At 45.2% G+C, this 288358-nt stretch overlaps 3 protein-coding genes across 3 annotated transcripts; 2 read left to right on the top strand and 1 right to left on the bottom strand.

Moving 5' to 3' along the window:
* Positions 1-54982: 54982 nt before the first annotated feature.
* ABTB3 (ankyrin repeat and BTB domain containing 3) lies at positions 54983-230723 on the top strand (the record flags this gene model as incomplete). The annotated part of the gene is made up of 17 exons (XM_084279536.1): positions 54983-55943; positions 155860-156009; positions 170622-170826; positions 182638-182790; positions 196147-196312; positions 199638-199727; positions 202899-203000; positions 204112-204205; positions 204315-204450; positions 206065-206285; positions 207731-207909; positions 219867-219972; positions 220758-220860; positions 222563-222644; positions 223638-223706; positions 226702-226815; positions 230246-230723. The coding sequence occupies 17 exons, from the start codon at positions 54983-54985 to the stop codon at positions 230453-230455; spliced, it is 3141 nt and encodes a 1046-aa protein (XP_084135662.1). The 3' UTR covers positions 230456-230723.
* A 19829-nt stretch (positions 230724-250552) lies between these two features.
* Positions 250553-270510, top strand: PWP1 (PWP1 homolog, endonuclein). Its single transcript, XM_084266525.1, has 15 exons — positions 250553-250669; positions 250747-250805; positions 252522-252679; positions 253064-253149; positions 256663-256759; positions 258219-258329; positions 259099-259229; positions 260593-260666; positions 262842-262938; positions 263852-263913; positions 265565-265676; positions 266596-266686; positions 267469-267590; positions 268037-268142; positions 268875-270510. The coding sequence occupies exons 1-15, from the start codon at positions 250604-250606 to the stop codon at positions 268988-268990; spliced, it is 1488 nt and encodes a 495-aa protein (XP_084122651.1). The 5' UTR covers positions 250553-250603; the 3' UTR covers positions 268991-270510.
* A 562-nt stretch (positions 270511-271072) lies between these two features.
* PRDM4 (PR/SET domain 4) lies at positions 271073-287975 on the bottom strand (the record flags this gene model as incomplete). Its single annotated transcript, XM_084270577.1, is given in 11 exon segments — positions 271073-272221; positions 273574-273742; positions 275895-276209; positions 276757-276884; positions 278597-278682; positions 279698-279816; positions 281033-281182; positions 284206-285000; positions 286934-287119; positions 287784-287951; positions 287954-287975. Coding segments are annotated over 11 exon segments (2448 nt in total). The 3' UTR covers positions 271073-271911.
* Between the last annotated feature and the right edge of the window lie 383 nt (positions 287976-288358).

The following is a 288358-nucleotide window of genomic DNA, read 5'->3' as shown; positions in this document are numbered from 1 at the left end:
CTGACTCTCTGAAGGTCAGGGTGGATATAATTCCCTGCTGCAGAGCACATCCAGAAAACTATGCAGGGGTGGGTAGATCCCACTGGACAGCTCACAAGTAGGAGCTGCATGAGAAAGGGAGTGACAGGAAAGTTGGTTAATATTCTTTCTGAGAGACATCTACAAGAAGAGAGGGTGTTAGGAGCCCCCAGGAAAATTCAAGCAGCTGCAACAGAAGAGGAGAGATCATTCACAGCCCAATAAATCAATAAGGGAATCAACTGTCCTGTAATTACAAGAATGTAACAAACAACTTAAACGTAGCAAAGAACAAAAAGACAGACAAAAGGAAAGGAATCTGCTGTATATGGACACATAAATATTTGTGTGTGTGCGTGTATAGCTTGTATATAATAAAAGGAATAGAGGATCAATAAATGCACCAGTGCTCTTGAAGGGAAAAGATTGATGAGTTGGATATTGCTGTGGAACTGAATGTCTCATTAGAGACAGTGAATGAAAAATGGTCTGTGAAAATGGGGAAAAAATAGGAGCTGAAGTGAAATCCAAGCAGCAGGAAATTCAAAGCACCCATATATAAGTAGAGACACTACTCCAGCTGCATCTATGGGACTGTCTCAAGGCCCTACTTGCAAGAGCAGTTTCAGCCACACAGCTTAGGCTTGGACCCAGGAGGGAAGTTTGGATTGGGCTGCAATATAGGCAAACATGTGCCCTGGCATTCAACAGGCAGGGCCTAGAAAGCACATTGCTTCTGTCTCTGTTGCTGTCCAGGGGGTTCATTCTCAGACCTGTGTTGCCATCTTGAGGTCAGGCAGGATGAAGCTGGAGGCAGAGTATGATGGAGTCTTGTGGATGGCAGTCAGTCATGCCTGGCTGACCTGATGAGTTGGTCACCTTCCTTGGGCTTTACATTAGGGCAGGAGGGCTCAGTTTCCTCCCTTTACACCAGGGCTTTACCAGCCCTGACTGGCAAGCCTGGCAGCTCCCAGCCCTCAGCAAGGATGCTCAGCTGTGTCTGCGGCCTCATGATCAAGGAAAACCTAAGTAGTCTAAGGCAGGAGCTAGCAGTGTGGGAACTCTCAGTCAGTTCATGAGCAAAGGAGTGACTATAGGTCAGCTTCAAAGCCTCCCTGATGGCAAAAGATGTGCAATGATTTGGGCTTTTGGCTATGCACTCCTCATAGTTGCACAAACTTCAATTCATAGGTCTGTTTTAAATGTGACATATGTGATAAGTTTCTTTTTGTTTCTTCTGGGACTGCTGGTTTCCAGGTGCTTTTAGGAGAAACAGTAGGTTAAACTAAGAAACAGTAGCCTCTCAGAAGAGGGACTGTGTCTAAAGGAGGGTGGGGAAAACAGGCAGATCAACAGAAAAGCTGATGTTTTAATTGTACCACTGTTGTAGTTTTGCCTGGCTGGGTGCTGATGGAGGAGGGGGGCTGCAGGGGTGGCTTCTGCAAGAAGCACCTAGAAGCTTTCTGCAGGCCTGAGAGAGTAAACACCAGCCATCTCAAGGCCAGAGTCATTGCTGACCAAGGCCAAGCCCATCAGCTCGGCGAATCACATTTAAGAAAAAAAAAACACAAGCAGCTGCTTTTTGCCACCAGAGAAGGGAATGAGAAGATGTAAGAAACTCTGCAGACAACAATGTCAGTGAAGGGGGTGGGGGAGGAGGAGGTGCCCCAGGTGCCAGAGAGAAAGATGCCTCTCTACCCTGTGGAGAAGACCATGGTGGAGCAGGTGTCCCCCTGCAGCCCACAGAAATGTCCGAGACCCCATGCTGGAGCAGGTTTGCTGGGGCAGGGGGGCTTGTGACCCCATGGAGGACCAGTCTGGAGCAGTCTGAGACTGAGAGACATTCTGTGATTTGTGACTGACTGTGCCCCACAGAATTGACCCACACTGGGCAGCTGAAGCCCGTGGGAAAGGACTCATGTTGGAGAAGTTTGTGAAGAACTGTCTCCCCTGGGTGGGACTCCACAGTACAGCAGGGGAAGGGTGTGAGGAATGAATGTCCCCTGGCCAAGAAAGAAAACAACTCATGAGGAACTGGCGAAGAACCCCATTCCCTGGCCCTCCCCATGCCACAATGGGGGGGAAGAAGGGAGCAAAATCATGACTAAAGTGAAGTCTGCTGAGAAGGGAGGGGTGGGGGGAGGAGCTTTAAGATCTGGTCACACTTCTCATTACCTGACTCTGGTCTCACTGTGTGCAGTGTAGTGTAATAAATTAGAGAGTTTTCTTTCCTTTGTTCTGGGTTGAGTCTGTTTTGCCCATGATGCTGATTGTGGGATGATCTCTTCCCGTCCTTATCTCGACTCCTAAGCCTCTCAATATGTATCTTCTCCTCTGTTCAGCTGAAAAGGGGAGTAACAGACCGACTTTCCTGGGCATCTGGCCTCCAGCCAGGGTCAAACCACCACAACCACATAGAAAAGCAATGGAATAAAAATGCTTTAGATAGAAAAGGGGGTTATTTGGTTCATTCTTCTTAATATCCGCCCTATGGCTGTTTACATTTGGTGTGCTATATAGGGATAACTGTCCTCATTTAAAAAAAAAAAAAAAGTCATGCATATGAATTGTATCATCCACTATTTTTTTTTGTTTGTTTTTGAGACTTTTGTAGCTAGTAGTTGTATTATTTGGGGAAGATGGTGGGAGTTTGGAGAAGAGGCAAGTATTTACATCTGCTATGGATGAATATCACTGTATTGTCCATTCCATATTTCTTGCCATCTAACACTGTCTTTAATGGCAAATGCTAATGACTGCACAATTACAGCAAATACAAAGTACATCCAGTAAGACCCTCCAGTCAAATTGCAACTCCCCATAAGATCTCCATTAATTAAAATCTCTACAGATGGGTTCCTTTAATTGTAGGAAGTGGAATACAATCCCTATAATTAACTCTTCACTCAAAAGCTTTTTCCCCCCCAGCATCTGGAAAGAGTAGCAGTGTTCGTTTGCACCTCATTGCTGGAGGCTGCTGCAGCCTCTCCAATGTGTCCTGCTGCCTTCACACCAAAACCAGTCTCATCTCTTCACTCAGCCTCTTCCAGCAATCCTACTGTGTTGCACGGAGAGGTTTTTGTCTTTGCATGGATCACAAGGCTGGTATCCACTAGTGCAATGCCTGTTTCTCTTTGCCATGGAGGGAAATGTTGGCTCTCCTCTAAAGTCTTCCCTCCTTGGACTGGAGGGTGAGCACTTCTTTCCTGCTGCCGTGCAGGGAGAGGTGCCAGGCTGTGGAGTAAGTGGTATCAAGGGATAACCAAAGAGAGCCTGCTGGCCCCTTTGTGCAGCAGCAGGTGGTCTTTAGGCCAGAACTTGCCTTATGCTGAGTTTGTGGAGCATCTAACAATGCAGCACCACCAATTCATGGGGACTGCCAGCCAGTCCTGGGGAAATTTCTACCTGTCTCCAAGGCTTCTTCCAGCACAGCTCTGACATATTACCTTTTCTCTCTACTCTTGCAACTAAAAGGCTCGTCCAGTCCTGCAGCATTGCATGTCCTGGTAGCTGCCTCTTTCTCCTCTCCATCTCAATATCCCCTCTTGTTACCACCTTCCTTTGCACACTCCAAGTCCCATAACTGTCTCATCCTTACTCATTCAGAAAGTTGTTTTCCCTCCACTAACTGTATCCAGTACACAGCACTGAATCCCATCAGCTGTCCTGCCTTTCCTTCTTCCATCTTGTCGAGTCAGCACACCAGACTGGGATGCAGCTGAGGAGACTGAAGCAGCCTCATCTTTTTCCTTTCTGCCGCAGCGTGAGGCTCTGTGGCATGGTGAAAAAAACTTCCTGAGACAAGTGAGACGGTTCCAGGAAAACTGAAAATCGTGTGTTCTGGCCCTAAAACAGAGCAGCTGGGAAAAGGTGCTTGCTTCAGGCTACCCAGTATCTCTGGTCTTCTGGGACAGCTTGTGTGCACTGCTGCTGGTAATGCAAATGACTAAGGCATTGCTTATGGAAGGGCCTTGATCCCTAAGGGTATGGCAACTATTACCAGGAGCAGCTGCTACAGAAAGCGCTTACATGCTCTCCTTAGCTAAGGGTTAAGTTGTCACCACTGGTGTTAAATGTCCTTGGCTTGTACCACAGGAGAACCACAAGGATGGGAGAAGTGGTAGCACCCCGCACCCGGTGAATTTCAGTACTGAAGCCTGAAGCAATGTACTTCTGACCACATACCATGTCACACAAGGAGCTTTGCTGCCTTTTGGAAAAGCCAGAGGGCACCATCTGGAGAGAGGTTGCACAGTAGGAGGGTTTCAGGGGACCTGTGGACATGGAAGTATGGGATTATTGCAGCTTGCAGCCCTTAATATCAGCATGGATCTTGGAGGTTCCACAGCTTTTCATGTCTCCATGAAAACAGGGCAGCTCTCCAGAAGGCATGTTCCTTCTACAACTCCTTTCTGCCTGCTGTGACCAACAAGGGTCCTGGTATTGTGTCTTGGAGGAGCTTCTGTGGAGATTTCCTGTTCTTTGGGCTCACAGGCCTGTCTGCACCATTCTCCAGGGAGCTGTGGGAGCAGCCACAAGGCTGACGTGCACAGCAACTGCAAAGGGTCCTCCAGAGAGTTGCACGAGAAGACTGTGGGGTGCAGAGGGCAGCCTTCCTCCCTGCCAAAGCTACAACAGGGAAGGTCTGTGCTGGCAGTGTGGAGACCACATCCAGCTCGCAGCTGCATGCGTGGGAAGTAGACTGAAGAGAAGACACAGGCTGAGGTAGGGGCTGCAAAGCCATGTGGTGTCTTGCCCACGGACTCGACTGAGGAAACGAACTTCATGCGGCATGGGCTCTCTGAGTCAGCCTGACCAGGAACAGCACATTCAAAAGGGAAACACATGTGTGGGGTGAAGTGGGAAATCTGAAAAAGCTCCTCAGCTTTCCCTTTCTGCCACCCAGGATTTATTGCACTGCAGCACATGGGCACAGACTCGGTGTAAATCCCCGCGCGCTCCTGCTGAAGGCGCGTCCTCGTTGTGCAGCACTGCACAAGGCAGACGTCTCGCTGCCGCTTCCCACGCTTATCAGGCAGGAAAGCCAGTAACCCAAGGAATGATTGTTTAATCACTGTGTGCTCTAACTTTGTTCTGTAACTGCATTGTTGGAGTTTTCTATCTATGTCAGCTGTTCCCCCCCTCGATCTTTAGGGTGAGCTAGATTTTAGGAACACAAATCTTCTTTTAATCAGTGTCTTTAAAAATACTTTTTTTCCCTGGAAATAATTCAAGGATCGGTGTTGCTGGAATTGCTTGCTCCCTGAGACGAGCTCTCAGCCCCTGTGAAATGCGAGGGACTGACAGATACTCTGCAGAGTTTCACGCACTAAAGAAGCACACGTTTTGCTTGTGGTAGCCAAGCCAGACACCCTTCAAACTGCAAACGTTCTCCTTCGGGGTGGGCAGTGCCTTTTCTGGGTGCGAAGGGTGATCCCTGTGCTTGTGCCCATGTGAGGCCCTAACCTGCACCTCAAGGGAGCTGTGTTCAGTTTCCCCCGTTCACATACTCAAGAACAATTCAGTCAACACATAATTTTCAGAGATTATGAAGGAAGCCTCAGATTACATCCTCAAAAATTACGTAGCTACAGTAGAAGCCTTTCACTGTAAGTAATTTTGAAATGGGATATGCCTGAAAAAAGTAAGGTAAGTATATTTTTGCCTTGTAAGGCCCTTGGACATCATGCAGGGGATGCTGCATGGAGCCCAAAGAAGCCCCTTTGTCATGCTCCTTGAAGAAACTACACCAACCCTTTTGCCCTTGGATATAGCTTTGTTCTCAGTTCCTCTGAGGTGACTCCTGCTCTCTGAGACCCCACTGGGGCAGCAGTCCAGTTTAAACCATTACTTCTGAATCCAGCTGTCCTAACTAAAAGGAGTTTGTTCACCTGGCAGAGAGATTTGTAGAAAAATGCAAACCAGGGTGTAGGGTTCAGCAGCATACTCGAGGGTTGGATTTACTAAAGGGAAATCTAAGCATGTGCTTAAGTGCACTCCTGGATTCCTGATGTAACCTCTCAGTCAGCAACAGACATGCAGCTAGAGATGCACCAGCCTTAGCTGCACAGAATATTGGACAAACGAGTTGAAATCCCCCTTTGTTCTGGCTCACTAGCATTGGGCTGGCTGTAAGCTCAGAGTCCTGCACTGCTGCCTGCAGTTTGCAACAAGTGTGCCATAGCCTCCTATCCTCCACATCAAGCTAGAAAGGGTGTGGATGCCCATTTTACCTCCCTCCAGAGGGTAGACCTTGGTGTCACTGGAAGCTTTGTTCTCTGAAGGGCTTGAACTATCAGAGGGCAGGGTTTGGGTCAGACTTGCTTCTCAGCAGCCTAAACAGAGCTTCTGCACACGCTTGGATTTGGGGATGTGGCTGGGGAGGATTTTTCCTCCCTCATGACTTGCAGGAAGGCTGATTCAAATTTCAGAAATTCTTCTCCTTCTACTGCAGCTGCATCTGCAGGGATACATCCAGCAAAAGATTTTCCTTTATAAAGTTTTGCTAGGTGTTTCAAGAGACTGCTTCATTCAGTGAATGCACCTTGCTAACTTTCATGTTGACCTAATTAACTCTGCTAAAGTCATTTTAGTAGAAGCATTTCCTACCTAAAGGCAAGGTACTCACTGTCATCCAGTGAATTTTTAAATGCCTTTTTTTCTTTCGCCCCACTTTAGTTTCAGTGGTCTTTGCTGTTGAGCCATCAGACATTATGATCACAATACAAACTTTTTTTCTCACTGCATGTATAAGTGTATTGATTCAGTTGTACATTTGGTTTGTAAGAGGCTGCCTGGTAGCCGCAGCAGAGTCCTGCTTTTCTACTGAGTGAAAAGCAGTTCTGCTTAGCTCTTCCTAGTCAGAAAGCATCCCGCTGGCTTTTCACACCACAGGCTTGTTCCCATGTCTTCAGAGTCAATAGGCGTTTTGTCATTGATTTTTTTTTTATATGTTATTATTCTTTATCTTGATAGGCAGTAAAATGATGTAAACAGTTCCTCTCCAGCTTTTTTTTTTTTTTGCAAGTATGTGTAGTAATAGGACAAAGGGTAATGGCCTTAAACTGAAAGAGGGTAGATTTTTATTAGATATAAGGAAGAAATTCTTTACTTTGAGGGCGGTGAGACACTGGCACAGGCTGCCCAGAGAAGCTGTGGCTGCCCCCTCTCTGGCAACATTCAAGGCCAGACTGGATGGGGTTTTGGGCCACCTGGGCTAGTGGAGGGTGTTCCTGCTCATGGCAGGGGGCTGGAACCAGGTAATCTTTAAGGGCCCTCCCAAGCCAAAATATTCTGTGTAGTGTCTGATCCTGTCTGTGGTAAAGTCAATACACAATGCTCATGGATTTTGCTGGCACTGGATTGGTTCATTAGTTGTAACTACATTTGCAGGAGGTGAGGACTGTGAAACGTCTGGCATACCTGCCCTTGAAGAGGCACAGACACGGTATCTAGTTTGACATCCTTAGCCACAATCAATGTGGGAAGTTGCTAGATAAATACTAACTTACCAGCTCCATGAAACCAAAGTGCAGCCTGGCAGCTCTCATGATACTCGTCTTTCTAGGAGCGACCTGTGCACACCCAGGTGCCTCTGCCCAGAGTAAAAAGGCTAAAGCCATCCAATGTAATAGAAAATATTGTGTGTCAAAACATGACAGCCTTTGGATGTCTAATTTGGAAGTTACTAGAGTGGATACCTGCCTTTTCCAAATTTCTCAAGGGAAAGGAAAGTCTGAGAGGGCTGGGTCTCTTTAGCCTGGAGAAGAGAAGACATGAGAGGGATCTGATCAATGCTTATAAATATCTAAAGGGTGGATGTCAGGAGGATGGGGCCAGATTCTTTTCAGTGGTGCCCAGTGACAGGACAAGGGGCAATGGACACAAACTGGAACACAGGAAGTTCCATCTGAATGTGGGGAAAATCTTCTTTGCTGTGAGGGTGACAGAGCACTGGAAGAGGATGCCCAGAGAGGCTGGGAAGTCTCCTTCTCTACAGAGATTCAGAACCCACCTGGATGCAATCCTGTGCAACCTGCAATGGATGATCCTGCTTTAGCAGGGAAGTTGGACTAGATGACCTCCAGAGATCCCTTCCAACCCCTGCCCTTCTGGGATTCTGTGAAACTACTCCTTTGTTTCCCCCAGCTCTGGCCCAAGCGATGATGAAGTCAAAGGGAAATGTAAGTTATCTGGATGTATTCCCTTCTCATTTAAGCAATGTCTGCTATAACTATTTTTCATATACCAAACTCATTTTATATATTTAAACCTGGCTTCTCTTTTGCTTTCTACCACTGATGTGTTGCAGTAGCTATGAGCAGCTCACAGAAATACAAGAAACAAAAGCCTTGAAAGGACAGGTGCTTCTGGCTAGTTTGACTTGTTATCAGTGCTCTTAATCTTGATGGTATTGACTTTCCCTCCCCCTGGCAGTGCCCAAAGTCTCTCAGGTGAGACTTGTTCCTTTTTTGTGTTCCTGATAGAGAGAATTGTGTGTGGTATAACTTTTTTTAGGGAGGGCATGTTTCTAATTGTTCATGTACACTGAATCAGCTTTAGTGCATTTGGTTTGCAGTTTTGAAGTTGGAAGTTTGGTTTGAATTTGCTCTTGGGAAGAAGATCCAAGACCAGAAACACTGGAGAACAGTAGTACTTGCCACTAGCTAAATGTAGCTGGGAAGAGAAAATGATCTCGCAGGCATAATTCCACTCTTCTTACCTTTTCTCAAAACTTCTGGGGCCAAAATTTATCCAGTAATATTTTTAATTTTGCTAACTTCCAATAGAAATATTGATGCACCAGGAAGGCACAGACTGACAGTCAATGACTCATCAGTCTTATTTTATGGACTGGTTCTGCCTCAGCTCTACTAATTAAATATTTGTTGCTTGGAAATGCCCTCCCAGTCCATTCTTGCTGGTTAATTATAATTCCCCTCACCTTGGCTCTGAAACCTCTCCTGCAGATCTAACACAGCAAACTGCTGCTCCTTACCTGGGCAAATCTTCTACGAGCAAGCTGGGTTTGTGGAAGGCGACACTGTGCCTCGGAGTTACTGGTGGCCAGGTCCTGCTTGGGTCCACCATTATCCCAGGGAAACCATGGCAGCTTCTGCTTGGAGAAGACCGTCTGTCTTCATTGGTGCTCAGGCTCTCAACCTGCATACTCAGTGAAAGCTGTTGAAATTGGAAGATGTCTGATCTCCTGCTGGTGTGAATTGGAACATAGGTATTTAATTAAAAAACAAAAAAACAACCCACGTGGCTTCTCCAGATCCAATGATGTGTTCCCATGTGGGCCTATCTCAAATGTGAGCAAAGTCCATGTAGATTAGATGTACCATTTTCCCTGATCAAGACAAGGAGATACCCAAACAAGATTAGTCTGATCTTTCCTAAAATCACATTGCATTTTTACCTCCCTTCATTTCTGCATCTCAATTATTGTTTCCTCCCATATCAGTTTTTAAAAGTTGGACGTGAGGTCAGACTAATGAACTGTACCTTCTGAATTATTTTTTTCCCAGCTCAAGATCTACCCCCAGGTTTTTTAAACTTTTTCAGACATTTCAGTGCCTGGAAAATCTCCACTGCTTCTCGTATGGGAACAACACTGCAGCACTTGGGTAAGATATGTACAACCTTGAACTGCCAGTATGCACAGGTTCTCCATCTGTTCAACATCAGATTAAGTTTTACAGAAATTGAACATGATGCAGTTTAAGACTTTCTTTATTCCCAGCCTTAAATTTGCACTTACCATGAAATAGCCTCTGCTCACTATTGCCATCATATCAATAGTTAAACATGGGCAAAAACATTCCTTTGTTTCATTTAGTCAAGTCTCTCAGTTCAATCGAAAATGTGCGTCTTCTTTTTTACTATCCTATGCAAAAATGTCATCAATTATTAATCAAAGCAGACTAAATTTCATTGAAGATTTGACTTCCTGCAGCAAGATACAGTATCCTGAAATGTTAAAAGTGCATCTTTCTTAAAATGCTGCATTCTAGAGTAGCTTTTAATTGCATTATGAAATGGATCCAGTAGTAAAGTCTAAATGAGTGTGTGAAATATGGGCTGCAGTGCTCTCACATGCAAAGAGCTTTAATATGAGTAGCACAAGTGTGTAGAGAAGCATGATACACAAATGGTCCTGCAGGACTTCAACAGAAAACCATCTCCTTCCCCATCCCTAAGGATTGCTTGGCACCCCTGGAGGGTACAGTGGGGACCTTCACTCCTGTGCAAAGAGCAAATAGGTTCCAAATCCAGACTGTCTTTGGAAGAAGAAGTGGGGGATATCAAAAGCTGAATTTTAAGGCTGGGGGTTTCTTTCCTGCAGTGGTCTGTAGTGATCCTCACCCCAGCCAGCAAAGAGGTCCTGGGAATCCTCAGTCTGACAGGGCCACGCCAGGACCAGGGCTGCTGAGGGAAACAGGGATGTTTCCTGGAGTGGGACTTAGACCTTGCATCAACTTTCAGCAAAAAGCTTTTGGTATTTATTTTAAAGCTCTGTTGGCTCAGTTTAAGCCATGCCTGTCATGAACATAATGTTCAAATGCAAGCTAAAATGACTTAAAGATACATTTAGAAGGACCATGAACCCTGTCAGAATTGATAACCAAGGCCTCGCTCTCTTTATTACTTTCACATGCTCAATTTATTGAATATGTGCAAAGAATGAATTGCAAAGAAAGTGCTGTATTTGTGTGACATATTTAAATTATGTATCAGTAGCCCAAGACACTGTGGTTACCCATTAAATAAATCATTGCAAACAGACCAATTCAGAATGATCTATTTCTGTATTTACATCTGTGGCCTAAGAGAGGAAAAGGAAGCTTTTCACAGAGGGAAAAAAATCCATCCATCATGAGGTCCTCCAACTAAGGTATCTAATACTAGTAAAAATGGTATTTTAAAACATAATATCAAATGGGTTTCCAGCTTCTCCTAGGAGTGGAAGAGAGTCAAGTGTCTTTGCTTTGCCTTTTGGGGTTTTTGTATGTTGGATGTGTGTGTTTTGAGAGAAATGTAAGAACAGTTTGTTGGCTGGGCTTTTTTTTTTTTTAAAGAAAATTGTTTTCTGTTAATTAAATTGGAATTCATCCCTTTGAAACTCACCTGCCACAGAGCTCAGCAGGCAGGAAAAGGCAGTCCTGCTGGCCCTGGAAAGAGTAGCAATGCTCCAATTAATTGCAGTTAGACCAGAAAAAATGGCATTTCTCACAATGGCCTCACAGCTCCTGGAGTCATGAGATTCCTGTTGCATTTTGGTTGTCCTTTTCAGGAAAAAAAAGAGGAAAAAAAAAGAGGGGAAAAGTTTCTATCTCTAATTGTTATTGAGATGGAAAAAGGGGACCCCTAAGAGTCATGCATGACAAGGTAAGTAGAGATGTCTCAGGTTGGTATAGTAAACTCATCTCATGAGTGCTTTTTCTAGTCCTTGCCTCATAATTTTGGAAGACCAGAGGTTGGTTACACTGCAGTAGGATCAGGACCTGTTCTTCAGAGCCAGGTCCATTGTGCAGGCAATTTAATGCAGGTGATCAGGACTTAAGTGCACACCTGAAATATATCATCCTCAAGCACCTGGCTGAGGTGGGAGCTAACTTCTTTGGAGTATTCTACCTGGAGCCTCTTTGGGCTCTGTGTCTACCAGAATGTGTCAATCTAAGCAAGCCCCAAGTGAGCAAACCTGAGGTAACTTTGGGGATCCTGCTCTGATTTTTTGTAATTGCATAATTTATTTAGTTTGTACCTCAATTGGGATGAGAAAAGTCAAATGCAAGTTCTACTTTCTTCTGTAGGGCTGCTGGTTAATTTAAGATTCCTGCCTGCATCCTTTAGCACAGCAGTGTAACAGCAACAGCAAGTGCTCTGGAGGGAGTCCTTGGCTTTGGGGTTTGGTTTTTTAGGGGCATATATACATAGATTAAACATTTTTATTGCTTGAACAACAGGATCTTAACCTGATCACTTCCCTCTACTGTGTTTGATTTACAGCAGTGCCTGATCTCAAGCAATGAGCCTCTTCGCTTTCAGGAGTGGAGCAGTCTCTTTGGTGTTCCTGATAAACCCCTTGACAGCCATGGGTACTATGTAAAATGTGAGTACTCAGAAATACTATCTTTCTGTGACTGTTTCTCACTCTAGAACAGAAAAAAGCTTCCTGCATTTACATTTTGCTATCACAAAATGCCCAGCTACAAAGGCACAAAAATCAACACTGAAAAACCACCACAGGCTTGCTTTTCCCTCTGTATAAATATGCTGAGATCTGAACCCATGAGGGAAGCCTGAAAATCTGTATGTGAGTGTCAGGAACAGGTTCTCCCGTATTGATGCCTTGTAAGAAGAGGAACAAACTGTTCTGTAGAAGGAAGAAAAATTGCACAGCTCTGTATGTGAATGATGGATGTTTTACACTTGCACAATTTCACTAAAGATTCTCCTGGCAAGAAAAATGCTCTGGGAAAGTATCCCTAAAAATTTCAACACTGTCAATAGTGTCAGCCATGCAAACACCACCTCTGTGTATGTCACCCTATGTAAACCTAGTAAGCTAAATGTTTAACTGAATATTTCTGCTGTTCCCCTCTCACCCTGAGAGCTGTTTGCATTAGCAAACAAAGTCTGATGTTTACGTACACAGTCACCCACTCTGTCTCCCCCCATCGTTGAGCTTTTATTCTGGTGAGTTATTCTCTCTGGTGATGCACGGCTGTTGTAATCGTTCCACTGAAGGATGCTGCCTTTCAGAAGAAAGCTGTACCAGTTGGACCAGAAGATAAAAGCTGGGTCTGTACACTTTAATTGACACCAAAAGTTCTTTTCATCAAAAGCCATGGTCTCCCTGTGAGTGGAAGAGACGTGGATCAGGACAGAAAGGAGGTGTCTCGCTCTGTCTGAAAGTCAGCCAGGGTAGAACCAGAACTGCTTTCACAGGAGAAGCAAAAAATATTAAATACTGCAATTAAGCTCTTGGCATCCACACAGTGCTGGTGGCTGGAGATGTCCACAGTGGCTCATGCAAGTAGGTAACTGTTCCTGGGGGTGAAGCCATGGCACAGAAATGGGAGGTTTTGTCAAGGCTGGAGAGATTCTGGGGTAGAAATGGGGAGGGAAAGGACATTTTGTGATTCCACGCTCTGTCCCTTGAAGCCCCACACATGGTACTGAGGAAGCTCACTGGCTGTTGAGTAGTGTTGTTAGAATAGACTCACTCCAGTCGTCCTCCTTATTGCTCTTGCAAACCACAATAATAAAATTGGCAAGAATTTCCTTCCTTTGCTGTTGAGTTACCAGGAAACTTTATCTGTTCCCTTGAAATACTGCCCAGTCTTTCATTGCCTATAAATTACTTTTCTCAACATCAAATGGGGATGTTTCACTGAGGCAGTGGTGTACACCATGTATAGCTTCATGCTCAAATGTTATAGTGATGGGCTGTATTTTAAAACTCTCAGTGGACAGAAGGAGCAGGCTACATTCATTTTTATATATATATACACACACATATATATACATGTTCTGCAGAAAACCTGCAGAATATGTCTGTTGTTCCTAGCTGAGTGTCGTGGTTTCACCCGGCTGAGGGCCAAGATCCACGCAGCTGCCTGCTCCTTTAAGGAAAAGAGCAGGTTAAAGGGAAGGGGAAGGGGGGTGAGAAGTAAGGGAAGGGAAAAGGAAGAGAAAGGGGCAAATAACCCCAAAATCAAGAAATTAAGAGGCCCGTGGGTTGGGATAAGGATAGTTTACTAAGATAACAGAAAGATACAATGTAACAATACTAACAGGACTTCAAAGCAAAAATATATGAAGCTGTTGATACACAATGCAGTTTCTCACCAAACCACACAACTCAGGCTGTGCCAACCAGAGCCGTCCCAGAACCCGACCGTCCCCCAGAACCGCGCGTCCCGGAGCCGCCCCAGGCCTTCCTCCCGTCAGCCCCCCGATATCCTGGGCAGGACGTAACTGGCGTGGAATACTCTCTTTGGTCAGTTGGGTCACCTGTCCTGGCTTCGCCCCTCCTTTCTCATGAAGAGCTGAGAAAGTCCTTGACTGTCTGACAGCAACTAGAAACATCAGGGTGTTATCAGCAGTACTCCCATTTTACTCTCAAACACAGCATTCATCTGCTGTTACAAATGAAATTAACTCCATCCTGACCAAAACCAGGACACTGAGTTAGGGCTGTTTGCAGGAGAGTTCATTCCTGCTGTGGCATGATGCATTTCATGCTGAGGGACATGGGTGGGGAAGTCATTCATCAGCTTTTGCTATGAAACACTCACCTTGATGTAGCTGGCCACAAATGGATGACAAGCCTGGCACAGGAACATCCATCCAACCATCAGCAGGCAAGCTGTGGGAGGAAAAAGCAGTTATTTGAATACGGTGCCCAAAACAAGGGTCAGTGTCCACACAGCTTTTGGCCTTGTCTCCCTCCAGTCTGGTTTTGGGGATGCCACAGGTGATGAGGGCCACCCAACAGCAGCTCAGGCTGTGGTGAGAGCAGTCCTCTCCCTAGGTGAGAAACCCACCAAGGCAAAGTCCCTATGGGCACAAACATGACTGGTTTTACATGACAGGCACCCCAGGGGGTGTCAGGGTGCTGGGGGAGGCAGCAAGGTGACTGCCCGTGCCCAGTGGAGGGAAGCCAGCTCTGCTGGAGCCGGGGAGCTTTGCCACCAGTTCCAGCAGAGCTGGGCTTCAGCACCGGTGGTACCACACAAAGGAACACGCTCCTGCCCTACGCAAGCTCAGTTGCTCTCGGAGACGGGTGTCCTGCCCCTGTTTGGAGTAAAAATTTAGGAACTAGAGATAGTAGACAAAGCACAGAGCTGTGGTGAAACAGAGCTCTGTTCTTCCATCTTCACCCAAACAACAGTCCCATTGAAAGCTGCAAGACATTGAGTCCTCTGATTGAAATATATATATATAAATACATATAAAAATTTGATGTAGTACATCTTCAGCTCTGCGCTTTCCCTTGACTTTAATTTTCTCTGTGGAGTTCAAATACAGAGTGTTCCTTCACAGCTTATTTTCAAAGCCTTTTTTTTTTTTTTTACTTTCATATTTAAACTCATTTAAGACCCTTAGATTTTTCTCCCAGCTGTGGAAAGCAAAGACAGAGAGAGATAGAAGAGTCAAAGACTCCTTTACAATACTGGAAACTTTAAAGACCATCCTTGAAATACAGAAAAACTCACAATAAATAATGTTTCCATTTTTTATAGGAAGTTAGCTTTTTGAGCAAAGCCTTTTCCCATCTGAAGAGTATGAAATAATTAAAAGTGCATGCATAATTATACTTTGTCTCTACACCTGCAAGTATTGTGGGGTTTTTTCTCAGCTTTCCTCCTGTTTTATCTCCCTTATGTTACCCATCCGATATTGCTTCCCAAGCAGGTGCCCTTGGAAAGGAGAAACACCTGAGCTTATGCCAGAATCACTGTCCTGCTTCTTCGGCAAAACCAGGTTTCTGACATGTGCCATGAGCAGCAGATGCCCTGCCCAGGCAGGTGACTATCTTGGGGCCTCTGTCCTGCATAGGTGAGTGTTGGTCTCCAGAGTTTCATTTCCATCCTTCCATGTAGCTGATGTGGCTGCTTCTAATTTTCTTTGCTTGTCATGGGGAGCAAACAACCAGATTTGTGCATTCAAGCAGAATTGGGCAGAAACAAGCAATGTGGGTCCAAGTGCCTCTCAGACAGCAGAGCATCCCTGGATGACTGAAGCTCTCAGTAACAGCTGCAGTCCTGGTCTCAGCCCAGCCCTGTGCAGGTCTCAGAAGCCCGAAGTCCCTGGACCTGCTTATGGTGCACAGCTGGCAGCGGCAGCCTGCAGATATAGCAGCTCATGCAGCAGTTTGGGGGGCTCTAACTTGATATCTGAGATATGGGGGGAGCTTCTGGGAGGCCTTTGAGGACTGTGAGGTGCTGGCTGCAGTGAAGTGAGGACAGCGAGCGTGGGCCATCACCAGTAGCAAGTTCTGGCAGCCTGGAGTTCAGCTCTCCTCTATAACCTATATTGCTGTAAAAAGCTAATTCATTGGCACTTTTTGCAGACATTTGCCTGTTTCAGTAACCATTTGCTTCCCACTGAGCCCCTCCCAGCACTCAGCCCTGACCTCTGTCATGCAGACCATGATTTCACCCTCCAAACCACACTCCCAGGTAAGGCTTTGGCTTGCCCACCTGAATGCCTCAAGAAATTTGGATGGGCCTGACTTCACCCTAGGCAGGAATGGGGCAATGTCTGAACCTACAACTGCTTTCCCCCCCTCAGAAAGCAAAGCTGTATTTCTTTTTCTTTTTTGTTTTGTTTTTGAGAACCAAAATGAGAACTTCTGTATTGCAAGACGTGATTCAGTGTATCATGTTTCAACTGTAGTGTTTTCCTCCTCCAGAAACCTCTTTCTCTGTAGCTCTTCAGAGGACTGGGTCTATTAATATTGCTGTCTGTGTTGGATTTGGAAGTTCAGTGGCTAGAGAAGGCAGGGAAAGGGGCCATGCTTCCCCAGGGTGGATGCAACGCAGGCTGGTGCTGTGGCCACCCAGTTGTACGGGATGGACTCTCTCCTGAAACGCTGGAGCTTTGCTGGCTCTCATAGGAGCAGCTGGGTTAATTTTTTCAAGAGTAAAGCAAGCTGCAGGTGTCTCATACATTGAGGTATGGGCTATAAATCAGACAACCTGGGGAGGGTGGAGGGCATCCTGGAGGGCTGGCTCCAATGTTGTTTGTTTGCAGCCTCTCCTCACCCTGGATAACAGGGAGATTTTCTTCCCACGGAGGAAAGTCCTCTATCTTAAGGTGAGAAGGACAGCTTCCCACTTAGAAAGCTTGGAGCATCCCAAGAAGCTGCATGGGGCTTCCTGCCAGCAGCTGCAGAGCCTCCAGGCCATACATGGATGACTTTATTGGGTGTATCTCCCAAAGCTTGGGGGCATTGCCAGGGATACTCTGTTGGTAAAACACTCTGGTAATACAGCTGTGGAGGGTGATGAGTTAATTTCTTCGTCCTTTATTTTCTCTGGATGAAACATTTATTTGTGCAGTGTAATTAGTGGGGGTGTGTTCAGGTGTCTGCCATCACCCAATTAATTTGGGAGACTAAAAAATGGGCTGGGAGGCCTGTGGAGAGCATGAGAGGGAAGGGCATGCTGGCTGTAAATAGCACCCTAAAAAAGATCCCCCCTGCTAACTTGCTTGCAGGCAGTGTCCCTTCAAAGGGGCTGAGGCACAGGGACATAACTCTCAGCCCTTCCCAAAGTCTTCCTCGCATCACAGAAACATGCAGTTGCAGTGGTGGTCTAACCCACTGCCTGGGGAGAGCTAGCAGAAGGAGGTGAAGGGCGGTGGGCACCATGGAAGAGTGGAGGAGTTTTCCCCTGCTCATGGAATGGACACATTTTCTAGCCCCCTGTGTCAGGGCAGTGGGTCTTGGCTGCTTATCACCACTGTTAAATTTTAATCCCACAGGCCAAATCCAGGAGAGTTTGAGAGAAACTGAAGAGTCTCAAAATTAGTTATATATTCTCAGAAAATTTATGAAGATGCTCATTAAATCAAAGATGTGATTGTAGCTCAGTCCAGCTGATGCTCGTCCAGCATTTTGCCCAAGCATATGTCACCAGAAGCAGAGGGTAGGAGCTGAGGATTGCTGGGAAACAGAAGATATAAAGCTGTAGAGTCACAGGCTCCATTAATTTCACTGCTTTGTAAATGAGGATAGGGGAGAAGGGGGAAGAGCAGTCATTACTAGGATTCTTGTGGTTATTAGGACATATCCACTAGAGCTGTGAAAATAATGTGATTAAGTGTACTAAGTCTTGGGATGTTCTTACTCAGAAGTCATTTTTTTTTGTCTATCAGAGCTTTTTAAAGGGCCCTAGCTAGAGGTCAGGGCGGCCAACCGTGTGAATAGGACTCTATGTGAGCAGGAGCTCCTCAGGTAAAAGCTGAAGAAGTAAAAGGAAAATCTCAGGTCAAAAGAAAGCATTTCAGTACCTGGGAAGGGAGAGAAGCTGAATGTTCTGCCTGTGTAGGAAATACATCTCTCCAGCTAGATTTTTCAGAGGGATTACTCTGAAGGGGCTATTGTGACTTTGTTTCTTAAGCATGTCAGAGAGGCTCTTCTAAGACAGTACTTAGGTTCCTAGTCCCTTCTGTGAGAGTTGCAGATTCTCAGCAGTGCTTGTTATGAAGTCTTGTTCTCAAGTGCATTTGAAAAAAAAAATAAAAATAGAGCCACACTTAGCTGTCCTTTCTATGGGGACTTGGTATATTTTCTGCTTGTGTTATACAACTCTTAGCATCTCATAAGCAACTCAAGTATTTTCTATTTAAAAATGGTGCAAACCCATTTCCCAAATCAGAGTTTGAGACGTGCCATTGAAGGGGCTAATAAAATGTTTGTTCATTAAGCAAGTAAACACGTCCTGTTCCTGCTGATGCAGCCCAATGAGCCATGCCAAGGCTGCAGTGCAGGGCAGGGAACCCATTTGACTCTTTGAGACAGGTACTAAGGTGCCTGGTCACAAGAGAGTGATGGTCCCAGCAGGATGAATGAGCTGCTGCTGGGCTCTGTGCTTCAGCGGGAAGATTGTTACTGGTGCTCCAGCTAGCTCTGTTACAGCTGCAAGCTGCAGTGTGAACTATCAGGCACACAGTGGCTTTAAAACAGAGGAGGGATCTGAGATGTAATTTTCCACCAGGAATGCAGGTCTTTTCCCAAATCACTTTAAGTTGAGATCATTCATAATCATTAGTGTAGCAGCACATGGGGGCTCCATCTGAAATTGAGCTCCCCTGGGTGCCTATCACACAGTCTCATATTAAAGGCACTCTCTGCCTTGAGAAAACTTCTCCCAGAAATATCTAAGGCAAAGGATGAGTGGGGGGAAGGAAGGGCTCCTCATGTAACCAGTGAGCTTGGGTACCAGAGGCAGGGATACCAGCACAGATCTCCTGAATCCCAGCCTGACATCTCTGCTGGTGTTGCCCTCCCACAGAGCCCATTGTCGCGCTGTGGTTCAGCTGGTAGTGGCAGAGGCAGGAGCACTTGCTCAGTCCCTTGCTGATGGAAGGTTCTTGTTGCAGTGCTTCAGTGCTCTTGCAGAAGAGGATGATTTGCTAATTGAAGAGCTTCACTTTTGCTGATGAACGTGGCTGGGGAGCTGCTCAGCTGATAGCACTCGCTTCCCTAGGTCAACCTGAAGCAACACAAAATACCCTGCCACACTCTGCCAAACCCTTCTGCATCTGCCAGGCGTTATAATTAGAAGTAAAAAGGCCCTGGGGGGGTTTTGCTGCCTGCAGCACTGCATTCTGCAGAAGACACTAAAATCCAAACCAGGTCCACTTTCAGGGCACTGCTACACTGCCAGTACAGTCAAAATTAGCCCTTGACTGCTATGCTGTCCAGGCAATGACACTGCTGTAGGGCTGCACAGGCTTGACACGCAGGAAGATGATGGTGTAGGTGCTACCTCTGCTTCGCTGAATTTGGTATCTTGCTGTAATGCCTGATGTGAGACACTGTGGGCAAGTCTTGGTGGGTGAAAATATGTGTGTAGGAAGCATTGTGGTCAGTCCCAAAAGGTTGAAAGCAACAGGGCATGCAAGGTAGAGCAAACCTGTCGTGCTTGGAAAAGCTGTGCCCTTTGGCACTCCTGGTTCTATGTGCAGCAAGCCTGTGGCTTCCCTGGCCTCTCATTTGCTGGATGGGCACATGCAGGCCTCATTATGTGGCACCATTGCGACTGCTGGCAGAGGGCTTGTTGACTTTGATAAGTGACATACTGGAATCTGACTGCCATTCGTCCATGTGCTTTCATAGTAAAAAGGTGTAAGTTTCAATTCTTGGGCATCTGTCTGTACCCACACAGGAAGAAAAAAATCTGGGAGCTGATTATCCACAACTCCTGAGTCTTATTGCTGTACAAAGTGTAGGAAATTCCCACAGTTCAGGTGCTATAAGACAGAATACAGAGTCCCTTGGGCATTGCTTGGTAAATGATGAGCTGGAGAAACTCCTCAGAGCCATCTATTGCCTCTTGGAATATGAAGGGGGATTTAAACAGGGCTCATGAAAATGTCTCCTTTGCACTTTCAGTTCCAAGCTGGTGCTCTTTGTCATGCCATCTCAATCTCCTTGCCTATTTCTTTCTTCTTTCCTTCATACCCATATCCCTGAAATGGTTTGGGCAATTGGCAATGTCACCTTGGGTTTTTTTTTTCTTAAACTTGGGAATGTTATATACTTGCAAGTATCTGTGCATTGCTCCTTCTCATCCTTTCCTCACTCTGCTGGCATTTCTTAGGTCTGTCTCACACTTAGACCCATCTGTTTTGTAAAACTACCTTGCAGATGACAAGCAGTACGATTTTGATCCCAACTGTTCTCAGCCATTATTATTTATTTTTACCACTCTATTTTTGAGCAAATAGTCATGATGCTGTAGTTATAATTGAGTTCTAGATTGTAGATAAGGCTGGGATTCGTAATCTATTTTTATGAATAATGCAATTTGTCTTTTACAAACTTTGAAACACTTACTCATTGAGTAAGATTTTTTTTTTTTCTCCTGAGAATTTGCAAGTGTATCCTTTAATTAGCTTGGAGTTAAAGTTAGTTGTATCTTTGCCCCTTTAAGAAAGCTAGTACCTGTGTCAAATCTTTCTCTATGAGTACTCTTGATATCAGAGTAGGACAGATACCTCCCACTCTCCATATAATAAAAATTAAGTCTTGGGCCCAGGTGACACTGAGAAATAGTAGGTTGTAAATATCCTAGTTATTAGCAATTGCATTTAATTACTATAATTACAGCAGGTTAAAATGCGGTCAAGTCAGCAGCTTAGAGAAGTCTTGGGTGAGGCCACTTGTGACGTCAAAGTTAAAGTCGCCTTCCTCTGTAGAGTTAATTGGTGTGACATGATTCAAGCATCCGTAATGAGGAAACTGCCTGGGCGAGCAGGGATCTGTGTGCTCAGGGCTCCATGCCTGATTGCATGAGGCAGCCCTGCTCCTCTGGGAAAATGTGTGGCTGCATTTCAGTACGGACATGGAGCCTTGCCACCAGCCCTGCACGTGCATTGGTACCCCATGGCCAGGGATACCACAGCAGGAGCTGAGGAAAGCATCAGGTACCTGAGGAGGGGTGCCCCAAAGTCCTGAGTGGAGAGCTTGTGAGACAGCTATCACATCAGGCACAGACAGGGAGACAGGTATGTAGTTTGGTACCCAAACAGACTGCCATAGGCACTTATGCTTGTGTCTGGCATCATGTTGGGCTTTTCTTGATGGCCATCCCTGAAGGTGCTTTCCTAGAGCACACAAGACTTGGGGGCTGTTTTCTGAGAAGGTGAATCACCATTTACTGCTTCCAAGATGGGACTCTTCCTTGCCCTGCTGAAAACTAGTCCGCCATCCAAACTTGTCTCCCTTTGCACAAATAATTCTGTATTTCCTGTGATCTACAGGAAAAAAAACCAAGAAGCTCCTAGCCTGTGGGTTAAGGTGTTCTTCTATTAAGGAAAATAGAAGTGCTATTTTTGGTTTCAGTCCCTGTTCCTGCAGATGGTTACATATTTCATATCAAGTATTCACAGCAACAAGGGCTGGAGCCCCATTTCTGCCTTCTCACTGGCCTGGGGAATGTGGAGGTTTTCCATGTTGAGGGGTGCAGCTTCAAGAAGTGATGGGGGAGCTCAGGCTGCTGTGGAGGTGTGTGCTCAGCTCCCAGGAGCTGGGGATGCCATCAAGACCAGCCCTATCCAGCAAAGGTGTCCTCTGAAGGACAGTAGTCTCAGGTGAAAAGGGAAAAGTATCACATTGCAGTGGAGCCCACACAGCCTTCCCTAGATGCCTGAGGGCTGCCAGAGACAAATGTGCTGTTCCTCTGTGGTATTTTCTGCAAAAAGTAAAAAGATCAGAAAAATTATATTTTAAGACAAATTAATGTTGACCTTTAAAATGGTGAGTTGAAATCAGCAGCAAAAAGGCAAGGCTTGCCAGAGACTGATTTTGATTGGATAAGACCATCTCAAGATAAGTGAGAAGAGGTTTAGTAGAGATGCTGCTGGTGGCTCTGTATCACTGGGTCACTGACTGTGTTACTGAGCCACTCTGGCTGTGTTTTTGTGCCTATGTGTGTTACTGTTGTAGCCATCAAGTGAAGTACTGATTCTATAAAGTCATAACAATATTAGCTACATAATGCTGTTAGCTACTCTGGCTACAGTGGTTGGGGTATTGTTTTATGTAGTGAAGGGTGCATAACTCCATGATTCTTGTGTAGATCATCATCTGATCCAACCATAGATCTCGCTGTGTAAATTGATCTATAAGTCTCAGAGCTTTAGGTGCTGTGTGCTAAGATTTATTCTTGAGAAACAGTCCAATCCTGTGGCGTGAGGAGGTGCCCAGCATGGCTGCGTGCAGAGGTCGCCTTGACTTTGGGAGCAGGGACATTGACCTTGCTGTGTCTAGGGAGAGGACCTCTGCTGTAGGCAGCGCTAGAAACAGAGCCCAGCAGCCTTCTCTTCCCTGCCTTGCCTTCAGTGTCTGTGTGAACTCATTCAAATTGTTTTCCTACTTAAACTGAAAACTGAAAATTAACATCAAAACCAGTAATAATAATCTAGAAGCATCATTATTACTTCTGCTCTTTCTGGGAGGCAGCAGTCTTGCCAGTCATGTTTACCTCAAAGCATTCAGATCTCTTTTTTTGATCCCCAGTAAAAGTGCACAGACAACCATGTCTATGTCCTGGCGTGACGACGCAATGAGAAAATTGTATCTTTAAATACCAACTTAATCTAATCTGGGACAAAACCAATAAAAGCCTTTAATCATAATTGCATGGTGCCTGCAGGCTGTCACCAGAGGGCAAAGACAAGGTTGTTTGTTGCCACGTGTGGATAGTTTAGAAATTAAATCCCCTTTTCACAAAGGCAATAGATTCTGCTCTTGCTTGTGTCCTTTCCAAATATTTCAGCTCTGTAACCAGATAGCTCATTTCATCAGCATCTGTCAGAGACTTTCTCATGCTTCTGTCAAGCTATGTACAGCAGGGCAAGGAGAAATGTCTTTATAATACTACACAAGCCTGACTTTGTAACATCACAGCTTACATGAAATGCTAGCTCTAAATATAAACAGGAGACTAACTTTTCCTTGGCAGGGATTTTCCACTGGTTTGTACTTGCAGCACACAGGCTCTGCAGATGCATCCCTCCCTGGTACCCACGGCGAGAACAGGGGCAGTCTGGTGGGAAGGCATCTTTGATCGGGAACACTCACACGATACGTGTGGGAAACGGCTGTGGTTTCAACTTAGAAGAATAAAGCCTTTAAAGCCCAAACCAGTAAGGTACAGCTATGATGCCTGCCCTACACAGGGAAGGCAGATTCTGAGAACTCCTCTATTTTCCATTTCCTAAGCTGGAAAGGCAGCAGAGGGTTTTGAGAACATCGGTGGCAGCCTATGAATTCGTTTTTGTTCTGGTGAGTATCGTGAGGTTTCTGGCAGCAGGAAACCAGTTCAGTCTTAGACACTCAAGCAAGGCACGTCAACCTTGAGAAGCCCCACCCTGGCAGAGCCCTGGCAGCAACTGGTAGTCACTGAGTCAGAATAACTCTGCCAGCATTTCCTCTTGGGAACTAGCTCATGGAAAATCTTAATACAAGGGGAATGGGCAGAAGTGCCACAGGCTGACTGTTTTAAAGAGAAGTGTTCTCTGTCAAGGAACAGGCACTCTCTGGAGCAAGAGGCAGGAGACCTGGAGTCCCTGAGCTTCCTGTAAATACCAGGGACCTGTTGGCAGCATGGTTACCTTCAGGGAGAAAGATGCACTTAGCTCACTGATTTTTGGTGGCTGCATACCTTCTTGCTTTACTCTATAAGTAACCTGGTTTTGTTTAGGAAGAGGTTTTTAAAAGTCTTTGCAATCCTCCCAGGTTGTTTCCTGAATAGTTAAACTGCCTACACACATCTAGGGATGCTGCAGCTGGGGGAGGCTGAGTGTTGCATCAGGTGATGGCAGGCAATAAACATGTATGTGAAACCAGGATTACATAGAGGACCTGAATGATGCTTGTAGCCCAGGAAGGAATGAGTAGAGATTAAGTAAATATAATTTATGGTACTTTGTGTCTTAGCTTATAATGAAACATTCAGTGTGTTTCCTGGTCTGAAGAGGGAAAAACAACTGGAGAAATCGGTAAGTCATAACTCCAGGGAATACTGATGCAGAAAGATACCGAATACTGTTTGCAGTATTCCCAGATCTTAAATTCCACTGCTGTGCACAAATGCAAACAAAGTTAAGCTGAAATTGGACAGAGTCCTAAATGTGACATGGAGGTCTCACAGGAGGCTACGTGGGCACGCAGCAAGCAGATTCAGCATCACTGATGTCACTAATGTTGTTACAGCTGTGTGATCAGCATTTTCTGCCATTGAGTTTTTTCTTGTTCCCAGCTCTGGCAGCTCTGGTGACTAGTGAACACATCAGGGAGGACAGAAGCTCAGTGTGTGCAGCAGCAGTTCTGCAAGAAGATGCTGCAGCAAAAAGAGCAAGGGAGCTGTGGCTCTTTCAGTACATCTGGTTTTAAGGAGCTGCTGCTGCAGGATGTGCTGAGGACTTGAAAAGCAAGAGCACTACATGCACTCTTGCAATGCAGGTACTGATGTTTCCCCTCTCCTTCCTCTCCCACACTGCTGCAGACATAGTGGTAATGCCCTCGCTGGGCCATGTGTTTTCCTATGGACACTTCTTTGCTACCAGCTTCCTGACACCTCTGTGGAAGGGACTTGCTCCTGAAGTAAGATGCAGAGGCTGGGTCTTGTTCTCTGCCTTCCACCTATCACATTGCTTAGAAAACTCATGTGATGATGGATCGGGTACTTAGACAAGGATACTTAGACTTGCTCTTTCATCCGTTGTTTTTGTTTCCTAAGGACTTAATCAGAATCCAGTCTCTCCCCACCCCACTAGGATATTTTATTCTTTAATCAGAAAAATACACTAGCTCAGGCAATAGAACAGGGGAAGAGGGAAGAGGCTTGTCAAAGCATGTTGCGAATCTGTTGTGATGTTGTTTTGTCCTGCTGGCTAATGTTAGTATTCTACTTTTATAATTTTTAAGGTTTATTTTTAAGATAACCAGACTGTAACACTCTGATCACGCTTATATGTCTATAGTTTTAGTTTAGTTTCATCTTCATGATACTGAATCACCTTAAAGCAGAGGCAAGATGGTTTGACTGCAGTAAATATTTCTTCCCATGCTCAGACGGGCTTGCTTTATTTTTCAGTGCATCTTTCATTCTGAACATCTAACACTTTGGTTTTGGATTATTGCAGTGTCTGTAGTGCTTTGTTCCAAAATGCTGGTTTGGACTGTTTCCCTTCAACTATACCATGGCACAGTTTGGTTTGGGTAAAGCTACGTTACACACAACAGGGCTGCCAGGCTGTGTGATGAACTGCAAGAAGACTGAAATACATTGTTTGTTTTTCTCTGGGGTTGCCCCTTTGTTGCTTAATTTAGTAGAACACAGCCTGGTTTTGCACTTCATGATTATAAACGCTGAATTCTGACATGGCTTGCTGCTTCAACATTCCTGGAACACCCGGTGCTTCCAGAAAGTCTCTTTCTTCATCTGTCTTCAAAGGTGAATCCAGGAAGGTTGGTAGCAGCCCTCTGCTACCAGAAAAGTCAGTTTGTGCCGGGTACCACCAAAGGACCAGGTTCCGTATCGGTGAGTGATCCATTGAGTCTGCCATTCATTGCCTCAGTGCCATGGCTTAACTGGAGAAAGGGTTCAGCAAGTGAAGAAGGAAACACTTTTAATCAGAAGCAGGAATTGTTAGGCCAGCTTGCCAAATCAGATTAGGAGCAGTTTATACAACTATTGCAAGGATTTATCATGAAGTGCCTGGACATGGAAGACATCAGTACATAAACAAGATATCCCCTGTATTTTTAATTATTATGGCCTGGAACGGTGAAAAGCATTTGAAAGGTCAGATCCTTCGTAGTGCCGAATATCCCCGACTCCGGTTGCACCCCTTGAATCCAACATGCTCGGCGCCTTCCCAGGAGGTGCAACTGGTAACGGCCCCAGGAGGTGCATCTGGTAACGGCCCCATGCCGCCCTCCCTCCCAGCGAGCAGCCACTACCACCCCGAGGATGGAAATTAAAAGAGCAATCTGACTCCATCAGGAACCGCAAGACATTCCTTGTATGTGAAATTACTTCATATTCAAGGTTTCTACATAGCTGCGCTGCTGCTTACAGGAACGTGTTTTCACAGCTTAAGTGCATTAACCCCTAGTGGGCCTCAGGTCTCCGTGCAGGATTTGATGTGTCTTCAGGAGACCTGCAAGGCCTGCACAAGAATCTGTGTGAACTAAGCACCAGCAGGAAGAAAAAAAAGCCACTCCTGGAAATTAAAAAATAACTGAGTCTAGATCAAACACTTGGGAAGTCTGGCTTCTGCCCTAAAAGGTTAATCATTATTTGGAATTTTTTTGCTGTGGGAGATTCCTTGTGTAATATTGAAAGACAAGATCAAAACCCAACATTGTCTTTTGAGTGCCAGTGTCATGCCTGGATAAAAACAAACTAGATCAACCCTAATGATATTTGCTCTCAGACATAGCTGAATCTCTGGCTATGTTTGGGATAGGAAGGAATTTCCTCATGTGGTGAACTGGCAAAGCCTTGGGGTTTGTCTTGTTCTTGTGCATTGTTCAAGGACCATTTTTTGGAGTCTTACTTCACATTCTTTGACTTTCTGCAGCCTTGTGATCAGAACTGAACGTTCACCTTTTCCCATCATTGGGCCACGTTTTGCTTCCAAGGATTTCCTCTGCTTTACCCGACAGGTACGGAGAGATCTGATTTCTCAGCATTACAAAGGTAGCCTGGTAATTGCAGAAACAATACAGATTACTGCCCAACTGGAAACAAGGTGCAGGAAGAGAAGAGGGGAAGTGGAATAAGCTTCTCTGTCAGTTACAGCCTTCAACTCCACTCTTTAGAAAACAAATGGACTGCAGGATGTTACAGTGTGCAGAAGTATGGTCAAAGCATGCATTGTGTCGGGGCAGCACTACATGTAAGGAGTCACCTCTTTGTTTTCATCTGTGAACAGATCATTGTCACAAGTAATTGTGGAATTGTGGAAGTAATTGCTAAACCTCACAAGCTAATGACAAAATTCCTTTGTCATTCCCTTGCTGTTATGTTTATGAAAATGGTCTGTAGGCCTGGATGATACTTATAGGATACTTATAGGCACGTTACTTCCAGACCTTTATGAACTGCCCCAGTGTTTTCTTTTGGTGCTTTTGGTAACCTGTGTGTCCTTCAGCCTTGCCTGAAGCCAACAGGAGACTTCGCACTGGACTCACAGAGAAGGGGCTTTGACTTGGGTTGAGTAGAGTCAACAACTAGATCCAACAACAGTTGCTTCATCCGATGTTTCTCCAGCTGATTTCTCTGTTCTGCAAAAGGTAAGCTTATTTTAAATAGTAGTTTCTGGCTTGGTATACACCTCTCTTGCACCCAACCCCTATGATTAGAAACCCACCAACACCAGGCAGCTACGTGAAGGCTGTCTTGTCAGCACATGTGCACGCCAAAAATTGGAGCTCAAAGAGAAGGGTAAATTGAATCTTTCCTCCAAAAGGTATATTAACTTCAGAACATTGTAACTGTAGGCAATGTTTGCAGTTTAATACCTAATAACATTAGTTGAACTGGTCCACTCTGGAGGGTTCCAGGGGAGTTTTCCCAAGCAGAGTACAGCTGTCCTCCCTGCCCTCTATCACCTTGCTAAGACATGTCTGGTTTACTATTTTCTTTGTTCTTCATGAGCCACCCTATGGATCAGAGGCTGCCAAGGATGATCTTGTGAGGCTGTAGACCCCATTGTGTCTGGTGGGCGTGACCCCAACTACACAACCAACAAAGTGCTCATTGCTGCCATCAGCTCCACCACCATGGAGTGTGCAAAGCTTAAAGGGCTCTTTGACTGGCCCCAGCCACTCATACTGAAATCATTGTCACTGAGCTCTGCTTTACCCCTGTCCTGCAGCTGCTGAAACCAATAGCTAAAGTTCTTTGCCTTCAGCTGTGCTGAGGAGTATGTGTCCTGCCTGGACAAAAAAGGAGTAGTCAGCTGTGATGGTGAATAAAAGGCAGGTGGAGAGGCTGAAGATCCTGCTCCTTTCATTATTGTTTGACTGGTGTTCATCCCTTCTTGTAATTGTTGTTTCACTGTTAATTGCTGTTCATCTGAGGAACATGCATGGAGCACGCTTCCTATTTAGAACTGACAGAGAGGGAGCATGTAAAAAAATCCCTGAGGAGTTTTGAGATCACAAGCCTCAGAAAGATAACAAAATTAGCACGTATAATTCCCCTTGATTTTCTTTATGCCTGCTGACAAGGTTAGCAACAACTCTTCTTTCTGAGAGATTGTTATTTCTCCTCTACCAAAGCTTCCAGATTGGTAAGTCTTAGGTCTGATTTATTATTGTATATCTTGGTTTTCTTATGGAAAGGGTGGTGAAATTAGAAACAAATTACATTAAAACTTCATGAATTATAAAGGCTGGAAACTGAAGAAAAATAATAAAAATAAATCATTTTTTTCTTCGTCTTTAACTTAAAATATAACCTGAAGACTGTCCCTAACTAACTCCTGTTTAATATATCCACCCTTCTAATTTGATTTGGGGGGTAGTTTAAGCAGCCCTGTTGTGAGGTGAACAATGAAGCACAAGCTTGGTGAAACTGCACAGTGATTAGACTGAGTGTGGTCTGTAATATGGCTGTTGTTGGCTGAGCCAAGCTGTCTGTCCTCAGACAAATTCCTCTTGAGTTACAGTAACTCAAGCAATTCTGCCTTCTGGATGCTAGCTCTCAACTATTCCTGGATTTAAATTCTAATACTACACATTTTAATGGAAAAACATCTATTTGATCTCATTTTTTTCCACTGTCATGAGGAAATGTTAATTTCTCTAGTTTCTGTTGATTTTTCCCATGTACCCCCCCTATTCCTGCATGTTCTGGCTTGTGACAGAACATCTTTTGTGATGAAAGAAAGCAGGACCTATTCATGGGAAGAGGCAGGCATGGTCTGGATGCCTCAGAGGATCATTTTGTAAGTAGCTTGTCTTTGCTGTCTCATGAGATGAACGTCAGTCCCCGTCCCTGTTAATCTGCTGGATTCAAGAGTTAGGAGTGGTGTGCAGTGATATCAGTGGGTTATCCCCAGGTCTGAAGAATGAGAATGCCCATTACTTATATCTGAAAAAATCTCAGTTACTTATGTTCTCAGCAAAAGCTCCTAATTTTCCCAGCTCTTTCTATGTATTCAGCATAAAAGGATTGCATAATGGGCCCAGGAACTTCTGCAACTATTGTTTACAATCTGTCAGCTAATCCTTTCTGTGAGTCAGGCGGTGCCTACTGGGTTGGGCATTTGATTTGGATTAGAAGCTCCTTATTATGATGATGCGTTTGCAGCGCTGCCCGGAGGCCTCAGCAGGATTACAGCCACGTTGTGCTAAACAACATGCAAACCTATAGCTTGTAGCCTATTGTATGAGCACCTTTGCTCTGATTCTGGATTTGACCCCATTTCTCCTCATGGCCCTTGGGTAAGACATCTAATCCTGTTCTGTTTCCATATCTTTTCAGGGGAGATGATAATTCATTTCCTACCATCAGTCAATTCCTGGAACCACCTGCTTTTGGAGGAGAACGTTGGGATGATGTCACCCAAAGGCCACGGGGAAATACAGCAGTGCAAGTGGGAAATAGCATTTCCTCTGCTTGAGTGCCTCTGTTGTTCAGCGAAGTAGGTTTTGCAATGGGAATTTGTGCCATTTCCAGCAGTCCTGCTGCACCCAAAATACATGTAAGGTGAAAAATGCAAGTAGAGTCCTGAGTTGCGTCAATGCTGTTTGCAGCCATGGAGTTGCTCCCTGAGCCAGGGGCACAGTAAGTGGCTTCAGAGTCTTCCTTCTCCCCTCTCTGTGCTGCATGTGGCTCCTGTTCTAATGTGGGGCCCGTATGTGGTAGCAGCCAGACTCTCCTCCTCCCTGTCCTTTCAGGCTATTGACATTCATGCTGCTGTTACTCCTGTTTCATGACAAAAGAAAGCTTGCCAAGTCCAGCTACTATCACACCTTGTTTGTACTCCAACTCTGAGTTGCCATGGCCTTGCATTCATGTCTGCAGTTAACCCTGAGCCTTGTCTACACCTGTCACTCACTCACTGGCAGTTACTGCTCTAGAATATTGCTGAAATGTGAACCTTGACAAGGGACAAGTCATCTGTCTTTCTATACAGGGTGAGCTTGCCTGGATTTTATCTTCCCACTGAAACGGCACCTCTTCTTGTCTGTCCTGGGTGCTTTATTGAGGTGACCATACCAATAACTTGGAAAAATGAACAGACAGACCTACAGATGAGTCCTTTGAGGGTTGCCTGCTGCCCCATTTCCCTTGTTACTGAGGAATCACTGCTCAGTGGAGCCACTCTGCAAGATGCTCCTGAAGAAGAACAAATATGTCTGAGACATAAAGGTGACATGCATAGGAAAGACCACGCTTATCATGGCTGTACTTGTGAGCTTGTTTTTATGCTAAGGGCAAGTGGAGCAGAGCTTAAATTCAGTTTAAAAGTCTGGTTATCCTAATGCTGTAACATCCTGCAGCCCTCAAAGACAGGAGCAAGGTGGTACTTGCTGAGGAACTGATGAACAACCTTAGCTTTGTCTCCCTCTTTTCTAAGCCCAGATCACTTCTCTATGAGCTGCTAACAACACACTGGCATCATGACAGCTAGGGCTGGAGCTATCCTGTTTTGGGAACTTTTTTGTCTTATGAGAGATATGAGACTTAAACGCTTGATTGGTCTGTATCTCCTGACTTGAGACTGACCAGTCTGAATTGCTTCAGATAAACTGTCAGTAGGAGTCTCAAATATAGGTGAGTTGCTATCGCTTAAATTAAAGTAGATCACCATCTAGAAGATACCCTGTGAAATGCTCCCACTGAGGGGAAAGCTACACTGTAAGTATTCCCTTGAGTAATCAGAGGCTGTTATCACATTGAAGAGCTTAACTTGAAACTCAGACCTCACCACATGCTAAAGAACAGTTGAGTCAAGAGTGACTAAGGACTAATCATGTCCATTATATCGTGAGAGTAACTGAAAAATTAATAGAGGAGCCACCATAAGATGGTATGAGACACAGGTCTGTAGGAAACTGGACTTCATTAATTTTCTTGTACAAGAGACAGTCTGTTACAGCCAAGGTTTTAAATATTATTTGTATGCTATTATAGGCACAAGGTCTGACAGCTGGTAAAAACATTGTTAATGTATGCAAAGTAATTCTTACAGGCTTTCTTTACCTATTGTATTCTAGCTCTGTCCTACAGTAGCTTTCTAGGAGGCCAGTACCACATGAATGAAGCTGGGTATCTGAAGCTGGAAAGAGGCAATGGTGAGAAGAAACCATTAGGGTCATTACGGAGTTTACTTCACCCACCCTGATGAGTTACTGGTGCTGGTATGGACTATACCAGGTCACTTTTAGGGACTCAGATGCATTTGATGGACATATCTGCTACCTTCTATAGTTTTCATTGTGTCTTCACAAATTAGTGTTTGTAGAAGCTAACCACAGATTAGATTAGTGCATTGGTCCCACGGGATGCAGACCTTAGGGTTTAGGCAATGCTCTGTGGCTAACAAGAGACAACAAGTTATACCTGAGTCATTCCCCTGGGTGAAACGGGCTCTGCTCTGATGATGACAGGAGCAAGCTGAACATCTTCCAAGGAGACATCAAGTGTCATCACAAGGGCAGTCGTCTCCCATCGTGATTAACCAAGCAGAACTTGCAGTGGAAGAGCCACCAAGGTGATCAATCTTAGGTTTATCCTAGCAGTGATATCAGGCTGCCAGCGAGTTAGGAGGATGACAGTTAATGTAGTCTTTTGGTAGTGGGGCAAAATTTATATTCTTAGCATAAGCTGCTTAGGAAAAGCTTCTTTTACTTAGCATTTATCACTTGTTACTGGTGTTTTATTACATCAATAGCCATTCCAAGAAAATGTTTTAAAGCCCTTACCTGTTTCAAACACAGGCATATTCCCTTAGTTGCCAAGCATATTTTGAGACAAGAAGACTGGAGACAAACAGAGTTGGACCTACTTAGTCACACAGATATAAACTTAGCATAGCTTCCTTTTGATCAATTAAACTGGGCCTAGTATGCTTCCTGAATCGTGGTGTTTTCTCCTACTGGCAATGATGGAAGCTGGATCCAAGGTATGGTGAATGCAGACCTGTGGACCTTACTCAAGACAAGCTTGCAGTGAACTTGGTAGGATCTCTGGCTTAAGCAAGAAATACCAAAATTGATCCCATAGGGTAAAGCATGCTGCATTTCCTCAAACATGACTTCAGTTCACTTTCCACCCCTCTCTCCCAGATAACCAAAGCCAGACACATTCATTCCTTCGAGGTGAAATAGTATTGTTTTGGTTTGTTTTTCACAAGCTTCTCAGATATGCAAACAGATAATGCAGTGTCACAGCACCGTCACCTAACGGTGTCTGTAATGTGCACTGTGCAGGAGACTCCTGGGGTGTTGTACAATGAAATTCTACAATAATCTTAATAACGAAGAGCAATTAAGAGCAGCAGTTAACCTACATTTCTTTACCCTACTTTAAGTGTCACCGTACACCCAGCATTGCAAATACTAGTTGGAAGTGCATCGCACTGTCCAGAGGCATAATTACAGAAAGCTGTAGTTGTCTTTATCACAAAGTTTTAATTAGCAGGACACATTAAATAACTAGCTGATACAGATCTTAATGAATCATTTATAGGCCTACATCTAAGATAATTATATGTAGCTGGTCACACATAATCACTCACATACGCCCGGGCTTATGTGAAATGGGATATACATCTTCCTCATGTGAAGTAAAGGTGAAAAACTGGGTCACTAGCCCACCTTAACCAAACAGCTTGAGCCTGGACCATTACTGCCAAGACTGGGGGCAGGGAATAAGAATAGCTGGCTTCAAAAGAAGCCCACCTTGAGGAAAGGCAGGAGCTATGGGCTCCTGGATTTTTGGTTGGTTTGGGTTTTTTTGTTTTTTAAATCAAGGTGGTTGTCCCAAGTGGGCACTTTATGCAGCTCTGCTCAGGAATGAGGAGAGGGCAGATGGACACCAGGGTTGAGAATGTGGTTTCTGGGACAAACTGGGATTCTGGTATCTGCAAGCCATGTCGCACTGTCTGTGCTGTGGCTCCCTGGCAGCCTAGCACGCCCTAGATGTGTCCCTTTTGTCTCCAGCCACACTGCCTGCCCTGGAGCATGGAGGAGCTGCTCCAGAACAACCACGGAAAAGCCCTGTCAACCACTCTCTGCTCCACAAGGGCAGGTTCCAGTTCTCCAGGCTTTCTTGCTGGTTAGTATGTCTAGATGAAAAAGTGGGAGACATCCAAACATCCAATGACTTCAGGGCTAATTTTTGCTCTGCATACTGTTTTAGGGCCCGATTTTTATGGCATTTTTTTGTGACCACTCCCTGATAGTAAAATGAAGTGTTTGTTGTCTGTCTGACCAAGTTAAGGAGTCACAGGAGCTGCTGTCTGCAAAGGCGTGTTTATTGTCACCCCTGATTTCTGTGGAGCTCAGTAAGCATATGCACTTAGCATGGCTGAAGCCAAGTAAACAAGTCAGTTGAGGTGCGAGAGGTGTAGCACACACACCTCTTCCTCCACTTTGCGTAGAAGAGGCAGCTGGCTGTAGGCGAGCTGCTTTCCTCCATCAGCCGCGGCGTCAGGATGGTTGGGCTGACAGGGTTTCGCTTGTGAAACTGGTTCTTAGGGGAAGTCTGCCAGGCCCCAGCATTCATATGTCAGGCACAGTGCCAGTCCTGTTTCTTTCAGCTGGTTCTTTCACCTCCCACCCCACTGTGCTGAGCTCCCTCATGTACTCACAGACCTGCTTCGCCTTCTCCCTGCCCCATGGGCTGCCTTGGTATCCATCCCAGGTCCTGTAGTATAGCCTGTATAATTTTGAGCTGTCGGATTCTTCTCCTGGTTTTTATCAAGTAATACTTCAATGCCTGATTGTATGTAATACATTATGTCCAAACCCTGCCCCCCTTTGCCCGCCCACCCCTCAACACAACAAACCTCCTGTATCAGATAGACATGTTTGCCTGGAGTCTTTCTTGCAATGTTTTACGTGGCTTACTCAGCTTAGCTGGAGCTCCAGCTAGTAGCAAAGTCTGTATTTTGCTGATTGCAAGGCAAAGGGCAGTGATAAACAATCCACTGCAGATGTATATTTGGAAAAAGCAGGAGGGAAGTATTACCAACCCGTGCAATGCCAACCCAACATCCTTCAAAAGCAGCGTTAAACAATTTTCTCAATTATCCACAGAGTCTACTGTTAACAGGTTTCCCTGGTTCCCTGCATCAGATGGCCTCTGCTGATGTCTGCAAAACTTCTTCCAGTTTAAGTACAGAGTTCTCCTTAAAATTAGTGGGCTTTTCAGAGTTAATATGTTAATCTCCTGATGCACCACAGCAGGCGTCTGGAGTAGATCTTACTAGACTGTTTACACTGTGCTTCCTTTCAGGGTGGTTAGAGGCGAAGGAGCACTTGTGGCAAAGAACTGATGTGGTGTAGGGTTTGACAGCATCTTTCCACACCTAGTTGTTGATTTTGTGGAGGAGGGAGGAGCAGAGGCTCCCAGTACAGCTCCCAGTGTGGCTTCTCAGCTTCTTCCCATCAAGAGGCTGCTCCAGAGCAGGGCATGAGCCCCTCCTCCATTTCCCCCCGTTGCCCAAGGTGCCAGAGGTTTCATTTGCCACCTTCTCCTGGAAGAAAATGAGAAACCTGTTGGAAAAGGTTTACTTTCTCTCTCCAAGGCAGCAAATGAGGTTCAACCCTCCAAGCCCAGAGCCACCTACAGCAGAGGAGAGCGTCGCATGCTCCATGCGACAGGGCCGCTGCTGGGGACGCTCTCAGCACCGTGGCTGATAGCAGCCTACATGCTAAAGCAGACAGTCTCTCTGGATGGATGGCTGTAATAACTTTGCACTTTGTGGCTGTTGCCATTTTTATCTTCCCCCCTCCACACACCCCCACCCCGGGAGGTAAGGAACTGCTGTTAGTCATTTTATGGGGAGAAACTGAGCCACAGCTCATGAGGCCACACAGGGAGCCTGTGACAGAGCTGTGACAGGCTATCAGACCATTCTCTCCTTCCTTATCAGCTCTACCAAAGTAGGATATGAGGAAATGGCTCCTGAGTGACTGTGAATGGCGGGAAGTAGGCAGGGAAATAAGAAAAGCTGTGCCTGCTCCTGACACCCAAACCAGGCTGCCTGGAACCCTCAGGACGACAGATCTGCTCCAACACCATGTTTTCAGTGGAGCAGATTTTTTCCCGTTCTCTTGTTAGACTCTGAGTGTTGGTTTTCCAGCCACCGCCAACACTGTCTGGGCACAGATCCATGTTTACTCTAGCTCCACAGCCAGAAATATGGTGATGTCTGGTTCACACTAGTGTGTGGTTGTGCTGAATGCATCAGGTTGCGTCACCAAGAATCACCAGCTACAGAAAGCATGGAGCTGTGGCAAGGAAATCAGAGTGAGTACACAGCACAACTCTGAGCAGAGTAACAGCACAGGAAGACAGAAACTTGCTCAGAAGACTCTGAGGTTTAAAATCACTTTATCAGAAGGCCACTTCCTAAGGAAAAACGTTTGGTTTGGAGTGCCAGGTTTGATTTTTGAGCTGGATCAGGAGTACAGTTTATTTTACAAGAGCCAGTGGTACCAATTAGAGCCTGAGACTTTCAGAGCAGCACAGGGGACTCAACCACACATCTTCCATTAATTATCTCTTGGCCAAGCTAACTCTCAGTGATAGCACAAGTAATATGTCACAAGTTCATTTTCTGTCATTAAAATCAGCAGCTATGAGCCTGATCCTTGCTGGGAGCACATCTCAGTAAGAAGATGCTGGTTCATTGCAGGCGCTTTTAGAAGAATACTGTTTTAATGCCAGGCTGTGCTGGGGCAGAGCCCGGCTCCTGCTGTCTTACACCTCCAGTAGCACAGAACTACGAGCCTGCACTGTCTCTTATAGGTGCAGAGCCCGGACTAAGTGTGTCTTTGCTGACCTCCTTCTCCTCTTGGTACCACAGAGAAATCAGCTTAGTTTCAGAAAGCTGACATGTAGGTACAGCTGGTAGGTATTAGCACTTCAGTTGTGTATTCCTGGAATGCAAATCATTTGGTGGCTGTTGTTTTACTTGCTTGACTCCTTGGTGTATATGCTTAAAAAGTCTTGGGAGCAAGTGCCCTGGATTCCAAATCCAACATTTTGAGCACCACAGTGAGGCAGCTTCTCCCTGAGAAGAGGGTGTCCTCTGCCCCTGCGGTCAAGCATATACAACCAGGGGTTGCTGCTGTTGTCCACCTTTGGAGATGGTTTCAGCTTTTGATGATCTCATTCCCTCTCCCTTAGTGCCCTTCAGCCTTTGGGGGCCAAAAAGCATCTAATGCTAGCTAATGTCCAGTGCCTACCTTGATGCTTTAAAACCCAGCAACGCACTAACCACGAGTAACGACAACTTATGCAGCATCCTGCTCCACTAGCCAACTCCCTTTGCATTTGAGGAGGAAAAAGCAAAAAATGCCGAGTTTGGAATAACCCTGTAACCCACATGATATTGCCATTTTAAACAGAAAAAGTGAGAACAGCAGCTACTGGCACTGGCCCTATCTTTCTCTCACCCTTCGTGAAAAGCAGTGCCGATGAATAGATGTGCACATCCCTCCTCCGTCCATCTGGCTGCCTGGTGCCTCTGAAGATGGCAACTGGGCTGAAAGTGGGAAGGAGGGGGAGCAAAGGTGTCCAGATAATAAATTATCCCCTGGAAAACTCAAAACAACAAGAAAGTAATTGCACTGTCTGAAACAGAAGTTAAAAGGGACAGAGCTGCATTGTGTTAAGCAGCCTCTTCTGCTTACAGTTAGCACCAGGCGTCAGTAGTGATAGAGCAAGTTTTCTACCAGCTCCTAGGAGCTGCTCAGGCAGGATGGATGTGGAGACAGCAGCAGTGAGAAGCAGCTGAGCTTCAGTGGTTTAGGGTGGATTGTACCAGGTAGGGTTTGTCCTGGCAGCTGGAGAAGGTGCCATGTGGCTCGCATGGGGTCTGGGATGCTGTTAGGGCACTGTGATAATTCACAAAGTATTAAGGGAAGGATCCAGTTTGAATTTTTTTTTCTGTGTATGGCAGTGGGGTGTTTGGGTTTGAGGGGGTTTTATTTTCATTAGAGTTGTCACAGAACGAGTCTGTTCCTTCCCTTAAGGCAGCTATTCTAAGACTAACAGAAAGTCAGCTTGGAAGATCCAGTCCTCTGAGTGTGCAGGCACTGATGAGGACCTTACCCAAGAAGATCTTTGGCTGAAGTTGAAGCGTTTGTGTGGAAGCATGGAGTTTCTTCCTCTCCTGGAGTCACAGTAAGGTCAGAGGTGGGACTGTGTGCCAGTGTCTGCAGCCTGATTTCAATTTCAGGGTCATAAATGTGTCTTGGACCTTTATGTGTATGTCCGTGGCCCAGGGGCTCTGAAGCACCCCTGCAAACTGCTGTCACAGCGTGGAGGATGTCTGTCCTCACACTTGTCCACAGCTACTGGCACAGAAAACAATCAATCTCTTGGGCAAACAAAACTGCAGAAGCTAAAAGCTTCTGTTTCAAGGCCATCAAGGAAAAATACTGTACTTTCCTTCCTCGTTGTGCTACAGAGCGTTTCACAGAAGGGCTCCATGAAGTGTCACAGCAGGGCGCTGGGGCTGGTTTCCTACCTGATGTCACAGGCATAAATGGGAGCGTGTGTGAGCGAGGGCTGGTGTGTTTTAAACAGGGCCAGCATGGATGAAGAAGTAACTGTTTGGCAGGAATGCCTAGAAGGAAAATGCACTAAAGATTGTGCTGAGGTGCAGTACCACAGCAGCAGGAGCTGTATACATTTGCAATGGGCTGTATCCAATGAATGTCACAAAAAAGTCAAGATTTCAGGATTAAGAAGAAACTAGTTTTAAGCTGATTTCAAATAAACCAAGGATAACTTCTGCCTCAATGAGGGTAACTGCCTACTATCAAGGACAGCGATGATCCCACCAGGTCTGTGAACAGCAGCAGTGCATCTGGGGTGAGAGTTGGGGAAACGTTGCCCACAGACAGTCAGCATTCATACAGCTCCAGGCTCTGCTAGGGCCAGTGGCTGTGGCAAACCTCCCTCCAGCTGCCCCAGCTGCCAGCTGATAGAAGCTTCCAATGATGATTTTCAGCCTTTGCCCAGGGGAATGGCCTCTGCTTTTCTCCACTTCCATGTGATTCAGAGACTAATCTTCAAAGCTGATGACATAGCTTGGCTTCACAGATGACTTAGAGGCTTATTTTAGGGTCTGTTTTAAACCAGGAGAAATATTGGTAGTGTGTGGCCAGCGTGGTCTCGCCTGGCTCTCATGCTCTCAGGAAGCCAGTTATCAGACAGAATTTTAATGGCTCTTATGGGCTGTATGAAAGACTGGTGATATCAGAGGGAATTCTTAAACAGGCTTGTTCTGAGTCTTTTTTTTTTTGCCTGGCTGCACAAACGTAAGCCCTAGTTGTATGCTGCAAGCTGGTATGGCTGATGGGTGCTCTGGGGAGATGGTGCTCTAGAGAAGCTGCTGGTTACTGGTTCTGCCCGAGGGGTGGGTTTGTATTTGCTGCCTGGCGTGATAACCTGGCTCACAGGCTGCGCCCCTTTCCTGTGAAAGGGCTGCACACTGCACTACCCCTCGTTCTCCTGGATGGAGCTATCTCTGGATTTGTGTCTTAAAAGCTGAGTGCTGGCATGGGGAGAGAGGAAGATCAATAATCCTCAATAAGGGGATAAGTAAGACAGTGGCTTAAGGGAAAGCTCCAGAGAGCTCAGACTTATCATTAGGAGGGACAAGCAGTGATGTCTTATTGACATATCTCATTAGAAGTTGCTGGGAGCTACTGGACTGGACAGTCATTTCAAATGTCAGCAACCCTGGGGGAGCTGGATGTAAATGTTGTAATTGATACAAGGATGGAAGCGGCTCCACTACAAAGTGACATTTCAGATATTGTGGGAACGGATGATGTGAAACATCCTCAACAAGATCTGTTTCCCCTCAACTCTTTTGACTCCTGTCAGAGGTGCGTGTTCAATCTTTTCTCTGGGCAGATGGCTTCTGCAAATAGAACCAGCTTTGAAATACAAAGTTTTGCTGAATTCATTATATGCCTTCTGACTTCAAAGCTTTGCGCTTTCCTCTTTAGTTTTAAATAGAGCTGCTTGGCCGCTTTCAGACCTGTTACTTTTGAGACAGGTGCTGCAGTGGATGTCACCAGCGGCAGTGGAAAAGTTATTTGGGGTGGACCGAGCAGCCGTGTGCTCGCCCAAGGCTGCATCTCACCTCTGCTGCCCGCATTTGGCCAGGAGGGACATGGTCCCTGTAGTTCTGTGAGTGTCAGGAGGCCCTCCCCATTGGGGGACTTCCCTGACTTTCTCATTTCTCAGTGAGGGGGACAGCTGTACTAGCCTATCCCTGCACTTTCAGCTCTCGAGGAATGCACGGAGAATCGGATGGGGTGGGGATGGTATTTGCAACAGGAGTTGTTCTGTCCAGCTTGACATAAGACCTCTTCATTGAAGACTTCGCAACAGGAAGCTTCTGCCTCAGGAGGGAGACTCTATATTAATTAATCTTTAAAGAGCTTTATATTGAATTTACCTTCTGGAGCACGGTGGTTTTCAACCGCAGCTTAGCAAGTGGATAGCAGTAGTTGGAAGTTACTGTAAGCAGAGAGCTTTGCTATGGCTGTGTGCACTGCAGTGATGAGGTTTGGGTTTCACATCTCACTTTTACTTTTGAGCATGTGTTGGAGCCACCAAAAGGGATACAAATTGGAGAGCTTTCTCTTTGTATCTGCTTGCTACACAGAGAGATGACGTTTTGTTGGCCAAAAGTTTTCTTGGATAGAAACTGTCACTTTGGAGACTGAAATGTCAGTTTAGTAAAATTTTCATATGCACAAAAGGGGGGAGAAACAAGCGCCCAAACTTCAAAGTAGCTGAACCATTCCTTTCAACATCTTCTGATTTGCCACAACTTCATTTCAAAATCCTTCAGGTTCAGTTGGAAATTTTAAAGGCTCAGTGCCAGAGTGTTCAGCCTGAACAAAATGTTTGCTTCACTCACAACCAATTTCTTTCTTCTTTCTTTTTAGAACTGACATCGCAGTGGAAATCTGCTACTTGCCCTGTTTTGGTTGCCTACAGCATCTGGGTAAGTTGGAGGCAGGACTTGCTAAACTGAAAAGTGTTTAGACAGAAAAAGTTCTTCATTTATACCTCAGGTCCCAGGATCTGAAACCCTTATGGTGCTCTAAGAGGGTGTTGTATTGCAACTTTCAGTGTTCCCTCATATATTCCTGAACTGAGAAGCTTTTGTGGGATTTTTGTCTTATCAGCAATATATTATAAAAATGTCTACTCTTTCCAAAGCTTTAGCATTTCACTAGGATAACTATTCTTAATTTCAGCCCTGGAGTCAGTTTATGTGTGGTTTGATCATCTGTTTCTCCTTTCATACAGACACTATCAATGTGGGCAGCAGAGCAGCCCTGTCACACAGGATTAATGGCAGAGTGTGGTGTTGCTCGTGGAAGCAAAGTAAGTAAAGGTGAACATTAATATCACACCATATAAGTAAACACCAAAATTGGAATAATTTTTTTTCTACATGTTTCAGCATCCTAAGTACAAAGTAATAACCCTGTCAGGAACAATATTCACTGCTCTCTCATCTGGCTGTGATGGAATTAGTGGCAGCCTCCTGGGAAGAACACAGGTATGTCAGTGGTGGGTACCCAGCGTGGGGTTGTGTTAAAGCAAAAAGCAAAACAAGTCCCTTGGTCGCAGAATGGGCGGAGAAACCTAATATCAGTTGGAAAATCAGCATTGCTTTGAATATGGCATTTATCCTGGTTTCCTCATGAGAAGGATAATGCAAAAATGGGATATATATATATATATATAGGTGCATTTGTATATCAGACAAAATGTGTTGTAGAATTTGGTAGAAGATGAAAATCAAAGTCTTGTGAAATCTAGAGTTAGGGCAGGATGATACCAAACAGTGGACAATGAGGACAGGCTTACCGAGTGCTCTCTGCCTTAACACAAAATCAAGGAGAGGGTAAGCCTCAATGAAGGATGAGACTTAAAAATATTCCACCTCACAAAAATAGAAATAATTATGCACTATTACCAGGGTGGGGGGAATTCACTCAGCCATTTGTTGAATTTGTTAAACTATTTGCCTCTGGGTTTCCATCTGCATTCGTTTTTAAAGGCACCAACCAAATAATGTTTGATGCTAAGAAAATTGTAAAAGTCTAAGCTCTTCCTAGCTGCCCCAAGGTCTGTGCTCAGAGCCTTTGCATTTTGGAAATGTCAGGTCGAGGCACATGCATAGAAAAAATAGATGCGCAATTACAGTGTTTATCCTATCTACTCCAAAGCATTTTGAGCCCTAGAAATAGTTGAAATAAAATCTTTCTACACAGCATATTGCTGCCCAGTAGCATGTGTCACAGAGCATATTTAAGATTTCTTCAGAAGAAGCCAAGATCAGACACTGCCAGAAATCAGATATTCAATTAAACGGTCTCATGCTTCAAGCCAGTATGGCAAGGGTACTTCATGAAAAAATTGCTGCTGTGGGAACAGTTGGGATTAAATGATTATGGAGGGAGAATTTTAACATCAGCAATGTGGTCACTTGCACATCTGTAACAGCAGGATCTGAAGAGGATGGCCACGAAGCTTGGTGCACGTGTAATGCTTCTCGTGAGCATTCAGCTCTTTCAGCCTCCAAACATGATGTAGCCTGTCCCTAGGAAATCGCAGAAGAGACAAAAAGTGTTTGTACTGAGATGATGGCTTTGTAAGAAGCATCTGTGCTTTAGCTCTAGCTTTCCAAGAAGTGACTGTGTTGGGGCTGTATTGTTTTTGACATCTACACAGGTTTGTGCCTTCTCTGCTTCTGTACCCTTCTCCTAAGATGGCTCTGTTCACATGTAGAGCTATCCTAGCATTGAACTGTGTCACAGACTGGAGCTCACACCCTGCCTCTTCCCCTTTTGCTTTCTCCACATTAATTTTCCCACTAGCTCAGCTCCCTGTTGCCCTGGCACAGGTGGGAATTACCAAGTTGGGGCAGGGAGTCACTCAAAGGAATGCAAGATTTTCTCTGCCTATGAAGCATGGGTTATTTTATTCACCTTTGGATCTAACTTTCTTGATTTAGGTATGTCACAAAAGAGTGGAATATACCTCACTCAAAAGAGAAAAGCAGTATCATGTTATTGAGGTAAAGCAATAATTCATCAGCATTCAAGAAATTTGATGGAATTTAACAAAGTTTAACAGTGGTTTACTGAAGTTCAGTTAATCATGAATCCTGCTTTAGAATCCCTTCAAGAACCACTGTCAAAGATATTAGCAAAAGTGGGTTTAATATGATGCTGTAAAAGCATGACTTAACAAAATTCATTGGCAAGGTTCACTCTGTTACTTACTGCCTAGAAGAAACATGCAAAGGAAAATTGAGTAATGATTGAGTTAGAATGATTTGCACAGAGACCAGAGACACAAAAGGGTAAGGAAGACCCTCCTCTCGAGTCACAAGGTTCAGAGTAGATCCTGCTGCTTTCTAAACTCCTTCTCTGAGAGGAGTCTAGGTGTGGCCGGATCCAGTCTTAGTCCCAGACTTGGTCAACAGTTTATGTCTAAGGGATTACATGTGCAAAGTTTGTAATAATTAATATTAAGTAACTACCTGGATTACCAATGTTTCATTAGTACTAATTCAGCATATTATCAGTTGCTTACCAAAGATCTGTCTCTCTGCCCCAAGGCGCAATGCTGAGCATTGTCCCAGCTCAAGGGGACAGGAGTGCTGTGCAGCCACGCTGCCTGGCAGGGAGAGCTCAGCCAAGGCTCACCTAGGTTGTCATATTTATCCAGTAAAGTGGTTGGTTTGTAATCAGATTACATGCAATGGGAAAGATATGCATGAGACTACTTGCACCCACGACTTTCTCTGTTCCCTGATAAATGAGTTTTGGAAAAGCCGCCCACTATTATGTGTTAATCGCGTGATCGTTGTTCCCAGCTCTTAAGTACTGATGCTCACTGTGCCACTCTGCTCCTTTGTGGGTTTCAGAGGAATTCCTGGACTGGCTACAGCTCAGGTCTCCACCTCCTTTGCAACCTGTACCGAACTACCACTACTTTTGTTAAGGGATAGAGTGTACCCATCATGAGGCATTGTCAAACGACTGAAAGGACTGACGTTAGCCCCCTGAAACCCATTACAAAACTGCTTTAAAATCCTGTTGCTATCACTTTGTTTTCTAACATGTAACTAGAAGCCTTTTTACCGCTCCTTTACATGCCAGTTGCTTTCTACAGTCTGAGAAAAACAGAAATCAAACAGAAATCAAGCATATGCATCTTGCTGGTACAGGTGTTTTGAAACCTTTTCCAAATACCTTTGCAGTGACTGCAGAAAAGCTTTTATATCAGTAGAGAATGTATATATTGGGCTTTCTTCTGGAAGCTGTGAGAGGGACACAATATGTACTGCTGGATTATTTTACCAACTGAATAGATGTAATTTCTTTTTCGAATAGGAAACTTGGACTATGGCAGGAAAAGTATTTCACTATATAAATAAGTTCCACACATCCTGAGCAGGAACTCGGCATCTCCATGGGGCAGAGATGCTCAGATATATGCAAAGCTTCCCAACATGTTTAATATGCAGACATTAAGTGTCCAATATCACACATGGTTTCTCCCCACCTTGGATGAATTGGCTTTTTGAAGCAGCAGCTGAGACCAAAGGGAATACGTGAGGCCTGAGGGGACAAGAAATCTTTACAAAATCTCAGCGTCATCTTTTGAGCCACATGATTAAAAATGTGAATTCTGGACTTTTACCTCCCCACACCCTGCTGTTCTGGAGGATTATTGGGCTATATGCTGTTTGGTATAAGGTGATTTAGGTCATTCTAATCAAAAGGCTCACTGAATGAGAAATACACAGTATTTCTATCTGCTAGTATGTCACTGTGGTGCTGCTCTTCCACAGGATGGGAATGTATCAGGAACAACAGGTCTCCTCAAGAAATGCATCATGAGGTTTAAAACATAGTGTACAATGAAGGAAGTATCATGTTAGAATGAAGCCTTCTGTTTGTGATTAGCAGGTTAGTTAAATGCTGTGCTCTGCAGCTCTGGAAAAGCCATAGGCAGCAGCTGAAATGCCCTGGGAAGGACTGTAATAGCCAACTTGGTTCGTAGTAACCAACCAGTGGCAAGCTGTCTCTGTTCCTTGAAGTGAAGTGTTGCTTGGACCCTGATGAACTTGTCCTTCATGACAGCTACCATATCGACCTTGCTGTGCTTGGTGAGGTTACCACAGATGTACTCTACAGATGGTGACCCCAGGGAGTCCATCTCTTAAATGCTGATGTGGATGCCTGAGCCAGTGGCGCCGTGGAGCGAACGCAGCATCCTGTGACTGCAGAGGCTGCAGAGCCAACTTCTCCACTGGTCTCTTTTTAGAAGAAAATGTCCATAAAAATATGTTCCTCTCCTTCCTCACTGTAGGACTTTGGAACAGGCAGAGGAGTATCTACCACCCCTGCAGCTCCATGCCTGCTGGAATGGGAGCTGGGCAGTGTGGGGATACTGCAGATGCCGGTACCCGCCACCCAGGGCAAGCCTGTGGCACACAGCTGCTCTGCACACTGGTGGGTAAAGCACCTCTCTTGCACACCCTTGTTAAAATGCACAGGTTATAGTGGCATAAAGAAAGAAATCAATGCATTTTCACTTGAGTATGGTTAAGTGTGTTTTGCTTTGTGCATGGCTCCTCCAAGCCTTTAATTGGCATTGACTGGTGACGACTGGGGTATACAAGGAGAGCCAGAAGCAGATGGTTTCTCAACCACAAAGTAGCAAGTGGCTTTGGGCTGGCTTTTAGCTCACCGTGGAATTAAACTGCTTCCTGAAGCTTTCCTAGAAAAACCTTGAATTCATTCTCCAGCTTGCTTCTTTGCTAGATGGAGTGTAGGAGGCATTTGTTTGAGCTTTCACAGTGACTAGTTTGGGATTTTTCTTTCCCATCATCACCAAATGGGACAGTACTTTTGTTCCCAGACAGATTTTAATTTTTAAAGCTGATGAGTGCCTCACTTTGACAGAGTGTTAAACATTTAAATGCACCGGTGGGGTGCCTTCTTCATATCAAACTCAGATGGCTTATCTGCAAAAATAACCCCTAAAACAAACTGAAAACAGTACTCTTCATATGCAAAAAAAAACTTGGGCAAAAAAACTTTCTTCCTTCTGTGATCAAAGCAGGGGCTATGTAGTTTGGTTTGTGCAATGGGGTTAGATTTTTCTTCCTCACTGTAACGTAGCTTCAGCTAGTTGTCAGCCAAGAGATATGTTTGGATTTTTCATCCCATGTGGATTTGTGGGAACATGCACTAGTAGACCAGATCGACATTGTAATAGTGCCTGCATTGATCTAATGCAGTGTTTACGTGGACTCCAGCCATCATTCATTTCTCCTCCGGCATCCAGAGGCTACAGTGGATTATTTTAGACAAAAATCATGACAGTACTTAGCTGTTTTCCAGCATTTGCAAGGCATTTTATGAAGAGGGTCAATATAATTATCTCCATTTCATAGCTGGAAATTAAAGGCACAGAGACATGAAGAGATTTGTCCATGTCAATGAGCACCACAGCAGTGATGGGACTAGGGAGAAGATCTGGGTCCCTGGATGCCCAGAGCAGGACTCTGACTGGCACATCTTGGCTGTGTCGCCGATATGAGCACTCTCTTTTCCTGTTTCTTTCTCCTGTGACTCTGGGATCAGTGCCCACCCTGGAAACCCACAGCCTGGGAGGGGATATCATCCCAAGAGCACATGGATGTTGAACAATACAGACCACATGGTTTTTAAAAAAAAACAATTGCTTTCTCCTTTGGTCACTGCAACAGCTACAAGGAGGTGGACACAAAAGGGAAGTGTCTGTGTCTTCCCTTCCCAGCTGTCTTTTCTCTTGGTAATCATATCACTTAGATTTGACTGGAGCCTTACTTGGTGTCTTGGATATCTGTCCTGCCAGCTCCTTTCTCTGCTAACTGCATCTTCACCTCTCCTGCAGCCATGTCCTCCAGTGGTCCAAGGAAATGGGTCCCATCCTTCTTTACCCTCTCTTCCATGCAAGATCAATGGGGTTTGGGAGACCCAGCTTTGCAACCTGTGACAACTCCATCCCTCCCAGCCCATGTGCAGCTCTGTGATGAGATGCGAGAATGTAAAGATTACTAAAACTAAACTGAAATTAAGATCTGAACCCAGATGAAGGCAGTGGGCTGTCACCAACACCACAGAGCTTCTGTCCCATGGGTAACAGGCTTTGCACATTGGGAGTCCGTGGAGATCTTCTCTTACTGCCTTAAACTCAGTTGAAAAAAAAAAAATCACAAAATTAGTCTTTAATAGGGCCTAAACCATCCGTGCTTACAAACTGGGTCCCCCTTAGCTTGTGCCCAGTTTGCCCCATATGCTTAACAGCCACTTCTGGGTGCTTTCTGCAGCAAGCCTTGCCCATAGGGGCCAGGAGTGCAGGCTGAGCCTGTCATTAGGTTTTCCCTTCCACAGTCCCCATAACTACGGGATAAAACCATGTACTTAACCCACACCTCCTCCCAGGCCTGGGGTAGAGTCCTGTCCTGTATTTACAGTATCCTTCAGCATCCAACAGCTGTCAAGTGTGAGCCCTTCCCAGCCCCTGCTTCGGGTACTGGAAATGTTATTTTCCCTTTGCAGCTGACATCAGCGTATGCCTGGCATTGAAGTATATCAAGATATTCAACAGGGAACTCTGAAAAGAGAAAAAGTTGCTTGTTTGGAACAGTGTTTTGGCAGGTTTCTAAATGAGATACAGGTCATTTGAGAGCTTGGGATGTGAAGCAGAAATGGCTACCAGCCCTCCCCCTGCTTCTGCAGTGCTTGCTTCCCAAGCCTTTAGGCATTGGGAAACGCAAGAAATACTTCAAATTACAAAAGTTGGAAGAGGTAGTTTGGTAGCTCATATTTCTTAAAGTACATGAAACTCCAGTAGGTCACCGTCTGGATAAAGTGGATAAACCATAATCCCTGTGCAGACCATAAATAGTTTGTCTACTCCCAGCAATGGGAGGGAGAGAGGGGAGAGAAAGCGTGGATTAGGGGTCGGTTAGGGGGAGAGATTTTTCCACAAATATTTTGGGATTTGCTCACACCTTCACCATGTGTAAAATCAGAGATCTCTAATAACCACCCAATTCCTGAAAACACAGTTACTCGATTCAGAAGCCGCAGCGGGTCTGCAGGAGATGTCTCCTGCTGTGTGGAGCCCACCGCCCTTGCAGTTTCATTAAACTGATCGTAAGTGAAGTCAAGTCCTCAGTTTTATTAAACTGATTGTATCCTCATGCAGCCTCATTCCCCGAAGCAGACAGCTGGCCCTTCCTGTCCCATCTTGCTGTACCCTTCATTTCCAAGTCACCAGGGTACCTAGGTTGGACTGTGCTGTGCCACGTTGGGGCCTTACAGGATGATGAAGCAGTTCTCATCGCCTGGTGCTCTCTACTGTTAATCTTTTTTTAAAAAAAGAGGTTTGTATTATATGTTTCTATATTAGCAAATTTTTTTAAAATGTAAACTTCTAGCAAGAATGCTCCTTTGTCTCTCCCAGGTATCAAGATATAGTTTGCTGTCGAACCTTGTAGACTGCAGTGATATAATATCTTTCTGCAAGGAAAAGTGCTGACAGCAATATGAGTTTTTCTGGGGTTAGTTCTTATTAGGTTTGAATTTATTTATGGGCATTTCAGGAATACTTTTGGTCAGTCAAGGAATGAACAGAATGCTGTAATGTTAAAAAAATATATATATGGTGCTTTGATCATTTTTTGAAAGGAACTGTGAGGAAAACATGCAACAGAAGTTGTAAAGCAAAGGAAGGGGAATGGTGCAGCACTGCTCAGTGACTTACATGTTATCTTATGCCAAAATGCACAGGTTTTGTTTCATTACTTCATATTAAAATGACCTCTGCTGTGTAGTTTCTTGGGATTTGCCTACAAATAGGAAGTTCTCACTTAATATCAGGGAATTGTATTAGTCTCTTAATTACGCTTTGTAATTGTATAGGCCTTCGGCTCACTAATACCTGTGACAATTATTGGGGGAAAGAGGGTAAGAAGGGGAAAACTTCTTGCCTGCTCAAATAAGAAAGGAGTAAGGTTGGGAACCTATGTGCAAACCTGCTTCTCCTGGAGCTGGGCTGGAAGGTAGTGGTGGAAGAGCTGCTCCTCACTGAGATCACACTAGCTGACGCATAGCCTGGGGCTCCTCACTTCTCTGCCCACTCACCCACAAGTCAGGCCAGGGTGGAGATGGGAGCTTGTGGTGCAGAAGAGATCTGCTATGTGGATGACAAAGTCGTTTTTCTATCTGCAAATGCCCTCTTAAAAAAAAAAACCCAAACAAAAAAAACCCCAAACCAACAAACAAAACTAAAATCATTAGATGGGGAAATTGAGAAAGTCTACAAGGGACTTTCCTCTGTCAAATAGACTGTCTGGAAATAAGCTTAACTGATGTCATGCTTTTTTAATAATAGAAATGTAGATAAGTCCTAAGTACTGGCAAGAGACAGAGGTGTGACTAGATTTTAAGACAATATTCTGCAGTCCATTTTCTCTCTCTCTCTTTTAAAAGAAATCCCCAGTGGGGATTTCCCAGCGGGGAGAGTGGAGAGCACTCATACATGTCCTCTCCACCTTCCTTTGGTGCATTCACCGGAGGGAAAGGTCTTACTGTAGAAACTACCACCTACAATTGCACTTAGGACTAATCAAGGACTGCAGTACCATGAAGAGCTGTATTTTAAGCACATACACACAGAGAATTGTTTTTCTTTTAAAATCATGACCGACTCCTGAATCGCAAACAAGGAATACAAGCCCCCAGGAAAGCAGACGCACTGTGTGGACACCAGGGTCCAATTGAGCACCAGACCCAGCTTATCACCTCCTTGCAGCATCAGGATGCAGCAAATGTAGTTGCATAACTGTGGGGCCGAGTCCTTGAGCACTCCACTCTTTGAGGAGACAAAACCATCTTTTCCAGACTACCAGGTATGAAGAGGATTTCAGTGGTGAGAGAGAAACAGGGAGAAGGCATCACTTAAAACATTAGTCGGTTAAAACATCTCTGTGCTGGATGTCTTCTCAAGCAAAGAGTAAAGGGCCAGCTAACTCGACAGTCACTGGTGATCTCAAGCATGTTTGCCACTTCAGATTTTTGCCCTTAAATTGTTTTTCTCATGCATCCCTTAAACAGGTGTGTTGTGCCTTTGGTGGGAATGGAAATTACCACGGATTGAACAGAATCTTTCCTTGTGTGTCCTCCCGGAAGCCTGCTATTCCTGCTTCTTGTAGTTCTGATCAAAACATAGTATGTATAAATAATCTTACTGCACATAAAGCATGCAAATGCTCTTACGCTTTTTGGAGCAGTATAGTGAATTGTGAGAAGCACCTACATCTGCTGGCTGGAGGCTAACTGCATATATGCCCTCCTTGGCTCTGCATGTGCTTTCAGTAGTGCCTGATATAAATTGAGGCAGAGATTCCAGTCCACTAAAAAAGTTTGGGAGCATTTTTTCATTCTTTACATTTGCAGCAATGAAAAGATTAGGGTAGATATTAGGAATGCTGATCCAAGCAGCAAGATTATTTGAACTCAGAAACAGGCCATCCAGGGAAGTTGCAGTGTCTTCTTCATAGATGGATTTCAGAAAATAAGAGATTAAAATCTGTTTGCATTCATGTAGAGGTTGCAGTTAATCTTTCTTAGATTGCAGGACAACATGCAGCACCTTGTAAAGACAGTAAGTGCTGCTGCATTGGCTGTGCAGACCTCTAAACTGAACCGCACTTGGGAACTGGTGGTAATGCCCTTGGCTGGTGTGAGAGTAAGGGCTTAAAATGAAAGGACTTCCTTGGGGACTCTGGTCCCATCTCTGCAGCACAGCATCTCATCCTGTACAGCTGCCAACAGCAGACACATGAGGAACCAAGTGACTACAAAATGCTCCTTCCCCTGGCATTATCTCCCCATTTCTGGCAAACAGCTGTTGAAAAGCTTTCTGAGATGAAGACTGCGTGTTCATCAGTGTGTGTGTTTAATAGTTACCAGTGGCCTTAGCCTCCAGGAATTTGTCAGATCTCTTTCCGAAAATGTTTATGCTCTTGGCTTCCAAAACGTACCATGACCATGGGCACCACATGATTTTGTTTTGGCTGGCAGTTTCCCTGCTAGGGGCTTCTGAGAGATCCCAGGTAGTGGTTCCCCTCCACACCAGGCATGAGCCTGCATGTTTCTAACGGACCTCCACTCTCATCACGCAGGGGCACAGGGACTGCAGGAATAAGGTCGGGAAGGGTTCTGAGCTCAATGGCATGTAGGAGTGGCTGCTTTTGCATGGCAGGGGAGTACAGCTGAGCAGCTGCCCCCTGCTAAGCAACAGTCAGCTGAAATTCAGGGGCAGCTCTTTTCCTTGGTGTCTGCAAGGGGAGAGCAGCTGGTCACCTGAACCTTGCATGTCTTGCGGGGCAGTAGCTCCCAGGGAGAGCTTACCAGGGCTCTTAGTGCAGCCAGTTGCAGAAATCAGCAGGATGGAGCTGAGCGGGGAAGAGAGCAGGTGCTGTGCCACCCGGCCCCTGCGTGTCCTTCCCTCCCACTCACACTGGAGACACCACCACTGCCTCCCTTCCCGCTAGTGAGTAGGTGGCCTCATTGCGTCACTCATCCCCACTCCGTTCAGTGTTGTGTGCATCTGAGGAGCAACACCAGAGTCATCTCCCTGAGCCTGCCTGTCTAAGCAGTTGGCAGCAACGGCCCTGCAGGACCATGCTGACGCTGCCTGATGCCAGCACCTAGTTTCTTCTCTGACAGACTCTTCTTTGCAGCAGGCTGCAGCCCCCAAGGCTCCTCTGCTGGGATGTGCATTTCACACCTGCTTTACAGGTACGGGATTACAGCCTTGCTTTGAGTTAACCCCCTGTGATTAGAAACATTAGCACTCCCACTCCACAGCCATATTCGCTGCCTGGGTAAGGCGGGCGGTCTGGTAGGGCACAGGGCCCCAGCAAGGCCCGCGGCCCGGCCCTGGCAGTTGGACACCCCGCGAGTGCTGCTTTTGGTCTGAGCTGTTAACTGCACACTGAATGTTGAATATAAAAATTGCTTTGAGTGGTCAGATCCCAAATACATTTCCTGTTCTGCCCCACAGCCTGTTTGCTGCCCTGTCTCCCCTGCAGCTCTCAGGAAGATGCCATTTGCGAGCAGTTGAGTGGGTGGGGAAGGAAATGGTTGTATACTTACTGCTCTCCCTCCACACACCCCGACTTCTCATTCACTTAAATATGCCCCGAGCACCTGTTTAAAATGTGGTTCAGTTTCCCTCTTTCAGAGTTTTTGCTGGTACTTATCATCCTGGAATGGTACTTAATCAGCCCCTGTCTGAATTCTCTCTGAACATAATTGATGCCCATGTCTCCAACAAGCTGAAAATTGTTCACCCCTCCCCAGCCTTTGACAGATAAAGGGATTTTGTTTTCTGCAGTGGATGTTTTTGTCTAATAGTCAAATGAACCCAGCTGTAAGGCTTGAGGAGCAGGGTACAGCTGCAGACACCTGCCTTTCAGCCTAGGGCGGGAGAGGTGTGGTGCCCTTTCTGGATTAAAGGTGAGGACTGTCTGTAGAGCTCACCCCATGCGGGCACTGGACTAGTTGCAGGGGTGTGTTTCCATCAAAACTGTTTGATTCTGTCTTTTCCCATGGCACTTTCAAGAATGAAATCACCCTGTCTGAGGAGAACTTTCAGATGTCCTTCCAAATCACACTGAAGCTCGATCCTGGATGCAGCAGCAGGGATATCTGTACCTGGGCAGGTAAGATCCTTCAGGCACTGAAGATCACCAGAGATCCAGAACAGCCACTCTGCACTGATCTGAACTTCCAGCCATTTCAATGAGAAAGTAATTAGCCTTCTGAAGAAATGAGTCAGAAGCTCTCCCTGCTCCTTTCAACATTTTAAGCCAGCCCAGCACTGCTGACATGCCTTTGCCATGTCCAAGTGTCGCAACTTCTTCCAAACTGGTAGCGTGACCAGGAATCAAACTGCCAACACACATCTCGCTGCAACTACAAAATCTCTAGTAAAGCCCAGTATTTTGCTTTCCAAATTGAAACAAAAAAAAGCCCCAACCTCTTTTGAAGTACAAACCAGCTCTGAGTCAGTAATGCGAATGCCTGGGTCTGCATGCAGCCTGAGACAACCGTCCACTTCTGATTTCCCCTGTTTGTCTCAACGTGTGGTTAATGCTGTGGTCTAAAAACAACGCTTCGACCTCTGAGAACTGTTTTTGTACAGAGGCTGATGAACAAACCACCCAGCTCACTTGTTCCAGCCTCCCTAGACGCCTACCTGGTGTCTTGGTGAAGCCTGACAAACCGTTTACTGCTAAACTTCCTAAACTTGGGCTTTCCCTGAGTTTGACCTGCCGTCCCGTGTGATCAGTTGTGACAGTGTTTCCCACAGGGACAGGGTCAGGTGAATGGAGTCTGTTAGAACAGAACAGCTATCCTGAGGGGTTCAGTCCTGGCAGTGCCTTCTTCCAAGTGGGAAAAGTGGATTCTGAACTGCACCGAAGTGCTGAAGACGCCAGAGGGCTCTACTGCCAGGCATACAGCTGGATCGCCACAAAGTCCACAGGGGTTTTTTGCTCTCAGGGCACGCTCTCATTTTTTGATTATTCTCCACCCCCCACCCCCCACACCTTCCCCCCCCGCCCACCAAGATTAGCTGAACTTCTGATTTGCAGCGTGACAGTGGCTCTAGTTCAGGTTGCTTCTGTCCTTGGCTCTGCTGTATTTTATCAGGGTATGGTGCTGCTTAGGATTTCTGTGGAAACCTGTTGTGCATAGTGTATCCTGTGGAAGGACCAAGATTATGCTGAGAAACGAGTTTCTCACAGCGCTTAAGCTGGAAGACAATGCTCTCTGTATTTTCGGTCGTGTCATAGTTTTCCCCAACCTGTTTGAGAAACAAGCCTACCTCTAGTTGCGTTTGTGCCTTTCCTATAAGAAGTTTATGTTGAAGGATAGCCAGGCTTTGCTCTCTTGGATGGGGAAATCTCTTACATGACTTGCGTTGTCTGCTGAAGAATTTTGGCCGCCTCTGTTGGCACGATAGAGAAATGTGTTTGCTAGGCTCTTATCCTTAAAGGGATAGAATTTCACTGGTATTTTACACTTAAAAGGATGTAACATTTCTTCAAAAACAGAACACAGAAGCATATACGTTCTCAGTCTGTTGCCTGGGATATTGGCCAGGCAACTCCTGATAACGCCAAAGCCTAGTGCTGTAAGATTAAAGTACGTTAGTTGGGGATAAATTGTCCCAATTGCACAAGAAATCTTAATGTGCATAGGAAATGCGCCCTAAGCCCAAGACAAACCTTACTTGCCAAAGCCTTTGTGATAGATGATTTCAAGAATGTCTAAGGGCTTTATTGTGCTTGTTTTAATTATTTGGAAATTGCTCTTCCCAGCTCCAGTGATGCCTGGTATTCTTACGTGGCAGCTTCTGCTCGGTTTCAAAACATCTCGACGGCCTCAAGCTGCCTGTGTGCGTGCCCGGGGTGCCTTTTCCTTTGCTTACAGCAACATCAGGGAACCGCTGGTGTGAAAAACCTGCGAGGGCTGGAGCGGGACTCCAGTGTATTTATTTGCCTGGGAGACGGTGGTGGAGGATGTACGAGAGGCACGGCTCACACCTTGCAGTTCCCAGCCGGGAGGGGCACCGGGAGCGGTGCGAGGGGACACCGTGGGCCACGCTCCTCCCCGAGCCTCGCCCCGCACCCGGCTGCCTGCGGTCCCGCTGGGCCGACGCCGATTGAACGTGTTCTCGCTTTGCAGCACGCAGAGTCCCCGCCTTCGGGACTGGACCGCGGGGTCCTGCCCGCCCGCGGGCTGCAGCCCGGGCGGGGGCCCCGCGCAGACGGCAGGGTGCTGCACCGCCGCCGGGGCGGGCGGGACCGGGGCGCGCCGTGGGCAGCGGCGGAGCAGCACCGCCGGGACCGCGATCGGGACCGGGACCGCCCCTGGCTGCGCGGTGCTTGCGCTCCGCGCCCCGCGGAGCCGAGGGGAGGTGCCGCCAGGCTCAGACCGCCTTCCCATTGGCCGCCGAGCACGGAGCTTTGCATGTCTCCGCCCCCGCGCCGCTCCATTGGACACGAGCCGGAGGCGCTTTGTATGGCTCCGCCCCTCCCCGCGCCGCCTGGCCGGCGCTGCGCTGCGGTGCGGTGTCGGGCCGGCGGCGCGGCGCAGTGCAGGAGCCGGGCGGGCAGCGGGGCCGCGGCCGGCAGCAGTCGGTACCAGGGCGCGGGCAGCACCGCCGCTTCGCCGGCGTCTGGCGGAGCATACCGGCAGCGGCTTGCGGCCGGCGGGGCGAAGCGAAGCGGTCGGCGGGTTTCGCCGCGCCCCCTCGCTGTTGTTCTCTTCCCCCCTCCTTTCCTGTGAGCCGCTCCCCGCCTGGGTCCCGCGGGTGCAGCATGAAGTGCAGCGATGGCCCGGAGAGGTAAGACGGCGGTGAGGACGCTGGAAGACCTGACGCTGGACTCCGGGTATGGTGGCGCGGCGGACTCGGTGCGCTCCTCCAACTTGTCGCTGTGCTGCTCGGATTCGCACCCCACGTACCCCTATGGAGGAAGCTGCTGGCCGCACCTAACTGACTCCATGCACAGTCGGCACAACAGCTTCGACACCGTCAACACCGTCCTAGCGGAAGACTCCGAGGTGCTGGACTGCGCGGGGCAGCAGTGCTCCCGGCTCCTGCCCGACCTTGAGGAGGTCCCCTGGAGCCTGGAGGAGGTGGAGGCGCTGCTGCTGCCGCCGCCGCGCCGGGAGCCGCGGGCGCCGGGCGCCGCCGCCAGCCCCGGGAGCCGGGATGCGGCGGCGCGGCTCTCGACGCTGGTGAGCCGGGCGCTGGTGCGCATCGCCCGGGAGGCGCAGCGGCTGAGCCTCCGCTTCGCCAAGTGCACCAAGCACGAGGTGCGGAGCGCCATGGAGATCGTCCTGGGCTGGACGCTGTCGGCCCGCTGCACGGCGGCCGCCCTGGGCGCCCTCTCCCTCTACAACATGAGCGGTAGCGGCGGCGACCGCTTCAGCCGCGGGAAGTCGGCGCGGTGCGGGCTGGCCTTCTCCGTGGGCAAGTTCTACCGCTGGATGGTGGACAGCCGCGTGGCCCTGCGCATCCACGAGCACGCCGCCATCTACCTCACCGCCGGCACCGAGAGCCTCTTCCGTGACATCCACGCCCGGGTGCTGGCCGGCCCCGCCGCTCCGCTCCCGCCGCCCGGCAGACCCCCGGCCGCCGCCTCCGCCACCCCGGCCGAAAAGGAGAAGGAGGGCGGCGAGGCGCCCCGCTTCACCCTGGAGGCGCTGGAGCAGACGGTCAACAACGACCCCGAGCTTTGGGGCTTGCTGCAGCCCTACCAGCACCTCATCTGCGGCAAGAACGCCAGCGGTGAGTGTGGCCGCGGGGCGGGACCGGGCGCCGCCGCCACCGACCACCTGTTGCGCTGGGGCGGGACACCCCTTCCCCCCCACCCCGTTCCCGGGGGGTGTCCGTCCGTCCGATCCCCCGTGCTCGGGCCGAGCCGCGGCACCTGCCGCCGGGGATGTGCGGGGCTGCGGCGGGGTCGCGCCGCTGGGGTGCGGGGGGCAGGAGGAGGGAGCAGCGCGGCGGGTTGGCCCCTTCCCGGCGGTCCGGAGCGCGCGTGTGTGTGTGTGTATTAGGGTTTGCTGGCAGCGGTGTCGGCGAGGGCTGGGTGGTAGACACCGTTCGGAGCTTCAGTTTTCCACAGGAAATGGCAGAAGCGCCGCTGAGCGCTCGCAAGCGCGATCAAACTTTGTTACATACGCAGTGGTTTGGGCAGAGGTTGCGCGGTTGGCGCTGAAATGCAGTCTTTCTGGACAGATTTCATTCATGTTGCTGCTTGTTTACCCAGAGCTTGACACAGATGCAGCACGGCGATGCATCAGCTTCCTGGGGAGGCTTGTTTGGGTTTGAGATTTATTTATATTATTCCTTTTTTTTTAAACGGAACAGTATTTTTAACGAGCGGATCGCTCGGTAGAGCAGGATCCCAAACTTGACGTTTCTTATTTCGACTCCTCCTGTTTGTCGGGGAAGGGAAAATGGAGCGAGACGCATCTGTGGAATCCGAGATGAGACCGGGTGGTTTTTCTCTTGCCTTCTCCTAAGCGTGCACGGGCATATGCAAACAGTTTTATTAAGCTTAAATACAGAATACTTGTCAAGCTGAGATGCAAATACTGGGGAAAACAGGGAACCGGGAGAACAAGGATAACTGGAAGTCTAGATCAGGTCTACAGATAAGCCCTGTCAAGTTGTTATAGCCACAGAGGATGCATTACAGCTAATTATCTATTGTGTTAAGACACCTTCTCTCCCATAAGGGACCCGAAGGAGGGTGCCAAGCAGGAGCAAAAGAAAGGGGCAAATCCTCCCCGGTGTAAACAGATGCAGCTCCGTTACACTCCTCTGGTGGCTTTACTCCAGCTGAGGATGCCCTCCCAGGAGGGTCCGCTGAACCTGCCTTCATAATGCATCTGTTGCTGAACCCTTGTGCCTTGTTGTAGCCCTGTCGCAGGCAGGCACGTCTTACCCATGGATGCCACCGTTATGTTTCCTTCAGTCCCTGTACTGTGCCTGTAGGTTTCAGATGGCACTGTGTTGCGTTTCTGACATTGCAGCACTGGCTGTGCGGTCTCCTATCGAGCCTTTCATTTTGTTTTGCAGATCTCTCTAACTCTCTCTGTATCAGCTCAGTGGATTTCAGTGAACTTCACTCTGACCCTCATTTATCTCCCTTTCCAGGGGCAAGATTGGGAGTTTTTGTCTCCCATTTTGTTGTAGCTTTACCTGACACAGATCTTCTTGGTAGCTCAGCCCAGACTTGAGCAAATGGCATTTTTCTGAGATGTTTGAATCAGACCCTAACAAGTTGTCCATTTTGTTTTGCCTCTCTCCTTATGTTGTTATGTTTTATATGCAAATGACTGTAATGTTGTTTTGCTTTTTAACATCTTATAATACATAGTTTGACTCCTCTTATATATCAAGAGTCAGGCCCTCTTGTAATAAAAACCATTTTTATTGCTGTTTATTTAGATTTAATCCAAGGGCACGTTGCATGCTCTCAAGTACTTTCATGGCAACTAAACCAGCCATTATAAACCATTAAAACACATCAGTCTGTTTCTTCACCAGTGAGATACGTATCTGTTTATATAGTCCTCACCATTTTAATGTCTGAGTGCTCCATGGTTGCTTGCAAATATTTTCTTCTGAGGCACTTAAAAGGTGGGGAAATGTGATGTGGGAGATTTTGACCTGCTCAAAACTATTTGGGCAATCTGTGGTAGGAGGCTGGGACTGCTAGAAGCTACATTGCTATGTAGTGGCGTAACCGCACGCTCATCCTTCCTCTTTGCTCAGTGCTTGAAACACGGTGATAAAGCAGCTTAATAGCAGCAGACTTCTCACATCTCTCTGCACTACTCCAGGAGAAGAAATGGGTCTTGTACTCTGGATGTTTGATAAATCTGGGTGCCATTTCCCCAGCTGGGTGGCATGCAGATATGCAGACACTGAAATTGGTGGGTTTGGTCCATCGGATGTGGATGAGAAGAGGTGGCTGGGTCCTCTCTAGAGGTACCGTGGCTGGTATGATTTGAATGAAGGGGGAGGGAAGGAAAGCAGTGTAAAAGTGGATCTCCCAGCAGTATCTTTTCTGCAGATAGGGTTTTTTTTCAGGAGAAGAGGTGGTAGCTCTCTGGTAGGCAAATGTCAAACCTTTAAACAAATTCCAGGTTAAAAGCCAGCCAGCAAAACAGGCAACTGGCAAAGATGCAAGTACCTGAGGAGTTTGTGTGTAATGTAGTCTGAGATTGCTCTAAAATAGTCTCTGAACAGGAGCATTGAGGAAGATGGTCTGAGGGTCTGCAAGACTCAAGCAGGGCTGCAAGATAACCTTCCTGTAAATTATGGTCATGTGCCTTCAGACAGAGAAGGTATCTGAACCAGTTCTTTCAGTGGGTGCTTCAGCCAGCTGGGTTTTTTGGGTCTGTCTGGCCTGAGCTCGGGCAGCTGCCTCAACAGGAGCCCTTTCTCCAACACATGCCTGCTTGTTTCTTGTGCAGGGTTGAAGGCACGTGCATGAAGGTGGTGGCATTCCTTTATGTATTGCAGGCATCAGGCCACATCTTGATGAACATCCTGACAACCTCTTGTGTAGTACCAGAAGTAGGGATGACAAAGGAGGAACAGCAGTGCCATTGGGAACGAGCTGCTGGAATATGCCAGCAGCTGCTGGCATCTTGGCTGAGTTTATCCCAGTTACTACATCAGAAAGAATAGACCTTAAAAGCACTCCAAGGTAGTAATTCCCTCCACCCCCCCACACCCCACCCCCCCCCCCCCAGCACAACCAGAATTTTAATGTCATGGTTGAATGAAAATTAAAAACTTTAGGTTTGGGATTTTGTTGGCGCTTGACAGTTTCAGTTACGAGCTCTGAACAGCACAGGACGCATTTCACATCCTGTAACAGTCGCACAGAGTGTTATTTCCCTTGAAATAGTGGGAGCAAAATATTGTGTACTCAATGCAAGGCAGTAAAAGCTGGTACCTCTGTGGTTTAAGCTATATTATTTTTGTTTCTTTATTGCTCATCAAACTGCTACTTTTAGGCCGGATCTGAGAGCTGTTTTGGGATGACTGGGAAGTTTCCCCAGGTCTTGGATCCAGCAGAAATTGTTGCAGTAAGTCCGTTCATTCTCACAGAGGGAGGCTTGGATAGCAGGACCAAGTAGCTCAAAGTCACCTACACTGTTTTATAGATACAAAGGTCCTCGTTTACCAGGTGGAGGAAAAGTATTAGATAACACTTAATACAGAGTTTAGAAAACAGATTATTTTCATTTCAGTTGGGGGGTGGGGTGTCTCCTTATGTTGTGTTGCAGGACTTGGGATGGGAAGGGCAGAGGTCATGAGGGTGACAGCCAGGGAGCTGGGGATCGCAGGGAGGAGGTTTCTGTGGAGCAGTGAGCATGCACATCTTGGCCTTGTCTGTTTGTGTACAGCTTCTAAAAATAGGTATTTGGAACCCAACTGCGCCCCTGTGGTTTCTTCCTATTCTTAATATTATTTAGAGAGGAAGACCCAACAGCTAGGAAGAAACCCAGCATTAGGTCAGACTTGGCTGACACATGCCAGCTAACCTCAGTTTAACCTCAGCCTCTTCTCCTAGTCCAGGCAGCTAGTGGGACTCCAAGCAAATGAACAATACCAATATATTAGCACAGCTTAACCAAATCAGTCAATGCTTTTAATGTCTGGTACATATGTATACATGCCTGTGTGTATACAGAGACTATTCCCTTCCCTTCCCTTCCCAGGGAGCATACTGTTACCTGCTGGTTACTTACCTGCTTTCTTTTGTAATTGAACCATTCAAGATGCTATTACGGCTTTAGGGGCAATGTAAAAATCAATCTGAAATGTATTTCAGCTGGGATGACAATGGAATATTTGGGCACAAAACAGAATTTCATGCCTTTTTTCTGGACCTTTTTGGACTGCAGTTTGAAGAACATCCTTTCCCACCCATTTTAGTCTTGTTTTTTACTAGTTAAAAAACAAAAGTGGGGGAATATAGCCTAAAGGTTTTTTTACATGCTCCTGTATGTTATACTTAGGGGTCTTTGCCACTGTGTTTTCCTCATCTGCTTTTGGGCACTTGAGTACCTTGCCCAGAGGTTAGTTGTGCAAAAAAAAGCTGTGGATTTTTGTTCAATTCTCTTACCTGAGAACCTCCCAAGCAAACTTCCACATCTTCTCTAAACATGCTGTGGTCCCAGATGGGAAGAAGAGTCACCTGGGCATGGCTTGTGGGCTGGGGTGAGAAACCCTGCTTCTTTCCTGGAATGGGGTGGGTTGCTTCAAGCCAAAGGTGTTGGCAGGAGTGGGACAGGCGGACATTCAGCATGTTGGCGGTCACTGCAGCCCTCCTTTGCCTTGTGAGGGTTGAGAAGGAACAACTGTGGGACTGGGAAGTAGGGGCCCAATGGGAGGTTGCTGTTTGACTCTTTGGCTGATGAAGGTTTGTTTCCCTCTGGACATTTTTGTTTGTGTAATTTGTTTCAGTTATACCCATAATATAACAGAAATAATCCCAGAAATGGTTACACCAGAAACACCCAGAATAATCATAAAGATTATGTATGCCAATACAATTATTCTCTTTATCATGTTGGAAAGTACCTTAATAGCAGTTGTAGCTGTGGCCACGCAAGGGAGTTTTAGGGCTGTGGGTATACCACTTAGTTTCTGATGTAAATGGGACTTTGGACTTAGGATTGGGAAATAAAACTATATACCAGGAGTATGTTTGGGAAATAACAGTGTGATTTTTCCAAGTATATTGTGTTATGGGCTTTTTTTGCTCAATGGTAACAGGCTCCATCTAGTCTTTCAGCCCTCCTGGGAGCTGGTGGCACAAGGTGCAGGTGAGTGTTAGGGATGGCTTTGCACCTTTCCTGGAGGCAACTGCAAATGGTCTCCTGTAGCTGTGCAAATTTACTTACAGTAACCACTTGTGGTGTGTTGGCCTCTGTGCAGTGTGGGTCGAACCAAGCTGTTGGTTACCCATCAGAAATCTTCCATGTTGTCCAGAGTAAATACCCAGTGGTGCGTCAGCTGGGGACTCCTACAGCCCAAGCCTTTTTTTCCTTGTCTGGCACTGAGTTCTTGCTCAGAAGGCAAAGGAAAGCTTTAATGGTCTTCCCACCACCTTAACCTCAATGAAGATGTGAAAGGAGAAAGCCATGCTCGATTAGATGACGCCAGAGGAGAAGAGCAGCAGTTTGCTGGAGTGTGTAGGTGCTGGGAATTAAATCTTCTGTCCAAAGTAATTTCCTCTGGCCAACGCATAGCACAAGAAGCGCGGGGCTCATTTCAGACAGCCTGCCAAAACTACTATTGCCAGTCAACATAGATGTCTTGCTGGCCCAGTAGAAACTGTACAGGAGAAAGGAGAGGATGGACAGGGAAGTTATTCACTGCACATGCTCTCTTGCTGCAGGGATCATAAGCAGCAGCACTGCCACCATTTGCATCCCCGAGCAGGTTGGGCTGCGATGGCAGCTTGGAGCCCAGCAGACCACTCCTGTTGTCTCCTTTAACACCAGGTGTTAGCATTAATTGCTGGGCAGTGAAATGAGAGCTGCTCAGTGTTGTGGGCTGACTTTTCTATTGCTGTCACCTCCCAAATATCATGAATTATCTTCTCAGCATGCATCAGTGCCTGCCCACTTTCCCAGTTTCAGCACTTTCCTGGTGCCTCTCTGTGTCACCCAGGCTGGGCTGTGGTCTCCAACCTGGCCAGTCCCTCCATCCCAGTCCCCACATCCCAGTGCTCCCACCCATGGCTTTGTGGCAGGGTGTTTCCTCAGGGTGTTTCCTTGCCATGGGGCATAGGAGGTTTCAGCAGGGTGTAAGGAAAACATAGGGGCTTTTTTCTTCCTTTGCTCTTCCTGTTTTCTTCCTCACCAAAAGCAACTTACTGCATCATCTCCATGTAAGTCTTTAATTATGATTGTTATACCCCTGATAAGTATTTTAAATGACACATGGATGGAGTCAGAATTACCCCAGACAGAGCTCGAGCAGTTGGCTTAACCTGTAGTTACTTTGCCAGAGGTGTTCAGTGGGGACAGCCTGAAAAAAACCCCACAGCCAGTGTATAGAGGACTATGTCAGCCAAAGCTTCAAATGTAGTTTTTGATCTGTCCTTGCTTTCAGGGATTTCCTACAACAAAGCGTCCCTATCAGCGGGCTCAGCATGGCCACATTTGTCTGTCAGCGTGTAAGCTTCCCATTTTCCCAGAAGGTAATACAGCTGTCCTGCTGTTGTAGGCTGTGAGGAGATATAATCTGGTGGTCAGTCGCTCTGTTTGCTCTCTGTAAATTAGAAACATAAGAGGGAAGGCCACTGATCAAGTGAAATAAGTGAATGAGAAGGCAGCTGTAGCCTTGTTTTGATAGCAAGAGTGAGGAATATGTTTCTGGGAGCAGCTGGAATATGGTTTGAGGAACCATTATCGGTGTGGATCATTTCAGCAGCATGGATGGGTTACAGGGACTTGTGTGGATACCTTGCTGAGGCTGCAGAGGCTTGTCTTGGTAATTTTAATTAATTTAACCTGTTAAACTGAACTGATTAATTTGAATCTTCACAGTCCCGTAGCATGGCAGGTTGGGGGTGAGGCAGTTGCCCAGCATGGCTTACAGCACGCGACCATTTTGTTGGACTCCGTTTAAGTGGTGTCTATCATATTGGTGGAATTCTGTTCTCTTCCTTGACTCCTATGCTCAGTTTATGGTAAGCAGTACCCTTTCTGGGGGTCAGTTCTTCATGGAAACAACCCAGGGGGGTTTACAGTGTGTACTGTAAGAGGGCTATTGGCATCCCACAGTAAGTATATGGACCAGGTTGGCGGCTGGGAAGGTGCTTGGGATACTTGGCAGTTTCCTACGGGGATTCTCTTGTCTCATCACTGGTAAGGAAATGAAATAGCTTGGATTTCATTTGGAGTTAAGTGATCCTGGATTGGTAGTAAGGTACAGGAAGAAAATTACACCACTTGTACTGACAGGCCTCAGGACAGGTGACCATGCCCTGGGTGAGCCGAACTGTCTGGGTGGGTAAGGAGGAAGGACTTCTTCACCCCACTCAGTTCCAGATGATTTAAGATGATTTACAAGCACTATGTTAAATGGTTGCTTGATCAGCAATTTTGGGCCAGGTTCTGGTCATGGTGGCTCTTATGCAGACTTGGTGTAAATCTGGCCTGTGGTGGCTGGTTGTCTGTTGTCTGGGAGAGTACCAGATCAGCTTAGTCAGACCTTTGCTGGCGGGACACTTTGGGACTGGGATATTCCTACTGCTGTGCTTAAGGCAGTAATGGATGTTGATACTGGGATTTTTCAAAGGATGTATGGAAGCACAGAGGCAGTTTAAAGCTCTTTTCTCCAAGTGTTGTAAGTCAGCTGAAAGCGAAAGTGCAGGGAGGGATCAGCGCAGCAGGATGTGTGGGAGGCAGGATGCTCGCCAGGAGATAGGAGCACACAGAGACATGGCAGCCGAGCTGGGAGGGGCAGGTGCTATCTTTGGGTCAGCAAATTCACAGCCTGCTCCAGAACCCTGACATGGATAGATATTGCTCATGTGAATGGCACACGGACTTCACGTGGCTGTAAGGGTCTCGGCATGGGCAAAGAGGAACCCCCACAAAGTTTAGAGAAGAGGCCTCTTCGAGGACCAGATTTCTGTCCTTGAGCACTGTGGAGTAGCACCGGGACCTGTGAGAGTCCGAGGCTCTAAAATTAATAAAAACACCCTGCTTCTAAATTGCACTGCTATAAAATATTGCTCCCAGGTGGGGGAAGTGAGCAGGGTTGGGGTTGCAGCAGAGTTATGGCAAATGCATTTGCATTTTCAAGGCGGCCAAATAATTGGAGGAAACTTTGCATCCCACAGTGTTTCGCAGTTTCTTCTGGCCCCGTGGTACTCTTGGATAAACATTGCTGGGCCGTGGTGCCTTTGCTAATGTATTGTGTTTGGCTGTGAACAAGGAGCTGAAGTCAGGAAAGGTTGGCTTTTTCTTGCAGAGGGCTGAGCAAGCCTTGCGGAGTGCGCTCTGGGATGTTTTTTGGCAGGGATTTAGAAAAACAGAGGTTGTGGACTATGGGCCATATCCAGTCCCCAGGCTGCAGGTCCTTCAAAGCATCTCTGCTTCAGTGTCACCTTAAAGCAGAGGATGTGGTTGATAGCAAGGCAGGCTGCCGCTGGTAAGGTGAGCCAGATGCCCAGAGACTGATGCTTGATGCCCAGCCCTTTGGTGGGATGTATTGTCAACTGAAAAGGAGAGGGGTGTCAGAGGTTGGAGTCACTTTGGGTACCCACTGAGATGCTACGATTTTTTTTTTTAAATAGATGAATGTTTTTTTGCATGCAAGTGTACCTCAGAAATGAGTTTCCCTGAATCCTTCTTTGTAAGCCTAGGTAGATAGATTATTTTGCTCTGGGTTGGTAACAAATTAGAGAAACTCCTGAATCAAATCTGTAGGCCCAGATTTGTTTTTGCTAAAAATAGGCTTTTTCAAAACTGAAGATCATAGAATCATAGAATTCTAGGGGTTGGAAGGGGCCTCAAGAGATCATCGGGTCCAACACCCCTGCCAAAGCAGCTCCCTAGGACATATCACTCAGGCATCCAGACGTGTCTTGATTATCTCCAGTGAAGGAGACTCCACCACCTCCCTGGGCAGCCTGTCCCAGGGCTCTGTCACCCTCACTGTGAAAAAGTTCTTCCGCGTGTTGGTGTGGAACTTCCTGTGCTCCAACTTGCAGCCATTACCCCTTGTCCTGTCTCCACAGACCACTGAAAAGGGGCTGGCTGATTCCCCCTGCATCCCCCTGCATCCCCTTATTTGTAATTTGAAAAGATTTTTTAAAAAATTGTTCTACTGGTTCATGGTGTCGAGTGTTAAGGACTGCAAAGTGAACTCTGCTTGGTGCAGCCTCTAAGCCCTTGTGCTCACTGGCTAACCTATTTCTGCTGGCCCACATCAGAAAAATCCTAAAAATAGCCCAGCAGTGTGTGTTTGCAAAAGTAAATTAGATTTTTAAAATAAGAATTTTGGTTTAATTATCTGTCTTGCTCTCGGTAAGGAAGAGTTTTAAAAATGCCTGAATCCTTTAACGTGCTGGAAGGGGAGGAAACAATCAAAAAAGCCACCCCATAGTAATGAGGACCTCCTGTTCTGTCTTACCTAGCTAATTCTTCATTTTACCACTGTGCTCAAAAAAAAAATGCTTTGTGCATTAAGGGTTTTGGACCATTGGAAACAGTTTTGCAAGCTGAGTGAATGCAGGAACAGGCACCAGCAAATTTCATGAAAACTTGCTGCTTGTGAATGCATCCTTGCCTTCCACCTTAAAGGGCGTGTTTGGAGAACCACAGGTAAGACAAGCAGGAATAATTTCAACTATTTTACAGGTTTAAATGTAGGAATGAGATAAACAGCAATTCAAGGTGAGGGATGCAGAACTTAAATGGCAGTGTTCTTGCAGCCGAAAGCTGGGAGCCAAGGTAGATAAGTCGGTGACGCTGTCTGTCTGACATACATCAGCAGCTAAACTGTGGTGGCTGAATGCTTCTGAAGCAAGATTAGATACAACAGGAGAAAAATATCCCAGCCAAAGCGTATTCCCTCTTAAGCATACAGATAGTCTAATTGATTTTCAGGATGGATATGGGCTGTCACCTCTCTCCAGCACATAGAAACTGTGGATGCGTGGGATAATTGGTGAGTTTTATAAGGAGACCTGTGGTGATGAGAGCCATCAAACTGCCAGAGCAGATGGGGATGCTGATGTCTGCCTGCTCCTGCGCCCTCTCTGCTGACCAAGAATGTCACAGGGAGAGAAGGGCTCCAAACAGAGCTTGAGGTGGTGGAGAGACTCAGCAGTTATCAGGCTGGTGGGAAAACACCACCTTATCATGGCTGGTGAGGTTGTATTGAGACACTTTTAATTACAGACTGCGTCGGTGTGAGGCAGGAGCTGGTGAGTCACAAAGTGTCTTCCAAGGCTTAGGGCTGGCCCTGGGTGCTCAGGTGTTGGCCGCTATCGCAGGTGCCTCTTCTTTAATTCAGAGTGAGGAGGCATAGACATGGCAAGGTGTTCCTTCAGAAGGGACCTGGCCACCCTCACCCTCACCTTTGTGACCTTGAGATTAGGTGGCTCTGATTGGCCCAATTTAGGGTGACACATTGGGACTCCCTGGGAGTTCACTTGGGACACTGCTGTCTGCTTAATAGCTGCTTCTCATGCAAACAGGGCAAACACACCCAAACTCTGAAACTGGCTACAAAGAGAGTTGCTGAGCAGAGTGAGACCCGTACTGTCAAAACGAGCTGCGAGGCCCATAGGCAGCTTGTGCAACCCATGCTGCAAACTCCTGACAGGGCTGCACGTATATCCCCAGGTGGAGTAAGAAGATGCTGCAGGCACCTGGTGTCTGTTAGGGTCTGACTTAGTTGAGACCCTGGGAAAACATCCATTTTGGGGATAAGGACTGTGTTTAAGGGCAGAGGGCTTGAGAAAATGAGGGCTTCTTAGTTTACTTCTCTCTTTGACACTTGAGGAGCATCATGGGGACGAATTCTGATTTTGTGTCTCCTGAAGTTTCACAGTGCTGCTGGCATTGCACTGATGCACTGAAGTGGTTGTCATTATTTAAGCAAACACGTGGGTATTGGTTGCGATAGAGGGAAAAATGAGGATTCAGCACCCCCATAAAACATCCTCTGAGCCTGGAGTAATTAGTTCAGTTTCAGTAGCCTCATTTCCAGAAAGGGAAAGCAAAGGGCAAGCAGCAGAAAAGATAATGAAAGTTGGGGGGGTGCAAGGGGAATATTTTGGTATGGCAATAGTCCCAGAGTGGCAATACTTGGTCCAGAAAGAAGGCACCCAGGAGAAGTTGTGATTGCACCGTGCAGGAGTGAGTGGCAAAGTGGGAGCTGATCAGAGGCTTAATTTCTTTTTTGCAGAGAGCTGATATGTAAGGAGATTAAGTGAAACTGAAAGAAAGTAAATTTAAAATAACTCTAAAGAGCCCTCTCCCATTTGCAGTGTACTGGGGGGATTGTGGAGCTGAATGCTGTGAAGAATGACTAGAAAGCGATTTTCTGGGGTTATGCCTGTGAAAGAGAAGGTTTCTAAAGATTATATTAATAATCTATCTTCTTCTAATAATTGCAGAGGAAGTACTGTTTCATGTTTAAGCCCAACCTTCTCTTGGACAGCCTTCCCAGGCATTGCACAAGACGTGGTGGGCGTTCTTGGCCTTCCTCTGTGCTGCAGAACCATTCCCTGCTGACTGGGCGCTCTGCACACAGGGCCTCATTCCTGCAGTATTGTTCACATGAATACATTTTTTTCGCTTTCAGTAGTCCCACGAATTAGTAAGAGCCACAGGACTGAATCTAATGTTCTGATAACTCCTCTAGGCTTTTTTTCTGCAGTTTTGACATGGGGCATCTTCCTTTCCTGGCTTTCAGACGTGCTCTCCGAGTTAGAGTGGGGACCCTCTAGTTACAGCCCCCACCCTCAACTTTAGTTATAGCCGCTTTTCCCCCACCCTTAACTTCAAAGAAGTTCAGTATTTATGTAAGTGGCTTGCTAATTTACTGTGTTATAGCTTAATCTCTCTCAAATGCCTTTCTGAAAATAGTCTGTCCAGATGAAGTAAAAATATTCACTGTTGAAGCAGAGTATTTAGAAATAGCCGTAATTTTGAGTTGTATCGAATAGAAACCCAAGCATTTGCATTTGATTAAGGACAGGTGTTTGACTTTTTGTGCAGCTGTTTTTTTGGTTGTTAACTGGAATTTTTGGCCTACTGGAAGAAAAAACCCAACCCTCCCTTAAATCTGGCATCTGTGCTGTAGCGTTGCGAACCTGATGTTCGGTAGGAAGAAGGATGCAAAACACCGCTTCATTACGCAGGCCAGTGGCATCAATAATGTAGGAATGTAATGTCTTGGAGGGAAAATAATGGGCTCTAATGCTGTAACCAGTGTGCTTACTGATGCTGTGGCACAATTAATTGTGGCTTTCTTGGAAGGATTTTCCATCTTTGTGTCATTCAGCACAGTCCTATGTCATTTCTCCAATGCCTGACAAAGGTTCAGCTTGCCATCAGCCTTCCCCTTCATGGGGAAAAGTGGTATAATGTCTCCTAGATCTCCTGCTTCCATAACACTTCTAGAAATGCAGTTGTTTGGGACATCCCTTGTGCCATGGTCCTTGGCCAGAGTTAGTTGAAAACTACCCATGAGCTGGAGGGTTGCTGGGGACAGTGGAGGGACTGGCAGCAGCCATGTGCGACCACATAAATCTCTTTTTTAGAAACTAGATAAGAAATGCAACTTCCCATTCTGCAAGGATTTTGGGAAACAGTCTTGTGTGCTCATTTGTGTCTCTTGTATACTCACTCTGTAGTCACGCTCATGTTGTGTAAAGCAGACACTTACAGGAACTGCACCTCAGGATTCAAACATGGTGGTTTATAGGCACCCTCAAGGATCCTGATGTCTGTCAGGCAAAGCTCTCACTGGATTTGTATCAGTGGGCTCTAGGATGTCCTGCGCTTTTTGCTACATCTGTGCAAGATGGGGGAATACAGAATATGAGCGAATATATTTCCTAAAGCACTTCACACTGCAGCTTTGTCCCCCACTTTGAAACTGGGTAGGATGTTTCTAAGGGGTTTTTAAGTGACAGATGTCTGTTAGAAGATTTCTTTCCTCTTATGAAATGAAAGAATTACTCAGTTTTATCTTTTAATTTGTTATAAAAGAGCCAAAATTATAATGTTCAGACATTTCATAACCTCAAGCTCTCGAACCTTTGTTTATCTGATCTTTTTGCTGCAAAGGATAATTGGTTTATAGGGATTTAAGTATTTTCTGGTAGCAGGTTACTTGCTTTTTCCCACGTATTTAGCAGCTTTGCTTTAAAATGACTGCCAGGGAAAGGTCATACGTCAGTTCACAGAAGTGATAGTGTGCATTTAAAAAGTAGGACGCTCTTTTTATGTAGCGTAGAGAAGCAATCATAGGTATCCGTGTGATGTGAACTTGGGACTGGAACTTACTGGGAAGGTTTACCATTTAATTACCTGAGAGGTGCTGGCCCTTTCACTGGAGTTTGCTGGAATGTTGCTGGTGGCACTCATTACCTGAAGATGCTATGTACAGACAGACATTTAGTGTACTCTAGACTGCCTGTAGCCATAAACCTCCAAGGGCGTAGCCAGCTAATGGTGGCAGTGGAGTTTCCTTCCCTGGAACAAGGGGGAGCTTCTTAAGTTCTCGGGTCACAAGCAAGGCTTGTTTTTTCTTAGATTTGCTACATAAATTTGGTGTCAGCTTTCTTCAGATGAGTAGAGCATCATAATCTATTTTATTTATAGAGCTGTGTGATTTATACCCTGAGACGTGTTGGTGATTTCAAAGTACAGAGAAGTCTGGAAATCCTGGCTGATTTTTCCCTTATCCAGTCCATAGACTTGGAGCTGCAGGTCCCAACCCAAATCTCAGTGGCTGGTAATGAAAGCAGAATTTAGTTTCATGTCCACAAGTCTTGGTGTAAAACTGCTAAATTTCTGCTTCCTAGTATCCGATGAGGACACGCTGCAATGATCTTCCTTATTGCTTGCCGTTATTGTGAAGGAAGTGATTTCAGGTCCATTTAGGTCAAATCTGTCTCTTATCAGGCAGGTCTGTTGGTTTAAGAAAGGAAAACCTTCATGGAAGTCAATGTTGCTGTGCTTAAAAAAAACCAAACCACCCCTGCCCCCCCCACCCCCCAGCCCAGACCCAACCCAACAAATGAGCCTGTGACCTGGTATCTTCTCAAGTTATTGAGAGCTGACCTAGAAAAGATACCTACATCCTTCTGTTAATTACTGTTTTACTGTGGTTTCTATTTCTGAAGCGTGCTTCTTGGAACAAAACATCTCTTATATTTGAAATTCCATATAGCACTTTCCTCTGTAGGCAATTTGCAGTGACACCAGCCTTTGTGTTTGAAGCACTGCTGTTGATGGAAGCTGTCCTTACAACACATGTGCTTGAAATACCTCAAAATGAATGACTGATGGGGACATTAGCACGTGGTACTTCTTGGCTTTGGCACCCCACCTGATAATGAGGGTGGCCTAAGGGATGCTGTCCACATCTAGCAAATACACCACAGCCCATTGCCATCAGGTTGCCCGATGCCTTCTGGTGAACAATGATTCTTCAGCAGGGATTCATTTCAGGCAGTCTTGCTGCCTCGGGGTGCTGGATAAGCTGACAGCTAGTTGACAATTTGCCTCTGTTTTACATATGTAAATGGAGTGCTTGGAAGCACCACCTCCCTTGAGCATACACACACCAACCTTGTACTTGTGCATGTATTTTAATCAGGGGATGTTGAGGTTTGCCATCACCTCACTGTTGATGCAGGAGAGCCCCTGTGGGTAGGCGCAGCTGTGGCTCTTAGGGCAGTAGTCAATCTGATGCCTTTCATTTTGGTGTAGCATCCATCAGGCTGCCTGACTGTGGGAGCTCTTTCCCCCTAACTCTTGGGAAGCTGGAAGGGATGTAAAAGCAGGGGTGGGTACTGCCTTCGCATATGGAAATGCCACATCTCCTGGCATGCCCAGCTTGGCTCAGTGCCCTGCTCCAGCCCTGGGCTCTGCCAGGTGGAAACCATGCAGAGCTTCTGGGTATTTGGGGTCTCTGTGCTTCCTTTTTCCTTACTTGGTTAACCTGTCTCGGGAGGCTGATGAACCTGGAAGGAGATGGGCTGTGAGGTGCCTACCTTCCCGTCTCTGTTAGCAGGATGCCTGGCTTTAATGTCTTAAGGGGCAATATGTTGGAAGCCTAGTAGAAAACAAAAGCTTAAGTGCTTTGACTTCTTGATCTTCCTTGCAGAGCCAGCCTGCTCCTTTCAGCCCTGTGCAGTGTGTGTGTGGATAGTCACTTCTGAAGCCTGGCTGTTTCCATGGACCCAGAGCCAAACAAGAAAGAGGGTCTGTGGAATCCTTTCTGCTCAGGGTTGACCTTCACTGCCAGTGCCGGCTCCTGCCTCTGCTTGGCAGTGCTGGGAGGCTGGCTTGATCCTGCGGGAAGTGCTGGTGGGAGGTAGGTGAACTCTGAATTTTTTCCGAGACCGCAGCAGAGCCTTTGCACAGCAGCTGATCGCATTCAGAAACCCTGCACCTCTTTATGGCAGAGGAGGGAACCAGAAGGCTTAACGAGTCCTGTTGGCTCCTCCAGAAAAGGAAGGAGGGATTTACGTTGTTCTGTAGGCCCTTAAATAAAAATAATAATAAAAAAAAAAACCAAAATATGCTTCCTGACTTGTGTGCAGTGAAGGTCTGAACTCTGTGGAAACTGGGGGCAGATTTATGCATCGTCTGCTGTCCTGCGTGTACCCCAGTAACTCTTTTGAGAGAAAGCAGAGGTTAAGGGAAGTGGCAGATCCCCACAGGAGCGGCAGGTACTGTGCTGGGGGGACATAGGACATCACCCCTTCTGTTCTTGCTCGCTGGCAGTGAACCTTTAGAGACACCAGGAATCAATGTAACATTTCAGACCAAGATGCCTATCCAGAAAAAGAAGAAAAGGTGCAGACAAGGGTGAATAATAACTTTGCTCTCTAGAGAAGATGCCGTTTGGATGGCAGGCTCAATACATGTTCCTGAATCAAAAAAAAATCCTGAATCCTTGTGATAAATCTAAATTGTTGGAACACATGTATGCCTGTACGAGGGTACGTATGTTTGCATTGCATGGATCTGAATTTGCCTGAGACTTACATGTTCACATTTGTGTTTGATTGCTGTCTACTGTGAGGCCAAGCTGCTGGAATTATGTGTGTGGAAAAGAAAATGCATCTAGCCAGGAGCATTGTAGAAATTAAGGGATCTGATTGACCAATTAAAATGAATTTCAGTTTTGGTTGCCCAGGAGTTGCTGCAGTGAGCAGCTTCCATACCTCCTCATCTCAGGACCCCCTCAAAATGTGGCTAGCACATGTCTTAGATCATGTCTTAATTGGGGCCAGCTGTTGATCCACCTCAAAGAGACACAGTTGTTAGAGGTGTGGGCTTGGCTAATGATACTGTGCTGCCATGTTTGAAAACCTGGGTCACCATCTGCCTCCACGGTGCTGATGGTACCTGAAGCACTGTGTTGCTCCACTGCCTTGTGGGTTGCGTGCTGGTATGGCTTCAGTGAGAACAGAGTCAGGCCTATAGCACATACAACGCTCAGCATGTGGTGAAGGTGTACCATGTATCCAGAGTAATTCTGTCCTTGCGGTATTTGAGGGATGTGCCTGTAATAGTTTCTTTAGTCACTGTAGATTGTTTTGTAGGAAAACAAAAGGGAAGAGGGAAGGGGTGAGAAAGCACTTGTGGGATTCACATGTGGAGTGAGTTCTGGAGCTCCTTCCAGTCCTGTTCTTTTGTGACCCTGCACTAACTAAGCTCCATGGGAATTAAGTTTCCCTCAGTCTTGCTCTTCCTCAAGTAGCAGCTGTATCTTGAGTCTGATAGTCCCATGTTTCTTGTTAGGATGATGCTTTGCCAACTACAGGTCTTTGCAGCTGCAGTTAGAGCAGCTGTTGTGGGATTAGGTGATGCCCTCTGACATACACTCCTCCCTCATCTGTAAACTCATGGCTGGGTTGATTTTGAGACTGAAGTGCAGAACTGGGAGAGGGGAGGAGGAAGCCTTCCTTCTGCCCCATCTAATGCAGTATCCCTGGAGCACGCAGTTAGAAACCACAGTGTATCTGCTGCCCCACTCTCCTCCTGCTCCTTTCAGGGGTGACTGGAGGGAAGAATGGGCTTTGCACGGTCCCCTGCAAGGTCACAGCAAGTCTGCTGGTGTTTGAGAGCTTCACCAGATATCAAGGCTGGCTGCCTATTTTTACCCATGCATATTCTGCAGGAAAATAGGGATGGGTTCTTAATTAAGCAGGCATTTTTGAGTGAATTGTCTTTGCAGCACCACTGTCTGTCTTCAGTGCCTAAATAATGGAGATGAAAGCAGTGTCAAAGATAATGGTGGGTGAAGATGACACATGAAAGTGCTCTCCGCTGCCTGACGGTAACGGGAGCTGCAGTGCATCTGACCGCAAGCAGCAGCCATATCTCCTAATAGACCTGTAGCAGTGTATGTTCTGCCTTCCCTCGTCCAAGGCATGCTGTGATGTGGCCTTTTACCTGCATTGGTGCTAGACGCCTTCCTAACCATGTCCAAGGCAGCAATCCCAGGCTCTCTCCGGGAACGGCTTCTTTGCAAGGTTTCTGCTTTACTTTTACACTTGGATTACGAGGATTCATCTAAAATCCACAGGCTGTGGGAAGTAGCAGGGCTGATGCAGTGCTTTTGCACGAGACCTAACATCCTGCTGGGACGTCTGTTGCTGTGATGCACCATGTGAATAGATTGTTAAAACTAAAACTGCGTGTTGGGTTGAGTGGTCTAACCTTGTTCCTCTTTCACAGAAGGGGAGGTTGCTGAAGTGACAGTCTCATACCATGTGTGGTGTGGCGTGCTACTGATTATTGTGCATGGGTGCTGGCAGCCCCATTCCATGCATCTTTGCTCCCCTTTGTTACTAATTATGAATCACTGTGCTGCTGGTGGTCCCCCTGTATCACCCATAGGGTAGGCATCTGCCAAAGGTGATGCTTACTTTGAATTAGAGCTAAGCAGCCATTTCACCTTCCAGCTATTCCCCAGAACTTTCAGACTTGCTGGGCTTTAAAGATGTGAAATACCTACAAGCATAGCTGTGGTGAATTCCAGGTAGCTGCTTTTCTTGGGAATCATAACCTGATGCAGAGAAAAGTTGGGGACACCGGGCTGTGCAGTACAATCCTAACAAGAATTAAAGGATGCTTAGGAAACAGTGAGTATGCCTGGTGTATTCTTGAAGGTGACCCTGTAAAGTGCTTTAAAAATGGAGATGTCCCTTTAACGATATGCAAACAGCAACAGGGAAGGGAGCATTCAGTCGCATTTTTTTATATATATATTTTTAAAACCTCTGAAGTTCTCCAAAATTGCTGCAGCGGGCTGTCCCTGCTGTGCTGCGGTGCCCCAGGATGCTCTGATGTCCCTGGTGCCCCGCTGGGCGATTGATCTACCCCATACAGGTTCTGCACAGTGGTGATTGCATATTATGAGATGGCACAGCCTAGCATGGCCTATGATCATACTATTTTGTATCCTTTTGAGATAATATATATGGAAATGTTTTGTGAAAAACTGTTGCTCTTTTTAAGCAGTATTTTTCCGTCCTTCTTTCCAAATCTGTCCTTTTTCCAGTGAGTGGAGAGGTGAAATGAGTGGAGATAATTGCCTCAGCCATATGGGCCAGCCGGCAAACCAAGTGGATGCACTCCATAGTCTGGTATTTCCATTTTCGAATTCCTATCAGTGCTGCTCAAAATAGTTTGCTCTTTAGATGCTCTTGGTGCTGCTGCTTTGGGGTGACATGAAATGCGTCCGTAGCATTTTGCAGTTTTTGACTTTTGCAGGTTGGCTTCTGATGTCCGAATTGTGTCTGTTTTCTCTTGATCTCTTCTATCTAAGCCTTCAGCTGGGCTGAAACTTGTGTCATGCAGGGACAGTGGAGGAGCCACAGACGTTCTTTCCTATCTGGGGCCACAAAACTTATTCTGATAACTTGGAGCTACTGTGCATGGTTGTATGTGTTAGCTGTAAAATTTTAACATGTATAACATCCAACTAGTTTAAGAGGTTAAGGGGTGAAGCGAATCACTACCACAGCACCAGTGCAGGAGGTCTAGGGTGAGTGGTTTATGTCTTCTACTTACTTCTGTGCTTCATAAATGATTGCCAAACCTGTATTGTGCACCAAGTTGCTTCAAAACATCATTGCACCATGCAGCTGGTTAAAAGGGAAATGCCCAGCGACCGTCTGTATATTGTCACTGGAAGATAAATACTGATACTTCCAAAGACTTTCCGTTCCTTTCAGTGCTTTGCCTTCTCAGCCCTGTGGCTGCAGAAGTCTCTGATATTGAGCAGAGCCCTATAATACTGCAAAGATGAAGGAAGTCAAGGCTGATGAGGAGGGGGTGCCTTCCTCCTGCATCTCGTTTGGCTGTGCTGCTGGTGGGACAGTGAGTGCTGATGCTCAGTGCCACCAAAGGACTGGGCTTTCATCGCTCTTGTGTGGTGACTTGTTAGGAGCATGTGGCCAGTGCCTCCCAGTGCATCACCTGCCACTTAAGCCTGCATCACCTGGCTTTCTGTGAAGGATGTTTGATGTTTGCTGTTGGAGAAGCAGGAATCCCAGGCACTTCACCAAGAGTGGAGAAAGGCAGCTAAAAGAAGTGTGGGGAGCAGCCCAGCTTTTGATAATCCCCGACTAAGCCATTTGGCACCAGGCTTATCCCCTGAGCTGCTGATACAACAGTTGGAAATAGCCTCTCTGCAAGACCTGGGACTTCCTGAGAAATCAAGTTAAGGGTAGCTGTACTACACATCCACCCTGTCAGCCTTCGCTCTGGAAATGCTTGTCATCTGTGAGCAGCGAAGCAGGGGGAAGGTATTTTCACGAGGGCTGTGAACTCCATAAAGAATGGGTGAGCCTGAATAAACTTGTTTTCCTGTTCCCATCTTGACAAGGTAAGGTACCTTTAAAAACCACAGCGCGTACACAGCAGGCACTTGTAGTTACTCCTCCGTGGAACAGAAATGACTGTGTTGGGCCTTCTGATTGACGGTTGCTGCGGCAGCCTTGGCATTGAGGTGCCTTGTAGCTTGCTGGAGCTATCAAGCAGGTCACGCAGAAGCTGAGGCAAACGTCAGGCATTGGACCTGCAGTCCATGTGTCCTTTCAAAGACAAAGGCTTGACGATGTGGGGGTTCCAGTCCCCTCCCATGTGCATTAGGTGCTGGTTGGGAGGCAGCAGGATGAGTTGAGCATAGTAGGGAGTTCCCTGAAATGGGTAAAGTGTGATGTTGCAGGGAGCTGTGGCTTGGATGTGTGTTAATAGGGATGGTTTATTTACAAAGCACTTCCTCAGGCAGGGCAGATAACGTCAAATAAAAAACCAATTTTGAGGTGAGGTACAGCAGGGGATCTGTTTGGGTGAGTGCCAGGACACTCGCACCCTGGCAGCTTGGTCTGGGACTGCTTTACTATAAGCTGCAGAAATCTTTTCTTAAACTGCTTATGAGTTTTCATCTGTTACATTACCCATCCCTTTGGTGCTATATTTTGCAATTTTTCAATTGTCTCCACTTCCTCTTCTGTCCCTGAACTATAAACAAATTTCCTCAAAGCTCCCTGTGCCTCCTAAGCCTGCTGATCTTCTTGGTGCATTGTCCCAGTTGTGTTCCTCTTCCCAGCCCCACCCCCCACCCCCCTTCTCCCCAAACCTGCAGCCTTTGGCCCAAAATTGTGCCTTTTGGCTGAATGAAGGCTTACACTTCCTAAGTGTGATCTCTCTGGCCTTTGGGCTCATTGGATGGTGTCACTCAGTCTTTCCCTGTGTTTGTGGTTTTCCATCACCTCAGTGCTCATCACAGTGAAGTGGGTTTTCTTACCAGGCTGTAAGAGGAGGGCTGAAGCAGATGCACCTCAGCCCTCTTCCTGTCATCAGGGGCTGTGTGCTACCATTCATAAATGTGATTTGATCATGAAATTTGCTTGATATTTTTGGCCTTTTAAGTATTTTTTTATTTGAACACCTTGTGTGGCCTCAAGTTGAAGCACAGGACGTTCCGCACCGATATGTGGAAGAACTTTTGCACAGTGAGGGTGACAGAGCACTGGAATAGGCTGCCCAGGGGGGTTGTGGAGTCTCCTTCTCTGGAGATATTCAAGGCCCATCTGAATGCCTATCTGTGTGGTCTATCCTAAGGAACCTGCTTTGGCAGGGGTGTTGGACTCGATCTATTGAGGTCCCTTCCAACCCCTGTGATTCAGTGATTCTGTATCAGCGTTCTTCATGTGACAGCATTTGGAGATCTGTTGGTTCTGTGTACAGGTTGTGAGTGCGATGGGAACTTCTTCCTCTTCCACCAATATTGTGAATAGTTTTGCATTGAAATATTGTGAGTGTGTGTGTGTGTGTGTGTACACTTGCACACACTTTTGTTCTGAATTGCCAGCTGGCTGACTTACCCACATTTCTGCTACATCTGGGTTATTTAAGCTTACATTAAACATACTAACAGTAGATATGGATCTGTGATTCATATAGGTGACTGAAAATCTCCAGGCCTGTTCCCAGTGGTAATGCTTGTCTCCAGTGGTGAGTGTCCATTATTTGATTCCATTTTCAAGTTGATCTAAATCAGTTTTCATGACCAGCTCCTCTATCTGGCAACATGAGATCTGACCACTCTTGGTGATTTATGGTTCCTCTGTCATGAGTGATGGTTTGCTTTTCAGGACAAGCTGAGAACGTCATTATCCCTGTGTGCTATGTGAGCACCTTTCCTGAGAGCATGAGTTCACATGCTCTGGAAGGATTGGGTCCAAGGTTGGTCCAACTGTGGCTTCCAGTTCTGCTGAGCTGAATCTGTGGCAGCAGGTGAATGTTGCTCTGATTTATACCAGCACAGATGAGCATAGACTATGACTTTCTCATTCTCTCTGGTTTTGTGGGGTTATTGTTGAAAGCACAGTCTTTTGTGGATGTTTGTATTCCCATAGGAATAAGTAGCAAAGGCTGCTTAATTAATTTAGGATTCATTCCTTCCAAGACACTTGCATGTTTGGAAGACATTCAGGTTTTTCTGGGCAGAATCATTCTTTACGGAACCTTTCTTTTATTCATCATGCTGGTTTATGTTGTGTGTTTTATTTCTTCTAATAAAGCAGTTGATTGGAATTTCCTAACTCTGTATCTTGGCCCATCCCCATGCTGTACTACTTTTCTACAAACTGTTTATTTCCAGACTGCTCGTATCTTGCTAGTTCCATATGAGCTTCAAGACTGCTCAGTAGCAGTTTTATGATCTTAGTGTATATTTGGTTTCTTTAGATCCCTTCTGTGCATATCATTTGGTCTTATTGAGTTATAAAATGTAGGCTAAATTTATCCCTTGTTGAACTCCATTGACTTCAGTAGATGTTTGCTATAGATTGTATTTGCATTGATTAAATAGATAAACTTTCACATTTCTTGTCTTCATTTTTTTTTCCCAGGCTTATCTAGATCATGAATTTTATCTCCTGCTTAATACTTCTGTGTCCTTTGTGCAGAACACACGGGGAAATAACTACTGAGTGCTTCATCCATCTGGATTCTTGTTATGTGATCCCCTGCCTTGTTCAACAATAGACCCATTCTCTAGCCTGTGTTTTTTCTTGGTTATGTTTGTAAAAACATATACTTGTTTCCCATTACTCTTTCAAGCTAAAAGCAAAACAAAAAACCTACTGTTTGTCCCCTTAACTTTATGCCTTATTATATTTTACCTCCAGCTTGTATTCAGACTTCGTAACTTCTTTCTGTTTTCTCTCATTTCTTTTCTCGTTTAAGAAATGAGCTTGCTTCATGCCAGAAACCAAAGGAGCCATTGATTTTGACCCACTTTGTTTCTCTCCAGCAATTGAATAACTTTCACATGTATTTCTTCCAGGTTAGCATCCTTTGCACTTTAAAATGCAGGCCCCTGTTTTCTCAATTTTTTTTAATTGAAGGTAAGTTTGTTTTCCTGAAGAGAGATTGTTAAGTCTCTTCCTTAGTACTTGGTTCATGAGGAAGGGCCACTGAGATTTTTCTTCTAGGTTTTTAGTAAACACCTCCCTGCTAGCACCAAATTTAGCATTACCTCATGTCTCAGTGCATTCCATGTTGAAACGTGTTATCGTTAACTTTGCAGTTAACAAAGTCCTCTGACCTATATATTACAGAATGGCAGGTCTTTCCCAAGAGCTAGCTCAGCAATTAAAATTTCTCACTGGCACAGATGGTTATGATAATGGGACATCATATATTTATATATAGAGAAAGTGAGAGAGAAGGGGAGAGCAAACACTCCTACATTTTTCAAAGCAGTGTACAAACATTAGCTAATTAACCCTAATAACAGCTCAGCAAGGAAATTAAATGTGATTATTCCCATTTTATAGATGGAAAAGCTCAGGAAAGCAGACTGTGACATGCTGGAGGCCAGCACAAGGTGTCATTATTGAGGGTTGGGATGGGATCTGAGGACCAAGAGCCATCCTGGCATGGCTCCTGGTCAGTCCAGCAGGCTGCCAAATGCCCGGTGAGATCTTTCATGAAGTCCAGCTGGTGTACACCTTTTGTATGGTTTGTCCCTGGTGGGCTCATTTACTTGAGAGAGTTAAATCGTTTTCATTGCTCGCCCTTTGCATGGCTCAGTTTTGTCACTGCCCTGAAGCCAGAGGAGCTTGGTGCTGGAATCTTATTTTCTGGCCATTTTTTGGTGCTGAAAACAAGCAGGTTTGTGTTGCAGCTACACTGAGGACGTCCATGTCGTTTCAGCACAGGGAGCTCCAGCGCCATTTTCTGTCTAACTGCGTCTGCAGTTAGAGTTGAAATATAATCACCCAAGGTTGTGTTAAAAGCTCTGACCTGCTGAAAAAAACGTGTAAGTAGTTGAGTAGTTAATTGTTACTTAGTATGAGTCTTGTTTTGTCACCTGGTCCACTTCATCCACTGTGGAGCCTGCGTCCCAGTCTGTGAATGGAAATTGTGCTTTGGTGTTCACCCCATAGCAGGCTTGGGTGGCTGGACCCTCTTTGCTCTCAGTGCCAACTTGAAGTGGTGTGGCACCAGTGTGCTTGCTCTTAGAGGCATGAACAAGGGGCTCAAATCATTTAACACCTACCAGATACCAACCCTGTCTGTGCATTAGCTTATTCACAGCTTAACAGGGCAGCAGATGAGTAACCCCTTTGTGCAAGGGGAGTTTGAGGCAATGTCTGTTTCAGATTCAAGTGGGCAGCGCCCCAAGGCTGTGATGGTGGTTCCGCATTCAGATGGTTCCTAGGATTTGAATGTAAGATTTGGATTTAGTCTAATGAAGCAACATGTAAAATCCATCTGCACTTTCCTAATCTTTTCTCACCTTGCCTGTCACTTCTGGTTTTTGAGAACTGGGCAGAAGTGTTGTATCGTGTTATCAGCTGGTATTTTTAACACGTGCAGGCAGCATCGTAGATAACCTGCACACTTTGCAACCATTCCTGGAATGTAAATCTTTCAAATAACCTTCAGCTCAAAGAGCACGTGCAAACTCAGATGCAGAGGTCGCAAGCATTTCAGAAAAAAAAAAAAAAAAGGTGGCATTTTGAATGCTGTTTGCTTTCTATTTTCAGGTAACCATCTGGCTGAACACCTGAAAGTGGGGTAGTAGTTTACTCTTTCATTATCGGACACTAGCTGTAGCAAAACTTCTCTCTGGGGAGTTGTCCTGGTGAGGGCACAGCAGGAGCATTTGAAATGAAAATGTCTGTGCTATCTGAATTTTTTTGTGCCTGATGGAAACTGCAGCAGGGAGCTGGAGGAAACAAAGCCCTTTTTTTTTTTTTTCTTTTTTTTTTTTTCTGTGATGTCACTATCCTAACTTGTAATGAAGCCCAGTTTATCTCTAGTTGGCCTTCCACCCAGCAAACAGGGAAGCGGTGCAAAGCTGTGCTGGGTAATGAAGGGCTCTTACTCACCGTCCCACCCCTGTGCACAATAGAAATGCTTTCTCAGCAGCAAGCATCTGCAAAACCTGAAATCCCTTCTAGAGCAAGCGCTGCCCCTGCTTCTGGGAGCTGAACCTGTGTGTGCCCACCTGTGCCTGTGATATGTCCAGGAGCTTCTGCTGGTACTTGCCCCTGGACAGAATCCATCTTGCCTCCTTGCTGTCACCCTGTGAGCTGGTGAAGCTTTGTTATTCCCCTGTCAGGGAAGGAGGGGACTGTTTTTGGCAGTCCAGTGGAGGAGTAGGACAGAGGTAGATGCCCCGGGAGACTGCGCTCCCCATAATCCTTGAATTGGATAGAGGACTGAAACTGCTGTTGGGGGAATCACCAAGTCCTGACTGGCCCCCTGGGCGGCTGCAGCAAGCAGTGTCCCCCCAGGGGGGCTGGCAGGGAGGTGAATCCCACTGGGGGTGCTGCTGTCCCGTGGTAGTGGTTTCTGCCCTCAGCAGTCCCAGGCTCAGTGCCTTGGAGATGAAACTGCGTTGCGTTAATTCTCCTTCATTTGTGCCAGGCATCATTGTTTAAATGGATCATTTGGCGTAGGGATAGAATTGGACTTGGTGAGGCCTACTGTGGGTTTGGTTTATGAAGGAATGTAAATCTAGCAGCACCACTTTTGGAGCAGCCTCTTGGAAAGAGACTTCACTGCATCAGGCTGAGTGGTTTAGTTTGTTTGCTTTATTCTTTCTAAAAATCCAGCATCTGCGAAGTTATTTCCATACATTAGGAACCACACTAGCAGATGTCTGCCAGATGCTGGCAAGGTTCAGGAGCAACATCACCGATCTAGACAAACCCTATCTGGTGAGATGGGTATTTCACCTGAACCAAGGTTCTTTGTGGTCTTCTAAGTGCAGTATCATGTGCTGCTTCCCTAAATCCCTGGTTTAGCTATAGTTTTGGCATGTGCCCTAAAGCTTTCTGATGTGCCTGACCCTGGGGGAGCAGAATGCCGGGCTGTGGCTGTTTTCAGCATGCTGAAATGGATGAAGGAGAGGCTATGAAAGAGCAACACACTACGAAGTGGCATCACAAAAATATGTGGGATTGGAAATGGTCTCTGGAGTCACTGTTTATATTCTGAGTTAAATTAAGGTTTCTGAAATTTGGAGTCAAGGGGGAAGGGGGTTACTGGGAGGTGTAGCTCACAAAAGCTCATTACAGAGGACTGTGTAAAAAGGCCCTTAGGAATCTAATGGAGTGATTATATGAAATATTGAGGAAAACCAGACTATGCTCAATTTTGCCCTTAAATATACTTTCCTGTCTTCATTAAAGTAAGCGGCAACCTTGCATATACATCTGAGGTCAGAGTTTCGCATATTAAAAGAGGCAGGCTCAGGGTGTTTATTGTTGGTGTGCAGATTGACTCTGCAGGGGATAAATGCAGTTTATTTTCATGTGGTGTAGTGTAAGAATGCTTCAAGGAATTGCAGGCACCAGCAGGGGCTTAAAACAAAATCTGGAAGAATGCTCATGTACTTAAAAAATTAAAGTACAAATCGTAATTTTATTTCAAGCTTAGCATTATGATATTTTTCATTCTGCAGAAAAATAAGATTAAAAAATTGGTTTTCATATGGCACTAATGGATTGGTTTCATAGCTTCAGCAGATCTGTGCTCAAGCTCTGAAAAATCTTGACGTGTGGCTGTATAGTGTAAAAGAATACTGATGCTGTCTCCTTGAAGTTTTCTATGCATTAACAAGTGGCCTGGACGAAGTAGGAGTGAGGTGTATAATACCCAGTTATCTGAAGATGGCAAATTGGACATGCTCTTCACACTGCGGCGGCAGCTGCGAGACAAAGTGCAGGAAGGCAGGAGAGTGAAGAAGAACGGGCAGATGCTTGTGGTGTTGGAATTAGCATAGGTGTGTGGAAATACTAATACTCTTGGGGTGAAAATACTATCAGCCAGAAATTAAAAAGAGATTATTAAAATGCAGAGGAGCAGAGAAAGCCTGAGGATACCTCACGTAACTAGCTAATCAAATGCGGGTATTCAGTTTGATGTGTTGCAGAAAGCAAATGTTATTTGCCTTCCAGGACTACAAGAGAATATGTCCAAGAGCAAATAATGCATTCTTAAGTGGACCTGCTTAGCATTCCTGTGCACTGGGGTAAAATAAGCTTGAGACAGCATGAGAAAAGACCTGGATTTCTTTTTCTGTTGGTTATGCCAGTGGGACTAGCTCTGGCTGGAAGTCATGCTTAAACTTACTGTCCGTTCTTCTGTCATGCGAGTGGCTTAAAGCTGGAATCACTTTGGCAATGGTGTGTTTAATCATTTTATGCCCTTTTTCAAAGGTTCTGTGAAAGTGGAAAAGGAAATGGTAGATGTTCTGTTTCTTGGCTGAGGGTGCACTGAGCGTGTGTGCTTGGGCGCGCTCCCAGCCTTAACAGACCCCTCTCATCCTGTTCACACCGCTGCATGCGTTAATTCTTGCCGCCTGCATTGCATGAATGGCCAGATGAGGGAAGCTTTGCTGCTTTTTTCCTCCTGCTATGTTTACATGGCAAAAAGCCTGAAAGATCCTCTTACCTGCTCATCAACAGCATTGAGAGACAAGTGCTAAGTGAAGAAGGTTGGGCCAGGGTGCCACCAAAGGCTTGCTGTTTGCTTTTCAAACTACCTTACATTTCAGATGTATTTGGTGATGATGTGCGTCCTGCAGCCCCTTCAGGCACTCCAGTGTGCTCCATCCCATAAAGGTCACACCCCCTGTTCCTGGGAGTTCACAGCTGGTAAAGGTTAAGTGATGATTGATGAGTTTTTTCTTTTTGGAAAAGCATTCATCCAAACCCAGTTAGTCATTTCCAGCAGGGTGACTCAGGATAAGCAGGGATTAGCAGAGTCTGTACGCTTCCGATTTGCACCTGGTAGCATCTGCCTTCTCACACGTGCTGAACAGGTAGGTTTACCCTGGTTTTGTTGACTATATGGCAGCCTAAGCTCATATGGGAAACTAGAAGGCAGGCATGCTTCTGAGAGGCTCCCATAAATACAGGCTGATTGTGCAGGGTTTTTTTTTTCCCCCTCATTCCTCTGTGATACTGCAAAATGTTTTATGTGAATGTCAGTGAAGTTATTAGCAAATACATGTAACACTGTTGCTTTGTTGTTTTGCAATTATCCTCCTGCCTTTGCAAGAGCAAACCTCACTGGCTGGAAGGAAGTTCTTGACTCAGAAAGGGGTTTGATGAATGTGTGTACACGAGCAGTGAGCAAGCCAGACATGATTAGCTATTTGACTTGTATCCTCCATGATCAGCCTGTCTCAGGAGTGTTACCCTCCATGAGCACTGGCCAGGCTGTGGGCTGTGATGTCAGGGAATTTGCTGGTACATAGGGGCAGAGGGCATTAGTGCTTTCTCCCTGGTAGTACCATTGGGTACAGCATTGCTTCCATCTTTGTGAGGCAACTAGTGCTGGTTCCCTTTCCTTGTGCCCCCTAAACTGAGCAGCCTAGCCTGGATGCACTCAGAGCAGCCTACACGATTTGCACTGTAGTCCTCGTGTCTGGCCAGAATGCGCTGTGCTTGCCAGGTGAAGTGTGGCTGCTGCTGGCGGGACACGTGATTGCTCACCGGAGCGATGTGGGATGGACACAGGAGTATTTCTGGTGGTGTAGAAGAATCAGGGCAAACCTGCTGATGGGGAAGAGTGGTCTTTGTACCTGTTCATAGAAATAGGGAGCATTGTCGTTCTGGTGAGAGGCAGTCTATACTGAGAGTGTAGAAATCCTAAGATGTAATTCTTTTTCCTCTGTCTTTGCTCTTCCTCAACCAGCTACTGAGAATATCCTTTAACCCCCCAACATCCCCATTCCCTGAATAAACAAAAAAAACCCACCTCCCAGAACAAAGCAAACAAAAAGACCCAGCAGCAGAACTTACTACTTCAAACCATGCGTGGGGTATTTTTTCACTGCTGGAGACTGTCTGGCTGTGCAGCTTTTGTCCAGCACCTTGAAACTCAGGTGAGCCTGGTACTGGGGTCTGTGCTTGTTCAAGTGACAGTCTCCATGTTACATTGCTTCCCATGCATTTGATCCAATTGCAATGAATATTTCTATCTTTTATCGTCTTTCTCAGCTCCTTGATCCTTCTGGTCAAGCCCCTCAGGATGTGGCATCTCAGCTAGGCTGAAGGTTCAGGGCCATGCTGGGTGGGGCCTTTAGCAACCTGGTCTAGTGGGAGGTGTCCTTGCCCATAGCAGGAGGGTTGGAACAAGTTGATCTTTGAGGTCCCTTCCAACCCAAACCATTCTATGAAAGATGAGGACTTTCCTGTGATACCAAGGCCGGACTCAGTTGCAGAGTAGTCTTGATGACTAGAGTACTCCAGCGGCCAGGCTTGGGGACCACAATTTGCAGGACATTGTGGTTCCTTGGGGCCCAGATACTGTCCACTGGAAATGATGTTTTTTGTCCTTTGTGGTGTGGTGCTCCTTTCCTTCCTCCCTCAGCCCTGATTTTAATCCTGCTCTTGGAGCTTGCTGCAGAGGCAACAGCTGAAACATAATGAATGAATATTTATTCATTCAGGGAGCCCTTCTGGGAGACAGAACACCATTTAGGGTGACTCTCTTCTTTTTCAGTAATGTGCATGAGTGTTTTCACATATATTGAGGAATATTCTCTGCAAAGAGGTTGAACTGCTGCTAACGGCTCTATCCCCCTCTCTTCTGATGCAGCGTTCAGATAACTCCCTCCACTCAAACCAGATTGCATCCCGAGAGAAAATCTCTCCGGGAATAAAGTCGGACAGCCTGACTGTATCATTTTATATTGTCATTTGAAAGAATCATTTCTCTGCAGCTGGGACTGTGCCTCTGAAAGAAGTGAAGGTTATAATTTACTTAGCTCCAGCAGGGCAGGGGATGCTGCACAGCCATGCACACGGTCTTATTGTTTTCACAGCGTTGAGCAGCACCATCTTCTCAAACTCTCAGCCTAGGGTTTAATACAGCTTATAAGAAATGGCAGTTTTTGCAAGAAAATTGAGTAAAAGTGTTAATCTGCATGCCTTTATAATTCCCCCATGAAGTGAAATTAGCCTCCTTCCACTTTGCAGGAAAAAACTTAGCAGGAGGAGATCTGAAGAAAGGATTGGTATATTTTTATTTAATATAGTATGCTACACTTTACCTGCTTGTTATCAGTAACTGAAACCCAACTGCAGGTGTCAAAATAGGTGAGGCACATTCTGCATCCGTATAGATGGGTGTCTGTACATGGAGTCAGTGCTTGGTCATGGATGGTCGTGACCGACCACCAAACTTCCACCTACTCCAGCCTTTTGGGATAGTGTTTGTGGTCATTTGTGGTCCAAGCCAGCTCCTGAATACATCACTGGAAAAGCTCTTGTTGACTTAATTTGGAGCAGGCTTGGGCTCCATGTGTCAAGATGCTGCAGGGTTGCTTGAATGCAGAGAGGGATGGGACCAAACACTCCATGCTGAAATGGACTCTTTCAGCTTGACATCTGAAGCCGTGCTGCATGCTTCATTCTTGAGGTTGATGTGAAATATTTTCTAAGCAGCAGTGGACCCAGGCCTCGGAAACATTCCTGCCCTTCACTGCAACAACTGGCGGAGGAAAGCACCTGCCGGGGATCCCGTTGCCTGGTGTGCTGTTACTTCTGCTTTAGTCTGTCAGCTGTTGTAACAGGAGTTACATTTACCGGCTGCTGATGCCATGGGGTGGGGATCATATTGCTTCTTATGGGCTGCAAGACTTGAATGCATTGGTAGATGCTCCCATATATAGTGCCCTCTCTGCTTGGTAGATAAGTGTCCCAGCAAGGTTATCAAAATAGCACAAGAGCAGAAGGTACACAGCCAACTGCTCTCTCCATCTCGATGCGAAATGTCACAGCTCTGGAGATGAGTGCAGCCATGCCCCATTGGAAGAGTCAGTTAGAGGTCAACAAGAGAAGGACCCAGGTATGAAGATTTGAGAGTCTATGCCATACTGCAGCTCTGCAGGCAAGTCCTCTGGGACAGTGGAGTGTTTTTTGTTGGGCAGACAGAGAAGACACAGATTAGAAGTCAGGTAATGAAGCAGATGAACCCCAGAGGTCTAATCTCCTAGAAACATGTTGTGATTGTGGGCAAACTATTCCTCCTTGCAGAACCAAGGACACCCATTAGGTTGAGAATTATTACAGGAGTCAGGTAATACTTCTTATTTTTTAAAAAAAGAATTTTATAGAGGTTTACATGGTACAGGCTGCCAAGCTTCAAGTCTGATTACAGAAATTTTATTTGCACTGAAAGATCAGGCCTTTGTGATTTGATTTTTCAACTCTTGTATTTGGCACCAGTTGGTTTGTTGTATGAGATCACTGGGGGCACTGCAATGTGAAAGGGCAGGTATGGATAGACGTAAGCATGCCTAAAATTCTTATGAAAGATACAGTAAGTACACATGCATGCATACAAACCTGTTGAGAAACGCATTAACATTTAATATCTTTATCAATGACATCAACGATGAGGTTGAATGCACCCTCAGCAAGTTTGCAGATGACACAAGCTGAGTGGTGCAGTTGACATGCCGGAAGGACAGGATGTCATCCAGAGGGACCTGGACAAGCTGGGCCCATGTGAACCTCATGAGGTTCAACAAGGCCAAGTACAAGGTCCTGCACCTGGGTCAGGGCAATCCTAATCATCAGTACAGGCTGGGAGATGAGCAGCCCTGCAGAGAAGGATTTGGGGGTGATGATGGATGAGAAGCTTGACATGGGCCGACAATGTGCACTCGCAGTGGAGAAGGCCAATCCTATCTGGGGCTGCATCTAAAGGAGTGAGGCCAGCAGGTTGAGGGAGGTGATTCTGCCCCTCTGCTCTGCTCTTGTGAGACCCCACCTGGAGTACTGTGTCCAGCTCTGGAGTCCCCAGTACAACAAGGACGTGGAACTGTTGGAATGGGTCCAGAGAAGGAACATGAAGATGATTGGAGGGCTAGAGCACCTCTCCTATGAAGTCAGACTGAGAGAGTTGGAGAAGAGTAGGCTCAGGGGAGACCTTACAGCTGCCTTCTAGTACCTGAAGGGTGCCTACAAGGAAGCTGGAAAGGGACTTTTTAGAAGGGAATGTAGTGATAGGATGAGGTGTAATGGTTTTAAATTGGAAGGGAGTAGATTTCTTCTAATATCCAAACTAAATTTTTCACTGCAAGGGTGGTGAGACACTGGAATAGGTTGTCTAGGGAGGTGGTGGCTGCCCCGTCCTTGCACCTGTTCAGGGCTGGGTTGGATGGGGCCTTGAGCAGCCTGGCCTAGTGAGAGGTGTCCCTGCCCACGGCAGGGGGTTTGGAACTTGATGGCCTTTAAGGTCCCTTCCAACCCCAACCAGTCTGTGATTCTGTGATACTTGAGTAAATTTATAAAATTGTGACAATAAATTCTACGCATTATTTTAAAAAATTGCGTGTAATTTCCAGTTCCAACCCAGCTGGGTTCCAGTCAGATTTTTAGTTTTTCTGTCTGGGCTGCTCTGGAAACTTAAGTCTGATGTTTACACTTATATTATGCTCGTGCTAGAAATGATATAATCCTGTTTCAAAGCGGTTTAGTCATTGATACCCGTGTAGGTTCACAGAGGTTAGATGATGCAAACAAATCAGCAGAAGCTGGGTTCCAATCAGATTTTAAGTTTTTCAGCGCCCTGGAAGGCACTGGCAGTCGTCTTAATGTGGAAAACTAACACAGAGACCATAAATATGCTGAGTGCAGTGCTTTTTGTGGCCATGAGCAAAGCACAGAATTTTTTTTTCTTAAAAAGGAGCTATTTGTGTGTGTTTGTGCAGCATTTTATGTTGTCACTGCCAATCTAGTTTCCCTCCTGTCCCCTTTCTTAGCTATAAGAAATCCACCTCTCTGCTCCCTCGTCTTCCCCCTTAACTCTTTTTGGGGAACCCAGATAGAACTGTGTTGTGCTTAGCAGAGGTAAATACCTATTGGAAAGTGAAGCAGCAGCTTAGGAGACGTGGTGTTCTGCTGCAGCTTGTACCATGTACTTGTGTGCTCCTCTGAGCATGTTTTTGTCCCACCTATCCAGCTGGCTTCACCCTCCGTGGTTTCACAGTCCTTGGACAGTATTGGGAAATTGTTACACGTAACCATAAATGATTTATCCACTTATTTCTTGCCTTTTCCAGTTACAGCACATTTTCCTATATAGATTTTTGGGTTTCAGCCTTTCAGTCTTGTGGGGATAGGCTTAACTCCTGTTCTCCTAAATTAAGTAAGCTCAGCTCATGGCTGTCACTGATACGCTCTCAAATCAAACCTTGTAATCTCTTCATAAACCGTCTTTTGGCCAGATCCTGAAGTTTGCACTGAAGATGAAATCAATAGGTATTTGCCTGAATAAAAACCTCAGGGTAATGCTCTTGCAGGGTGATCTCATTGTGTGTGACAGTTTAACCCTTCCCTTTAAGACAGCAGTCATGCTTTGAACCCAGTGCTCATCTTTGCCTCCTAGTGCTTTCTTTTTTTCTATTGCAAAGGCCTTTGGTTGAACTCTGACTGCTCTTCTCCTTTGCGAGCATGAAGGTCTTTCTTGGTGCCTCCCCATGGTACCTAATGATGTCTTACTGTCCAGTGTCTTTAATTGAGGATTTCAGATATTGTGTTTATCTGGCTTAGTCTTTGGCTACTGAAACAGCAGACCCTTCTCTTCAAAAATGGAAAGAGGGCAGTCTCTATATGGAAGTGTAGTGCTGTGAGGTAAATCATCACCGTTTCTATGCCACTCTAAAGGAATCTGTGTTAAGAGCACAGATGTGTGTCAGGGCAGAAACTGGGCTCTGTTGTAAACCTGTATTTTGGAGACAAGCTGGTTAGGTGGGTGATCATCCTTTTCTCTCTCCTCTTTTTTTGTTCTTGAAAGCTGTCTAAGTAGTAGCGTGGTTGTAGGCCTTTTAAAATACTCATGAGCCAAGAGAAACGATGATGTGGTGTGTTACAGTAATAAGTAGCTCTGAAAGAAGGACGTAATTGTGCTGGGACTTCTGGTGACCTCATGAACCACATGAGTGGGCTTGGGGTGAATTCTCACCACATGCCCCAGATGGAAGGCTCTTCAATTGCATGGTTGTTTTTGAAAATTAAACCAGTTGTACTTCAATTGCTTCAGCTCACTTTTCCTACTTCTCCTTATTTGTGGTCGTCTAAAACCCTCCCCTTCTTCCATCCAAGAGTGATTTGAACATGTGCTGTGTTCCAGTATCAGGAGCCAAACCTGTGTGGTGGTTGTTTTCAGCTACTGTCTTCTCTTGGTATAGCATTTTCTGCTGTATTAAGGGACATGTGGCTCTTGGCACCGAACCCAAAGGTGAGTGTGAGCGGCGCTGCTGGCAGGGACACAGGGTTGTCACTGTATCCCTTTTAGGGAGGTCTGGTTATTTTAGAGCAGTTGTTGAGGCGCCGTGTTGCCACTTGGCTCAAAGCGGGCAGACATCCCAGATGCAGGAAACAGCTGGAGAAACGTTGCAGCTGGCTCTGGTGGTCTTTGTCTGTGCAAGCTTCAGGGTGGCAGTTTGCTGCTTAGCATTTTTTCCTTCCATACCTTTTCTTCTCATGCCCTGTCAGACCTCATTTGCATCCCAAATTGCAGCAGAGAGGGCCCCAAGAAGGGAATGCACCCTCTTACCCAAGGAGCCTGCTGTGCACTTGGCCAGATGTACTGTGTCGCTGGGACAGTCTTCCCACGCCCTGAGTCACCCTTTCTTCCTCTGCCCAGTGCCTTGGGCAGCCCCTGGGCACTGTGGCCACCGTGCACAGCATGGGGGCCAGCTGTTGCACTGCTGGACTATCTCCAGCTGCTGAGAAACCTCCCTTCTTACCAAACACAGATGGAAGCCCTGTTTACCCCAGTCTGTGATGCTGTCCACTAGATTGGGGTTCTTGGCTCTCAGCCTGCTGCCCCTCGGGTGTCTTTGACGCTATCCACCCAGATTTTTTTGCCAGTATCCTTTGGTCCTTTGATCTGATATGTCTTGTGGGTGACAAATAAGATGTGTTTTCTTTTTGACTTGGGAGAGCTGATGAATGGTGTGTTAACTGCCATTGATAGGAAAGAGATGATGGTGTGAGCCTGCATGAGGGTGCTAATCAATGGAATGATTTTTTGGTAGACTGCCAGGTGCCAAAAAAGCGTTTTCTTGTTCTTGCATACTCAGCCTCTGCTGCAACCTGCAGGCCAGGTGGGTTGGTGTAGCAGTAGATCGGTTTGAAGCAGCCCCATACACGGGACTTCTGCAGTGTCAGGGGTTGGACTGGTGGGCTTCTGTGGGGGATTTCCACCAAGGTCAGCTGCATCACTTGGATGCAGGCATGGTAGCTGGTCCTGCCACAAGTTAAATCAGTTTAACTGAAAGTGTGACCTCAAACCAGTTAAATTTGCATGTAAATGTTACTGGGTTGACTTGAGGGTTGACTGCCCAGGTCAGGAGATTTGTGTCAGCTGAGCTAGGGTGGTTCCTTTGTCTGATTTCCTTGAATTAAGGCACAGATGACGAGTAAGCCTTGTGATGGGAATGCACAAAGGGGATTACAGTCCAGGGTGCCCATTTCCCCAGGACTTCCACTGAACCCAGTTCACCAGGCAGCAGGTTGGGCCCTACTTTCATATGGTACCTGACAGTTCTCATAACATTGATTGCCTTCACTTTTTTTTTTCAGTGTGTAGTGCCTGTTTTAGGGGGAGGTTTGGCAGCTATGAGCTGATACAGCTTTGCACGATAAATGGCACCTTAGCAAACACTGGTCTGCATATGATCTGGGCTTTGTTCCTTGGTTCAGAATTTCCATTTTTCTCCCCAAGGAGAAAACGCGAGGTGTGAGACCCTCGCTGTAAGGCTGCCTCGCTGTCAGGAAACCCCTTGGTAAGCAGATGCCTGCCACACTCAGCTCCACCAGCTGTTGCACAGGCCGACAGCTAAAGATAGGTGTTTTGTATCTTCTGTGGGGAGTGTTTCATGTTAGTGAGTAATTAGCATTAATAATAATTAATGTTTGTACCTCTACCGAGCGTTTACTTTGAGACCCTCTGAATGCCTGCAGCTGTGGGCTAGCAGCATGGAATAAATCTTGATGCAGTTGCGGTTGATGGCTTTAAACCCCACTGTCCTCTAATGAAAAGTGTGGGAAAGCTGGAAATAAGAACTTGATGGCTCTGCTTGTCATTGCTCGTGCAGCAACTTCTGGGTAGCACCCCTCCTGCCCACACAGGGCTGCTTGTGTTTATCTTTCTTTGTATATACGTCTTTAATAGCTCTTGTGAGCATCAGCAGAGATCCATTACACTCCCCGCAGAGCAAAGCATAAGCAGGAGGCAGTCGCAGCCCTGAGCATCCCCACTCGGAGAAGCAGTGTGAGGCTGCCCCAGTGTACCCCTGCCAGCACGGCACCCCATTTGTGAATGCCTGCTAGATGCCTGCAGAAGTTGGGTGCTGTTGGGTGGGATGGCAGTGAGGAGGATGGAATAAGGGGGGTGTGATGGCGGGGGCAGCTCCGGAAGCCAGCAGCAGAGGCAGCGATCGAGCCCAGCGCTGCCTGCCACAGCAGGGACAAAGCTCGTGTGCTCAGCCGCACGCCTGCCGCAGGCTGTGGGTTGTGAGCTCGGTGGAGAATACCCGGAGCAAAGCGGGGCTGTCACAGCCTCGTTTCATTTAATGAGTGAAGCCTTGTGAAGGCACAGATTCATTTATTGGATCTGTTCCCTGTGTTTTTCCCTAGCACTTAGCTGTGCTTTACATGTTACTTGGAAGGCAGCAAAGCAGGATCATGTCTATGTATTAATCTTTGCCTAATAAAGATGACTACGAGATATGTTCTTTGGCCTTAACAAAGAGGTATAATTAGTGATGAGATTAGACATGACCCAAGAGGAGGTGCTTTGCTTAGGAAAATATTCAGCAATGGCATATAGTGAGGTCTGTCTGAGGCACCGCATCCTCCCTGGAGGCCTCGTCTCGAACTGAGCAGTGACCCTTCCCAGCACTTGGTGCTGTAGGAAACCCAGGAAGAATATTAATGATAAAGGGATACACAAAGCAAGCTTTGCCTCCGTCAAACAACGCACTGCCAACCAAAAATTATTCAGCAGAAGTTTAGTTGGCGAAGTTAATAATTTATGGGTCTGGCTGATAGCACCCCATGCAATAGCAGTGTATTCAGCAGCCCCAGACCTGATTAAATATGCATGGGCTCATTGGATGCAATTTCAGTGCAATTAGTGTATGAAGGCAGAAGGAGCTGTATCATTTCTGGATTTGTACTAAGAGGCTCTGGTAGTTCTTCCATTGTAATGTTTTACAGGATAGTAATTGTTCCACATCAGCTGTATTTAAGTACACTGTTTTAAGGAGCGTCTGCTTGTCGTGCTGTGTGCCATACAAGAAGACAAGCACTCTGCCATGTTGCTAGGCACAGAGACTGCTTGGAAATACTAAACTAGTGCAGGACTGGAGAAAACTTGTTGCAGTAGATGTTCTAGTCTCATATGCACTGGATTTGTATGTGTTAGCAGTGATGAGCACAAGGATAGATCAGAGAACGGTAGATGATTTTGGGTACTGGAGCCTAAATACTTGAAATATGAACAGGGAGAAAACGATACTGGATGTTCTACAATCAGTGTCAGCATTGAGGTGGGTGTCCTGCCAAAACACCAGTCCTTCCTCAAGCCATGTCACCAACACATGTCATCCATCCCCAGCACAGCCAGCTCCACAGATGGAGGCAAGTCGGACCAGTTTGCATGAGTTGACAACCTGGCTTACTCTGTTTAGTGACCAAGCAGAATGCTTACCCTTCTCACCAGCTTCCTTCATTCTCTCCTCTTTTTGTCTCCTTGTTGTTCCCCCCTTCCCTGCACTGTCTCCTTTTGCCTGTCTCCAAGCTGTATACTCTTTGCTGCCCACTTGTGAGCCCACATCGCCTGAAGTTACTCCAGCTCCCTGTGTGCACTTGTGCTTTTCTTCTTCAACTTATATTTATTACTTTTCACCAAAACAATGATTTAATCGTGCTTCTCAAAGTACTGGATTGCCTTCAGATGTGGTTCCCTTACTGCAGGATCACCTGAAAGAGTCGTTCCCTGTAGCAGGTCAAGTGGAACATGGGTTCGGTAGCGAAGAACCAGCGAGGATCATGCCGGGAGGTGCAGGCCGTGGATGGGTGCGTGGTTTGTAGTGTTGTGCTCTGAGCTCTGCAGATCTACAGTGCCGTGGCAGAGTCAGAAAAGAGCTGAGGTTGGAGCAGGCTGCTGGAGAGCGTCTGGCCTTAACATCTGGCTGGAGGCAAGACTAACTTCATATTTAGGTCACTTTGCTCAAGGGCTATCTGCTTGAGGGTGTCAAAACAGAGAGAAGAAGAAAAAGAACCTGTGTTCCTGCTCAGCAAATAAATGTGTAATCTACCTGTTTTGGCTGGTGTGGAAGAATTGTTCAGTCCGCGGGAAGAGCTTTCATATTCTTGCTTTGGTGTAAATCTTGAAGATGTGTAACCTGTATTTACTGGCATGAGTTCATACAGGTGTCTGCTCAGCTGGTTGTTTGATCTTGGTGTGTTAGTGTGGCTGTCCCAGGGAGGCCTGGCTTCATGTTGTTTTTTGCAGCGTGACAGTGGGGAGAAGGGACATCTTACGTGGTCCTGAGCACAGGACTGAGTCTGGGGGCTTCTCATTCAGCAGTTCAGTCCTTGCATCCTGGTGAGAACATCTCCAGCATGGAGGTTTTCAGAGGAGCCTGAGGAAAGGCCAAAAAGCAGGGTGGGAATTGGACGTTCAGGACTGGTTTGATGCTTAATTTCACCGAGGTGTCTGCAGTTGCCCTGCCCTTCACTCACTCCTTCTCATCTGCCCTCCAGAAACCTCGAGGGCCATCTTTGTCTAGGTACAGGAACCTGGGAATTTAGGGCAGCTTAATGCTGCTATTAATGCTCATGGTCTTCTTGAATATTCAAGCCTCCAACTCCCTCCCTTGGCTTCCCAGCCAGTAATTTGGGGATAACAGAGGTGTCTGCTTCTCAGAAGTGCGGACAGGATTAATGGGTGAGTGTTTGGGAAGCACTTTGAAGAGGAATGCCTGAGTGACCGTGGTGTTGCAGGGTGGCAGCTGGGATTTGCTTCATGCGTGTGGAGAGGAGGACAGCTGGAGCCACCTCTGCCCAAAATTTTCTTAAGTTATATCCCAGGGGGTAGCGCTCCTCATACAGGGCTGCTTAAAGCTCTGCTGACATGAGTCCCATCTCTGCCTGCGATGGCCTTCTCTGGGTTGCAGGCACAGGGATGGGCTCAGAGGTACATGTGTTGCAGAGTCAAACAGGTACTCAGCCTTGTTTGTGGAGCCCAGGGAAAGGCAATGCCTGTGCATAGTGCTGGAGTTCAAGGTAGAGGATCTAAGTAAGCTGTCACACCTACAAAGTCTGGAGAAGTCAGATCACTCCCTGTTGATGGTGCTTGCAAATAGCTCGTTTCACCATGGGCACAGTGGTGTTGACCTTTATCAAGTGCTTAGTGCTTTTCATCATCGAAGATGTTACTCAGCTGCAAAACAACCTTGTTAGGATGTGCTGTACAGATGCAGAGCTCGGGCAGTAGGCAATCTGTTAGGCATGGCATGGGAAGCCTGCAGGTGGGCAGTGCTTGGAGCTAAGCCTGTGTGGCTGCCAGCTGTGCTCCTAATTTCCAACTTTGCCTTCCATCTTCATTGAGAGGCAGAAGACGGAACTTGAGTCTGTCCTGTTTGGTTGTCAGCCTTCAAGATAGAATGATGGAGTTGCAACACTTGGCTAATGATCCTGTAAGGACAGACCAAATAAGTTTGGAGCACCAAGAAGAGAAGGACGTTGGCTGCCACTTGCACTTTAATTCTGTGAGGTGTGTCTTAAGGAAGGAGGTAGAAGGAAATCTGTGGCCTGGTGAGAAAAAAGAATAGAAAAACTAGTCAGAAAGGAAAGAAAAAGGAAAAAATAAAAAAGAAGAGGTATCTTGACAGTTTGGGCTGGACTGTTAGTAGCTCATGGGAAAATTTAATTGAAGCATCTAATATTATTTTTTTGTTCAAGTTTGCAGTAATCACTTTTGCTACCTTTAAAAATGTATTTGTATTCAGTCACGTTTTCTGCTACACATGCATAACTGTTCACATTCTGAAAGAAAATGTAAACCTGTGTGTTATGGAGGGCAGCTGGATTCAGCTTCACAACTGGCTGTCAGTTCTTTAGGGTTTTGTTTTTGGTTTTATTTTTTTCCCCTCAAGAAAGTACATCCCATACTTTTAGTCATCCATGCCACGACTTCTGAAGGATCTGTTCTTTCCCAAAAATTAGACATCTGGGTGTTAGTGGCATTTGTGTCTTTGTTGGGTTCTTCCACAACACTGGATTTCCTTGGGTTGAAACCTATTAAAATCAAGAGGAGTTTTGTGCATGAAGCTACTTCACTTGTTTTGGATATTCTGTTTGTTGCTTTCCCTCTAAAACAGTAATTCAGTGTATCCTTCCATTTCCAGAAAATTCCTTCCTTGAAGGAGAAATCATAAATGCTGATATTTTCCTAGACGCTGAATGTAAGGAGAATCTTATACAGCATTCCCTGTTTCACCTCTTTGGGGAATGGTTGGCTTTCTTCTGTGTAAATTTTGTGCAGGGTACAGAAATAGGTTGCCTAAAGGGGTGGGCAAGGAGTTAGCCACTGCAGTGCTTTGCAAAGCATTCAGTAGCAATTTGGGAAGCTGAATGTTACTTCTCTTCACAGCATTTGTATGTGGTAAATGTAATGGCAAAATTCTCTGGTTAAAAATGGCCTGAGAGTTTTACAGAATGTTTTTATAAAAATTAATTATTGCAGTTTTTCATTAGGGGAGGCATTCAGTAACAGAATGAAGTATGTATGTGGGGAACAGATTATTGCCTTTAAGGCAAAGTTACGTTTTGCATAAACATAAATTGATACATAATCAAGTAGACCGGTTCGAGTGAGGTTCTGCATATTCAGAAGCTCTGAAAGAAGAGGTTGGTTCATCTCTTCCATCCATCTTCAACAGTGGAAGGATGTAAATCTTTTTCCCATGAAAATCTAAGCTAGAGCTGCCACATTATTAATATGATTACTCAAAGCAACTTTTCTCAAGAACAAGGATAGAACAAGGAGCTGATGGTTAAATACTGGCTTTCAGAAGCAAACCAGACCAAAAAAAAAAAAAAAGCAGGATTTTTCAGTGGAAAGCATTGGTTAGTTGGGGCCATGGGAACTGTTTGTTTAATGATGTAACCCTTAATACAGTGGTGTTTTAAAAGAGTTGGGTAGGAGGGATTTAAATGTGTCTTTTTATTTCTGGCATCTCAGCTGATAACTTGAACATAAACAGGAAGATAGGAGTTGTTTATTCACCCAAAGCAGGGTGATACCATCGTGTAACTAAAGAGGGGCTGTTGTGGATTGCAAGCAGGAATGCTAGATTCATAAAAAGTTGCTGCTAGCATTTTTTTATCCCAAACCACAGCGTGGTTTTGATTAAGTGGTTATTCCTGGCCTCTCGAGGGAGAGTTTGGAAATTCAGAGGTAGAAGAAATAGGAAGACAAATGGCAGGGTTTGACATTGTTCTGGTTCAGCTCAGCTCAGATGGCGTTGGGGACAGAACTGGTGTGAGTGAAAACACAAGGTCTGCCTCTGTTAAAACCCACCTCTTTGGCAGAAGGAAGCAGTATTGGAAGCATACTGCTGTTGGTACATAGTCTACAGATTCTTCCCTGTTTCGAGTCTACGTGGAGATGATGATAGAAGACCTCCAGTTCACTGAGGTGTGGGTACCTGTGCCTTGGTGCATATTCAAATAGCAACACAGAATCACAGAGCTTGCTGCTTCTGTGACTGACTTGCCAGTGTTTAAGGGACTGTTTCCTTACTTCCTTAAACAACCCAGCTTTTCCTAGGGGGATTTCACTGGGAATTGGGAATCGGAAGTGGGATTTCAGAAGAATTGCTGCATTCATTTGATTTTTCCTTCTTTGCTCAAAATCCACCCCCACCACACATGACAGATTTTACATGCCATGGCTGTGCAAAGGAGCTCAAAAATAGGAAGCATGTGTGCTCCAGAGGCTCTGAAGCCTGACAGCAAATAAAATGAATTATGGTTTGAAAATATATACATCGGGCTTTTTAAGCCAGTCACGTTAGGAGGGAAGAAGGTGGCTGGTGGATGAAGTTTAAACCTTTGTGGTTGCCTGATCTGAACCCCAGACCCCATTTACTGGTTATATATGTAAAAGGAACTTTGGCCAGATGAATGACAAATATCCAGGCATGTCAAGGAAGGTGTTGGACATATTAAGCTTTAACATCACATTTGACTATAAACACAGTTCAGTCATTAAATAATTAGCCTTAGCATCCCAGTGCTGTGGCCACAGTTGCCCCTAAAACATGAGCTTTGCCCAAGTCAAAGATGTTTTGGAGTATTGTCTAGTTTGTTCCAGTGGGTCCTCCATGTCATGGTGGGCTTTTCCACTCATCCTGTGACTGTTGAGTGGATTTTAGGTTGGTCTCAGGCTGGAGAGGCCATTGAGACCTGACTGACTTGGTTGGGCTGGCTCAGGACCAGACTTGGACAGAAGTTTGCTTTCACCACATCACCCAAAGATGGGGGTCCCCGTTACCCACTCGTGTGCTAGAGATACATTTATACTCGTGGTGAGAGGTACCATTTAAACTCTTATATGAAATACCAGAGCACAGCTTGGTGTTCTTGGTGCATTTGTCATGGACTCTATTTTTCTCCCACATACCTTTAAGTAAGAAGCAGCAGTAGCTGGTAATCAAAGATGTGAATTACATTTATTATCTGAAGAGTAGCAACCTGCCATACAAATCGATGTCTTGAGTCTGCAAATACAGGAATCATACAAGATTCCAGGATACCACACAGCACTGTAATTAAGTGCTTTTACCTGGGGCTTGTCCTTGTTTAAAACAAACAAGACTGTTGGTGGTAAACATGATGGAGACGAGCCTGCCAAAGGAGCTGAGTGTTTTTTACCTGTCACAAGAGCTAAAAATATAGAAGTGAAGTAAGTTGTGGGAGAAGCGCCTTTCAGGCAGTGAAGGTTCTGTAGGGAATTGTAGTTTATCTGCAGTGTTCATTTATGGGACTCAGTGATCAGCAATTTGGAAAATGGACCCTAATAAGCCTTTCTGGATTCCTTTAGCTGTCCTGAATATTCAGAGCAAACTTTGGCACTTTGAGTTTGCCAGTCACAGGGTTGCTCCCAGGTGGCGTTGGCATCACCTGCCGTGTCTGGGTCAGGCTGTTCTCCATCGTACGTCTGAGCAGAATGTCATATAATGTCATCACAGGCTGGCAATGCCAGTTGCTCTGAGTGACAGGGGTGTTGAGCTTGGCTGGCAGCCCAGTGGGATTAGCCAGCAGAAACACAGCTTCTTGGAATTTATTGATTGAAGGTGAATATGGTGGCATTGGTTTGAGAGGCATGTGAATGTGACTTTTTGGCTGAGACTATGTGCAGTATCCATTGATAGGGGCTCATTTGGGCAGACAAAGAATTCCACTGTGCTCTTGTTGGCATGTGAAGGGGCTCCCTAGTTCAAGGTGTGGCTCAAGGTTTTGTGTAGTGTTGAGGTCCTCCAGAATCTCACTGTGGTAGCAGGTCTGTGTGGTACGTGTGTGCAGCACCCCTTGATTTATTCTAAGAGAACATGTTCCTTAGCTCAGTGCTTTCTGTTTTGGAACTACATATATCCATAATCTGTGTTGTGATTTTTGAGATGCACTAATGCTTCTTAATAGGCATGTTTCTTTGCCTCATGGCTACAGGGGAAAAGTATTATTTTTTGGCAATTCCATCTTCCTGGAAGGCTCTTTGCTCCTCATCCCACTGTGATATTCTTCTATCAGCGGTAGTGAGGGCCAATTTAAATTCAGATTTTCCCAGATGTGCTTTTTTTTCCTGGATTTGTACTGGATTTGAGAACTCTGCCTTCTCTGGTTATAATTGGACAAAAAGCTAAGGGATGGATTTCCCCTCCCCATTTATTGGGTTGTGTGTTGCCTTGTTGATTTGGCCATGCTGCCTTCAGTGAGGGCAAGGGAGTCCTTGGGCTTAAAACTGGAGATAAGCTTAATTGAATAGGGATGGCCATGAGTCCATGCGAACTTGTGAGTTGTCTCTGGGTTATGTGGGCAGCCCTGGAAGGGCCCCACACTTTCCAGAAGGTGTTTCATACATTAAAAAGGTGATTGTTTGGTTTATTTTTTTTTAAATCAAGTCTGTTACAGAGTGATTGGAAAAATGGATTGAAGCTGATGGAAGAATAATAAGCAAAGATACAATATGATCAGGCAGGAAGGAGTATTTAAACATACAGAGTATAAAGGCATGTTAGGTACAGAGTTAGTGGCCCAGAGAAAAGTCAAGGGCTCAGGATGAGTTACCTGAGCATTCCTACAGTGTGGTCCTCAGAGTGGACTGAGGTTTGAACCTCCAGCTATGGGAAGACACCTTAAAATAACCAGCTGGGTTGTTTTGCTTTGAGGTGGGTTTTATTTTTTATTATTTCAGAAGCGTTAGTGGGTGCTGCTTGTGGAAGAAAGCCCCTGTACTTCAAATAGGCCTTTCTTGTATTGTGGTTTTTGAAAGCCAAGCCTCTCCCAGTTCCCTCTGAACTGGCATCCAACGGTTCTGGCTGCTAGTGAGTAGTGGGCATGTCAGATGCAAAGCGGGGACACTTACTGCCTTCTGCTACCGTTACTGCTTCCTGTTCTGTATTTACCTCTGGGTACTGCTGTTAACTGAAATGGATATACTAGAAAATGGTCCAAGGGGATCAAGAGAAAAAAACAAAAAAGAAAAGATCTGGGAGCAGAAGGCTTGTAAGAGAAAAGTCTTGGGATGAGCCTTAGCCTTAGGGTGTGTGAAGAGACCTGGTCTGTATGAATACATAAAGAACACCTTCAGAAGGGACAGGGATCAATTGTTTGCAGTCAGCTGGGACATCAGTAGTGATGAATGAAGCAGCCAGGGAAAAAATAGGGGGAATTAATGGGAAAAAGATGAAGATCACTTTGGGAAGAGCCATGGGACCTCCACACAGACTTCTGGCAGTAGGGACTGCCTTTTACGGGGTGATAGTGCCCCGCTGGGCACAGCCAGTGGGGACCAGCATGGGTGGCTCAGCAGCCAGACGGGATTTTACACCCAAGTCCCAGTGTTGAGGAAACACTTGAGCAGCTGTGGGTTTGAGGTGTGTGCTGGACTTGGGATGGGGGCAGGAGGAGCTCAGTACCTCCTTTCCTGAGCTGCGGCCCAAGTCACAGTTTTCCAAAAATGTAACTTCAACTTTTGTAAGTTTAGATCATTTCACAGTGAGTTTTTAAAGTTATCAGAGCACTGAGGGACATGTTTCCAGGGGCAGCTGAACCTAGAGCTTGTGGCATTAGTTCCCAGTCAGGTGCTGTGTCTTTAAAGACCCTGAAGCTGGGGTGACCTGGTAATCAGTGGAGGAGTGCAAATTGCTTGCAGGGGGTTGGAAGTTATTTCTGATGTCTTGGGAATGAATCCATGGGTGCTGGGGGTGTAAATAAATAGTTAGTGAGACATTGACTTGGTTGGTGGTGAGAAAAATGCTAGTGACAGAGAGAAATTAATGGTTCCATTTATACTTCTTGAGCATTTTTCTTCTGTGAGCATGGCTCTCACAGACATGCTGCCATCTGAAAGAGCCAAAGAGGTCTTTATGGGCTTGGGACCAGAGGTGGGAGCCATGCTTCATGCAAACATGCAGACAGATTTTATGTTTTATTTTGGAATTGCAGTCTACTTAAAGAAATGAATGCTGCTGCCTCAGAAACCTGTCCACCAGCTCTTCCCACAGAGCTCTTGCCTCTTTGCTGAGGAAACACAAGCACCTTTAATGCTGCTAAACTAATATCGCCAACAAATTATGTGTTGACTTCATTTGAAGCTGGATGCATGCAGCTCTGCTAAGGTCAGGCCATTGGTAAGAACAGATTTTGAGTAGACATCAGAGTTGAAAAGGTCTTAGCTAGCACCCTAAACATGAATTTGCTTGTTGGAGTAGGCTTTTTGTCAGTATCTGCCATAAGTCATGTCTGTTTGTGGAAGAGTTGTGAGCTTGTCCTGTGCCATGGAGTGAATTCAGAGCTTCCTTGGGGAGTCTGGCTTTACGTGTGCCAGCACAAGTGTAGCCATGTGTTTTTGAACAAACCAGCCCTGGTCTGATAAAGGTGTCCTGATGCAGGCTGCTGCTTCTGGGGAGAGAACAAATGGGTGAGAGATGGTAGTAATTCAGTTTCAGCAAACACAGGAGTAGAGCACTTCGTGTCAGAAACCATGTAGATTGGTGTGTTTATCAGTATTGACCCAGTATATTCACAGCTACACACAGGCTTCTTGCCTATGGCAATTACCATCCATCTCTTCTTTCTCTTTGGTCTCATTGTAAGCTGCAAAGAAGCAAGACTCACATTACCTGTGTGTTGCACACAAGGCAAACACTGCTGCTGTAGAAGGTGAAGCTTGTAATCTTTAACATTACTTATCCAAACATAGTTATTCTGATTGCCACATTTCAAGCCTTTCTGCAGACATTAACCCTCTCCTACCATCTTTCTGTTTCTCCTCTGTAGAGCCTTTAAATCTGCATCCGCTGCTGTGGCTGCATGGGAGATGTCATGGTCCTACTGTCATCCTTTGGGTTTTTTAAAGGTTTTTTTCCCATCTGAAAGGAGGCCCTGGGTTGAGCTAAGGTCCTTCAAGGTCTGAACTGTTCAAATTTGTGATTTAAGCACTTGCCTTCATCCCACTGACTTCAGGATGACTTGAAATCACCTATGTGGGTCCCTAGGAAGACCCAGTTCTTCCCTTTGTGAAGATGTGGGAGGATGCAGCCACAGCCTAGAGGTGAAGGAGCTCAGGAAAATGGAAATTTTAGCATCCACGCTGCTTTCATTTCTTTTCTTCTGTATCTATTTTCCTTGGCACTAAAAATATACAAAACTTCATTGTCTCAGAAACAAAACCCAAACAACCTTTTCTTTATTCATGAACTGGTGTCTGTTTTGAAATTTCATGGCAGGGGTGGGGAGAGGGAGGAGAGGGGAAAAAAAGAATAGTTTAGTTACTTGCTTGCTGAGTTTTTATCTCCACTGGGTGCTGCTGGTAGATGTTCCATAGTAGGCACTGCAAAGCAGATGTGTTTTGGGAGACTTCCCAATTTAGCACTGTCATTCAGCGGGGTCCTGGAGCAGGAGCCTTGCTGCTGGTGTGGAGTTTGGAGCTGAAAGTCAGGTAGAAGGAGAAAAACTAGCAGAGCCTCAGATGGAAAGGGATAATTTGTGATTAGCCATTAAAAGCAGCTTTCTCAATGGATTTGTGTTTGCCAGTGTCACCCAAGCACAGAAATCCCAAACACCTTGTTGCCAAGCCCCCGGTGCCCCCTGTGTGCCCCTGTGTCCTGAGGATGCTTCCAGCCCCCTCCCGTCTTCCCTGGCTGCTGGCAGGCGAGAGGCAGCGTGCCCGCTGGCTCCTCCTGACCCTGTGCCTCATTGTCAGTTCTCATTCGTTTTTGGAGGGACACGACATTTTGGAAACATCGTTCCCTCCCTCAAATGGGGCTGGGGTGACCTGGGGTTCAAAATTGACCCCAGGGCACCTGGGAGGCATTAACCTCCCTCCCTGCTGCTGTGGAGGGGCACAGCCTGCCTAAAGAAAGGGAAAGACGTTTGGGAGATTCCTGTTTGGATCAGAAGGCAGTGGTTAAGCTAATGCAGTCAGCTTACCATGCCACATTTGAGAAGAAAATGGAAAATAAACCCCAACCCCCTGAGCTTTTCTGTTCCATACTGCAAAATGTGATGCAGAGTTATAGACAATAAAATTTCACGTGTGAACGAACATCTAAGAGTGGGAGATTTGGCTTATCAACACTGATTATTTTTTCATTTTCTGTTCTCCTGAAATTATGTCTAATAACATTTTTAATTACCTTTTCAATATTCTTTATCATAATGGTTTGAGTTTTTGAGGCCATTCTGTGGTTTTGGTGTTGGGTTTTTTTTAGGGATTATATAATTTCATGTCAGATACTCGGTTACGCGTATGAAAATAGAGCTAAATAAATTCCACGCTTCGGGATAGAATTGCTTTTCTGGAGATGGGGAGGGATGGTTTGCTACATTGCTTAGTGGCCTGGGTGTGGTGGTCCATCAGGTGGTCAAGGAAGCATTGAGTGTCTTTGGGCACTCAGGGAAGGCTGGGGGAAGTGCAGGCGCCCAGTGCCTTCCAGCACTGCTCAGATCTGGCGGCACCGAAGCCTGAAGACTTTTACCTTTTGCTGTATGGTAAGGTGTTGCTCTGTGCAGGAACATCAGAACCCAGAGAACTGTCACCTTGAAGTGAAGCACATACTTCTCCACAGCCACGAGACAGCTCTTACTGTGTGTGTCCTTTGCCTGCTTCTGTAGTTCTAAAATGTCTGTGTTAATGTGTAACACAGGGAACTATCTCTGCAAATCAGGTCCCTTGACTGACTTCCTGCATTTTGGGACTTTATCAGCTGTTTGCCATGTTGCCAGATTGTAAATCCCTTTGCTGAAACTCCCCAGGGTTAGCAAAACCCATGCTTTTGTGTATTTCATTTTAATTCTGGAGTGGGGGAAAATTTTGACTGAAATAGCTCAGATCTTTCTGAGAGCAAGATTAAGGGGAAATAATGCTGTGTGGCCCAGGTAAGATACTTTGGGTAGCAAGGATTTGGGGTCTGGCAGAGATGCTGCCCTGTGGTAGGCATGCCTCCTCCCGTTCCTCACAAGGATGTGCACAAGTTAGGCAAAGTGCAAAGCCTTGGAAAAATTTCATGCTAAGAAAGAACCAGATTGGGCCACTGGATTTTCCTCCATCAGCATTCCCCCTTCCTCCCCTCTCCTCTACAGCAGCAGGGCTGTAGTCTCCCGTACCTCCACACCAGAGTATCCCTGTGCTGGGCTCCCGGTCCCCAAGGCAGGTGTGCGCCCTCATCTTGCTCCCTTGGCTCCCAGTGCTGGTGTCGTGGCTATGGTGGAGCTGCCCCAATGGGGTTATCAGGCTGCTGTGTGTTGCTCCTGTTCTCAATGAACCCCAGCCTCTGGGTTTTTACAGGTTTAACAGGTACATGATGAGGTTTAACAGGTACATGATGTAAGGCACAGGTTATTTTGCACAACTTTGAGACAAATTAATGCTTAAATAGTCTGGGAAGCTGGGTATTTTTATACCCACAGCCCCTTTGTGCAATTCCTTGCCACAGTGCATTTCTCTCTTCAGAGCTTGCATTGGGCTCAATTGCTTGGGGTTTCCCTCTGGCTGCCACAAGCATGGCCAGCGGGTCCGGAAACTTCTCATCCCATCCCCAGGCAGCTTACTTTGTGAGCGGGACTCACAATCAAACAGCCATTCTGCCTGCTAAGAACGGATGTTTTCTGTTTGCAGCCTCTTTCATACCTACCCTGCAGTCTCTGAGCGGAGTGTGACCAGCAAATTGCTCAGCATCAGCTGAGCTCCAGCTATCACAGATCCCATCACAGCAGAGGCTCTGCTGCATTAGGCTTTTTTCTTTCTTTCAGGAGAGATTTTTTTTTAATAGGTGTCTGCTGTTATTTCATGGTATTGTTCTCTTGTGCTTCACTTTAGAAGTGAAGGGGTTTTTTGCTTCTGCAGTTTTCCAGTAACTGAGCAATAGTTTACATTTGCTCTGCAGTAAATTTAATTTTCAGTATACTGGCCTAGTTACATAAGTGATCTGAATCCCTCTGGATCTCTCTTGTGGTTGCTTTGTATTTACTACTCCCTTCAGTTTCATGTCATCAGCAATTTAGCAATTTTACAGCTGGTTTCTCCAAGTAATTTATAGACATTATCAACAGGGTGGAATAGATACTGAAAATTTGCTGCATAGATCCCACTGACTTTAAATGAACTACTTTTGCAGGAACAAGAATAGTTGACGACAGGTGATGGCAAACATTCGTATCTTGGGCGGGCAGTGTGCACACTGCTGATCAGGAGGCAGTCTGGCCATAAATTTTAGTGCCAGCATTGGGAAGTTTGGAATCGATGGTTCTGAGCATTTCCAGCTGGGTACCCACATTGATATATATAAGCTAGTGCAGCCCCATTAATGACAGGCACTGTTGTCAGCATCATCTTGAAGGATGCGTGCAGTGAGACACTAGCTTAATTCCTTCCCCTGGGAGATACAGGTATTTCTTCTGCCGTTCCTTTGGAAGGAACGCTTAGGGCAAGGACGCTAGATCTCTGTGCTCTCCACAAAATAAGAAGAGAAGAGAGCCTAAGAAGAGTCACATAGCTGAAAAAGTCTTCAGCTTTGCAGTATGAGGTAAAAAAACAAAAAAGCCGGAGGGACATTTTGCAGAATTGCTTGGACATTTCTCCTGTAGATGTAACTGTGGAGCAGAAACTGCTGAGGACTTGGCTGCTCTTCCATAGGGTGCCATAGCTGCTAGCCCCATATAGCAGGAGCAGGCTCCATCCCCGAAGGAAAGCCCAGCACCGAGGTGTTTTACATCTTTGTGTAAAATCCACAGCATTGCTGACCTCAAGGCTGTGATGGTGGTTGTGAAACTGGAGAGATGACTCACTGCATCTGGTAATTCAGGCTGAAAACTGGTGTTTCCCAACCTTTCTTTGACTTTTAAGTGGTGTCCCCTTCCGCTCTGAAGAGAAGTGCCCCAGCCAGTCTCACTATCATTGTGTCGTGTTGAGGACTTTATGAGCACAGATGCTGAGGACTGAGTTAAAACAGTAAGATTGAAGCTGGCTGTGGAAAACATGCTAAGCACAGGTTCCCACCCCAGCTGGCTCGCACTTCCCCTTTGGGGTGTGGGGGATGACCTGTGCTGAGAGAGATGTTACAACATTTACTCTGAAGGGCAGCTAAACACATCCGTTCTTACAGGGAATATTAAATGTTGACCTTTAGCAGTAATTTAACGTATGTGAGAAATGTTTAGTGAATAACACATGGGCTTCCCCACGAAACCTCAGACTATCTAGGGGAAAAAACCCAATGCTTTCGCCTCTTCTCTGGGTCAGAGATGCGTTGTGGGTGTTGCGTGCGTTGGTAGGAACCCACTGGGTACGTGTTGATGGAGAGCAACCTGCCCTCCATTTCCAGTGGGTGTTACAAACATCACAAAAACACATTTTGGATGTCTCCATCCTGCCACTGTTAAAAAAAAAAAAAAAAAAAAATTAAAAATCAAAGAGCCCAGCCCTTTGAAGGCAGTTGAGATATTACAGAGTTCTAATTGCTTTTCTCCACAGTGTGAAAACAGCCCCCTCCCTGCCAAACACACCTGTTAGTTGTGTTTTCTTTTTGCTTATCTGTGCACAACTGTGCTGTACTTTTATGGCGATATTTCGTACCTGGGTTTTTACTCTTTGCTGCTTTTGTGTTGATTCTCAAAAGGGATGAGAAAAATTCAGCCTTCCAAGGCACAAATAAGCCTCTTACCATCATAGCATCAAAAGTGTGATTAAAGGAGAATTTCAGGTCCTTTTTCTGGTTAATTTTAAGGTCCTTTCCCATTTTTCCATTTGCTTAAGTACTTCTTTGATCCCAGAGTTGACTCTCTTGATTTCTCAATTGATTGGAGCACTGATGAAGGGCAAGACTGGCAAAACTGGACTTTGGAAAAGCACCCCAGTAATTGAATAAATAGCATGGAGTGGTTGTTGTTTAAAACCCACCACACGTTCAGTTCCTCAATGGCTTTGAACAGCCGTATTGGTGGTGGTTTCTGTAGTTCAGTCCAGGAAATTCAGGCACAGTCGGCGGTAGCAGTGAGGGAAATGTCCATAAAACACATTCATGTACCATTGCCAATACTTTTAGCATAGCAAAGGTTTAATTTCTCAGGTTTCTCTTCGAAGTGCAGGCTCAGTCGCCTGCCGTGCTGGCTGTGCGCTGACTTATGTGCCCTATATTCATTACCACATCCTGCAAGTTGTTAATGGGTCACACCAGAGGTGCTGGAATGTCCTGTCTGAAGACCATTATCGAGGTGCAGGCACACCTCCGGGCCACGTGCACCTGCTCCTGCCTGAAACCTGCCCTGCAGCAGTGGTGCCTGCGCTGCCTTGCCCATATGCTATCAAGCTAACAAAGGGACTTATTAGCATACAAAGCCTGCATCTTTGGTAGGGTATCTCCACTCCCCCCATAGTTTTATATGACCTGGGGGTAGGTTGAATGCAAACAGGACCAGACCTGCCACGGGTCAAAGGACCAGGCAATCAAGAAGGCAGGAGTTTTCCCCTGGGGGAGTGGGCTTCCTGGCTGATGGCTGGGATAATGAAACTGCTGGGAGAAATGTCATCTTAAATGAGTATGTGCAAAAAGCTGGTTATTGCAGTGGGACTAGCGGGCTGTGGCCATTTGCAGGACAACATGCTGGTTTGGTCTTGGCAATGGTTAGCTTATAATGATTACAAGAGTAACTGCTTGCCAATGTAAATAATTGGATAAATAAATATATAGGAGAGCAACTGTAGATGTGAATAACTGACTCTTTATTTAAAGGATGCGAGAAAACGTGTAGCCCTAATCAGATTTGCCAGGGAAGTGACTGCAGAGAGGATTCAAGTGTGGTGAGGAAATGGAAATGTTTGCCTGGAGAAGAGCAGCTGAGCACTGTGGCAGAGACCCAGGGCACGGGGGCAGGAGATCCTGCCAGAGGGTAGTGCCTCTATCTGCAGTTCCTCCAGTGGCAGTGGTGGTGGGTTTTGAGGGTGGTTGTTCCCCCACTGCTTCTAGAGCTGAGAGTGTGGGGGCAGAGCAGCACTTTTTGTGGCTGCAAGCAGCCTTGGGGACCTGGCTGGGGAACAAGGGGAGGGTTGGTTCTTGTGTGAGTTGGATTTTTTTGTTTCCTCTGTTGGCCTGGCCAGCCTCTGTGCTGAGCTATGGGGTGGGGGTGCATGAAGCCTGCTCCACTGCCCTCTCCACCCCACCTCGCCTACAGGGGTGATGCAGGGCGAAGCATCCTTCCTTCGTTGGGTTAGGATGCTTCTCTGCAAGTCTAGGTGAAAATCAAGGGCAGGCTGAAGCTCAGCAGAAAACTTTGCAGTTCTGTGCTAAATTTGTAGCCGTGAGGACTAAGGATGCTTTAATTCAATGAGTCATCTCTTGTTCTTATTAAAGAGTCAGTGGGGACAGCTTTTCTGGCACATGTGGTGGGGTTGAGGTACAGAGGAGAGCTGCTGTGGTGCATAGCCAAAAAAATGGACCCAAAGGCCTTACCCTAGCTGGAGGAGCTTAGAAAAGCGTTTTCTCACAAGAGACTACTGATAGGCCAGGACCAACCAAGAGAGACCTGGTCAGAATGATGGTGCTCATCTCAGGAGGGTCTTGCCCACAGTTTGGTGCTGGGAACAGACCCACGGAGCAGGAGGTTGGGTGCCATAGCTTGTGGGACATGGGCAAGATGAATATGCTGATGGGACTGAGATGGCTGAGTGGAGAAGCCTGTCTTTCTCCTCCAGTTCTCCTTGCTAAGACAGGAAAATACTGGGTTCCAAATCAGAGCATTCTTTCCACTCGTCTTTTGTGCACTGGCAAGCAGAAGCTTGTTGTTTAGTTTCCAGAGTCTGTGCCTATATATGTGTAAACAGATGATGTCTGAAGAGGCTCAGTGAGCAGTGGTGTTAGTTGTGCTTTTGAAGAAACTAGCTACTGTTGAAGGTTTTGTGGATGGATAGTATTCTCCAGACCACAGAAGTAGCAGTCACATGTACTATGGGTTGTTACCAGTCTCTTGCTGGTGGTGGTTTAGTGTGTGGCATTGCAGAGAAACCCTGTAGAAGTTGAGGTGCGGTTCCCCAAGGCCCACTGCAGGACCTCCTCCTGATAGGTTATACTGTTTATGTAATAAGTGTCAGTAATGATTCTCTTCTGGCCTGCTTTTGGATTTGCAGCTACTTAATATAAAACCTGTTGCATAGTTTTTATTTGGTAGGGTCTGAAATATTTGTCCATGTTGGGTGGTATTTTTGGTTTTGAGAGGATAGCCAAGAAAGTCACTAAGTAAAGCCTTTGAAAAATGGCTGTCTGACACTAGCCTGTACTTTAGGTGACATACGAGGCCTAGAGATTGGTAGGAGACATCTTCAAATGGACATTTAGTAAGAATAGTTAGAAATAAACTTAATTTGCATTGCCTTCAGAATAAGCAAATGGTTGTGTGAGCGCTCAGTGAAACTGCATTAGATGAGTGAAAAGCACGGTGCAAGTGCCATGCGAGGCAGTCAGAAAGAGGCATTTGTATAGACTATCTCTTTATCCAGTAACACTGTGCATGAAAATTAATTATATGTAAATACATAAAAAGTTAAACTGTTGTTCACCTAATCTTCATTGCTAATTAGAACTCCCAATAGCTGTATTATGTTTGATAACAGATTGATTGACCTGAGCAAAGCTTGCGCATCTCTAGGATGGCAACATTTGAATTACCATTCAGAAAAATGACAAGATTATTATATCCCCTAGTTCATAGATGCTTTCTTCAGTAGTGTTGCCTTTAGTTTTCAGTAGGTAGCAGGAGGCCCAGTTAATCTTGCTATGATTATAATAGGGTCTTTATGGATGCAGGAAGAGGTTCAGGAACCACCGCATCGTGTACTACAAGTCAGACTTGGACACCTGATCCCATCTGTCAGAGTGGGAAGGGCTCATTCAGACAAAAACCTGAACTAAATTAAGCTGTCACCTTTCTCTTTTAAATGTTGATTTGATGTCCAACAGCAACATCTTTTACAGATGAGCAAGAATGAGGGAAAACACAATCTTGTATGTATATTTCTTGAATTCATTGTGTGCTTGCAACTGAGAGGAAGCGTTAGGCCACATGGCAGAAAGTGCCACATGTTTGTCGGTGAGATCTGGAAGTTCCTCAGCAAAGGCAGCTGCAAGAAGATAATAGTACTGAATGTAATTGGAGTATTTTTGGCACTTTTCCTCTAAATAATTAACACTTTTGCTGAAGCTGAGCCATATGCTGATGTGTTTTCATTTCAGGAGGGTTTTATTATATTGAGATTCAAGATGGACCCCCCTCATCATCTACCACCCCATCATTTCTGAGGAGTTCATAAGAGGTGTGTTGGGGCGAGGAAGGGAGAGACAGGACAGAAACAGAAAATCTGACCTGCTCTGTCTGTTGTGTCCCATATTGGTTGTTCCTGTAAAGCTTCCAACTTACCAGGCACAGAGAGATCCCCAAAAGGCAAATGGAATTGAATTCTCAGCTCAAAAAAAGTTTTTTTGTCCTGGGAAAAAAAAAAAAATTCTAACAAGCAGCTGCTCCTTCTTAAGCAGCTCAGAAACTTTGGGGCCTGCCCTGAAGATGGTATTGATGTTTCCACATTCAGAGGCTTGACAGAAAAATGTCTTTTACCACACTGTCAGGAGCAGTCCCTTGGGTAGGAAGAGCTGACATTAATATCTAAGAGAAAACCATGTTTTGTCGCTATGTTGTACTGAATGCAGCACACGGTAGAATCTTACTAGGTTGGAAGAGGTTTTAGATAAAATATATTGTCAGATTACTCCAGCAGCTAAACTAGGTAAGAAAATAACAGCTCTGTCGGGCATCCTCATGATTGAGATGTATTGAAGATCTCTGCAGGCGGCCAGTCTGAGGATGTAGCATGCGTGCTTATACAGTAAGACATCAGAGGCTAAACCTCCAGGAATAAAACCAGGGCTGCGATTTCTGTTTGAGTGCTGAGAGGTGGTGCCAGGGAATGCTGGACCTGAAAGCTGGAAACCTGCAAAGATGGTGGTTACATTGCATGGAGTAGCTGGATGAGTGTTGGTGGGTGGGTGGCAGGAGCCCGAGAACTGGGATAATGAAAGTGCCCACTGTACCCCTAGGGCTGTACATGGTGGTACATGGTGTGAGCAAGTGACGATTGATGATACCTTCTATGAAAATCCTGGAGCTGAGCATCATTTCACAAAATACACATTGCATGGCTGCTAAGTCTTTGTCCTTTTGAGAAACTAAATACATTGGGTAGGTTTTTTCAGCACAGTATAAATAAAGCTTCTGGTGACAAGGTTTGTGACTTAGGTTATCCAAAAAGTCCTTATGAGCAGGAAGCCACGGTTGGCAGCAGGCAACCTCAGCTGCTTAAAGCAACTAGCTTTCAAAAGGTCTTTTTCTGAACCATTGCTAGTGTCCTACAAGTGATTTTTAGTCCAACATATTTCCTAAACTTGGAAATGAGACTCAATGAATAAATTTTCCTTTTGACCACCGTCAGAGAGTCTAAATCGTTTGTTTATTGAATCTGTACCAACTCTTCAGTGAGCCTGAGAAATGATGGTTTGGGGCGTTATCTCCTTTCCCAAGCCTCCGTTTGCACCAGAACACTATTGTCTTTCTTGCTGGGGCTAGCAAACACGAGAGCAAGTGCTTGGAGCAGATGCTACTGCAAAGGTAACTGTGCTGTCATTCATTTCAACTGGAAGTGTAATTTTAGAATTAGATTTGAGTGGAAATGTTACTTGACTTGTCTATAAATACATCTGCATGGCAATTTTAAATTTGTTTTTTTAGATAAATGTCCTCTAATACTAAACAGAGGGCAGACAGAGGTGACTGAAACAATACCCATATCCCGGGCTTCCATGTTCATCAATGGTAGCTTTCTAGCCTTCTAAACCCTTATTTTTAGTGGTAAAACCTGAGGCATAAACTTACAAAACTGGAAGCTAGCACAGTTCCAGAGCCTGCTGAGCTCCTGCCATCTACCTCAGGTCTTTGATCAGATGATTTCAGACTCATTCTATTTTGCCTGAGTGCCAGTCCTCTGAAGTCTGTGCCATTTTTCAGTTTAGGGAAGATGGTCTGTGACCTCAGGTGGTCATCAAGAAGTCAGGGGATCTAGATCGGCTCGAAATCTCATGGTGGTTAAAATAGTCATTGGAGGATGGGAAGGTCATCAGTGTTTTGTCTGGGGTGTCTATACCTCCCATTACCACAGCATAGCTGGAAGCAGAAATTAGGTTCTGTCTGCCTTGCCTCTCTTGTGCAGAGTGGGGATGTCAGCAGCTGCTGCGGGAGTCTGGTTGAAGTGCTCTGTGGTCCTGAGACAGAAGGATCTGCTCATTACTGTCTGTGTATTTGTCCAAATGGTCAGCATTTCACCCCAATAACCTGTGTTTAGCACTAACGAAACAATGCACATATTGAGGCTAACCATTTATATAATAACAGAGTCATCAGTTTACTGTCTTGAGCCTGGGCAATACCAACTGACAACAGTTTTGAGTGCAAATGGCTTCTTCCCACCCTTCAGTCAGCATTGTCCTTCCTCTGTCCTAGCCAATAAACAGAAGGAACTCCTCATCTATGTTCCTGAAAATGGCATTTCCTATCTCTTCAGTCCAGGAATCTGTCCTATGCACATGAGAATAGCTCTGGGAATTATTTCAGGACTCCACCCCCTTGCACCCCCTAGGATATCTTTGCCATTTTTGGCAGAGTTTGCCCATTCAGTTTATAAAAGTCTTCAACATGGGAAAATCTGCAAGGTCCCTCAGCAAACCTGTCCAGAGTTAATCTTTGCCATTGAGAAAAAAGCCTTCCATAATGCCTAAATTTTATCTTCCTTGCTGCAGTTTGAGCCCAAGAATTTCTGTTCTGCACACTGTCATTGCGGAGAACAAATCAGTTCGTTTCTATTTGCAGCAACCTTTCATGTGTTTGCTGACCTCAGAACAAATCTCATCGCTTTGCTCTTCTCTCACAGGTCCAGATCTTTGATTATTTTTGTCCTTGTTGAAGTTATTTCCTTCAGTCACCTGAATCTTTTGTTCCACATGTAGATGGCCCAGATGTGGGGGTTTGTGGTAACACTAGTTTGTTGGTTACTTAGGAGTTCAACTAAGGAGCATGTTTGATTGGCCCAAGTACTATCAGTCGAGTTGGCATTTAATTAATTTCTTAAGCCCTTACTTTACACTTTTACTACCCTCTGAAATCAAGCCATTCTTGAGGGTTGAAGCTTCTAGAAGTATTGATGATGGCTTGTTTTGTTTCCCTTTAAGATAAAGGTTGTGTTTTCTTTCCATTTTCAGATGACAGCAGGTGATCAGCAAGGGCATAACAGAATACCTACATATAAACCAAGGAGGGGCAAGTCTAAATGTCAAAAACCACATGATCCAGTAAACTCCAGATTCTACTTTAATGCCTGGGGTAGTCAGACTTTACCCGACCTCCCCCCCATGGGATTTGCTGTATGGCAGCTTTAGTTCCTTTTGTGCAGGAGTTTCCAGCCTCTATTCATCACTTTTACCTGTGAGGTCTCTGCAAGAGCGAGTTGAAAAAAAACTAACTCGTTGGCACTCAATTGAACTCTGCATCTCTACTGGAAAGCTTTTAGGAACTGCAGAGTGAAAAAGGGTTAAAACCAGCTTTCCTAGTGTGCAAAAGGTCCCCACTTTCTGAAGTAAATTCTGTTCGAATTCTGTAGTGGGGCTCTGATGAGCCCCTTTTCTGGTGTCCTGGTTTAACCCAGCAGGCAGCTAAAATAACCATGCAGTCAGTCACTCACTCCACCTCCTCCAGTGTGACGGGGGAGAGAGCTGAAAAGAGAAAGGTTAAACTTGTGGGTTGAGATAAAGATAATTTAGTAGGACAGAAAACAACAACAACAATTACAATATAATATACAATACAGGTGATGCACAGCACAATTGCTCACTACCTGGAAGCGATGATCAGCTAGTTCCTGAGTTGTGCTGCCTCCTGGCCATCCCCTCAGTTACATACTGAGTGTGATGTCAGAAAGTATGGAATATCCCTTTGGCCGGTTTGGGTCAGCTGTTCTGGCTGTGTCCCCTTGCAGCCTCTTGGGTGCCCCTTGCCTTCTCGTTTTAAAAAAAAAAAAAAATCCTTGACTGCTGAGCAGCAACTAAAACTGGTGAGTTGTTAATATCACTCACATCCTAATTCCAAAACACAGCATGATATATGCCAGGTGCTAGTAAGACAATTTAACTCTATCCCAGATGAAACTGGGACATCAGGAGAAGCACTTCTCAGTTTCATATTTGGATCCTGGTCTGTTAATTGGAATAATTACTGTTATTTAAGTTCTTTGATGTTGAGAATGGACAGGACCTGCTAACCCTTGTTAGCTCCTTATTAAATGGGGTAGTAAGACTATTTTCTGGGGTAAGAATTTTTTGAGAGCAAATGTAGCCACAATTACAAAAATGACAAATATTTTTTCCCCTTCTCTTTTTTTTTCCTTTCCTGAAAGTGGAGAATGATTTAACAATAAGCAAGCATTTTAAAAAATAACACCACATGAAGAACACTAATATGAGTTGCACTAAGTCCTTTGCCAGACTGCAGGTTGTAAATGATTCCCTGTCACTTTGAAAAGCTGCTTTTCTACATCCTACAATAAAATAATTCACAAGGTCACAGAACATTTGCAAATACTCTGAGGGTACCATTCAGGCAGAGTGGCAGGTGAAGAAGGAATCATAAATAATTACAGAGTCTTTTCTTTCCTTTGGTGAGCTTGGTATCCAGACATGGTAACTGGCTGGCAAATGAAAACTGAGCTAAAAATATTTGCATAAACTACTTGTTTCATACCCATGAATGCTGAATACATTGGGAACTTTTACAGCCTCTTTGAAGATCATTTGAGGCATATAAGGATAAATTATTTAGGTAAATAACATGCAGCTAGCAATTGGACAAGATTTAGGCTTTGCTGCTCTAAAAGGCAAGTGCTTAAATATCTTTATAAAACACAAATGAAAAAGCTTGGCTTATTTATCGTGCGAAGTTTGGAAGAGTGAGGAGGTTTGCTGAGGCTCTAGGAAGTCTTGTAAATCTCCTGTAATAGGGGGCTTGCCATGACACTAATAAAACGCCGGTGACACAGCCAGGTGCATTTATAGAGTGTGTTTGTAAGGACTGAGTTCTCAGTTGACAGAAATGAGGGGGAATTTATGTGGGCAGAGGAGACCCTGGTGTTTTCTCAGTCTCCTGTCAAGACAGAACTGGTGTCAGAGGCGATAGTCGAGCAATCTTAGGGTTATTCAAAACCCAGTTGCATTCTCCTCATTCATTTAATTGCCTAATTGAGCTACAGTTAGTGGTATTTTGGGGCTGGCAAGGGAGCAGTGGGACCTCCCAGATGTGTCCAGGTTCTTACCCCACCTGTAGTGGCTCAGGTGAATTTTAAGCATCAGGGAAATGCTTTGAAGTGAATATTGCAGACTTTATTCCTGGCAATCCTGGTATATGGGGAGGTGACTAGGAAAGAACTCCTGTAGTGATGCTGAAAAACAGTGGCTGCTGTTTAGCAGTCAGCCTTTATTTGCAAACCCTGAAAAAAAGTCTCATTTGTTCTGATTTTTCTTATTTTGAATCTTGCTTTTGATAAACTGGTGGCTTTCAAGAGCAGTCAATAATACAGGCATGAGAGAGGTGTTAGAGGGGTGTTGTCTTTAATGTCCTTCAGGAGTGGTGGGAGTAAACAGATGGATATGAAGGAAGTTGTGTATAGAGAAACTTCAAAGTTTTGCTTGGTCTGTAGGAAGGAAATCTGCAAATTGGAGCTGGAATTAATCCGCGATTTTTTTTTGTGTGCAGTTCTCATAAGCAGTCTGTCACTGGCATGCAACAACAGCTTTGGTATTCTTTTGGGACAGTTTTGATGTTGGTTGGGGATTAAAGCTGCTATACCTGTAACTCACTTCTAAATATGTAATTTCAGACAATATGATAAATTTCTTTGCCTGTTGGTGTCACGGGCTTGAAGAACGACTGAACGGGAAGTTTTATTAACTGTAGCCGTAGCAATTTCAAAGATACTGGTCGTGCTGGAAGCTTTTCTGACAGGTCTTATTCATAATGGCCTGAATGTGTCCGAGACAGCGTGATCTATAGCTTTTAATCAGCTAATGGATTGAACCTCACAGTGAAACTTGGCTGTATTCAGGCCAGTTTGAACAGAAAAGATTTTGCAATTTTACAGTTTTGGAGACTGGGGCAAGTTTCTGAAGGAAGCAGCAGAGTCATTCCTGGCTGTCGGTGAATGACAAAGCAGTGTTATAATGCAGAATAAAAGGTTTAGCTCAGCTTCACCAAAGCCTTTGCCCTTGTCCTGGTTTAGGATTTTGGATCTTAATGTGGCTGTGCCTTGGTCTGGCTATGGGTAAGAACAAGTAAGGCTTGAGAAGAGGGAGATTACCCCAAATTCAGGGATGGATTTCCACTGTTAAACTTTATAATCTGCCCTTTCCCCTGGACTGTGAGTTCAGATAGATAAAAAAGGGCTGTGTAGAGAAAGAGGGAGTATTTGGGGTCACCACATTTTGTCCTGTGTGTTGCTGCAGCACTGGGCTGGATGTGCTGCCGGGTGGTGCAGCAGCAGCAGTAGGGAGACATGGGCATGGATGGTACCTTTGAGTTCAGATCCAGGTAGGTGTGGTGTGTGCCCCCTGAGACCATTCGGGGATGTGTACCTCTATCCCCAGGATGTTTGAAGCAGTGTACTGGAATCTGTAAAAGTTCCTGTCAGGATTTCTTCACATCTGAGAGCTCTGCGTGTTGATTAACAAGGTTCCACATTTCCATTTTTAGTTCTTCTGTCAACTGTTTCCTTTTGTCTTTTAATCCAAACTTCTAAGACTAGGGAAAAGAAGAGAAATAAGACAAGTTGATTTAGATTTTTGGGAATAGGAGTTGCTGAGGGATAGAGAGGAGGAGTCATTCTGCTTTGAGTAAGATGATGAAAACTGCCCTGTGAATTTGCATTCACCATCTTTTAGCATGTGTGATGAAGGCCCCAAGCTCTGTGCCTGTAGCCACAAGGTAAGATGAGCCTTTCTGTTTGGTTTTAGTTTGTTTATTTGTTTTGGGGCTTTGTTTGTTGGGTTTGGGTTTCATTCTTGGTGGCTCCTTCTCCCTTTCAAAAAACAAGTAGGGAAAGCCAACCTGAGGATTGGCCATCACTGCTGTAGGTGATGCCCTGATCACAGGTGATGCCGATCGCAGCCACGCTTGCTGTGGTGTGGGCTAAAGCTGCTTTGCCTGCCCTTCCGAATTCTGCGCCTGTAGGGTGAAACAGACCCTCTTCCCTTTAACCAGTCTCACAATTCCCACACACTAAATGATACTCTTGCCTGGTATTGCACAATGAGGGCGCTGCATTTGTAGTTTAAAAAAGTGTGAGAGAAGAAGTTCCATTCCTTGGTAATACTCTCTGCTGTAAAATGGGGGCAGTGATACTGGGGGGGGGAGTGATGCTGAGGGTTTTTTTGTGTTTGTGGTTTGTTGGGGTTTTTTGTGGGTGGGTTGGTTTGTTGGTTTGGTGGAGGGGTTTTTTTGGGTGGAGGTGGGGGGTGGGGGGGTTTAAGAGGTTTATCAGTCCCTGCAGAGTGGGGAGCTGAGATGACTGTTACAGATGCAGGCATGCAAAGCTGTCTGGCACCCAGACACCATCCCACTGAAGTCACTGGTAGTGGTGTGGTGCTGCTGGTGGGACTGGGAGCATGCCCACCAGCTTCTCTTTCTGCTGGCAGCAAGGTAACTCTCTGCAGCAGGTTCCTCGGGGGGTGCCCTGCTCCCCACCCCATCCCCATGCGCAGAGCAGGGCCAAAGCTGCTGGAAGGGCTGTGGCAAAGGGAGAGGAGTGGGTTCCTGGTGTCTCCCCTCTGCCTGGGATGGGAGCCCAAAGTGGCCACTGGGATGAAACACGCAGTGCTGGGTGCCCTGGGGACAGTGCTGACTGACTGCCTGCTCCCAACCCTGCCCTAAGCACCCTTCCACTTCTGCAGGGCAATGCAAGAGAAAAGAGGAGGGTGTTGAGCAGCTGTGGTGGCATGGATCCTCCCTCTCCCCGTCCTGCTGCTGCACTGGGGTAGGTGCTGTGAGCAGGTGTTTGAAGGGATTGTTTTACACGCTGTTACCGCACAAGCTGGAACATGATTCAGCCCTTAATTAAGATGCTGAAGTTAGGACCTGTCTGTTTAAAAGCAACGCTGTTTTCCCACATGCAGGAGGCTTGTACTTCAGCTGTGCAGGGAGACTGCCCAGAAAGACAGATTTTAAACTGTTGTGGAGAAACTTCTCTTCATAGAGCATCATCAGTGAGCAAAGGTAATCTGTGCTGGAGGGCTGGCCCTGCCAGCAGCAGAGCTATGCTGAGCCTCACGTCTTACAGCTTTTTTGCAGCGATGGGTGGAGGAGGAAGAAGAAGGAAATAAAGTTTTGTTCCACATGGGACAGTGGTGATTCACAGCCCACCTTTGTTATTGCTGTGACTTAGTGTTTGCCTTGCCCAGGAGGTATGTCATGCTAGGTTTGCCGCATGCAGACATGAAGTCACTATATCAAAGAACTTTGGATCAAATGGGAAGGGAAGGAAACTGGTGGGTGGCAGGGAGAAGGTGATATTTCATGGTGTTGCAAATGTGAGACCCACCACTGTATGCCCAAAATCTGCAGCGGGATCCGATGGGAACCCTTCTCTGCCTTCTGAAAAACTTGTCTGTACAAGAGGAGCGATGTTTAATGAAGTGGCTGTCTGATTTTGAATGAGAGTGAGCAAGGATTTGTTTTGTGGAGAATTTGGTCCATTGCTGTTGGTGTAGTGAGTGAGCATTACGGATCTTAAACTTGATGTGGCACAGGGTGGGGTGACTTATTCATGTCCCTTCTACTGGGAGAACCAGTATTCCTGGGTTGGCTAGCTACCGTTCTGGTGGTAAGCCCTATGAAGAAAGAGTTCTGAATATGTTTTCATTGAGCCTTATTATTACTTGTATCAGAAAGCTGTACAGCAGCAGCTCTGCAGAGTTTGATGGTGCTGGAGCTAGGGTGGTTTTGAGCCCCGGGAGTCCTCTGGTGATGGGGAGGTAGTTGAGGACTAGCTCATACCTTGGGTCTGAGGAAGCCCCAGTGCTCCCACAGCAAGGTGATACCCATGCTGGGGCCATGTGCTGCCACAGTCTCAGCCCAGCCAGCACATCAGCCTGGATGCAGGTGCAGCAGGTTCAGGTAGGAGTGAGCCTGCACTAGGCTAGCGCCTGGCTAGGTACCCAGCTGCTCCCAGATTTGGGCTCCAACTCCTTGTGTGTAGTCAGGAGGCTTCCCAGCCTCTCTTTGCTGGATCCTCCCCAGCTCTGTGTGCTTCCCGTCAAGGAAGTAAATCTTCCTGTGAACTGGGGAGCAACCTTTTACCAGAGCCAAGTGGGACGGAGGCCAGCTAGGAAGCTGCATGGGTGCAGGCTGAGCCTGGCAGATGTGTGCCCAGCCCTTTGACAGTGTGAGGAAAGAGCCTACTTGTTGGTCAGGAGGAGTAGGCAGGCAGATAGCCTCCGAAGCTGCTGAGGCTGGTGTGCACAGGGGCTGCTGGTGCAGCCTGTCTGTCTCCCATCTCTGTGCTACAGACAGATGGGCAGTGAACCCTCATTCCTCAAGTGTAGTGGTTCTCCTCTCTCCATATGCCACCAAAGATCACACTGGCAGTTGCATAAGTCTTGAATATTTGCACTTCGTGGGAGTCTGGTTTGGGGGTGGGTGCGTGTGTGTTCGGTGTAGGTATCAAAGGAGTTGCTCTCTTACGTGATATTTCTGCAGGTGGAAATTTCATCAGACCTGCTCATGGCTGGTTGCTATTGGCTCCAGCTGCCTTCAAGGGGCAGTAAGCTGGGGGAAGTGATGGGAACGTCCATTGCCCTGGGACTTTAGCAGGGGTTGGATTCTTCCTTACTGTTCTGGAAGTTCACTTAATGCCTGGTGCTTTCCCTCATCCAGATAAATGAGATACAGAGCTAGGGAAAACTACCTTTCTTTCTTTGCATATAGAGATCTCATTATCCTCCCTGAGGACTGTGGGTGTGTGCATGTGATTTGCAGACCATCTGCCAGCATGGCTGGTTTCATGGGTACTAGGATCAGTTTTTCATCAGGCTTCTCTGATCTGAGGTTCAGGTCCTGCACAGATGTAGGTGTGTAAGCTCCCAGCATTTATAATGGGAAGTTGAAATATCTGTGTGGAAGCTGAGCTGTGGGTTGAGGGGTGCTGGGAAAACCTCCAAGGAGTCACAGGGAAGCACCAGTGACAAGCAGAGTTGGAAAACAGGTCCCATTGGGTAAGGGATAGGGTTGGACTTCAGTGGATAGATGGTTGTGGGCTCATCCAAGAGTTCCTGCACGGTCTTTGGTGCAGATGTCAAGATTTGCCCCGTTTAACTAAAGGCACTTGACCACAGCTTTGGAGGGAGGAAGCGAATTTTCTCACCGGCTGTGTGAGAAGTGGTGAGGTTTGAGCCTGTGTCTGGAGATGTCTCTCTCTTCCCCTGGGTTTCAAGGGGAGCAGGTGGAAAACCAGCATGCTCTTTCAGTCATTGTCCTGCTTGGGCCATGGGGAAAGTCTCTTTCCCAGAAGAAGGTGCTCTCGAGGCGAGTTGGGGCAGGTGTCTTGGGGCTTTGTGGGTCAGAGAAGGGCTGCAATGGACATGTTTTCGGTTAGCCTCCCCTCCTCCCCCTGCCCCCGGGGGCTCAGGAGGAAGACAGAAGCTGGAGCCTGATGGAGGAAGGAGAAGCAATTATTGGATATACAGTTAATCTTTCTTTAATTAGAAGACATGCTAAATTAAAAGGCCCAGGGGTGATCCCACAGATGTCAGCTTACGGAGGGATAATAATTGGTGAGAGAATCTCGTGTTTTGCTAAGCTTCCTATCTGTGTTTGATAGCATTGTTATGCTTTTACGTACTTTGTTTAAACTGAGAGAAACTTGACCCAAATAGAGAGCTCAGGCTTTGTGTTCTGTCTTCTTCAGGACTGGCACTGGACAGGTTTACTTAACAATGATAAAAAGAATCATGATCTGTTATCATCTTGGAGAGGATAGTGGATAGGGAGAACAAATCTCTTTCTGCTGGCAACTGTGGACTTAAATTTTTGACAGTAGCACCTGTGGATAAATTTTCAGGCAGATAAATCTGGGTTCTGGGGGTAGGGTGGTGTTTGCACAGAGCAGGTAGCCCCTTGCTGGAGGCATCAGGCCAGAGATGCTCCAGCTCTGCTCAGCAGCAGGCAGGAAAATCTGCTGTCTCCTTTTTAATACAGCAAGCAGTTTTTCCCATTTTATTCCAGGGTAGTTAAAAAAAAAAATCCCTCTCCTGCTTTGGAGGGTAAGGGCTGTATGTTAAACCCAAGCTTTGTCAGATCTCTGTTGGTCCTGTGGGGTGACCTACTGCCACAGTCCCCATCTGACTACCCCCTGCATCCCTCCCTGTGGGGACTCCAGCATAGGGCTCCGAGCTCACAGTGTGGTATCGGGCATCATCCTGCGTGAGCACAGAGCGAAAGGCAGGTGTCAGATCCTGCCATGGTCACTTGCCTTTTATATCTAAAACTTCAACTATCTTCTAATTTTTGAGTGTGGCAGAGGATCTGTACCTTCATTAGAGCTGGTAGGAAACATCAGCTCTTGCCTTATGGGGTGTTTGTATTGGTGAGGCTGCACCTTAAGCAGAAAGAGGTCCTCTTTCATGTGCTAAAGGAGAGTCTCTCCGACTGGCCATACAGGAAGAAGGAGAAGCACCTCCACCTCTGTTGAGGGAGGAGCACATGGGTGGGAAAGATGGTGGTGTTCATGCCCAAGGACCAGTCGCTCAGAATGCTGGATACGTTACTGCAGGTGATACCTTCACCCTACAAGCAGAAGGAAGCTTGTAGATTTTCATGGGCCTTTTGGTTTTGATTTGAAAATACTTTCTGTTACAATCTGAACATGAGCAATAGCATTGGAACGCATAAAGATCGTCATGGCAAGTTTATTGATGTAGACATATTTACAAGGAAATAAAGACTGTTCTTTTGGAACCTGCTTTCCAATACAGTAACACAGCCAACCCACAGCTTTTCCCACTTAAACCAATTTTATACTAAGGTTTACATCAACAGTGATGGAATTAGGCCCAGTTTACATTGGTAAGTGAGAGGAAAATCAATCATGGTGTATTGACCTCAAAACACCCTAATTACTTGCTGTGCGGAGCTGGGTGCCGCAAAGAGCTGCTCTCCAGGTCCCACAGGGTTCACACAGCTCTTCTCCTCCCGCCTGCCTCCTGCCGTGGCTGGGGATGCCTGTGGTTTAACTGCTGTAAGTTTTCCTGCCCCTTCAGATGAAGTTTTTTTTGAAAGATCCTGACTTTGGAGCCCTTCTGTTGGCAGTCGGCACTGTCACCGAGGAAAAGTGGTCTCTGCTTTCACAGGCATGAAAGGTCCCATGGCCCAGGGAAAAGGGAAGTCTGGGAGATGCTGCTTGGATCTTCTGTTCACCATGCAGAACTGCTGGCCTAGAAATGAAGGAGGGTGCTTGGAGGTGCAGCCCCTGAGAGTCACAGGGGAGCGTAGAGCTGGGGCTGGAAGGCAGTGACTGGGGTCAGGTTGGTATTATGGCACCTGCAGAGTGACACTGGAAAACTGGGAGGTTCCCTGGTCTTCATGCCTAGCTCAGGAACACCACCCCATTGTACAGTGTATGCACATCCCCCACTCCACCTTTTTTCTTTCCTGTTCGTTTTTTTGTTGGGTTTTTTCTTCTGGAGTGGGGTTTTTTGGGTGTTTTTTTTTGTTTTCAGTGTTGTTCTGAATCTCTCTCTAGTGTGAAGTGAAACCTGAGGTTGTACCCCATGTTACATAAGTAGTTAACCCTTTCCTCACATGCCTGTTTCTGTACAGGGAGTATCTTCATGTTGCAGGAGGGGGCTTTTTCTCTCCAAGCTCAAGGGCTTATGGCCTGGTTCAGACGTAGGATTAGATGCAGGCAAAATGAGATCAAGACATAGATTCAGCAATGCATTTGCATTTAATCCTGCACCTCCCCTTAACAACAACATTAATACTTGTAGTATGGCTATAATCAGTATTTGTCATCTGAAATTTAAGTGGGTGCTTTTGTGCTTGGCTGAATCAGTGCCAAATTTCACATATACGAAGTGAGAGAGGAGCACTGGCTGAAGAGCAGATATTACAGATGCTCTCTTTATCTCACTGAGACCTTGCCATCTGTGTGCTCACACCAACGTGGGGACACCTACCTTACACCCACAAGGCCAGGTGCTGCCTCCTGTAGTGCATCATCCTGCTGAGGGTCAGGGGGTGCTTTCGGGAGGCTCTACTCTACTGGGTGCTGGGAATCACGCACCTCACCAAGGTGGTTGCCCATTCCTAGAGGGCACCTTCTGTGCTTCCAGAGACGGTTTGCTTTTGCATTGGCATGTGCAGTGGCAACGGATCTGAGGTGTGGGGGAGCAGTGTTCCGGCAAATGAACGGCAGCATTTATTTTCTTTCCTTTTTTTTCTAAAAAGCCTTCAAGAAAAACTGTTAAGGGTAACCGTACAGTCTCTAGAACAAGAGCTGCATTCACCTTGTGTTTATAGCAAAGGCTGCTCCGCTATCTCGGGGGTGTGTGTTCCCTTTTCATGTCAAACGCAAGGAAGTCTTTCTTGTGTGGCAGTTGAGAAAGAAAACCACAGAAGTTTCCTCTTCTTTCAGTGTACTCTGCCCAAAACATGCTTTCAGGAAATAATTCTTCCTGCTTCAGAAAGGATAGTGCTAGAAGCTCTGCAATTCGTAGCGGTGGTGCAGAAAGCATGACGCTAGAGCGTTTTGCAAGCTGCCCTAACGTAAGTCAGTGGTCATGAAAGGAAGGAAATTAGGCAGCTAAATAATCGCTAATACCTGATAATAATAATTTAGAAATGATGTGCCAATAAGGAAACTTTTCTCTTACAAAGCCTCATGCAAATATTGTCCATCCCACTGCTTTTAGGAATGCCAGCATCTGGGTTCTTCGTCGTATCAATTTAAAACCGTCGTTACGTGGTTAAAACTTTCATAGATGCTCCTCCTGTGCTCTTGCTTGGGTGAAGAATGCAGGCTTTCTCTTGAGTAAAATGAACTTGTGGGGTTTCCATGTGTTTAGGGGGGCGGCTGCTGGCCTGGCTTTCACCAGCAGCACTGAAGAAAAGAATTAATGGGTGAATGCATCTGTTTTCTGTAGCGGGTGAAGGCCATTTATCTGACTTTTGACTAGAGCACCAACTCTGTCAATTTTATTTTCAAGTCTTTCAGCATTTCACGTTCAGAGAAAAGTCCAGTGTTAAATGACATAAACCCGGCATCTCTTCCAGTCAGCCATGCCATTCTATTGATTGTTTGTATAAGTTTTGTGCAAATGTCAACATTAGGAATTGATGGCCTTGGCTTGTCTGTGACTGATGATGATTGATGTGTTTTGGCACGCTGTATTTGTTCATAATTCATGAGCTTTGCCTTTCTGCCTGGGTTCATATGTGGCCACAGTTCACAGCTGTGTAAATCAAGGCGGCACTTGAGCAGTTGCCGTCCCTGCTGACCTGAGACTCGTTCTGTTAAAGATGAGTTAAGATTGTCTTGTCTCACTTTCAGATGTGATGTTTGCATCGCCGTGGGGCAGCGAAAAGGTGCTGGTGGTGAAGATGTGGTTTGTGATTGCTAACCTGCTTTCATTTGAACTTGTACCCAGCCCAGCTGGCAGAGCGGTTGAAGCCGGGGTCAGACACACATGCGAGCGGTGTGCTGCTGACCGCTGCTTTCGGACAGACAAGTTTGTGGGATGCTTTACACGTAGGCTGCACACAAGGAGGCTTGGCTGAGAAAGAAAGAAATCTTTTGGCATTACAGAACCCACTTTTGCAGGATCTGTGCCGGTGGTAAGCTTGGGTTTTAGTGGGGCTTTCTTGCTTTTGACCCAGCTAGTGACCTTCAAAGTGCCCTAATCCACACAGTACAGTCTCTGGACAATATTCTAGCCAAATTACTCATCATGACGGTACAGTCCCCGAAAGGCTTTAAATGATGCATTAAGCAATGCAGCAGCATCTGCCACATGTGATTCCTCCTCTTGGGGATGTTTGCACGTGGGCAGCTCTTTGTTTTGCTCTGTGCTTTGGAAGGACAGGGATGTGGGTGTGCACATGAGTGAGGGGGAAGCACACGTTGCTTCTGTTGGCATGTATGGTGGTCAGGGGCTGTACGTGGTGTCAGAGTGGCAGTGCTGACCCTGCAAAGTCTCGAAGCTCGTGGGGTGCGAATAGTGTCAGAGTTTAAGGAGGCTCCTTAAGTGCCTTCGTGGATGACAGCCCGATTACTCAGCACCTTTTGGGTCTGTACCTTGGGAGCAGAGGCCAGGAGATCTGTATGTGCTGACAGCAGTGAGGTGAAGCAGCATTTCTTGTGCTGCCTCTGGCAAGCAGTAAGCACGGTGGTCAGTGTATGTTCGTGTCTTGTTAGCAAGACCACTGTTCTGTAGGTGCTTAATACGGCAGGTGGCCCTGCTGGGGCCTGCGTGCTTCTTGTTGGATGGGACCAGGGCAGGAGGATTCTGCAGAGGAGGGGGAGTGCAGCCCCTGTGCTCCTCCCCACCTCCCCTCAAGCCCATGCACCCTGCCATGCGTCACGGTCCTGCAGCACCGCAGCATCATCCAGCATGTTGCAGAACTGGGAAGGGGGAGAGTAAAGTTGCTGAAACCATCGCAGCCTGAGTGAGCTTTTGCTCCAGTGACACACATGAGCATTGCTGTGACAGTGGTGGCATGCATCCCCCTGGGGTTCACCATGTAGGTGGCAGGGTGACCTCCCCATCACATGGCGAAGGCTTAACTAACGGTGCAGACACGTGAAGAGCTGTGTACTGCCCAGGGGGATGCGAGCTCTTCAGCTGTGCAGTGTAGCAGCTGCATGTGCGTGCACATAGCTTGGTGTATGTAGGTAGTTGTGTGTGCAAACATCACTCCAAGCGGTGTCATCCTTAATTGGCAGGGAGGTTAATAGTGCTGGAGGTGCTTGGCCTGAAAGAAAAGGAAGGTAACGTTGGGAAATTGACTTGAATTTGTGTTGGTAAATTAATGCAAAGATTTCTGCAGAAATCAAATATGCCCTTAGTGACATAGATAGATTTGTGAACAGGAAGATTTGCTTCAGCAAATTCACAGTGGAGCACAGGTGGATTTTACTGGAAACACCAACGTTTGTGATGTTGGGATCATCTGCTCTGGTTTTGACTTGTACCTGGAATAACACTGAATAACACTGAATAATAACTTGTACTGGGGAATAACACTGAAAACAGCCCATGTACCAACTCAACCGTTGCTGATTTTGTTATAACATTATCCAGAATGTCCTGCTGTTGCTAATCGTGTTTTGTTGTGTCGAGAAAGACTACTTGCCCCTTTCCCTGCAAGCCCAGTATCTTGTGGGCAGATGGGCCCAGGAGAAGATTGGAAGTTCTTGTAGATGCCCTGTCTAGAGTCCCTGGAGGAGTTTCTAGAAGCAGACCCCAGTCTTCTCCATTTCAGCCTAGTGCCTGAATACTGGGATTAGATTTGTTAATGACAAAGCAAAACATAATGATTCAGGAAAAAGCATAACATCTATAACACAGAGGTGCAATGTAGTAGTTGTCAGGATCCAGGGCTTGGTATTTCCTTGAGTGTAAAGAACCAGAGTTGGGTTTGTTGCTGAGGTTGAGATATCTGAATCAACCTGGTCTACAGCAGGAAAAAATACAGGGATTGCCAGTTACTCCAGAACAGAGACAATATTTCACATCCCATTTGGATTTTGGGACAGTATCCAAATAATTAGGGGAGTGTTTCTGGGTCTCTGCATCCCTCCTGGAGAGGGAGGAATAGCGAAACAACCCTCTGTCAAGGTTCAGGGTAGTACAGATCTCTGCATCGGTGAGTTTGGCTGACAGAAGCCTCTGTTCAGCCCACGGTCTCTCCAATAGCTGCAGTTCTAGCAGCAGCGGATGTGAGAGGGACCTGTGGGAGATGCTGTGATGCAGAAAGGACTAGTGGGGAGGGGGCAAACAAGAGCTGTATTTCTTTTTTTAGCTAAGGGAGAGGGAAATAATTTTACAGGGTTATGCTGCTTTTCTGGGTATTCAAGTTTCAGGAATCGCTACTGTCTTGGAAGAAAGCTGAAGGTAGCTCCTTCAAGAGCTGGAAAATTAGGAGGACAAAGGAAAGTTTTAACTGTATCTAGAAGTGTACTAGCGCAGGGACCATCAGGATGACCCATTTGCCTCCTTTATCTTGGTGAGGCAGCTTCCTTGCGTGCAGGTGACGTTACAGCTGAACTGGTTTCTCAGTATATTGTATTCCTGTGTATTATCATAATCTTGGGGAGGTGGGCAGGGGAAGAGGAAAAAAATAAGAAGACGAGGCAAAAAATGCCAGCCAACCCCACCACAGTTAATGCACTGCTATGGAATTTGTGTCAACAGACTGAGTGATCCTGAGGTTATGTTGCAGTCCGTTGTGGAGATATTTAAAACCCCATCGGTGGCAATGTGGGGAGAAATGAAAGGTTTAGAAAACAGAATATAGCTTCATTTGGCGTGCAGTAGGTGCGAGCCATATGGAGTCCAGATGTTCCCGGTGCCTTCCGAAAAGGTAACAAATCCAGAGTTACTGAAGGAGGAATTTCAGACTAAACAAATGAGAAAAATATGTGGCCAAACACAACAGAGCTTTTCAGCACAGCAGTCTCTCCTGCCTCTCACCTTCATGCCATTGCCCCATTTCGGTGCCTTCTGTGGGAATGTTTTAATTTAAAGTAGCAAAAAACCACATCTTGATAGGCAGAATAGTGTCTCAGTGTCTGTAAGCAGCCTGAAGTTGACAAACAAGGTGAGGTGCTCCATTTTGAGGGATAATAAATAGAAAAATGTTTAATAGGTGAAAATAAATAGAATAAATAGGAAATGTAGAACTTTTTTAAAATGCAATTTTCCTGCTTCTTTCTTTCACTATAGGCATCAATATTTTCTCTTTAAATCCTCCATGCTGAATTGTAACTTTTTATCAATAATACTAAATTTGCATTTGCAGCACATTGACTCATTTGCATTTTACTTGTCAAGCAACTTGAATACAAAGAGGTAGAGGCCCCAGCTCTGCAAGCATCTATATGTATGAGTAACAGTTCAATTAAGCAGAGATATACATATGCATATGTTTGCAGGGCGGAAGCCCATGTGCTCCTCCTGAGGTAATTTTGGAAGTTTATTCAAGTTGAGAATACAGTCCATGTCTCTTGATAGCCAGTGTACTCCAAAAGCCATTCTCCATTAAACACACGAATCTACCTTGTGTTTGCATGGAAAGCAGGTTTCACAATAACTCAAATGAAAATATGTGTGACGGGTAGGACTTAGATCTTGAGGACTATATTCCTAAAAAACCCTGTATCGTTATTGCCAAGTTTTGTGCCAGCTGCATTGTCATGCTAAGATTACCAGATCCTTAAAGTTTGTGTTACCTCTGTCCTGGAATATCTGTGCCAGCAGAAGCCCCGTGCGTAAGTGTGGATGTAAAGGCAAATTATGTCTGTTGTCAGGGTAATTATTTTGCTTAAGGTGGATGTGTTTTAAAAAGAGAGGTTGAGTTGTAAAATTGATTGAGATTGTCTAAGTGTTAGGAAGAGCCTGCTTCTCTAAACTGCTTTTCTAGTCATGTACTAGGAAGGAAGGTGCTCCCATTGCTCATCTGCTTGAGGAGCATGTCTGGTATGGGATTGTGTCTTGTAACACACTTTACCTTTTCCTGACCATCATCCGAGGGACAGGCAAACCTAATCTGCAGAAAAAAGGGTGTCATCTCCTTGAATGGGCACCTTGTAAAAGACATAGTCCCGAGTTTAAAGCCGGTAGTTTCCATCTGCCCTGGCTCTGTATTGCAGAGTAAGTAGAACTGCAGTATCTTCTTGTCAGGTTCACCTTGTCCAAATTAAGTGAGGAAATTGGTTTTCTTGAGGCACGCTCCCGGCATTTACCCTCATTAAGACTTCCTGCTAATGTGAGAGCTCAGCAGTATTTTGCCTTTGCAGATTACAAAGCTAATGGGTGAAGGCAGCAGCTAACGAATGGCCTCTTCAGTCTTCTGTGAGCCGAGAAAAACACCACTCGACTTGGAGGATTCGACCTGTCTCACAACGTTCTGTGCTTCTGGATAGCTCTTGCTTTGGATGTTGATGAAGTGCACGTACATGGGCCAGCGGTGCCCATGGTGTAAAGAGCTGTGAGTGGTGAAGTGCAGGTACCACAGGCCAACTGTGCCCCTGCTGTAAAGCTGCGTGTGGTCAGGAGGAAGTGGCCTTAGACCCGTGAATGCAGGTTGCCACAGCCCGTCTGGTGGCTACATACTGAGTGGGTTGAGCCGTTGGCAGAGGCTCTTTCCATGCAGCAGCTGCCCTGGTGCTTTCAGAGCACCTTGCCACTAATGACAGCCCCCTGTAGAGCTATCAGTTGCCTGGTTCATCTGCCCACTCCCTGGCTCAGTCCGGTTGCAGAGCCTGGCCATTTGCGCAGCTGGGCGACTCCACGGGGTTCAGCTGGCAGCTCGCGGGGAGTCACCGTCTCCAGCCGGGGAGCTGCCACAAGCAGATGGAGACAGCGCGGTCAGGTTGTCGGGGGCACAGCTGGAGCCAGGGGAGGACATGCATCTTGCAGGTCTCAGCCGGAGGCAGGGATGGAAAACATCTGGGGCGTTCACTCTTGTACACCCTTGAAGCTGTGAAAAGACCCATAATGTGGGTAATTGTCTCCAAATCTGAGCCACACCGAGTCTCCAGCACTGAGCCCGTGTTCCTTTGTGTTCACTGTGAATGAATTAGAAAATAGCACACAAAAAAAGTAAGGTGGCATGAAATAAGAGTGTCAAAGTGCATCTTCTTGAAAACAAAATAAGAGCTTTCAAAGAGGCGCTTACTAGGTTTAAAAACATCTTGCTTTTTCGTGTGTGTGTGTGCTGCTTTATTAAGATGCTTTGAATCACAAGCTGGAATTTTAAGTTCTGCTTCCTTGTCTGCTTAAGCAAGGTGTTGTTTTGTTCCTGCTTTCAAAGCTGTAGGTGTTGGGTTTGGCTTTTTTTGATGTCCCGATCCGAGTGTGCTGGCATTGCAGCAGCATCTGGCAGGGAAACTGCACACTCTTTTTACTCCAGGCTTTAAATCAACAGTTTTTCTGACATTTGGGCTGTTTGTTTACTACACGTGGACTCCAGAAACATCCATGAAGCATCTCTTGTATTCTAAGCCAGCCTGAATCTAGCTGGTTTTGTTCTGGAAGCATTTACCATGGTAAGGGTATGAAGCCTTAAGCTTTCACTTGGTCTGCTGTCAGTATTAGCTTGAGAATGCTTGGCCTTGCACAGGAATACGTGGAAGAGGATCAGAAGGGCAGTTGAATATCTGTTGCCTTTGGGACTATGAGCCGGGCTCTGTTTTCTGTGTTAGCGGCATTCCAGAGGAGAAATGCTATTGGGACATTTTGTTTCTTGTCTTGTGCCTTCTCAGATTTTCTCAGTTTGTTCATCTGTTGTTTCACTGAGGAGAAGTTTATGGGTACTGATCCTGCAGGAGGATCACAGAGGACCATTAAATGATGAGAGAAATGCTGTTGAGGGTACAAGTGCCAGTCTAGATTCAGTCATCCCTGTTTCTGACCTCTAGTAAACATGAGATTTGTGTTGTATGGAACCACAGACAGTTCCTTAAGTGTTGAAAAATGACCACAGCAGTGCCATAATGCTCAGTACCCTGTGCTGCTGGTGAACCTCACCCTTGAGACACATGCTCTTTGTGTTTTGGGAAGGTCCTCTTAAATTACTTGGAATAATGCAAACATTTTTACCTGAGATTAGAAGTCAGTAAGCTCCTCCAGAGGATTTTAGCAGTAGAGCTGGGACAGGTGATTCAAGGAAACCAAATTTGTACTCGCCAGGAAGTGCTAATGATGGTGATAATGAAAGACTACAGTTTCCCTTGGAGATTTAATGATGGAAAGAACAAACTGAAGTCTCCCAACCTTCTTGCCGTCAGGGTCCTTAGAGACGCCAGGCAAATCTTTGCTCAGTGCAGTGAAAAAAGGCGCTTGGACATCAACTGTCCCTGAGTTCTCCAGGGTTTTGTGCTGCTTGAGAACATGCACGATGACCCAGATGCGCTGTTTAATGAGATGTTCCTCTAATGAGGGGCTATCATTTTAAAGCTGAGAGAAGAAAGGGTGAGATTTAGTTTCAGATACTACCTTTTTGGGGGTTTTACTGGGTGTTCGACTGTCCTACTTAAGGTGAACAAAACTCAGCATTGCAGAGCAGTATTTCACAAAAGCAGATCTGTCCTGTGTTTCCACAGGCCTTGGAACATTACCTGTTACAGATGGAAAAAATATATATATTGTTCCTCCCAGGAGAAGGTACCGCTCTGTAGATATTCAGCCAAAGGTGGCTAATTCTGCGTTGGAAGCGCCATCCATCTCAGTGACATGAGAACAAGGAAACACAGCAGGAGTTGGGGTTTCTTTTTCTTTCTTTGTTATTGTTTTTTCTCTAGTATGAGGGACTAATCGCTGTAATCTTCTGTTATTTCTGCTTTCCTTCCAACTTCCCAGTAGCTTTTGCAGGTCTCTTGGTAGTGTTGTGAAAAAAGCAGTATGTGGAATAAAACCGTGTGTGGTGGTGTTGCATGCACAGGAGAATAAAAGTATGATTGCAGTAGTAAATTTAATCTGACGGCTCCTAATTTTAGAATACTTGACTTTGTGACCTTAACTTTCCTTTAGTGTGGTTTGGGCATGCAATTAACTAAGTTGTGACAAAAAATTACGTTTTCTGACTGGATCGTGCATGGACTGTATTGTAATTTAAGTGAATTATTGACCCCCAAGTATTAATTTGTTTTTCTGTTTCATTACCTGTATATTGATGAGTGCAATTATTTTCCTGCATGTCTAGGGGCTTTCTGAGTTTTTAGGATTCTTTGGTTTTTATTTAGTGCATATGTTAAAATACGTGCGCCTGTAGTCAGCCATGTAATACTGGGCTGTGAAGTTTAATTTTAGTCCAGGTCATACTCACACTGGTTACTTAAACACTAGTGGATTGCTAGTAGAGGTAGTATATTATAAGGTATAGACTGCCTTTGCCATTTAGGGAGGTTTATGTTGCTTTACACATTCACTCTTCTCTTTATTTTTAAATTAGCCTTCATAGTTTACAACCTTACAATATAGATAGCATGCGACTGTAAAACATGTATAGCAACATTAAGATTGTAAGAAAACAAGACAGAATCCCTTTGTGTCACATCTCATTTCTAGTTGGTAAGTTCCTCATCTTTCAAGCAAGGACTTAAGTATCGCTCAGTTTTGTAGCACAGGTCTATAAAACCTTGAGTTGAGCAGAGATCAGTTATGCAGGGGGACAGATTTATTGTCATCCCTCCCTGCACTTGCTTGTGGGCAGTTTTGCTCTGAATATGGTTTCCAAGGGTGCAAGATGGGGCTTGAGTTTTTTCACGTGCTAGAGCGCAGCAGCAGCCCAAGATTGCTGGGGACGCATGGCTGTCAGCAAGGAGTTACTGCCTCTGGCTGGCAAAGCCCAGCCAGCAAAAAGCCCAGAGCCTAGATGCCGTTAAATAAGCAAAATTACTGCTTTTTGGTGTCTGTGCTGCTGTGCCCAGGATATAATGATGCAGCTTTTAGTCTGCCTGTGTAGCTGAAGACAAGGAGGAACTACTCCAAAAAGCCACCCGTGCTTTCAAAATTTCAGTGTCCGTTCCACTTTTCCCAGCTTCTCCCCAACTTTACCTTATGCTCAGGTTGCATTCCTACCATGCCTGCCAAATGTTTCCGTACCCTTTTCTGGGTAACCCGACAGATAAGTGACAGCCTTAAATTTTTGCATCTCTTATCAATTAATTTTTTGCTGTACCCTGGGTTCTCTGATCTGTTTTCTTCTGTCAGTGTTCATCTGCCTGTCCCCTTCACAGATTTACAGCTTTTTTTGTCCGCGTATCAAGGCAGGAATAATGTTTTGAGTTGAACAATTGTAGTCCTCAAGAGTTTGAGACGTAGATAATTTTATTTAATGGGTGAATGCTATTTAGGATGCTAAGCACAAATACACTCTTTTCAGTTGGTTGAAATTATCCCAGTTGACTGTGAATTATGGCCAATTACTGTATAAACGGCATCACTTCTTCCAAGATAGAAGTTGTGTTTTAATTACGTTTTTTTCTTCTGGATGCTAATCCCATCTTCCTCCAGTGCTGGGTCCAACTCTTGGCCTTCATCAGTCTCACACATTGGGTAAGGTGTACTTGAAAGACTTGAGGACATTGGCAATGGCTGGATTTTGAAAGGAACCGTTTTAAACCGTGTGTTGTTACATGTATGTTTGTTTTCCCAGTGCAGTCAATTGCAGTGCCCACCTACAGAAGTGAGCAAATTCTTGCTGATCTGACACCAGCCTTTATGTTGAACCCTGTACTTAAAATCTGCATTTGCTTTAAGTATTCAAGCTGCAGCTTGGTATAAAGTCTTGATGATGTAATTATTTTTGTTGGCAAGCCTAACACTTCAAGATGTTCTGGAGTGAATAGTGATGGAATCTGTCAAGTGCTTTCTTGAAATCTCTAAAGTTTATGATGAGTGAATTTTGCCATTCGGTGCTTTCTTCAGCGATTAGTCTTACAGTGAAAATCTGGTCAACACATGAGCTTTCAGGTCAAATTATTATTCACTCCCTTTTTTTGGATTTTCATGGATGTTTTTCTTTCATGTTTTTTACTAAAATGTGTTCCTTGAGTTCATTAAACGAAAGTTTACTGAACTTGATGTAAAGTTTGCATATAATGACAGAGAAAACCTCTCTGAAAAAGTTACCAGCAAACTGCATTAAAGCTTGCCATGGAAATGTTTCATGTTATCGGGAGTGCCCATTGCTGATGCTGCAGACATTGGGTATGGCTTCCAAATGTTGTTTTCAGCAAAGACTAACAAACCCCACAACAAATTTTAGGTTAAATTACTTGTAAATGCTCATCCTCCGCATGTGTTTTCAGCTGGGGTGGCTAAACAAAAGCTTTGGGGAGATAAGTGGGTACTGTTGGAGAGCAAGAGGTCTTGTTTGGATGGGGCTGCACGCCTTCCGGATGGCTCCCTCGGCATCTGCTGCTTCCCATTGGGATTTTGGAAGTGAGCAATTAGCAAGCTGCTGATGAGATTTAGTTATAGTCAAAAAAGAAAGAGAGAGGGCAAGGGATTTTTCCTGAGTGTTTTGTTCACTGGTTCTCTCAGTGACTCGATTTGCGTTACTCCTCAATTTTCAGTGTAGTGATGGAGAGCTTGATCTGGTACGTTACTTTTATGGCAGGATTAAAAAACCCACAAAAAGCAGACGAGTTGGCAGGGGAAAAAGTCCAGCCATCTTTGATCTTTATTGTGCTGACGATAAAATTGGTATGAGTTTTGCCTTGTCTGAAACCTGTTTCCTATGGGCTTCATCTGTTTTAGAATATACTGTTAAGTCAGTGGTCAGGTTAAAGTAATTTACTGCTGTCCCTCAGAGTTTTCATTAAAGTTCCTCTTAAGAATGAGGAAGTGGTGCTTTTATATATTCAGAAAAAGCTGAAGCTAGGGAAATGCTGTGACATCCTAGCCCAAATTTTCAATGTCAGTGCTGTATATTAGATTTAAAATCACCATGTTTTACACAATCATTAATTTCCATTAAGTTCCTTGCGGCATGTTTGCATTCAAAGCATGACCTCGATAAGGGTTACTTCATTCTGCTAAGCACTTGGGCTCACCAGTCCTACCAGCCAGCTCCAGCAGTGAGGGGTGGTGGGACCGTGCTCCAGCTCTTGGCCCGCAGCCCCAGAGGCTGTACCTCTGACCCCAAACCCGCAACAGTTTCTCTGTGTTAGTACCAGCAAAGCTCAAAGTGTTGGAGTGATTTAAGAAATAATAATAAGGTCACAAGGACAGTGTATAAAAAATGATCTCTTGTCCTGGGACTACTGCATGAATTGTATTTCATATTTTTATAATCTCTTTCAATATGGATTTTCTTTCATAGTTTTGAATAATTTTCACTGTTTTCTACTTCCTTGGCAGATGCCATCAAGCTTTTCTTTGGCATTCTTCTTTATCTATTTTCTTTTCTTTTTTTTCCCCCCACAAAAGATGAAAGAAAAGCATAAGGTTTTGATAGATTTATAGCCTGTAAATCTATGAAAGGTGCTACTAAAAATCTCAGACTGAATGACTGAGATACCCGTGAGGATCCAGTTAAGAACCATGGCTGATGTGGTCAGTAATGGTCTCTGCCTGTTTGATGATTTTCCTAAAGCCCCAGCTCTCAGGATGCTGGGTTTTCTTGAGAACTTTTCCTCAGACACGCAGGAAAATGTAATTTCTGTTTTTCTTGTTTGAAGAGATAAGTTTGACAACATGACTAGAGCAGAGCATGTGCTGAAAGCTGTGGAAATAAAGCAGCAAATGAAAGGACTTGAGTTTTACTCATAAAAATGTATTTATTTTTAAGCCAATTTCAGGATTTTTTTGACATTTGGATTTCCCGATAATGAAATGTTTAAAAGTATCTTTGAGACTGTTAAACAGTTCTAGTGAGCTACCTCATAACATTTCACTGCCCTTGAATATTTGCTTTGTATAATTTGAACCGTCTGTACTTTGTATTTTTATTCTTTTTTCCTTTCCTTTGACTCTCCTAGGTAGGGTGTGCAGTTAGGGGAGCTATACAATGAATATAAAGCGAATGTAAAGTGTGTTTTCCTCCTCACATTTTTATTTTGGTGTGGGTTTTGGGTTTGGCATGGGGTTTTTTGTTTGGTTTTTTTTTTATATATACAAGGCATGGTTTTAGGAATTGACTTACTTGACATCTGGATTTATTAAGGCCCACATTGTTGGATAAAGGAGTTTTTTTTTAAGAGCACTTGATTTTCACCTCTGCATAACACAGTTGTCTTTGAAACAAGGAGCAGAGAACGTGCTCTTCTGCTACCAAGGCCAAGTCATCCAACTGTATTTATAAAACCTACCATGAAGGTCCCATTTTCCATTTTTCACTGTTTCTTTTGAGAATTTGGGGGGAGGGAGGAGCTGTCAATGTAGCATAGTGCTTCTCAGTGTGCTAGAATATTGACGCTTTTAACAAACCCTCATTGAATCTAGGTGTTAAAACATTTACTGGTTGCATCATTTGTGATGCAGACCCTTGGTGGCTGTGGCAGTGATCTGTGTGTTGCTGGCTTCTTGCACCTCTGCTGCTGCCTCTTCATCATAGTATGTGTTAGGACCATTAAAGGTCATCTAGTCCAACCCCCCTTGCAGTAAGAAGGGATGCAACTTTAAGTAGATCAGGTTGCTCAGAGTTTCATAAGGCCTGACCTTGAATGTCTCCAGGGATGGGGCCTCCACCACCTCTCTGGGCAACCTGTTCCATTGTCTTACCACCCTCATAGTAAAAGAATTTCTTCCTAATATCCAACCTAATTTTTAATTTAAATCCATGGCTCCTTGTCCTACCACTGTATGCCTTTACAAACAGTCCTTCCCCAGCTTTCCAGTGGGTCCCCTTCAGGTACTGGAAGGCCACTATCACTTTGTCTAGAGAAGTGGGCTTGGGCTGGAGGATTAATATCTCTGAGCTCTGATTTCATCTTGGGTACTGGTATCTCTGCTTCTGTTCAAGGCAGCAGAGATGAAGCATTTGTGCAGTTGACTGACCTTAATTGTGTAAACTAACAGAGGCCTAAGCATACCTGAGGAAAATGATTGCCCTAATATTAGTTAATTGCTTTGAAGATGTATATTGAAAATAAAGTTCTAAGTATCTTGGTTTCCTTTATTACAGCAATGTATTTCATTTTATGGGAGTCATCTGCAGTAGTGTTTAGTCTGAGGTGATAAAACAAACCCAGCTTTACAAGCTGCCACCGGGGCAGGCCTGGTATGTGCTGATGGCTTTTCGAAGCCAGAGGATGCTCCCTGGCACGCGTGGTTACATGAACATGTCCAGGCAGCCCTCACCCGTGTGCTGCAAAACAATGAGGCTGTTTCCACGCCCGCCTGCCTGCAACCACAGCCTGCAAACCACAGCACCTACATATGTCACGTACGCCCCTCAGCAGGATGGAAGAGGTTGCTCCATTCTCACAGGCTGTGGTCACTGCAGAGTCCTCCCAAAGCAATGAAAAGCCAGCCCAGCTCGATAGTGGCACTGATTTCCCCAGTTTTGGGCCAGCAGTGGCACAGCCATGCTATCATCCCCTGTGCTGTTTCCCTTCTGCCCTTAGAGATGCCTGGCTGGGGGCTAGAGCATGTAGACATTTGGTTGATGGCCAAAATAAACCAGCAGAGGGAATTGTATAAAGAGCGGATGTTGGCACATGCACAGATGTAGCGGTGGGGAGCTGTTGCTGCTACAGGATTTCCACGGGTGGCCAGCTCATTGGTGTCTGCCACCAGCTGAGCCCTGGCACAGCAGGCGTTTTGCATGCCTACGGGAGTCACCTTCCACATTCAGACATCCCCAGTCCACTCAGCTTAACAGCAACTTTTCCAGCATGTCCCACAGGCCTCTGGATTTGATATCCAAACAGATTATTAGCCAAATAATTAGCTATTAGCCAAGTACCTTGCACCTGAACTGCAAGATAGTAGGACACCATGGGGCTGTTAGTTCTGGGGGATGCATGGTGGCTCAGGTGCTTGCAGGTCAAAGTTACTTGGGGACCTTTATATGTGAACTGGTAGAATTTTTAATGCTTCCAGGATTGAACATAGGCTAAAACCTAAATTCCCATTATTTGTCATTTTGAGAACTAGGGTCAAAGGCTTTCAGGTTGTCATAGTGTCATTGCTTTTGTTATGGTTCTTATCCCTTAAAATTATTTGAGTTGGAGACCTTTTTTCTGGTCAGTTGACACTAAAGTTGGTTGTGAATTCAAAGTTCCAAGTAGTGGCTGTTTAAGCAGAGGATGGGAAAGAGCCCGTGGTCACATGAGGTGTCAGTACTAGTGATGGGCACACACAATTGGTTTCAGAAACTAAATAAAAACATGTTTGGGTTTTGGTTTTTTTTTTATAAATAGCTCACCTTTTTATCAGCATACCTCTTCGTTGTATGTGATCTTTCATTTCTCATACTGAAGGCTTTGCCCATGGCAGTGGTGTTCAGGGTGACCTGTGTATTTTGGAATAATGCCGTTATCATACCATATGCTTCCACTGCAGGAGATGGGGAGAAGGGAGGTTGCCTCCACCTCTGCCAGCGTAAGAAGCAACTTTCTTACTCAGAATCACAGAATCACTAGGTTGGAAAAGACCTTTAAGATCATCAAGTCCAACTGTACCTGTCCTCTACTAAACCATATCCCTAACTACCTCATCTACATGTCTTTTAAACACATCCAGGGATGGGGACTCAACCACCTCCCTGGGCAGCCTGTTCCACATCCTGTCAACTCTTTCAGTGAAGAATTTTTTCCTAACTTCTAATCTGAACCTGCCCTGGTGCAGCTTGAGACCATTTCCCCTTGTCCTGTCACCTCTCACTTGGTTGAAGAGACCATTGCTCACCTCTCTACAACCTCCTTTCAGATAATTACAGGCAGTGATAAGGTCTCTGCTCAGCCTCCTCCTCTCCAGACTAAACAACCACAGCTCCCTCAGCTGTTCCTCCTAAGATTTGCCCTCCAGCCCCTTCACCAGCCTGATTGTCCTTCTCTGAACATGCTCGAGGACCTCAGTGTCCTTGTAGTGAGGGACCCGGAAGTCACTAGTGAGGGGCCCGCTTTTGTTCAAGTGCACTAAAATTTAGTTTCAAAAACCAGAGCTGAGAGAGAAAGTGCATTGATTTACTTGATATGGTATATTCTTGCTGATGGGTTGGTGCTTTGTGTGTTACGTCCAGGAGTTGTCAGATGCCAGATGTACAGCGGCATCCCTAGCACTGCATCGTGGCCTAGCTGTCACATGAAAATAGGTGCTTTTAGGAGAAGAGTCAGATCCTATTGTCGGTTAAGTCTTGAGATGAAATGAATGCATAGATAGGCTAAGAGAGTTGGGCTTGTTCAACTTGGAGAAGAGAAGGCTCCAGGGAGACCTTATAGCGGCCTGCCAGTACCTGAAAGGTCCCAGTGAGAAGGCCGGGGAAGAGCTGTTCATGAGGACATGTAGCCGTAGGGCAAGGGATAATGGTTTTAAACTCAAAAAGGGAGATTTAGGTTGGATATTAGGAAAAAGTTCTTCAACTTTTTTGTGGTGGATCACTGGAACAGCTTGCCCAGATACGTAGTGGAGGCCCCATCCCTGGAGACATTCAAAGTCAGGCTTGATGGGGCTCTGAGCAACCTGAAAGGTCCCTGCTTGCTGCAGGGGGTTAGACTAGATGACCTCTAAAGGTCCTTTCCAACCTTACACATTCTATGATTCTGTAAACAGGGGATGGGCATCGTAACTAATGCTTTGTGGGTTGTCTCTTGGCTTCACCAAGCATCCCTCAAGAGGGTATATGTGAAGATGGCCCTGTAGGCATCTCTGTGCACAGCCAAGTCCAACACATATTCAAACTCTTAGCAGCAAGTTAAGAATTACTTTCTTGATTGTTTATTTCTGGGCAAACAAGCTCAAAGTGACAGTTCTCCAGCGGAGTATGGACTCTGGGAAGCTCGGTGCATGAAAATACCTACTTTAATTTCACATTCTCTGTGTGTGAGCATACACATATATATGTTTCTCTGTGTCTATATATCTATGCATATGTATATGTGAACACTAGTTAATTTCTTAAGGAAGCTCATAGATCGCTCAGCCTAGTGTCGAAGTCCCTGCGACTAGGGTCAGTGGTAGTCCACTGTCCGCTCAGGGCAGGAGGCCATGAATCTACAGGTGATTTAACTTGCAAAGTTCTACCTTTTCACAAGAAAGTAATTAAAATAATTAATTAGAAATGTATTTTAATTTCAAACTAGAATTTTAGTCTATTTTTGTTCGTTTTCCTCGTGACAGGCTGCTGAGATGATGAAAACTTGCTTGTAATTCCTGTAGGTTCCCTCGGTGTTGTTCATTGCAATTAACATTTAATGGTGTATTTTTATGCTACAAAATAGTAGTTCTTGTTGAATGCATGTCTTTCCAAAATATTACAATCTTCATAATTCTCTCATACTTCCCTGTGGCTCATATAATTGTTAATATTATGAAATACAAAGCAGGAAGCATTTGTTGTGCTTACCCACAGAGATTATGACTGGAAATAAGTACAACTTTACTTCATTCAGGAGCTCTAACTACCTCCAGCAAGACTGAACCACGGGGTTGGTTTGTGGGTTTAAGATGATGTGGACAGTGGGATTGAGTGCACCCTCATCAAGTTTACCAACACCACCAAGCTGTGTGGTGGGGTTGACATGCTGGAGGGACGTGATACTGTCCAGAGCATCCTTGACAGGCTTGAGTGGTGGGGCCATGCAAACTGCATGAAGTTTAGGGGTGTTGGTTGATGAGATGAGCATGAGCCAGCAATATGCACTTGCAGTCCAGAAAACCAGCTGTATCCTGGGCTGCATCAAAAAACAGGTCAAGGGAAGTGATTCTGCCCCTCTGCTCTGGTGAGACCCCTACCTGAAGTACTGTGTCCATCTCTGGAGTCCCCAGTACAAGAAAGATAGAGAGATTTTGGAGTGAGTCCAGAGGAGGGCCATGCAGATGATCAGAGGGGTGGAGCACCTCCCCTACAAGGACAGATTGAGACAGTCAGGCTTGGTCAGTCAGGAGAATCATAGAATCATAGGGGTTGGAAGGGACCTCGAGAGATCATCGGGTCCAACCCCCCTGCCAAAGCAGCTCCCTAGCTCATATTGCACAGATAGGTGTCCAGATGGGTCTTGAATATCTCCAGAGAAGGAGACTCCACCACCTCCCTGGGCAGCCTGTCCCAGGGCTCTGTCACCCTCACTGTGAAAAAGTTCTTCCGCATGTTGGTGCGGAACGTCCTGTGCTCCAACTTGCAGCCATTGCCCCTTGTCCTGTCTCCACAGACCACTGAAAAGGGGCCGGCCATTCCCCCTGCATCCCATACTTAAGATATTTATAAACATTAATAAGGTCCCCCCCTTAGTCTTCTTTTCTCTAGGCTGAGCAGTCCCAGCTCACTCAGCCTTTCCTCATAGGGGAGATGCTCCAGGCCCTTAATCATCTTTGTAGCCTTTCTCTGGACTCTCTCCAGGAAATCCCTGTCTTTTATATACCAGGGAGCCCAGAACTGGACACAATACTCCAGGTGGGGCCTGACCAGGGCAGAGTAGAGGGGGAGGATCACCTCCTTCGACCTGCTGGCCACACTCGTCCTGATGCACCCCAGGATCCCATTGGCTGTCTTAGCCACCAGGGCACACTGCTGGCTCATGGCCAACCTGAGAAGGCTCCAAGACCTGAAAACAGCCTTTCAGTACCCGAAGGAGCCTACAGGAAAGCTGGAGAGGGACTGTTTACAAGGGAGTATAGGGATAGGACAAGGGGTAATAGGTCGTAAACTAAAAGGGGGCACATTTAGATTAGATATTAGGAAGAAGTTCTGGACAGGTTGCTCAGAGAAGCAGTGGATGCCTCTTCCCTGTCAGTGTTTCAAGGCCAGGTTGGATGGGCTTTGGCAATCTGGTCTAGTGAAGGGTTTGCCTGTCCATGGCAGGGAGGTTAGAATTAGATGGTCTTTGAGGTCCCTTCCAACCCAAACTAGTCTGTGATTCTATGCTCATAGTAAAAGGACTAGGCTTATCTTTGTTGTATCCCTGGAGCATATGCTGAGGAATGGATGCCAGGGATGTGGAGAGCAGGTAGCTGTCATGAGTACAGCCAGTGAAAAATGAAGAGGAAGTTTGTATACACATGAGATGAGGGAAGAAATGACATTATGAACTGTCGGCTGGCTGTTGGCACACTACCTGTGTGACAGAAATGGAGTTTACTTGACTGTTGGGGAAATGGAGTACAATGAAGAGTTTATTTTGCATTTTATTTATTGGTTCTTTTCTATCTGGGATTTTGCACTGAATCATTTCCCAAGATTTATATTTGATTTTTATGTTCTTTGTAGCATATATCTCTTGTTAGTTGGCATATCAGTTATGTAATGCCCACTGAAGCCGTGTCTGGAAGTTTCCAAATACCATTTGGTTTCTTTCAGTCTGCTTAAAAGAGAAAAGGCTAAATACAGTCAGCAGATGAGTTGTAGCTGGTGAGGCAGTTAGCATAGCCTACTGTTACGGCTACCTGCTGGTGATCATTATACATCCCTGATTTCAGTTGCTTCTGATGTGTTCCAACTGATTTTAGCTTTTTCTAGGGCAGTCACATCCCCAAAATTATTTGAAAGACCTTTAAAAAAAAAATAGGCAAGTTGGCTCAGCTATTTCCAAGACCATAGCTGTGGGTGAAACACTGCTCCCCACCCTAGTCTCCATGCTCCCCCGTGAGTACTGGGGAGGGGCTGGTGAAGCAGTGCTGTGTGGAGGCCAAGGTACCGTTGGGGATGAGGCTCTGTCTCTGGTGACCCCATGGAGAACAGAATCGTGCTTTACTCAAAGCAGGGGATGGATAAGGTACAGTTGTGTCACAGTCATACCACAGACCACACTGAACCAGGAGGATAAAACAGTGAGCATGTTTCTTCATTAGCTACTGTCTGTCTGGTGTGCTGAAGAAGTTTCTGCTGTAGAAACGATCTACTTTACTCTAGGGTTTCTGTGGATCTGTGTGTAAGAATATCTAGGTGAGAAAGTGGAGGACATTAATAATGCAGAGGTTCAAATCTGAAGATTATGCATAAATGAAAACTGGGTTTGACCTTTAACTGCTCTGAGACTAAATGTGCAGCCTTTTCTGTCTGGGAGAAGTAACAGAGGGCAACATTTTTCAAAAAGTGAATGGGGTATTTTAAGAAGAAAACTGTATCTTGAGATCAAAATTCAGGGTGTACAAATGGATACTCTGGAGGAATAAAAAAATATTAAACCTCTCTGAAGTAATTTTTTAAAGTCCTTTTCAGTTAAACTGGTAGCCATGCACCTGAACATGGTTAGTTTATAATATAGCTGGGTGGGGAAGACAGTGTCCATCAGCTCTGTAAAACCTGAATTATTTGAACAGGTTCAGCCAGCCATTCTGTAGGGCACATGGTCTTAAAAGTATGCTAACGACATAGTCTAACATCTCTTGTAAATTTTTTTCATTGTCTGTAATGATTTTACCATATATATGTATGTATATAGGTTAACCTTTACTGGTCAGAGCTGATTTATTGTTGTAGGTATCTATATCAAAGGTCTGGATAGTGAAATACATGCTATTAACGAGTCATTTCTATTTAGTAAGCCAAGTGGAATTTTTGAAGAACGTAAAGGTTACTTTTAGAAAGGACTGTCAACTGGCTGGCATCCAGGGTTTCCAGTCGGTGCAATTTTTGGGTGAATATTTGGCTTTTAAATACGTGGCAAAACCCAGTCACAGCATATGCTGGAGGCAGGAGGTTACTGCTTTACTGAGGGTCTGAGCTTGTATACCTTGGTCCCAGGCAGGTCACAGTCATCTGTACCTGAGCTCAAGTGATTGTGGGTGAGAATAACTTGCCTCCTATGTACACCCCAAATGATGCAGCAAACCTGGCCTAACCCTGGGGGAATGCAGGGGGCTGTAGGGCATGTCCTCATGATGGTTGTTTACAGCTCAGGAGACCGCTGCAGTCCTGTACCCCATATACCTTCAAGGGTAGGTGTTTCTTATCCTGCCGTGCTCAGAGTGCCATTCTCTACAGGGTGGGAGGGAGTGCAGTAAGAGCTTGGGGTGATGGGATACTGCCCTAAAGCCAGTAAATAGCAGCGTGTGCTTCTAAAACGTCTTATCATTCTTTACCTTTATTAACTGCGGGTTTTCATGGCGAGGGTGGGGTGGCTAATCTGATCCTCATCTGTGCAAGCAGTTGAAAGGAAATTCTAATTACTTAACCTTTACTGTGGGATCCACACGCTCCACTTTACCCAAAACTCATTGCCTGTGTGTAATATATCCCCACCCTTACAAAGTCAGTAAGTGTTCTGCCAGAGCCACCTGCGTTTCCCCGCTGAAGCACAGCAACATGTGGCAGCCGGGCAGTTTTGTTCACCTGTGTCCTACAGTCCTGGGGCTTCATCCCAGCCCCTGTATGTCCTGTGTTTTCAGCTTTATGCCCTACTGACTGCAGATTTTAATGATTTCATTTATTTTTTTGTTTTATTCAATCATATACCCTAGTGCTCTCCCAGGAGCCTGTGAGGCCAGTGATTTCATTTTCCCAGGTTGAAGAATGGTGATGGTTTTAGCTGCTTTTTGCTATTATGGCAGCATTCCCTGAAACAGAGCCCAAGGTTTTGGCATCTGTGGAAGGTGACTTAGCGAGCACGTAGCAAGCACCCAGCTCCACAGAAAGGGGTGGTATTCTCCCATCAATTTGCCACCCCGCTCTTTTAAGATCAGGTGTTTCACCAGTTTGAATTGCAAACCATCCTTTCTCCTGTACCTATGGTTTGTGTAAGCTTCTGCATACAGAGCTCACTCCCAAGCACAAGGCTCCATAGACCCACAGACGCCTCGTTCCGCTTCCCTCAATCCCATGTCTAGGTGCTGCCTCTGTGTCTGCCTGTGAAATGCAGCTGGGATGGGCATGCCCCATGCTCTGCGATGTATTGTTACTCACAGGGTTTGTACAAGCTGATGATGTTCTAAAGCAGAGGGAGGAATTTTGGCAAACAATTCCTTCTCCTGCAAAAAAGCATACTGATCTTTACAGTTATTGAAGGAAATGGAGGAGGTGTTTTCTAAGATACCCAGAATACTCTTGCCAAGTGTATTGTGTAAGTATTCAGTGCAACTGCTCAGAAATTGTAAGCAGATCATGATGGATCCTTGAAGTCATTCAACGGATGGTGCTTATGCCAAAGGAATGGTGGCACGCAGAGAAAGCAACAGAAAAAAATGCTCTTTTGGATCAAGTGTTTTGTACTGCTGTATTCTAGCTGCAGTACCTGGTACAGGGGCCTGTTGGGATAGTAGGTCTTAAAGCTGAGAGATTATGTGCTGGCACAGGGTTACTCATTTGCAGTTGAAATAGCCTGTCTTCTCAAGGAGTCCAAAAGCAGTATCCTTACAAGTGCATATCAAGGTTTTTGTAGTGAGGGGTGGGGGTTCTACAGGGGTGGCTTCTGCGAGAAGCTGCCATAAGCTTTGCCCATGTCTGGCAGAGCCAATGTCAGCCAGCTCCAAGATGGACCTATTGCAAGCCCCTCAGTGATGGTGGTAGTGCCTCTGGGATAACGTCGTTAAGAAGGTGAAAAAGTTACTGCCAACAGCGATTGCAACCAGAGAGAGGAGTGAGAATACCTGAGAGGAACAACTCTGCAGGCATCAAGGTCAGTGAGGAAGGCAGGGGAGGAGGTGCTGCAGGTGCTGGAGCAGAGATTCCCCTGCAGCCCATGGTGAAGACCATGGTGAGGCAGGCTGTCCCCCTGCAGCCCGTGGAGGTTGATGGTGGAGCAGATATCCACCTGCAGTCCATGGAGCACACCGCTCTGGAGCAGGTGGAGGCTGAAGGAGGCTGTGACCCTGTGGGAAGCCTGTGCTGGAGCAGGCTCCTGGTGGGACCCACAGACCTGTGTAGAGAGGACCCTGTGCTGGAGCAGGTTTGCTGGCAGGACTTATGACCCCGTGGGGGACCCAGGCTGGAGCAGTCTGGTCCTGAAGGTCTGCACCCCATGGAAGAGACCCACACTGGAGGAATTGTGAAGAACTACTACTTGCCTGTGGGAAGGAAGAAGACTGTTGGAGAAGTTGGTGGAGGATGGTCATCCGTAGGAGGGGAGCAGTGGAAGAGTATGAGGAGTCCTCCTGCTGAGGAGGGAGCGGCAACAATAATGTGTGATGAATTGACTTCAACCTCCATTCCTTGATCCCATGTGCTGCTGGGGAGGAGAAGGTAGAGAAGCTGAAGCTGAGCCCCAGGAAGTAAGGATGGGTTGAGGGAAAGTGCTTTAAGATTTAGTTTTATTTCTTATTACTGGACTCTGATTTGATTGGTATTAAATTACTTTTCCCGAGTTGAGTCTGTTTTGCCCATGATGGTAATTAGTGAATGCTCTCTCCCTGTCTTTATTGCACCCTTTTATTTTTTCTCTCCCCTGTGTGGTTGAGGAGGGGAGTGATAGAGCAGCTTTGGGAGTCACCTGGTGTCCAACCAGGGTCAACCCACCACAAGGAGAAAGTCATAAAAAAGGGACTTGAGCATATGCCTATCCAGTGAGGCTTAATTACCTGCTGGTGTTGGCTTTTATCAAATACCTGAGAAAACCCACTGGGTTAGAAGAGATGCTGTGTCAGCCCTGTTGTGTTTCCAGGCCGTACCCATGTCACAGTTGCTGAAGGGAAAGTTGTCTGTCGTGCCTGGGCATTTCGGGGGGCTGATCATAATGAATGAAGGAAATTGCAGGCTCTGGGAAAGCATATGAATCACCAAAGCCTCTTGTTCTGCTGCTATCATCAGAGAGGTGATTTTCCGTAAAATAAAACCTGTTAGTGCATTCTGTGTCATTTCCAGTGAATTGACTCAAAGCCTTTGACCTGCAAACTCTCAGTCTAACAGGGGACTGCACCAAATCCATTTCTGCATGAGTTCTCAGAGTCCGTGTTTATACCCATGCACATCCCTTCCCCCTTGAGCATGTGTCTGCCATCTTGAATACTAGCAAGAAGCATCACACGGTTAGGCTGGGTACCATCTAATCCACTTTTGTCTGATCTTCCTCACTAGCCAGTGCTGCAAAGAAGTTCATCATGGACTTTTCTTCCTGCGAATTCCCCATGACCTCTCAACTTCTTTCTTGCACTGAGACACTAAGGGCTGCAAGTATTGTATTCATTGGCACATAGCAGAGAAGGAAGATGATAACTGTTATTCTATTTATTTTATTTTCTATATCTGGATGCCTCCTATCAGAGAGTAAGATAGAAAACCTTTCTCTTTCAAATCACCAGGTCCACGGTAGCATATCTTAGATCAGGGTAATCTCAATCTGATGGGTACTATGCGTGAAATAAATGTGCTATGTCAGCTCTAACATCTCGCTGCCAAAAAAATCACAACTTGCTCTGAAACTTGTCACTGTGTCAGTGGAAGAGCATGGCTGAGTATAGGCTGCTTGTTGAGCAATTTTCCTGTTGTGAAGTTGACAAAATGCCCCTTTGTGGTCAACAGGGAGAGAGGTAGTGAAAATGGCAGGGAGGTGAAGGAGTACAGTGCACATCAGTCTCCTTATTAGGAGAAGAGAGGGCGATACAGCCATTGCGTCAGCTGCAGCTCACCGTGCTGTCAGCACACACGTCTGTCTGTCCTGCCCACGGATGCATGCCGGTACGCAGCATCTGCTGCCTCTTGCCCAGTGGCAGTACCCTTGGGGCGTTTTTAGGGAACTGGGAGAGACCTTAGATGAACATGAGGCGATTCATCTCCATTGCTTCTCTTGCTTGTGGACCAGCTTACTTCATATTAACTTTTTCTGGGGTTTTTTTTTGGTGGTGGTTTCAAGGATTTTGAAGTTTTGCAATTGAATTTTACAGGACCAAAATTTTGTCTTCTCTATATTCTAATAAAAATAAATCTAAAGCTGTGGCTGTTGCTTTGGGAGCTTAGCTTCTGTGTTTAGTGGGCTGTAATATTCTGATTCTTCTTCAGTTTGTAATATATAGCTTAAACAATCAAATCCATCCAGCGTTCCACTTGGTTGTGCACCACTTAACTGCTTGGTACTAGCAGAATATATCCTAATTTAGTTGAATTGTTGTTACTTCTATGCCATTTTAAGCAGCAGTGATTGCCACTCATTATCATTAGGCTGAAACGATTCCCTTAGAAGGATCCTAATAAGGAGGATGTCCCAATTAAGTAGAATGTGTTGTGCTAAGAAAGTTTCTTACAAGAAAAGATGTCACAGCCACGTGTTGTAATACAATTCTATTATCTTGTCTTCCTATAACATCTGCTCTAATATCTCACCGAGGTACACTCTGCTTTGGATGATGATCCATTCTGGCTTTTGATGAAATCAAATCCAACTCAGCTGGGATACTGCCCTGAAAACGATCACACATATTTGGAAAAAACTGTGCTGCAAAAAAAAATTTCCAATTGCAGGGAGCCAGACACAAAACTGCTCAAACAAAACCTCCAGACTTGGCCAGATGGAATAAAAAAAGTTGCCCTTGCATAGCTCAGGGGATCATTCTTCACAATTGTTCTGGAAGTGAAGTTCCTGGTGAGAACCCAAAATCTGCAGGGTTTGTACAACTTCTGTTTGTTGTTTAGCAGTGGTTGCTGCTGTTCATTTTTTGGCAGATTATGTTAAGTTCTCAGATCTTTTATTTTAAAGTATTATTCATTTGCTCTTCTGCTGATTTTTCCAGGAGAGAAAGGGTGATCTCTTGTGGTTAAACTGCATAACTAGAGGCCTTATGGTCTTTTCCTGGTTTTCTCTGACATTTCTTATTTCACCTTGAATTAGTTACTAAGCTCTCCAGTGCTTTACTTTCCCTTCTATAAATTGGACATGAATATCACCTTACCCACTTAACGCCAGTGTCTCAAGGCTAAGTGGAAAGCTGGTAATGCTTACTGATGCCTTTGGTTAGTAGGTGTTAAAGGCACACCAAGTAGAGTGTCTTGCATCTGAGTCCTGTGCCTCTTCCACCTATCCTCATTCGTGCCACTTTGCCTACTCTAAAGCTCTGGTTCTGGAAACTTTATCTCACCACCTAGCTTTCTGAAGCGCTTTGCATTTTCTCCATGCAGAGCCACTCCCTGTTATTTAACTGGGCTGGAATGTGTGGAAAGAAGACACTTCACACTCCTTGCCTTGAATGCTTTCCAGGTCTTCTGTTAACTGAAAGCACTGGCTGATATGATTAGCATTAAGGTTTTCCCCATAGACTCATTTCTGTGAGAAGTCGAGATGTTTTCCGTCTGTCTTGCCGGTCAGGTTGACAGGCTGAAGTAAAGGGTCACACTGCAGGTTGCTTCAAACACCAGAGGCCATAGGGTTTCCTCATGAGATTGAGCTTCTATGTGGTTGCTATTGTCACTTTGTATTCACCAGCTCCTGCAAGTTGGTGTTGGGATGCTGAGCTTGTGGTGCTGATGTTCCCACATGGTGCTTCAAACTCTGGTATGTAACTGGATGGTGCATCTTCCCCACGTAATCGTGTTGCCGCAGTTACCGAATGTGGAGCCAGGACACTTTCTGCATGTCAGAATGCCAATTACGTTGGGTTTGTACCTTGTGAAGTGTGTTGCTATTGCAAAGGCAGCTGGCAATACTTTGGTCCCTTTTATTTCTTTCCCACAGGCCTTTACATTGTAGAAGCTCTCTGATCCTGGGAAGTGCTTTGGTACACGAGCTTCTGGAAGGAAGGGTCTTTTTTCTTTTTTCAATTGTATGTTTCGTGAGCTCTTGAACTTCACATGATTTTTTTATGAGAGCAAGAGACAGGACTATTAGATCTTCTAGTTGCATGTTCCCATACTCCTAAATGTAGTCTTCCTATGAAAGGGTGGCATTTTATTTGGGCAACATAATGTGCAGCACCATGTGTTTGGGACTGGTGAGGGTTAGCAACCATTTTCAGGCTCATTTTGTACAGCAATTTTCCTGGTGTCTGCCCTGCATACTTAATTTTTATAGGCTCTTAGTAGGTTCCAGCTATTCCTTGAAGTGGGAGTATAAGCAGTTTTCCAGATACGTATTGTTTGCTGAAGATGTAATAGATAAAGAGGGAGGTCAAAGATTCTTTGGATTAGTTTCCCTTGAAAGTAGGAGCTCTTAAAGGGGAAAAAAAAGGCAAGCCTAAAAAAAGCAGCAAAGCAGCAAGCACAAGAGAGCAGCAAAACTTTCATGCCTCTATCTAGACTCAGAATTCATATATTGAGAGAAATCTGGCACTTTCTGAAGGAACGAATGGTGAAATGTGCAAAAATGTTTTATAGTCCTTGCGGTGCTGATGTTTTTAGACAAAACAAGCACATTCGTGTTGGGTTTCTGCTGGATGCCTCAGCACAGAGCATTTGAGTCGCATTGTCCAGTGGACATTTTTATTCATTTAGTGCCATTGGAAATTTCTTTTGTTCCAGAGTGTGGGATTTGAATACTAAAGGGGAGGGAGGAGGCAAATGATTCGAAACATGAGTGGCATGAGGTATTGCAGATCTGTGAATATACGCAGTGCAGACTTCTCTTACTTGCCTCAGTCTGTCTCTTTGTGTGTGTGTGTGTGTGTGTGTGTGTGTGTGTGTGTGTGTATGCACACACGTACATATATAAACTGAATTTGGTGATAATTGAGATACCATTCACTGTTGGTGAATTTGCTGGATGCTCAAGCAGTAGTTTGTTTGAATGTCTTGAAATACAAATAAAAAGCTTCAAATACAGGTGGTACATGGTATGAAGTGTGTTTACAATAGGTGAGAAGAGGAAAGCTGGAGCAGTAACTTGAGAGCTGCAGTAACTGGAACTGCGAGTTGAGGTTGTGTATCTTTCTCATACTCTTATGAGGTGGACTCTGTTGAAAATACTTCTTGAGGTGACAGAGCCAGTTTCAGACCAAACTATGGGATGTGTGTTGGAGTTGCTCTTGGCCATCGGGTCCTTCAGACTGTTTTGCTGGGGAGGCACTGAGTAGCAGGGACAAGTTCTGCCCAGGCTGCTGCCAGGCACTGAGTTTGGGATGTTTTTGTGATCCACACATACTTATGCCACACCAGAAGCACAGAACGGGCAGCTCCATGGCAAGCTCTGAAACGAGTATGTGGGAATGCATGTATATATGTGCCAAAATACACCTTCCAATGGAGGGTTGTCATCAACCAAGCCCAAGAGATGGGAATATGCATGGGGAAAATGAAATAGTTACTAGGTAACCCGGCTTCAGATGAGTTTGCATGAAGGTTTAAACTAACTTATTCTGTTATAAGTTTGGGCATCTTAAGCCTTCACTTTGTCACGCTTCTTTGATTTGGGATTTTTAAATCCTTGGGGACTGAGCTCTGGCTTGTGTTTAAGCTGAGCCCAGAAGGCAGGGAAATTGTGGAGTGTATTAATTGCACATTGGATTTTCCCTAAGATGATGTTTTTTCTCTAGAGGTTTGGGAGGGAATGCATTAGGAGGCTGTCACTGTGATTTTTTTCTTTGGATCCTGCTTATTTTAAAATGTATTCTCTACATTTCTCTTCAGTCTCTCACCGACAGACTGCAGGGTACCCTGAGGCCAAGGGCAAAGTGAATAAAGCAGTTTTGGGTGTAGCCCAATCGGGATAGTCTCCTTGCAGAGAGATCTCCTAGAGAGATCCCTGCCCCAAGGAAGGTACAGATGAGGGGAAGCACCAAAAGAGGTGACAAAATCCAAGTACACTTCAGCACTTTGGTTGTCTTGCCTTGCTCCAGTGGTTCATAGAGTTATAAATACAGTGTATAACTGCTGTACATTGCTGGGCATGGGTGTACTGAGTGTGGCTTGTTATTCATTGGGCAATGACTGGCTGCTTAATCTCCACTCTAGTGAATTGGAAGGAAGGCAAGGAATAAAATAATGGGCAAAGAAGCGCACAGGGTTGAGTAACCGTGCAGAAAGGAAGGACATCAAGCAATGCCTGTTGAGAAGAAAGACAGATACTGCCATTCATTTCTGAATATGCTGCACAGAAATCTTTGGTGTGGAATGAGAGATAGCATCAGCAATGAGAGACAGAAAAATAAGGGGAATAGTCTGTTTTCTTCAGGCCATTGGAAACTTGAGATCCTCACTGGTTCATCAGGCTCAGTACAGTACAGCTAAGACACAGCTGAAAAAGTAAGCAGATAATACTGGTCATCAGAGAATTAAAATAAGGATGTTGAACTGTAGCCAAGCCAGTGAAAACTGCTGGTGGCTATTTAAAGGTTTCTATTAATAAAAAAAATATATTTATAATCACAAAGTTTTTACCTTTCCCTCCCTCAGTATGGCATGCGCTCTTCTTGCCAGGGAGCAATACCCTGCCATAGTCTTTCATCAGTGAGTTTGAGCTTTACATCAAACACTGCTAAAAAGAGAGAGGGTTTGTCTTGTAAAAATCATTTGATTCAGTTTTCTTTAATCATTTTTGGGGGGAAAACAGTGGAAGCTAAAAAACTGGCAGCGATACATGCCCCAGCCATAGAATTCCATTGCTCTGTACTGGCAAAAACCAGATCTGATCCAGCAAAATTCTGAGAGTTATAAACAATCCTCCATCACCCCACTGGTCACCCGCTGTGGTCAATTATAGTTTTGAAGCTGGCATATAAGTATCAGATGTTTGGCTATTACATGTCTTTACTAATCTCGAACCCAACTAAAAGCCTTTGGCATGACATATCCCATAATTTGCGAAGTTTTCGAACAATGGCACATTTTGCATTTCATTTGCACTTTTCAAACAAGAACCTAAGAATACGCTTCCTTCGCTAAAGAGCAGAGTAATTAATCATCAGGGCTGTTTGTAAGGAAAAGGCCTGGCTGTGGGAACGGAATCATAGACAAAGTAGAGACTAAAATGTCTATATCCCACTGCTTTAATTACTCGGAGAAATATTTCCCATACATACTATGATTTTAAACCTCGTGGATCTAATGTGTAAAGGTGTCTTGTAATAGTATTTTTTTCCACGCTTAACCTGTGTTTTCACTGAAAAATATTTTGTTGTTTTAAAGGTGCCATAAAGGTGTTTGTGCACCATGTCTTGTTTTTAGAAATCTCTTTGAGTATGAGATCAGCTCCACATCTGTTTTCTTCAGGGAAGACTTCCAATTTTGCCTTGATTCCTATCCATTAAAATTATAAAGAATAATCTAAATAAATGAGAAATATTTCCAAGAGAGAATACTCATTAAAATACTCAGGCAAATCTGCATTTTAAATCCAGGTGTAGTACTTCTCAAGCTCTGTACAGCCCCAGAATATAAATATCGATTGGTGTGTCAAGTGTGTATGGAGTCAGCCGCTGAGCGGTGGCAGGAGAATTTGGAGAACAACTTTGATAAGCCGTTGGCACTTTTTATTCCTTACCTTTCTGCTGTTAATTCTTTCCCCCCTATTGCTGTGTCAGAAGTCCTGCTCCTTTTCTCCAGGGCACTTGTTCGTGTTCCTTGCTCGTGACCTTCCATGTGTGCACACACTTTTACTGGGGTTGTTGTTATGCTGGACTGGAGGCAGGGCTGGGATCACGGCTGCTCCTGCTCCTGTCTCCAGCATGCAAACAGGCTATTGGGCAATTGTTCTGGTCTTGGTGTTGTGTGCAGAGGGTGATCCTGGTTTAGGTTGCTGTCTCACAGCTGTGGTGGCCAAGACCTTTTGGCCCCAGTATTCTCAATGTATACACATGCATTTTGTTTGGAACGTGCTCACTGAACCTACATCACTCCTCATCCTCCCAGGGTGGGATGTTTTTAGATCCATGCTGCAGATACAACTTTTAGACCAAGCTGGTCGCAGGGAGGAGATGGATGGGAGGAGGGAATCCAAAGCAGTTTGGAGGAGCTAACAAGGTGGATGAGAAACATCCCCTTTCGGGTGTGTTACCTGGTCTTGCAATGCTCTAGAACAGTGGTGTCTGTGGGCCTGTTTTGTAACTGAAGTAAACAGGGGTTGAGGTAGACTTTTGCTCAGGATCTCCATTGTTATACTTACTGATAGATTTACTTATCCACAATGTTAGACACTATGTATTTAGTGAGCTGGGAAACAAAGTAAGTCCTTCCCCCTGAAGAAAAACACTAAATACCTGCTTCTTCCATAACTTGTATTGTAAAGTCTGCTTGTCCCACAAGAGTAGAGCCTCCCCCTTGGGCTCAAAAGGAAGGAATAGTAAAAGCTCATGGAAAAAATACTTTCCTTACTCTGGCTTGTATTCAAGGGTAATTGTTGTATATCATTCAGTCTGAGGTAAGATGAAATTTCATTGTCATAAAGAGGCACAATTCCCCTGCCTCCAGTGGGTCTCCACCTGTGTGTATCCCGCCAGGATTGGGAAGGTGATGCTGTAGAGAGCATGGCCATAACTGGCTGTTTATGGACAGAGGAAGGGAGGAGAGCTTTCTCTCCAAGCTGGACTTCCAGGCTTCTGTTACCCAAGGATGGTAATGCAGTGTTTGCTTTTGTAAATATATTCTGTTTTTAGCATGACAGTGATTTTGATTAATAAATGTGTGCCCTCTATCTACTCCTAAGGCTTTAGATGTCATGGCAGAAAGTGACTTTTGTGCCTGAATGAATGTGTATGTAAATTATTTTATGTCAGTAGCTTTACATGTGCCTTTCCCCACAAAAATTCACAGCTGTAAGGCCTTCTGCATAATGGGCTTTTGAAGCCCAAACAATTCAATTGCCAGGAGTTGTATTTACAAAAGGCATCCAGTAAGCCCATCAATGACACTGTGAGCATCTTGACTCTGTCCATTATTTTGGCAATTGCTGGTGGAATTCTCCTTACAGGAAAATCCTGTAAATGTATTGTCTGTCTTGTATATAATTGTAAAGCCAATTCTGTCGCTGGGATACCAGTTTCTAATAAATTTGTATGGGTTTGGAGTAGTTTCTAGGAGGCTTCTTTGGAACCCTCCTCACCTCCTCCTTGAGCAGTTCTCTAGGATTTTCTGTAAGAATTACATCATAAGTTACTTGAGGGTATTCAGAAGAGCTAACGAAGAGCCAGTTCTAAGAGCATGAGACATCTGTGACATTGAGTTGTAGGTATTGATTGTCTTTGAGCTCTCCACACGCAGGCTTCGTCTTGGAATGTCCCCAAACATTGGGTTGGTGGCAGCAAAGTCATCCATACTGTCTGAAATGACATTGGACTCTTTGTTTTTTATCCACTGTAGGTGTTCTCTGCCTGCCGGACAGCTTGAACCTTCACAAAGACCAGCAGAGGTCAAACAAGCCTGGGGAAGTGCAGATGTTCAGCCAGTCAGAGCTGAGGACCATTGAGCAGTCTTTGCTTGCTACACGTGTGGGGAGCATTGCTGAACTCAGTAAGTACAAGGCTGTTGATAATGTTTGGATTTCTTTCCTCTACGTAAAGCAAAGCCAACAGCATTGCCTGGTTGTGCAGAGGAGACCTGAGTCACGTGTAATGCTAAAGGAGACATCGGGGTGGGTGTAGCCGTGTTTATGCTCCATGGCCAGTTTGGAAGCTGAAGCCATAGGAGAAGCCTAATGCAGTCTTATAGCAATGTGTATGACTTTCTTTGCACACACTGCTCTCATTTTTAAAGGTGAAACATGCTTTATGTCATCTTCCCTCTGTTGCTTTTGAGAGGATCTCAAAGCTTTGTCAGACTTGCAAATGTCTGTCATATTGGTGTCCTGTCTCATTTCACTGGGATGCCTCTTTTCAGGTGGGCAAGCAAAAAGCTGAAGGCTGGAGTAAGTGAAGGAAATACTATCAATCTTTAAAAGAGAGTTCGTTCCACCTGCGTCAGAGAGGGTCCTTCACCCTGCCTTTCCTTCTCCAGTTCCAGCAGAGGAAAGAACCAAAACTAAAACCTGCACTGGAGGAATTTGGTCCTGGAAGATAAATTATTTGCTATTAATTTAAAACACTTTTTGAGAAAATTAAGTATCCTGTCCAAATCTGAAAGCTTTGCTTTCAGCACAAGTAATTTGTAGGAGACAAGTCACAGAATTATAGAATGTGATTGGAATAGACTTTTAAATGGCCATCTAGTCCAACCCTCCTGCAGTAAGCAGGGGCATCTTGAACTAGGTCATATTGCTCAGAGCTTCATCAAGCCTGACCCTGAATGTCTCCAGGGATGGGGCCTCCACCAGCTCTCTGGGCAACCTGTTCCAGTGTTTCACCATCATCATGGTAAAAGACTTCTTCGTAAATTCTAATCTAAACCTACCCTGCTCTGGTTTAAATCATTGCCCTGTGTCCTATTGCTACATGCCCTTACAGTCCTTCCCCAGCTTTCCTGCAAGTCCACTTCAGGTACTGGAAGACTGTTACAAGGTCTCCCTGGAGCCTTCTCTTCTCCAGGCTGAACAACCCCAACTCTCTCAGTCTGTTTTCATAGGACAGGTGCTTCAGTCCTCTGATCATCCCTGTGGTCCTCCTCTGGACCCTCTCCAACACATCCATGCCCCTTTTGATGTTGAGGGCTCCAGAGTTGGACACAGCACTCCGGGTGGGGTCTCACCAGAGCAGAGCAGAGGGGCAGAATCACCTCTCTCAATCTGCTGGCCACGCTCCTTTTGATGCAGCTGAGGATGTGATTGGCCTTCTGGGCTGCGGGTGCACATTGTCGGCTCGTGTCCAGTTTTTTGTCCATCAGTACTGCAAGGCCTTTTCCGCAGGGCTGCTCTCTATCACATCATCCCCCAGCCTGTATTGGTACTGAGGATTGTCCCAACCCATGTACAGGACCTTACACTTGTCCTTGTTGAACTTCATGAGGTTCACATGGGCACACCTCTCCATCTGGTCAGGTCCCTCTGAATGACATCCTGTCCCTCTAGCATGTCAACTGCACCAACTCAGCTTGGTGTCCTCTGCAGACTTGCTGAGGGTGCACTCAATCCCACTGCCTGTGTCATTGATGAAGATATTAAAGAATGCTGGTCCCATTATGGGACAGTGGGGAGCACCCCTTGTCACTCCTTTCCATCTGGACATGGAGCTATTGACCATTACCCTCTGGATGTGACCATCCAGCCAATTCTTTATCCACTGGACAACCTACCCAACAAATCCTCATATGACATAGTTACCATAAATGCCTCTTAAAATCTTTTTTAAATTAGAAAATAAACCTTCCAGTCACATGTTTGCAGTACAGTTAGAGATACGAGGCTATGGTAGGCAAACAGAAATGTTCAGATCAAAAAATGGGTTGTTTTTTGTCAGAAATACTGTCAAGTATTTAATTTCCTGAGGTCTGTTACAAATTTTGGGGGAGAAATTGTGAAGGCTCAAATCTATGAAGCTACACACAGCCCAGCTTACTGCTCTTATTACTTAATTCTGGGATGTAAAGAACATGCATATGGATCTCATGTTAGTTTCCCTGACTTCTTCTGTAGCACTGGAAGTCTCCTCTGTAGCTCCATGGAGTCGCAGGGCTCGATTTACTCCCTCTTCATGAGCCATGTGGATGTTTGTCTGAAAGCCACCGTGTAAGTTTTGGTTATCAGCTTGCCAATTGTTTTCAGCTCTGCTGAAACGTCAACAAGCCAAGAGCACTTACTACGCGCCTCAGTGTGAAGTGTCGCTCCGTCTCCGGGATCAGGTGCTCGGTGCTGTTCAGATTAAGCAATGTGTGCTTATTTATTTCATGCATACAAAACACACAACGACCCTGTCTGTGTGCCAACTAAATTATGCATGATACAGCTTTTTTTAAAGCTGCTTCTTTAAATGACACCTGGTTGTGTTTTAATAAATAAGTAATCTGTAGATATTTCAGGGCTTTTGCCAGTCTGGATTTTTTCTTTGAACCTGTGTATATAAAGTCAGACTTCATAATCTTTCCCCTGCTGTTTGGTGGGTTTTGTTGTTAGGATTTTTTGGGGTTTTCGGGAGTGTTTGGGATTTTTTAAAATTTTATTTCCAGAAATGTGTCATCTCTACAAATCCTACATCTATAAGAATCCTACATCAGATTCAAATGCTTGGTTGATGTGATTTCCTCTCTGGATGCCTGTTGACTGTGAACACAGGCAAAACATGCTTCAGGGTGGCCAACTTGAAGGAATCAGTGGGAGTTAGATGCAGCTGTCAGACAGAGGTTGGCAACTCCAACCACCATGCTGGTACCCCTCCAGAAAGCCCTCTAGACAACTGTTGAGGGTACCTCCCCAGCCGCTGCAAGCAGATGCATGTTGGGGAAGAAGCAGTGGGAGGAATGGTAATTGGCAAAGCCTGCAAGGCTCAGTGCTCAGCTGGGTAGGAATTGTTGCTGATGAGCAGTGCTGGTGCGGAGTTCAAAAGTGAACTGTGAAATGTGGAGGGAAGTGTGTTGTGGCGGTTGGCAGAACCCTTGCGATTTGCAGGAAAATCCTAAAACGGAAGGACAAGGGAGCTATGACGGGCACAAGGGGGTTTTCTCTGTGTTCATTGCTTGTGTACCTGACATCAGCAGAGGCTGTGACCTGGAGGTTACGGCCAAGCTTCTGCTGCAGGGGGAGGTTGGGGAACCGCAGCGTGGGGGCAGGAACACAGAGCAGTGGAGAGAAGCCGGGGGGGAACACCTGGGGATCAGGGTGCGCTGGTGGGGAGGGAGTAGGTGAAGGAGGATTTCTTGTTGCTCTGGTGGTGTCAGGGTGATGGAGAGCTTCAAAAGTGGTGTTGTGGAGAGGGAAAAGCCTATAGAAAAAGTGGGATATGAGGAAAAGGTTAGGTATGTCAGAGCCTCTGCTTTTGTGAGGATGAATCAAGGTGGTGAGGGAGGCCCTGTGGATAAGGGGTGAGAGGGGAGATAGCAGCACTTGTGAGGGGAGGAGAACGAAATGGCAACAAGAAGAGAGTAGCAAGGACAAAGGTTTGACCATTGGAGTGGGCAGCCCCAAAGCACGTGTTCTCAGCATCCCACTGGCTTGCAATATCCCAGGAGCCAGCACTGCATTCCTGTGTTCTTCTTAAGAGCATAAAAGACAAGAGTGAAGAGAGATCTTGCAATAAAGCAATTTAATTTTATCTTGCAGGAAAAAAAGGCAATTCTAATTAAATGAGATTTCCTATGGTTTATCAACATTAATAATTCAAGTATTGCAAGTACTCAGAATAACCAGAATTAACATACGCTTGCTTGTGGAGGAAAGGCTTCCCCTGCTCTCAGTCTTGCCCAGCATCCTTGCACGCAGCAACCTGGCCAGCTGCTGAAGGCTTTGAGACTGGGGATCAAATCTGTCCCATGGAGGACAACAGGAGGCAAATAGGGCCCATTTGCTGCCTGGTACCTGTATTTCAGCTCAAATCTTCTTGGTTTCTTCATGGTTTTTATGTCTGTCCCAGGTGGGAAGTAGCTTCACAAGGTGAAAAGCCTTGTGTCCTGTGGTACTTTCATGTTTCCCTAGGCCTGTCTGCTCCCTTTGTTGGTGCACAAGTGTTGTCAGTGTATTAGAAAAAAGTGTTTGGGTGAGCCGTGTCTCCCAGGGAGGGTGAAAGTGGTGAGAGAAATATGGGGTAAGGTGGGATGGTGGACGTGACTGTAGAGGGAGGGCTGCACCTTCTGGGAATGCTGCAGAAGAAAAGGTCAACCTGGGCTGTCACTGAGGAGTCCTCGTGACCAGGCAGGTATAACCAGACCTGTGGATGCTGCTCCGGTCTCCTCCAAGCCCTCTTTGCTTGCGCCTTCTGCTCTCATCTCCTGGCTTAGCAGGCAGCAGGCACTGGTCATCACTGGGATGGGCCTGCCCTTCCTGGTGGCAGTGGGGCAGGGTAGCGCCACTGGCCCTGGAGTGCTCTCCCAAAAATAGGAAGAAGAGGTGGAGTTGCTGACTTAAGGGGAAAATCAAAGCAAGGTTTTGTCTCCGGGACTTTGGAGGAGAATGTAAATAGAGACCTATTTCTGCAATGCAATTATGGTGGTAATGCGTGATTCCAAGGAAAAGGCTTGAAAAATTAATGTGAAACCTTATTCATTAAAATATAATGAACGTGGCACAAAGTTAAGGAACAACAATAAATTTGGCCTACGTTATATTGGCGTTTAGTATTCAGGAATTGTAATTGCCTACTACAGTGTGTTTTAAAATAATGTAATTTCATTTGAAATGCTTATTATATAGAGAACATTGGGAAGAACTGAAGCACAGCAAAAAATAATAGGATTTTAAACAGTACTCTGACAGTATTTTACTATTTAATCATAGAGAAAATATTTCACAAGAAATGGTTGGGTTTTGGTTGTGCTTTTTTTTGTGGTTTTTTTCTGTTAGTTTTTCCTAAAGTTTTCTCTACTTCCAGAAGAGACCTGAAGGAGAAGGGGAATAAATTCCCACTGCCCCTGAAAGTTTTTGGAAATCTTCAGGATTTCTATTTCTCTTTTATTTCCTTCGCTTTCAGACAGGGTAGAATTAGGAGAATAGATGGGGGAAAAAAGAGGAATACTAGGGAAAGCAGTAGAGTGATCCCATGTTCTTCCTGCATTTTGACCTTTGTTGTTATTCTTTACCTGTGTGTTTGCAATCCACAAAACATTTACGTCTTATTTAACAGCATCAGACTGCCAACACACCTGTTCAACACCTGTCTATCTAAAAATACTACTGCTGTCTAGGAGACCAGATGCTCACAAGTGGAGGTTGCTGGTGTTCGTGGGATGACTCTCTCTTTCTCTCATATGTGTGTCCATAGTGGTTAATGGGAAGAGCAGAGCTTTAGGGTAGGCTGGATACCAACCCTGGCACCAAGAAATACTCATCTCTTTCTGCCTTCACATGAAGACCAGGAGGTGTTAGTGTGTGGCTGAACAGGGAAAGCCACCCCATGCTGAGGTGTATGTGAACAGCCACAGAAGGTCTGTGTCTCTCTAACTGTGGCTTAGAATGTCATCCAGACTCTTGTCTTCACACGTGTCTTCAGGTCTTTGAGTACAAAGATAACCTGTGCACTATGGCATTCATGGGTGGGAAGCTGGCCATGCAGTCTTGTGCAAATCACTCTTTTAATCACAACAAGAAGGCTTTTTTATTTTAAACTAGGATAAGGTGATGATGAGGATGTGACTTAACACTGCTGATCTCTGAGCTCCTAGATTTGTTGTTCAGGCTGGTATTTTCTCCACATCACCACTAAGGTCTCAGCAAGGTTTTCCTTTCTGCCACTGGAAGAATGCCACCCTTCCCCTCCCTCTTTGTGTCTGCAGTGCTGAATGTATCTATTTACCAAATGACAGCTTCCCAGTAGATCTTGGGATGAAAGGAAGGGTTACTGCTCAAGTGTAAGTAGGAATATGATTGCTCCTACCAATGCTGTTTTTCATTTCTCCTTGCAGCCCCAGCCGAGAAGATGATGAAAGTTGGTATCCCTTCCCTTGCCTTTTCATCTAGCCTTAGTCTCTGCAACCAGCAGGAGGGAGCACTGCAGGAGCTGTACAAATTGATTCATGTCCTGTAAATAAGAGGTTAAACATAGGCTTAGAAGGAAATGCCAGGGTAAAGGTGCTTGCTGGACTGATGGCATCTGAAGGGGAATTGGTTAAGTGGTCTGCTTATTTACAACCAGAACAAAAGCCCTGTTTGTCAGATATTTTTTCTCAGTCTAAACAACACCGTAGAGAAAGACTAAAGCTTATTCCTTGTGAACGATTTGGTTCATGTAGTGTAGTGGTGAGATAAATGGAGGTACTATCTGAGACCTGCAATTCTGGTGGTAGTGCTCTCTTCTTCAGTAGGGTTTGGCCTTTGACTGGCAGTTTGTGTGGACTGGATGTGATGTGGATGTGGTCATCATGTGGATGTGATGATACTTTGCTTACTTTTCAACGGCCGTGACACGTTATTGCACAAGATCTCTACATCCTCACTCGCCTGACACTTTGTGGGTATCTTGTTTGTGGTTCCTTCTCACTGCCACCCACAGCTCATCCGCTCCACGTGTTGAGGTGCCCCGTTGTCTCACAGTAGAGAAAAGAAAGCAAACTGATGCAATGTTTAAAATCTAGCTAGTTTCCTGCCTCCATTAAGTGCTAGCTAGTTGCTGGCTCCCCTACTGCTACTCTACTCCCCTTGCAGCCCCCTCCAAGTGGTGGACCTGAGCCGACACTCGCAGGCTGCGTCTGCACACAAGGATGGTTTTGCGTTACTTAATAGCCCCAAACAACCCTCTGCTTTTCTTCCCTTCCTCTTGAGACACCCACTGTTATAAACCATAAAGAAACACATTTATTTGTGAGTGGAAATGAAGCAGGGGGATGATAATTGGAAAATACTGGTCTATGCCCTGCTACTGCTTCACCTTCCCTGTCACTGCCTTGCTGGCCAGGAACGGTGGATTTCTATCTTGCATTACAGAGGGTGAGTAAAGGCAGCTATTGCTTGCCTGGGTCTCAGTCTGCTGTCAGTGCTCCTTTGGCTTGCTCGCCCCTCTTCTGAGAGGAGAAACAGGTAGAACCCCATGGGTTGGGATAAGGACAGTTACGGACACAGCACAGTGAGGGGAACAACAACAGAGCCCCTGGCAGAATACACACATGGCGATACCACGGAGCACTGTACCGACCTGATGAGGTGGTAACACAGAGCAAGGATTGACAGGACGCCTGACTCGAAACCCAACCTCACGCAGTGTCCAGAAGCAGACCCTGGGCTGACAAGGATTGACAAGACCCCTGACCAGCCCCTTTTATGCGGGCGTGATGCCATGTGGTATGGAAAACAACCTGGGCCAGCTCAGCTCACCTGTGCTGGCTGCCTGGGGAAGTTAACTTTGGAACCAGGACAGTCTGTCACCAGGCAGGTGGTTTTGTGCCCCTGGGGGCTTTTACCTCTGGCATTTAAGCCCCCTCAGATTTGACAGAGGTAAAAAGTATCGCCTTGGTGGGTGGAGGGTGCTGGACTTTGAACCCTTCACTGCTGCTCCCTGACACACCTATATATCAATGCAGGACTCCCCCCACATACATCCTCCTTGAGGTGCAGACTCCTGTTCATCCCTAAACTCTTCTGCATCACAGCAGACTCAGAATTAAAGCAGCATTTTCTTTTACTAAGGTTTGAAGTCATCCCAGTCAGTGCTGTGCATCGAGCAGGCAATCACCCAAGCTAGAGTGAGCACTCTTCAGCTGACCTGTTCAGCCATGGAGGGGGGGTTAAATTCAGAGTTTGAGGGCACAGGTCCATGTCTGGCCAAAGAAAATCCAGGGGCGTTGGTTTGTAAGGCAGTGGCAGTGACAGAAGGAAGACTCTAGTTTAGGTTGGCAGATGAGTAACTTACCTGAGTCAAAGCCTGTTTTGTTTGGAGTTGACGTGGTTTAGGGGGAATCAAACACAAACATCATGCTTGCCACATCGGAGTGGAGATTTTGAAGGTAATAGTGTTATTATAATAGGTATGTGAACTTAAAAAGGTTTAATTATTATTGTGGCTTTTTTAATGGGATATATCCAATCCCTGATTTCTCAGTCTTCAAAGGCTTAGCAAGCAGTAAATTGCACACAAACACATACTCTGTAATATAAATAGAAGCTTCTTGTGATGGTGGGATAAGTGGAGATAAAAGGTTAAATGATCTGTGGGAGGCCACAGGAGAGCCAATGTCAAGAAATGGGCTGCTCATATCCCGGTCCTGTCTTCAGGTGCTGGATTCAGAGTTTGGACCACAGCTCCTTTGTGGGAGAGGTGAATGGTGATTAGGAGAAGAAAAGGTTACCAGGGAGGCTAGTTCACACAGGGGCATGATGTGGGCAAGCAGAGATGGCAGGAATAGGGAAGTTTCTGCAAGGTGAACTCAGTGGTGAATCTGTTGCATGTGGGGTGCTCTGCTGACTGTGGGTTACGGCACCCCAAGTGCGCCCATAGCCTGAGGTAGCTGGCTCTTAAATCTGGAATATACTGTGTGCCAAGAGTAGAGTAGCTTTTATGTTTGAAGATACTTTTACACTGAGAGCATGTGCACAGTAATACACATGCTAAACACTTCCCAGTGTGTAGCCACCCTAGCTCTCTGCAGACACCTTCCTTGGAACAAATGGGTTGTCTTGAGTTAACAATTGAAGGGCCTCAGATAAATCATTTGAGGAAAGGTTTTGCCTGAGCGGTTTGTGCCCAGCTGACTTTCGAAACAAAAAGATTGATGCAGCACCAGAGGCAGAGCAAACATGGAGGAACAGTGGAGCTGAAATCAAGGATGTAGGGATGTCTCAGGCGGCTGGCTGAGCGGATGGCTGGAGGTGGTTCATCGTGGTATGGGAGACACAGTTCATTTACTCGTATTCACTTGCATTCCTTCACTTACAGGCATATGTTGGGGTATAGCAATGCATCATTTCTCTGCAGAAACCAGAGGCTACAAGGAGGTAGGAAGGGTGAGAGACTTGGCTACAGTATGAGAAGGATGCAAGCTGGCCCTGGCTACCAGATAGCGGTCAGATCAAATAGGCCAGGGTTTATCATCAGAGGAACAATTAGTGTTTTTAATACAGTTCCCCTGCCTCTGGTTGTGAATAAAACCATAGACCCAAGTTTTCTATAGTGAGGTGGGAAACGAATCCAGATCAAGAAAGTGAGTTATGCATCTGCCTTACATGCTTGTAAGGGGGCAAACTTTGAAAACTACTGTCCACGGCATGAATTTGGTGTCTGAAGTCCAGTATCCTGACCGATACTCTTCCTTTTCATGGTCTGGACAGAACACAGGAGGATGTTACGGGCTGTAAAAGACAGACACAGCTCCAGTCTATGGCTCTGACCCCCTTCCCTGCAGGACAAATACTTACCCAGGCAGCACAGCAAAGCAGTAACACACTACTGCTGGCAACAGGCTCCACTGCAGGGCAGGATTCCTGAGAGCTGGCTGCATGCATTGGAGTCATGGATAGCTAGAAGGATGATCAGAACTGCGTTATCACACTGATGCAGGATGTGATCCTGCAGAATTCCGTTCTGCTAGAAACATGGCCTGCTGCATGCATCACACAGGGACCCCAAATGGGGCATCATCAGAAAAGGTCTGCAGTGGAAATGGAGATCATCCTCTGTCCCCTGGGCTTTGAAGGAAAGACAGGCCAAAGAACAATGGGGCTTGTTCTCAGTGTGCAAAAATATGGTCATTAAGTTGTTGTTGTGGCTTCAGGACATGTTTTTGGAACAAAGAAACCTTGAAGTAGGTGTCATAGGGAGTGGCTGCGAAATGATCAGTCCAGTGTCAGTGACCTTGGGGTCGTGTTTGTGCAGACTCACACCCAGCTGAAGACTTCCAGGCTGTGGAAGTTTCTCTCTGAAAGCAGTGAACCTCCTCCTAGGCAGGCATGTTTGCAAGATCCAGGTACGTTATGACAGACCATAAAAGCCCTCAGAAAGCTTCTCAGAAGTGGGTATTTGGCATCTACTGTTTCATCTTTCTTCCTCTTCTTTTTGGTTGTGGGTTTTTTTTTTTTTCATTTATCCTCTCTTCTGTTACAAAATTGGAAATGGATGTGTTATTTTTTAAACTTGGGGCTCTAAAACAATAAGAGCGATGATGATAGCTTTAACCACAGTCAAACAAAGGGGACGGGGGAGTGAAGCTTAACTGGTCACTGTGGAGAGTGCTCAAGCAGTGCAGTTGTGTGCTGTATGTCGTTGAATATACCACCCCCATACAGACTACAGCAGCTTAACTTTCCCTGTCACATCACATCTTTGGCTTGAAGTCAGTGAAGCTGTTCCTTAAATATTCAGTATTGCCTTAAACCAGGCCCGTGTCACAACATGCGCATTACATAATATTTTCAAACTTTAAATCAAATGTATGTGTTTATAAATGGGTCTGAACTGACAGCAGCAGCGATGGACGAGTCCTGCTTTAGTCGTGGAAAGGATGAAGTGCTGGTAGCTACAGCGGCAGCTCTCCACATGCTGTGGTGTGGTGATGGTTTCGTGCGAGGAATGGCATTTGTCCTCTGGGCTGATGAGCTCCAGCGTGGAGACACATCACCAGAGCTCTTCCCGTCCCAATCCAGGGTTGCAAGGCAGTACCAGCCTGGGGCTTGCCACCACCTTCGCTGCCCTCTGGGAGCCTGCCCTCCAGTTCTGGCTTCCCACAAAAATATCCTCAGATACCCTCCATCTCACTGTTCGTGTGTGTGTGTGTGTGTGCCTACCCAGCACAACGTGATGTCATCTCCCTGGCTCTGCCAGCAGAGCAGTTTGTGTGTCGGTTTGCTTGGTTTGTGTTACATAAATTGTGGAAGTGTTTATTTGGTTTAAATTAAAAACAAAATCAAATCGGCAAGGTCATTTGTCAGGCAGATCAGCTTCCCAGTCTGTTCCTCCGATAAGTACAGGCAGTGGTACCTGGGCGAGAATGAGCACAGAGGATGGCGAGGCAGGGATCCCCACCGAGCCCCTGGTGTCATGATGTCACTGCCCCCAGGAGCTATGTCCTTGGAGTTACAGGATCATCTCAGCTGCTGGGGATTTATTTATTTTTATTTAAATTCATGTGCTCAGGATGTTACTGGCCTTTCAGATGCACTCAGTTGATATATCTGAGACACATTTTCAGGGTCAAAAGAGATGCAAAAGAGCCAGCAATGCTGTGAGCAGGTAACCTCCCTGTACAGAATGCTGCTGTAGCTGAACATGACCCTGAGGAGCAGGAGTGGCCAGCACAAATTGTTGTAGGGACTTTACCTCTCTATTCAATGTTCAGATATATCAGGGCTTTTACAGCTGGCAAAGGAGTGCATATATAGGTTGGGTTTCCCAAACGAGACTTGCGTTGGCTGACTGCTGGAGGCCAGACTGATGAATCCCATCGTGGAGCTGGTTTCATATCCAGGGGCTTTGGGGGGACACTGCCCAGATCAAAGTTTTGACTTTTGGTATATTCTTTGGAAGAAAATGGAGAAGCAAAATCACATTAGCAAGGAAGAATAGAAGCAGCAAAATGTGGTAGAGATTGAAAACAACACACACACACACGCCTTGAACCAGATGTTACACTGCGTTGTACTGCATTTTGCGGAGTGTGCATAAGCACTGCCATACAGCCTGTGCGTGCGCCTGTCAGCTCCCTCGTCCCTTCTGGGCACTGATCCTGGAGCACGGGATGTGCTGAGGCACAGATTCTGCCCTGAAGACTTTGCACTGTAACTGGATGCGGCCGGAGGAGAAGGGCACCAGGGCATGCAGTGCGTTGCCTGAGGTTAGGCTGTGGAATGAAACAGAGAGCAATGATTCCCGTCCTGCCTCCAGTGCTTTGCCTGTTGGGTACCAAGATCATAATGCAGCTTTTTATGCTTACTTACTGGTCTCTGTGAAGCTTGATGTTTTATAGATATTGATTATTTCAGCTTTAAGTTTTATCTGATAGAGTAATGTTATAATAATTGTTAATATAGAAATTATTTGAAATGTAACCAGAGATAACATAGCAAAGGCAAAAGCAAGATCTAAGCCAATCAGTGCTTGGTATAATGTAATTAAATGAGGCTTAAACATAAAAAGCATTAATTCAGATTTAGTGGCATGAATTGCTTTGGGTTTCTCAAGCAGTTGAAGAAATACAGAATAAAAGGGCGAACTACTGGTCTCACTCAAACGGGTGGAAGCTTTGCCACTGATCTCTGTGAGGCTCAAGTTCCTCCAGCCTTGTATCAGCAGTGATGCTGAGCTGCCCTCCCTGCCTGCGTCATTCTTGTTGCTGCTTTCCCTCCTTACTCACCATGCAGCTTCCTCTGGTGCTGGATGTGTCATTGAAGGCGCATCGCCCCAGCGCTTGGGGAGGAAGGGGGATGAAGTAATGCTGCTCCCTGAATCTAGGCCTAAATTGTATCCTGATTTATATTCATCACTGGGTACAGAAGTCAGGAGCGTTCCCTGGTGCCTGCTGTCTTAATCCACTGGAGTAAGACTGGTCGTGTGCTTAACTTTAACCACATGCTTTAGTGCTGTAGTGGCTTGGGTCTGAGAAGGCTGAATTTAGTGCAACTCCTTTTCCTCTGCTTTTGCTATTGTTGTTAAAGCTGGGTGTTTGCAGCCAGTACTTCCAAACATTTTTATTTTTTTTCCTTTTGGAGAAAAAGATGGTTATTTACTTTAGCAATCAGCAAGGTTGCTAGCAGTTAATTTGGCCTGTGCTAGGCTTGGCACAGTCTGCTGTGACTGAGTGAAGGGGGTCCCAAACTTTCCTGCTGCTGCTGGTTGCCTGCAGATAATTTTCTGCAGGACTGAGGAGTCATCTGAGAGGCACATCTGTTTCTGCTGTGGACCTGATCCTGCAGGCTTTCTTCATGCACAGCTTCTCTCGGAAATTATGAGTATGCAGGGCTGCAAGATTGGTCCTATCCTGACAATTTCCTGGCAGAGAGTAAAGACAAAAACTATTTTTAAATGAACGCTTTGAATCAGAGGAATATTGCAGAGTGCAGCAAAAAAATGATGTCAAACCCCTGAAATCATGGACTCTGCAGTTTTCTCAAGCCAGTGGTTTTAAGGCTGCGTTTTTGGAGGACCAGGCTGAGCGTTTCTCTGCTCCCTGGTGCAGGTTATCGCAGCAGCAGCATCATTCGCTGTGCCAGTCGGGCTGGAGAGAGGTGATGTGCTGTGATGTGATCATGGGGGTGGGACTTTGCAAAAAAACCTGTAGCTCTGCCTTGCACGCAGTCAAAATGGTTCTCTGCTAAATTTGCCCAGGAGTTCATTATTCTGCCTTTTTTTTTTTTCCTGCTTTTTTTTCCCCTCTCCTCAGACTCTGTTTTATGTTCCTATTTCAGTGTACATTTCCAACTTTCCCTTCCGAGTTTCAGTGCTCAGTGGTCATTTGGGAAAACAAATAATAGAAAGTGTGTGGCTTCTTCTTAACACTGGAAAATTATGTCCTCTTTTCCCCATCACTTGCTTTTCTATAGCTTAAGAATGACCCAAAGGGCTCCTGCTCAGATTTTCATTTAAAACAAACCATCTGATTTGATCAGAGATCATTATTTCCCCCACAAACCATTCTCAGAGTGATTTGAACATGTAAAAACAGGCAGTTTATAACCACAATAGTTTCCCTTCCTTTGATAGAGTGGTCACTAGTCAACAAACGTAAAATTCACTGCCTTGAAGGGAGATGTTTTAGTTAATTAGCTACGGTTGGTACTGTGCTTAGAGACTGCTGTCTGCCTGTATACTTGCCTGCTGATTTTACTTGCTGGCTTTGCTGATCCCAGTCCGCATATCGCAGCTCATACTGCGATACATACTCACCCTGCAAGGAAGCGCCCAGAACCACTTTGTCTCAGGGGACATGATGAGCATCTTTCTCCTGGGCCATTTTCTGTGCTCTGAAAACCTGAGAGGCTGGCTGAGCCTACTCCACACGTTTTGCTCTTCTAAAATGAAGTATTCCAGGCTCAGCCTGGGCTTGGAGATTGTAATTTCTGTTGCAAATTTCCGATATTGTCTTCTAGCAATTTTTACCCCTTTTTTCTTCACCTGCATGTACCCTGGTGTGCTCCCACAGTGTTCTGTGTTACCTTACTGCCTCCTTCCTTGTTGCAAGGGGCCATGTTTCCCTGCCTCTCCCTACCCATGAGCATGTGGCTTTTGGGGCCACTCTTCATCATCCCCACTAGTCACTTTTGGGACTGTGGGGCTTTGGCAGCTGCCAAGGGTTGCCTGTTAGGTAGCAGTGACCCCAGTATGAGTGTACTTGCTCAGTTAGATGTGTTGTGATGGGCCATGCTGGTGACACACTGTATTTGTAGAAACATCTTCCCTAGGCCATTGAGGGCTTGTCAGCAGCCCAGGTATATTGTGTCACGCTGTGTAAACCATGAAATTGTTTGACCTGGAGATGAACAGTGCACAGTATCCTATCTTACCCTTTACTGTTTGCATATGCGAGGTTAAATGGAAAGGAAAACCACCCTGGCACGCCCTTTGTTCTGAAAACTTTGGGGAGAAGCAGACCAAGAACCTGGCATTGACCCAGCTTTTGCTTTTTTCCAGGCGACCTGGTATCTCGAGCAATGCACCACCTCCAGCCCCTCAATGCCAAACAGCATGGGAATGGGACACCAATGCACCAGAAGCAGGGATCGCTCTACTGGGAACCAGAGGCTCTCTATACCCTCTGCTACTTCATGCACTGTCCGCAGATGGAGTGGGAAAACCCCAACGTGGAGCCATCAAAAGTCACGCTGCAGACTGAGAGGTAAGAGCCGCTTGCACGGTGCTTAATGTCGTGGCGAAGAAGTTTCGTTAATAAATCAGCCTGGCTGGCTAATTGCTAATTACGGCTTGCGCGTGAGAGGCTGCGGAGCAGTCTGGTTTGGTTTAGGATCACCTCTTTGAAATCCCTTTCTGTTGCCGAAGCGCTGCGTGGCTGACCCAGTATATATCAAAAGTGACACCCAGTGGCTACATACAGCAAATTGGTTCCAGATGTGCACTCGGCAGAGATTTCCTTTTCCTTTCGTTGTTGCTCAGCTATTCTGTGTTTTGGAAAAGAAAATGAGAACTTCTATTTCTGGCCTAGCAGGTTTGGGTCTTAACGTGTTTTTTCTATACGTTAATGGGGCTCGACAGCTGCAATTGGGGAAGTGAAAAATGAATAGAATAGTGTGTAGGAAGGAGAGGCCATTAAAAGATGCTGGGCTGCAGTCGTGCTGAGTACCCGGGCATGGGAGTCACCTCGGGGCTGCCCTGGATGGGACATGGCAGGCTCTGGCTGTGCTGCTGTTGTTCCTTGGGGAGTCCAGGGAAGGGGAGGCACCTCTGAGACCCTGTACTGGCTCGGGCTTTGTCAGAAGGTGAGAAGCAGATGCCTTTGAATCCAGTGATGGGGTTACCAAATGCCAGCAGGCAGGGTGCCCAGCGTGGGGCAGATCTGCACCCAGGCACAGCAGAATGCAGCCAGGACAGCTCGCTGGCCAAGAAAATGAACCCATCTCCTGTCAAAAGCCCAGCAACCCTTCCAGTAACACAAGCCTCCACTTGTGTACTGTGCTATTTCACTGCCACGCTTCTTACCAGCCCCAAACTAGGTTTCCCCAGTACAGAGACAAGAGGAGCAGCTGGTGCTTGGAAAGTGTTGGGTATTCATTTTTAGGATGGGTATCATGGTGTGGTGCAAATGCAAGCTGGTTTTTCAAGCTGGGCTCCACATTTGCATCTCGATGTATATACTGTGCTGTATGTGTGAGCCAAACTCTGATCTGCACGTGTCCCCTGAGAACCGCACATACGGGGCTTGGTTGTTGTTTCGGTATGAGGTCTGCATCTCAAAAGCAGCATTTGAGAAACCCATTGTATGTGTGATCATAAATGGTATATGGTATGTTACCATTTCAATGATACCTTCACTGAAATAATTCTGTATCGCTTCACAGAAAAGCACGCAGGACAAAACTCTGGCGTTAATGATGGTACTGGGAATTTTGCCATTTGCCTTTCAGCATTTTCTTTTCAAGTTTGGGTCACTCCTTGAGCATGTTTGTCGCTTTTCACTCTATTGTTTCCAAAGTATGGGGAAAAAACCCACCCCAAACAGAAGAAGAATGAAAAGAACCCAGAATTTTCTCAATTTTCTAAGTAATTTTTAATTCATGGTTTATCATCCATCCTTGTTATTGCAAAAGGCCTAGCTGGTATCCAAGAGCGGTTAGTATGTGCAAAAAATAACAACAATTAGAAAATACCCTCACCTGATCAGGAGTCCCCATCTTTGGGAGAAATGCCACTGGAACAGGAGGAAAAGAGAGGTGAATAACGCCAAGGCTCTGGCCTTGTAGGATTTCATAGAATCATAGAATTGTAGGGGTTGGAAGGGACCTCGAGAGATCATCGGGTCCAACCCCCCTGCCAAAGCAGCTCCCTAGGACATATCACTCAGGCATCCAGGCGGGTCTTGAACATCTCCAGAGATGGAGACTGCACCACCTCCCTGGGCAGCCTGTCCCAGGGCTCTGTCACCCTCACTGGGAAAAAGTTCTTCCGCATGTTGGTGCGGAACTTCCTGTGCTCCAACTTGCAGCCAGTGCTCCTTGTCCTGTCTCCACAGACCACTGAAAAGGGGCTGGCTGATTCCCCCTGCATCTCCTGCTTCAGATAATTATAAACTTTAATTAGGTCCCCACTTAGTCTTCTCTTCTCAAGGCTGAACAGTCCCAACTTACTCAGCCTTTCCTCATAGGGGAGATGCTCCAGGCCCTTAATCATCTTCATAGCCCTTCTCTGGACTCTCTCCAGGAGATCCCTGTCCTTTTTATACCAAGGAGCCCAGAACTGGACACAATACTCCAGGTGGGGCCTGACCAGGGCAGAGTAGAGGGGGAAATTTCTGAGACTTACCTGTGGAAACTGAAAAGGACAGGAATATTTGAAAACTTAATTTAAGCGTTTGCTTTAGTAAGTTTTTCCTTCTCTGGGGTTGCCTTAATACATGTTGCCTTCGTTAGAGCGCTCGAAACAGCGATTATTTGCAGTGATTGTTCTTTGCTTTATTTTGAACACTCTGCCTGGCAGGACATCTGCCTTTGGCAGGGCAGTTTAACAACTGCGGTGTGTGGTTAGGGCCAGAGCAAGTACTCCCTGTTATTGCCAAGAGCTTGTGGTCACTTTTGGAAGGAGCAGATGCTCCTCCTGTTGCCTAATCAAACATGCGTTAGTACTTAGCGCTGGAGTGGGGGCGATGCAGGGTTAAACACTGGATGTTTCCATGGGGTTGTGCTCTGGAGCTTCACCAGCTGGACGTAACCGTCCTGTGCTGCTCAGAAAGGAAACCGGTGAAGCCGACTTCTCTTAGCACTGTGAGGATCCTTCCTGCTTATTTCCCACCCTTTTTTTTTAAGATGCAAGCACGGTCTGTGGTCCATGGCTTAGTTCTGGTGGTTTTGGTTTGCATAATGGCTTTTTGTGCATTGTGAGGAAGTGGATTTGTTAAACATGATGTTTTTATATGCAGCGTATTTGCAAGCTCTGTGCCTTATATGTGCACCGTATTCCCTCTCTCCATCTCCAGTTGTGAGAATCACTTTTAGGTTGAAGAAGACCAGAAGGAAGTGGGGAGGTCCAGGTGACTTTCCCCACGCTTGGCCTCTCTGTGTTCCCGCTGGTGCAAAGAAGCCAGGACTGTGTGGATCTGGCTGTAGTATTTCCATGAAACGAGGGTTGTCCTTGGCTCGTGTGAAGCCAGCTTGGCTACTGTTTTAGTCCCCTCTTCCCCTGACTGTGAATGCCCCTGTGGGGTCTGCTTCTGTCCTTCCCACCCATCTCCAGCCCATCTGGATTTTTGGCTGTCAACTGGGTTGGGTAAAGGAGCTGCAAAGTCTTTACGTGTCCTGTGGAGGCTGGATATGGGGGGGAAACCTGGTATGGTGGCAGTCTGGTCTGACTTTTAGCACTTCCCAGCACAGAAAGAGTTACCGCCCCCAAAGTCTTGGGGGACACGTAAAATGGGATGTTTACCTTTGAATAAATCTTGCACTTAGTCTCTAGGGAGTGTTTCTCTGTGTTTGCTCTTGTAGGAGGTGAAGAAATGAGAATGTGGTGTGTTTTTAACAGCATTTGTCTTTACATGAAATAAAGAAGGAAAAATGATTATATAGCAAAGCTCTTGTGGGGGGATAGGGGGCTGCTTTTATGGGAAGGGGAGGAGGTGGAAAGTGGCCAGGATTGCTCAGAAAGCCTGGAGAAGATTCCCTGCTTCCTAAATGCCAACAAACTGAACCAGAAGATGGATATGGGTGACTCCTTCCAACCCCAAATCCATACTCTTCTTTAAATCTGGTCACTTCTGAAGAAACCCTCAGATTTTTAGTCTGTGTTATTGGCACCAATGCACATCGGGTTGGCCATAGTGGGTTATCTAATGGCACTTGGTACCGTGTAGGTGGCTATTCTGGCAGATGGGGAGGTGGAGTGGACCTGACTTGGGAAGGGGAAGGGGGCCTCCCCTAATGCACCCAGCCAGCACATGATGGAGACATTTGTCTTATGCTGGTTGTTGCCTGTGAAAACAGTGTTCCTGTGGTGCTTCCACCTGCGGGTGACTGTGGATTATTTAGTTTTGTTCATTCTTTCGTTTTTCTGGGAATTAAAAAAAAATATTTTTTTTTTTAAAGTAGATGAGGGCACTGTTGCCAAGATTTCTTGCTTGCTGCTTCTGGTTTAATAAAAGGATCTGTCCCATGGTTGTGTTTTGCTTCTCAGCCTCTGTAACACTTCCAAAATTATTGCAAGTAATTTGTTAAGCACCGGAAAGCGCAGAATCTGTAGTTGCAGATTTCTGTGATGGTTTTTTCCTTAAGTGGTTCCTTACCCACTTTGATCCGCAGCTGTATTGACAAAGTCCTCATTACTTCCTAACTCTCCATGTTCCCCATTAACAACTCATTGAGAAGCAGCGGCTCAGCAGCTCCGCCGGTCCAGAACCACCCATCAATTCTGCTCGCAGGCAGCAAAGCTCCTTCTCCAGCGCTTCCTCTGCCGCTTGCCTTGGAGGAGCATTAACTCCCTGTACTGCCCGGCAGCCTTTAGCTTTTCCCCTTGGGTCTTAATTGAGTTGATGGATACGTGTCTGGATTTAACCTTCTTTTCACTTTTCCCTCTACTTTTCCGCTTACGTGGAGCGGTCTCTTAGGAAACCCCCATGGGCTATTGCACACAGACATGTGCATGTCCCCTGCGCTTGCACACACTTGCAAATTACAGCTGGTGATTAACGGCAAGGGTTTGGGTTATCATCTCAGTTTGGTTTCATGCTTTGGATAGTTATTAGTGTACCTGGCCAATTAATGTGATGCAGCCCCCTTAATGAGAGGAGTCTTCCACTGCTGTAAAATAGCTTGAACTCTTTCAGAGCACCTTCATAACTGGTACAGCCATTCCTATAGTACAGATAATTGCCCACAGAACAATTTCAGTAAGAAGATAACTAAGCAAATGTGTCCCTGATGTAAGTCATTACATGGTACAAACTCCATGGGTATGGCAGTCTCCAGCAAAGGCCAGCAGAGAGTGGAAAGAATGATGGGCAATGCTTGGTAAAGCTTTAGCACTGGGAATGTGGAGGTCCTGCCGTGAAGCTTGAATGAACCCTGCAAAGTATATCTGAAAAAGCAATAACATATGCTTGATGTGCCTGTATGGCATAGCCTTGTGTAACCCTGTGTATTTTTACTTGCTATTTAATTGAAAATTTCACATGGTAAAACCGTGGCCTCACTGAACCTAAAGTTAACACTGGAGTTGATTTGATTGGGAAGCACAGAAAAGAAATCCCAGATCCATCCTTGCACATCTTTAGAGTTGCATCTTAAATATCAAACTCCTTCAGGAATGGTATTGGCAGCTGCCTGCAGTGTGTGGGATTGCACGTGTGACAAATAGTTCAGGCAGTATTCGCAGCTCAGCTGTCAGACGGTGTATCCTGGCTGGGCTGGGACTGTATTTTACACCTAATCTATCAAGCTAGACTTACGCTGTCCATAAGACAGATATAGGATTATTATTTTTTTTTAATTCAGAAAATTGCTTGCAGCACTGTGAGAAGGGCATGTTACCAGGGCCGTTCTGCACCACACTCCCAACGCTGGCATCTCTTCAGGGGTTTATGCTGCAGCCAGTCATGTCAGAATGGGTGTCAGAACTGCCTGTGAAGTATTTCCCTGGTGTGGTTACTGGCCAAGCTACCACTTTGACTCGTTTGCATTTCAAGTCTCGGCCATTAATGCTTTTAACACAGGAGAGGCAAGGGGAACACTGGGTGTGAGTTCAAAAAACCTGTGACTTGCAGATACCCTTGTGCCAACTCTGGAGCCCCGATGTCTTGGTACACAAAAGCGCAAGGGTGAACGCTCCCCACGCCTAGGCTTGTGTGAGAGTGAGGAGATTTGATCCTTCAACCTGAGCAAAATGCAGAATTTTGCTTTTCCAGAGGCCAGCTGTTTGGACCACCTTTAGCAGGGCTTCTGGGGTGGTGATGGGAGGTGCCTGGTGTGGGACAGCTGCATTGGGTGCATGGTGCTTCAGTCGGCTCTGCGTGTTCCCTGGGCAGGGCAGGGCTGGCAGCTTTCTGAAGGCATCAGAAAGTATTTCCTCACTCTGAAGACGAGTAGCTTATGGTGTAAATACAAAATAAGGGGTTTGCAGCCTCAAAAACCAACTGAAATATATGCTAACCATTGGAAAAAGCACACTTTTCTGTCCTCCAGTAATGCTAAAAACAGGCTAGCATCGCATGTATGGTTTCATCATATGTTCTAAATGAAAACCATCACAACTACGAATGCTTTTCAAGTAATGTGCTAGGATTTTCTTTAAAAAACACCCATGAAAACATAAGCATAAAGCCAAACAAATGGAAACACCTTTTCCTAACTTTAAAGTTGCTGACTCATATCTGCAGGCAGAAACCTCTCCCTACCTTTGTCTAGATAGGCTTTTCCTTGCAAAAGTACAGCCTTCTGCTTCCCAGAAGTGCTGTTAACTCTAGAATTGCCAAAGCAACAAGTAAAACAGCAGTAACCTGGATGGAGGACTTTGGTTGTCATTGCCATGCTGTTTTGCAGTCACCACTTCTTGGCTGGAATGAGGGAAGAAACTCAATGCCTATGACAACAGCGTCTTCCTTGGTAGCTAAAGGATCCCACAAACCCAAGTCATCCAAAGCAATTGCAGCGATTGAACTGTACAGAACGTGCTTAAGTTAGAGCTAAGGCTCAGAATTCACATCCAAATAGGATTAGCTCTCTGGAGCTTCTCTGTTCCTATCACGATGCCGAGCATCCGTACGGATTGATTTTGATGCATTACAGTGTGTGCATGTGGTGGGGCAAGGGCTAGTGCCTGGAGAAGAACAACGTGAAGTGCCCCTGGAATTACAGAGGCTGCTGTGTTGCACTCAAAATGAAGATTTATTTTCTTTGAGCACTGTGAGTATTTGGGGAAATGTCTCATGCACACTTGATGGGCTGCTGGATCCTGCTGCGGGCTTTGATGTGAGCAAGGGACTGGTGGCCTGTCCAGGGTTTGTGAGCCGTGGTGGTGGAGGAGGATGGAGCCTGAATGAGGAGTGTCCAAAGGTGGTAGGTGTACCATCAGGAACATGTTTTAAGTTTGTGCACCGGAGAAGGTGACAGGCAACAGTCCCTCCCCAGAGGTGGTCATCACCTGGCAAAGATGATGAGGGAGCCACCTGCAGGAGTCAGCCCAGTAGTGGAAACTGGGAGAGGGGAGTGAAACAGGACACTGCTTTCCTGGCAGGGGGTCCTGCGGGAAGAGGTGGATTACCCTCTGCTAGGGAGAGGGAAGAACTGCCAAAACTGCTGGGGAATCAAGAAGAGGAGGGTGGGTGTGTGTGGTGGCCTTCCTGAAGGACCAGGTGACAGTAGATTGTGTGGGCAGCAGGGAGCTTGCACCCTGCAGAGGTTTTATGGTGGTAACTCCAACATTGCATCAGGTGATGTCCAAAAAGGAGCTTCACTGGTCTCCTCATGGACCCACGCAAAACTAATGCAGCACCCTATTGGATTTTACAGTGTGCAGTTCTCATGCTCTTCCCTTCGACAATTACTGCTGTTCATATGCAGGGTAACAATAGTGATGATGATGGTGATGATGATGAAAGAGCCTGAACTATTGCATATGCATGACAGGACCTAGCAAGCACAGGAGATATTAAAGGTCCTGTCATGCATATGGAGGGAAATGGTGGACAGCTCAGGACTACTGAGTGCATCTCGGGAGGAGCGTGGGTTTTGAGCAAATGGTGGCATCACTGGAGCAGGTTGTGCCTTACATGTAGGTCCCCTCCCATAACATTTGCTTTCCCGATGAGCCCCCAAAACATCAGCCCCCCAAAAACCAAGATAGTTTGAGGTCTGATTGGGCAAGGAGAGGTTGTTGGCCCCGCTCTGGAGGGGAGGGTGCTGGCGAGAGGGAGCTGCGCATCTGAAGGCGATGCGAAGGACGTGTGACATCCGGAATGGGAGGGGATGGTGAGGGGTCATCCCTCATGGCAGGGGACCAGCTGGGTGTTGCCTGCAGATGTCTACAAGGCACAGGGTCTCACAGGGCCTAAAATAGCTGTGAGACAGGCGAGGGGCAGCCAGAGGGAAAGAGGAAGGGATGCTGCATGGAGGGAGGAACCATCGATGCGAGGCTCTGATAATTCCTTTCTCTCTTCAAGTAGGGACCCGGGAGGGCATGCTCCAAGAGGAGACAGCTGTCCCCTTGCCAAGGTCTGGGGGACAGAAGGGTCCAACCCTTTGGAATCTGCTTTTTATTGGCCTCCCTCACCCCTCCCCCACCTCCCATCCCTTTTGTGTGGGATGGAAATTGCTTTGTGCAGAGACTGCATCCCCATCTGGCACGGTTTCCCCTTAGATGACAGTTCACGCAGATACAAGCCTGCGCTGAAATCCATCCTTTATTTGGGATATTGCTTAAGCTCACGCTTTGAACTGCAGTGAATTAGAGGACAGGAACGTGCGTTTAAAGTTAAGCACAGCTACAGAGACGTGCTGGAGAAGGGATCATAGTGTTTGCTGACCCACACCCCTGTAAGGTGCTTCTGCAGCAAGTGAGTTGCTCCTGATGTTCCACATCATTCGGCAGAGTCAAGCCCAGCACGTTCCTACCGTGGTGACATTAATTTAGTTAAGGCATGTGCTTCCAAACCGTATAACTAGGGGACTTAGATGCTACATGGCTGCTCTGTAATGCCAAAGAACAGAACTATCCTAGTTGTTACCTGCCTTTGTAGAGCAGAGATAAATCAGTATATATGCCAGTGATGTGCTTAACTCATTTTTGCATGGCATCATTTGTAAAGTGAAATATATCTGGGTGATGTCACATTGTTGTGTGGGTTGTCACCTCTCTATATTCTTTCTCCTTTGACACATAAACAGCATTAAAAAAAAATGCACTTCACATGGTGCATAGACTCTTGAAGGGTATTTTTAACCTATTGCACTCGACCATATTTGGCTGTCTTCTCAAAATCCCAAGTCCCTGACACGCTCAGATATGCAGTGATGGGTTGGGGGTTTTTGCCTTGGAAGAAGGAATGTAATATACTGTGAGTGAACTCCACATCCTTCTGTATGGAGCAGAACTGGCTTTTAGAGAAAATCCCCCTGCTTCCACAGAACACCAATTCTCCCTGCTTCCCTGATTTGTTGCACCAAGTAGCCACATTCATTCCTATTTCTCTGCTGAAGTTTGCAAGACCAGGAAAGAAGAAGATGTAATTTTATAGTGCAGTTATCACAGTTGCTGTAAACAATTTTATTTGCTCTGCTCCTTACTGTGGCGGGGCAGATTTTGTGCTGGGTGAGTTTCTGGCTTGCAAAAGAGGAGGAGAATGTGTGAACCTCCAAGTCCGCTGCTCAGCCACAGCTCCCTCCATTTCCATTTGCCCAGCAGAACTCACAGGAAGGCTCTATAAAAGCCTCTCTGTGTTTCTCTCATCCAGACTGTGTTCACTCATGCAAACCATCGCCTAGAATTGAGTTTCTCTCTAATTGTTTTCCAAGCACCAAGTTTTGTGGGTACCTGTATTTTGAGGCAGTGGTTTGCAGGTCTGTTTCTGCTGCCTGCTCAGAAAGTGATGACAAGAACTCCCACCGATCGCTTGTCCCCAGCTACTTCATGCCATGACAGTGTCCCTTCTGCTCTGAGGACACATATCTCAGGCAACCTGGGGAGTAGGTCACCTTCCATGAGCAGATACACCCCTGGTTCTCCCCTCTCCACTCTCTGGCAGCTGCTGCCATCATGACACATGAACAGGGTGATAGAAATATTTTCGTGAGACCTGTGGGAGATGTTCTGTCCTTCTCTGCCTCCTTACATGGCTGTGGTGGGTCTGGGGAGGGCAAAAAAGCCTTGGAGACAAATGCAGCTTGGTCTTGAGGTGTCGGCAGTGTGTTTGAATAGAGTGATGATGAAAGTGGCAAGTCGGCCAAAGATGTCATCTTTCAAAAAGAGGATGCTCATTTAAGCGCTCCTGAGGTTTGGGAGCCCAGCATCCCAGGGAAACTTAGTGGCCTAAGGGCTTCTCTGTCCTTCGGCACTTGTGAAATGTCTCATCTCTCCTCAAGAGCATTAATATCAGAGCTATGTAAAGTCAAGTCTTGAAAAGAGAAATAAATGGCATAAAGAGCTATAAATAGGAAACGAGTATTCCAGAATCAACATCTTCTTAAATAGTTCTTCACAGGCTAGATCCTTCTGGGGTAAAATCATATATTTAAAATGTAAAGTGTTTGCCTACTGGGCACCTAATCCAGACTCTTCTTTTTTTATTTCTTTTTTTCTTCCCCCCCCCTTTTTTTTTCTTGTTTTTTTCCTTTTTTCCCCCTCCTGTTTGAGAAGAGGGACTACATAAAGGAAAGCAAGTAAGGGAAAGCAATATCAAATGAAAAGGAGCAGGAGGAATGAAGGGAGCAAAAGTAGAGGATGCTGCTGCACTAAAAGGAACATTTCCAGTATTAGGGTGATGTATTGAGCTAATAAACCCAGGGAATATGGGAATATCCAGTTAAAGAGGAGAAAAGGAGCCGCCTAGGAAATGAGACAAAAGAAAAAGGTTTAGGAGAGGGAGGTAAGAGCAGGTTAATTACAGACATTCCTTGAGGACAGTAGTCATTTACAAGTTCCATATCCTCCTCTCCCCCTTTTCTGTTAACATCCCGTACCCATGGTAGTTAGCCACACACTTTCACTGTATCTAAACAGTTTTCAGCAGTCCTGATCAAGTACAGAAATTTCAGCATAGTTTTCAAGTAGCTTTTGGACAGATTCATTATTTTTTAATGATTCTAAAAATTGTATTTTTATAAAGATGGATGTCTTTTGCTCTTCCTCATCCCTTCCCCACACAGACTTTGTCTCGTGTACAGCTGCAGAGGAGACACCCACTTTGGACACTCCAGCTGTGTGATGAAGTGGGCATCCAAACCTGTTGGGGATGGGAGGGCAGTTGCTGAAGCCTGAATTGCTTTGGGGATTTTGTCTGCCTTGGTGTAACAGGACCTTCCAAGATGTTCAGCTGCAGATATTTTTTTTTTTTTAAACTCCTAGCTAGGACTGGAAGCTGTGGTTCTCATTTCAAGCTTGACATTCTTCTCTTGGTCTCAAAATAATTTTTAGCATAGGTGGAGGCAAATTGTATGTTGTGTGCTTTACCTAAGGCTTGGACAGCTCTTGCTAGGACATGGGACTCTTTGGGTCTTGTGAAGAGAAGGGTCACATTTCTGATCGTGTCCAAGTGGGGGCTGTCACCATCAGTCCCATTGTCCTTTTTTAGGAAGGGTGGAGGAGTGTTACGTGTTTTTGCTCAAGTGGCAGAAGAGTTTATACCCAAAGGTATAGGTGTTTGATACTGCTAAAAAGGATACAAAACAGTCTGATTTCTGATGTTGCTCACAAATGACTTCAGTAATACAGTGGGATCAGCTGCAAAGGTCCCCACTTTAAGAGCTGAGCATGAGGTGTGTGTTGCATTGGTAGGAGATGCTGGAGACTTCCTTACCCATCACCTCTCCATCCCTGACATCCTGGGCTGGAGGGATGTGCCCTGATTTGTTCTTCTGTCCCTATTGCAAAGTGCCAGCCCAGTGCGTCACCCAGAGCAGGTCGTGGTCCTGTGCCAGGCTCCTGCCCTCTTTTCGGGATACACCCTGTGAAGGATGGGGTGCAGGGGGAGGGCTTGTCGGGTGGGTGCACTGACCTTGCGGGAGCCCCATAAATGAGAGTGGCTTGTAATCTCACTTTTCAAACAGTCCTGCTCTGGAGACAGGGTGAGACATCTTGATCTAAGACCTGCTTAAATTTTGCTGAGCTGGTTTGCTCTCCCAGGCTTTCATTTTGCTTGTTGCCTTCTCTCTCTCTGTATATATATTCTCACATACATACATACGCACACAGGCACACACACGCATCCCCCTACCCTCTCTCTCTACCTGTTATTTTGAGGCTAGTGTGCTGTAGCAGTCATGTCTCTGTGCTTTCCCAGGCCGTTCATTGTGCTGCCTCCCCTGATGGAGTGGATACGGGTTGCCGTGGCTCACGCGGGGCACCGTCGCAGTTTCTCGGTGGACAGCGATGACGTACGGCAGGCGGCGAGGCTCTTGCTGCCGGGAGTTGACTGCGAACCTCGACAGTTAAAGTAAGTCCTCAAAAATACTCGTCTGCTTTGTGCAAAATGTGTCTCTCTCCTAGTGACAGCGAGCAGCCAGGCAGGCAGAGGGCTCTGTTACTGCCTTGAGAGGTGCGTGGATGCTCAGGCTCGGCGCTGCGTGCGTTGCACAATCAGCTCCTGGTATTTGCTCACATCCGCGGATAAGCCGGTTGCATGGTGATGGGTGCCTGATATCGCGCAGCTGGATCGAGCCCGTAATCTGCTCATCAGAGCTCATATGGTGCTGCGTTTTTTCTCTTACTATTAGGTTCTGCTTGCTAATGAGGGGCTGAAATCTGCTAATTGTCTGCTTCACGTAGCTTTGCTATAAAATACTGAGATGTAATTGGCAGGGCTGCAGATATTTTTCAGAGCTTTGTTTTCAGCTTTAATGCTTAAAGGGCACATTTTAACTTATAGGTAATGCTACCTCTTGCAGTTAAATTGTATTTTTCATGCTAATGTCGCTTCAAATTAGTTGTAAATGTCAGCCTAGATAATTTGACTTTTTTGTGCATGAGATATGACCTTTTGGTTTTCTAATGAAGTCTTACAGTATTTATTGCCAGGATATGTTTTTAGTATCTGTTTTGCCTTATTACGTACATGTATAAAAGGATGATCTAGGGCTGTTCTGGAGTTAAGAATATATTTGGCTTTGATTTTCATATGAAAAGGCATTCTGAATCTGCCAAAGTAGAAATTATTCACTGCTATTGCTTCATAAATTTGTACATAAAACCCAATTGTCAGCAGTTTGCCTCTTCATACAGCAGTAGGTGCATTCTTTCCTGCAACACAGAAAGCAGAAGGATGATCTAGATGATTAGCTGGGACAACCTGCGTCGGAGCAGCTGTCTTCTATTGACTCTGGCCTTGACACGCTCTTTCACTAGAGAGTATAATACTTTCCTTCCAGATCTGTATAGGCTTTTTATAGTCGCAGCTATTCAATATTTAATTGAAGAAATGTGTTGAATTTCAAAAGCGAAATCTTGAGCGTTTTGGATTTCAAACTCTGGCTGTAATTGCTTCCCTTTGGTGTGACCGTCTTGGCCCTCGTTTCCAGAAGTGCAGCATTCTACATCCCTCCTGAAATGTCAGGACTTATATAGGTACTACATACTTTCTGAAGAACTACCACTTGGTTTTGAACAGGCGCAATTAATTTAATACTTCTTCCAGTATTTAGGAGGATTGAAAGTAAGGCAATAATGATTCGGCTCTAAATCCTCTGTCTTAAAAAATACAGTAGATATAGTTAAGTATCTGTGGATTAAAGAAGGAAAATACATGGTTCTTCTGAAGTTTCTATTTTTTTCGGTGGGTATATAATGGAAATTGCCATCAACTGTTAGTTTTCCAGGAGTTTCAAAATCATTTGAAGCTGGGGAGAGTTGAACTGTGTTGCAGAGGAATTCATTAATTGTGAGGAACAAATCAGCACTTAGCTTAAAGTTGCCATCGAGAATTCATTTCCTAAAGAACAGAAGCGATTTCTGTCGTCCTGCTTGCCGTGCAAGTGGGGATGAGCCTGGAGAGCGCAGCCTGGGATCAATCAGGTGGGAATGAAAACTGTTCCTGAAACAAATTCTGGATTTTAGAGAGACCAGACTTTGCAGTGCACACTTATTTGACTGCAGGCACCCGATTCACCCACTGATGTCCCAAAATGACAGTCTCACTCTACTGGCAGAGGTCTGCAAATGAGCGGCCGCGTACTTTGGGTTTTATTTCAAGGTCTGCGTGTTCTGCCAGTGTAGTGCAGCGGGTTCTTTGAGTAGCTGCGAATCAGACCCTGGCTGCCTGTAATCCTGAGATCAAAGGAAGGACCGAGCTTTTCTGAAGAATAATGTGAGGCATCAAGATGTTAATTTGAAATGTTGCAGCTTGTAATTTTTTATTTGTATTCAGTGCAGACCCTCAGCACTTTTCATTTCCACTAAGCTGAGTGCCAACCTTTCATGCTTCCCTGTTAAGAGAGGGAGTGTTTCCAACTATCAACTCCTCAGCAAGCATCAATTCCATAAATGCAAACACTGGGAGGAGAGGAGGAACACAACAACTTTGCAGGGGATGGCTTTTCAAGTGAGCTGTGTGACCGATGACAGCTGGAGGGATTTAAGTACAGTTAGCTTGATGTATTTTGTGACTTTTATAGAAATAACTTAAAGGATAACCTTGAAACTGGTTCAATTTCTAGGCTGTTCTTAGAAGTCTTCTTTAGTCCCTAAAATACAGAGACCTGAACCCAAAAGTTCCCATGGCCCTGTGTGATACTGCATCTTTCCACAGTGTTGATTCACAACCTGTCATTGCAAGCACATAAAGCCAAATCAGTTTCCACGCTGGGAGAACATGTGTATGGGGAGAGAGGGAAAGAGAGGGAGATTGGCAGGATCTCAAAGGCTATGAAGTTCAGGATGGGTTCAGATAAAAACCAAATGTTCAGTTCCTTATCTGAACTACAGCATGAAGATCTCCCAGCAGATTCATGTGACACTTCCCAGCACAATCACATGCTCCAGCAGTGAGGTTCCCAATATGTGGCTTTGCAAATCATCTCTGCTTTCTTCCTGCCTTTCATTCCAATACTTCCTCTCTCTCCCCACTTGTGATCCTTTTTTTTCTTTAAAAAAAAAATCCATTGCCTTAATTTCTTGCAATGTTTTTGTCTCCTGAAAAAGGAGCTGCTCTTGCTCTGGATAGAGGAGTTAGGAAAACTGGAATCAGGCAGGAGCTGCCTGTCTTCTTCCTTATCTCTCTTCCATTTTACAGTAGCAGGCATGCCAGAAAGTTTCTTCCCTTTCTCCAGACTTGGGAGATGAGCAGGGATATGAATGTTCACCTTCCCCCAGGATTGGAAGCTTTAAATAGAGCAGTTGCTCTACCTTTTGCAAGGAGATAGGTTTCACAGATGGATTGACTGCTGGATGCACAACAGCTAGCTGAGACAGGAGCCTAAGTTGTGTCCAAAATACTCTTTTGTCACAGTGGGAGACCAGACTTAAAGCTTAATTTGTACCCAGGCTCTGTCAGGCCACCTGGGGAGGCTGGGTGTAGTCAGTAGAAAATACTGTGTAAGTAGCTTTCTGCTGGTGTAATTCTAGTGGAGGTGGTTGCTCTGGTCCCTGCTCCAGACCTTTTATTAATGAAGGCTTCAGGGATGAAGGTAATTTGTTGCCAAAAAAGGGGCATGGTGGTAAAAACTGTGTTTACCTGCCTTTCTGCTGCAATGAGGTAGTGCCAGTTCTCAGTCTGCGCTGGGCCTGACTGGCTGCAAACAGATGCCTGGTTGTGTCTGCTTCGTATCACATCTGCAAGAGTTACCTTGTCCCTTGCTCCACCTGAATGCACAAAGCCTTTTTGCATGTCTCCTTCCATTCTGTGGGACATTTCTTTAAAACAAAAAAGAAGGCCTCAATGTGTTAGACGTGCTGGAGAGCACTGCTAAGGGATGACTACATCTGGGGGCTGACAGCAGAGATACAGAGCAAGGGAGAAGCATCCTATGTTGCTCAGCACAAAGGCTTTTTATCAGGGTCAGTGGCTTCATTCCTGGTTGCAATATATCACGGCAATTCTGGAGGATGTAAAGATGCTGGAACAAACTGACCCGAGAGAGGTGATAATGTCATGTGAGGGACCATTAACTTGGTCACTTCTGCACCTGACTGCATCAAGGGCTATTTTCTGGCCAGCCAGATGTTAAAAGAAGGATATAGTCTGGGGTGTGAGTGTGTGTGTGTGTGTGTGTGTGTGTGCATATTCAGTCTGATATCCACAAGCAGAAAGAAAAGATGAAAAATGCACAGTCTTGGAGAACTGAAGTGCAATTCTCCTCTACAAAGGGCAACTCCCATGTGTTACTTGAAGTATTTTTCTTCTACCCTCAGCATTGCCTCATTGATTCCACGTCATCCCCATCCCATGTCCATGGAGAACCCTCAGGCTCTGGTACCACCAGGGCTTATCGTGGTCCCTTGTTTCCAGTCCATGGTCGTTGGGGTTGGGACTCCAGACAATGGAGCTAGGCAGTGGGTTTTGCATGCTGGTGCAGTCAGCATTCCCTCCCCCTCACCCCTCTTATGTTCCAGTCAAATTTAGTTGGAGGTGGCGGCATCACTGCTGGTGGAGGCAGAGCTGGTGAGAGCAGGATCTGGCGTGACAGGGCTTGTGACTGTGCACAGATGGAGAGCTTTGACTTGATCCCCTTTAATTGCTTGCTCATACACTTCGGCAGCATTTCTGAGTCACGGCTGGGTTCCCTGAGGGTGCTGGGCTCACCCTTTGGGCAGCAAATGCCCTTTCTATTTATTTCTTGGCTGGCTGTGATTCTGGGTCCTGTCTCTGCTCCTGACCTTGGACATAACACACTTTTGTACTCTCTTCCAGGAGTACGGAGGTGAAATTGGTATCTGTAAGACCTGGCCCGTGAGAGGTGGGCATCACTGCCAACAGAGGCCATCGCCCAAGAGCTTAAGTTGCCTCTGTTTTCGGGAAGAAAATCCTTGGGGGAAAAGGAAAAATAAATAAAAGCCACAAGGTTATGAAAGTGGGAACACAGTAATCAAAAGGAGTGCAAATTATGCAGCTTAATGCACTCAAATTATGGGGTGACCAGATACTCTCTGTCCCAGCGATGAGAAAGAGCTGCCTCATGAAATCAGCGGGTCAGAGGGAAATATTTTTAACAAAGCCCAAAGTGGTGTCATAACTCTTAAGGATTAATAATAGTAATGCCCAGCATTTGAAAAGGATGAAAAACGATCCAAGGAAAATTCCAGGCTGTTAGTGCAAGGCCTTCAAATATTTTTTCAAGCAAAGACTGATTAAAGACACGCTGTTGAGGGAAAAATGGGATAAAATGTGACATAGATTTTCTAAAGATAGATCTTGCCAGACTAATGTAATAACTTTTTGATAAGATAACTGATTTTCTACCCCACAGAAACGCAGTAGATTTCATCTCTTTGGACTTGAGTGAGCGATTTGATGCAGTTCATGCAGGGAGCTATTAGTTAAGACGGAGAAGATGGGGATTAGTATAGAAGGGATTGGAGTGAGCAGGGTCTGGCTTCAAGAGAGGTGGCATGGGCTGGGTTGGCTGCGCTGGGGTTACAAGCAGAGATTTTCAGCTCCTCCTCTTAAAAACTGGTCTCTTTTAATTTTCAGAAAGGGTTTTGGCACTTAGCAGTGTGCTCATGAAGTTGAAATTTGCTGATGCCTCAATGCTGAGAGGCATTGTCCTGACAGAGGAAGTTTAGGAATTCATCCAGGAAAATGTGGATGACCTTGAGGGCTGGGACAAAAGAAATGGGATGAAATACAGTTTTCCACAAATGGAAGGCAAACGTGGAGATGAATATGTAACATCTACACTATATATGCAGTATAATATATACTATACTGGGAGCAGAGTATTGGAAAGGTGATGGCAAAGACTGTAGAGCAGCATTTCATCTCAGAATGATTATAAATCAGAAAAGTGGATTTTTTTTGTCAGCCATGGATGCATCAGGAGAGGTATTTCCAGTAGAAGTGGGAAAATAATCTAAAAATTAGTATTTTAATCATAGTAGTCATAATAATGATGCCTCTGTACATGAAAGCAGTAGCAAGTGATGTGGAATTGCAAATCCCAAGTCCGGGTCAAGAAAATATTCATGTTGGACCAGGTAGAGAGGAACGAGCAGGGGTGGTTTGAGTTTTGACCTTTGACAAAATGTTCTCATGGAGGAAGACTAGAAGAAAGGGGCTCATTCAGCTGAGCAAAGGGGGTGCTGAGGGAACGTGTGACTCTTCTCCAGAAATACTTCATATGTAAATACTGCGGAAGGAAAAATACACTGTTTAAAGGGCAGTGTGGACACAGGAATATGTGAACTTTAACAGCTCGTAGGTTCACACTGAAAGTGTAGGTGGATCCAAGTGTTGCTGAAACTTAGAACTGGGTTTATTAACCCTCTCGCAGATGTTGCCCCATTGCAGGGGGAGCCCCAGGGCTCTGAGTTGCATTTACAGCTCTGTTCCAGAAAGGTCTCTTGTCAAATGCAGTGTCTGAGTGCCTTTGAAAACCTGCCTTTAATTGAAAGTCAGTCCTAATTCCCAATTAGCTTTGGTCTGAGAATACCTGTGTCTGCTTTTCTGTCTGGAACCATACCTCTTAATGAAAACTCTCTAGGAAAATAGGATGATCAGCCTCAAGAGTGAAGATTATTTAACATGAGAGCATCCTTGGCTCATTTTAGAAAGTTTTCTCGAGACTGTGGAAAGGGTAAAATGCAGCACCATAAAGGCAGGATGTGTTATTTTGTTCTTTTGGAACATCTATACAATTTGCTATGTCATCTTAATACTATACCACACATATGCAATTCTAACTTGAAAGTGAAAGACGAAGAGTTGACTGTAATGTTTTATTTATGGAAATCCTGTGCTTGTGCTAGAGCATGAAAATATAAATGTAATAAATAGAGATATGAAGGCAGAAAAATATTTTCAGTCCTCTTTGCTCTCTCAAAATGTGCTGGGTAAGGGACTGAGTTTCTGCAGAGGGAGAGACTAGAAAATTGCTAAGAGATTCTGCTATTTAGTTAGATATGTCCACTTTTAGATAGGGATTGTTGGTGTTTGCCTAGCTCCTTGAATGTCCTTGTTCTTCCCACAAATTTTCACTAATCCTATAACACCAGCCATAGCTTTTGCCGTCATTAGACGCAAAAATACCAATCCAGCAAGCAGTAGCAAACAAGCTTCTTGACAAAATCCAGCAGTCCCTTGGGACACATGGTGCCAGTGGATGAAGGGTATTTTATTACTTAAAAGGTAGAGCATGGGTTTCCTGAGGTGAATCTCAAACTCTCCTGCCAACTGGCTGCTTGAAAAGAAACACAATAAATATATATATATATATATATATTGAAGGGAAGGACCTTGTCCTCATGTTCTCCTTCACTTTCAGGGCAGAATACACTTGTATTTTTATAGGCGTTAGGATCCAACCTTCTTGGGTTTTCCCCATCGCAAGCTCATTACCGTTTCCTATGCTCTGTTGCTATACACATTCCTGAATGTAATAATCAGGACACAGATAACATCATCTTCCACTCATTAGTAAAGGCTCATGCTATGTATTTATGTGATAGATGTTTCTGTACCCGAATTTTCCTATGATATGTTGGCTGTGTTCAAAATCTGAAGTCAGGTTCAGTTTTGAACGTGCTTCCTGGCCCATATACACAGGACTATAATTATTAAGAGTGTTTTGAAATATAGATTCAGGTCTTGTTTTGATAGTCACATCCCCTTTTTAAATGCTTTTTCCGGTACCTGTGACCAATTAATTCTCAGGCCTTTGACAAGAATAAGAGGTTGGCTAATAAATAGCCGGACTATTTTTATTTTCTTGTCTCTAAATTGGCTCCTGATTAAAGTAAATTGAGATATTTTATGTCTGTGTTAAAGAGCACTGCTCTTCATCACTTTGATCAACATGTTTGTGCTTATGTTTCCCTCTCTCCAAAACAAAAAAATGCAAATAACTGTCTCAATTATATATGTATTATATATATATATATATATATCTTAATGTTGCAGTCCTATTAATATCAGCATTATAGTCCATTTTAAAGCAGCAGTTTGGAAAAAAGAGTGCTCAGAAATTTAAATCAAATAGTCTGCTGCTCCAGCTCTTGCCATTTGTGTCTGTAGTCTCACTGAAGAGCCCCAGGCAAGGACCCAGGACCCTTTTGTGCTACAGGCTGCACATACCCAGATCAAAACCGTGATCCCTGACCCCAAGAAATTCAGCATTGCAAATGCATGTATATTGTTGGCTAAGAAACGACTCCTTCCAGACGTTCAAACGGCTGAACTATAATTTCTGACTTGAGACCTCATTCATATTTAGGACAGAGACAGATTGAATAAACTCCACAGAGCTAAAAAGATGGACTTAATTAATAGATTATCATTCTTTCAATTGAAAGGGCTGGTGATTGAGTCCCAGGTGGGCAAACAAGGTTTTGGTGCTTGGTATCAGGTTGATGATCTATTCATTTCAGCAGTGGGGAATGACTGGCCTGCTGCTCATCACAGTATGCACTCCATTTCTTTTAAATCAATATTAGCACATGTAGCTTAGAACAGATTAAGATGTTCCTACTTGGTTTTTTGGTAGCATTTACAGAGCTTTACTCTTATTTTTTTAATTGTCCACTGCTGACTATAGCAATAATCCCCTCCCAAAGAACAAATAATTAAAAAGCTATGTAATAAGAGCGCGGCTGTCTACCAGTTACGATGGAAACACTTTGCCTTTGAATCATCCATTTTCCCAAATGTATTCAATCCATGAGTAACTTACTAAAGGAAATGGGGAAAAAAAAACCCAACCCAAAAAGCTAACCCCAAAGCCTGGCATTTAAGCCGTTGCAGTTGAAGTGCTGCATTATGTTTTCACGAGTTTGGAAAAGGATAAAAATAATTTTCTGTACTGGTATGTCCCATTATAAATGAAGAAGATTATCTTTGACTCCTTTCAGAGGTTTGAGTATTTTGGAGTATGATTGAGTGACATAGTCACCACTCAGCATTTGACAGTGACCATTTGCAAATAATTAATGTTACCATGGCATTCCCCATGTGAAGCCACAGGGAAGTTAATTAGGTGCAGCGGCAACACTGTAATGATCTTGAAGATAACTAGTGTAGAAACAATATCTGTGAGGGATTAAAAGAGGAGTTGGAGAAAATTGTGCTGCATTGTAAGTTAAAATATGTGGTCACGGCTTTGCTACAGATATAAAATTAAGAAGATCTTATTGTTTCTAGTTTTTTTACTTACAAAGGCGCTTGTTTGCTTGATTCAAGATAAGGAAGGACCAGTTAGGGAGTGTATGGGCTGTGTGACTGAATCCCTGAATTAGAGGGTGTATCGGCTGTTGAGCATGAGGACTGTGATAGGTGTCTGTCATTAATTCCAGCAGTTCCCAGTTCTGGGAGTGGGAGCATGTGTACAGCGGTCATGGGGCCAAGGAGTCTGCTCAGTCCCACAGGTTGCTAAATAGGGAAATCCAGAATGGACCCGGGCTTTTGAAAGAGGATATCACCCTCAAAGGATGCTGGTCAGTCCAACCTTTGTCTCTGTATCACCTCTAGGTGACCTCAAATCTCAGCTGACCCAGCTAGGATCTGGGGTGGTGATGTTCTACCATCCTGAGACTGTCCCTGGGGAGAAGAAAGGAGGTTGTAGTGAGGTGGGAGTTGGTCTCTTCTCCCAAGTAATTAGCAATAAGACAAGAGGAAATGGTCTCAAGTTGTGTTGGGGAGATTTAGATTGTATATTAGAAAAAATTTCTCCACTGAAAGAGTGGCTGCCTGGAGAGGTGGTGGAATCACCATCCCTGGGGGTGTTCAAAAAATGTGTAGACATGGCACTCCAGGACATGATTTAGTTGGCAGGGTGATATTGGACAGATGGTTGGACTAGATGGTCTTCGAGGTCTTTTCCAACCTTAAAGATTCTATGTTTCCATAATTAAAAGCATTGCTTCCCCATGGTCTTCTGCTCCTCCCACCAGCCTTCCCTGCCCCTTCAAAGAAAAAGCACTTTTTCTGCACGGTGGAGTCTTGGGGAAAGGATGAGCCCTGTGAGTGTTGGCAACTGGCACGATCTGGCGACAAACCAAGGTGGCCTTTGGAAGGGACATCCCACTGTTGGGCCAGTGTCAGCCTCCTGTGCTCTTGGAAAGATCACAAAGACATTTTGGCAAAAGGGCCAAACTGACTGTGCATTTGGGAAGGTTTTCAGCTCTGTGCTTATGCTGGCTTCCCTTCCATTGTAGGCACAGTTTCACAAATCAGAAAAGCGACCCTATATATTTAGCTGATTTAACTGTTCCCCATCAAGCTTTTCCCCATCCTTTTCCCACCTCTTCATACTTTGTCAGTGTATTTGTTGCAGTCCAAAGCTCGAGTGAGTCATGCCTTGATGCTTATTGCCTTCTTTTTTTATCTTGTATCCTTTAATGTTTGTGATTCTGGATGGTATCCATGATGGAGCAGCATCCTCTTACACAGTGTAATATGGATCAGAGACCCTCTGCTCCCATTGAAATCAACATTTTGGAGTTAATGGTATGATAGAAGACTTGGGAGCAGATGCAGTGCTGTGGTAGTTTAGGGTTGATTTTTGATGGTTTTGGGGGTTGGGTTTTGGAAATTTTTTTTTTATTTTTCAGTTTTCATTTTGAAAAGCAACTGCTTGGTTTGTTTGCTGCATCATCTTCCCAGTTGGCTTTCTCCACTGTTAAGAGTGATTCTGGGTTCTCTTCTGTTCTTGTGGTTCCTGTTCATTTTTCATCTTTCCTTCACTGCTTTTTATCTGTTGCATGTTAAATCTCCTTTTCCTTAACTCAGTTCATCTCTCTGGCTTTTTTGAGATGTTGCTATACTTTCTCTTCTGAACACCCTCTGTTCCTTTCCCTTGTGTCACACTCTTGTTTTATTAAACCTCCCCAGTTTGATCCCTATCACTTTTATTAGTCGACATATGACGATGGTGGCACCAGCAATTATCTATGTCAAATTTTGCCATATAGTTTCTTTCACTATGTCCCATAAATTTGGGCTGTAAGTCCCTCATGATGGGACCTTGTGGGGGTATAAAAAGGCAGTGGGCCATTGGTAGTGGCACTGAGTTGTGGTTCCCTGCTTTGTGGTTCTTGGTCTAGATCACATTTCATCAGTGCTGGTGTCCTAGCAGCCGTGCAGATCAATGTTATTGGTTCGGTGTTAGGACAGCTGTAGCATCCTGGAGCACTTGGACTAAGACCCTTATCCCCTCAGCCGACTTAGGAGTACCAATTTGGGGATAACCAACATCAGCAGTAATTAATGAGTCCTCCTCCCTGGCTACAGTAAGCAGGTGAACTCATGTGCTTTTAGGGGACCAGAACCCACTCATAGAAGAGTTACTTATGGAAAAGTAGGTAATTTCTGAACCCGTGCCAGAATGGAGACTTGGGCAGCTCATACAGGATAGGTGAGATAAATCCTTGTTCCTCCTTTGTGTGGGTGTGCAACCCAGGTCAAAATCTGGCTTCTTTTAAGGAGGAAATCATCAACGATCGTTTTGCATGCACTGAGCTGGGCTGACGTCAGTGAAGCTCAGCCTGTTTCTGCCAGCACTGAGTTTGACCCATTTTATTCAGAGTGTATGTTATATACCTCAGTACAAATGATGAAGCAGTGACTTAACGCAGGCAATGATTCATAGTGGCAGACACCTCTGCAGTCCTCAGAGGATATCTAGATTTTTCCATAGCTGCATTTTGCCAAGGTACCACCTTGTTTTCAGCCCAGAGTCATCTGGAAGTGGCCAGCTGCAGCTGGGAGGTCCAGGCTCTCTCTCCATATATCAAAAACCTCACCGACTACCTTCGGATCATGCTTTATCTTTGCCACACGTTAAAGGAGGGCACAGATGATCTCTAGTGTCTCATGCTATGGGGGTAACAAGTACCAAATGTTGCTGTAGCTCTTGTGTCAGGAATGTGCCGTATGGTGGGAACGTGTTAAGCTGCAATTGTTCCCGTGAATCTTGGTGTCATTGAGCTCAGCCCTACGTATCTGTGCAGGTTTTGCTTTTTCCTTGAACTGGATCATAAACTACTGCAGAAAAGCCAGCTTTGGTATGTGTTGCTTTCCTCAACTCTGCTCTAGGCATGTTACTGGTGCAGAATCTGTTGCTGCTGTTACAGTATGTTCATCGTGACTAAGTGTTGTGCATTAATCTTGTGGTGTTCTGTTGTGATGGGGCGGCGTCCTTGTTCCTCTGAGTAATGATACTTCAAGCATACTTTGTTTGCAGTCTCTGGATGTCAGCTTTTTAGCAGTCAGGACCCAAACTGAGCACACAGAATGAACATCCGCAAAATACCTGTTGTCTTCCAGAGTGGTCGTGGCCCAGCACAGCAGAGAGCAAGCTTGAGCCCAGGTGCCAGTTTCAGTACTGAGTCCTACAGAAGCTTTGCTCAAAACACTGTATTTTCCATCTCACTTTCCTTCCCCTGTTGGGAGAGGAAGATCAGTAGCTGTACTTCTGTATAAACAGCTTGTTCGTCACATATTGATGTTAAAAATTAAGCAGTGCTGTAGGTTTTATAAAGCTCTGATAAAGCACTTTGAAGAAAAAATTTAAATGATAATGATATGCTCTTTATATTTTTCTTCTGGTTTGCTGCATTTTTTTACATATGAAATAGAAAACAAATATTTGATGTATGTTTTGACTTTTTCACTTTTGATCTTTGTTTTCCATTCATAAGTAGCCCCTCGTTTTCTGACCTAGCATTTTTGGAGAATAAAAGTAATGTTTTTCCAAGCTGTCCTTTATCCAAGTTCGCACCAAAAGCACTGTGGACGTGGACTCCACCCTCTGCCCCAGACACTCCTCAGCATGAAAGAAAAGCAAATCTGCCTTTTAATAAGATGAAACCAAGTTGGATAAACATCAGATTTGAATTGCCTGGCTCTCTCTGGAGCTGTAAATTCACATCTTAGCTAAATAAGTCCTAGCCTCTTCTATTTGAAATGGGCATCTTGAGCCGTTTACAACTTGGAGATCCTTTGAATAAGACATTAGAAGACTGACATCTCATCTGTTAGACATAGCCAGCAAGGTTTTATGGTGTTTTGCCATGATTACCTGGCAAGATTGCCTTCTCCCTGATTGCATGGTGCCCTGATCTACAGGTGTCCCTGCTTCAGCAGGGAGGTTGGACCAGATGACCTCCAGAGGTTCTTTCCAACCTCGGCCAGTCTGGGTTTCTGCAACCTGCACTTTCTGCTCCAAAAAGGCTTCCCTGTTCCTGGAGCTGTGCTGGTAAGATCCTTGAAGGTGTTAGGAGTGACATTATTTTCTCTTTGTAGTATTGTCAATGATTATACATCCATTTGATGTAAGTTCAAAGCTTACTGAAACTTTTCAGACATCAGGGGGACCGGATAACCTCGCCATGCAGAGAGAAAACTTGCAGTGAGGATGTGTTACGCATTGCTTAAAAAGAGAAACAACATCAAGCAAAAGCTGTGCTTTCATTCCCCAATTTTTTTTATTAAATGTATAACTTGTCCCATGAAAGATAGACCAAGGGCAACCTCCATTAGCTTGCATTAGCATTTACCATTCAGCAGCTCCCTTGAACATGCAGGTCAAAGGAGAATGAATATGGGCATGACCTACATCCTTCAAAGACAGGGCAAAGAATTATTTTCCTAGGGACAGTGAGGCCTGTCCTCTGGTTGTCCTCTGAGGGCGTTTATTTCTCTCATCTGCAGAATCGACGACTGTTTTTGTGCGTCGCGGAAGCTGGATGCTGTTGCCACTGAAGCGAAGTTCAAGCAGGACCTGGGTTTCCGGATGCTCAACTGTGGCCGAACGGATCTGGTTAAACAAGCCATATCCTTGCTGGGGCCGGATGGGATTAACAGCATGAGTGAGCAGGTAACAAGATAGAATTCTAAAGAAGCAACTGTGAAATGTGAGTTTTGTCTGCTTATCACAGAAAACGTGACCCAGCTTTCAGCTAACATAGACAGGGCTGGAATATTTCCCTGCATTAGTCCCTGCACTGAGTTAAAGCACTACCAGGTTTTTAGGTTAAGTTTGGTCTTTTTGATTCATTGGTACTGAGGTAACTCCACCTGAGTTATCCCCTGTGTCCCCTGAAATTTTCTTAACAGTGGACAGAGTTGAGTGAAGCCAGGAGACCCCTGGAGTGCTTAGCATTGATCTGAATAGTTAAAACTGCTTATACGCCATGAACAGTGATGTGGGGCAGAGATTGATAAGGACAACATCCTTCCACTGAATAAAGCCCTGGGGTCTGCAGTGCATGTCGTGTACCACCAAGCCCCATCAGAAAACAATTCCTCGCAGTCTTTAATTTAGTGCCCAGTTTGAACTTAACTTCCAGACAGGAAAGTCTCTCTGCAACATTACCACTCATTGTGGCCAACATTCACCATCCATCCCAGCCTAAGTTTTCATGGAGTTACATCTCCATGAGGCTGGTGGTTGGGTGGGGGGATAAACCTGCCTCCATGGCTGCCTGCTGGCAGCAGTTTGTTGGACTGAGATTCTCACTGGGGTGGTTCCCCCTTACTAGAAGGGAAACAATGACCACAGGTATCACCTCTGCCTTTTGAAATGAGGTTCCCTGAATTTTCTGATGCCCCGATGAAAGTGTCACTGCGTGTTCCCAGAGTTCAGACATCCCCTTTGGCAAGAGGCTGGTGGCTGCCACCCCTGAGGTGGTTGCTTGGAAAAGGAGCTGGATTGTAAGTGGTCCTCTGAGGCAAAAGCCTCTCTAGGAATGTGTTATCTTGCTTCATGTGAGTTCAGGAGCTTCAGTTTGAGTAAGTACTGTGTATTTGTTTGAGAAGAGCTTTAGACAAAAGCAGTAATCCATCAAAAAAAAAAAAAAGAATCAAAGAGCTCATTCCAAGGTTCATATATGATACTCTTTAAAATTATTATTATTTTAAGTTAGTCTGAATGTGGAAACTTTTCACAGTGTATTTCCTCTGTCCTCCAGGCTGAAACCTGGGAATGTTCTGGCTTGATTCATCAAAGTACCTAATCATACGCTTAACTCTGAACACATGCTTACATCCTATTTGAGTGAAAGTTAAGCCTGTGCTTAACTGCTTTGCTGGATCAAACATCCCACATCTTGTAAGATCCCACATCTTTCAGGACAGAGCCCTAAGTGTTACAAGGCTGAAAGAAAAAGAGCCATTTTTTATTTTGCCAAAAAAAAAATGCCTGTTGAGTTGATTGTACATGTTGTTACCATGTTCCTGTGTCCATGTGGAATGCTAATGATGGGCTCATTAAAAGTCCATTCCTCCCACATGCAAAGCGGGAGATGGATGTCGGTGGGCTGGTGAGTGATACTGCAGCGAAAGGCTGTGGGGCACCTGCAGAAGCAAAAGCAGCAGGGACAGCAGTGCAAGGGGAGGGGAGCTTAGAAGTCTCATTAACACTTTAAACTCCTGGTACTGCAGCACAACATTCTGGGCGCCTTTAGGTCAGTGATACACCCTTCTTCAGCTTCATCAGGGCCAAAATATCCCATGTGGTCCCCAGGGCGTTGCTGCTGGGTTCTTCACTGTGCTTTCGGGGGGAGAGCCCATCACAGGGCTTTGAATTAGAGCCCTTGTGCTAAATACAATGACACCACATGCAGAAGTTGAAATGACAGTTGAAGGAAGATGTATGTAATGGTGAGCTGCCATCAGGGCCCGGGGGTTCGAGGCCCAAACGCTTTTTTCTTTTTGATTCTCGTGGTCCTGCTCATTCTCATGGTGTTTATTGACTGCCAAAGGAAATGTTTTGCTGCTGACTGTAGCTGAAATAGTTTCAAATTCTCTTCACAAGTAACTTCCAGTCACCCAAGAACTCTCCTTGCCTGGGGTGAGCTTGTTTTTTCAAACTAACGGCACGAGGCTCAGAGTGGCTGTTCCCTCTGTATCTCCTTAAGTATGCTGCAGATTTGGTTCTGTGAAATGCTCAGTGTGTTTCAAGGGGCCTCTAAGTATCTTGCAGGGACAAACCTTAACTTAAATTTCCTCTACAAGGGCAGCCCTTCCATACATAAGCACCCACTACCTTTAGTCCTGCATGCAAACATGAAAACCAACATAGTACAGCAAAAACAATGGTGCTGGGCTGTTGCTAGAGAGGGGTGTCATGGCTCTGTCTCTGGCCATGCTGGGCACCTCCAGTTTCTCTTGAAATAATTTCACTTCGTGGCAGCACTCAGGTTAAACAGCAAACTGACTATCACCTGACAGCGTATTTACCAGGGGACCTCGAGGTAGGCTGTAAACATGCATCAGCGGTAGCTGCATGCTGTGGTAGATTTACTGCAAAACAAGTGGTGGCTGTTGATCAACACCCCCTACTGTATTTAATAAGCAGCCTTTTCTGTTAGAATTTACAGTAGATTTAATGATTTTTTTCATGGTTTCATCTGGACTCATTACTGCAGCCACGGTAATACTATCTTAAGAGAAATGGTGATCAGCCACAGCAGGTATTTCGGATTAATACAGATTGCATTGTGGTGGTTCTGTAGTGAAGGGTCACTTAATCTACTTTTCTTCCAAACAGGGTTGTATTTTTTTTCAAGACAGCAACTTGCAACAATGCCGTCTGGCATTTCATTTAAAATTAAGTCCTTGTTTTCTAGGGAGTGCTATACAGAGCCTTTACATTTCCACCCCCTTACGGTATCTGCATTAAAAAAGCTGTGCCCAAATGTAGCCTATCTTAAGAGGAGCTTGGGGTAGTTTTAAAGGCTCTTTCAGTAATTTAAAAAGTTAGATTTTAAGAAACTGTGATCATAGAAAACTGAATAGAATGACTGTCATTTAAAAATACCAGTGGAAATACAGTTGCTTTGATAAGAACATTTCTCTACTGAGTCCCCAAAGAGAAGGATGCTCACTTTAGTATATGAAGATGGAGATGAGGCTGGCAAGCCTTGTCTCACTCACCATGCTGAGGATGCCAAGGATAACACGGAGGAAAAAAAAAACCCGAACAAACTAGTCAATACAAGTGACAAGGAAAATGGAGATTTTACAAAAGTGGTTGGCTTTCGTAGTCTGAGGGGCATGTCTGTGACAGAGGTAATGGCTTTCATTAAATACTTACTGTTGGTCTTCATGATATATACTTAAATAATTGTTTTTAAAATTCAAAGAGAGTTCTGTGTTAAATTTGTCAATTCCTTTGTTTTTTAACTCCGAAAAATGACTAGGGCATGACTCCACTGATGTATGCTTGTGTCAGGGGTGATGAGGCTATGGTGCAGATGCTGCTAGATGCTGGAGCAGATCTGAATGCTGAGGTGAGGACTTTTTGTTGGTTTTATCTTTGTTCTGTTATTTGTTTACATCTTAAACTACCCCTTGAAACTGTAGCAGAAGGAAAATGCCAAGAACTAAAAAGAAAATAACTTTGTCTTACCCTGGATGGCACCATTTGAAATCAACAGTGAAATCAAACTGCTGTAGGTTAACATTGGGATTAACTCCACAGAAGGGGTCAAGTCATCGGACTTACCCCACAGGTAATATTGATTTAGTTGTGTTTGTACACTGCAAATGAATACAGGCATTAGCACTAGCATGAAGCACAGCTCTAATGATGTTCAAAGGGCTCTCTGAATCTCAGCTGAGTTAAAATGAAGAGGGTAAAAGAAATACCTGTCTGATAACCTGCCAAAGCTCGAGCATTTCTATGCCTTGGGATGTTCCGGCTAAGCATCCCCAGCGTGCAAGTGCAATGTAGGTTCCACTGTTTTGTTTTACAAAGTGTTTTGGGCTCAAAACTGTTGGATGAGGAGCTTGAAGCTTCCAGAATATAAACATCTCTGATGAATGCGCATCACAAACGTACACAATCTGTCCACCAAGCAGATTGTGGTCCGACTCTGTGCAATGCAGGTATGTATGTTTTTAAAGAGCCATTTGAAAATCTGCAAAAGGATTATTTGTTAATGATTCCAGTTTCAATTTGTTGAGGTCATGAGTAAATTAAGCTGTCTGCTTCACTTATCTGTGTTCCATCTGTTCTGTTTGGACTTGAGCGAGCTGATAAATTGTACTCACTGCTTTCAGCCAGACATTTTGCACTTTAAAAAATTCCAATTTAAAAGTAGAAATGGGTGTCACCTGTAAGAGTCTGATAGTCATTATCATCTGATTGCTGTTTGGTGGCTTATGTGAAATCAGCTGATGATTTTAGTTCCATTCTCAATTCTTCCCTCCACAAATTCAAGCAAACTATCTTCAAGAGCTGGCAATAATTGAATACTTGAACCTTTGTTAGCACCCTCAATAGACAGACCAAAGACCAGATGGGTGTGGAGACTGATCTCTCCTTTATCCCTGCCTGAGGCTCGGAGGTGAGGTGGCATTATTTGGTTCTCAGGATAAGTTTTCATTAGGAGTGGTCCTTCTGATCACTCCAGTAATCTTCCAGACTTGAACCAAATGCAAATTTAAACAGTTTTGTCTTCCTGAAACTGCTGACATCTGAGAGAACAGCTCCAGCAAGGGATGTGAACCTCCCCGATTCATTTCTGTAGAGTGTTTGCTCTAAAATCAAATGAAAACACTTTGGGACAAGAACTGTGAATAATTATGGTGTGCAATTATAAGATGATTTGTGCACACCACAACCAACTGTGCAAATTGGGCAATTACAGCCAAAAAAAGGCAAATCAGCCATGAACAAAAATAAATACTCTGTCAGGTGCCTGAATCATTTTCCCCCTTTCAGTTTGCAAATCAGTTATAGATACATGTTTCCAAAAGTAGCCTCAGATGCTGTGTGCCTCCCTTTTTGATTGCCCATCTTGATCGAAAATGGACTCATTTCCAGATGTGCTGAGAAGCTGCAATTCGCTCTGGAGTCAGCGGGGCCTGTAGCTGCTCAGCAAATCTCGACCGAGGCCTAAAAAGCCCAGTCAGCCACAGGCCTTTTGCATACACTGTGTTGACTGGCAGGAAGAACTGTTAACCAAAAAAGAGGAGCAAAGGAGTTAAAATGACTTTATTTTCTCTGCTGCTTGCCGTGGGCTGCCCCAAACAGAAATGGGAATCGGTGCCGAACTGTGACCCTGCCCATCCTCACCCTTCGCTTCTCTTGCTCCCCAGCCTAAACCCCAAGGCTCAAGCTGCTCGATCCTCTTCCTTCTGAGCGAACCCAGACACTAAGAAGCCCCGTGCCCGTGCCCAGACACCAGCACACTTCTCCTGTTGCACTTCAGGCTCTCCCTTTGGAAAAATCTGGGTGATAACAGCCAGGTGCTGGTGCAGATCCGCTTCTGTGGCAAGCTGCAGATCTGCATGGACTCTTCAGATTTTGCCCTCATCCCTGTCCTCGGGATTGGGGAACTGGTCATGTGCTTCTAGCAAAACACTGCATGTGGTGCTTGGAAATGCGAGCTGCTAATGCAACCGAGCATTTAATGACTAGCCCTGCTCCCTTACATGGATAAAAGTGCTTCAGACAAGGTACTGAAAGCATATCTGGCTGATGAGGCAGAGAGATAGGTGCATCTTTTATTCTGATTTTAGTCTTCCTTCAAAGATCAATAATAAGATTTTGAATTTTAGTGTTACACACCATCCGAGTGTGCAGTCTCGGATTGCAACTGTTCATTAGATTTGACCATCTCTACGAACCTCATCAATATTAATACCCCCATCTGTAGGAGAGGGAATCTGAAGCAAAGAGTGGTTATTCGTCTTCCCCGATGTCTACATAAGAGGCACCAGGCACTAAAGCATAGAAAACTGAAGAAGCAATGTGAAAAATACCATTTTGTTTTCTAAGGATGTAGTTTGCATCTCTTGGCTGTCGCCACCCTGCTCTTTTAACTCATCTCAGGCAGGAGAAGGCGGTAAAAAGGAATTTTCTTCAAACATCTCTGAAGTGCTGCTCTGACCCACCACTTCTCAGCTGTCCTTTTAACTCCGGTGGTAGAGGAGGAGCCTGGAAGCACATCTGTGAACTCCTAGGGTAGGGCTTGTGATGTGTCTTTCTTGATGGCAGTGACAAAAGTCATACTGATTTATGTGGAAAGAATTTCTTTGGACCTTGAGCCATCCCAAGACCTAGGGCTGTTGATAAATGGTCCAGAGAAGTCAGCGGGAGTGATCCTTAGCTGTAAGCGTCCTGATCTGTCCCTGTTTCCCCAGTGTGTGCTGCTGTAACCAGCTGTGGATGTTTTTGACCTTGTGCAAAAGTATCTGGTGGCCAGTGGTTTAGATGGAGCTACAGTAGTTGGTAAAAAGACTTCATTTGGTACGAGCTCTATTCAAGCTGTCAAATCAGCATGAACAGTTTTAATATTGAGAAAATTTTTGCAGGAAAAAACGAAGCCAATCATTTTATAAAGCACCTTTCCCAGGTTTTCTCTTTCACTTACTCCCTCACATGCCTGGCTTTCAGGCAGTTGAATTTTATTACGTTTAGCTCTTTAAAAAAAATAACTTTAATTTGTTTGTAGGTTGTCAGTACTGCTCATAAATACCCATCCGTCCACCCTGAGACCCGCCATTGGACAGCTCTGACATTTGCTGTGTTGCATGGACATATTCCTGTAGTTCAGGTATTATTGTATTTCCCTACCTGCATCTCATTCTTTTGTTTCTCCTCTTCAGTTCTAATTACATCCATCTCAAACCAGTATCCTCTTCTCATGCTCATATTGGTTACTTCTGCTTCTCCTAGAGTGTACTGATATATAATAGACCTATTATATAACGAATATGGTGTTCAAACCCTTAACCAATATGAGGTTTAAATAGGACAATTTTAAAGCAAAGTTGCACCAAAGAAAGTCTGACAACTCCTTGTGCTCCTTCCTGACCACTTGTTTTATATGTTTGTTTATTCATTCATTATAATTCTTACCCTATAACACTCTAGCAAACACAAAACCGCTGCCTTGGTGGGGGAGAGGTGGACAACAGCCCTTACACTGCTCCAAAGGGGGAGAAGCACTTGCTTTCCTTACCCCAGCGAGGCGTTGGGTGGGATATGCTGGTTCTGTGCTTTGGCATCTCAGAAGTCAAGAAAGTTTATTCTACAGCTGTGTCTGTGACGCGCTTAATGAAGCACCAAAACTGTGAAGGCCTCGAGACAGAAATGGCCAAGAGGGGGCTGGAGCGCAGGCTCCATCCTGCTCTCCTTGACCACTTTTGTTTTCAGCATTGTTGTTATTTATATGGAAGTGTCCCCGATGGAGATCACAGCTTTGTACTCGTTGCTGCAATTGGTTCTTAAGAATTGCCTTTCTTTTGGCCATGTCTTTATATAAAAGATGGAGGCAATTGAAATCCGATCCGTTTGAGGAAGGTTCTGGGCTTCTACAAGACCGTGGAGGAAGGATGCTTGTGGGGCTAATTTTCAGTACTTCCATCTTCAGTGCATTACTTCCTAACACTGACCGTACCCCATTTCCCATTCAGAAACACTTGAGTTACACTTTTTTGGCTCTGAAGTTGGACACCAGTGCTCCTGGTGTCTGGCAGTGTAAAACGAGCGAAAAAAGGAATCAATTTGCCTCTGTGGAAAAAATGAGCAGAATTTGCATGTCACTTGTCTCCATCATATCTGGTTTGCAGATAACAGGAAGCATTAGACTCATTTGTCACTGATCATGAACTCTGAATGCTGTGATACCCCCAGTTGCTCTAAATGGTGAATTTTCTTTCTAGCTGTTGCTGGATGCTGGAGCAAAGGTGGAAGGTTCCTTGGAGCATGGAGAGGAAAATTACTCAGAAACTCCTTTACAGTTGGCAGCAGCTGCAGGTAAGGCCTTTCTCCTCCCACAGTAATAAGTTCTTCAATCTGCATCTGTCGTTTAGGTGAGCAAATACTGGATTTTAAAAGAAGTAAGAATTCATCTCTTGACTTGCAGGAAATTTTGAATTGGTCAGTTTGCTGCTGGAGCGAGGAGCTGACCCCATGATAGGAACGATGTACAGGAACGGCATTTCCATGACTCCCCAAGGTGACATGAACTCTTTCAGTCAGGCTGCTGCACATGGACACAGGTAGAGTGGGAACAAGTCTAGTGGCATCCTTCAAGTGCGTTTATTTTTTGCCTGGGTGTCAGGTTTGAGCAGATGGGTGAAAGTTCTGCATGAACAATTGAATATGCCACCAACTGAGCAGAGATGTAAGGCTTTTTGCTGGCATGTGAATTTAACCAGTTGGTGGTACAAGCTGCTTTTTGATAGCTGATGGGGAAAAAAGAAAGAAAGGAAGAAGACTCCTCGCAGTGTGCTGCAGTGCAATGGCTGTTAAATGGCAGCTGATGTGGCGGCAGAAAGGAATGCCAAAGACATTCCTTCAGAATTCCTCATTGACATATTTCCCAGGTTTGGGACAGGTCGTGTCTATACTGCTGCAGCCCTAATTGTCATTGAACAAAGTTTCTGCATCTGTGTTTACCGCAAAGTCCCGTGTGCCTTAATGTTGTGTGTATGCTGCAAATGAAAATAGAAGTCATGAAATGAGCACCAAGCATGCATGATCTTGCAACGCTCTGGAGTTGACTGCAGTGTAATGGATTAGTATTACAATCTTCACGTTCCTACTTTTCTGATTGTAGCCATCCAGAGGAACATAGATACAGGTTAGAGACAGTACCTACCATCTGTTTGCTTAGAGACGAGCTGCCTGCCTGACAACATGCTAGTGGCATGTCAGGGCAGGTTCGCACAACGCTGTCCATCTGCACCCTGCGAGGGCTCCCTGGGACAGAGAGGGCAGTTTGGTTATTGGAGTCTCATGTTCATTGCTCTGGCCTAGTTGCCAGCTGGCATAAATGGGAGACGCGTGCCCGAGGAGGACCTGCGGGCTCTCCTCAGCTGCTGGTTGTGTATGTTGTAAGCCATGGCTCATGCACCCTTCCTCGTCCTTCCCTCTTCTCCCAGAATTTATTTGAGACACACTGTGTCCCACTGCCACCCTACACCAGGGTCTGAGCAGGTTCAGGGAGGACGTCAGGGTATGAGGGAGGTGCATGGGATGGAACCCAACCTGGTTTCTCACAGGTGCAGAAACAGAGAGCAACTCTGCTGGGATCGATGAGGTTGCACTGGAATGAACCTGAGGGCACCAAGTCTCTGAGGGTGGGATTTGCTGTTTGATGGCCCAGCTGGATCAATGCCTTTGCAGAGTAGTTCCAGATGTGTTCGAACCTGCCCTGACTGGCCTCGTTGAATGTCTAGCTGCTCCAGCTTTCCCAGATTGCTTTGAGTGCTAATTGAGTGGTGGTGCTTTCAGTAGCTCCAGGCAGCTCCCTTCTCAAGTGGCCTCCATGGAGAAAGTCCAGAGGCATCTTAGCCTTCCCTGTCTGTGGGAAGGAGTCACATTTAGCTCATGGGTCTCTGTTCCCACGAGATGCTGCCACTCGTGCGACATCTGTATAGTTCCTGTTATGACAACGCTGTCTTGCAGAAGAGGCCCAGGCAGTGCAGGCAGGAGCAGTGCTTGCCTCAGGTCTGCCTCAGCTGGTCCTGCCATTAGTCGGTTAATTTCCTGGATAGGTGTCCTAACTTGTCACATTGCAGCAAGTATCCCAGGCACAACAAAAGCCTAGCTGCTGACTCTGTTTTCCCACCCTCTCCCTATCTCCCTCTCTGTCATGCTGTGATTGACAGGAACGTCTTTCGTAAGCTGCTTGCTCAGCCAGAGAAGGAGAAGAGCGATATTCTGTCACTGGAGGAGATCCTGGCCGAGGGGACGGACTTGCCCGACTCGGCAGCAGCTCCGCTCTGTGCCAGCCGCAACAGCAAGGCCAAGCTGAAAGCCCTGAAAGAGGCCATGTACCACAGCGCCGAGCACGGCTACGTGGATGTGACCATTGACATACGGAGCATAGGTCAGTCCTGGCACCCTTTGTCCCCTCCCTCTGGTGAGGGATCACTGTAAGAAACCCTTCTCTCTTGATGAGCTGTTTCTTAAACCAAACCACAGTTGTATCTTTTTCAACTCCTGTGGAAGCAGAAGGTGATGGGGGATTTAGCAGGTTCCTGGCTCATTTCATCAATGCAGTGTATCCTGCTTAGGGGCCACTGGCACTTCTCTGTAGGATGGGGTGGCATTCCACCAGCAGCCATCTTCACTGCTGCTTGGCAGAGCATTAGCTAAGGCTCTATGGCAGTGTTCAGCTGCCTCTGGGCTCCTCCTAACAGCTCCTCTTTCACACTCCACCATAAAGCAGTTCACCATTAAAAACATCTTTATTCTCTGTGGTTTGTGAGTCTCTGAGGGCAGGAGCAGGGAACAGGCTTCTCAATTTGGTAACAGTGCCAACATGGAGTGTGAACATCATACCAGACTACTTGGAAGTCACTTCTGCCCCTGGGGAGGGTGGTTGGGTAGCACAGAGGTCTGGACTGTGTGTTTGCCATCCCTGCTAATCTGCATTCAAAGAGGAAACCCGCGGGCCTGGCATGCCTCTGCCTGGGCACCGCTCCAGCCCTGGAGACACCCAGCACGGGTTGGGCCATGCGGTGGGTTGAACAGTGTCTCACCAGGTGGGCAGAGCAGGCAAAGCACTGGGCGATAAGGGAGAGCAGTGAGGCTGGTCTCCAGGTGCTGGACATTTGCTGAAGTGGAAGGAAAAACCTTTTGTAGATGAATGCCAGGATTGCGTTTCCTCCCACTCCATTCTGCAAGAGCAGAAACTAGGTCACCCCCAGCCTCTGCCTGCAGAGGTACATTAGCTCTGTGTGCTCTCTCGCTCAGTGCATGGGAGCAGTTCCCTTTAAGTTCCTGGAGAGTGGTTCTGCCACAACAAACTACTTGAAAAGGCTGATGTGCTTAGCTCACCCAGTGCTGTTTAGGGAAAACAGGCATGATCAGGAGAGGACATGGGGTAGCACTTAAAGAAATTTTAATCTGAAGACCACCAGTTTGAATCCAGGTGGGTAGTGACCAAAATAATTTTTTTCCCTGTTTAATGGTTCTCCAGAGCCACATTCAAACAAATGAGCTCGTGTAAATCTAGTTTCCAAAAGGCTTTTGCATCGCAGAGCACCACAGCAATTACCACAAATTGGCAGTCTCAGCAGAGAAGCTGAAGGCTAGATGAGCAGAGAGACCTCAGTCTTCTCATAGCACTTGGAGGAGAGCCTCTGCGTGTCACGTCTGGGATGTCCTGATAACCACCAGCCTTCACAATCTGGATAAATAGGGATTTGATTTTGAGGGCTATTAGGCAGCTTTTCCTTAAAATCGTAAGATGACTGTAAGTTAAGGTAAAAACGCAGAAGGGCACGTCTATCTCTGAAGCTGGGAATGAACCCTCTCTTCCATCCGTAGGTGTTCCCTGGACGCTGCACACGTGGCTGGAGTCCTTGCGTACATCCTTCCAGCAGCACCGACGGCCCCTCATCCAGTGCTTGCTAAAGGAGTTCAAGTCCATTCAGGAAGAAGAGTACACGGAGGAGCTCATCACACAAGGGTTGCCTCTGATGTTTGAGATACTGAAAGCCAGCAAGGTAGGATAAATCGTGTTTTAAAGAAATCAGCCTCAGTCCCATCCCATAAGACACCAAGCTTACAATAGTGTCTCTGCATAGCTGTCCCAAAGCTTGTTCAGACTGAATAGGATTATTGTTTCCCTTATGTGTCTTGGATCTTTCTCACTGTGGAAGCACGGGTTAAAAAAAGCTAATCACATTTCCTGCTAGAACAGCTTGATACTGAAGCTAACAATAAGCTGGAGAGACAACAGAAACTGATGCATAGCGGTGAAATTAAAGTCAGAAAGGTCACTGCAGCATGGCAAGAGATGTTGATAACCAAAATGACCAAAAGGGTAATTTTACCTAGCTTGTTTTACAGGAGTGTACAACAAAGCTAATATTCATGTTTGCTTTGGATTTCTTTAACGTCTCACATGGCTTTCTCTTCCCTTCATGTGGGATTTGGACTCTTAAACTTGTGGGGAGACTGGTTCCTACAAGCACACAACAAGATATTTTTTCCAGATCTTCCATGTGCGTGTTTGTACTTGCAGCCTCCCCAGATTTCTCCTTTCAGCTGACATTTTCATAGCCAGACAAAGTAGACTAACAAAACCTTTTGAGGGAGGTACCACTGGGCATGCAAGTATAATAGCAATGGGGATGATCATGGGGCAGGCAAGGAGAGGCAAATGTCTTATCTAGTGAAGGCTGGGTATTTCCTTTTAAAACTTGTTATAACCTACAGTCTTCTCTCTACTGGTCCCACTGACAGCCAGTCACTCCCAAGGAATGCCCAGTTAACTTTACTGTTATCAGAAGAACATTTTAGTGATGAAAAGCATCAAAAGAATTTGATTGCTATTTTTTCTCTCCTACACCAGTACATGTTGGTGTGGTCTTCTAGTTGTTTAACTGCAAAGGCAGTAACATTTCTCACCCAACTCTACATGTAACAGCAAGGAGCAAACAATTTCTAGCACCTGCAGCAATAACCTAAATAATGTGAAAAAGGGAGAGGTTCGGGTGCTCAAACTAAAAGGTTGCAGAGTCAGTACAGCTAGGGAAAGCCTACATGGATTTATTTCTTGTATCCTACTGCAAGAGAGCTTGAACCACCATCCTGAGCAAATACTGAACATGTGTTCCTTCAATTGTTCTGATTTTTGCTCCCATGAGCCTTCCCTTTGGGGTTAGTTTGTATTGGATGGATAATTATGGGGAATATTTGATACAGCTTTTAGGAAAGTAGATTCCTTTTTCTGAACTTTCTTGGATTGATACATATTTATCCAGAAACTACTAGCGAAGTTCTGCTTGGTGTGAAGCTGGTGTAAGTCTAATTGTATTGAAAGCTTAACAGATTAAATTTACACCTTGTAATCTAGGATGAGAGATGGCTCTAATTGCTCTTCTCCTGGGTGGCTGAAGCCAAGACAATGACCATCGTTAGAATAAATTATTTACGTAGGATTATACCTTTGGAATGTGGTACATTGTATCTTCCAGAGCCTTTTGTAGGACACACGGAAACAAATGCGACTGCTGTCTTCTGCTTTGGGTTTGGTTAAAAGCTAAAATGTGGAGGGGTGAAACAACCGAAATTTACCACAAAACCCCCTCCGTGACAAAGAAGAAATCTGTGCTGATCTTTATTCCTGCCTCTGGGCCTATGGGAGCTGCCTGTCTTCGCTCTTCATGAGCATGCATATTCACAAACACACGCATGCACTGCTTCATATTCTTAGAAAAATAATGAATCATTCTGGGACACTGTAAGGGCTTACAAACTGTCTGCAAATGGCATGAGTTATTGCGGCGGTCGTGTCCAAACAGCTTCTCACAAAGCCCTCCCAGACAGAAATGAGGACAGACTCTATGCAATCCTTTGGAAGGAATCAAACTAAATTCATTTGGAGCAGAATGAGCCAATAAAACTTCTCCCTGGTCCCCCCGTAGAAGGCAGCCGAGGAAAGCTGAGATTCAAAGGATCCTTCTGTTCTCCTTCCCTGGAAGAGCTGAGAGCAGAGACTGTTCGTTATATATACCCACAGAATGGAAACCTCCTTGAAGAGGTGCAGAAGGGCCGTAACTCCAGTTCATATCCCTCTCTTTCAACAGCAAGTTGTAAAGCTCTGCATCTTGTAGACCTGTGGGGAGAGAATTTTGATTTGCTCACATGGACATCCATTTCCCTGTGGGTGGGAGCTTTTGAGAAAGATTGTGACTCTTGTTAAGCATCAGTGTGGCCCAGTGCATTTCCTTAATGAGTTTTTAAGGGGGGAAAAAAAGGAAAAGAAGCAACTAGGAAGCACAGAGCCGCTTGGCATTTCTTGGCTGGTTTAAAACAAGACGTCCCACTTGCTTTATATTGTGATGCTCAGTATATTTTAATCACATGGCAACTTGCACCCAATAACATGGCACTGTGCATTCCTATAAATAGTTCCAGCTGTCCTGTAATCTCAGAACAATTTACAAATATTAATGAGTTCAGACATGGAAGAAGACCTTATCCTCCCTTTACTAACAGGGCAACTGAAGTAATTAAAAAGGCAGATTTTCAGCACCTCATAGAGGGAGGGTCTCGGCCTCAGAAGCTGTGGCAACCTGAATAAGCCAGGCAGCAATTTGTAATTTGAATAATTGGCCAGAGAGAATCTCCAAAAAATGCATAGAAACTTAGGTCAGGTCTCAGAGGAGGAAGCACACCTTCTGTCCTCACCAGACACAAGATGTTCTTGCAGGTTCCCAGGCCATGCAAAAAAGCCAGATACTGCAAAAATGAAAATATTAAATAAAAAAAATTACCTACAAGAACACCATCAAATATAAAGAATCTTTTTTTTGTGTTAGGGATTTTTTATGATGCCTGTTCCTGGAGGGTCCAGATGTGAGGGTTTGTGTGGAATCTCTGTCACCAGCCAGCACCGATACCGGGCTCCTGCCGGGTGGCACACCTCGTCCATTGATGTGCTGGGACACTGACAATAGAAATAAAAGTAAAATTTGTGGAAGTCCTGATGCTGGAATGCAGAATCACAACCACAATTGGCAAATCAGGAAAAACTGGCTGAGCTGAAGCCCCTGGGTTTATTGCCTCTCTTCAAGCTGTGAAATAAGTGGGGAAGAACAGTGAATAGATTGCACATTGGTTGTTCGCTGCTGCACTAAAGCCCTGGAGGAAGACTTCCAAAAGCACAAACGAAGGTTCGATGCCCAGCTCCTGGTGGCTTCCAGTGGGACGGAGTGCTTTCATTTCCTTTCATGCCTTTAAATGTCTTTATCAGCTGCACCGTTGAGAATTGGATTGAGAGCAGAGAAATGGCAGTTTTTCCGTGCTGGCAAGGCAGAGCTGCGAGAACAAGCAGAGAATTGCTCTGCACTCTCTCCCCCCGTGGTTCCTGCTGTCGTGCAGCGAGTTTGGGTCGCTACCAAACCAAATACCAGAGACGAGGTACTCCAGAGAGAGCAGCAGCAGTGGAAAGGACATGGAGGGCTTGGTTTAAGGCACTTTTCTAAGAACGAGAAAATCTCAAACTGGGAAAATTCTGACATTAGAAAGTCAGTGATGTGGTGGTGGATTTGGACCACCAGATGAGGAGGAAAGGCAGTGCTGTTTTTGGGATGGATTGAATCTCTGTGGCAGAGAGGCACACAAGCGTAAGCTGCTAGAAGTGGTTAGGACAGCACAGCATGAGACAGAAGCCAGAGAGACACTTCTGGGAGTGAGTAGCCCTGAGCTAAACTTCAGCTGCTCTGCAGAGCAAAGTCCCTCAAAGCTAAGATGACACTGGAGATCTTGTTACAGAAGAAGGATAGGAAGATGCAGCCGAATATCTGCCTGTCAGAATCTGCGTTGTGCTCTTCATGGCCTGGGGAAACTCCCCAGCTTCTCACTAGAAGCTCTTCTTTGCCTCCAGACAAGGTTGATGTTTGCTTTGCCTGAGTTTGGCTCCTAGCTGAATTGCCCTCCTGCCCATGTTGGAGGACCATATTTGCCTGAGGAGTGGATGTGCTGGAGGGCAGGCCACAGCTCAGAGTTTGGGCCACCTCAAATAGATACTTTTAAAAGAGCTACACGGAGGCTGCACCCACACTGACACACTTGTAGTGCCTGAGGTGAGGTTCTTGGGTCAGCTCTTCTGTTTTCTGAGGCTAACGTGCTGAACGTGCAGGATACTTCTGTGTTCACTGTCTACAAAAACCTAGTGAGCAGTGTCAGTTTGATCTTGACATTTCTACAACCTGGAAAGGGACAGACTCAAAACCGCAACCTTGGAAGTTAAACACATCTGGCCTTTGGAGGAGGTTGGTTTTAGATTTCCACACAGGAGCTCAGCATGAGCTTGAATTGTCATTAAAATCACCCTGCTCCATCCATGCAGATGAGCCAGCACCGTGTCTGGTACTGCGAGGTTATGAGGCGGTTTCATCCGTTGTTTTTTCTGCGTACGGCATTCAGATCAGATTGTCCTTGGCCTAGTTTTGTGAGGGGAAAAAAAACCCCAATCTTTTCATTCCAAATAATCTCTTTTACAACTTTCTCCTTTCCTCCTGAAGTGTGGGTGAGGAGCTGCTGCTCTTTGCCGTCGCTTTGGTCCCTTTGTGGGCATGCAGCGCTGAAGTGCGTGTGTGTTAGTCCACATGTGCATTGAGTGCATGTGCTGAAGCGTTGTCTGACGCTCCACCTGACACTGGAGGTGCCTCATTCCAGGAAAACTTGGCTTAGAGCTATGAGTATTACTGCTAATGTATCATCCAAGACAAAATCAGCTTGAAAAATCATGGGATTTCATTGCCCTCTCTCAGTTGTATTCTGCATCTTTCTCTTCACCTTTTCCATCAGTAACAAGGTAGTTTATGCTAAAATTTAGCCCATTAGTGAAGTGTTGATCACCCTCTACAGCCAGGCTTGTTGAAAGATGCAGGAAACTACTCTGTAAAGATGTTTCCTCAGAATTTAAAATTCCTGCAGAGTTTCACAAACTCTGCAAATTGCACTGCTGCCTCTAGGCAGCTGAAGAAAGCTGCAGGGGTGCACAGGCTCTTTTGGAAGGCTGAGCTGTTTGAATAACAGCCATCAGCCTGGTGTTGACAGTTGCTGAGAACAAATAACCATTCAAAACAATAACCAATTTTTTAAATTCCAAAAGGATTCAGGCCTGTGGATATCTTAGAAAACCTGGCCTATGTAAGGCAAAAGCTAAAGTAATCTTTCAACAGTGACTTAGCCACTGAGAATCCCAAACCTCTTAGTAAGTAGAGTTTGGGGTTTTTTTAATGTATCTTTTCAGAAATAGCAGCATGCAGCCTCTGTCACAGATGCAGTAAGTACTGACTTTTTTTTTTCACGTCTCCAACAAACAAAGCCGACAGAAAGGCTGAAGCCGCTGCCTGCTCTGCTGCAGCAAAATGTTCAGAACCTGAAGCTTGAGATGGGCACCCTGTTTCTTTTTTCCTACGGTTTTTCTAGATTTAATGCCTCTAAAACAAATGTCAGGAGAGGTTCCTCAGAGAATGTCAACAGTCTAAACTCATGCCTCTGTTCTACAAAGTCCAGGCACGGTGGTCAGCAAACATCAGCTTTCCCCCTAGGTCCACACGTGATCTGGAAAGTGACACTGGAAGACGAAGGAGCTAGAAAATTCCCCTTTTTGTTCCTTGCTTCATGATGGTCTGCAATGTGTATTTAAGGTTGGCTTGAGCAAAGCTGTGGTTTGCTGTATGAAGACAGGCTGGAAGGACTTAGGTCAGAGGCAAAAGATGAGCCCCGTGCAGGGTCAGAGGCAGGCACTGGGTCTTGCTCAGTCCGAGGGGAAAACCTTCCCTTGGGAGAGTGCTGCTACTGCTGTACATGTTTCTCTTCCCTGGGGACAGATCAGGAAAGACCCTCTTATGCCGAGTGAAATTTTATTTCCATGTTAAAACTGCTTTTCAACAGAAAATTGAGGTTTTACTGTAATGACAGGTTTCATTACAATATTTGTTCTCCACATAGTATTTTACCTTTCTTGAAAAAATTAACACCTGAAAATGGAATGTTTTGACTGATGACTGAAAGACTTTAACTGAAGAAAAATGTAGACTTTCTGCTGAGGAGATAGGTACACCAAAACCAGCATTAAAAATAAACCCCAAAGATGTTCCAGGATACTGAGGTGCCTGCTGATGCTTTTCGTGGGGTGGTTAACGCCCTTCTGCGTGCCAGCGAGCGTCCAGCCTGCACGTTCAGTGACTGATCTCTTGGTTGGGACTTTGAGTGATTTCTTAAGGCAGGTTTCACTGTTCTCAAGTAATCGCAGTGATCTGTGATGTTGCCTGTTGTCATTTGTAGTACTTCTGTGTCTAAACAGTTCAGAGTAACCAGGACGCAAGTTATCCACACATGTACGTCGTGCATTCTCCATGTGAGATGCGAACGCCAGGTACCGAGTGGCATGTTAATAACAGACTGTTAATCCTGTCTCGTGTTTTCATTACATGTATTCAGCTTCATACTAACACAGGTTTGATGAGGTTGGTTTTTTTTATACCTCTGTCTGCCTTCTAAAATGTTTCCCTGCCAGAGGCAGGAGCCGTTTCTTCATTTACAATAAATAAATGCCATGGATGTGACACCTGCCCTTTGCTGGGCTCTCACCCAGGGATTAGACTGTGCCCGGGGATCTGAGCTTTTTACATACAATGCACAGCTGTGATATAAAGAGCCTTTTGAAAGGGAGGCTTGGCAGCTTTCCCAGAATCTAACTGAAGGGTCCATTTGTACCTTACCTGTGATTAATTCTTTTCCGTTTGTGTTTGCAGTGCAAGGACTTGAGCCCAGCACTAACAAAACCCATTTTGTTACTCAGTTCATTGCCTGTAACTGTATCTCCAACCTCTGGGGCTTCCCTACCTTTGCAACTGTTGACTAATATTAATTATGGGTATGCTGCTTAATCATCTAGGAGTGACCCTCTAAAGTGGCATTTAATCAGTTTTGAGGCAGCTGGCAAAAGTGAATTATGCTAGAGGATCATAGCAGAAGCACCGAGGCGAGGGTGGAAAAGGTTCAGAGATGGCAAAAGACACAGAGTTTGAGTGCTTGGGGCTGGGAGTCTGTGAAAACCTTTGCTCCTTATTGGCTCTGTGTGGGAAGAGGGGAGTATAAACAGAGGACTAGATTTAAGGGCATCCCAGCCTGTCGTGGAAGGAAGTTCATGAACAAGTCCTCAGTGCGTTCAGGGTATCCTGAAATTCTACCACTGCTGGAACATCTGCTAGGGACCACGTGTGAAATGGGTGACTGGAAGCAGTGCTTCTGCTGTTCTGCATTAAGCAGAGAGCTGGGTCCCCCCAGCATCCTCAAAAACAGGGAGATAAAAGATAGCTTTGCCAGCTCCCCTGTTCCCTGAGCAGTCTGGTTTCTACGCTTCTGGAGGACAGATGTGTGTTAACAAGCAGGCACTGAGCCCAGAATAAGGGTATTACTTTTTGCCTTTGCTTTTAGAGCTTTGTGGTAGAGGAATTTGAGGGCCTGGCACACTTAGATTAAAAGAGCATTAATAGAGTTGAGCTGGTGAGTGTGACATCAATAGATGGAAAACCCAAAGTGCCCCCCCCCCCCCAAAAAAAAAGCAGCCTAACTTGTTTCCACTGTAAAGGGAACCACTTAGAGATTGTGGGATGTCTGTAAGCATCAGCAGAACTGAGCAGTGGGTTTTGAACAGTCAAGAGATGCAGTGCAGGTATGCAGGGGGCCTAAGAAGAAGAGGCAACTGAAGTTAAGTGTGGTCAGGCAAGAGTGAAACCCTAGCCTAACTGCTGAATCTGGCAAGAGTTTTGCTCTTGAAAGTTTGGAGCTTGAGCCACCAAGATGACACGTGTCTTCCACTGGCACTGGAGATAAGTGGTTCTGCATTTCCCAAATGCATCTGATGCCTTGTAGGACCCAGGTAGACCCTAGGCTGGGTTGAACTGGGTAAACTGGAATGGAGCAAGCTCTCACAGGGTACGTGCAGTCTGGATGAGCCTTTCCTGAGTCCTGCTGCAGACCTTTATCAGCAGGACATTTAGGAAAAAATAGCCCTGCGATCCCCATCCAAGGTCTTCACCTCTTTGTAGATCACTCAACTAGTCATCTCCACTCCAGCAACTTGAAAGCCTTAAGCTTTGCTTAAAAAGAATTTATGAATTCCCCTTGCAGTCCAAGTGCATTCACTAGGAGTGGGGAATTCCTTTAGATCTCTGCTAAAGAATGCTTTTAACTCAGGAGACTGCTTGTATCTACAAAGCAAAGTTTCTTGCTCACCGACCAACTCTCTGCTGGAAGCACCATCTCCCTCAGAAGATTCACTGTTGTTCCTTGTTCCCTCTTGCCTATCTGTAAACTACCCCATGGCTAGGTAAATATTTTTAGTGTATCCTATGCCAAGCTTTCTTCCTCCTCCCACAGCAGAAGATGCACATCAGCTCCCTTTGACTGCGAATGAACGCCCATGTCTGAGAGGAAGCTGGCCTTGCTCCAGATCTCTGCCTCACACATCCTGGCACAATGTTTTCCAACATCAAACTAGCAAGAAAGCAAACGTCTGTTTGCTTCCCCGATGTTAATATTGCCGCCCACAACTGGTGCAGCGAGCTCTTAGAGCTGGTCTTCCACTGTCAGCTGGTAGGGTGGTAGAATAAGCGGTAGAAGAATTATCCAGCTCGGTGGTTTAAATGGGATGGATGTGGTAAGCAGCGTGGCTTCTGAGCTTCCTAACACGTGCACTGTGTGAGCTGTAAGGATGAATAGACATGTCCTCCTCTCTGCTAGAGCAGTGCTGATGTTCCAGGTCGTGAACTCTTGCGGTTCTTTCCAGTTACTTCACGGGCAGCCCAGCTCAGCCTGCTCCAAGAGCAGGATTTGGCTTTAAAAGGCCAATTCCTTCCCCATCCACCTAGTTTCAGACTGTACCTGTGGCAAAGCATCCCTTTCCTCTCTCCTCTGTGCTGCTTCTCTCTGCCTGGTGTGTTGGTAAAAGCTGGCAGAGGCTCTGCAGGGAGCAGGCCTGAGGCCCCAGCCCTGTGAGCTTGGCTGCACGAGGGGTGGTGCGGGAAGCAGGCCTGCTCTGCTGCAGTAGCTCACCACTCCCCTCCCTCTGTCTTTCTGCTGTTCGTTAGCAATGATTCTAAATGAGCACATGCCTCAGCTTTCTAGCCGAGCAGATTTTTTGGTCTCACAGTGGCATGCGTGGTAACGAATGTTATCGACAGAAGCTAAAGGTCTCCCACCTCCTCTCTGCTAAATGAGAGCAGTGTCCTGTGTTGGAGCTCTGAAGCTCTGCAGTGCATCGAGCTGCTGTCTGTTTGATGGCCTTGCTTTCTTTGACATGCCACTCCCAAGGTCTCCCCTTTTTTGTCTCTCTTCCCTTAGTCCCATCTCTGTTCTGTTTCTTAGGGGATTTTTAGCATCTCTCATGTAAATGTATTAGCTCTTGAGCCAATTAGAGCTTTGTTTACACCAGGTTTTTCACAGGCTTGTGAGCAGTCAGTGATGGGGTAGCTTTATAAAGGGCTTGTATGTGCCCACTTCAGGGTCTCTGTCCCCTTGGTGACCTGGGGAGCTGACAGTACCTCGCCTGTGTAGGCAGGTTCCTGCAGAGTTGTTTCTGTGTGTGACCCCTTCATCATACTGGTTGGAGTTAGGACCAGGGATCCTCCTCTCGCACCTCTGTGACCGCGTTTGTCCTGGTCTTCCCCGATCTTGATCATCCTGGTACTCGGTGCCATGGCTTGGACCAGTGAATGAGACCCCTGGCTCCGAATGGATTGCTGACTGGTCAATGCTGAAATTTTCCATCACTATGTTCCCACAGGACCCTTGGAAGAAGGAGATGAGATATCTTTATTGATGTATATGTGTGTTTTTAAACAACTATTGCCCAGGCACAGCTGTGGCTGGGACTGGTGGGTTCCTGGACCCACTAAAACTATGGCGCCATTGACAGGACCTGTGCACTCCAGCAGCTTCAGGAGGCAGTTGTCAGTAGCTTTAGTGCAGTTACTGTGTCTTTATTCACTGCCGGTAAAGGTGAGCGTTGCTCTTCCAATTATGCCTCTCCTCTCCAGAAACTTCCCTCCGCAATGAACTGCGGAATTACCCCATCCTCCGTTCTATTTACTGACTTTTTAGCATCTGCCAGATCAAACTGGGAGCTGCCCTGCTGGTAATCAGCATCCCCCAGGACACGCTCCTCCCTGGCTGACTCAGTCGGCTGCAGCGCTTCGGCACAGCCCTTCCGAGCAGAGAAGCAATTGCTCTTTCTGCCCTGTCTGTCTAGAGCTCTCCCTCCCCGGCCCTCCCGGTGGCTGAGTCACTTCCTTCTTTAAATCTGGCCTTAAATCTTCCTTTTCTCTTCGCCCTGTGATTCACTCATTTTGTGAAGTGCTTTGCAGAGCTCTGGCTGGAAGACTCAGAGCGCAGAGATGCTCCCAGTGCAGGACATCATCCTGGTCTCGGAGCCACAGCGGTGAGCCCCTCTCCAAGGGCTGGTCTCTGTGCAGTGCTAAATGGTGTCTCTTACTATCAGTATTTCTCTTATCTTAGCATTTCTTTCAATTCTACATCTGACGTGGCAGTAGGAGCCAACTCCTGCCTGCGGGTGAGTGCGTGTGAATTCTTTAGACATCAGCACGTGCCTGTGAGGGCTCAGCTCTACCCTTTTCCCACCCAGTTTGATTAGATGCAGTAAGAGAGTTATTACAGGATCTCCACCACTCCTCCTCATCCCTTGTGGGATTTAAGGATCGCTGCTCTTACAACTGAGCTGCAATGTGCTCAGAGAAAGGAAAGCTTCAGTTTCTGCCTAAGAAGCCTGGAAATATTTTTAGTATAACATCTCCACTCCTCAATTTTTTGTATTAAGATTATTTTTCTCCTTTACCTGCTCATTCCTTGGCCTTGGACCCTCGCATGTCTAAGTGCCTCATCTTATTACTGTTTCCCAGTATGCAAGGGAATCACCAATGAGGAGGGTGGCTAAAAGACGTTGTTGTGAGTTAGCCACGTAGCACCATTGAACTTGGCTAGATGTGCTCCAGTTACCAGCAACAAGTGGGATGACGTTTACCAAAGCTTTGATATCCTGTTTTTGGCTGTGACTTAGGTAGTTAAGCCCTAAATCTGTTTCACTGTCCTTGCAGTTTAGGCATACAGATACTCAAGTCATGTAAGTGCTTGGGAAGGTGTCCTGTAGGTGCCTTGCCCCCATAGGTCTGGGCAGAAATGGGTATGGCTAGGGCCCAGACCTGGTCTGGTCAGTGAAGGTCTGGTGGCTTCCTCAGGACAGTGATGTCCAGGCCCAGTGCCAGCAGTGTAAGAGCACACTGATGAAACATTTGAGATTGAATGGATGGGCTGTGATGCTTCATTCACTCAGCAAGGGAGCATCTGTTGTGCTTAGGAAATGTGTGGTAGGCTGTGCAGCTACATCTCTCTGTAGCTGTGGGTTTCTAAAATCTGACCAATAAACATTTTCTAAAGAGCAACAAAAAGTCATTTTCCATTACAGTAAGTTTGTAAATGAAATTAAATTGCTGTTGTAAAGGAGCTTTATTTCTGTAGGGGGACAGGGGCTATGGAGTTTGGTAAAAGATGACCTCGTGTCCAAGGCAAGGACTTTGCATTTTACCTGATGACTGCAGGAGACATAGAATGAGAATTGCAGTTTCTAACCAATATTGATAACCCTCAGCTCTGTTTTGGGCAGCTTGGTCTAGTTTTGGGCAACCTAGTCTAGTGAAGGTGTCTCTGCCCATGGCAGGGGGGTTGGAACTGGATGATCTTTGAGGTCCCTTCCAGCCCAAACCAGTTGGTGAGTCTATGATTTTTAATAAAGCTTAGCAATCACATTTTTCAGCTTCAAAACAAGCAACTCTTGAGAAGAATGTAATGTCTCCCTTTGCATACTGAGCTCACATCGCAAACCAAGCTTACATTGCATATATTTCTTTCTTTTGCTTAGAATGAAGTGATCAGCCAGCAACTCTCTGTCATTTTCACTCACTGCTACGGACCGTACCCAATTCCAAAGCTGGTTGAAATTAAGCGCAAGCAGACCTCTCGCCTCGGTAAGCCTGACTTGAAGATGCTTGTTGGCTCTCTGGGGAGAGCTGTGGGAAGACTGCATCGCAGGCTGGGCACTTTGGGGGGCACAAGTCAGAGAAAAACCTGGATTTGAAAGGCAGAAATACAAAAAGGAAGGCCCCCAAACTCAGCCTGACCTGCAACTCCTGCTGAAATCAGAAGGGTCATCAGGTGTGCTAGAGTGTGACCGTAAATCTGCAGAGATTTGTCTGTGTTGCTAATTAGGCTGGGATCCGAGCCCAGGGCTGGGAGCCAAACATCTGCCTGCCTCTCAGACTGTCATAGCTGGCTGTGCACGATGCCAGCAGCACAGCCCTCCCAGCCCTGTGGACAGAGCCCAGGCTGCTTTAGCGTCACCTGGAGAAGACCCCAGCGATTATCCAGGACCTTTTTGCCCTTCCTACAAAGGCTTCCCCACACAGAGGGAGGGGCATGAGAGGGTGTAGATGAATGCTGGGCCCTCCAGCGCCTGGTCAGCTGCTGGGAGGCTGTGCCAGCTCCGCGTGGTGGGGATGGCTGGCTGTCATCTCTGCAAAGGTCCTCATGGACTTCAAAGCTTTGAATTCCCTTTGTCTGAACTCCACGTGGCTGGCTGGGGGGAGCTTCTGTCTCAGGCTTTCCAAAATAGCTTTATGAGATTTGCTCATTAAAAACAATATCCTTTTACGCTGTTTTCTTCTTTTGTCAAAACAGGAAAATAATCTGTATGTTCACAACCTCTTCCAAGCTAAAGTTACTGGCTTTTTCTTTTCTTTTTTTGTGATTCTAGATCCCCATTTTCTTAACAACAAAGAGATGTCAGATGTTACATTTCTGGTGGAAGGAAGACCATTTTATGCACATAGAGTGTTGCTATTTACTGCATCGCCAAGGTAAAATGTAGAGACATTTCTGGGTTTTAACAAAAAAAAAAAGAATTTGGTTTTGTGAAGTTATTTTTTTCTTTTGTTCTTTTTTCCTTTTTTCTTTGAGGGCTAGTGGCCCAATCTTAGTTTTTCCCTAAGCAGAACATCTCAACAGCGTGTTTCTGGTAGATCTGCAGGATGTTTAACAAGTGTGCCATCACTAGATTCCCACCCAATGAATGATCCATGCTTCTGGCCATGCATCTGACTTCATTCCACTGAGGCACATTTGCATGGAGCTCGCCGCTGCATCCAGCTCTTAATCATAGAAGAGTCTCCATATTTTGGTTCTTAATAATAATTTATCCTGTGAGTGGCTAAATCCTGCCTCATATCAGTGTAGGCAAGCTCCAGGAAAAACAAGCTACTGTCACACAATTCATTGACAGCTTTTGACATTTTTAAAATAAAATTAAGTATCTACGAAGCATTCTCTATCCAAAGGCAGTATTTATGAGCTGTACCCTATGCTCAGAAGGCTGGACAGGGGTTACCCAGCTCAACCCAACCTTAAAAGTTGCTCCCAAGCCATACTTGCACACAACTTTGTAATTAAAGGTGCACTTTTAAACCATTTAGCTGGTCCTCCATAAGGGCTTATTTCACGATGTTGCAAGGACAAACCACTGCGTGTGGTTAGTTTGAGCTAAGTGAGAATTGATGCCACACATGCTGCCAACCCACAGCACAGAGCAGAGATTTGCATAAAGCAACTGCAGCATCTGACCCTGCCTTCAGTTAAGGAATGGGGAGCTTAGTTTAGAGCATGCTGATAGAGGTACAGACTTGTTCCAAACGCCAGTATTAAACCTACTGAATTGAGTTCATGGCAGAGTTTGACACTAGTAAAAGCAAATAGGTTGTTATCTATATTTTAATTAACAAGATGCAGCTGTGGTATGGGAAAGCTGGGCTTGATAGGTAAGCCAAGCTTTGCACTACCACTAGTGGATTACTAAAAAGAAGGGCAGATGTTTCTGACAGCACATTTTCCATTTTCACCATTGACCAAATGGCAATACCTAATTTTGAGAAATAGATTGCTATGTATGTATATGTTTAATGTAAAGTTGCAGTTATTAACTTGTGTTTTTTTTTTCCTGAAACTTCTGTCTAATTTCAGGGTTTGGTATTTGAAACAGCAATCTATCTGGGTTCTGCCTCTCCTGCCTCTTCTTACAGGATTGTATTGGGCCTGCAAAGTCTTAGTGCAGTTGTTTCAATTTGTTCCAAAACATTTTTCTGTCTTTTTTTTTTTAATCCATCTTAATGGGCATAGGCCAAAATTGATCACCTTCAAAAAAAGAAACTGTGCAGTTTTTAAATGTTGCAAGTCTTCCTGAAAGATATGTAGCCCCCCAAAAACAAGAGAAAAGGTTTTGTAATATGCATTATTACAGGATCTGAATTTCCTATGTATATTTTATTCTATTGTGTTATTAGATCTGTTCTTCAAAAATTTCCAATGGAAATCACCTAAAGAAGAGGCTTCTTCCCTTTGGTTTGAACTTTATATTATGTCAGTGTCCTGATCTTGACGCTTTCCTGTGACAAATCCATTCATTTCAGTGCCCTGTTCTTGCAAGAGCTGATGCTGTCCTTCCACTTTGCCGTACTTTTTCACAGAGATAATTGGGCTGGTATTTCAATGTTGCTCCTTTTTATTTAGGTTTAAAGCATTGCTGTCTAGCAAGCCCTCATCTGATAGTACTTGTATTGAGATCAACTATGTGAAGTACCCCATCTTTCAGGTAAAGTCAGTTCTCACATTGAATTTGAATGGAACGTGCAGTAGGAACATTGTATGTGCCCTGTCCAAATGAGTATGTGTCTACACGTAGCTCAGAGTAGTGGTTTCATGAGCACAGGCTTCATCTCCGTTCACCAGCTCAGCTGCAGGGTGCTGTGGATTGCAAAGGCCGTGCCCCAGCAGCCCCAATAGCCTGCATTTCGCTGCCACGGGGTGCGCAGACAAAGCACTGCACGTCCAGGGAAAGCACTTGACTCTTTTTTCTCTTGTGGGCTCTTTCTGTATTTAATGGACAGGCTTGGAAGAGACACAGTTCACTGCCTTTCCTAGCAGTATTGTTCAATTGATTTTTTGCCAGGGGAATACAGAGCTTGCTTTCTGTATCAGTAGCATATACATGTATATGCTTCCTTTTATTTGAATCCCAGCTCAGACAGTTCCATTAGCGACTGTTACCGCTGCAGGTAATTGCCAGCTGCCTACAGTAAGTTTAGGCTCGCTGGAAGCTCACTGCAGAGGGATCTTAGCTGGCTTGTGTTACAGTGCAAAGCCTCCCCCACTCCTCCTCACCCTCCATGCATGACCACACACAGCTGCGTGAAGGTGGGGGTGCCATTGCCAGGGAAGCAATAAGGGAATAACCATTATACATTGTGTACTGAATCAACAATGTACTTAACATACTGGGAAATACATTGAAAAGTCAGAGTGAATTGACCAGCTACCTGCAAACTGCTTGGAGCTCACCTGAAAGTCCAGATGATGTGGCTGGTGAGGGTCAGGATGTAAGACTTGTGAGAAGGAAACATTGAACTGTGCAGAGAGAGAGAGAGTAACCAAATATATTTTGAAACCAGGATGTTTGGGCCAGTGCTATCTACAGTTCTTTGATACTGTTGGAGAGTCTGGGGTATTGCCTGCAAACTTTACATCACCCCCTGTTCCCTGATGTCTCAGATTGCTTTTTATAAACACTTCCTTTGTTTCATTACAGCTGGTTATGCAGTATCTTTATTATGGAGGTGCAGAGTCACTCCTGATTAAAAATAATGAAATTATGGAGGTAAGAGACATTTATCTTAATTGCAATGAGAGCAATGCTAAGTGATCTGTGTACCGTTCACCCAAGGGCATGTGGCCATTGGGCAAGACGTGAGCACTCCTGAGAGCCAGCAGTGCCTCACCCAGAGTGCCCAGCTGTCTGCAGTCCTGTGGGAGATGCTCAGTCTCCTCCTCTGCTGGTTGCCTGATACAGTAACTTTTGTCAGTGTGAAGAAAGAGGAGAAAAATTATGGTCATCAAGCAAAAAAATTACCTGAAATAAAAATACCTAGTTAGATGCTTTGAGGGGCTCTTCTAGGAAATGCAAAGCTGATGTTACCAAAATCTGGAAGCAACTCCTGCCAGCCTAGTACACCATCCTCTCTGTCTCTTGGCCTGACAGGTGAGTTGCTTTGCTCTACCTGAGCCAGTCAGTTTCTCTCTGCCACACTCTTTCTTTTGGTTTATTAGCTCAGGCTGATATGTCCAGACCTATCTCAGCACCATAAAAACATCCGGTTTGGTTCCTCACTCAGGAGGATTCTTAGGCATGCACCTGGCTTTAACCATTGGAGAAATCCCTCTGGAGTCACTGCTCAGTTCAGTTTCAAGCATGTGACTGGCAGATTTTCTGAAGAAAACCTTAAGCCGCTCCCTAAGCCAGAGGGTCCTTGGCCCTTTCTCACTGGACATAAGGCATCTAGTGTGCTGTGTCCATGTGCAAAAGCCAGACCTGGAGCTGGCTGAGCCTTCAGTGTACCCACACATCCACAACCTGTGTGGATGTTAAACGATCCTCCTCCAAGTACTGTGTGCTGCCGTTGCCAGCTGTGATCTGCCTAGCAACACCAGCTATCGATAAATAAAAGGTATTGGAGCAAATTCTTCATAGTCATTCAGGGAGTTTTCCAGTTGACAATCACCAAATTATGGCAGCCATGAAGAACACAGGACAGTAAATACTAAAATCAGAGCTACTTCAACAGCTGGTTATCATCACTGTAGAGATAATAGTCTGCCACCACGAGGTTTTATTGTGGCCTACATTAGTTACTCTTGTCCCCATGATGCTGCTCTCTGGGGCATCCACACAGGGCTTAGCTTTTACCAAAGTGCTGCTAACCAGAAATGGGGAGTGACTCTATTTTGGGGTACGAGTGGCCAGGGGGAATCAAGTCCAATGGGCGCAGGGACATCTGTACCAACCCTGCTGGCAGCAGAGGACAGAACTACTCAGGACTGAAATTACCCAGGTAGGCAGAGGATTTTTAACCAAATCTCTATTTCACTTGTGGCTTTGAAAGAGGCTCCTGAATTTATAACCCTTTCTGAAATAGGGAATCTTAGACGAGGTAGTGCAGAGGCTTTACAGAGAGGCACGTGTTATCACCTAGGCTGTTAAAAAGCTTGCACTGCAGTTCAGCTGGCTGCTTGCTCTACTTTTGTGACATCTCAAAACTTCTGCGACTCAAGAATGTATGACTGATTGATTGATCTGTTGATAACAGATCTGGCTACAGTTCCTCACAGTTTAAAGTAATTACAAACCAGCACGTGACTGCTTGAGCCACAGAGGCAGCTGGAATAGGATTTGGCTTTATCTTTCAAAACTGCATTTAGCAACTTGCCTTATTACAAATATGATAACAAGGAGCACCAGAAATACTCCACAGAAATCTTTGCTGCAATTCATAATTGGGGCCAGCTGACTGCTATCGCATCAGCACTGCAGATTTCCAGCACTTGGGTTTATTTATGGGATTAAAGCAGAGTTTGAGCGGACTCACAGGAGAAGTCAGAATAATGTCACGGAAGTTTCAGTGTTTTGTTCGCCAGTGCTCCCACCTGGCACGTGAGAGCCCTTTGGGGAGTCACAGGATAGCTTTTTGTCATGCTAGGTGATAAGGGCCATATAAATACACCTGAACAGCCTAGCCTAAGAGACCCGGCTGGGTTAGAGCAAGGTGTCAAGGAATGAAGAACCCCAACATTCTTCCAAAGCCAGAGCAGGGAGCCAGAGGCAGTGACTTACCATGGACAGACAGGAAATTGAATTCCTTTTCCCAGCTGTAAAAGGACACAAAGGGGGCAATAGGGAAAATCTAAGCACTACTGAGTTCAGCTGGAGAACTCAAAATTTAAGCCATTTTCACCCCACAGGTGTTAGGTCATGCCCACAGTGTACACGGGCATGCAGAGATCCCAAGGCAGCACTAGCTCAGGTAGTGTATCTGTGGGATGGATGCAGAGAGAGATCAGCTTGAGTCCTGGTGGCAGGAAAGCCATGGTAGTGCAGCAGTGCAGAGACACGACATTAATGTGCATGTTAACTAGGCAGTGCCTCACAACGGGCTTTGCAATGCCCTCTGTATTGTATCCCACTCCTTGGAGTAAGGTGGAGCCTGGCAGTGTTTCAGTGCCTGTGGCATAGATGTGACCTTACTGCTGCTCACAAGCTACAGCAAGGAGCATACAGAGATCCAACGCCTGTTGAGGTGGCAGATTTGAGGTTAATCTCCTCTCTAGATTTTTAAGACTACCCAGGGTGGTCATCATCCTCTGGTTTCAATTCCTCTATACCCTTCTGCTGACATCCCCACATCCAGCCCAGGCACTCTGTTTCAAACAGAGCTTGGGGAATGGTTGAACTGGAACCCTTTTTTTCCTGGAATGTAATTACAGATCCCTCCTTGCAGAGTCACATTTTCAAAGTGACCAAAGACTCTCCAAGCTGCCATTTCCTTTTCTCTCTCACAGCCCCCCTACCCCATTCAAAGTCAGCAGCCTGTGGTGGTCTTTCCATGTACAGCTTCCCACAGTGGGAACTGGAGGGGTCTGCAGAGGGTTGAAGCAACCAAGCAACCTTCTCATTCTGACTGTTTGTTAGTACTTTCATGCCAGCTGAAGCAGGGGCAGAGAAAAAAACAATCCATGATGAAACAGTAGAGAAGCAAGCTCTGATTCTGTGTCGGTCAGCAGATTTGACTATTTTTTTTCCTTGCCTTTTTCTTTTTTAGCTTCTCTCTGCTGCTAAATTTTTCCAGCTTGAAGCTTTACAACGACACTGTGAGATCATTTGCGCAAAAAGCATTAATACAGAAAACTGCGTGGATATTTATAATCATGCCAAGGTAAAAATAACCGCCCGTGCTTGCATGCTGTGTGTCTGTCGTCACAGGTCAGCTGGATGATAAGCAGAGATGCATATATCACATGCTTAGTGTGTGTGTTAGGCCTTTAAGGTTTGGCACTTATTTACTGGGACTGAGTGGGGCCAATAGGTACCAAGTGTAGTGACAGTCCCGAATCCTGTAGTGTGAGAGCGTCGGTGGCAGCTTCTCACCCCCTTCCCTAAGCAGTTCAAACCCAGTTTGAGCGTATCACCGTGTGGCAGACCTATCCCTCCTCATAGTGACCCAGACTGCTGAGTTATTCAACAGGAATCACCTAAGTGAATAGGACACCTCTCTCTCACCTTCCGAGCTGCCTTTTCCCATTACAACTGCCTTATTCCTCCTGCCTGAAGCCCACTGGGGTGATACACTCAGCGCTGCTGACAGCTCGTCAATATATAAAAATGCCGTGTTGTCAAAGTGCAGTGTCTCAGAGCCATGCACGGATGGTAATGAGAGTTTTATGTCTTGGGCAGGAGAGATTCACAGCTTCTTACTGGAATCAAATTATTTACTTAACTTGTGAAGGGGCCAAAGTCATTAGGCATAAAAGCATGGCATTTTTTTGACCTAGAAAACCTGTTTTTGCTCATGGATGGAGGTGTTTGCCACACAGATTAGATTCAGTTTTTCTCCTCCTCTTCTGTGCTTAGTAGTTAGGCTTTCCCTTGAAAGATGGAAATCCTACACAAGTAGTTGCAATGAAATATTTTTAAAGCGATCCTTAGATGATTTTTTTTCCTATAACTTACATGGCCCATACAAAAGGTAAAATGATGCAGCGTGTTGTGGAGGCTTGATTGAACAGAGTCATCCTGCAGATTGCTCCAGACCCCTGCAGATCTGACTGCCATTCCAATCATCAGTAGTAACATTAGGTCTTCTGGTACAGCTAACGTGCAGTTAGTGGTTGAAATAGCATGAAGTTCCACCTATAAAATGAATAAGAAATTAGGTACATCTGCAGGTCCATTTGTTGTAATAGGAAAGCAATAAATCACCAGTGAAGGAGTATTCTGAAAAATACTTGTTTCCTAGCTCATGTGGGAACTTCTTGATTTGTGTTAACTGTTACTAAAAGTAAAATGAATCATTTTGTTTTAAAATTACATGTTTCCTTTGAATTGTGAAATGTGACTGTTATTTACATCCTGATTGAAGAAAGCTCTTACACAGAGCTTTAGACCCATCTGAGGGACTGGTACGCTGCTGATTGACACTGGGACTGAACAAACCCAGTGGCTAAATCCAGCTCCTTGTTTGCTTGTAAGGTCCCCAGCCTGGAAGGTTTTTTTGCCTGCATCTTCCAGTGGAGGCAGTGGAAAGGGCGCACAATGGTTCTACTTGAGAGGCTTTTACAGCCGGGGCCGTGTTTGCACTGCTGTGGGTAGGGCATAGTGGAGATAACCAAGCCAGCTCTGAATGAAATCCTGGCTTCTGGAATTAGTTAAGCCACATTCCCCTGCATCTCTGCACGGGCTAATTTACTCTGCTTCCAGTAAATTACCAGGGCTCAGCCTCATACTGCGATAGCTAGAAGGTTTCCAAGACCTTAACTCACCAATTTAAAGCTAGTTCGGATACCTCCGTGCTGCGTTGTCTGCAGAGAAGGCAGTGATGCTCCGTCTTTTTCTCCTGGTCTGTGTGATGTGTGGGTGATTAATCTGACCACACATCATTCTGCCCCAAGTGCTTCTGTCACACAGCAGCTTCATTTGTTTGTTTGTGGGAATACCAGGTAATGGTATGTGGTGGAAGAGGCCAGATGGTCCTGATGAGCCAGGGGAGCTCACAAGCTGATCAAGTGCAGCTTGCCAGGCAAATGTCTGCCTTTCCCTGTGGCTCTCAAGTGTGGACGAAACTTGTGTTAAACTGCAGTGAGGCTGGGAATAAGGTGAGCAGATGCTGAAGCCAGGGACCACTGCATCAGGTAGGAGCAGGTTTTGAGTAACTTGCTCCTGTTGTAGGTACCATTTCTAGTCCTTGCTACTTTGGAAGCTGAGCTGCACCTGCAGGAACTCAGGCGATGCTGCCTTTCTAGATGGGGGTGGATGAGCAGGTTGGCCCAGAGACACGTGGTGCACAGTATTTGTCATAGTGATTGAGAAAGCCGTGATTTGCTGGAAACATAGCATGAAGTGAGCACAGATTTGGAAAGCTATCTGTGATGGGGGCCTTGGTGTAGAACAGTGTTTTTAGCAGCATAGTGAGCTGTGTAAAAGGACCTTTCATTAAAGAGGTGAAGTACTGGTAGGAAGGTGACACAGTGTTGATTTGGCCACATGCACAATTTAAAATCTGAATTAAGAGTATTAAAATGATCTGTGGCATCCTTATGGGCTTTCCATTCTTAACATTGCAACACAGAATCACAGAATTATAGTATGCAAGGTTGGAAGGGAACTTAAGGATCTTTATTGGCAAAAGCACACTCTAGACAAGATGGACCAGCACCCTGTCCAGCTGAATCTGAAAAATGTCCATTGTTGGGCAATCCACCACTTCCCTGGGGAGATTATTCCAATGGCTGATTGTTCTCATTGGAAAAAATCTTCCTCATGTCCGGTCAGAATCTCCCTGGGAGTAGCTTGTACCCGCTACCCCTCATCTTTTCCATACGACTCCTTGTAAAAAGGGAGGATCCCATCTTCTTTTTAGCCACCCTCCAAGTACCAGATCGTGGTGATGAGGTCATCCTTAACCCTCCTTTTCTCAAGACTGAACAAACCCAGTTTTCCACCTGTAGTGGACTATCACAGCTATAGTCTTTGTATGACCCAGGATCTAGGCAGTGGTGATGCCCATTACAAGTCACCCATCAAATGACCAGTATGGGTCATTTAATGTTTGCTTATACGTTTTCATTCACACGTTAAAGGCTTGCTCATATGTTACAATATCCCTGTCTATTAATTACCCTGACACAGTGTCCAGCATAAGATACTGACAGCACCAAACCACATGCTCTACAAACCTCCATTTCTCTCCCAAAGCTTCCTCAAAGCGTGAAACTTTGCAGGACAGGTTTCTGCACTCATGTGGCACATCACTGCTAAGGGTGGCATTCATGAAACTTGGTCTGTAGTATGTTTTCCCAAACCGGTAGGGTGTAACCTCCCATGTGAAATTATGGGGCTGATGAATTGTGTGGTAAAAGTCCCACCGGTTTCCAAGGGAGCAAAGTTTCACAACCTGGGCACGTGGAATTGTGAGCATAAAATACTGTTTGATCAGCTCCTTTCCCTCCATGCGTATGTATCTGTAAGCGTTACTGTGCCTGTCTGAAATGCTTAGCTTGTGTGTTTGTTTGTCTGCAGCTCTCAGGCACTGTGTTTCCTGGGCAGGTTTTATCAGAATGGTTATCTTTCTTTAATTTCACTTCTTGTAGTTTCTCGGAGTCACAGAACTATCTTCCTATTGTGAAGGCTACTTTCTAAAAAATATGATGGTCCTCATTGAAAACGAAGCTTTCAAACAGCTGTTGTATGACAAGAATGGAGAGACGTCTGGTCAGAATGTACTACAGGACTTACAGAGGACGTTGGCCACAAGGATTCAGTCAATTCACTTGTCTTCTTCAAAGGGCTCCATTGTGTAAAGCTGAGGGAGACGATAACCCTCTGATAAAGACCCTGCAAGTTAAGTCTGCTGTTGCAGTTGCTTAAACCCGTTGCAGTTGCTTAAACGACTACAAAAATCTAATTAAAAAATTCTACTTCGCATCCGAATAGTTGTGTGTTGGCCAAAGGTGCTACGCCTGGGCTGCGGCCCCGGTTGGGTGAAGGAATGCAGAAAACAAAGCTCCTCCGTGTTTCTGAGCAGAGGAGGCACAAGAGTATCCAGTGAATCCCTGCTGTAACCGAATTCTGAACACACACGTGTGGTCATGGAGCTTGATGCCAACAAAAGCCAGAACTCCTGTCAGTGAACAGCAGAAGCCCCTGCCTGAGCGGTGGTGCTGGGGAACACCCGAATTGACCGATCAATCATTTAAGGCGGATTTGTTCCAGTGTTACACATTTAAGAACTGTATCTATCCCGGAGTCCATTATCTTGTGCATTTAAGACATGTAAGAACTGTTATTGTGGTCGAGCAAAGATCGACTGTGTTAAGAGAGTGGGTAAGACTGCTACAGCTGAGGAAATAGGCTGGCAGATTTTTAGGGGTGGGAACTTTTTAAATTGTTCATAAAATCAAAAAATAAAGGGGTGGCCTTGTAGTTGAAAAACTTTCTTAAGCTTACAATTTCATTTTGACAGAGCTGTGTTTGAGAACCTATGTAACATGTTTTGGTTTTTTAAATGGTAAAATGTACATTGTGTAAACATACATATGATCAAGTTTTGCTTGTATTCTTTCCTAGGGTGGTATAATCTTGCCTAAAAGGCTATGGTTACACCAAAGAGGTACATTACCCAGACTATCTAATACAGTAGTTGGGGGAGGGAGGGAATGGGAGGGGGGCAGGAGAACTGCATGCTACTTGTGATTTGGGGTTCAAAGCAAAGGCAAACTCAACATGCATTTGCATGGTAACTGTACCTGTGAGATGTTATGTTCGTGCTTCGTTTCGCCAAGACAAATGCAATGTTACTTCTTGTCAGACTCCATTTGTGAAATCAGCATAATTTTTTATTTGGTCGATTGGTCGTGGTACGAAACTGCTGGGGACCCTCCCCAAGCCACTGGATTCTGTTTGTTACAGTGAAGGGACAATAACAAATCTCTACTTCGGTAACGTGTCGATGCTTTGCTACTGGCCAGAGATTGTGTCCAAGTTAGACTTTTTTAAATTATAATTAAATATGTACTATAGAATGATTTCTCACTGTATTCTGGGAATGTATAGGTTATCTACAATGCAGGGTTTGGGTGGGGTGGGATGGGGGTGTGATTTAATGTCGAAGCTTCCTTTATTTTGCAGCATATTGTCAACAAGACAAATCTGCTACATGCCACAACATTCCTGATGCTCTGTCTCCAAAAACCACAGCAAGAAGTAGGCAAGGCTGCTGCTTTCTCCATGGCAAAGTGACATTAATAGATTTATTTTCTAGCATGCCGTTCAGAAACTGTGCCCAGTTCACAGGCTTCAGAAATTTTATTTTGACAGTGCATGTTAACTTCTTGTTCTTTTGTTGAAGAGTCTATGTTGAGTGCTCTTCCATGTTGAGAGTTTCTGGCATGCTTAGAGAACACAGTTTTTGCTTTAGTTATCAGCACGGTAGGAAGCCGTTTATGACTCTGAGGTGTAAATCCTCCGGTGTGCTCGGTCTTTTAAAGCCTGTAAAGTTTCTGCAACAAATTACCAAAATGTCTAAACAGCCACTGATGTCACAGGCACAGCCTGTCAGTCAGCTGGACTTTGGGTTTTTTTGTCTGCATAGTAGATGTTCATGCAAGATGTTGTCTGGAACACTTAGGTCATGGCAACTTCTGCGTGGATGATGTGATCTTAGAGAAGCGAGACCATGGTTGCAACAGCAACACACAGGGGTGCTTGTTGTCATTTGGTGTGTCTCTTCAGCCATGGAAACCCATCCTTTCCTGCCAGTGATAACTAGATAGGAGCAGACCTCACCCTGCAGCTTCCTGGTTTAAAACAGCAACGTTTTTCAAACAATAATCATGACATTAAAATTCTTCCCATGGGTCCCCGCGTAGTGCTCAGCGAAGTCATCAGGAGTTACATACACATATATCCACAGGCAAAAGGGCTTTTTCGTGGAAGCACGCCCACGGGGGTACGTGTGGATAGGCAGTCTGGCATCTAATGCTGTAATGATAGCCACGGGTGCTGTGCCTCTGTCTCTAGCTCAAATACAAACTGCTTTGGGAAAGGGATGTAGAGTCCTGCCTGCACAGGCTGTTTCTGGAAGGTGATGTCTTCTGGGCATTTGTAGGAACCTGCCTGGAACTCATTAGGAAGGAAACACTGATAACTCTGTGCTGCTCATTCGTCTGATGAGTTGAGCCTATCTGTGGCAAAGCTTAGTCATTTTCTTTTAAGGGAAGAGGGCTTGATCTGTCCTGCAGAGGCTGTACGGGAACCGAGCGCTCGCCATGCCTGTGCGTTTGAAGGCAAATGCGAGCCAGAGGCTTTCGCGACCGAGTGCAGCTGCCTCCAAGCACACACTGACCAAGTCTGTATCAGCCTGCACATCCATGTGTGTCCCATTGCTCCTTTGGGAGCTTGTGAATTGGGATGGCTGAGTACAGCAGAAAGTGTGGCACACACCGCTGCTGAGACATCTGCTTTGCTGGTGTCTAGCAAATGGTAGGAGAGAACAAGCCCCAAGAAGCCATCGTTCAGAGCAGTTACAGGAAGGGACTGTGGCTGTTGGTTGATAAGGGAACAACTTTTTCCCTTCACACCACTGGTATGCCCAAGTCACAGGCGTACAGCTGAGAGGCACCTTGCAAAAAAGAAATCAGGATTTTCAATTCTGTATTGACCTGTGAGCCTGATGATTTCTGCCAGTGGAAGAGCCAGCCTCTTTGTAACCCTGTCATCGGTTTCTCCTGGAAGTGGTCAGCAGACCCCTGTGAATCCATGGACCAGAGCTTGAAAGCTGTCATTTTAGTCCACCTCTGCAGCTGAGAGCCTGGGCGAGGTCTAGCTGAACCACACCAGACACAACATCCAGCTTTCAGACACTTGAAATGTCCAGTGGTGGGGATCCGTGGTCTTCACCACCCTTGTAATCGGAAGGTTTTCCTGGGACACTGTTTGGAATTTCTCTACTGCAAATGGAGCCGCTTTAAACCCTGACTGACAGGAAGAACACATGATATTACGAGGTGTTCATACAGGACTATTCCGTGTAGGAGAGGAGTCACCTTCCTTTCCTCCCTAGTACAGACTCTTACAGTTCCTTTGCCAGGTCTGCGATTCCAGCTGTTGTTCCCTCCGTGAGTCCCCAGTTTCCCCCAGGTGCTGTACTCCAGCCGGAGTTTTACAGAGTACCAAGCAAAGCAGAGGACCTGTCTCCTGTGGTTTATGTGAAGCCTATCACAAAATACACCCTGCAGTATTTTCTACAAGCACATCCCATGGCTGACTTTGATCTAGTCTGTCTTCTGTTAGAATTCCTGGGTGATTCGGTGCTGCTTTCCCGGGAGTTTCCATTTCTATCTGCACATTTGTTTACTGCACCTTCCAAAGTACAAGACTTTCGACTTGCCTTTATTAAATTTGTTCTGCTTTAATTGGGGCAATTTCCCCACTTCATCAAGATCAATTGCAATTCTGGTCCTGTCTTCTAGCCTGTTTCGTAATCTCCAAGTGTCATTATACGTGGCTTCATGCACGGATCCTTTATTCCATTAATCTGGGGCTGAGGAAGGGGGGAAGGGCTCTGTTGTCAATTTAATCTAAAAAGCAGTGTGAGTTTCAGTGGGTGCCCATGGATACCATCCCTATCAGATAAGGTTCCTTCCAGCAGAGCTTTTTATTAACATTTTTTTTTTGAGAGACAGTGTTATTATCTTAGAAAATAAAAAGCTTTCTGCTTTTTTCATCTTTGTATGAGTTGCAATAATTTACAAATTTTGAGGGGAAATATTGCCTCCAATCTAGGTGAAATTGAAAAAGAAATACAACATCCTTAGAAAAAACTTGTGATTTACTTTTTTCAGATGATAATTTTCCAGGGTGTAATGACTGACAGGCTGTTTCAGTTCCTTTCCATCTGCCTTTTTTATACTAATCCACCGCTGTAGCATGTGAGAAGTCGCTGGCATCCTGCTGCTGCCACGGCACATCTTTCCTTCTGCCTCTACGAGGTCCTCCCTTAGTTTCCAGAATTTCTTCACATTTCCACTTTACCTCACGTCCTGCAAGTTTCCACACTTCCCAGTAGTTTTTTTTTTTACTCCAGAGCCCTGCTTGGGTCCCTTCCCAAGCCCAGAAAGGGTATCTCTGTTCTCCTGAGTGGGCAGTTTTCCAATAGTTGGCTCAAGCTGGGAAGAGAAAAGGATGGGGAATGTAGGAGGGCAAAGGGTTTGGACATCACAGCGGAAGGCTGGTATTCTTTTCATGACAAATTTCAGCACTGTCTACTTGTTCCTGAGATTTTCCCCTGATCTGTTCCTTACGCCTGCTATCCTCTAAACACAGCTGGTGGCCAGATGCTCTCTGTTCTGGAAAAGGGCCAGCTTTCTAACGGCTGAGGCTTTTTTTTTTTAACTTTCCCCAGCTAAAACTTTGCCTGCTTGGTCTCAGCTTCAGAGTAGATCTGTGCAAATGTCTGTTAAAGGCAGAGGAAACGTCTTTAAAGAAGTGTGAAGGCTTAGTAGCCAGGCTTCTCTTGGCACTAATGAGAGTGGCTTGCTGAATGCTCCGCATGCTGCTTCTGACACTGAGCCTTTAGGTACTGAACATCCACTGGCTTCATACCAAGTGTTGCACAAGTCCTGGATGGGCTGCAGTGTGTGGAGTGCTGGGGGCTTTTGGAAATCCCAGCTTTGTTTCAGAGCGTGGTGCGATGTGCTGCTCCTTGAAGATTAAAAGAAAAAGGGAAATCCTCCATTTTGTACTGAAATGAGCTGCTCTGAGGTGGTGCAGTGAGAAAAAAGGAAGGGCATCGCTTCTCCCTTATCCCTGTCTAGAATCAGGGGAGGGTTGTGGCATGCAGTGCTACTAGGTCTGTGGGGACTTAGGCATGCAGAACCCTGCTCTGCAGAACCCTGCTCAGGTGGGGTTAAAGTTCACACATCCACTTAGTCAAGGCAAGGCTCAGGCCATTCTAGAGGAAAAAGCCGTTCCTAGTACTCCTGACTGTGGCTTAAATCCTAGGGGAAGCTGAGAACCTGCAGAAGTCATTGCAAGTATTTGGTGTCCTTCAGGAGCTGCCACTGATTGCCAAACAATGTCATCCTGAAACCTGTGTTGGCTAAAGTTGCCTCTGAAGTCAGTGCATGATCCTTTTAAATTTTGTTTTGATGAATGAGAGTCAAAGACATTCAAGTCAAAGACTTGAAGTTGGTTTGACAAAGTGTCTTTCGTGTGAAGCTCTGTGAGTGCTTTACGGAAATGAAGGGCCTGATGTTGCTTTCATCCTGTGGCCCAGAGGTGCTGAAACGTAACAAGCATTTAAAAAGCTGCTTAGAATTTGCCCTAATATTTAATAAACTATCTTGCCGAACGTTTGCTTTGAAATAGCACTCAAATAATACCTGAAACCTCATGGACGAGAACATTGCTAATTGTAGATGTCTGCCTGTAAGCACAACATGTGTATCTCCAACCCGCAGCGCTTCCAATCACATCTTCCATACATTGCTGACAAAATTAATGTGGGTTTTTTTTATGGTTTTAAACTTAGTTATTTTGAGGTAAGGCCCGTTATCTTCAGTGGGGGAAAACTGAGGCTGCCTGCTCTGGCCAGATGATCACATTCCAGTAGAATTGCACCTGACCTACCAGTTATAACTGGCCTCCAAGGGCAAAAATACAGCAAAGCCAAGTCCTCAGCTGCGAGTCAATGATCCGTGAGTTCAGTGAGCCCGCGCTGAAAACATTACGAATGTAGTGCCCAAAGCAGAAGGAAAATCTGGAAACCCACAGCAGCTAACTGGCATTTGTCAGCTGCCTTCAGCGAGCCTAAGTGCTGAGGAAGCAAGCCCAGTGTGGAAAGGAGGGAGTATTCCATTTCTTTTTGTTGCCCTTAAACTATTCTTTCTGTTTGGTTCAAGGCTTCTTGCATGGACGAGCCATGGGCAGCCTAGTGTGTATTTATCTTGTGCTCGTGCAGAGGGCTCAAGGTGTGGTATCTTGGTTTTCAAGTCAGTAGTCTCGGTAGATTATGCATTTTGTGCTTTGCTTGGACTGGTTGTTGCTAAAACACCAAGGAGACATGGCAGCAACTTGTAAGCGAGGTTGCATTGGCTGGGTAGGTTAAGTTCTGCAAACATCTTGTGGTTTGCAAGCGATGTTTTTTAGCTGGCTCCACTTGTCCACCTGATTGTATGCGACATACCAGAACAGCAAGTTTCATGTTTGTTTTCCTTTGGAGAGGCATTTCTCAGCCTTCTTTGGGCTTAGAGTTCTGTTCTTCCATTCTGCAGAGGTGATGGCACTGCATGAACAAGCATGTTCACGCATGTCCACACGAGCATGGATAGGCACAGGTTTCTGACCATGTTGGATGGCATGCTAATGAAGGGAAGAGGATTAAGTACAATTTGAATGTCTAACCCCAGATCTCTTCCTGGGATTCCAGAGATACAGAGTTCCCTATTTCCTGCTTCATTTGTTCTCCTACTTGGAGTTTCCATGAAATCAAAGGAGAGGGCAGAAGACAGGGCAGGAGGAGAGGAGGAATCAGCCCCAGCTCCCACCCCTTGATCAGTATCCCTAACCAGCCCATTTGGCTCTGGTCTCTCACAGAGGGGTTGCGGGGTCCCACTGCTCAGATGTGGCCATGTTGCTCAAGCAGTTGGTAGCTTTTCTTTGTCCTAATAAATATCTCCACTGCCGCAGCTGTGAGAACAAATTTGCCTGAACCCCTTTGTGTGTGGTTAACTTTGGTCTTTCCACTTCCCATCATTTCTGCTGCTGTGTTTTCATTAAAACTTCCATTACTCGGCTTTGCCCGGCGCAGTGAGAAGCAATCTTGTTTCTTACTGCCTTTCTAAAGCAAACAAAGACAGGAAAAAAAACCCTCTCTGTAATACCCAATCAGAAATCATTCATGGTTTAAAATAAGCCACATTAGAAAATGGAGATGCTCAAAAACACACACACACAAAAAAAGAGACAGCCACTTCAGGAAAAGCAAATGTGTTAGGAGGTCATTTTAATTAATTAAGGTCAAAGCCTTAACACCTCATATGTTCTGGCAGGGACAGATTAACATGGTTCAGAACATCTGGACTTGTTCAAGCCACAGGTTCAAGAGAGTCCAGCCTCACCCTTTCCCCTTCCCAGCAGTGGATAAACTGACTAACCTACAGCTTACTGCGTGAGAGGCTTTCAAATGAGCTGTTCCAAAGCCTGGTTCTCTCCATTCTGCGTAGGTTTTAAAGAGCTCCTAGCACATCTGCGGGCTGAGATGTGCTCCTGAGCACAGTCAAAAGCCCCTTGTGCCCCAGTGCTGACTGGGCATCACTGGGGCAGAAGGCAGGAAGGAGCATGGGAAGCCCCTGGAACCTCATCAGAGTGAAAGCTGCTTCCCCAGCATCCAAGCATTCACTTGATCAAATACCCTGCTTAAGCTGCTCAAGCCTGGGTAAACCACAGATGGACACATGTGGGACAGTCAGTTTGATACCTTGGGAACTGATTTTTGCCTTGCAATTATGAAGCCAGTGATTAATTGTGCCATTTGGGGACATGGTAAAATGTGTGGTCTTCCTTGAGTTGTGAGCTCATGTTTATCTGTTGAAGAATACAAGGACTAAAGGAAAGTGTCTGAGAGCTTTTAGGCATCATCATCTTGGCCAAATTCCAATTAATACTAAAAACCCCCTTGACCTCTTTAAGTCCCATCAGTACATTTTAACCAATGTGTTGCTTCCTGTCCATATTTATCTTGAGTGTTGCGGCTGCTGGCCAGCTGCACCACTGGGGAACAGAGGTGCCTGAGCATTATGCATACAATAAATAAGTAAATCCCACTGTCTGCAGTGCAGGACATTCCTTCTGTGGGTCTCTTCAGCATTATGTGGAAGGTTGAATAATGCCTCTTCGCTGTTTAGAGCCTCAAGATAAGGATGCTTTTTTTTCCCTGCTCTCTCTTCACTCTGCCAGCTACCAGAGAGCAGAGGGATTTGGCTCCTGCATTTTCTGGATCATAATGTTGTGAAGAGCAGCAGAAAAAGACACAGAAAATACAACGTTCATTCACCACCACCCCCAGTAACAGGTGGGCTGCCAGGGTGTCCTTCAGCCCCGCTCATCTGAAAGCTGCTTGTAATGCCATTTGTGCATTGGTTATCCTCAGAGCAGGCTGCTGATTAGGTTGAAGTCTGGAAAGCATCTGAAGTTATTGAGGACAGAAATGGTGGTGTAAAATAATTTGATTTATATCATCCAAGCTGTGCATTTTCTGCTGCTGAGTGTGTTTTGGTGTGTTGGTTGGGGTTTTTTATTGGGAAGAAAAAGTTAAGCAGATATAATGCTTTGGATATTTTTTTTTGGCCCATTGTTATCTTTGTGTGTGTATGTTTGAGAGAGCGAGATGGACAGTAAATGGATCTACGGGATATGTTATGAGGCGTGAAATCATGTTTGTAATGAGATTTCTTGTTAATGGCAGTCAGCCTTCCTCCATGCTAAGCTTTAATGCAATATCCATTAGTGCAGCTAAACATCCCCACACTCCACTTTCCCGACTGGATTGCGCTTTGTACCTAGTTTAGCATTTATAAATATTTGATACAGGGTTCAAGAAGTAATTTACATGTTAAACGAAGGATATATGAATGTTCTGGGAAAAATGCACGTTAAGATTCTACTATAACATCATTCACAAACCAAACATGAAAGCATGATGAAATTTGCCCCATTAAAGTGGCTGGAAGCCTTTTCATTGATTTTTGTAGTCTGTGGATTAGGTCTGTTTTCCATCCCTCTTTCACATTATTTCACCTTTGAAGTCTTTGCTCGTCAGGCACTTTCCATGCTGAATGCATATCTGTAATTAGAAAGTGCAGTCTTGATCTTTAAATGGGGAATCCTTCCTCTGTCATCCACTTCTGAAGGGCTGGTTTTCTGTCTTCATGTTTGGCATTGAAAACAACAGCTGAATGGGGAAATCCCAGTGTGAGCATCCTGGAAAGAGCTCACACTGTCTGTGGGGCAACTCCCTGCTTCCTTCTTCCCTCTTCCCATCCACTCCCACTTGTCCCTGACATGCCTTTAAGCTTAAAGCTAGAAGAGAAAAATGAAAACAAGAAGGAGAAAGAAGATGGTTTCTAGAACACTGAGTTAATCTGGAATTTTTTTTCTATTTTTAAGTAGACCGCTAATTTGTGTAATGTAAACCCAGGACGGTTTTGCATTTGTTACGGCTGTTATGAACTTGGGTTTGGGTATTTTTTTTCCTAGCAGAGTAGTTTTGTTTGCTGCTATCCATTGCTGGGGTTTTGTGGGACATTTTCACTTCACTTTTTATTGAGGAGCAAATGAAAGACCACACAACCCAACAGCAATCGTCAACACAGAGGTATTATTGTCCTCCATGCCTCAGATGTAGCTCAAATACTAGTTTGTGGCTTCATGGGCATGTTTGAGGTCATCTGCAATCAACAATACAGGTGAAACATTCTTCCTATTTATGAATTTCAACCTCTAAAACAGTCAATTGTGAGAGGATAAACAATAGGATGGCAGATGTTTTTCAACAGAGAAAAAGTAAAGCTAAGACTTACAAATGTTTCTGGAACCAAATACTTTCCCTCAAAAAGACAAAAGACATCTGTAGCTCATTCAAAGACGTCAGTCTCTCAAGTCTGTTTAGATGCTTTTGAAAATTGCCTGTTTCATGCTGTCAGTGTTCCAGAGGAGATGGTTCCACTGAAGATACTGGGGGCACTCTGAAACAAGGCAGAAGGGAATGTATTCAAATAGAGGAGCTCAGCCATAAATTGAAGTAGCAGATTTTGTCCACTGTGTCCACAACTTGAATGTTATTTTAAAATGTGTGTTTGTATTTAATTTTTAATTACTGTTTTTTAAAATTAGTAGCATTTTCCCTTGAGTATAGTGTATTCATATCAGAAACTTTTACGTGTTCTATCACATAATTAAATCTTTAGCATAATCGTTATCTGAAAGCATCTTACCCGAGTGCACCTTAGGTTATCCTAAACCCTGTGCTGTCTGATGCTGATCCTTTTAAAATCTCCAATGAGATCATGATTCATTTGTCATTGCTAGATGTCATTTTGTTAGCACTGTACAAAGGCAGGGCGGCAGTGTTTTTGTATTGCTGTATTCCTCTGAAAAAGGGAAAAACTAACCAGATCTTTGTTTCTTGTGTGAAATCAGCTTGAGAGGAGATGTGTAAAACCTCTGCTCTGTATGACTCGGTACCATCAGGTTACAAAATGGAGGGAAGTGGTATTAGAGAAAGATTTTTGAGCAACTGAACTCCAGTAGTGCAGAACATGCACTTGTTAAAGTCTGCTTTCCCTCTCTCTCTTTCTCATGAAGTCAGTGGGAATCTTTAATGGGAGTTACTGCGAGGCTGTATGGTTTTTTAATGCACTAGCAGATATAATTTCCCATCCAGTCATCTGCACGGTTGTGGTTGGTACAGCAGAAAGGCTGAAGGCCAAATCCTGCTGTCACTGCACACAGCAGGGATCATAAACATGTACTTACATTACATCTGATAGTTGCACAATTTTGAGGTTTTTGCCAAAGAGAACTGGGAGAGGGTAGGCTTTCGTTCTGCTCGCTGATCACCACCCTTGTGTTTCCAGTGACTTTGTTAGAAGCATCATACATTTACATGCTGCAGAATGAGGCCTGTGTTGGGGGGTGGGAAAGATTTTTATGAATTTAGACCTGCCTAAGAAAACATCAACCATTCTAATTTTAGACGAGTTGCATTCCATATCCATCTGTTTAGTGGATCAGTCTGATGTTTACTGTTTAGTAAATTACATTTGGTCTTTTTTTTTTTCTTTTTAAGTTTCTTTGAGGGCATTGCCTGCCATCAACTAGTATAAAATAGTGCCAAGGACTCCCAAACATACCCTTAGGGCCACACTGTGCTAGTTTCACATACCACAGCCCCATCTAAAGCAAGGAAAGCTGGACTGGGCCCATGAACTGCAAACCCCCCGATGTCCAGTCCTGCCTCATTTCATAGAGATTGATGACTTCCTGGAAAAAAAAAGCCCATGGTGCCAATTCACCCCAGTTAAAAATGTATTGAAGTAAAGGAAATTATATTAGACATGACTGCAGTCTACCAAATCCAGTCCTGTGCACAGGCAGAACTCCAGGGGGAAGTAACAGGAATTTCCATTACGGAGCTTGCAGGACAAAACCTATGTATTGAACTATGGCAAGATGTCGGCTTAGTGTAAACTCTCCTGGTGGGTCTGTGTAAAGATTTGTAAGAAATCTGCATTGGAATACACCAGAGAATAATAAACTTGCACCTTGATAGAATAGCTTTATTTGTATATACTCTCTGTAAATTTTAAACCAGAGGATACGTGTCATTCATTGTACATATCTGACTAGAATGGTGGCAGTGCTGTGCACTGCCGTGTAGGAGATCCAGGTTCTCCAGTCTTGGGTTTCCAACTGTAAAGGCTGCAGGAGACTGCTCGGGACCAGCCAAAACATAGGATGGATAGATGCTCACCACCCACTGCTTAGAAGGAATTGGAACAGATGTTGTCTATGGAGAAGATTGCTTGCCTCCACTACTGGCTAAAGGACAAGTGCCTCCTTCACTGTCATCTCCAACAGAAGTGATTTATGGCCAAAGAGTGTGGAGAACATTCAGAGCCCTGTTTGGATTAGTCACCTGTAGCGGGTCCGAGCTCATAAGGAGCCCACACTTCTGGTGTAAGATGGGAAGGTCTGTGACAAAGCAGTGTGTATATACATCTACCTATCTGTCTGTCTGTTATCTAATATCCCGGTGTTTCTGTATTGAATGGTTTCAGTAACCTGTAAACAAGTGATTGCTCCTGTTGTGTTACTGCTTCAAAATCTTTGCATGCACTCTGGCATATAATTCTTTAAGGAAAGAAATTATACATATTATATATATATATATTGTAGCTTGCAAAATATTCATGTTGAAGAGCCATGTTTTGTGCAAATTGTACATTTATGTTGTGAGCAATATTGCAATATAAACATTTATTAGTTGTTGGCATTAAAACAGGTTTTTATTGATAGTAAATCTGTCACATTATTTTTGAGCGTATGTAAGTATCCCAAGCTTTCAAACTCAGGCATAAGATCAACTACTGAAGGAGATGGTTTTTCTGTGCAATAGGAACAGCACAGGCTTTCAGTAAACAGGCAGGTACGCAAGTCCCATTCTGTGTAGCGCAAGTTGCAAGGCTGATTCTTCATGCAGTTTGTCAGGCCGATGCTCCTCTTTTGTCAGCGCTGGAATTCGTGTTTGGTATGAGGACACCGTTGCCCTCCTCTATAACAGAACTAAACCCCACCCCGACCTTGCAAAACAAAAGTGCTTAACTCCTACCGCCCTCTTGTCTCCGCAGGTGCTTCACTATAAATACAATGAGGACTTAAGAACCTTAGGATTTCCTGCCAGACAGCCAATGTTGAGTTTTCAAACGTTCACGCTAGGTAGTGTTCAATGTAGGGGCTAGATAAAAGTGTAATAATACCACTATGGCTTTAGGAAAGCTACAGTGTTTGGAGCTTGACCTTGAAACGTTTACCTGATTTCTGAACATCATTGGTGGCTTTGTTTGCTCAATGTTTACCTCTGAGAAATGTATGCTATTGATTTAAATGTTTAATATATTGACTGCCTTTTTTGTATATTTGTTATCATAAAGGTTTGGTTTAAATGCTAACAATTGTAGTCTATTTTCAGACTTTAAATAACATACGGTTCTGTATTTGGAAGGCAAAGTTATTAATGAATATAGCAATTTGGTATTTTATTCCTATTTTATACAGCTGCCCCCATAGGTTATTCTCAGATGGCAATGAATATTGCTGAACAGTAGGTGGAACTCCTTTGAGTGTGTTTATGAGCCATCTCTGTTCAATAAAAATTCCATTGTTTTCTAGCCGAGGAAATGGCTGCTGTGAGTGTTTTTGTTGTTTCTTCTCTTCAGGTCTTTCTCAGTGTACCTCAGTCAGCAGTGGGACTGGGCTTTACCCAAGAACCACATCCCAGAAACCACGTTTGTTGTTTGGCATCTGGGAGTCCTGGTGCTGTTTCCCCCTCATACACTCCTGTCAGTCTGGCTGCTGTGTGCCCAAGGTGGTGGTGCAGGGGCTGTTCCTGAAAACTTGTCCTGGGCCCCGATCTGGAAAAAAAAAATGGGTCTGTAAGACCATGAATGGTGCTCTGTGCTGCTTAAAATTAAGCACCTGCAAATATCTTGTAGCCAAATAGTTTGTGTGCATGAGGACCTGAAAGGCTGGATGGTTGCTTCAGTACTGCAAGTGGACACAAATAAGTTACAAATGGGTCTCGGAAGGAGAAGTCAGAAGTAAATAGAGGGAAATAATTCACTTTGGCATGGGCATAAAAATCATGCATGGAAAAAATATTTTTCTTTTAGCTTTTTTCCCCTTTCTTATTTTTTCAATTAATTTACAAAAAGTTTTCTGTCTTATTTTAGTAGATTTTGAGTCCTTTCTTCATAATGCACCAGATTATTAAGAAACAGGTTGACCCAGGAGGCGAAAGGTGGTAATACCCTTTCAACTACGGCCTGGGGGTGAGCCATGGGGGTGAGACACCGCTCACACCAGACTGGGTGACTCTCCAGACCAGGATCGTGGCTCTGCCAGGTGCCTTTGGGTGCTGCAAGCTCAGCTGTCAAGGAACGGAGTTTGGCAAGTAGCTCATAAGGAACCCTACAGGTGTCAACTTTTTGTAAGAGTTGTAAGCCCCCTCGCCTGCCTCCCCAGTATCTGAGAAAAAAAAAGACACTAAAGCAGGTTTCACATGTAGCACACTGGGGTAATCTGTCTCCTTTCCCAGCCAGGGACAAGGGACCAATTTAAAAACATTATTGCTGGGCACGTGGATTAACTCTTCACTGAGGAAAATAGAGACATTCAGCAATAATTAACACAGTTCCTCTGGGTTCTCTGCAAAATCATCAGTGCTTTTGCTATGTTCAGTTCAGGGGTTTTTATGTTTTTCTGGACGATGTCAACATGAGCTAGTTAAGGTTGAAGTGTTCCTCGCTGCTGTGGTTCCTCCTCTGCGGGGCAGAAACGGCGGCAATGGCTAATCCACCACTGCTGCGTACCAGGGCTCACCTGGAGGTGCCTCAGGTTCTGCCCTGAGGCAAAAGCACCGTCAGAAGTGTCTAATGATGGAATCAGTAGCAGAGGCATCTGTGTAACATTTAAAAGGGTCTTTGTTTCAGTTTGACTACTTAGAAAGTAACAGTAGCATTTAAGCAGCTCAGTTATTTTTTAGAGGTGCACAGTGGCTCAGACAGGCACATTTCTAGGTGTGTGGCAGCATCGGCTCATTTTTTCCCTGTTGACAGCCTTCAATTTTAATAAGCATTTCCACAGCAGCTTTCATTTTGTCTAATGAATATTTCAAGGCAAATATTGTTCCAGAGTAGGCTTGTAGGCTGGCTATCCCTAAGTGTTACTAAGAAGATGGACAAATACAAGGTAAATGATGCCTGAGAACCTGCGCACATACCCTCGCTGGCCGGGAGGCTGCCACAGCCCGCACAACACTACTGCCTGGCTGCCTGGAACTTAGTCCCTCCACTCTATCGGCCTGGTGGCTTGTGCAAGGTGTTGGAGTCCCCTCCTGGAATAACAAATACTTGAAGCAGGAAGTACTGAACAACATCATAGAATCACAGAATCATAGAATGGCATGGGTTGGAAGGGACCCCAAGAATCATAGAGCTCCAACCCCCCGCCACAGGCAGAGCCACCAACCTCAGGCCTGGATCTACACAAGGCTGCCCAGGGCCCCATCCAACCTGGCCTTGAACACAAGAGACATGGAGGAAATGGAGGTGTGCCACCATCGAGGCAAATTCTGGCCCTAATACTGGCCCTCACCCCCGGTGCTGGAAGGGTGACAGCCTTCAGGTGTTTTGATGTGTCCATCTGCCCATGGAGGCGTGAGGTAGCCCTGCCACACGCCCGTGTGCCTCTTCTCTCAGTGCTCCACCAAGCGTATGCTGGCACTGTGGGCCTCTGGTTGGCAAAGCCTGGAGCTGGAGGCTGTAGCTGCGCCTGGGGAACGCTCACAGACCTCCCTTCCCGCCTGCTGTGAGAACAACCGTGATGGGGCAGAACTCGCATAACTTGGCTGAGCCCCAGCACGTGGAGCCCTGCCAGTTGTTGTTTTTCCCATACCCACATGTTTGCTGACTTCCCCTTGCCAGTAAATCCATAGCATGTTGCAGGGCTCTACACTTCTTTCCAACTGCATTTTCCCTGTGTAAGTTGGTCATGAATGGCTTGCCAGGTCCTCGAACCTTCATGTGCATCTCGGTTCTTCCTCTCCCACATGCCTCTTTCCCTCACAACTCTCTACTCCTGGATCTCTACCAATGCATTTAAAGGGTTGGGTTTTTTTCTCTCTATTGATCCTATGTGGCAAACATGACCGTTCTCCCCACCCAGCCATCTTTCCTCCAGCTTGCTGAAAAGGGCATTGATGATATTCCTTTCCCTTCCTTTATATTGGTTCCAGCACTATCTTACAGCAGTCATTGCAGGGATGGTAGGATTCTCTCTCCCAAGCTCTCAGGACACATTTTGGGGAAGCAGATGCTCCATAAGCATGCTTCTCTGCTGTGTTAATACATTCACTACAGTCCAAGGATTTAACGCCTTAAAGGTGTATCTGGTTCACACTGAGATCACACTTATTACTAGACACAGCTAAAAGATAAGTGACAGACCTAGTTTATTCCATACAGTTAATCAAAGAGGACTAAATGCAATAAGTAAGATGTGGGAGAATAAGGCTTAGCTCAAGGATGTTTTATCTTTAAAAGTGAGGAAGTTGGTGCTGTCCCAGAGAACTCCTTAAGGAGATGATGGATGAAAGAAAACCAAAGCAGCCTTGTTTCAACTACCTGAAAACTTAACTTTATGCCTAGCTATCAGTTCAAGGGTTCTTCCCTCCAGGCTATGCTGCTGTGTGTGAACAGAGTGTGTAGTCTTTCTTGACAAGATGCTGACCTACCAAGATCTGATCTTCCTTTGGTTTCCTCCCACTATTCATGTTCTGTATTTCATGGAAACACACAGGGGATGCAAATAGAGAATCAAAAAGTAACCTTGACGACTTTTATCACTGCCCTTGGTGTTTCAAAGCCACTCTTAAGTACACCATTCTTTCCTAAGTTAGAGGATTTCTTGATGACCTTGTTTTTAGCTGTTCAGCATCTCTGGGACTGCAACACTAATAGTTTGCAGTTCACTTGAGAAAACAGATTTTTTTTTTTCCTTGAGGGAGGTGCCATGCTAGTGTATCAGTCCCTTTCCCCTCCTCTCATCTGAAGAAGAGGTCAGCTGAACCACAGCCATGTGTTACAGCATAACTTCTCTCAAAACACAAAATTCTCTTTGTTTTCTTGCTCACAGCCTGTCTGATTTGCAATATAAACCTTCTCATGTCCCTGCAGTACATTCCAGCTGTCACATTAGAAATGTTTACAGTGTCTCTGACAGTTTCATGATTCAAGGTACACCAAGGTCCTTGCAGAGTGTTGGACACTGGAGGGTCTCAAGTTTTTAAACAGTTGTTGGAGAGCCTTCTGGCACCAGCTGCTTCAACATCACTCCTCTCCACCCTCACTCAGTGTGAAAAGGAACACTGTAGCTCATTGGACACCCTAACATATCTCATAGTGTTAGATCATCCCTTTGAAGGAGCCACTGATTTTTCTCACTGACCCTGCTTTTCTTGACCTGGTAAATCCATGCCAGAACAAAAGTTTGCACTTCTTATCTAGGGAATTGAATCCAGCTGAACCTTTCTGAATATTTATTCACCTTGAACAAGATACAGGCTGCTGACATGAACTATCCGGCACGTGCACCTTCAGGTGAAAAGCAGTAGGTAGGGATGAGTCAAATGTAAATCTAGAATTAGGGGCAATGTTTTGGTGCTTTTCATTTCAGACAGGCCAAAGTTTCTGACACCAGAATCAGTGACTAAAATGAAGCAGTGAAAATGGCTACTATCAAGTCTTGCCTTACTTGGCTGAGGTCTCTCAGGAGAAAAAGAAACACAGTTCTGCTCATCAAAGAGTAAGAAATCAGGCTAGGAAAGATTCCAGGCACAAACCAACTTTGTAGGAGAAATACCTACTGATCTGACTGAACTCTGATGAGGAAAAACAAATAAAATGAACCCTTCATGTTTTAGAAGCTTGGTTTTAGAAAAGGCCCAAGGCCAGTCTGGAACAGGCCTTGGCACGAGAATGCTTCATGACACTTCTTGTCAGAGACCTTTTACCTCCGCATGATCTGAACCTGGTCCTCGCACACCCCTGAGACAGACATTCAAGTCCTTGTCTCTTGTTGTATGTACCTTTCTTCATGGCCATTTCTTCCACCTGGCAGAGATTCAGAGAGACTTCTGTTAGCTCTTTTAGGACAGCTCTTTGGGTCCCTCACAAAATTCCTCCAGCAGTTGTGTCAAAATCCCATCCAAATTAAGAAATGACCATCTGCCTTTTTTTCCCAAGCCGCACACCTCTGTGGCTGAGTCATCTCTGGACACTAAACAAGAATGACCATTTTTTTATTGTGTGTGTTATGACCTATGAGTTTTCCTAGGTGGTTCCTTGGGGTGAGTGGGCTGTCCTGCACTAGAGCTCAGTTACTGTTGTCTTGGGTGTCTGGAACGAGTTGCATGCCTGGAGCTCCACTCTCTCAACCTCGTGTCGGTGACTGCCAAGGCACTGTTGAACAATACTATTTAACAGAACGGTATTTCTTTTCTTAAGAAGACCCTGAGACCCAGCTCCACATCCCCAGCAAGCATATGATGGAAAGATGTATTGGAATCACATAGCATTTATGGACTAGCTCTCAAAAGAGAAGCAAAGTTATTAATCGTTCTCTAAGCTGTAGTATCACAGGTACATTTGTTACCTATTTTCTTTCCTTCCTCCTTCTCCAAGTCTCCTTTTTTTCTGTACTTCTGTTGTTGAGCCTCATCACAGTACCCTGCTATTTTGTGATTATGTACGCAGTGGGAGGCAAGGTAGAGCATGTGTGCCCCCTCTGGGTATTGCTTCAGTAAAAACAAGTCTGGCTCGAGCGTTTATTGTGCAAACTTCCACACTGTAAATGCATATATCTGCAAAAGAACCCCACCCCAGGAACCACTGTCACTGGAAAGGAACCTTGCTTTCCTCCTCCTGGCTGCGTAACAATCCCCTCTGCCTGTCCTTTGGGAATAGCATCCGCTCACACAAAACTTCCCTCATCATCTGGAGGGAAACTGACAGTGGAACCGTAGCCAACCCACGCGTGGGAGGACAAGAAGGATTTCTTGAACACTGAAAGAGAAGGTGACCAGGAAAGAAAACAATGACAACCCAGCAGAAAGACAAGCATACCAAAATGCAAGATTGGCAATTAGAACCCTGCACTACAAGGAATAGCTAGACAGATACAGCTTTTGTCTTGGTATACTCGTGTCTACAACTGAGCTAAAATGCAGCATAACAGTGAAATGACTGGGGGCATAAGATATGTTGATAGATGTTTATTTCTCTTTCATGCCAGAACCGCAGAACAATCAGGATAAAATAATAAAAACGCTACAGTGGTGCTGTCTAGTGACATGTGGATGAAATAATGCAGCCACTCCAGCTGCCAAGCTGAAGTTCGGCTGCCAAGTCCTTGAGCTTTGCCATGAGAATTACTCCTTCCCCTAACCTCAGCTTCCCATCCATGTAATTTGCAGTTACCCCCCCAAATTAAAACTTCAGCGACGGAAGCAGCAGGGATTTCTGTGAGTTGGTAAGATACCACCTTCCTACACATTCTAACTGACATTTCATCCATTTTCTCTGGTTTAATGAGTATCACAGGATCCCAGAATGCCTAGGTTGGAAAAGACCCTTAAGATCCCTGAGTCCAACCGTTCCTGTCACCTGTCTTTTAAACACCTCCAGGGATGGGGACTCAAACACTTCCCTGGGCAGCCTGGGACAACTCCTTCAGCGATTTTTTTTTCCCCAACACCTAATCCGAACCTGCCCCGGAGCAGCTTGAGGCCGTTTCCCCTTGTCCTGTCTCCTATCACCTGTCACCTGGCTGCAGAGACCACCGCCCACCTCTCTGCCACCTCTGAGTACAGGGCGCTGGCATGTGGGGAGGCAAAAGGCAGCGGCTCCCGCCAGGCCCCCATAGCTCCCTGCAACTGCCTCTCGCTGCTGACTCGGCCCATCGGTTTCTTCTCTTCGGTTACATTTCAGAGACTGGAAAAAGCCCCGAGTTTTTCCTGAACCCTTAATCTTGGTGGATTTTTGGTGCCGGGGCATTCCGGAGCCAAAGGGGAACCGACCACCGGCAGAGGGATCCGCGCCCGGCGCGGGGGCAGCACCTGCGCCCTCGCACCCAGGAGCGGCGGCTGCACAAGGCCCGGCAGAGCGCCGGGCCCTGCTCCTGCAGCGGCCTCGGAGCTCCCGCTGGTCGCGGCGGCAGCCCCTGGACGGCGGGGGCGCCAGCCCGGCCACCCGAGCTCCGAGAGGCGGCTGAGCACCCCCTGCGGTTCAGCTCGCGGGCCCCGCGGCGCTGCTGACGGCGGCAGCCGGCGGCCCCACGCGCTCAGCCAGGCGGCGGCGCGAGCCGGGAAGGGACGCACAGGACCCGCCCTGCGGCCACGCCCCACTGGGGGCCGCCGTGGCCACGCCCTCCTCGCTCCGGGCTTTCCCGGCGCTCGGAGATGACCTCACGCGGCGGGTTGTCTCCGCCTTTTCCGTTCTCCGTACTGCCGCGGGCGGAGCCGTCGTCGATAACGTCACTGGCGGCGCGCCGGGGCTTCTCGCACGTGTGGCGCCGCTCGGCACCGCGTCGACCCGCACCGCTCGCGCGCCGCTGCCATGAGCTGCTCCGTGACGTGCGCCGCCTGGGTGCGCTGCGGCGTTGCCAAGGAAACGCCGGACAAGGTGGGTGCGGGGCCGGGCTGAGGGACCCCCCCCTCCAGCCCCCGCCGGCCTCACCGCTCTCTGTGTCCGCCCCGCAGGTGCAGCTCAGCGAGGAGGAGCTGAACCGCCTCATCGAGAGGGCCCAGGACAGGCAGGGGTGAGCCGGGGGCCTCGCCGCTGGCAGAGGTGCGGGCGGTGGGGGGAATGTGTGCTCCGGGCGGGGGGGAGCGGTCACCGCCCGCCCCGCGGTCCCGGAGCGGGAGCGGCGAGCAGCGGCGGCCGGCACCAGCCAGCGCGAGTTCCTCCCGGAGCGCCTGGTGTCCCCGGAGGGGCTCTCCGCCTGTCCGGGGAGCGACAGGAGGAGCGCAGGGCGCGGCGCGTCCTGCCCTCGCTGTGCCCGACCGAGACGCGGGTCCTTGGGTTGTCGCCCGTGTACTGTCGGAGTGTCTGAGCGCCTCGGGTGGTGCCCGCGGAGACTTGCTCGACTCTGGAGTTGCCGTTCCGGCCTGGCGTGAGGAGATAGGCTGTTGGGGCAGCCGTGGGCGCTTTGGAGGTGCGGCAAGCTGAGGGGGAGGTCCCAGGCTGACTGAAAAAGCCCTTACCCCTCCCTTGTGTCAAGTTTTGTCCCTTCTGCTTGTCAGGGAAGGGGGTAAAGAAACTTCTGAAAAGAGTAACAGAAGAGATGGGCTTAGGAAATGAGAGCTGCGGATGACAATAAAGAAATGACTGTCTTCTGCCTAGGAAAACGAGAGGTGCTGAGGGCTTATTCTGTCTTCTGGCCTTTTTCAGTTAGGGCTGTTCATGGACTTGGGCTGCTGGTTCTGTTTCAGCCTCGTAGGGTGGGTGGTTGTACCTTGGTATGGGTGATTGAACTGGCATTACTTATTTCTCCTTTGAGCATGGGAACCTTTGGGGTTTTGACTCTTCTCTTTAGAATTTCCTTTCTCTTTCAATTTCAGAAACCTCCAAAGATCCGAGGTGAGGTTTGTTAGTAGTTGTGCATTCAGTTTAACTTCAGCATGCAGGTTTAAGGGCTGTCTGTAACAACCAAAGGGGTTATGGTCTCTTTTGTAACAGCTGGTGCTTTGTAGAATTTGTTACATCATCAGTCACTTTTTTGCTGTGCAGAGATCACAGATCAGGCTCAGATTTAGACTCTCCAATTATCTTGTTACCTGATTTTAGACTAGGAAAAAATGGTAACAAGAAGCCTTTATTTTACTGAGCAGATTATAAAAATAGGTTTCCGATATTTACTTTATCTGTGAGACCTGTCTTGGCTCATTGTTGTCTGGGAATTTTGCCTGCAGAAGGACAGAGATGTGGTGTGTTCGGCAGGAATGCGTTCCTCTGGAGCCCGTTGGAGGTTTGTTAGGTCCTCAGATGATGTTTAATGTCCAATTCCTTCTGATGTAAGTGTGGGAAGTATGAGCAACTAAAATCTCAAAAATCTTGAAGAAATGCAAGAGTCATCACACGTGACAGGGTCTGTGGGTGGGGAAAAAAAGGTAACGATTTGGACACATGCAGATGCACAGAAGTGTGGTTGAAAGCATTATATCCACCAAAAAAACCCCAACCCTGAAACAGTAAGAGAGGGATTTGGAGACACAGTTCTGTCAAGGAAAATTTGTGCCACGCTTTGTCATGAAAACTTTTTAAGGGAAAATTCTCTGGTAGCCTGGTGTTGGAGTCTTGTATTTTGAGAAAACATGGAAAAAGAGTGAACAGTTTTCCAAATTATTGGCATAAAGACTTTGAAACCAATGTGAACAGCCAGGATTGTGTGTTGAAATCTTGTTAGCAGTCCCCTGAGCAATTACCTGAAGGATTCCAAATGTCACTGCTTCTCAGTCTGTGTATCCTTAAACAGGGATGATGCTGATGGCAGCGATACGGACCAGGTGGCATCTGGTGCGAATGTAGCCGTTCCTGATGGAGCAGCTGAGTCTTCCCAGAAAAACGAAGACCTGTCTGATGATGAACTGGGTGAATATGATTTGGAAAATTATGATGAAGAGGAATACACAGGTGAGAAAAATTTAAATGTCAGAGTAAGTGATGAACCTTTTCACTGCTTGCTGTACTTAAGACCTTAGATGGAAATTCACATTGCTAATTGTTTGCTTGTCCCAGTTTTGGAAATCACTTGGTGAAACAAGTGCCCCCTTTCTGCACTCTAGAACCAAGAGCAGAGTTGGAGAGACTGTCGCTCCCCCTTGCTGTAGTGCTGGAGCAAAGCAGCACAAGTCCCTGAGAGCACTGACCAGTTTAGCTTAATGAGGGGGTTCTGTTTGTAACATGGAGTTTCATTTAACCCACTCCCGATACTTTGCAGTATAGGTATTGGGACAGGAGTTTGTGACTTAACCTGCCACTGACGTGTATAAAAAATGTTCTGAAATTCCTGTCTAGGTGATCTAAAACTCGGAGATTCTTTGGCTACTCTGACAGTATATGGAAGTAACGATCGTGATCCTTATATCACCCTAAAAAGCACAGTAAGTACTGTAAAAATGTTAAAGTATCTTAAACAGCATAAACGCAGAAATCGGTTAAATTTTCCACAGCACCTTCAGGTCTGTGGGTGCTTGCAGTCCTTTTCCAAAGGTCTGCTGGAGTTTTGATCAGGTGGAACACTCTTCTTTTAAAGTTGCTCTGTGCAGTCCCCTGTATGTGGGCTTTTGATGTTTTAAGTCAGATGTTATGGTGAAGTAGCTTAATATTTAAGCCACATGCTTCTGTTTGTGGTGGTGGTTTGTCACATATCTACTAGGACCCATAAAATTCTTGAAGAAATAATAAATCTTGATATCAGAGGCCTTTAATGACCCGAATTAGAAAACTTGCCAGATAACAAGACTTACACCATCCACCAGTTTGTGGAAGAAATTAAGCAGAGGTGGACTCAGGCTGTATGTCAAATTGGGGCTATGGCATGAAGAAATCTGTCTCTGTTATTAACTGTCTATGCACAGCATACTGTGTAGTTAACTCTTTCTGCCTATATTCGTTTCCACCAATTATCAGATAGGGGACATCTTTGCAGGAGCTGGCTTTGCAGGAGTTCTGCAGGGTATGAAGAGGTCTTTGCAGTCTGACACAAGCTAACTGTCAACAGCACTGTCCTGTTAGACAGCCTGTTTGTCTTTTTCTAGTGAAAGGATGCAGCATGCAAGGAAGGTAATCCTTCTACTCTACTTAACATTGATATTGCCTTAGCTAGAGTATTTGGTTCCTCTTCAGAAAAGATACGGAGAGGTTCCTGCAGTTTATTTCAGAAGGATAGATGGTGACTTTTAATCAATTAATTTACATGGAGAGATTACTTAATCTCTTCTCACGTAAGCTCACTGTGCAACTGATTTCTGTAGTCTGGAGAGTGACTGGGAGAGACCGATCATCTGGGGCAGGGTGATGGAGTGGAGGTGGATTTTTTGAGACCTCTGCCAAGCAATAAAAATCTGTGATTTTTCTGGGTGCTGTCCTTTCTGTACTATTTTTGATTCTTTACAAAGCTAGTGAGATCGAAAGTAAAGAGCAGCTGTAGCCTTCTGCCTTGTGTAGGCATCTAGTTTGTGTGTCAGGAGACTTTGTCGAGCATGTGTGGTCTCTGACAAGGAGTTATGGTGACCTCACATGCTGTAACAAAGCTCGAGGAGAAAGGCATATGTCTTCTCTTTAAAATGAGATCACTTGCTATGGGCACTTTGGGGCACCGTATCTTTTCTCTTTGTTCACTGACTGCTTGATGATTTTTCTTGCTCCAATGTACCTGTAGAGAAGTGCTTTAAATTTTTGTAGTCAAAGGGGTATCGCACAGGGATTCGGGGAGGATATGAGCTACATTTATTCTGTGTCAGAAAAGCAAACTTGTCTTCCAGATGTAGAAAAAGTGAATACCTTTTTCTCAGGCCCGTTTTCCTACACTCAGATCCTTCCCTCGAATTCTGAAGGAGAATACTTCTTAGTGCTTCAAGATTAATTTTATGTTGTCTTTCAGTATTTTCTGCAAGAACTGCTGAAGACTTAAGCATTGTGCAGCATTAAGTTGCTTAATTCAACTTAAAAAATAAAGATTTGCAATACTTGATAAAGAATTGCAATGCTTGATAGAATTCAAACATTGAAAAGATGCTTGAAGTGAATAAAAATTAAAAGCATGCAAAAACAAGTCCAAAAAGTCCTGTTTGTGTTGTAATTTGAAAGATGGTGCTATGTTTGTGTAAGGTTATTGACTTTTTGTGGTGGTTTGACCCTGGCAGGAGGCCAGATGCCCACCAAAGTCTCTCTATCACTCCCCTTTTCAGCTGCACAGGGGAGAAAATACATATTCAGAGGCTTAGGAGTCAAGTTAAGGACAGGGAGAGATCATTCCACAATTAGTGTCATGGGCAAGACAGACTCAACACAGGATACAGGAAAGAAAACTCTAATTTATTACACTACACTGCACACCCAGTGACACCAGAGATGGATAATGAGAAGCACAACCAGATCTTAAAGCTCCTTCCCCCCACCCCTCCCTTCTTAGCAGACTTCCCAGTCATGATTTTACTCTCTTCTTCCCCTCCATTATGGCACAGGCTGGGGCAGAGAATGGGAGAATGGGGGTTTTGGTCAGTTCCTCACAAATTGTTTTCTTTCTTAGCTGGAAAGGGGGTGGGGGGGGTGGGGTGGGGGGGCATTCCTCACACCTTTCCCCTGGGGTCCCACCCACAGGAGACAGTCCTCCACGAACTTCTCCAACCCGAGTCCTTTTCCACAGGGCTTCAGCTCTTCACCAAGTGCCCCAGCGTGAGTCACCTCTATGGGGAGCAATCATAAATCACAGAATGTCTCTCAGTCTCTCAAGCCCAGACTTGTCCAGACTGGTCCTCCACAGAGTCACAGGCCCGCCCTGCCCCAGCAAACCTGCTCCGGCGTGGGTCTCTCTCTCACGCTCATCTCTGTGTCTCTGTATCTCTCCATGGGCTGCAAGTGGGATCTTGTCCTTTTCCATGTGCTGTGGGGGGACAGCCGCTCCACCATGGGTTTCTCCATGGGCTGCAGGGACATCTTTCTCTCTGGCACCTGGGGCACCTCCTTTCCCGCCTTCTTCATTGACCTAGGTGCTTGCACAGTTTCTTACATCTTCTCACGCCCTTCTCTGGTAGCAAAAAGCAGCTGCTAGCATTATTTTTCTTCTTAAATGTGACCCAGAGAGGTGCTGTGACCGTCACTGATGGGCTTGGCCTTGGTCAGCAACGGCCTTGAGCTGGTTGGTGTTTACTCTGTCAGGCCTGCAGAGAGCTTCTGGCTGCTTCTTGCAGAAGCCACCCCAGCAGCCTCCCTCCTCCATCAGCACCCAGTCACTCAAAGCTACAACACCTTTACGTACAGTTCTTAGTTTTCTGCTAACAGAAATCCCCTGAATGCTGTCCATTCCTCTGTAACAAGGAAGATTAGATGAGAGGTTACATCTGTTCTGGTACAGCTCAATGCCCAGTATAGCTGTAGGCATTACTTCTCTGGAAATAATTTCTGGAAAGTAGACAATGCTTTAATGCTCTTGGAATTGTTTCCTGCACGTGGGGAGAGATTACAATACATTTATTGTGTAAAAAGTTGTTACAATATATAGACGCTGAAGGCAAGAGAGCACAAGGGAAATAAGCTATGTATGTGGGCTTCTGGTGCTGATTCTGTTTTCAGCAGTGGGCTGCATCATGGTAGCCTCAAAAGGTGGTTTCATATTTGGTAATTAAACATCTCTCTGAATCCACCTAGGTCCACATAAGCAGTCCTTCAGTCTGTGTCAGAATATTCAGTCTCCTCACGATCAAGCCTGGTTCCTGTCTTTCTCTGTTTATCACCATAAGATGGTTTTAGGCAGGTGGGCAGCAGGGTGTTGGGTTTTGAGTGATTTGTTATGGTTAAAAATTATCACCCATTTAACCTTTTGAACATGTGTAGTTTTGTGTGTTCATGTGCTCTGCTTACCATCCGTTGCTCTCTCCTGTTTTGCTGTTCAGGATCAATACGAAGAGGAGGACTTCCTGATTAAGCCCAGTGACAATCTTGTCCTTTGTGGCAGGGCTGATAAAGACTGCTGTAGTTTGGAGGTCCATGGTGAGTAACATAGGATTTAGTCCTCACAGTGAATTTAGAGAATGTCTTGCCTGTCCTGTTCTGTGTTCAGAGGTTTGGGGTATTTTTCTCTTCATCTGCCCTGTGTGTGTTGTCCTTCTTCCTGTATCATGGTTCTGTAGCTGCTCTCTAGAACTAGAGTAATTAACATGGAGTTACTGTTACTTAGAAAATAGTGTGCCTTTATCAGGCTGTGCATCATTGTCTTTCCTATGTTAGTACATGGTCTGTTCAGAGAATAAAAATGTTTCTTCCAAGTAGTCTTACTTTCCAGATCATGCAAGATTCCTCTAGTGGTTTGTTGTTGTTTAGTCTTTTTTTTCCCCTTGTTTTTGCCTTGCTTCTTTAAATGTGCTTTCCACTGGTAGGAGTAGTAGAATCACCTTTATCATCTTAGTTTTAGAAGGGATGGTCTGCATACCACTTGTTCTAGAGGTGGGTTTAGTTCTACTGTGAAAAAGAATTTTCTGTTGCAGCAAGGAGTGCTGAAGTGACTACTGAGTGTGCTGAAGTTGCCATCTTTTCTTATGGTGGTTCTTTGAGGGAAGGTTTCTGCTATGGTACATGCCTCAGCAAGCAAAGTATTCTGTTTTAAGAAAACAGCAAGACCACAGTGTTTGAAAGCATCTCTTCAGATCCCAGCACCTGGCGCTTTCTGTATCTGGAGGTCACAGATTTTATTAACTGTACTATTATCCCGCTATGAACTTATAAAACAGTATCACAGGCTTCTGCAGTTTATTACACTGAGTAGCTCCATCTTCGTTAATTACTAAGGCCACTTAGTTAACTGGAAACTTTAGTTAATGTTTGAACATCTGTCACATGGACTTAGAAACAGCACAGTGATTTTATGTGTGTGATACCGTTTTATTAAAATAATCAATGGATTTTATTGTAAGGAGAGAAATAGCTGGCTGGAGCGATCTGTTGAGTGTATGGTTGCTTTACCAGAACTCTTCCTGTATCACAGTTACAACCTGCTGAAGGTAACTTCATCTGACTTCTACAGCTCCCTCTAATTTGAAAACTCTTTGTCTTTACCTTTGATTGCCTCTGGAATTCTTTTTTATCTGTTTAACTGCTGATTCTGTAACAAGAATGTCTGAGCCTCCAGTGATGTATCCCTCTGGTGGATATGGAGCATTTAGTTTGAACTGACCTTACAAAGTATGTTAGGAATGAAGTGTCTGAAGTGTCTGAGCTTTGCTGAACTTGTCACTCCGTAACCTAAAGCACACAGGTGTGTATGTGGGGTTTCTGTGTAGTTCTGTGACATTGGTGCTTGGAGGCTTTGGCCTCTACACTGTAACTCTGAACACGCTGCAAATTTACATCCTTGATCTCTTTGACAGGTTAGTGTTTGCAGCTCGTGCCTTTGTGGAGTGAAGGGTTTAGAGTTGCTTCGCTGATGTCTTGTCTCTCTTTTATTCTCTTTCAGTGTATAATCACGAGGAGAACTCATTTTATGTACATCATGATATTATCCTGCCTGCTTATCCTCTGAGCCTGGAATGGTTGAATTTTGATCCTAGTCCCGATGAATCACCAGGTAAATTACACAGGATATTGTAAATGCCTGGTTAAATAGTTTTTACTGGAAAGGTGTATAAATGTAATGTTGTCACTAAATAATTCCCTCCAGTGGTCTTATTTCTGGAGGGAAGTAAGAGTAGTAAGATACCAAGATGGAAAAATTGACTGTCAGGTTTGGTTTTTTTTTTTTAGTTTGGTGATACAGCTATCTCATTGAGGTTGCCATAACAAGTGATTTGACTATAACACTGATTTTATTACAAATAATTAAGTTATTGTCAATTAGCAGACCAGAGCAAGCTCTCCTCTAATCTGTTTTTTTTCCCATTTGCAAATGAAAGGTTGCTTTTGTACAAAATCATTAGGCAAACGCAGTTAACTAACTGCAGAACACAAAAAAAAATGTATGTATGTATTTAGGAATCTTTTTCCTGTATTTTACAGATTTTATTTTTTTTCCATAGCACAGGGAATGTGGGTTTAGAGGGGATTTTTTTCCTTAGAAACTAAGCAAAACGTGAAACTTTATACAGCTTCGTTGGCCAGTTACTTGTACTGAAGGGGAAGTGTATTGGAGAGCAGGAAAAAATTTTCTGGCAACATCTGCTGTGGGTTGACATTTGTAAATTGCTCCTTGTCAGTTATAATCACCAAAGAGGTTCAAACAGAACATTCTGGCACATAAGTGGAAGTCTTACTTAAAGAAATAAGCAACAGCTGGATTACTAAATATGCTGTGTTGTAACTCTAAGTGAATGTGGCTGCATTTGGGTTTCTGCTTGTAGGAAATTATGTTGCAGTGGGTAATATGACCCCGGTTATTGACGTTTGGGACCTTGATGTAGTAGAATCCTTAGAACCAGTCTTTTCTCTTGGAGGCACAAAAGACCAAAAGAAGAAAAAGAAAGGAAAGAAGGTAAGTGTTGCAAAATGGTTTCTCTGGTTGCATGGAGGAGACTTAGAGCAAGGATAACACTGTTATTACTTTTTTCCTACGGGAAAAAAATCTGAGATAATCTGGTTTAATTCTGTCATGTTGAAAGATGGTGTTTAGACAGGTCACAGAAGATACCATGACCATCTGTGTTGGGTTAAGATGAGTATTTTCCTATGACTCCAAGAGTTGAAAAGGCATTGAGCAATAAAGGGCAAGGTTGACACGCTAATACAAGACATTTGCTCAGGATTCACCTCCGTTAGCTTTATCTTATCTAAAATGTAAGCGTATTTTATGCTACTCACTGAGATTGTTTAAGGCACAGAGACACCCCCAGGGAGTGGCTGAATTTCTTTGCAGAGGAAACCTTGAATGCCACAGAGGAAGACTGAGGTTTAGAGTGAATGCCAAGTTATGTGAGAAAAATCTGACCCTCATTGTATGCCTGAATGAGTGGTTATCATTTGTCAAAATTCTTTGGTCTGTAAAACAAGTGTGGAAGATAACATAACTTAAATCTGATGGATTTTGCTTAGAGTGGATCCTTCAGGAAGTGCTTGAAGACTCCCTAAACAGGGAAGGTGAACATTGGGTACACAGCTAATCTTGGTTTCCCAAACAAAGGAGCATTGCAGTGTTAGGCAGCTGAAGAACCACCCTGTGTAATTCTGATGGGGATTTACCTCTTGAGCTCCCAGACCTTCTGGCTTTAAAAACAATAGGAAAAGTATCCTTGGGAGAGGAATTGTCCTGTGAAACTTGCTTCTGAAAATCACCTATTTACCAGAACTGCTGTTGAAAGTACCATTCATAAGTGTTTCTGCACTCTGAAATGCTAGCTGTTCTCTGTATGGATAATTAAAGTCTGGAATTAAGAACAGAAGAGGAACATGGTGGCTTATGGGTAGTTTCCAATTGCTGTCCCAGTAAACTTTGAAACTTAACCATTTTAAATTAGAATTTTTAGGAGCTGGCAGTTACAAGGACCTGAAGCTCAGCTAATTGGGATGAGAGTGAGGGAAGTGCCAGGAGTGTTTAGAAAGAAGCTGGGAAAAAACTGCACATTAGCTGGAGACAGTGAATTTTCTTGTTCTAGCCTGAGGGCAGTAACCAGGTCTGTAAGCCCACCAGCTGTGCATGGACCAATCTGAGATCTGGGGTCGGAGGTGAGGTGCAGGTACTGCAGAGACAGTCCTATCAAAAGCCTTGTTGCAGCAAGTGAGAGTAATTTAAAACATGTTTGTGAAGGTGTTAAGGAGTTTATGCTGGTGTGTTATAACGTTTGATTGCCACAGAAGCTGTTGTTTTCAAAAGTCTGTTTATATTGTGTTTGGATACACAGAGTTTATCTTCAGAAGGGACAGTGAAAGGACACACTGATGCTGTGCTTGATCTGTCATGGAATAAACAAAGCAGGTAAAAGAGTACTTGAGTAACAATGGACGGTTACAAAATTGTATATTTGATTAGGCATAGATTTTTCACACAAAGCCAGAATCTCATGTAGTGTGACAGTGAACTTGAAAGCAGTGCTGAAATTAATCAAGTTTCAAAAATGCCTCCCCCCTACTTTTTTTTTTTAAAGAGAAGTATTGATTTGAAGCCTTTATATTGCCACAGATCACTTCCTATCTGCAGGCCCTCCAGAAGAGGGCAGGGCTGAGGTAGGTCTAAGCCATTTGATACATCAACTGCATTTAAGTCAGATGCACAGACTGGAGAAGGAAGAAGACTGCCCTGATCTGTGCCAATGTACCAGTGACCTAAACCACCATTTCAACAGACAGAAGTACATTTATAGAAGGAAGTACTTGCTGCACTGTTTTGGTTTGTTTTTTCCCCTTTGGCTTTTGCCCTAGAGCTGTGGAAAGAAAAGAGGGTGTTAAAGCCTCAACTGCAGAGCTACAGAAATGCCTGGGACCTTTGGGTTATCCTAGGCAGAGAGAGTTTCCTGCTTCCTGAATGGGCTGGCAATGAAATGCTGCTATTGAAGCAACACAAAGTGGGCCTGTTTTGGGGGACAGGTCAAGCTCAGTGTGCTGGCCAAAGTAAAGATACTGCCAGTTTTTATCACTTAGGTGGGTTTTAACAGTTCAGCTGTTGGAGGATCCTCAGCTTGGGCCTCAAAACTGTGCCAGTCAGATACAGACTGGGGGTTTTTGTTTCTATTTTATTTCCTGCTGTCGTAAATGCCCTGAAGATAAGGAGTCCTGATGAGCAGGTGTGTAAGCCTTCACTTACAATACTTTGTTATCTAGATACCGAAGAAGGAAACATCCACTGGACATGCAGCAAATGTACATAAATTGCACTCTGAATTTACTGTTGTTCTTACATTGTAGATAGGCACAGAGTCTGGTAGCGACCATTCCACCAGTCTTACAAAAGAGCAGCTTTCATGTACCTTTCATGTCACCTTGACAAGTCACAAAAGTTACAGCTACAATAATTGTCAGAACGTCAAATTCTGTAACAGGCAGAATTACAAACTTATTGATACTGCTCAGTCTTTCAGGAAATAAAAACAGCCTTCAAGTGGGAAGCTTAAGGGCAAGACAAGGAACTCCTTGCCACTACTTTTTTGTAAATGTGGTTGGGTTTTTTTCTGGTTTTATTTTTGGGGGGTGGTGGGTGTTTTGTTTTGTTTTAAGCAAGACATGGTGTGGCAGCTCTGTATAAATAACTTTCTGCCTGTAGGCCATAGTGGCATCACTGGGAAATGTTCTCAGAGCCTTCACTATGCATTGTCTTAACTTTGCCTTGAAACGCTGTTTGGGTGAACAGTGTTTCCAGGGGAATATTAGTGCTCTCAGTACTAACCAAGTGTTTCTTACTTAAACAAAACAAACCCCCAAAATAAACCCCAAAACAAACCAATCAACGAAAACCAACAAAAAACAACCAACAAAAAAACCACACCAAAAAAAGGGTGGGAGGAGCAGTTTCAGTCAGAAACAGCATGGAGCAATGGTAGTAATTGTACTGTGCATTTGACAGGCCTTTGGGAATGTTTTGATTTTTTTCTGATCTAGCTTCTAAACTGTGTGTTTATTGTTCTTATGGCAGTTAGTCAAATTTAAGTTGAAATGTGGAGCCTGCAAGCTAACTAAAATGCATTCTGTGAAGACTGTACAGTCTTGGGCCTTCAGCAGTGATATAAACATTCAGATATTAGCAAATTATTTTAACAACAGGTTTGTCTTGCTTCTGGCTGTGTATTCATTTTATACAGAACTAGGTTGCATAGATAATGTTTTAAAAGACTGCCTTAATATCAAAGGAAAGGAAAGCCTTTCTTGCTTCCTTTTGTTTGAGAAATCTTCCAATAAAAGATACCCAAAGTAGTGTTGGGAGGGAAATAGAAGAGAAACTGTCTATGTTGTGATTATAACTGTTGTACTAATATAACTTAATATAGTCTGTTCGTAGTCCTATCCCTTAGAATTACCTTCAGGCAGCTGTCCCTCGAGCTGGAAATACACGGAGTACTTGATCTCAGAGTCAGGCTTTATATGTATTTCAGAATTTTGACCATCAGTGGTTTCTATCTGTACAAAGGTTTTTAAAAGTTATCTTTTGATCCCTTATCAGGAATGTTTTAGCAAGTGCATCTGCTGACAACAGTGTGATTCTGTGGGATATGTCTGTGGGTAAGCCAGCAGCCAGCCTGATGCTACACACAGACAAGGTAGGTAATAATTGCTATGTTTCTTCCACTGTAAAATGCAGAGAAAAAAATTATTGCATTAAAAATGACAACTTTTTCATTAGTTGCTTGGTAGTGAATGCTTAGAACAACAGTTCTGTAATATCCTGACAACTGTGCAGATAAGTTTACATTTCTGAATTGCTTTTGTAAACAATGCTGCATTTGCTTTCAAATGTTATTTAAGTTATCCTTTAGAAAGCTTACAGAAATTTACACCAGATTTTGAAACGCCTTTTGTGTGAAAGCCCTTGTGGTTGGGAATCTGGTAGTATTGGTATAACTACAAAAAATAGGTCTTTGAGCATAGGTCAAGCTGTAACTCTCCTTTAAGGCAACAATAAGTGTCAGGTAGAGTTTGTTCTAGGTAAGAAAGATATAAAATAAATGATACTAAAATGCCATAGTGATGGGTACTTCAGAAGTGAATTAATTTCATAGTAATTAAAATGTGAAGGTTAGGTATTAATAGTGATAACCTTGTTTTGCTGTTAACAAAGTCACTGCCCTTGGCAAACTCCTGATTTTCATTTTTTGCCAATGTCTGCATTTTTCCCCAAACTGGAAGCAGCTATTCTTTAACCTCCTCCAGTTTATTTTAATATCTACAGCAGAAAGGGGGCATGAGGATCTGTTCAGTTAAATTATATTGGAAAATGTCTTGTTTCCTCTGGATGGGGGTGTTTGAATTAAAAACAATGTGCATTTCTTGCAGTGTTCTATGAGAAAACTGAGTATGTCTCTTGCACTGAGAAATCTGAGTATCAGTGAGCTTAATAGGAGGGTGGTTTGGGGGCCAACATGCTGTTTTTGCGGGGAGGTTGTGCTCAGTCAAAGAAAGCTCCTGTGTATGTGTCTTAATGTTTATTTTTAAACAAATTCTTCTGTTACCTAGGTCCAGACTTTGCAGTTTCACCCATTTGAAACTCAGACCCTTATTTCTGGATCTTACGATAAGTACGTCGGGGTAACGTTTCGAATGCTGCACACGGGGAGGGTGTTTGTAGTGAGTTTAAGCCCCTTTGGCTGCCTCATGTTTTCTTTTTCATGTACATACAACTGTGCCAAATCTTAGTAATGCTGCTGTGTTTTTTCTGGTCAGGGATCCAGGTCTGTATGTGGCCCAAACACAGGTATCACCTCTTTCTCAGGCCTAGCCAAAGCCTTTAACCATCTAGACTGGCATTTCCTGTGCCAGGTGTCTGCTTCACCTGGATTTATTGCTTCTTTTGGCCTTCAGGCATTATCAGCATTGGAAACGTGTCCCCGGTGAAGGTTTTACCAAACTGTGACCCAGGGTGGGAGCATGAGGGACTTCAAAAATCCCAGCTTAGCAGGCTCTCTCTCATGATTGCAGCGTGGAGTTGCTATGAAATGGTTTGTGTCTGCATACTTGGACTGTGTAACCACTAGTATTTATTAGGCCTGACAGCCAAAACACTTCCCCTTTGTTGTCCCACCTCTTAGGGATAACTTGCTGATTTGTTCTGTGATTTTTTTTTTTATATTGATATTTTTATTTTGCTCTTAAGACTTTGTCCTTGTGTTAAAATTAATTTAAAGACATGGCAGTATTTAGTCAAATCTTTTTGTTACCTGGCTTGTATTCCCTTGCTACAGGAAAAAAATTTTATTGCTGTTAGGAACCTGCTTCTGTTCAATTTCTTCCCCCTTGAATCACTTCAGTAAAACAAGAAAAAGAAGTCCAAAGTCTGAGCCCAGCTTCTCGTTCCCTTTATAGCTATCCCTCTGATCCCACGGACACCTACAAACCAGTGTCCTGTCTATAAACCAGTAGACTGTTCTTGTGGATTTTTCCTGTAGAGCTGTTCAATGAAGACTGGCAGATGCCTTGAAAACCTGAAAGTTAAATGGTTAAAAATTGCATATAAAACTATTGTGGTAAAAGAACTGAGATCACATTTCTTTGGCTTTAGTTGTAGGATAGAGTGGGAGTGGGTTACGCTGTGTATATAAATTGTAGTGAGATGTTGCAAGAGTGATATCATAACTCTTTTCTTGCATTTACATCCAGGAGCTTTTTGAGTTAGGACAGGTTCTGCTGCCACTGGGCTGAGCACAGGTGCATAAAGAATCCCAAAGGACCCACTAACTCCTGTCTGCTCTGTTTTTTGGAGTAGCATTTCCCTAAACACTTGTAGAGATTCATTATTTCTTATTAAAGCGTATTTGAAAATGTTTATATATGTATTGCAAATTGATTTCTATTTAGTGCATTATTTTGAACAGCCATGACTTGACTTTACTGAAGTCTGCTCATAATTAAGTGATCTATTTTGCATAATTATGGTCTCCTGTATGATAAGCATCACAGGCATTAAGCAAATCTGAGCTCTTTTTGCCTAACTAGGATGGCTGTTTGTAACCAAGATTAAACTGTGAAGCTTATATAAAAACCTTGTGCATATCTGAGAAATTTTCATCCCTTACTGAGTTGGAAGTTTAAATTGTGAAGTTTTTTTCCATTTTAATTTTTGAATTGTAGTTTACATGCACCTTCTGTAGATGCCAATGGTAAAACCAACTTCATTAAGTATTCTGCCATGATTTTATTGTTTTCTTAATTTCCTATCCCTTTTTCCTGTAGATCAGCTGTGCTGTATGACTGCAGAAACCCACAAGATAACCATCGAGTGTGGCGGTTTAGTGGTCAAGTTGAAAGAGTAACCTGGAACCATTTTTCACCTTGCAATTTCTTAGTGAGTACACGTTCTTCTAGTCTTGGTCCACCGACTGTTGCCATTTCGCTTAACCTGTGTTTTTGTGTCATAACACTTGTGAATCCTGTGACAGGCCTGCAGGACAGCTGGGCTGTGGGGGCCGCTTATTTTAAAAATGTGGTGTGGGGAGGATGGTTTGAGGTAGGTTTTTTTTGGGCAGGTGTATTGAGACCAGCTGCGTGTGTGGTATCTTCATCGTGACAGTAGAAAGCAATTGATGCTGATGCATTTTCGCTTTGCCATGTGTTCAGTGGTGGGGATGTGTTTTCCTTTGTGTCACTGCTGCTGTTTAATGTAATGAGGCAATTGCAACTGAGAAGTAGCCAATGAGACAAAGATTCTGAATAGTCAGTGTTTCAAATCTGCACTAGAGGGCACTGTCCTGTGTGGTACAGAGTAAAAATACCTTGGTTATGGCAAGATTTTTATAAAAAACGTTGACACAGAATTTAAAAAACATATTTTTATCTCAGTTTCTGTCTAGTTCTCCATTGCTTTGTGTGCATAGCCAACAAAAGCAGTTGCTTGGTTCTGTTGGGTTAATGATGCAGATCTTAGTACAGTCCCTATCAGCTTTGCATGGGGCTATTATGCAGCTACAGGATGGCTCCAGAATGTTTGAACTGACCGTTAAGAGGCCCAAGGCCTTGTATTTCACTGCCGAATGGGAAAGCCAAGCTTAGTAGTGCAATCAATGTAAGAAATGTGTATAGGATTAAGACTTGCTTGTAAGTCCCTGCAGCACAGTTCAAGTACGTAGACTAGCCCAGGCATCCAGCTGGATGGAGTCTGTCTCAAGTCACAGGGATCTCTAGAGGGTGGGTAGTGTTTCATAGGAGGGGTTTTTCCAAGCAAGTGACTGTGGCTGTTTGTTTTTAACATGCTGTGGTTTCCTTAGGCAAGCACAGAGGATGGGTTTGTGTACTGCCTGGATGCCCGTTCTGATAAGCCGCTCTTCACCCTGAAAGCTCACGACGCAGAAGTGTCAGGTAAGCTGTGTGTGTGTCTCCAGCAGAGGTCTTTAACTGCTGTGACTGGGGCGGTGGCGATTCCTTGCTTCACAAGGAAGAGTTGTGCATACTGACCTCGCGTACTAATGAAACAAATCTCTGCTGGGGACCCACTGTAAGCAAAGTATTTTACCAGCAGTGAGCCTTTCTCAGTGAGTATCATCAATAAGCATGTCAAACCAGATCTGCTGGGACACGCTCCCTGGTTTTGGGTGAGGAAGAACCAATGCAATGTGGTCCAGGACTGTGAAGTATAATTTTTAACTCCTCTAGCCGTAGATACTGATGTTCCCTCTGGAGGTGATTCAGGCATGGCATGTGGGAAGGTTTTCACGCTGCCTCTTTTAAGCTAAACCATTCGATCAGTATAGGAGCTTCTAAATAGCAATTTGAAGCACCCGATTTGGTATCTAAAGTGAGATTGTATGAATATACCCCATTGCCTTGGGTAGCAAAAGAGAATGTCTTTGGGAAGTGAATGGAAAAAATTCCCTGGGGAAGCCAGATTGTGTGAGGTGGGAAGCAGAACAGTAGTATCTCTGCGCTGTTACTGGGTATAGAGACACTGCTGGCCTACTTGAAGTCACTACAGGGAGCAGTGGCAGCACGAAATTTTCATTAACGTTTTGCTCCTCTGTGCTGGAGCAGTTTAACGTGAGGAGAATTATCAGGCTTGTTCTCATGACTTCACAGGTATCCTCATCTCTGTGAAACAGTGGCTACCCTGTGATCTCACACTGCTGCACTCTTTAATTTTCCAGGGCTACAACTAAGCAGTCAGATCAAAGGGTGCCTTGTGACGTCATCTGCTGACAAACACGTGAAAATCTGGGATATCCTGGGAGACAGACCAAGTTTAATCCATTCCAGGAATATGAAAATGGTAGAGTAATATTAATTTCTTGATTCCAAGAAGGTTTCTATGTAAACTGTGTTTAACCTTTTTTTGTCTAACTTGATCTTGTTTTATGTAACATATTTTAGGGAAAAAAACCTAATCACACCTGTGTATTCTGGGTAAATTGTGCTCAATACAGTGCAGAATTCCATTGGCAGATTGTTCCAAAGCCTCAGACCTGAATACCTGATACCACGTTCTATGTAGAACTATGGCTACTCCAGCTGCCAGGCTGGAGTGGACAAAGCTGTGATTTACTGTTTGTAATTAGCAGGGCTTGACTTCAGTTTTGTGTCTTTGCAACATAAGTTTCAGGAAACATATAGAGCTTGCCGAGCAAGTTTTAACAAATGTGAAAGTTATTTTCAGATGAAAAAATCCATTTTAGGAAGATATTTTAAAAGAAAAATCCTCTTTCTGCCTCCCCCCAGGGTGTTATCTTCTGTGCAGCTTGCTGCCCTGACTTCCCCTTTGTCTTTGCCTTTGGAGGAGAGCGAGAAGGGCTGCGTGTTTGGGATATAGGCAAGGTTTCTGCAGGTAATACTCTCATGGTTTTTCAATCTCATGTTTTTCTCCTTGCTCCCAGGGTGTATTTGTATAGTGGGTAATGTGCTGTGCCTCTGAGAGGAACTGTAGGTTAGTATTTTTAAGTACTCCAAGACTTCATGTGTTCATATTTTCAGCTTCAAAAAATATGTTTTTTCCTAACTTGGAGAACTGTGTTTGCTACAGGAGTCATTTTCTGGCAGCTGAAGTATACTACCTGAGTTCTTGTAATAGCTACATTTTAGGTCTTTTCTTAACGTTTCTGATGTAATCAGGTATCACTTTCTTGGGTATCTCTAGGAATAAAAGTGAAGACTGGTTCAGATTGGTTGTTGTAGCTACGTGTAACTGAATGGCATGAATTTTGGAGAAGGCTTTTAAGAACTTGGTGGAAACCAGGGGCACTAAAACCAGAAATAAATGATTTAAACTTAATGTTTTGCTCTACAAACCTCATCCATTTCACAGTACTTAGGTACACGGATTATGCACAGGGAAACCTCTAGACATGCTCTGGGGGACAAATAACAGGACTTGTAATTCAAGTATCAGATGTGGGAGATTATTTTGGCATAGAAGGTTCAACTCCCCACTCGGGGTAAGGGGCAAAGCTTTCAAACCTCTCCAGGTTAGGATTGCCATTCCGTGAAGTTAATGTGCTCTACCTGCTGTACTGCTCGTCTCTGGAATCGTAACATGTGAGCAATCCTGTCTGTGTTACAGTGAAAGAAGCCTTTGGAAACAGAGAGAGACTTGTTCTGGCCAGTGCCAGCTCTGCAGCTGGCAGCTCCATGGCCGGCAGTAGCAGCAATGATTCGGAGACGGCAATGGAATCGTGATGGTCCATCCCATCCCAAACTCCAAGTAATTAATGGGACTAAGATTAATGTACATTCTGAAAATCCCTGTTTGACTCAGTGTCTTGCAGTCTGCAGGCTGCTTCATCTCGGACAAAGGAACGTGGTGGTGTGGTTAAGCTCTAAGTCAGCAGTTCTAAATTCCTGCCTCTGTCACCAGCTTTGAAAGATTAAATCACTTGCTTTTGCCTGAGATTACGATCCCTGAAACAAGGGATGCATAAAGTTGAGATATCAGAATGAAACACACTAGAAAATTCCTGCTGCTTCCAGAAGTTTGTTGAGTACTGCAAAGAAGGTAAGTATCTTCTAAAGGCCTATGGAAAGATACTTCAGACAGCAGTTATGTAGTAAATAAAAGCTGAATGATAATGACAAGTGTAAATAGATAATTTATCCTTAATTTTAGATTGGATTTACAGATTTCTAATACAGATTTTAGAAGTTCTTTTTAAGAGTATTTCTTGGGCAGGAAGTCCCTGAGTAGAATCCTGGAATGTAATTGTAACACCTCAGCTCCCCAGTATCAAATAGGAAACACTGTAGCTGTGTCTCATCAAGATCAAGGATTTTTCCCTGGGTCCACAGCACCTGAAGCTTACTGATGTTGCCTGGCTATTGATTCGGTTTTTCTTCAGGGTCCAAAGGTAATATATATAAAGAGAATTTGAACTGAAATAAGGAGGTGCTACTCCGAAGAGGATGAGAGGCTGTCGGGACACAAAGCAAGGGTAGGATCTCAGCTGATCACTGAGACCAGTGAAAGCTGACCATGTTAGGTACTCATTCCTAACTCCTCCCTGAAACCAGAAGGCACAGAGGAACACTGACTATCAGCCTAACCACTGACCTAAACACTCTGTTTTGAGCATCAGGACCTAGTCAAGGACTGTGACTTGATCCATTTCCTCACATTTAAAATGAACACTCAAGTGCCTTACCCCAGGCCAGAAGTAAAATGCTACTCTTACCCTCCTGTGAAGTGCTTCCCTCTCTGTGTACTGGAAGGCGTCTGTTGAAGTCCTGCTGCTGCAATAGTGCCCTGGGTGTTAAAGCAACTGCACATGGAGTTGACAAGATCCTACCACAGCTTTCCCCACAGCTCATTGTAACTCCTCCTGGCAAGGTACAGCAGGTAAATTGTACCAGTACAAGAGGCAGATAGGAAAAAGCAGAACCGTATCTTTTCACTTCAAGGGATGGAAAGGACTGTCTGCTTCTCAATGCACTGTAGCTGTTTCTAGCCCGACAGCAGGTGCTTAGCATAGCTCTGCAGGAACCAAGACTCTTTTGGATGTGTTGGGATTCCTGCCTCCATCCTTTCTCTGCCAAGCAATAGTGAACAGCGTGTGGAACAAAAATGCACAACTGCTTTTGTGACGCTTAAGAAAGTGAAAGCAACAGAACCACCTCTGTTCAAGTGTTCTCCACTGAAAGCTGTAAGTTTTTCAAAGCTATTATGTGAAATAAATGCTTTATGTTAAGCTCTTTGAGCACAGTAATTTCCGTTTTCTCTGCTGCTGGTATTAATTGGCACTATGGTTCTGGAAGTGGCTTTTTGTTTTAGTAAGAAACTGTGTTGCTGCAAGCAACCCATCTTTCCCTAGACTAAATACAATCCTTCAACCTGTATTTCTAGACCCTTTGATTCACAGACTGATCTCAGAGGGCAAGCATTATGTGTTTTCAGGCTTGAAGAACCCAGGGACCTCTTCAGGAAACAGAGCGTACAGGGAGATGTGTAGCTGAGCCTGGGTCATTTAGGCAAGAACTGGAGCATCTTCTACAAGAGAACTTCCAGCTGCCTTGTCAGAGAACAGTGCTCAGCTTGCTCTTCTTTTGCAGCACAGCCACAGGAGCCACGCAGCAAAGCTGCAAAGTTTAAAAACCAGTTCTTTGCTGCGACTGGTCATGGAGGTGCTCCTATCCCAACCTTGTCCAGGAAAGCCTGGGAGAGGCAGATGATGAAAAAGTGGTGGGATTTCTTTTAGCATCATTATCAAAACCAGAAACTTTTTTTTCCCCAGCATGTATAAACATTTAAAAAAACCTCCCACATTAGAAAAGAGCCACATTTTTAATTTTTTTCCAAAAACCCCAACCGAATGAAATACATCTTCATTCCATAAATAATATTAGCAGCAAACCCTCCCATCATTCTAGGTGGTAAGAGGTTTACAGCACAAGAAGTAATGTTTACTGTAAACACCGTCTGCTCAGCTGTAAGCTGCTTCCTTACTGAGCTGTGCAGTCTGTACCTCTTCACCTGCTTCCATATCCTAGCGAACAGGAGTGAGAAGGGGCAGCAGCTGTTCTCCAAAAGCCAGTGTCTGATTTTTCTGTAGTGGGGCAATTGCTTTGTCTGCAAATGCTGATTTCACTGGCTTGGCTTTTTTCTGGAAACCTGAGCACTGACCAGTCTTTGCTTTGTGCCAAATCACATCCTTCAGTTTAAAAAGTATTAAAAAGCAAAATACATCCCCCGCTGCCAGCATGGTTTTGTTTCATTTTTCTACTGTCACGGCTCTGGCAGTCACGGGCGGTTGGCTACAGGTCCCCACAATCACTCAGCTACGTTCCTGGTTTGTGGCTCTTTACACAAAGGGCTATGCGAGGTGTGGCAGGTATCTCAGCACTGGATGGATTCATCTGAGTGATCTGGAAAAGAAGTATGCACAGTGTGTGTGTGAAAATCTCCTTGCCTCCCATGTCCTCCTCCTTTACTTATATGTGCACGATCCATTCGCAAGTGTTTTTGGCTACAGAGTTAGGTAAGCAGTGGTAGTGTGGAGACCAAAACAGAAGGAAAACTCCTCATTTGACATACGCTGTTGACTGGGGAAATAAAGAAGGGGGGTGGTTCCTTCCTCAGTTATCCAAGCAACTTTCCCTCTTTCTTCTCTTCATTTGTGTCCAGAGAGGGCATCACCCGTTGAATAGACCCCACTGTTAATCCTACAGTCTTCAGTCCTCATAGAGTCTATTAATTCCTCCTCTGAATCATCCTCCTCTTCCTCCTCTTGGGCTGACAGGCTGGATGTGGGGCCTTTACAGATTTTTAAGTGGCGAGTGAGGTGATATTTGGTTAGATAAGCCTTGGAGCATTTTTCACAGACATAGTCCCTCTTTCCTTCATGTGAATTGAGATGCTTCTTCAGGTGATTTGTCCTCAGAAACAGCTTGTCGCACTTGGGACACTTGATTTGTCGTTCTCTGCAAGACAAGGAACAGTTATCAAGGCAGCTGATTCTGATAGTGGGGCGGTGGCAACAGAAAGGGTGAAAAGGGTCAGTCTTACTTCTAAATCTTACTTTCAATATACTAGAAGCAGCAGCAGCAAACCAGAAGTAACAGCAATATTGCATCCCTAAAGTGTAAATACGTTGTCTCTCACACAGTAGGTACACAAAGCGCCTCTGGTTCTCGACCGCTTTTCCCCCCCCCAAAAAAAGTCAGGCTTTTTGGATTAGCTGCTATGCAACCGTTTCTCTTTCTTGTTTATAAATAAAAGAAGAAGGAATTCTACAAGGGGTTTGTTTATTTTTTGAATAAGATCAAACTCTGGCTATGCTTAGTGTTTTGGCAGGAGCAGAGATGTTGCTGTGGTGGAAAGGTTAGTCTTCCTCCTTCCCACCCTACATAAACGGGGCTGGGGAGACACCAACAAAAAAGCAAACAAAGCTCCACTTAACAACTCTCAGTCTGTAAATGCTTAGACAGAGACTTAGAAGACAGCTACAGTCAAATTCTGTAGATGACTGTGCAAAACACCTCCCAGCAGTAGTGCTCCCGGCCCTGGCTGGAAGAACAAGCAGCAAAGCGCGTCTGTCTGTCTGCCCGCCTTTCTCTTGCTCACGCTAGCTGTGCTATGCTGTCTCCTAGGCAGCATGACAGGAGCAGCAATCGATTCCAAGTGAATACAAGAACCAGATGCTGAAAACAAAATAATTGGAGGCAGGAGCTCTGGGTAAGCAGCCTTTAAGGGAGGACCTTGGATTGGGAGCAACTAAACAGGATGTAGATTCCCACAGCAGAAGGAATGGCCTGGCCTGGCAGACCTGTAGCTGACCACAGGGGAACCCTGGGGTGGGCACCAGCCTGCAAGAGGAGCAGGAGACTCTGGGGGAGGTAAGAGCTGGGAATGGCTGCACCCCACCCCTGGTGCAAACAGAGGGGGAGATTTCACTAACAAGCTACTTGGTGAGAACAGCACTGAAGACTTTCCCATTTTTTGTGGTCATACTGGGACCTGGAACAGTGCTTAGCAGGGAACTAAATGTAAATCAACTAATCCCCTCTCTTGTCAAAATAATGAGGACTCCAGACTCCCATTTCACAAGACAAGGCGCACGCTTGGAATTTACTGTGTCATTAAAATACTGAAATACTAGGACAACTTCAGGCAGTAGTAACAAGGAATTCACCCAGACAGACTCCTCTGTCATTTCAGAGGGTGAACCTATCTATACTCTCTAGGCCAAACGATTTGCAAACTGGACATTATGCTGTTGAGCTTCATCATTTATTGTACTGGTCAGTCCAACACAGCCCGTGAGGTGACTTACTGTGTGTGAGTGAGCACGTGCTGCTTGAGGTCCTGCCTCCGCATGAAGAGCTTTTCACAGTAATCGCACTTGAGGTTCTTCTCCCCGGTGTGGATGACCATGTGCGATTCCAGGTGAGCCTTCTGGGTGAAGGATTTGTCGCAGAGGGTACAGCGGTAATTCTTCTGACCTAGGATTACATGCACACACCCACCAACTGAGCGTCAGTGTCCCCAGAAATACAGCAAGCAAAGCAGCCTGACTGAAGCAAAGAAGCACTTCTGGAAAAAATTTATCCTGAAGGCAGGTTCTTTGTGAACAGGACCTGCTTCCTCCTGCAGTTCCTTCAGCCCCAGCATAACAGCCTACCTAGTTACAGTGTAGATTTAGCTACGCAACAAACAGGCATCTGACTTTTCACCATTACCAAAGCGTTTCACCCCTCACCCCATGCCCAAGCCAAAATACCCGCTTCATCCTACTGCTTTGAACCACTGAGCTCTTTGCACTTTGTCTTTCCAAACACTGTTGCTCCTTTTCCTCCAGTGCTTGTGGTCAGTCAGTCCTTCCTGCAAGGCAGGCTCTCTGCTTCTTGTCTACACCAACTGTACCTCCCAGTTCTGCTTTATCACAACATCACCATCAGACTTGTGAGTTTTCCAGCAAAGAGATTCAGGCAAGCATTTAACAAGATAAGGCTTGTCCAAGGTGAATTCTTGAGTGAAAATAATGGTAGCCTCCTTTTTACCAGTAACCATGGTAGCCATCTAGTTACTGGACATTAGTGCATCCCCATCTCCACCGATTTCTTGCAGGAACGCTATCTGATGTCTTACCAGAGCCCAACCACATTTGATGAACCTCCCAGGTCTAGGGAGGTGACTCTCCCCCTCTAGTCCATTCTTGTCAGACCTTGGCCTGGAATACTGAGTCCAGCTCTGGGGTCCCAGCTTTCCGGATTTCCACAAAAATGACATGGAGCTGCTGGAGTGAGTCCAGAGGAGGGATGTGAAAAATCATCAGGGGGCTGGAGCACCTCTCCTGTGAGGACAGGCTGAGAGAGTTGGGCTTGTTCAGCCTGGAAAAGGCTCTGGAGAGACTTTAATGCAGCCTTTTAATACTTTAGGGGGCTTGTAACAAAGACTTTTTACCAAGCTCTGTAGGGGCATGACAGGGAGCAACAGTTTTAAGTGAAAGAGGGCAGATTCTGGACATAAAGAAGAATTTTTTTACAATGTGAGTGACAAGACACTGTCACAGGTTGCCCAGAGAAGCTGTGGCTGCCCCACTGCTGAAGTGTTCAAGATCAGGCTGGATGGGACTTTTTAAGTGACCTGATCTACTGAAAGATGTCCATGCACACAGCAGAGGGATTGGACTAGATGATTTTTAAAGGTCCCTTCCAACTGATTCAATGAAATGCAATCATGCTGAGTGGATTGATGCAGGTGTAGCTTAAGAGACAATTAATATAACTTTGATGTAAGAATTTTCCTGGTTTTAAGAATAGATTAGTTTAAAAGAAAGCTGTAACTGTGTAAGCTGTTTGTGAGAGCAGCTGCAAAACTTAACCATAACAATGCAATAGTAACAGCCTTGAAGATAAAGAGGTAAGAATTTGTGTGTTTTTAGGAATAGGTTAGTTTTGATTTTAGCAGAATCTGGCTGTAATCCCATGAGCTGTTTCGTGAAAGCAGCTGCAAAACTTAGCCATAACAATAGGGTAGCAGCCTTGAAGCTGGAGGGAGTAGGAGATAGGGGAGTCATGGATGGTGAGACTGATGACCAATTGGGAGACTGAGTGTATTTTGTTTACAGTGAAAAGGAATGTGTTTTTGAGCTCAGATAACCATGGAGAAGAAGCATAAAGAGCATGCACTGAGAGCGAGGACAACGTTTAGCCTTCATCCCTGAAGACCACCAGAAGACCCCCTAAGTGTCACTGAGCATGCTCTATCTGGGAGAAGTTAATGTAAATGATTTCCTGGAAATAATTTGCATAACCCTGCCTTTTCTTAGAAATTACCATGAATATGTATAGTTAATCTGTATAAATATGAGAAATTTTGCTTTGAACAGCACATACATCAGGAGGAGCAATCATCCCCTGTGTGCCCAGCGCTGCAATAAAGAACACCTGCTTAATAGTCACCAAGGCTATTGAGTTTTGATTCCGGCTTTCCGAGGCATCACAACCCAAACCATTCTATGACTGTATGTTTCTAAGAGCTTCAATTTATGGACACAAGCTATTGCTATGCCAACTGGCCAAGGGACCAAAGAAAAGGTCCTGCTGCAATGTTTTACTCACAGACATATCTCTAAAATTCCCCAGCCCTTACCTGTGTGTATCTTGAGGTGTGTCCGTAAGTTGCTAGGATCACTGAAAGCTTTGCTACAGAAATCGCACTTGTGCGGCTTCATGCCCATGTGTCCCATGAAGTGGACGTGGAGCTTGGAAGGGGAGATGAAAGCCTGGGGGCACATGGAGCACTTCCACTTCCTTTCCTTGCCATGGCCTGGCCCATGGCTGCTGCTGTGCCCCTGGCTGGGGAGATGGTTGTGAATATGGCTGCTCAAATGGGCCTTGAACTCCACGTAGGAAGCGCATTCCTTTCCACAGTGGCAGATGTGCACGTCCGGATGTTCGGGGACACCTTTGGGCACAAGAGCATCACTCTCAATGAGGCACAGCAAAGCCTAACAGAGCCTGATCCATGTTAACACTTTGTCTGAGGCAGCAAAGCCAGCTGCAGAGATTTTCGCCCCCATTCTTTTCAGCACCAGTGCTTGCTTCTCAGCTCTTTGATGTAGGCCATTTCAAATGTTTGGGGGCAGGGGGGGCAAACTTTGGAATGGGTTTGAGCACAGCTCCACCAAACCTAAATTACCACAACCAAAGGTGGGGGCAGACAGGAGCATCTTCAGCTAGCAAAACTCCCTTACCAGGTGGATGAACATAAGTAAAACGTGCCTTTTTCTTTGAAACGGTGATCTTTTACTCATCAGTGGAATTAAGACAGGGGAATGTTTCTTTTAAACACAGTGGTCTGCAGTCACGAAATGTAAAAGGGAACGATGACATGCACCACTAGGAGCTGAAAAGGAATGTAATGCACTCCCAAGTCACAGTGCAGAGAGAAGGCACTAAAAGGGAATTCAAGCTACGTACTCCCCACAAAGCCAACAAGGACGAGCGCTCACCCAGCTGCCGTGCGTAGTCCCGACTGTAGTAGAGGAGAAGCTCGTGTTCCGGTGGGATGTCCCGAGAGGTGCAAAAGTAAATTTTTCCATCGTGGGGATAAGCTACCAGGTTCTGCTCTTCACGGTTCCTGCAGCAACAACAGGAATAATGGGGGAAAAAGAAAAAAGCCCTCCAGAAATAATGCATTTTTGAGAGGGATAGGAAAGGGAAAAAAAGAAGGAAATTCCTATAAAGAGGTAATGAGAGAACCCCAGTGCTCATCAGCACATTATCAAAATGTGCTGTCACTTCTGTCCTTCTTCATTAAAGGAAAGGGAAACTGGACCTTGAGAGCCAATCTGCTCCACCAAATGATATATTTTTCGCACTACTGTGATATCTTGCTGAGAAAATTATTAATAGACACTAGAGTGGGCTGAGAGAAAAGACATTATGATCTCTTAAGAAACTAGAAAAATATATGTATTTTTCATATTAAGAAAACACCTAGGGGAGAAATAAATATCAGTAAAATCTTAAAGTAGAATTATCTTCAAATATAACTCTTGAAAAGCCTTTCTAAGATGTGACAATTCATCTCCTAAAGCTGTATCCTGTATATGTTTGTTCCCAGCTTCCGAAACCAGCAGCTCTGCCCCACTGCAGTGGGAGATCAAGCATTAACTTCTTGACTCCTGCATACAGGAGCAATGAAATGAATTGTAGGGGAAACCTACTTCATGTCTGTCCTGGTTTTGGTCAGGATGGAGTTAAATTCATTTGTAACAGTGGATGGAATGCTGTGTTTGGGAGTTAAAATGGGAGTAGTGCTGATAACACCCTGATGTTGTTAATTGCTGTCAGACAGTCAAGGTCTTTCTCAGCTCTTCATGAGAAAGGAGGGGCGAAGCCAGGACAGGTGGCCCAACTGACCAAAGAGAGTATTCCACGCCAGTTACGTCCTGCCCAGGATATCGGGGGCTGACGGGAGGAAGGCCTGGGGCGGCTCTGGGAGGCGCGGTTCTTGGGGGACGGTCGGGTTCTGGGACGGCTCTGGGTGGCACGGCCTGAGTTGTGTGGTTTGGTGAGAAACTGCATTGTGTATCAACAGCTTCATATATTTCTGCTTTAAAGTCCCATTAGCATTGTTATATTGTATCTTTCTGTTATCTTAGTAAACTATCCTTATCCCAACCCACATGCCTCTTAATTTCTTGGTTTTGGGGTTATTTGCCCCTTCCTTTTCCCTTCCCTTACTTCTCCCCCCCCCCCTTCCCTTTTCCCTGCTTTAAGGAGCAGGCAGCTGCATGGATCTTGGCTCTCAGTAGGGGTGAAACCACGACAATGTCACAGAGCAATAGGAGACGTTCAGCCTTCTCAGTGGACCATGTACAAAGTAATACCGAAGCCAGTCTGGATAGTTTTCATTGCAGGCTTCTGAAAGACTGAAAAGGACAGCTCTCACGAGCTGTAAGAGCTTGGAACTTGGCCAAAAGAACCCAGGAACACTTTGCTAATAAAGTATTAAAATCAAAAAGACAATTAATGTCATCTTCACAGATGCATCCAAAAGGAATGGGAGAGAGGAAAGGCAAAACCAAACTAATACACAGTAAGCTGATATGAAAAGAATCTGACTTGAGGCTTTAGAACAAGGCAAACAAAGTATGTGGACAGGTTTGGGGCTGGTTTACTACAGCATATGTAGTGGTTTCCCTGTAACATTCTGCACCGGGTGCTCCGTTTCATTCTCCCTACCAGGCCAAGATGCCTAGGTAACTCCTAAAGGTCCCTTGGTGGCAGAGCAGTGCACATTCTCTCAGGCTCCAAGCTACTTTACATGGTAGAGGTGGTTCTCACCTGGCTTTGCGTACAAACATCATCCAGTTACATTCATTTTCATCAGTTGTAATGATGCAGAACTCCAGGACACCATTGTGATAGATCTATCAGGAAAAACAAATGCAACCTTTAGGACAAAACCCAGCGACAAATGCAGCGAAAGCCAGATTCTTTCTTTAGGAGAGGATGTGTCAGGAGGTCTCCATTGCTGTTGCCAGGACCACAGCCCTGTTCTTACTCCTTACTTTCCCTTTCACGTAGGAATCTTGAACTCTCTGCTATCTAGGAGGCTAGAGAAACTGTTTATCAGCATCCTTCCTTTCAGCAATAGGACAAGGGGCAACGGGTGCAAGGAAGTTTACATGGAGCTTAAGAAGTTCCATGTAAATACACGAAGAAAGTTTTCCACTGTGAGGGTGATGGAGCACTGGAACAAGCTGCCCAGAGAGGTTGTGGATTCTCCTTCTCTGGGGACATTCAAAACCCGCCTGGATGTGTTCCTGTGTGATTTAGTCTAGGTGATCCTGCTCTGGCGGGGGGTTGGACTAGATGGTCTTTCAAGATCCCTTCCAACTCCTGACATTCTGTGATTCACACACACCAACTTTAGCCCTCAGCAGAAATACATTTGGCTGCTTTTCTTACAAGCCAAGTTTTGTGAATAATAATATCTGGGCAAACAGTACATGTTTTATTTATATATATCAATTTTACCTTCTCAACGTGAAATGATGTGAAAAAGGAAGGCTTTAATGCAGCTTTCCTAAAACAAATCATTCATCACCTGGGGGAACTTTCAGTAAATGATACAAAACAAAGAAACAAATGCTGCCTCATATTCCATACACAATCTCTGCTGCTACTCCACAGAAATAGTAGAAACCACACACAGACCTTTAAAAGAAAAAGCATTAAAGAAGTTTTTTGTACTTCAGGGCTGATTACCAGCGTATTACACAGCTTAGTGCTCTGCTATGCTGATAGGAAGTATTAAATGATCAAACTACATTAATTCTAACTTTTGGCAAGGATGATAATGTTAGAACTGCCATGTCCTATGGTGGCTTTCACCAGATAAAGGCATGCCTGCAGACTCTGTGAGCCACAACATCCACTGACCTTCCATATGTGACTAGCTGCTTTGTCTGTCCAGTCAGCCACCTCCAGAGAATGGCTCTGCTGCCCAATCAAAGGTCCAAAACAAGTCCTTACCGGAATGGTTTCTCGTGTCCACACACCTACCGGTAGAATACCAAAATCTTCAGAAATCAATTATTTAAACAACTAATCATGCATAACAAAGAGGTGGGAGGTATATGAGATAATGCTCCAGGGCTAGTAGCTAGGCAAGTGATCATCAAAGCTTCTACTTCGCATATAAAACACACCTAAGCCAGAGACAAGAACCACCACCACCACATGACACTATTGGGAGCCGCTTTGTTGTAATTACAAATATTTATTTTGTTTGTCAAAAGCAAGTAATTTACTTTTCAGTAAGCTATAAAACTAAGATCCTAGCCACTTGTACCCATTAAAGTTTTCATGGCACTTTCTGCAGAAGCAGAAAATACTAGTTTCAGTAACTACATTTGCCTACCTAATCCCCAGGAATTTCCAGAACTGTTGCTGGGCATTGTTAAGCAGCTTCTGCATTTCTCCCCAGAGGCAGCTGTATTTCTGTCATGGGCAGAGGGATTCCTGCGTGTATATTATTTATTATTAAACATTCATATATATATAGGTCTACATGAATACACTGAATAGCTTTTAGGAATAAACTGCAAACTAGTGCAGCTTGAAAAGAACAGGTGTAATCTACTCTTAACAAGCAGCATCACTAAGCAAGCCAATAATCACATTCTTCTCTAGCCTTCAGATCCTTAGGGTACTGCACTGTACTCTTCGATTTCCAGGTGACAATGACGTGAAATACAGTAACAAGGTCCACATCCAATGACAAGGTCACAGTCTACATGCCAAATGTAAATGAGGAAGGGAAAACAAACAAACAAAAAAGGCACTCGTGATCAATCCTCCAGTGAGAGCATCCAGAAGACCCACAGGTAGCAAACCAAGCTGATGAACAAGCCAAAAGAAATCTTTTTCATTTTTACTAATTGTTTTCTGCCCCCAAATTCCAATTGCCATAATGTTTTTTTATCAAAGCTGTGCTTGGGCTGTTTAGCACACAATAAAAATAAACCCCATACCTTGCTTGTGCTTGACCTTATGAAGTGTTTCGGTAACACTATGACAGCACCATTAGAGTCTAGTTGAAGTAACCAGTGCAAGAAGCTCTTGCACAATGTACATCAGGGTGGTTACAGATGAGGGAATCACCTCTCTATTGCAGTGTTTCTTTCTCACATTAAAATCCCTACAGTTTTGGATTTCATGCAGTGAGTGTATTTGTAACTGCTACATAGAAATACAGAGTAATCTGATTCTTACCCACTTCAGCTCCCATGATAGACTGCCGGAGGACAAGCTGCTTAGGGAGAGAAAGCCTGGCTCGGCTCTCTATCGGGGTGTCAGGGACAAAGGTGACAGGCCCGTGATCTGGGCAGTCCGATGGATATGCCTTGTCACACAATGTGCACCCTGCAGAGAAGGAAAGAGACAACAGGGATTAAAAGTACGCAGGAGTCCCCACAGTGCAATCAGCTCCCCTGCCAAAGGCTACGTCTATCTGGTTTAACTCTGCTGCTTTACTAGCTTTCACTGAGAAGAGTATAAATATTGTTACAGGCTGATGGACACTGATGTGCATGTCACAGTTCCTACCCAATTCAGACCAAACACTAGGATCTCCACCCGTCTTCATGATGGCAAATTAACTGCCTAGACTCTAGACTACTCTTAAAGGGGCAATCTAGCACTGTGACAGAGTCCACCCTTAATCTAAAGTACTGCAGAGTGGATGGTAGTCTCACCAGAGCTGGCAGTAATGCTGGTGATGGAAAACCCGTTTTCTCTCTGATCACAAGTGAAATTACCTTTACTGGCAGAAAAATCCCAGCCTTACCAAATCAAACACTTTCTAACTGGTTATGGTTTTGGAATTTACCAGGAACAGGAGAGTCTACTTGCATGTAGAACATCATGGATATTCATGCAAAGGGACAGTAGGATCTTCTTTCTAAAATTCTTCTAATTTAAACCCACAAATTCCTTAGCTTCCATTTAAGTTCAGGCAACGTGCAAATCCTGAAAGCAAAACCCTGGCCTAACTGCTGCCTTCTCCCTTTATCTGTCATCCAGCATAACTACTGCTGAAAAATAAACCACTCAAAGTCCTCAGTCTAATAAATACAGGAAAAAGTACAGCATAAAATGTTTTAATCTAGAAAAACGACATCATTTTAATTCTCTATAAATGAAGCAACCAATATCTACTCAGCAAACATCTTCCTGGAAAATCACTCTTCTTCTGAAGAAAGATGCTCAGCTAATTAAGCAAAATCTCCACAAAGACCTTTGGCCTCTTCATGGTCCAACTCCGGTATGAAAGATCTACCACAGAAGCACCTTCAGCAGCCATAAACAGCAGCTCCATTACAATTTCTTTGAAGAGATCTTTGGAACACTCCCTTCATACATCAGGGTATCAGAATCTGACCCCATTTAAAGCACAGTTTGAGCAACTGTACAATTACAGATAGGAAGGTATCCAGAAAATTAATAGGTAGAGCCTGCATTAAGCATTGCTTCATGTGTACAGATGACATGTAAGAGTACAGCAATGACAACAACCAGAACTGAGTAATGAGAAACACTATTCAGACCAGTTGTTTTTATAGACTGCCTAGCACACACCACTACGAGTCTGTGAACTAGCCCCAAGGAGAGGCAAAGGGGAAGAAAAGCAAGTTCGAGGCATGTGACACTTCCCCTTGGAAAAGGGATTCAAACATTTTTCAGAAGTTGAAAAAAAAATTTCCTATATTCTAGAGGAAGTGAAACATACCACTTCCTTTCCATTTCTGTCCCTGCCAAATAATGCCCTCCCCCCAAAAAAAGAACAAACCAAAAACCAAACACAGTGATTACTTCTCTGATATGGGTACCCACAACTGTAAGCAAAGATGAGCAAAAAAAGGACTACCTAAAAGTTTCATAAACATCTGGGACTGTAGCAAAGACACATTTTTTTCATCCCACTTCAGAACAGCACAAAATTTTTTCTGGCAAAGACCCTGAGTCCTGGCTTCTCAGGGAGGAAAAGCCACCAAGAGACTCTAAAATAATTCCTCCTCCTTGCTGTATCCTGTCTGAACACAAATTTTGGTTAGATCCAGAAGTTTAAGACCTACAACAAAAAGTTAAAATTTAAATCTTCCCAAGTCAAAGATCTATTCTGCAAATGACAGGAAAGCACTAGGCATGTAATAACTGTTAGAACATCCTACCAATGGGGAGTATCATCTGGGAAACAGCTTAGGACTATTTTAAGTATAATAACAATAAGATGGCACATCAAATCACTTATGTGAAGAAGAGAAGTTATTTCACCACAAGCATGTTGGATTTCATGGTATTATGATCATTATTTGTTCAGTGTTCAATGGATGCTTGTAACTACTGAGTATGTTAGCTGCAAAAGTATTCCTCTAGGAGTTGTAAATTCACGATAGTTCTGCACCCACCTGATTTTAAGTTACATTTTATCCCACAGAATAAAGATTTTGATATAAATGCCTGACTAGACACTTTGCAGTACACTGCACCTCTCCCATTGCTAACCAAGGCACTATTTCTTTTTGTTTCTTAAAAAAAGTGTTCTGCAGGCAAAGCTTGTCATAAGGCTCTGGCAGCTTGTGTGCAAGAGCAGCACTCAGCAGTGCTACCACAACTAATAAAACTGAACATAAAAACTGTCCCTACGCTTCAGTGGCAGGAAGCCAGACTTGCTGAGGGTAGAAGTTCAAATCTCTGTCCCAACAAACAAGAACTTCACAGTTCCCAAACACCACTCCTTGAATGATGACAGGATTAAGAGAGTGCAATGACCAGTGCTCCTCTCTTCCTAGAAGATCAACTAACCTCTGGACTGAAGTCCTTTGTTGAGAATAATTAGAAATATTAAAAACTTCTCCTCCTCTCTGCCTTTTTTTTTTCAGCACATCCTGTTGAGAACTACATTTCATTATGATTGTTCATGGTTTAATAAAAATTTCGCAAAATCACACAATATTATACTCAACAACTATACCCACTTGTATGCTATAATGTATAGCTCATGGTAGTGTTTGGGATTTCACAACTGGAGGAGTCATTTGTGATGTGACTTTAAAAAATCAACAGTCTCATTTCAAAAGATAGTATCAGCATATCCACAAAAAGCAAGGGGTTCTTAAAAACTCAGATTTCAACATCAAGGCAAAATGGGAGATGGCTACATGACACTAAAATGACACTACAACATCCTATTTATGGCCAACAAGCATCATTTCAGCAGGGTTATCTGCAACTGCAGATGTCCCAACTTTTGTGGACTTGTTAAATAACTAAGCCTCTTTCACCAGAAATCTGTAAGACTAGCAAGAAGAATCCTGTCATCCCACCAGGTGACAGCTACATAACAAACCCCACCCACCCCTAGAAAGGAGGAAATGCCCACTCACATATGGTAAACAAGGTCGCCATGTTCTCTTTGTTTGAATTGGAGTCTTCCATTTGCAGAGAGGATGGTACAAAGGCCAGATTGTCTGCAGACACATCCACATGACTTGGCCCCATGGCTACTTCCTGATTGATGGAAGACACCGCCACCGGCTCAAGGCTGAGGCCCACTTCGTGCAAGGCTACCGAGTCCAGGGAAGCTAGGTTGTGTGAGGTAGAGAGCGCCACGCTCACAGAGTTGGTGCTCATGGCCACAGTATGAATGGAGTCATTTAGTGTGCTGTCTGATATTCCCGTCACCCGCCCGGCAATGTGGTCAGGCTCCATGACGACAGGGAGTTCCAAAGTGCTACCGTGAATAGGAATGACACCGCCGTGTCCCACTGCGTCCGACGCCAAGTTACTTCCCACTGTGTCTACGGCTAAAGGTTCGTGGCTCCGGGAGCCATTCGGGATCTGCGAATGATCCCCAGCTACGTCGTCCATCGTAAGCTCCTCTGCCATCCCGTCTGTAGAGATGGGGCTGGTTACCCTTGAGACGCTTTCCATAGTGATTGTAGTATCCAGCGCTACCTCGTGGCTGTCACTAGGATGCAGATTTTGAGCACCGTGCGTGTTCACTGTGCGGGAGTCCAAGGAGACTATCCCTGGTTCCAGCCCCACGCTGCCACTGGGCTGGTAGGGATCCAGGGCTGAGGGATTGCTGGAGACGGACAATGCTGGATTGCTATCAACATTTATAGTGTTGGGATGGATGTACTGAGGTGGAGGTCTGTCAGCCAAGTAAGATAAGATACCTGATAGAATGAGAGAGGGGAAAGAGAAGAGAGTGAGATGACATCAGTTTTCAATTCTTGAACAAAGTAACCCATCATCACAACACAATAAATTAAGACCTAAATCTTAAAGACATGCTCTTTACAGTATGTCCAATTAAAAGCCATTAAACCACAGCTCACAAACATATGACAACCCAACACTCTTGCCAAAGTATCATCTGACAACAGATACAGAGCTTCCATCCAACAGAGCAAGTCTCTAGTTATTTGCCAAACTCTGAACAGCCACATTTCTGGCAGCATCTAGCCCAGGCTCCCCAGTACACAGACTGAATCAGAAAGAGATTCTTCACATTTTAGGCATAATTTTTCATTCTCAAGAAATAACTCACAAAGGACTGATAGTGGAATCTAACATCTGATAATCCCTCATTCATCTCTGCTAGGAGAAGTAGAAACAGTTCACCAAAATACACTCTTTTTGCTTCGGTATTTTAGTTGTAACCTCCTTCCACTAAGATTAAGTGACACAACTGTCCATCTCACAGATCATCAACTGCAATTCTAAAGGACCAAGATAAGGTCTTTCAAAAATATCACGAGTCATCTGCTCTCCTTCCTTAGATGAAAGACGTTGTTTCTCCTAAAACAACAGCCTGGTTGAATTTAAATCTTTCTGGTAGTTCTGGAAAGACCCTCAATGTCAAACCACTTTGGAACTTAAGATACAAAGAAACACTAACCCATATTTACATACTACCATCTTATCTTGCTGAACAAAGCTAAAAAAAACCAAAAATCCTTGAAGGAAATACATCAGCACATTCAAGGAAATAGTACTTCCAGCAGATTCTGCAAGATCTGAGTCAGCATGCTTCTTTTTGGCCTTGAACTCTATAAGACATTTATTCTGTAGAAGTTTTCCATTCAAATATGTCCATTATTACCAGCATGCAAGCATGGATATTCTTTCTGCAGCATAAACCCATTAAAAAAGGCTGAGCCAAAAAATGGGCAGTTTAATTTAATTAGCTGCATCAAATATTTCTGCATGCTATGCTGCCCTGTGGCTTGAACAAGGAGGATCCTTGAAGGCACCAGGATGATAGAAGAGTCCTATTAAACATCAGGCTAAACATTAGGCAGACTAGAAGGAAAAAATACACTTCTGCATAAATTATTCCAGCTCAGAAGAATGGCAAATACCTTCAGTCCTCAAATGCACTCTCTCCTCCTCTACTCTTTGCCCACGAAATGGACAGGTATGTAATGCAGTAGGAAAGGTTACTCCTAAGCAGTCTGCAAGTTCAGCCACTAGTCATCAGGTAGTTCATGAGATCTCAGCTGCTGTATTTCTCTTCCTAACCTACGCTGAACCAAGAACACTCACTGGGTGACCCTGAAGTTTATCTATCTGCTTCCATCCTATTTATCTCAGCTTTAAGTGTAGCCCTTGGGGCTTTGGTAGAAATCAGTATGTCAGGCCTTTGGAAACCAACCTTGAACAAAAATGAAGAAAACCCATGCCATGGGCTAATGGGGTGGGAAAGAGCCCAAACTCCTCAGCTGCCAGTTTGCTCTTTTTGAGCTTTGAATGACAGCAACCTACTATCACGCACCTATGAAGCACTGTTTCAGACTACAGGAGGGAAATAAAGGAGCTGCTTTCAAACTGAAGTGATTTAAGACAGAAACCAGGCATGCTTTGCTTTCTGTCTTAAAAAACAAGCACCAGAGGTCCAGTTTAAGTAGAAAATACCCTGCAATTCTCTTCATATACATACTGAGAAACATAGACCTGAAAACAATGGTGTGTAAATAGCACAACAGACTCCAGAGAAACTCCAGGAATTTACAGCTCTGCAAAACAGTCGGTCTTGCCTCCTTCAGGAGAGACAGGTGGCTCTTACTTTCCTTCTCTGTTCCCATCAATCAGCACCAGACCACTTACCAGGTAGAATGTGTCTGAAATAGCTGCTCTCCAGGTGAGGGTATGGTGGAGGAGGTAGGGTGTAGTTTCTCTCTGGTATACCACACATCACTCCTCGATCCCCAATACCCATTGGGAGCATCAGAGACAGAGCAGAGGGCAAGGAACTCAAGGAGGGACCCAAGTTTGGAATTGCAACAGGCAAGCCTGCAAAAGAAAATGACCATTTCAAGTCAATGGAACTACTTGAGTTTATGAACACACAAGCTAACAAAGAAGTTACTTGTTCCTGAGGAGCCCTCTATGGAAGTACAGTATGGAACTGTCAAAATAAGGTGGCAAGTTTCAAAGAAAGGATCACAGTTATCACAGCACTGAGAGGCGTGCCTGAATGTGGCTACATCTTTTTTTTTTTTTGATACATTATGTAACTCCTCCTTCTACTTTACAATTGTAATGGTCTTCTGTCTGTGTAGTCCCCTGAAAAGAAGAAAAAAAGCTAGGAAAACAGTTTTGCTTTACAGATGAAAAATCATTATTTTCACCCGACTGAAGGTAGACATGAATAGAGAGAGATGTGCAGCTACAGTTTGTATTTCAAATGATTCTGCTACCACCCACCCACAGTGCAAACCATCCCTTTAGAGACTCCCATTAAGGTGTAAATCTGGTAAGCACACATCCCCTTGGCTTTGCTCACATCAGCAACATTTTATGGTCTACGCTTCCCCAATTCTGCATCACCTCATTGCCTGCTAAAGACACAATTTGCTACCAGAGCAAGCACTGCTACCCAGTTACAAACATTCCCGTGACAGCAAAACACAGAGCCTGAGCTGCCATACCCCCTTGTTGGAGCTTTCCCCATTACCTGGTGCTGGTATGGCGTTGTGAGTGGGTGACGCTGCCAATCCCAAGTGACTCCCCGAGACTGGCAGGGCATTGCTCACAGAGGATGAGGTCAGCTGGTCCATCCCTACAGGACTCAAGTTCATGTCATTCATTCTGGGGCCATGGAAAAGAGAGGGGAGGGGAAAAGAAAGAGAAAACAAAGCAAGAGCATTCCTGATTACTGACTGTACTGCTGTGGCGAAAGGCTGAGCAAACAAACACAAAATCAGATACTGACACAGAAAACCTGCCTCAGAAAGCTAAAGCACATCAGCCACTAGCACTGTGATCACATCATGATCAACATACATTGATCACATTATGTAACAATAACCAGGATTAAAAAGCCAGTTCAAAACCACAAATCAGATGACAGCTTTTTCCTTGCTATCCAGAAAACAAAGTCTCACTCCTAGGAGTCAAAGCCACTGTGAGTCAAGTATTGTGAACACAGACCGATCTGCAAGCTGAATGTCACAATTACTAGGACAACAGCATCTGATTTATATTTCATGACTTCTGGACACCACATTGGTTTTTGAACATGCAATTCAG

The sequence above is a fragment of the Gallinula chloropus genome (assembly GCF_964237585.1).
Source record: "Gallinula chloropus genome assembly, chromosome: 1".
NCBI classification, from domain to species: domain Eukaryota; kingdom Metazoa; phylum Chordata; class Aves; order Gruiformes; family Rallidae; genus Gallinula; species Gallinula chloropus.
Note: the sequence above shows the minus strand (reverse complement) of the source record. Positions and strands in the feature narration are given on the sequence as shown.

What these genes read in the sequence shown, in the direction of transcription:
- PWP1 (XM_084266525.1), top strand. Translation starts at nt 250,604, where the DNA reads ATGAGCTGCTCCGTGACGTGCGCCGCCTGGGTGCGCTGCGGCGTTGCC. An exon ending in TGATGCTACACACAGACAAG is followed by an intron (nt 262,939 to 263,851) that starts GTAGGTAATAAT and finishes TCTGTTACCTAG; the next exon opens with GTCCAGACTTTGCAGTTTCA. An exon ending in ATTCCAGGAATATGAAAATG is followed by an intron (nt 267,591 to 268,036) that starts GTAGAGTAATAT and finishes GCCTCCCCCCAG; the next exon opens with GGTGTTATCTTCTGTGCAGC.